This window comes from Delphinapterus leucas, chromosome 1, assembly GCF_059928025.1.
Source record: "Delphinapterus leucas isolate spDelLeu-1000000601 "Yukka" chromosome 1, BTC_Dleu_Yukka2, whole genome shotgun sequence".
Classification (NCBI taxonomy): domain Eukaryota; kingdom Metazoa; phylum Chordata; class Mammalia; order Artiodactyla; family Monodontidae; genus Delphinapterus; species Delphinapterus leucas.
Window position 1 is genome coordinate 166006726 of NC_143129.1, and position 287433 is coordinate 166294158.

The 287433-nt window shown below is 46.1% G+C and overlaps 2 protein-coding genes, 4 non-coding genes and 1 pseudogene across 29 annotated transcripts; 6 read left to right on the plus strand and 1 right to left on the minus strand.

Annotated features, from left to right (window-relative positions):
* Window positions 1-10904: 10904 nt before the first annotated feature.
* Window positions 10905-12310, minus strand: LOC111175381 (large ribosomal subunit protein uL30 pseudogene; annotated as a pseudogene).
* A 9864-nt stretch (window positions 12311-22174) lies between these two features.
* PUM1 (pumilio RNA binding family member 1) lies at window positions 22175-151864 on the plus strand. Of its 24 annotated transcripts, none has more exons than XM_089897310.1 (23): window positions 22176-22303; window positions 27022-27395; window positions 58226-58294; window positions 76989-77097; window positions 78064-78242; window positions 87648-87814; window positions 89814-90084; window positions 100751-100844; window positions 102214-102330; window positions 102429-102518; window positions 109550-109701; window positions 115063-115201; window positions 116479-116622; window positions 117452-117748; window positions 118823-119059; window positions 130668-130935; window positions 132260-132389; window positions 134231-134365; window positions 138312-138449; window positions 140739-140864; window positions 142057-142178; window positions 146700-146892; window positions 150002-151864. In XM_089897310.1, exons 2-23 carry the CDS (start codon window positions 27033-27035, stop codon window positions 150131-150133), a joined length of 3672 nt encoding a protein of 1223 aa, XP_089753436.1. In that variant the 5' UTR covers window positions 22176-22303; window positions 27022-27032; the 3' UTR covers window positions 150134-151864. The 24 variants fall into 24 exon arrangements, with proteins under 24 accessions (XP_089753470.1, XP_089753475.1, XP_089753481.1 ...); XM_089897324.1 differs by having other exon boundaries at window positions 134231-134359; XM_089897339.1 differs by having other exon boundaries at window positions 117533-117748.
* LOC115801850 (small nucleolar RNA SNORD103/SNORD85) lies at window positions 107196-107278 on the plus strand. Its single transcript, XR_004022213.1, has one exon. It is a non-coding gene; the product is annotated as a small nucleolar RNA SNORD103/SNORD85 (small nucleolar RNA).
* Window positions 115318-115394, plus strand: LOC115801849 (small nucleolar RNA SNORD103/SNORD85). The gene has a single exon (XR_004022212.1). It is a non-coding gene; the product is annotated as a small nucleolar RNA SNORD103/SNORD85 (small nucleolar RNA).
* Window positions 135277-135361, plus strand: LOC115801848 (small nucleolar RNA SNORD103/SNORD85). Its single transcript, XR_004022211.1, has one exon. It is a non-coding gene; the product is annotated as a small nucleolar RNA SNORD103/SNORD85 (small nucleolar RNA).
* On the plus strand, window positions 147765-147849 carry LOC115801847 (small nucleolar RNA SNORD103/SNORD85). Its single transcript, XR_004022210.1, has one exon. It is a non-coding gene; the product is annotated as a small nucleolar RNA SNORD103/SNORD85 (small nucleolar RNA).
* An 11057-nt stretch (window positions 151865-162921) lies between the features above and the next one.
* SDC3 (syndecan 3) lies at window positions 162922-201909 on the plus strand. The gene is made up of 6 exons (XM_022575022.2): window positions 162922-162956; window positions 163569-163854; window positions 192313-192430; window positions 194074-194687; window positions 196626-196917; window positions 197882-201909. Exons 1-6 carry the CDS (start codon window positions 162922-162924, stop codon window positions 198046-198048), a joined length of 1512 nt encoding a protein of 503 aa, XP_022430730.2. The 3' UTR covers window positions 198049-201909.
* Window positions 201910-287433: the final 85524 nt, after the last annotated feature.

Here is a 287433-nt window from a genome sequence, read left to right on the forward strand (position 1 = left end):
TTTCCAATCCCATTCTCCTTCCTCTCCCCTCAAGGACAATAATTTAGTTAATCCTTGGAATTATAATTAAGTATTATTATAAATTTCAATAATTTTTTTTTTTTTTTGCGGTACGCGGGCCTCTCGCTGCTGTGGCCTCTCCCGTTGCGGAGCACAGGCTCCGGACACGCAGGCTCAGCGGCCACGGCTCACGGGCCCAGCCGCTCCGGGACATGTGGGATCCTCCCAGACCGGGACACGAATCCGTGTCCCCTGCATCGGCAGGCGGACTCCCAACCACTGCGCCACCAGGGAAGCCCTCAATAATGTTTTAATAACAGTACCTTTGTGTGTTTGAGTTTAACTTATGAGACAGTGTTTCTTTATTTTTAATTATTTTTTTTTATTGGAGTGTAGTTGATTTACCACGTTGTGTTAGTTTCTGCTGTACAGCAAAGTGTGTCAGTTATACATATATATATCTCCACTCTTTTTTAGATTTTATTCCCATATAGGTCATTACAGAGTATTGAATAGAGTTCCCTGTGCTATACAGTAGGTTCTTGTTAGTTATCTATTTTATATATAGTAGTGTGTATATGTCATTCCCAATTTCCCAATTTATCCCTCCCCTGCCCCTTTCCCCTTTGGTAACCATAAGTTTGTATTCTGCATCTGTGACTCAATTTCTGTTCTGTAAATAAGTTCATTTGTACCATATTTTTGGATTCCTCATTTAAACGATATCCTATGATATTTGTTTTTCTCTGACTTTCTTCACTCAATATAACAATTTCTAAGTCCATCATGTCGCTCACTACAAATGGCATTATTTCATTCATTTTTATGGCTGAGTAATATTCCACTGTATATATGAACCACATCTTCTTTTCTTTTTTTTTTTTTTGGCTGCATCGGGTCTTCGTTGCTGCGCATGGGCTTTCACTAGTTGCAGCAAGCAGGGGCTACTCTTCCTTGCGGTGCGTGGGCTTCTCATTACGGTGGCTTCTCTTGTTGAGGATCACAGGCTCTAGGGCACACAGGCTTCAGTAGTTGTGACTCGCAGGCTCTAGAGTGCAGGCTTTAGTTGTGGCACCTGGGCTTCGTTGCTCCGCAGCATGTGGGATCTTCCCGGGCCAGGACTCGAACGCATGTCCCCTGCATTGGCAGGCAGACTCCTAACCACTGAGCCACCAGGGAAGCCCCTGTACCACAACTTCTTTATCCATTCATCTGTCAATGGACATTTAGGTTGCTTCCATGTCCTGGTTATTGTAAATAGTGCTGCAATGAACACGGGGTGCATGTATCCTTTCCAATTACGTTTTTCTCTGGATATATGCCCAGGAGTGGAACTGCTGGGTCATATGGTAGCTCTATTTTTAGTTTTTTAAGGGAGCTCCATACTGTTCTCTATAGTGGCTGCACCAATTTACATTGCTACCAACAGTGTAGGAAGGTTCCCTTTTCTCCACACCCCCTCCAGTATTTGCTATTTATAGTTGATGATGGCCATTCTAACAGATGTGAGGTGATACCTCATAGTAGTTTTGATTTGCATTTCTCTAATATTAGTGATGTTGAGCATCTTTTCATGTGCCTCTTGTCCAGCTGTATCTCTTCTTTGGAGAAATGTCTATTTAGACCTTCGGCCCATTTTTTGATTGGGTTGTTTGGGGACTGTGTTTCTTACTTAAAAAATTTTTTTTTCCATAACAATATGCTTCAAAGATCCATTCCTAGTGCTCTGTGTACCAAAGCCTAACACTCCCTTGAGTGCATCTGTCCCATTTCATCCTTCCCTTCCCCCAGTGATGGACACTTTGTGCCTCATCATCTCTGAAAACACAAGCAAGGCCGTGATGAACATTCTTGTACAAGTTCTGTTAGGACCATTGTAAACATTTCTTTGGAATATAAGATAGGAAGTGAATTGATGTATCGTAGCGTGTGCTTATCTTTAATCTGATCAAGTTCAGATATTTTGATCCCTAAAATGGCTGCAGACCTGAGGTCCTATATGCCTCTGTCCTTGACAACATTCAGATTATCTGCCTCTTTACTTTTTGCTACTCTAATAGTATGAAGTGGGATCTCACCATGGTTCTAATTTGCATTTTTCTGATGACTAATAAGCTTGAGCATCTCTTCATTTGCTTGTTAGCCTTTCACTTTAACTTTTCTGTAAATTGTCTGCTCATATATCCTTTGCCAATGCTAATTTGCAGGAATTCTAGTTTGTTTAGTCATTGTCATTTTTAATTATTACAAATATCTTCTTCCACTCTGTATTCCATCTTTAAACTCTGTCCATTATATCATGCTTTGAATAGAAATCCTTAATTTTAATGTGATCAAAATAGTTTGTGCTTTCGATTTAAATTTTATTTAAGGAATACGTAACGACTCCTAGGTGAAATAGATTCTCCTTTTAACTCAAGACTTTTGCCTTTCACATTCAGGTCTTTATACCATTTTGAGCCTACCTTTGTATATCACGTTTACTGTGAGTCAGTTTTCCCACCTCCACGTACAAAATAAACCACCCCTTCCACATTGATTGTGGTACCACCTTTCTTGTATACTAAGTTCTCATATCTACCTGTATTTTATTTCATTGGTCTGTTTGTTCTTGAACAAAAATGTGTTCAATATATTTTATTCCTATGGTTTTGTAGTGTATTTTAGTATCTGATAAGGTTAGTCTCCCTTCTTCACAAAGCCTTTTCAAGGTGGAACTTTACTTGTAGATCTTTAATCTAGAATTATTTTTGAGATTGCAATTAATTTGTAAATCATTGGGGAGAGTTGACATCTATATAATTTTGAGTTACTCCACCTAAAACATGTCTCTTCAGTCTTTTTTCTTTCCTTACAACATTGACCAGACCTCTGGTAATATGTTAAACAGTAGTGGTGATTGGGCAACCTGGTCTTGTTCCGAGTCTAAAAGCAACACACTAAGAAGCCTCAATTAAATGTAATATTTGCTGTAAATTGTTGGTATAAAATCTTTACCAAGTTGAGGTTGCTGAGTTTAAAAATTATTGTAATAATAAGGTGAACTTTATAAAGTGCCTTTTTTCCAAATTCAATTGAAAGAATCTTGTGTTTTTCAGCATTAATCTATTAATATAAAATTACATCAATAGGGCTTCCCTGGTGGTGTAGTGGTTAAGAATCTGCCTGCCAATGCAGGGGACATGGGTTCGAGCCCTGGTCTGGGAAGATCCCACATGCCGTGGAGCAACTAAGCCCATGCACCACAACTACAGAGCCTGGGCTCTAGAGCCCATGAGCCACAGCTACTAAGCCCGCGTGCCACAACTACTGAAGCCCACGTGCCTAGAGCCTGTGCTCTGCAACAAGAGAAGCCACCGCAATGAGAAACCCTCGCACTACAACGAAGAGTAACCCCCCCCACCGCAACTAGAGAAAAGCCCTCGCGCAGCAATCAAGACCCAATGCAGCCATAAATAAATAAATAAATAAATAATTACATCAATAGATTTAAAAAATATTGACCCATGCTTTTTTCTGTGGGGTTAATCCTACTTGATCAAGATGTTTTGTTTTATTTTTTTTGGCTGTGTTGCATGGCTTACAGGATCTTAGTTCCCTGACTAGGGATTGAACCTGGGCCTTCGGCAGTGAAAGTACGGAGTCCTAGCCACTGGACCACCAGGGAATTCCCAAGATGTATTATTATTTATTTTATTTTTTTTGCGGTACACGGGCCTCTCACTGTTGTGGCCTCTCCCATTGCGGAGCACAGGCTCCGGACGCGCAGGCTCAGCAGCCATGGCTCACAGGCCCAGCCGCTCCGCGGCATGTGAGATCTTCCCGGACCGGGGCACGAACCTGCGTCCCCTGCATCAGCAGGCAGACTCTCAACCACTGCGCCACCAGGGAAGCCCTAAGATGTATTATTTTTTATTATAATTATAGGCAAACTTTATTGAACACTATGTGACAAGCACAGTTTTAGCTACTTAATTTTTTTTTGCATTTAATCCTCGTGACAACCCTTTGAGGTAGGCATATTATACCCATTTGTCAGATGGGGAAACTGAAGCACAGGGGAGTTAAATGATTTGCTGAAGTTCACTCAGGAAGGGGTGGAACAAGGGGTGTAGCAGGCAGCCTGGCTCTACAGTCGACACTCTTAACTGCTATACTATAGTGTCTAACTTTTATTTGCTTAACTAATATTTTATTTACATATTTTTGTTTCCATTTATAAGTGAAAATAGTTTGTACTTTTGAGACATGATTCACATACCGTGAAATTCACCCTTTTAAAGTATGCATTTCAGTGGGTTTTAGTAGTCACAAGGTTTTGCAACCATCACTATACTATTTAATTCCAGATTTCCATCACCCCAAAGAGAAACCTTGAACCCATGAAGAGTTACTCCCATTCTCCCTTTCTCCAGCCCCTGGCAACTACTTGTCTAGTTTCTGTTTCTATGGATTTGCCTAGTCAATGTTTCATATAAATGGAATCATACACTATATGGCTTTCTGTGGCTTCTCTTATTTAGCATAATGTTTTCAAGGTCATCCACATTGTATCAGAACTTCATTCATTCTTATGGTTGAATCATATCCCATTGTATGGGTAAACCACATTTTGTTTATTCATTCATCCAATGAACACCTGTTACCACTTTTTGGCTGTTAATAGTATCGCTGTGAACATTTGAGTATGATTTTTTGTGTGAACATATGTTTTCAATTCTTTTGAGTATATACCTTGCAGTGGAATTGAAGGTCATATGGCATGCTATGTTTAATTTTGAGGAATTTACCTTAATCCAAGTTTGGAATCAAGGTTAAACATGTGCTTCTACTTCTTACTAAAATGGCAAAATGGCATGAGCTGCTGCTTCTTCCCCCAGGTCAACACCTGAAGAGACTCTAGCTGAAACAGATATAGAAGATAAGGAACCAAGAGAAAAGGGAGAAACCCCTGGAAAGACGTTTTTTTTCTTTTATTGAAGTATAGTTGATGTACAATATTATGTAAGTTACAGGTGTACAATATAGTGACTCACAATGTTTAAAGTTTATATATTCCATTGATGGTTATTATAAAATATTGGCTATAGTCCCTGTGTTGTACAATATATCCTTGTAGTTTATTCATACATAATCCTTTGTACCTCTTAATCCTACCCCATCTTTTTTTTGTTTTTTCGCGGTACACGGGCCTCTCACTGCTGTGGCCTCTCCTGTTGCAGAGCACAGGCTCCGGACGCGCAGACCCAGCGGCCATGGCTCACGGGCCCAGCCGCTCCGCGGCATGTGGGATCTTCCCGGACCAGGGCACGAACCCGTGTCCCCTGCATCGGCAGGCGAGCTCTCAACCACTGTACAACCAGGGAAGCCCTAATCCTACCCTTATCTTGCCCTTCCCACTTCCCTCTGCCACTCGTAACCACTAGTGTGTTCTCTATATCTATGAGCATGTTTCTTTATTGTTATATGCACTAGTTTGTTGTATTTTTTAGATTCCACATATAAGTGATATAATACAGTATTGGTCTTTCTCTGTCTGACTTATGTCACTTACCATAATACCATCTAAGTCCATCCATGCTGTTGCAAATGGCAAACTTTCATTTTTTTAATGGCTGAGTAGTATTCCATTGTATATATAAACCACATCTTTTTATAATCCATTGATCTGTTGATGGACAGTTAGGTTACTTCTATACCTTGGCAATTGTAAATAATGCTGCTACGAACATTGGGGTGCATGTATCTTTTCAAATTAGTGTTTTCGTTGTTTTCAGATATATACCCAAGAGTGGAATTGCTGGGTCATATGGTAGTTCTATTTTTAGTTCTTTGAGAAGCCTCCATACTATTCTCCATAGTGGCTGCACCAATTTAAATTCTCGCCAACAGTGTAGGAGGGTTCCCTTTTCTCCACATTCTTGCCAGCATTTGGTATTTGTGCTCTTTTTGATGACATTCTAACAGGTGTGAGGTGATGTCTCATTGTGGTTTTGATTTGCATTTTTCTTTTTTTAGAAAAATATTCATTTATTTATTTATTTGGCTGTGCCGATGATCTTAGTTGCTGCATGTGGAATCTTTAGTTGCAACATGCGGGATCTAGTTCCCTGACCAGGGATCGAATCCAGGCCCCCTGCATTGGGAGCACAGAGTCTTAGTCACTGGACCGCTAGGGAAGTTCCTGAATTTTTCTGATAATTAACGATGTTGAGCATGTTTTCACGTGGCATGTACATGTCCTCTTTGGAAGAATGTCTATTCAGGTCTTCTGCCCATTTTAAAATTGGGTTGTTTGTTTTTTTGATGCTGAGTTGTATGAGCTGTTTAAATATTTTGGATATTACCCCCTTATTGGTCATATAATTTGCATATATTTTCTCCCATTCAGTAGGTTGTGGAAATACTATTTTTAATTGGTGTGCATACATACAAGCATGTGTGTATAGCCTGAGACAGAGGGTAGCCGGTAGGGCTACGAAAGGATAAATTAGTAAAAAGCAGTTTAGGGCTTCCCTGGTGGCGCAGTGGTTGAGAGTCCGCCTGCCGATGCAGGGGACACGGCTTCGTGCCCTGGTCCGGGAAGGTCCCACATGCCGCAGAACGGGTAGGCCCGTGAGCCATGGTCGCTGAGCCTGCGCGTCCGGAGCCTGTGCTCCGCAACGGGAGAGGCCACAACAGTGAGAGGCCCGCGTACCGCAAAAAAAAAAAAAAAAGCAGTTTAAATTCTGCTTTTGTTTCCCCTCCACCATCACTTTGGTTCAGTTTTCCCCTGGCCACTCGTTGCAGAAATCTGGGGCCATGGCCCAGACCTGTGGGATTAGGATCACAGTGATAAAATCAAGATAGTGGGAAACAGGACGTCACTGGTGGTGCAGTGGTTAAGAATCCGCCTGCCAATGCAGAGAACATGGGTTCGAGCCCTGATCTCGGAAGATCCCACATGCCGCGGAGCAACTAAGCCGGTGCGCCACAACTACTGAGCCTGCGCTCTAGAGCCCATGATCTACAACTCCTGAAGCCCTTGCACCTAGAGCCTGTGCTCCGCAACAAGAGAAGCCACCAAAATGAGAAGCACATGTACTGCAATGAAGAGTAGCCCCCACTCACTGCAACTAGAGGAAGCTTGCACGCAGCACTGAAGACCCAACGCAGCCAAAAATAAATAAATAAATAAATAAAAAATAAAGAATCCGCCTGCCAATGCAGGGGACACGGGTTTGATCCCTGGTCTGAGAACTAGATCCCATATGCTGCAGCTAAGAGTTTGCATGCCACAACTAAGGAGCCGGCGACCTGCAGCTAAGGAGCCCTTACAACCAAATAAATAAATATTTTAAAAAAATGTTCTTGGAGAGAATTCGAGAAACAAATCCAGGAGATACTGTAAGAAGTAAGGTTAACCAAGGTCTATAGAAAGGTTTGCTGCAGTCTTTTTTTTTTTTTTTTTTCCTGGCTGCGTTGGGTCTTCATTGCTGAGCGTGGGCTTTCTCCAGTTGTGGCGAGTGGGGGCTACTCTTCCTTGCGGTGTGAGGGCTTCTCATCGCGGTGGCTTTTCTCTTGCGGAGCATGGGTTCTAGGTGCATGGGCTTCAGTAGTTGCAGCACGCAGGCTCAGTAGTTGTGGCTTGCGGGCTCTAGAGCACAGGTTCAGTAGTTGTGGCACATGGACTCAGTTGCTCCACGGCATGTGGGATCTTCCTGGACCAGGGATCGAACACGTGTCCCCTGCATTGGCAGGCGGATTCTTAACCAATGCGCCACCAGGGAAGTCCTTGCTGTTGTCTTTTTTTTTTTTTTTTTTTTTTTTTGCGGTACGCGGGCCTCTCACTGCTATGGCCTCTCCTGTTGCAGAGCACAGGGTCCGGACGCGCAGGCTCAGCAGCCATGGCTCACGGCCCTAGCCGCTCTGCGGCATGTGGGATCCTCCCGGACCGGGGCACGAACCTGCGTCCCCCGCATCGGCAGGCGGACTCTCAACCACTGCGCCACCAGGGAAGGGAAGCCCCTTGCTGTAGTCTTAAAACAACAAAACAAAAACAAAAACTGAATACCTTCCTCTCCCCCAAAAAGGAAAACATATTTTATAATGGCCAACTATTAGAATTTTGGAGAATATCATCATGATGGGTGAAGAGACACAAAGGAACATGAAAGCATGCTAAAGTTCTCATGTTAGAGGAACAATATAAATATCAGGTTTAAATTCAAAGAGGTTTAATTTGGAGGTCAAATTAAATAGAAGAGAAGGTAGAAATGTCTAAATATATTAATAATTGCAATAAGCAAAAAGGGACAAAACTCACCAGGTAAAAGTCAGGGTTTGTCAGATTGGATTAAAAAAACAAAATTCATGGGCTTCCCTGGTGGCGCAGTGGTTGAGAGTCCGCCTGCCGATGCAAGGGACATGGGTTCGTGCCCCAGTCTGGGAAGATCCCACATGCCGCGGAGCGGCTGGGCCCGTGAGCCATGGCCGCTGAGCCTGTGCGTCCGGAGCCTGTGCTCCGCAGCAGGAGAGGCCACAGCAGCGAGAGGTCCGTGTACCCTAAAAAAAAAAAAAGCAAAATTCATGAGGCCATGGAAGAGAAAAAAGAGACATTTCAGGTAAATTTTAACCAAAGTAATCTTGTAAAGATATATTTATGTCAGAAGAAAAATAAACTTTAAGACAAAAAGCATCATTGGGGATAAAGAGGACCACTATATAATTCAGTTCACAAATAACATATAAAAATTTTAAACATGTATGCTCCTAAGAAGATGGCATAAACATACACACAGCCAGCATTAATAGGCTATATGGAGAAATTGTTAAATTCACCATCATATGGGAGGATTTCAATACATCTTTCCCAATTAATGATAGGTCAAGAAGACAAAAATAAAAAAATCAGCAGAGTTCAAGAAGATTTGAACCATATGATTAACCAACTCTTCCTAACGGACATATGTAGAATAATGCATTCAACTATTAGAGAATTTATATATTTTTCTCAAGTTCTTTGAACTTTTACAAAAATTATGTCACAAGTGTTGGTGAGAATGTGGAGAAATATGAACTCTCAGACACTGCTGGTGGGAATGTAAAATGGTTCAGACACTTTGGAAAACAGTCTGCCAGTTTCTCAAACAAGGAACATAAACAGAGTTCCCATGTAACGAACCAATTTCACTCCTAGGTATACACACAAGAGAAATGAAAATGTATGTCCACACAGAAACAGCCAAAAGGTGGAAACAACCCAAATACCCATTAATAGACAAATGGGTAAACAAAATATGGTATATCCATACAATGGAAGGACTTTATTTTGCCATAAAAGGAATAAAGTACTGATACATACTACATTTTGGATGAACCTTAAAAACATTTTGCTAAATGAAAGAAGCCAGTCACAAAAGACCATGTATGATATGATTCCAATCATATAAAAGTCCTGACTATGGAAATCTATAGAGAAGAAAGTAGACTAGTGGTTGCTTAGGACTGGGGATAAGGAAAATGGGGGGTCAGGAGGATGATAGCTAATGGTACAAGGTTCCTTTTGAGGTAATGAAAATGCTCTAAAATTGACTGTGATGTTGATTGCAGATATCAGTGAATACACTTAAAAGCATTGAATTGTACACTTTAAATGGGTGAATTGTACGTTATGTGAATTTTTTTTGGTAGCTACATAATATTTTATTTGATTGTTTCTAATTTTTTGCTATACAAAAAAATGCTTCAGTGAGTAACTGTACCTATACCATTTTACATATGTGCAAATATTTCTGTAGAATAAAATGTTAGATTGGAATTGCTAATTCCAAGAATATGTTATGAATCTGTTATTCTTATAGATGTTGTCCAATTATATTCCATTAGAGGTTGTGACAAGTTATAGCTCCATCAGTGGTTTATGAGAGTGCTGATTTTTTCGCAGTTTAATCAACACTGTATTATCAAACTTTTGATTTTTTATTTATCTGACAAGTATGGTATGTGAATTTTATCTCAATAGAGCTGTTAGCTAGCCATAAAGCAAGTCTCAACAGATTTAAATAAGTATCATAAAAACATGACACGGGGGTGGGTGGTGGTGATGTGATGAATTGGGAGATTGGGATTGGCATATGTACACTAATATGTATAAAATAGATAACTAAGAACCTGCTATATAAAAAAAAAAATAAAATAAAATTCAAAACAAAACAAAACAAAAAGCAGAGTTAACACAACTGGGATGTTTTATTAATATTATTTCCCCAATAAATATATTTTGTGGTCATTTATTTTAATTTACACAATATCTTAGATCCTGGATATTGGGTGGATATTAAGTATCATTTTATAAACTGTACATCTTACAGTATAAATCAGTCATAATATTTAGAACTTTAGTACATAACTTCAAAAATAAGAGAATTAACATTTCAAGAGGACACAAATTTGATGCAATGAGGTAAAAGTTATCAAGAAATAATATGCTGGGACTTCCCTTGTGGCGCAGTGGTTAAGAATCTGCCCGCCAATGCAGGGGACATGGGTTCGAGCCCTGGTCCGGGAGGATCCCACATGCCATGGAGCAACTAAGCCCGTGCACCACAACTACTGAGCCTGCGCTCTAGAGCCCGCGAGCCACAACTACTGTAGCCCGCGCACCTCGAGCCTGTGCTCCGCAACAAGAGAAGCCACTGCAATGAGAAGCCCGCGCACCGCAAGGAAGAGTAGCCCCGACTGGCTGCAACTAGAGAAAGCCCATGCACAGCAACAAAGACTCATCGCAGCCAAAAATAAATAAATAAATTCATAAAAAAAAAAAGAAAGATAATATGCTACCTGTTCTTATCAATTTGGTTTAGTTGAAACTTCTTTTTGAAAAAATTACAGCAAGGGTGATACACAATTAAAAACCATTAAAAAAATAACACAACACTATTGTTAGAAGTTATTAGAAGATAATAAAAGTTAAATTAAATTAAAGTTAAATAAAAGTTAAAACAAATATATTTAGAAATTTAAAAAGAAACAAATAAATCATGAGTCAAAGAAGAAATCAGGGCTTCCCTGGTGGCGCAGTGGTTGAGAGTCCGCCTGCCGATGCAGGGGACACGGGTTCGTGCCCCGGTCCGGGAAGATTCCACATGCCGCAGAGCGGCTGGGCCCGTGAGCCATGGCCGCTGAGCCTGCGCGTCCGGAGCCTGTGCTCCGCAACGGGAGAGGCCACAACAGTGAGAGGCCCGCGTACCGCAAAAAAAAAAAAGAAGAAATCACATTGGAAATAGAAAAATACATAGAACTAAGTTATTATAAAGATATTACATTTAACATTTGTAGGATGCAGAGAAAATAGAGTCTCAAGGGAAATGTATGGCTTTAAATGTTTGTATCAGAAAATAATAAAAGATAAAATTAATGAACTAAATGTAAAAGAAAGAATTGATAGAATAAACCTAGAAACATAAACATAAGGATGTAATAACCAACGTAATTAATGGTAGAAATCAATGAAAAAGACCCAAAGTAAAAAAATTGTTTGCTTTTCAATTTGAAATCAGTCACTTTTTATTAACTGACTAGATTATAAAAATAATCATGGTAGACACCTTAGTTCATCCTTCTAATAAGCCTGTTCATCTGGTCTTCTCTGTTGCCAGCAACTCCACATGCCAAAATGGGTGGTCTTTTTCTTCATTCTGCCTGTCAGAGAAGATAATTTGAAGGGCTGGAGGAAGTTGTTTGCTTCTTTGAAGTGTTTTCCAACAGTATAAATCTCATGAATCAGATCCTCCATTCAGATGATTCCAAATATACCAAGACATCAAGCAATCAATGTGTTAATATGTCAGGGCAATTCACTTCTTGTTGATTTTGCCATAACTCACATTTGTAGATCAATTCATTTACTGACTTCAAATTCTGGTACCCCCAGGCAATACATGGTTCCACAATCCTCACAGTGTTAACTTGAGCTCAAAGAAGGTGCTATTGAAGATCCGGCGAAGGCAAAGAACCTGAAACTCCTTGCAGACCTTTGAGCTCATACCACTGATACTGATGACAAATGCCAATTTGGGTTTCTCAGGTAGATAGAAGTTGCCAGCTTTTCCTGTCATCCTAGCCATTCAAATCTCAGTCTGTACGTCTGCCTATATTCCTTGTGATAGTACTTAGCTTTTTTGTAAGGTAAGCTTCCTCCTTGCATTTCACAGCATTTTTGGGGCAAACTTCTTTTTTAGATGCTTGAGCAGCAGCTCTGTAAAATTCCTTCACTCTTAAGGGCTTCTGACACAGCAGGAAGCTTTTTCTCCTTTTCTGCACCCTCCATGGTTCCAGATGGAAAAGAGGAAGAAAAAATGTTTTTCTTTTTAAAAAGCTAACAGAGTAAACACATCTCTTGTGAGATTTAATGAGAATAGAAAGAAAAGCACAAATAAATAATATTGTAAATAATAAAGGGGCTATAACTACAGAGAAAACTTAGATTTAAAAGATATTAAGAGGGGCTTCCCTGGTGGCGCAGTGGTTGAGAGTCCGCCTGCCGATGCAGGGGACATGGGTTCGTACCCCGGTCCGGGAGGATCCCACATGCCGCGGAGCGGCTGGGCCCGTGAGCCATGGCCGCTGGGCCTGCGCATCCGGAGCCTGTGCTCCACAACGGGAGAGGCCACAACAGTGAGAGGCCTGCGTACCGCAAAAAATAAATAAATAAATAAAAGATATTAAGAGAAAACTGTTGTAAACTTATGCCAATAAATTTCCAAATTTATATGAAATGAACAACTTCCTGGCAAATATAACAATTAAAATTGACTCAAGAAAAACCCAAATGGCAAGTAATCTTATAATGATTAAAATTATACTCTTGAGAATTTATCCCAGAGAAATGAAAATTATGTTCACAAAACAAAACATCTGTACACAATTGTTTATAGCAGTTTTGCTTGTAATAGCCAAAAACTGGAAACAAGCAAAATGTCCTTCAATGGTTGAATTTAATGGTTCAGCAATACCATTGAATATTAGTTAAATTAGCAATGAAAAAGAACATTGATACATGCAACATGGATAGAACCGAAGAGAATTATGCTGAGTGAAAAAAGCCAACCTCGAATGGTTACATACTGTATGACTCCACTAATACAATATATATATATATATTTAAAATTCTTCATTGAATCTATTTATTTATTTTTGGCTGCATGGGGTCTTAGTTGCGGCACGCAGGCTTCTCTCTAGTTCTGGCGCGTGGGTTTTCTCTTCTCTAGTTGTGGTGTGCAGGCTCCAGGGTGTGTGGGCTCTGTAGTTGTGGCATGCAGGCTCTCAAGTTGAGGTGCACAAGCTCAGTACTTGCGGTGGGTGGGCTTAGTTGCCCCGTGGTGTAGGAATCTTAGTTCCCTGATCAGGGATCAAAACTGTGTCCCCTGAATTGTAAGGAGGATTCTTTACCACTGGACCACCAGGAAAGTCGCAATATAACATTCTTGAAATAACAAAATTACAGAGGCGAAGAACAGATTAGTGGTAGCCAGCAGTTAGAAAAGGGGTGGGGGGAGGAGTGGTTATGGCTGTAAAGGGGGAGTAGGAGGATCTTTGTGGTGATGAAGTAGTTTTGTACCTTGATTGTGGTGGTGGTTACACCAGTCCACACATGTGATAAAATTGTATAAAAGTGTACACCCATACACCTAGAAATGAGTGCCTGTAAAACTGGTGAAATATGAATAAGCCATGTGGGTTGCTCCAAGGCCAATCTTCTGGTTTTGATATTGTACTATAGTTATGCAAGATGTTACCATTAGGGAAAACTGGGTGTGAAGGGTCAAGAGGATCTTCCGGTATATTTTTTTGCAACTTCCTGTGAATCTATCATTATTTCATAATGAAAGGTTTTTAAACATTGGAGCAGTAAACAACTTCCAACAAAGAAAACACCAGGCCCTGATGGCTTTACAGGCAAATTCTGTCAACTTTCAAGCCACAGATTATTCTTATACACAGATCATCTTATACAACCTCTTCCAGAGCACAGAAAAAGAGGGAATACCCACCTCCTGCCAACTCGATGAGGCCAATATAACCTGATACCAAATTCATATAAAGTTAAAACAGGGAAAAGATATCACAAATACATTTTACTTGTGAATATAGGTGCAAAGATCCTAAACAAAATATTAGTGAATAATATCCGATAATGAATAAAAGAAACAAATACAATGACCAGGTTGGGGTCATCACAGGAATAATATATACACATGTTAGAGTATCTATAGATGTCATTTACTATAATAACAGATTAAGGAGGAAAAAGAAACCCATATAAACATTTCAATAAATGCAGGAAAAGTATTTGACAAAATTGAACATAAATTAGAAATAGAATGGTAACCCGAAGAAAGCACCTATAAAAAACATACAATAAATGTCATCATAAATATGGAAGCTTTAAAAGCATTCCCTTTAAAATTATAAACCTGATACACATGCCAACTATTGCTATTTCTACTCAACAATGTGATGGAGGCCCTAGCCAGTGCAATAAGAAAATAGTAAGAGATTCATGGCATAACTATTGTAAAGGAAGAGATAAAATTGTCATTATGCTCATATGACATGATTATTTTCATTAAAAAACACAATAATCTCTAGACAATTTACTAGAGTAATAGAAGAATATTGCAAGGTAGTTCATTATAAGGTCTGTATACAAAACTGCCAATTGCTCTTCTATACACCAGTAACTTCATATGATATAATTATAAAAAGAAAACATTAAAAGAGCAACAGAACTATGACACAGGAGTAAATCTAATAAGGTATAAGATCTTTAGATACAAAATTATCTATAAGCATAAGAAAAAGTTATAGGGACTCTCCTGTTGGCGCAGTGGTTAAGAATCAGCATGCCAATGCAGGGGACACGGGTTCAGGCCCTGGTCCGGGAAGATCCCACATGCCGCAGAGCAACTAGACCTGTGCGCCACAACTGCTGAGCCAGCGCTCTAGAGCCCGTGAGCCACAACTACTGAGCCCACGTGCCACAACTACTGAAGCCCGTGTGCCTAGAGCCTGTGCTCTGCAGCAGGGGAAGCCACCTCAGTGAGAAGCCCATGCACCGCAACAAAGACCCAACACGGCCAAAAATAAATAAATAAAATAAATTAAAAAAAAAAGAATTAAAATAAATGCAATACATAAAAAAAAAGAAGCAGCCTGCTAATGCAGGGGACATGGGTTTGAGCCCTGGTTGGGGAAGATCCCACATGCCACAGAGCAACTAAGCCCGTGCGCCAAAACTACAGAGCCTGCGCTCTAGAACCTGTGAGCCAAAACTATTGAGCCTGAGTGCCATAATTACTGAAGCCCATGTGCCTAGAGCCCATGATCCACAACAAGAGAACCCACTGCAATAAGAAGCCCACGCACCACAACGTAGAGTAGCTCCCGCTCGCTGCAACTAGAGAAAGCCCGGGTGCAGCAATGAAGACCCAACACAGCCAAAAATAAATAAATAAAATAAATAAATTTTAAAAATAAATAAATAAAATTGTCAATATATACTTCCTTCCAATACTGTTTTTGTTCTGTCCCACAAATTTTGACACACAGTGTTTTCCTTGTTATTTGTTTCTAAGTAATTTCCTTTATATTTTTAAAAAAACACAGTGGTTGCTTAAAAATGTAATCTTATAGTGTCCAACTTATAGGATTTGTAGTTTTCAACAATAAAAAGTTTTAACTTTCACATCTTATGGTTGGAGAACATGGTCTATATGATATTGATTTTTTGGAATTTGTTGTGGCTTCCTTTATAGTATTATGCATGTTCTATTTTTAAACATTTACTATGTATGTTTAAAAAGTATGATTTTCTGTTGGTTGAGAATAGAATTCTACATATAGCCAGTAAAATGAGCTTTTTGTGCTGTTCAGATTTTTTTTTTTTTTTTTTTTTAGGCCACTTGGTGCTTGACTTGTGGGATCTTAGTTCCCCGACAAGGGATGGAATCCCAGGCCCCCTGCAATGGAAGAGCAGAGTCCTAACCTCTGGACCACCAGGGAATTCCCAAATCTTTCATTACTCTTAAGAATTTTTTCCTGCTATGTTATTTTGTATTTCCTAATTCCTGTGTAGTAAATAGGAATGTATATATATATATATATATATATATATATATATATATATTTGTACTTTGCATGATGAGGTTTTCTTCTGCTAGTTTGAAAGTTATAAATGCTATTTTATTTTTTGGGAATTGCCTTAACCTTAAAACTCATACTCATGTTTATTTAATTCCTATCAGTTTCTAAAATCTATCTATACTGACATCTCCTAACAAGCCAGTGCTTTTACATCTTTTTCATACGCCATCAGATTCCTCTGTGAGGTCATTTATGGACATATTGTCTAGAACTTTAGTTCTGGGATTTTATTAATAAACTTTCTAATTCTTTTTCTTTGGTATTAGCTTTTCTTTTTCTCTCTTTCTTCCTTCCTTTCCTTTTTTTTTTTGTCAAAACTATACTTTGCTTCCTCCATTTCTCGCATGTATTGAATTTGCTTCAGTTTTGTTTTCATTAAGGCTTTCCCACTTCCCTGATTTGACCCCATGTCTCTGGAGGATGGGTGAAAAGACAATCACCATCCTCTCAACCCTCACCTACATACCAGTTTTAATTTTCCTCAGGTTTTTCTTATTTATAATTCATAGTGCTTCTTGACTCTGTGGCTTTATTTTTTTCATTAGTTGTGGTAAATTAGCCCTTTCATGTCAAGTATTTCTTCTGCCCCACTCCTTCCTTCCTGTCCTTTCAGTTTTCCAGTGCCCTGTATGTTAAACAGTCTCATTCTCTCCTCTGTAACTCTATCCTTTCTCTCTTTCCTACTGTTTTTGCCTCTTTATGTTTCATTCTGGATATTTTCTTCCCACCTCTAAATTTACTAATTCTCTCTTCAGCAGTGTTTAATCTGCTGTTAACCCCAATCCATTGGGTTGTTAATTTCTATTATATTTTTCTGTCATAGAATTGGCTTTTGTCTGTACTTTCCAGTTTTCTGTCAGAATTATCCATCTTCCATTATCTTCTTGAACACAACAAACAATTTGATGACTTCAATATGAGGTTCTTTTGCATGCTTTTCAATTGTCTTTCATTGCTGTTATTTTTTGTTCATGTTATCTTGTCTCCTAGTATGCATGATTATTTTTGTTTGTTCACTGAATATTATATTTGCATAAGTGTTCATAAAAATATTTTGAGGCCTAGATAACGATATCTTTAGAGAGGATTCACTTTGTTTCCTTTTCTTTTTTTCCTTTAAAGACTTTTTTAATGTGGACCACTTTTTTTTTTTTAAGACTTTATTGAATTTGTTACAATATAGCTTCTGTTTTATGTTTTGGTATTTTGGCCATGAGGCATGTGGGATCTTAACTCCCTGACCAGGGATAGAACCTGCACCCCCTGCATTGAAAGCTGAAGTCTTAACCACTGGACCACCAGAGAAGTCCCTCACTTTGTTTTCTGCCAGGTACTTGGGCACTGGCACTCTGGGATCACTTTAAGACAATTTCAGTGTTTGAGATGTTTTGAAGTTGAGTTTCAATCTTTGTAAGAGCTTGTCTACTCTATTCACCTTTGCTTTTAGGGTACAGTCTGTTGGGATTCCAATCCAAAGTGAGAGCTGTTTACTAGGTGCTTTCTCTCTTTGCAGGTTCTGGACTCCAATCTCTGTTCTGCTAAGTACCCAAGGCTGTTGTAAGCATCATTCTGTCTCTTAGCTACCTCTCAGGAAAACTACGTCTCAAGAGATGCCCCACCTGGAAAAGTAGTCCTATTTATGGGGCTTACATTCCTCAATCTCTCTCCTTTCCCAGATCCTGGCTCAGTAATTCTTCACTAACTTGTTAACTTTCCAATGATTTCAAGACGAGATTTTCAGATTTTTCCAGTTTTCTAGTTTTCCTCAGTGGGAGAGTTGATCGGAATTACTTAGTCACCAATGTTGGAAGCCCAAACCCTCCCTCCCTCCTCTGTTCCTATGGGAAAAGCACTCTAATAACCAAGATTTGCTAAAAAACAGAACGACAATGGAAATGTTAACAGTGTAACAATTACCCAAGTACCAAAACAAAGAGTGGAAGTGCAACCCAAGGGAGAGTCTACAAATATACAAAAACACAAGTGTAACACAGTTGAAAAAGCAAAGCAAATCAACACTGATAACAAAGCATCTTTCCAGAAAATTGGGGGTGTCCCAACTTTGCTTGAGAATGCTTTATATTCAGTTTACAAATACAATATTATAGCAACATTTACCACCCAATAGCAGTTGGCTGTAAGAGAGTGAAAGTCTGTGGAATTGAACAGCATTTGTCCACTCCAGGATTTGTTCTCAGCTGTCAGCATGGCCAGTTTGCTGACTCACTGGTGAGCCTCAGACCATACGTGGAGAACCACTTCCACACGAAGGAAGAGGTAACATTTGAAATTCTTGAACAAAGGCATTCTTGAATGGCCTTCACTAAATGTTTCTGTCTGAGATCTCTCTGTGTCTGATTAGGTTACAATGGAATGGATTACTGATTAGATTAGAACACTCTTCCCAAATCCACCCTAATCCTCATCCCAGGTCAGTTTGATTAGATTCTTGGTTTTTGAAAACTCCCAAAGATTGATTACATTATCTGTTATGCATGGGTTTAATCAGTTGAATTGTGGAGATTTTCAAGATTTAGGGATGATTTCGACAGCCTCCTGAACAGACAACTCTCAGCAAATAGCCTTCGATAAAACACTTGGATAAATACTAACCTGGTTCCATAACCTCCCAAGTCTCAGTTTTCTCATTTTTATTTTTAAAAAATTAATATCTATTTGTTTATTTTTATTTTGGCTGCACTGAGTCTTAGTTGTGGCATTTGGGTTCCTTCATTGTGGCATTCGGGATCATTAGCTGTGACATGCAGAATCTTTTCAGCTGGGACATGTGAACTCTGAGTTGCGGCATGCATGTGGGATCTAGTTCCCTGACCAGGGATCGAACCCAAGCCCCCTGCATTGGGAGCGCGAAGGCTTAGCCACTGGACCACCAGGGATGTCCCAGTTCTCTCATTTTTAAATGGGAATAATAATGTTGCTCATATCATAGGTATTTGGGGAGTTTTAAATGAAATAATGTATGTAAAAGTCTTACAGTGCATGGCACACAGGTAAGCATTTGATAATAGGATGTCTCATGAGTTTGTTGCAGGTGATGTTGTGATAGAGTTATTTTGGGGGCCTGGCTGGGGCCTAAGGTTTTTTGAGAGCAATTCCTTAAGGGAAAGCAGGGATGGCTGGCTGGTATTCTGTTGGGCTTTGGATGGAGGAGAGGCCTGGATGGGGTGTGGTACCACATGACTGTGGCTAAACTGATAATGGAATCTCAGACTGAGTAATGAAAGCTAAAGCTTAAAATTGAGCTAATCATGGATCTCAGAATGACATCATGGAGCACAGAGCCTGGTAAAGTTCTGGAAATTTTGTAATTTTCTCATGTCTGCTAAGTTTCCTCCTCTTATATGTTTTTCTAGTATGACTACTCAGCACATTCCACTGTCCTGGCCCCATGGGGCTAAATGCTTTATCTGCTTTATTTCATTTAGTGCTGTTATATTAACCTTATGTTCTGTGGGAGAAAACTGGAGGCTCAGAGAGGTAAGGAAGTAATTTCTGGTCTGGCTTAAGAGCTGGGATCTTTGAATACAACATATTACTTTTAGGACCATTGGATTGGAGAGTTATCACTCTAAATGGCTGTTGAATTCATTCATTTAACAAACACTTAATGAGCAATGCCTCTGTGCCTTGCACTAAGCTGCTCTCTGGGGATTCAGAAATGAATACAAGACTACAACTACAATAAAACAGCTACATTTATTGAGTGCTAATTCTCTGTCAGGCACTTTATATATGTTAGTTTATTTAACCGTTGTAACAGTCCTGTATGTACCCTTATTTTGCAACTGAGGGTGTTGACACTCAGGAACTTGTCCAAGGTCACATAGCCTGGAAGTAGCAGATCTTTAACTTCCAAGTCTTATCTTCTTTTTCAGAAATAAAAATCTCACCCTTTTATCTTTTAAATAAAAAATAACATAAAACAGTAATAGCTCCTCAAACAATATAAACAATGTGAGTGCTGATTTTCTCACAAAACTTGCCAAAACACGGTGTTAATGATCATTTGAATTTTTGCCAGTGTATTTAATAGATGAAAATATATTTCAAAGTTGCATTTCTTTTTATTATTCACTTTTCCTCATTTTTATAGCTTTAGTGAGATATATTTCTTTTTTAAAATATTTATTTATTTATTTTTGGCTGAGTTGGGTCTTTGTTGCTGCATGCGGGCTTTCTCTAGTTGCAGCGAGAGGGGGCTACTCTTCGTTGCGTTGCGTGGGCTTCTCATTGCAGTGGCTTCTCTTGTTGCCAAGCACGGGCTCTAGGGTGTGCAGGCTTCAGTAGTTATGGCTCGTGGGCTCAATAGTTGTGGCGCAGGGGCTTAGTTGCTCTGTGGCATGTGGGATCTTCCGGGACCAGGGGTCGAACCTGTGTCCCCTGCATTGGCAGGTGGATTCTTAACCACCAGGAAAGTCCATATATATTTCAAATAATATAAACTTCACCATTTAAGGTGCACACAGTTCAGTGGTTTTTAGCATATTGTCAGAGTTGTGCAACCATCATTATAATCTAATTTTATTTGTTTATTTGGCTGCTCTGGGTCCTCGTTCCCGCGTGGGGGATTTTCAATGGGGCATGTGAACTCGTAGTTTCGGCATGTAGGATCTAGTTCCCTGACCAGAGATCGAAGCTGGGCCCCCTGCCTTGGGAGTGGGGAGTCTTAGCCACTGTGCCATCAGGGAACTCCCGGTTATCTATTTTATATACAGCAGTGTGTATGTGTTAATCCCAAACTCCTAATTTATCCCTTCCCCCCCTTCCGCTTTGGTAAACATAAGTTTGGTTTCTATGTCTGGATTGCTCTTTTTTAACTGATTAGAGAATTTCTGCATTTATCATGAAGATTAACCATTTGTCTACCACGAGTATTACAATATTTTAAAGCTATTTTCTCGCTTATTCATTGATGGTGGCACTCTTACTATATAAATGTTTAATTTTCCTTCAATTTTTAAAGGGATGTATTGATTTTGATTCATTATAAACATTTCCCCTCTCTAATTAAAAAGCTTTCTCCCCCATATCCTCTTGTGGTCTTTTATAGTGTTGTGGTTTGCTTATGTTTTCAATCCATCTTGGGTTTAGTTTTGTATATAATAACTATATCTTATGAAATACTACTGATTTTGAAAAGTCACTTTCATCAAATGGCCATTTTCTATTTCTATTCATTTTCAGAGCTGGACAGAATGACAACAGCTAACACTGAATGAGTGCTTACAAACAAGGACAGCTTTGAATCTTTGATTTGGGTTTAATGTTCTGCTATCTCCATCTTGAAATTCATTAACAATTTTGAACAAGGGGCCCTCACACTTTCATTTTGCGCTAGACCCCGCAAATTCTATAGTGGGCCTATTTACAAGTACCAGGCACTGTCCTAAGCATTTCACATTATTAAATGGAATAATAAGCCATATTATCCACTTAATCCTCAGGGCAGAGTTAAGTAGCAATTCTCATTTTCCTTTTCATTTTACAAATGGGGCAATGGAAGCAGGAAGATTAAGTAAGTCCACAGAGCCAGAAAGTTGCAGCAAAGGGGTTGAACCCAGCTCCTGTCCCGCCAGAGCCTTGGAATAAGCGTCCATTAATCCTGCAGGCCGTTACAATCTGGAGGTGAAATAGGCAGGGCGCGGAGGCGGGTGGCGTCTCGGCTAAGGTCACTACCCTGACACCGCGTGCCCAGCTCCGTGCGGTGCTGGGCCGGGAACCGGGCACCGCGGGCGCTCCAGTGCGGGCCCGCGGGACTCCTCCTGCTGCTCGCGGCGGCCCGCGAGGGGACGGCGCGCGCTCCCCTCGCGGGCGGCCACTCGCGCGCGCAGCGGTAGTGTTGCCTGCGAGTTTCCCAAGTTCACACAGGCCCTGGGTTGGCATGGCAACCAGGCAACCTGTTCCACAGCCGCCTGCCTTCTCCGCACATGCCGCTGCCAAAGCCAGGGCCGGGGCCCGAGCCTATCCCATGATGCACAGCGCCAGCCCAGTCCCCAGTGGGCCGCCATGTTGTCGGAGTGAAAGGTAAGGGGGAGCGAGAGCGCCGGAGAGAGAAGATCGGGGGGCTGAAATCCATCTTCATCCTACCGCTCCGCCCGTGAGTACCCGCACCCCGCCAGCCCCAAACGCTGCTCCGGACCCCCAGCGAGCAGATTATCCCTTTGTATTGGTGTTTGAGAGCGGCTGGGGGGGTGAGAAGGGCTTTGGAAAAGCCGCCGGGGCCCTGGCTGAGGCTTCTCACTCGCTGTTCCTCGTACATGTTTTGGAGTCAGCAGCAAGGCCCCTATTGTTATCAAAGGAGGGAGGGGGTGGGGAGCTGGGTCGAAGAGAGGAAAATGCCGGGGCTTTAGGCCCGGGCCCAGGGCATAGACGTGTCTCTACATTTCTGCTCGGCCCCGTTGGAGCCACTGAAGATTGATGTTGCCATTCGGGTTGCTTTTTTGATGGGTTTGCGAAGCCCCGAGTCTTCTGTGTGGCCATGAAGTGTAATTCTGTGCCACTCAGGATTTCTTCGACTTCTTGAGCTCCCGTGGCAGCGCCGAAGCAAGAGGAACAATAAATCGCTTTAGAAGCAGCCGTGGCCCTCGTCTGCAGACGAGACCCACCATGGGGGAACTTTGCGATCCTTAAATGTGGAGAAGTAGGCGATCAGGAAGTTTCAGATCTCTTTTTAGGCTCCTGGGTACTTGTGGCCTTTTGTTTCTGTGAGAGCTTGTTTTTGGTGGGTTCTTCCTCTTTGAGCCTCCCTATATTGGTGCGTGTCTGTCTTAACTCTTAAGAAGCGTTCATGCCTTCGTAGTAGGTAAACAGATACACAATACTAGATAGTTTTTAGTCCTCGTGGACGTCCTTGGTAAACCTAGATCGTTTAATACTTGTCGGTACCACTCCCACGTCAAGTGAGGAATACACTCCCGTACCCCCCCGCCACTATATTCCCCCCTCCCCCACATTATCAGGAAAGGTTTTATTCTCCCTGTAAGTTGAAGGGTTGTTACTCTTCATTGTCCAATTAAGAGAATACTGTTCTTAGTTACATCAATTCGTTCACTTCCTTCTCTGCCTGAGATTAAGAACGGCATTTTATGAGGCTTTTTTGGGATTCTCTTTTAAAGTCAGTTATTGCTGAAATCATAGGTTTGTGGTTTTAGCTTTTTGTTTGTTTTATGAAAAAAAATCAAAACTCACCAAGATAGACGTGGGTGGCTCCCGATGCAGTTTTAGTAAGCAAAATAAACATTTTGACCCGTTGCTAGTTTTAACTTTATAAAACACGCTTGGGTGCTGTTTATTCTTTATCTGGGTTTTTGGCAAATACTGGATTCTGAACTGAGCATTTTGCCTTAGCCACAATTGGATTCATTTTGTTCAAGGCCACGGCTTTTTGAAGTTGTGTTTGAAGTTTAGTTTGGGTTTGAGATGAACTGCTTTAAAATAAATTTATGACCACAGAATTTTTTTTTTTCCAGTGTGGTAAAAATAAACACCTTTTAAACCACAAAGAATTTTAGTAAATAAAAGGTGAGCAGTGGAGATAGATTAGATCATGTTCCTTTGTTTGAAATAAAGCCTGTTAGTGATATTAAAACAAAACAAAAACAACTTTGGTGTAAACAGTTTGAAAACTGTGGAAAACTAGAATCAGCACTTATTTTTAGTTGCTTAAAAACTTATTTTTAATGTACCATTTGTAAAAAAGAAAAGTCACATTTCAGGTGCTAACACATAACTTTTTAGTGGGTTTGAGAGTTCTTTAAAAGGCATCAGCAATTTAAATGTTTTCTATTATTTAAGTGACTGATTTCTTAATTTTTATGTTGTAGTTGCCAAGATATTACAAAACTACCCAAGAAACTTGTTAATTGCTTAGGTATTTGCTCACTTTCAAAATGTCCCTTCTGCCAGGTTTTCTCTAGTTTGAGAAACTGCCTTGCCTCATTAGGTAAAGCAGGAAGTCTCAGGGGATACAGATAGCTTTACAAAAGCCAATTGTTTTGTTTGAACATTTTTATAGGAACCCTCCCCCCGCCTCCCCCTCTCCCCCATGCCTTGATAGAATGAAGTTGTGGTTGGGTGTGTTTCAGTGGTGAATACCTTTTTCATTCGGAAGTTCTTTGTTAAATAAGTATTACGGCAAATCTTTACGGCAAATCTTTTATTTCAGAAAAGGTTGCATTTGCTCTTTTAGGAATCCGCTTAGGGACTGGAGCTCCATTGCTTTAACTGGTGGGAACTGAATTCCTTGGGCCTCAGCATGGTGACTTTGAATTTACCAAAAACTTTTATATCTATTATTTTGATTAAAAAAAAAACTTGTGAGTCACAGAGAAAGAATTTCTTTAATTTTCTAGATGAGGAAACAGGTTCAGGGAGGTTGTAGTTTAGTGGTAAAACTTTAGTTTTAGGACTCCTGGTTAGCTCTACAACAAAGATGGTTTGATACTCCCTTGTGGAAGAAAATGGGACTGGCTACTATTGGTAATAAGAGGGCAGTGAGTTCTTTTGAAAATCAAACAGGAAGGCATTAGGCTGGTTAGGACTTTGCTAGTACCAATGGTAAACACAGCTATGACTTTCCGGTTTTGGTATTTAAGCATGAACATGATTCTGTTCGTGAAAGCAGAAACTGAAGTCCAGAAAGATGGACTACTTCAGTATGGTTCTAAGATGGATTGGAATTGTTAACTGAAACTAGGCATTTCCAAATTAGGCTTTGAACAAATTACAAATCTTCTTACTCCTGTCTTCAGAACATGAATTAGTTGTGAGAAGCGAATGCTTCTTTATCAGGATGTTTATTCTTTTTTTTTTTTTAAATTTTATTTATTTTTGGCTGCGTTGGGTCTTTGTTGCTGCGTACGGACTTTCTCTAGTTGCGGCGATCGGGGGCTGCTCTTTGTTGCGGCGCATGTGCTTCTCATTGCGGTGGCTTCTCATTGCGGTGGCTTCTCTTGTTGTGGAGCATGGGCTCTAGGCACGTGGGCTTCAGTAGTTGTGGCACGCGGGCTCAGTAGTTGTGGCTTGCAGGCTCTAGAGTGCAGGCTCAATAGTTGTGGTGCACGGGCTTAGTTGCTCCGTGGCATGTGGAATCTCCCCGGGCCAGGGCTCGAACCTGTGTCTCCTGCATTGGCAGGCGGATTCTTTTTTTTTTTTTTTTTTTTTAAGTGGTACACGGGCCTCTCACTGTAGTGGCCTCTCCCGCTGCGGAGCACAGGCTCCGCACGCGCAGGCTCAGCGGCCACGGCTCATGGGCCCAGCTGCTCCGCGGCATGTGGGATCTTCCCGGACCCGGGGCACGAACCCGTGTCCCCCTGCATCGGCAGGCGGACTCTCAACCACTGCGCCACCAGGGAAGCCCACAGGCAGATTCTTAACCACTGCGCCACCAGGGAAGTCCAGGATGTTTATTCTATACCGAGAAATAGTTTAATAGATTTCTTATAAATCTTTTGAGTCTGTTTTTGAAATGTCACTGTAGGGCTAAAGAGAGATAAGGCATTTGTAGCAGTGGACTTTTAGGTTGGTAGCCTTGAAATTAGACTCTAGTGGCTCTGGACAGGTATGTTCTATTTGGTAACTGGTTATTTTGAAGCTTTTTTTTTTTTTTTCTTAAGCACCCATACATAGGCTGTTCTATGTTTTCTACAAATGTAGTTTTTGATTTTAAGAAACATATTAGTAATGTTTCATAGTAACATTTTGGAGATTCTTTGTTGATCCTTCCAGAGAAGAATAGCAGACTCAAGTGAGAGAAATAGTATCTGTTTTGGTTTACTGGGGTGTGGTAGCAAGGGGGTTGGTAGAAGAACGAGGCTTGGGTGCATACAGATTTGGGTTTGAATCCCTCCTTCACAGCTCACTAGCTGAATGACCTCGGGCACATCACATAACTTTTCCTCCGTACCTCAGTGTTTTATCTGTAAAATAGGAATGATCAGAAAAAATGTTTGCAATATATTTGCCATACAATTATTATTGTATTGAAGCATTTCTTTTTTTACAGTGTTACTTTTTATGTAAGGTGAGTGTTTGAATTTGGTTTGGTCTCATCTCTGACTCTGTAAGAGTCAGAGTACTAATAGAATGATGATGTGATTACAATTATAATTGTAAGTTCTTGGCAAAAATGCATGTACAGCAGCTGAGAAGAAGTTTCAGGCTAGGAACATTCTGTTGCTGTTCTTAGTCAGAGGGCCTTATTTAAGCTTTTTTTCAGAGCATCCCATGAATACGTTGGACATTTTAAAGGATCCTTTCGTTTTTGACACTCTTGAGTCATTGCTAATTATATATGGGGTTTGGTTGGTTTATTTATGTATGTATGTATTTATTTATTTATGGCTACGTTGGGTCTTTGTTGCTGCGTGCGGGCTTTCTCTAGTTGCTGCGAGTTGGGGCTACTCTTCGTTGCAGTGCGCAGGCTTCTCATTGCGGTGGCTTCTCTTCTTGCCATACACGGGCTCTAGGCGCGTGGGCTTCAGTAGTTGTGGCTCTTGGGCTCTAGAGCACAGGCTCAGTAGTTGTGGCGCACAGGCTTAGTTGTTCTGTGGCTTGTGGGATCTTCCTGGCCCAGGGCTTGAACCTGTGTCCCCTGCATTGGCAGGTAGATTCTTAACCACTGCGCCACCAGGGAAGCCCGAAGTTTCAGTTTAGAAAATTATGTATGTGTTGCAAAACATTTAGCTGCTTGGTAGAAACTGGTTTTAGATGATATATTGCAAAAGCCAGGGGTCTCATGTTTTTATCTTGGTGCATATATCAAGTTATGTTTTAAAAAAGGCAAATTTTAAACATTTGTAACCTGTTTGTCCTTAGGTGTTGGTGGAATGAGCGTTGCATGTGTCTTGAAGAGAAAAGCAGTGCTTTGGCAGGACTCTTTCAGCCCCCACCTGAAACATCACCCTCAAGAACCAGCTAATCCCAACATGCCTGTTGTTTTGACATCTGGAACAGGGTCGCAAGCGCAGCCACAACCAGCTGCAAATCAGGCTCTTGCAGCTGGGACACACTCCAGCCCTGTCCCAGGATCCATAGGAGTTGCAGGCCGTTCCCAGGACGACGCTATGGTGGACTACTTCTTTCAGAGGCAGCATGGTGAGCAGCTTGGGGGAGGAGGAAGTGGTGGAGGCGGCTATAATAATAGCAAACATCGATGGCCTACTGGGGATAACATTCATGCAGAACATCAGGTAAAAAACGTTCACTATTTCAGCTTTGAAACTCTTTATAATCACTGTCCACTTAGGATATCTACTTTCAGTGAATGTCTTTAAAAGCCTTAATTGCTAATGATTTCATTTGGTCTAAACTAAACAGTCACTTGTTTTAAAGCAGGGGTCCCCAACCCCTGGTCCGCAGACCGGTACCGGGCTGTGACCTGTTAGGAGCCGGGCTGCACAGCAGGAGGTGAACGGCGTGCGAGCTAGTGAAGCTGCATCTGCCGCTCCCCATCGCCCGCATTACCACCTGAACCATCCACCCCCTGCCCCGCCCCCGTCCGTGGAAAAATTGTCTTCCATAAAACTGGTCCCTGGTGCCAAAAAGGTTGGGGACCACTGTTTTAAAGGATGATTGTTGTAATGTTGTCACCGAGTCATTTTATCGTTCTGGCGCTAAAGAGCAAATGACCAATTCATTTAAAGAAAGACTTAAGCTTGTTCTAATGTGCACGTTGCATTTCTGAGTATACTTTTTTGCTCTTAACATATAATCTTTTAAGGTCTGTTTGAGCTGTTTATAGCCCGAATACATATTTTAGAGCTTTTCCTGTTGGGTGTTGGTGACTTCTGTTTTTAAGATGTTATGGTTGAAAGTAGTAGGAAGTTGATAAAAAATCAGCTGCTCAAGTGAACTGATATATCTCATGTTTTGTATAGAGAGGAGTGGTTGTAGCTTTTAGGTTTTAATCCTCTTTGTTCTCTTGTTCTAAGCACTTGTTTTATTTGGTTAATTTTAACATGCTTGCTTTTACTAATCCAAGACCAAAGCTGGAATCACAGCATATTTTACTGAGAAGAGAGTTTAGCTGTGTTTGCTGACTTCCTGATGGTGATGAAACGGTTAGAATGTTTTCATCCCGCTATTCTTTGGAATTGGGTATAGGTTGAATTTGCAAAGGTTTATTTTATGTTGCCGGTATCTGAGTACTGACCAGCAAAAAGAACTGACGTCTTTCATGAGGCCTCTAGTGCTTCTGTTCTTTAGAAACAAGTCAGTCACACGCACACTTGCAAATCTGTGCTCTCAGTTGTGCTTCCCCTTGACCCTTCCAAGACAGGCAGCCAGTGTACCACAGTTCTTTACCATAGTAGAAATGGGGAGGTGGAATTTGTCAACAGAAATTTATTGAGCATATTGATCATAGGTCTTTGGTTTATTGGAACAACCATCAGTGCTACTTCGTAAGCATCTACTATGTGTAGGTGAGCAGTACTAAGAAATATGAGGTATAGGGGGCTTCTTCTTTGGTACTTAGGGCACTTTTTATCTTTCTTATGTGTCTGTTACTTAAGGTACTATATTTGTTTCCTATTTGCTTGGAGTCTTGGAGGTGGGGATCAAATTTTATTCATTTCGGTATCCCAGTTCCTAGAATTTGGCATGTGATAGAGCTTCAGAAGAAAGTTATTGAATGCATAAGCCCCTAATCCTGTGGCCTTAAAATAAAGCTGGGGGAAAAGGACATTGTCATAAAGAAAAGGGCCTTGGATGCCAGGCTAAGGTTTAATTCAGTAGGCAGCAGGAGTTTTTATTGTGTATGTATGGAGTGGCTTTTATCCAGTGGTGTTTTGGGAAGGTTGAGTTGACAGTAAGAGATTGGAGTTGGTGAGGGCTGAGACTAATTGGATAACTACTGTAACAGCCCTGGTGTGAGCAGTGGAAAAGATGGGATGGGACCCAGAAATGCACAGAATTGGTGATTGAATTAGAAAGTTTTGGTCCCTGGGAAAATGAAGTAATAGAGTAAAAGGAATATAGAGGGGAATCTGGTTTGTGGACAAGGTAATTAAATTTGGTAGAATACATGTTGAATTTGAGATGTAGGCAGCTGTGTGTGTAGAGTGAGACCAAGGTGGGAGGTGTTTGGTTTGGATGGTATCTGTCTAGGGGGCAAAGGTGGAAGGCCTGTAACTTTTGCGTTATTTGGCTAAACATTGTTTAAAAATCATGAACGTTGGTTTTTAAAATCTTTATTATGATTTATAAAAGATCTGTAAAATTATAGATATTTTATAATTTATAGATAAATTTGTAAATTTAGAGATATTATAGATCTGTAAAATCTTGTGTTGGCTTTTCTAATGATGGGCTGATGGGTAAAAGCTGAAAGGAGAATCGAGGTGCTTGGCTTGTTCTTCGCTAGGTGGGCAAGTCAGACTCTGGGTCAGTCCTTAGCAGAGCTCTAAGATCTAAAATCTGGTTGTGCTGTGCTGTGCTGTGCTGTGAAGGCTTACTCTGGGCTCTAGTGCTGAGCCACATCATACGGAATCACATCTGACTTTTTGACCAGTTTTATCCAGGTCAGTTAGCAAACCACAGTTGATGTTAAATGGCAAAACCTGTTCATACCAAGGGGGCCTAAACCAGTGACCCAACTTGGAATTGGCACTCATCATACACAGTTCTGTTGGTCTGGATATGTGGTATAATGGACATCCTTAGGGTAGGATTAGGGTAGTTGCTGTGTTGCAGTGTGGGCCACCCACAAATTACCTCTCCTGTAGTCATCAGAGTGTACTGTAACTTACTGGTTTTGGTGTTGAGCTTAACCTCCTGGACTGAACTATGCTAGGGCAGAGACTGTTGTGTTTTTCATGCCCCTTTCCCAGGAGGTGTGTGAAGTTTTTGTGTTGATTGAATGAGGGAAGACCACGAAGTTCTTCAGATTTGCACTCAGGTAAAGCAGTGAATCACAGCTCAGCTGTCCTGCTGGCAATAGGTAGTGGCCACTTGATGGCAATACTGTCCTGGCAATAGGTAGTGGCCACTTGCTCAAGCAGCAGTGGAGAGTGTAATATAATTGAAGAGTGGGGGGCATATCTGTCTGTGGAGAATCACTGTGCCGAGGGGTCTCAGTTGCAGCACGCGGGATCTGCGTTGTGCCCTGTTTAGTTGCAGCATGCGGGATCTTTAGTTGTGGCATGCATGGGGGATCTAGTTCCCTGACCAGGGATCGAACCCGGGCCCCCTGCATTGGGAGCCCAGAGTCTTACCCACTGAGCCACCAGGGAAGTCCTCTGTATTTGTCTTTTCTACCTTAAGAATATAAACATATTAAATATCACTTGTTTTAATACATAAAATTATTGTATTTGGTACAGTTAGAATCTTTAAAGTCCTCATTTTTGGGCCAGATTGAGGTCTTTGGAGGGGAGTGAGGGAAAGAAGTACCATGAATTTTTCTTTTCTTTTTTGGCCTGTAAAATTTACTCATAGTAAACAAGACAATGGATGTGGATCAAGATATTATGTATAAAACACTAGAGGGAATTCCCTGGCGGTACAGCGGTTAGGACTTGGCGCTTTCACTGCTAGGGCCCAGGTTCAGTCCCTGGTCAGGGCACTAAGATCCCACAAGCTGTGTGGCTCGGCCAAAAAAGAAAAAACAGGAAAACACGTCTCCCTAAGTAAATAATATTGTTTAAAAATGCTGCTTACAAAACTTACATATTTATTTTAACAGTAATTTTTATAACTTCAGATCTTTTCTAAAGGTTTCATCATGTGAAAGCCAGGGTCAGGTCTTTGACTTGTGATTATTTTATTCTCTCATTGTGAAATCTGTTTTCTCTGTAAACTGTTGTGAGATAGTGTGTGTGATGAAATAGGGAAAAAATTTTAAGGTTGATCAGTTGAACTGTGGCCTCTGTACTAGATTTTAAGGGGCAGAGATAGGTTAAAAACTCTGCATTGGGAGAAAGGAAAGTTAGAGGACAACTCCAGAGTTTTCTTGCTTTTGTTAGTAGTCTTTTGGTGCTAGGTGTTATCAGTATCCACCATAGATTGACAGCTGGTGGGAGATATTCTAGATAGCCAGGCAGAATTCAGTGGATGAATTCTTTGACTCTATTATTTGCACTCACACCCCCCCCCTTTCTTTTTCCACTTGGTAACGTTGTCTTCTAGTCGTATCCTGACATGTCTATCCTTCTTAATCTCTGGTAGCTGTGAGTTAATCCTTACACTTTATAATTAATAAATACTATGTCAAACTGGGAGGGAACCCAAGTATTCGCATACTGAGAATCTCCTCATTCCCTGGAGATCTTTTTCTGTTGCCCCTGCTCTTTGACTCTGTTAGACCATTCGTCTCTTTTCTTTCTGGGTAGATTGCTTAGATTCCTCAGCATTTGGGTCAGTGGCATTTAGTTAACATGGTTTAAAGCTGAGTAATCAATGCTTTCATGTTTTTCAATGTTTTCTGTTTCACTTGTACTCTTGGAGCCTTTTTCATTATATTTGGAGTTCACAGAGACTTAAAACGTTACATACTTGCTCAAAAGGATCATCAGCAGGTGTTCTTTGACTATAACTTTAAGAATGATTTTCCAGTGTTAAGGATTAGATTGCAGTGTAAAAAAAAAAGTATTCATTCTCTAATGCTGTGTGATACTAGATTGTATGTGCCTCCGAGGTGGCACCTTGCGGCAGTTTATGATATATCTTTACTTTGTTTTGTTTCAAAAGGTTTTTGCTGTGGAATTAGGAAAAAAATTTATAGGATAGGTGGTAATGAGATGCAGTAATGGGAAAATAGGGGTATGTTAGGAAGATGAAAGGGTTAAATGTAGAATTTAGAAATACATACCAGAGTGGTGGGTTGTAGAATCTGCTCTGGGTGTGGCCAAAGAAAAGAGGGAAATGGGATGAATCATGAGATTCTTAGTAAGAGAAAAACACAGTAGTTCTCAGGAAGAGGTGTGTTTCAGATTTCAGTTTGGATGTGGTTGAAAGTGCTTTGTAAATCATAAAGTGATATGATATTGTTTTTCATCACAACTCTCTGTACTTGCATACGAGACACATCTTTTGTGCATGTGTCCATTTTCTCTCGGACAACAGCGTTTGCTTAATATTTTCTACAGGCTGAGCCTGAGTACAGAATTACGCTTCTCGGTGTTGTGGAAAAACTTAAAAAAGAAATGTTCTAGCCCTTGCTTAGGATCTATTCACTCTTGGGAAATGACTTAACACTCATAGAGAAACACAGGACTGACAGTTAACACGATGCCAAGAGAGTACTAAGTACTGAGGATAGGGTAAGAGTTTTTGTTGTTGAGGAATTTCTTCCCTAATTTTTACATTCACTTTCTGTATCTTCTAGATGTAATAAAGAGCTGTAAATGGGAGTGTGGCTTCAGCTCAGTAGAATGCTCTGGCATTTTGCTCCCTGCTACGAATATTGTGAGAAGTGGTGGTCAGTGATTGGCAATAGGTTGGGTGAATTTAATATTTGGAAACTTGATTGAAGAACTCGGGCTGAAGGGTGTACATGGCATTGGTGGTAAAACCTGCAGTTGAAGAGGAGTGTTCGTCGTTTTTTTCATGTAATATTTTTTGAGTATTGTTTTTAAATTGCGTGTTAATAGTTTCAGAAGATTTAGTATATGTGGATTTGTCTATTTATTGCCTTTAGTAAATGCTCTTTTATGTTTAAAATACCTTTCTTAGTGTTTTTATGAATCTCATTAGGAAAACTCTCTTAGGTTTGTGGAAATTGGGGGCCCTAAAGATTTTTTTTTAAAAGCATTTCCTGTTTAATTCTTTATTTTTATTTTATTTTATTCTTATTAATTAATTTATTTTTGGCTGCCTTTGGTCTTCGTTGCTGTGTGCAGGCTTTCTCTAGTTGCGGCGAACAGGGGCTACCCTTCGCCACGGTGCGCAGGCTTTTCATTGTGGTGGCTTTTCTTGTTGCAGAGCACGGGCCCTGGGCGCGCGGGCTTCAGTAGTTGTGGCACGTGGGCTCAAGAGCGCAGGCTCAGTAGTTGTGGCACACGGGCTTAGGTGCTCCATGGCACGTGGGATATTCCAGGACCAGGGCTAGAACCCGTGTCCCCTGCATTGGCAGGCGGATTCTTAACCACTGCGCTGCCAGGGAAGTCCCTAAAGATTTTTTATACCTGCTTTATTGATACATAATTCATCCACTTAAAGTGTACAATTCATTGGTTTTTAGTATATTCGCAGAGTCGTGCAGCCATCACCACAATCAGTTTTAGAACATTTTCATTATTCCTCGCAATCTGTACCAGCAGCAGTCACTCTCCAGCCTTAGGTAGCCACCAGTCTCCTTTCTGTGTCTATGCATTTGTCTCTTCTGGGCATTTCGTATAAATGGAATCATACAGTATGTGGTCCTTTGTGACTGGCTTCTTTCGCTTAACAGTGCTTTAAAGGTTCATCTGTCTTGTAGCATGGATCAGTACCTCATTCCTTTTTATTTCTGAATAATAGTCTGTTTTATAGATATACAGCACATTTTATTTATCCATTTATCAGTTGATGGGCCTTTGGGTGGTTTCTACGTTTTGGCTATTGTGAACAGTACTATTGTGAACATTCGTGTACAAGTTTTTGTCTTGACATATACTTTCATTTCTTTGGGGTACGTAAAGATTTTTAAAGGTACATAAGTCTAATATACAGGCACAAAAATAATGGAGATTTCTTCACTGATGCCGGTGCTTTTTAGAAATAGAGTTTGGAGGTTACTTTATCTACAGCTTTACACCATGGATTGGAATTTTTCCAAGTGACAAGTTTTACTGGGCCTAACGGCAACTTTCTTCTCTATCTATGAAGAATGTGTTTTCAGGTTAACAGCATAAATAAACTTGTTTACAACCCCGGGAAGAGGAATGCTTACATTATAAAGAACAGGTGTTTTCAGGGAGCTCTGTTCTTTAGATGTCATGAATATACAGTTAGTTGATCTGCTAATGACAAATAATTTTTCTCTATTAAAGAAAGTTTCCCCAAGGACTTTAACAAGGGAATGGTTCATTAACTTAATCCTAGTTATCATATGTGTTTAAAAGCACCGTATCTGCTGTTAAGTAAAAAATAATCTTTAATTTGCTAAGAATTTATTGATTCAGATTGTCCTTTTTTCCCCCCAACTGGCCAAATTAGGGAGCTACTGCTTATTTAGGTCAGAAGCCTAGTGAAATAAAAAACAATGAAATTAATATGTTGCTCTTTCTCCAGAGAAACTTACAGTTTCATGAAGGGAGGAAGGAATTATAAAGAAAGTTGTTTCAAAATGAGGATTTCAGTGAGTGTCTGTATTGAAATGACTGCTAAGATGGGGCTGTCGTGTGTTTGGGTGGCAGAAACAAATCAGGTGAGAATAATTTTATAGATACAGTTCCTTTATTTATTAACTTATTATCTAGAAAATAGGCTGTAAGCTCTGTGTATCCATTAAGAGTGATGTACGTGGAAAAAGGACTGTGGGGAAATATGGCAAAATATTACTTTTATTTATGTGGGAGGGGAGATTATAGGTAATTTGGTTTCTTGTACATTTTGAATTTTTACAAATTTCAAACCCTGAAATTTTTTTTTTTTTTTTGGCTGCGCTATGTGGCTTGCGGGATCTTAGTTAACTAGGGACTGAACTCGGGCCCACCGCAGTGAAAGTGCCTGGTGCTAACCACTGAACTGCGAGAGAACTTAAACCCAGAAATTTTTATATGTTAAAAAAAGAAAAAAGACAAATTTTATACCTTCTATTAAGAGTTTGGTTTACCATATTGAATGAAAGCGAATTGGTGAATTGATACATTTCCAGTGGAATTTTGGTGTTGGAAAAGATCTTAGGGGCTTCCTTGGTGCACACTGGTTAAGAATCTGCCTGCTGATAAAGGGGACACGGGTTCGAGCCCTGGTGCGGGATGATCCCACATGCTGCGGAGCAACTAAGCCCATGCGCCACAGCTACTGAGCCTGTGCTCTAGAGCCCACGAGCCACAACTACTTAGGCTGCATGCCACAACTACTGAAGCCCGCATGCCTAGAGTCTGTGCTCCGCAGCAAGAGAAACCACCGCAATGAGAAGCCCGCAAACTGCAACAGAGTAGCCCCCGCTTCCCACAACTAGAGAAAGCCTGCGTGCAGAAATGAAGACCCAACACAGCCATAAATGAATGAATGAAAGAAAAAGATCTTAGAAATCATTTAACTCTTTTTCCAGTGCAGTGGTTTCCTTTACATTAATTATCTCTGTTTTAATTAAAAGAATGTTAGTGAGTGTGTTGAACTGAGGTTGTTAGGATGGGTTGAGTGTATCTAATGAGATCTAGAGGTACTTTTTTTTTTTTTTTTTGTGGTACGCGGGCCTCTCACTGTTGTGGCCTCTCCCGTTGCGGAGCACAGGCTCCGGACGCGCAGGCCCAGTGGCCATGGCTCATGGGCCCAGCCGCTCCGCGGCATGTGGGATCTTCCCGGACCGGGACACGAACCCGCGTCCCCTGCATCGGCAGGCAGACTCTCAACCACTGCGCCACCAGGGAAGCCCCTAGAGGTACTTTTATTTTAGTATTGAGTACGTTTCTGTATCTATAAGTTTTATGGACATGTACTCCGTAAGCTGTGTGGCAGAACTGATCCAGTCTTTTTATATATGATTTGAACCACCATTAACTCTGTGTTGTTTTTTGTTATTTCCATTTTATGGATGGGGAAATGCGGGGTCAGAAAAATGAGATGCCGTGTTTTAAGGTGATCAGCGCATGCTCTTTCCACAAGACCAATCTGTTTGGAGACCTTACTGTTCTTCATCATGGAGTAGTCAGCTTATCCATAACACACACACATTGGCCTCTTTTACACATTTTCACACATTTTAAACTGCACTTGTTGCTCATATATTTATAATTTAGGGACACCAGTAAAAGTTTAGTTTGCACATCTAATTATAGGAGCCCAGTACTTGATGCATAATAGATGCTCAATAAGTGGCATGTTCAAACAGATGACCTTCAAAACTGAATTCATTAGTTTCATTCCCTATATCCTATTTCTGTGTGTGGCATCTCCATTGCAGGCAACCCAGGAATCTTAGATTCCTGCCTCCTGCCTCAAACAGTTCCAAGGTTATATCTGTATTGCCTTATTTGATAGGCTCATATTTCTTGCTTGGACATTTACAGTAGTCTTCTGACTGTTCTTTTGCACCCTCCCTCTTTTCTTCCTTCTGGCTATTTTCTGTGTTGCTGCCAAATTGTTATTTCTGAAGACACGAATCTGCTTATGTCTCATCCTTGCCTAAATTTTGTTTTTGGCTTTTCGGTTGCTTTTAGGATAATTAACTTTCAATCTCCTCAGCATAGCGTAGTGCACACACTTCGTGCTCTGAGATAGCTTACCTCTCCAGTCTTTACTGGCACTCCACTTCAGCTTTATTGAAGTATCCTAATTTTCTGAACACACATGCTATTTTTTATAGTTTGTGCAATTCCTTAATGTAGTTGTGCTATTTTCATTTATGTAGTTTTCTCTTCTTGGAATCTCCTTCCTTCCTCATCCACTTAGCTACTTTCCTCATCTTCAACTAAAGTATCTTTATCTCTGATAAACCTTCCCCTTTACTTACCTCTTTTCTTATAGGTTGGGTGTCCTCTTTTGGTGCTACCATCATTTGGTACACATCTTTATTGAAGCATTCGGCTCCCAGTATTGGAGTTAAATATTTACTTTTTCCTTCACCATTGGGTGCTAGTAATCTGTTTCAAAACAGATTCTTGGGCTTAAGTCCAGACCTACTGAATCAAAATATCCAGTGATGAGATGGAGTTTATGTATGTTTTAAAAACAACTCCCGGGTTATCTTCATGTCCACCTCGGTTAAGAACTGCTGTGATGGTTCTTCTTATAGAATCTTTCAGCCTTACATCTCTAGCCCCTGGCAAATAGTATGTACGTATAAATGATGAATGAATACCTTATGTCATCAGGGCTTGCTGAAGAGACTTACTGAGTAGAGTATTTTATTTTGAAGAGTCATTTTGAATTGTTAAGGTGTAAGATGTAACAGAATGTAGGGTCTTGGGCCTGAAGATAAGGAGCCAGTAAGCATTTATTGGAGAGTTGTATTAAGGAACTTTTAAAGTAATTCCTATCAACTCTGCTTTTATGCTTTTTTTGGTGGGGGGTGGGTATAGGGAGAGGAGAGTTTTTGAAACCATATCAGAGTTAGGCAAACAGAAGCGGCTGTAGGAACAAGGTTTACTTTCCTTAGTTTGTAAAACACTGAAACTTTGTTCATAGTCACATCATGTATTGGGAAACTGCCATATTGTTGCAACCTAATACATTTTCAAAGTTCGTTCCTTTTCTCAGAAGGGAATATTATCTACTAGGATAGTTCAGGAAGGATAGTATCCTAATGAAGATAGAATGAAGGTTGTAATTTACCCCTGTATTGTCAATGGTTAACTGCTCTTAAGAATAGTGACTCATTTTTCCTGTTTGAAGCTTTTTAACAGTTGCTGTCTGGGTTTAAGGTTTCCGTTGGGACATAGTATAAAGTACAGTGTGAATATTAAATTGCAAAATTTTTGTTCTATATTTTGGTTATGGATTTTGTTCTAAAGTAAAGCAGCTTTATTGAGATATCATTCACACACCATACAGTTCACCCATTTAATGTACTGATCAGTGGGTTTCAGTATATTCAGTGTTGTGCAGTCATCACCACAATCAAAGGGAACGTTTTTTCATCACCCCAAAAGAAAACCTGTACCCATTACTAGTCACTTTCCACTTCTGTCATTACCCCCCCATCCCTGGGCAATCAATAATCTACTTAAAAAAATATATTTATTTATTTATTGGCTGTGCTCTGGGTCTTCGTTGTGCTGCGCGGTTCTTCTTTGTGTGGTGCGTGGGCTTAGTTGCCCCGCGGCATGTGGGATCTTAGTTCCCTGACCAGGGATCGAGCCTGAGTCCCCTGCATTGGAAGGTGGATTGTTAACCACTGGACCACCAGGGAAGTCCCCAATAATCTACTTTCTGTCTAAAATGTAAACTGTTTGATAGTACATGATTGTTCTAAAAAATGTCAATAATTTGTTTTTTAGAGTTAACTACTTTTAACAGTTTGGTTCATTTTCTTCCAGACTTTTTCTGTGCATATATAAACAGATATATGAATGCATTGTAGTTTTAAACTAAATGGGATCATTTGCTCTCTCTCTAAATATATTACATGCAAACATAGCCCAGGCACACACACGCTGCATGGTAGTCTTTTCCTCCTTCATACATTGTGGTCATCCTTTTTTTTTTTTTTTTTTTTTTTTGTGGTCATCCTTTTAGGTCAGTAAATACGTCTATATATATATTTTTAAGGGCCATAGTATATGGAAGTACAGTAATTTAACTGATTTATCCCAGTTTGATGGACTTTTAGGTTGTTTTCAGCTTTTGACATTCTAAACAATGCTGTAGTAAACAATACTGCAGTTATATTTTTGTATTAGAATATATTTGGAGAAGTGAAAGTGACAGATCAAACAAAAGAGTGTGTTTAAAATTTTGATACATAGTTCCACATTGTTTTCCAGATAGATTGTAGCAATTTAAAGTTCCACCAACACCTTATGTGTATTCTTTTTTTTTTTTTTTTTTTGTGATACATGGGCCTCTCACTGTTGTGGCCTCTCCCCTTGCGGAGCACAGGCTCCGGACACGGAGGCTCAGTGGCCATGGCTCACAGAACCAGCCGCTCCGCGGCATGTGGGATCCTCCCTGACTGGGGCACGAACCCGTGTCCCCTGCATTGGCAGGCGGACTCTCAACAACTGCGCCGCCAGGGAAGCCCAAAATGCACCCATTTTAAATGAATAATTTGTTAAGTTTTGAAATATCAAAGTATTCACCTGTGAAACCATCACTACAATCAAGATAGTGACAGTTCCCATCTTCTGCAAGTTTTGTTGGCCCTTTGTAATTCCTCCCAGCAGCAACCACTGATCTGCTTTTTGCCTAGGTCTGGGCTTTTATTTGTTGTATTTTAATGGTATTTGGAATGATATTAAAGCAATTTTTGTTATTTCTAGAATCACAGGCATGCCCCATCCCCCAGGGTTTTGACTTGCAGTTCCATTTGCTTGAGTGCTCCTGTCTCAGATGTCTATGAAAGTTGCTCCTTTACCTCCTTCCAGTCCTTTGCTTAAATGTTACCTTCTCAGTGAGGCTTTCTGTGAACATTATTTTAATTGCACCTCTGTCTCCCTTCCCTGATTTAATTTTCTTAATAGCCTTCATTTGCCATTTTGTAATTTGCTGTCCCTACTTTCCAAACTGTTTACGGTGAGGATTTATTGTTTTTAGAGTTCAAGATTTCCTAAAAGCCATTATTTTTAATGTGGGAAATAAAAACATGTTTTGATTTTTTTAAAATCCAATTTCAGACATTATTCTACAGCACCCACAGTCTCCAAGTTAAAACCTAATAAATTTGTTATACTTGAAGTCCCTCTCAACCCCAAGAGGGAAAACTTCCATGGTTCATGATCTCACAGTAATACAAACAGGGTAAGAAACTAAAGATAGTAGCTGTTCTCAAAAAAGAGCAAATGAAGGTTTACTATTTGCATAACATTAGGTGGAATTCTGTAAAGAATTAAACAAACCACACAAAATACATACCAGTGTATATAATATTAAAAGTTTATTAAGCTCTGTCTCCTCCCTTGTATTCTGTCTCTTGGTTAAGAATCACTGATGTCTTGATTAGTACATCTTTAGCTTTTTTTTTTTTAATTCAGAAGAGATAGAATTCTATTAAAATATTTTCTCCCACAGATATAGTTTTGGATTTATGTATTATGTTCTCTCTCAGGCTCATGAAGTCCAGAATGAGCTATTTGATGTGTTTGGTAGCTGCCCTCTTTATGTTGCAGTGATTTATCTGGATAGACTTACTCATTGAGAATTCCTATTCCCTTACATACTACAAACAATAGAATGTTGAAACAAAGGAGGAGTGAGGGTTAGCTTCAAGGCTGCTGAATGGAGGAAGACATTTACTAGGTTCCCTGGCAGAAGACCTTTTAGATAAGGGAGCTCCTATCTCCTATGCCAACTATTTACATTGTAACTGTAATAATGAACTGTTCAAACTTGAGAAATGTTAGATTAATAATATAGATCACCTTTGTTACCACACTAGAGTTTATTTCGGTTACATCTAGAAATATATCAACTACTTTTGCAGGTATGTTAAAACAAGAGTCATTTCTATTGGTGATGAATGTAATTTTGTTTCTTAATATTGTAAGTGAACTAAGGACTCTTTCCATGGCCTAATTCCATTCTCTGTATCCTAATAAACAGTGATTTAAAAATCAAATACAATGTTTTTTTCCCTCCATTAAAAGTAATGACTTGTAGGTATTTTTGAATTCTAAAAATCAGTAAATGCTCATTGTAAACATTTCAGAAAGTATAGATAATTATAAAATTATAAAAATAAAAACACCCTAGAAACAAACGAAAACCCAACCAACCCCCAACTATAATTCAACCTTCAGAATCTGTTAGTTTACCTTTTGTAACATGTCCATCTAGTGTTTTTATTCAAAACTTAAAAAAATGTAAATCATCGCATCTCTAATAACAAGGATAATAATTTCTTGAGCTGTGCTTTTTTAAAAGTTTGATGGGAAGTATGAGTTTTTATTAATCATTTCTCTGTTTTGGTTAACCATTAACGAGAGGTTAGAACTAAATTTATGGCTCATTTATAATAAGTATATAGGACTTAATTGCATACAGTTTATAAAGTAGGCTCTTTTCATTTTCCCTTTGCCTTAATTTTCTCACTAGTGGAAGTTATATGATTTTCTAAGTCACTCGAAATATTTTGTGAAACAATTGAGATAAAATAAAAACATTTCTGTGATTATAGTTTTCTATCTTTTTTTGGGGGGGGTCTAACATATCAAAATTTTTTTTATGATCGATTATTTCCATAGATAATTTTAAGGTTATACCACATTCTACTCTGTGTAGTGACCTCATTCTTTTCTGTAATAATGTCTTAATATTGATCATTTAGGTTTCTGATTTTTACTAATGTTGGTAGTGTTGTAATGAACATTTTTGTTTATCAATACTTGTAGTTTAGATTATTTTCTTCACCTCTGTTCTTAGAATGGGAATAATACTGTTAGTCTTTATAATGCTATATTCTACCTCTTGTGTAATTATTTTTTCCCTCATTTTTAAGATATAATTTTGCATACAGTGAAATTCACTAATAGTTTAGCATACACTTCTGTAGATTTTGACAAATGCGTATATTCTTGTAATCACCACAGTCGAGTTATACTTTTTTTTTTTAACAAACGTTTATTCTTAAATGTACAATGGGTTCCAAGACAACACTTGATTCTAGCTGTAGGTGGCAGAGATGTGATGGCAGGGAATCCAGATGTTTAATTCAGATGTTTAAACAGGAATGGAATTAAGGATCATCATTGCCTCAGGCACAAGGAACATTACTTTTTGCCAGACTTCTTAATTCCACCTGTGGCCTGGAGGCCTTTCCCGTGGCCTTCGCTTGCTCCTCTTTCTGTTTCTGCTTGAATGCCTTATCTTTCTTGTCCATCTCCTTGGCTTGCTTCTTGGGCTGCTTCAGGGGCTGCTTCTTGCCACCTTTGCGGCCCGACATGGCACCTGCTGCCCCTTCCCCAGACCCTGCCACCGGATGCCGAGATACAAAAGTTTTCACGCTTCCCCAGATTCTCTGGAGCCCCTTCATAGTCAGCTCTTACCTCCATTCCCAGCAACTGGTAACCACTAATCCGTTTTTTGTCCCTATAGTTTTGCCTTTTCCAAAATGTCATATATGTACTGTAAGTGTATGTAGCTTTTGAATCTGGTTTCTTTCACTTAGCATACTACATTTGAGAATCCATGTTATATATAACAATAAATGGATCCTTTTAATTAGTAGTATCCCATTAAATAGTTGTATGACAGTTTATCCATTTTTGTGTGCTTAATTTTAATTCTCTTGGTTGGCTGGAGTGCTTGATACAGTCATTGCTTGAAAGGTGACGTGTGGGTGGCGTATTTTATTACTTCTTTTGTATATTGTGTTCTTATAGCCTTTATACATGAAAGACAATTGTGTCAGGACATAAAAATCTTCGGGCCATTGATGGTAGATCTCATTTTATTGTCTTTGGCGGGTAGTGTTTTAGAGAACCAAGGGTAAGTTCTATTTTTTTTTTTGAATTCTCCAAATTTAGGGTAGTTTGGTCAGGATGTGATTTTTGTGTGCTATGTGGGTGAGAGCTGCATAGTTTTGTAGCTTGAGAAAGGTTCCTTTGGTTATATATTTGATTATTTTAGTTTTCGTGCTTGGGAACCATCATTTTAAGTCATGTCTTCATTGTTTCTTCATAGCAGTCATCTTTCTTTAAATTAAAATTTTGATTTAGTTATTTGTTGATTCCTGCAGTTTTAAGAAATAATACAGAGAGATCCTTTGTATACATTCCTCTATTTCCCCATTTTACAGTATAACCTTTGCAGGTAACATTGTGTAGTATAGCATCACAGCTAGGTTATTGACGTTAAAATCCATCCAGTCCTATTCACATCTCTCCAGTTTTACTTGTACTCATTTGTGTGTGTGTGTGTGTGTGTGTGTGTACGAAGTTCAATATAATTTTATCATCTGTATAGCTTCATATACTTACCACCACAAAATACTGAATAGTTCCAAAACAACAAGGGACCCTTGAGTAGCCCTTTTTACACACCCCCTTTCCCTTTGCAGGGGTTGGGGGGCCTCCCCCCAACCACTAATCTATTCTCCATTTCTACAATTTTGTCATTTCAAAGAAGTCATATAAATGGAGTCATACCATACATATAGCCTTTGGTGGGGACTGGCCTTTTTCGCTATGCATACTTTGCTGGAGTCTTATCCCAGTTGTTGCCTGTGGTAGAGGCCATTCCTTTTTATTGCTGCATAGTGTGCATGCTGCAGATGCACCATAGTTTGTTTAACCTGTTGAAGGACATCTGGGCTGATTCCGGTTTTTAGTTATTATAAATGAAGCTGCTGTGAACATTCATGTGCAGGTTTTTGTGTGAACATCAGATAAAAGCCGAGGAGTCCAATTGCTAGGTAGTAATCGTAGTTGCATGTCTAGTTTATAAAGAAACGGCCAAGTTGTTTTCTGGACCAGTAATGTTTGAATAATACAATTTTTCTGTGCGCTCAACGGCATTTGGTGGTATTACTGTTTTTTATTTTAGCCATTCTGGTACATACATAATGATATCTCATTGTGGTTTTAATCTGTATTTCCCTGATGGCTAATGGTGTTCAACTTCTTCTAATATGTGAGCAGCTGTCTTTATTTTTTAATATGGTTTTTAATTCTTGTCTTAGTTTTATTGGGTTGGCCAAAAAGTGCCTTCGGCTTTTAAGTAGAAATGAAAGACATGTTTTTCATTTTCACCAAGAACTTTGTTGAACAACGTATTCACCCTTTTGTTCCACTACCTTCTGCCATTTTTCAGGCAACTTCATAATTCCATCTTCCCACAACTTTTTATCTTTTTGAGCAAAGAACTGTTCCAGATGCTCCATTAAGAGGATTTTGTAAAGACCTAAATAAATGGAAATCCAGAGGTGAAATGTCTGGTGAATACAGCGGATGAATCAGAACTTCCCAGCCAAGCTGTAACAGTTTTTGCCTGGTCATCAAAGAAACATGCGGTCTTGTGTTATCCTGATGGAAGATTATGCGTTTTCTGTTGACTAATTCTGGATGCTTTTCATCGAGTGCTGCTTTCAGTTGGTCTAATTGGGAGCAGTACTTGTTGGAATTAATCGTTTGGTTTTCTGGAAGGAGCTCATAATAGAGGACTCGCTTCCAATCCCACCATATGCACAACATCACTGTCTTTGGATGAAGACCGGCCTTTGGTGTGGTTGGTGGTGGTTTATTTTGCTTGCCCTGTGATCTCTTCCGTTCCGCATTATTGTACAGTATCCACTTTTCATTGCCCGTCACAATTTGTTTTAAAAACAGAACGTTTTCGTTATGTTTCAGTAGAGAATTGCATGCGGAAATATGGTCAAGAAGGTTTCTTTGGCTTAACTTATGTGGAACCCAAAGATCAAAGCGATTCACATAACCAAGGTAGTGCACATAATTTTCAGCGCTTGATTTGGGTATCTTGAGTATGTCGGCTATTTCCTGAGTGGTATAATTGTTGATTGTTCTCAGTTAATGTTTCGATTTGATCACTATCAACTTCAGCTGGTCTACCCGACTGTGGAGCATCGTCCAGCAAGAAATCTCCAGCACAAAACTTTGCAAACCACTTTTTAAAAATTAATTAAGTTTTGGCTGCGTTGGGTCTTCGTTGCTGCGTGCAGGCTTTCTCTAGTTGTGGTGAGTGGGGGTTACTCTTAGTTAAGGTGCACGGGCTTCTCATTGCGGTGGCTTCTCTTGTTGCAGAGCACGGGCTCTAAGCGCATGGGTTTCAGTAGTTGTGGCCCGCGGGCGCAGTAGTTGTGGCTCGCGGGCTCCAGAGTGCAGGCTCAGTAGTTGTGGCACCTGGGCTTAGTTGCTCCGCGGCATGTGGCATCTTCCTGAACCAGGGCTTGAACCCGTGTTCCCTGCATTGGCAGGTGGATTCTTAACCACTGCACCACCAGGGAAGCCCCTCAAACCACTTTAAAAAAAAAATTATTTGGCTGTGTTGGGTCTTAGTTGCAGCATGCAGGATCTTTGTTGAAGCATGTGGGATCTTTCATTGAGGTGCGTGCGGGCTCCAGAGCGCACGGGCTCGGTAGTTGTGGCTTACGGCCTCAGTGGTTGTGGTTCTCGGGCTTAGTTGCCTCGTGGCACGTGGGATCTTAGTTCCCTGACCAGGGATTGAACCCGAGTCCCCTGCATTGGAAGGCGGATTCTTAACCACTGGACCACCAGGGAAATCCCGCAAACCACTTTTGACACTTTTGATCAGTCACAGCACTTGCTCCATACACTGCATGATCTTCTTTTGCGTTTCAGTTGCGTTTTTACCTTTCTTGAAATAACAAAGCATAGTATGCTGAAAATGTTGCTTTTTTCTTCCATCTTCAGTATGAAAATGGCTACACAAAAATTCACCAATTTTGGTAAGTCTTTTTTTTTTTTTTTTTTCTTTTTTGCGGTACGCGGGCCTCTCACTGTTGTGGCCTCTCCCGTTGCGGAGCACAGGCTCCAGACCCGCAGGCTCAGCGGCCATGGCTCACGGGCCCAGCCGCTCCGCAGCATGTGGGATCTTCCCGAGCCGGGGCACGGACCCTTGTCCCCTGCATCGGCAGGCGGACTCTCAACCACTGCACCACCAGGGAAGCCTGATAAGTCTTTTTTTAAATGCACGCTGATATGACAGCTGTCACATGCAATCTAAAAATTGTTTCGAATGAAGTTAAAGACAGCTAAGTGCTACTAGAGCCATCTTACAGAAAAACCGAATGAACCTTTTGGCCAACCCAATATGTGATCTTAATTATTAATAAAAGTACTAAATTCTGTTTGATATGTTTCTCTATGTTCCCTTTATCCAATAACATTTGTGGAAGCTCCATTTGTAAGTTTGATAAGAGATCTTTGCTTAGTTTTTGGATCAGCGTTAACTTAGCACACATTAACTTGTAAACATTTTAGGAATGGCTTATTTTTAAACCAGGTGTGGCAAACTATGGCCTCCCTGCCAAATCTAGCTTGCTGCCTGTTTATGTATGGCTCTTGAGCTAAGAATGGTTTTTACATTTTTAAATGTGTAGTTGAAAATAAAAACAAAGAATACCTGACAAAGACGCTTTGCGGGCTACCCACAACTGCTGAGCCCAAACACCCTGGGGCCTGCGCACCACAACTAGAGAAGAGAAAACATGCGCACCACAATTAGAGAAAACACGCACTCCACAATTAGAGAGAAGCCTGCGCACCACAACGGACCACCAGGGAAGTCCCAGCCTGTATTATTTGTTATTTGACATGTTACAGAAAGTGTTTGCCATCTCCTATTTTTATTTATTAAAAAAAGATTTATTTTATTTTTATTTTTAAAATTTTATTTATTTTTATTTATTATTTTTGGCTGTGTTTGGTCTTCGTTGCTGCACGCAGGCTTTCTCTAGTTGCGGGGAATGGGGGCTACTCTTAGTTGCGGTGCGCGGGCTTCTCTTGTTGCTGAGCACGGGCTCTAGGGCATGGGCTTCAGTAGATGCATCGCATGGGCTCAGTAGTTGTGGCTGGTGGGCTCTAGAGCGCAGGCTCAGTAGTTGAGGTGCACGGGCTTAGTTGCTCTGCGGCATGTGGGATCTTCCCAGAGCAGGGCTCGAACCCGTGTCCCCTGCATTGGCAGGCATTCTTAGCCACTGCGCCACCAGGGAAGCCTCTCCTATTTTTAAATAACAGCTTTATTAAGATATTATTCACATACCATAAAGTTCACCCTTAAGTTTACAATTTGGTGGTTTTTAGTGTTTTTATAGTGCTATGCAACCATCATGCTTTCTAACACTAGAACATTTTTAGTACTCCCAAAAGAAACCCTGTACTCATTAGTAGTCATTGTCAATTTCCCCCTTTCCTAAGTCCCTGGCAAACAAAAACCTATTCTTGTCTCTCTACATTTGTTTGTTTTGGATATTTCATATAAATGGAATCATATAATATGTGGCCTTTTGTGTCTGGCTTCTTTCACTTAGCATGTTTTTAAGGTTCATGCACATTGTAGCATGTATCAGTACTTCGTATGGCAGCTTGCAGGATCTTAGTTCCCCAGCCAGGGATTAAACTGGTTAAGAATCTTCCTTCCAATACAGGGGACGTGAGTTCGATCCCTGGTGGGGGAACTAAGATCCCACATGCCACAGGGCAGCTAAGCCTGCGAGCCACAACTGCTGAGCCCAAACACCCTGCGGCCTGCGCACCACAACTAGAGAAGAGAAAACACGCACTCCACAATTAGAGAGAAGCCTGCGCACCACAATGAAGAGCCCATGCGCCGCAACAAAAAAATCCCACATATCTCAACGAAGATCCCGCATGCCACAACTAAGACCCGATGCAGCCAAATAAATAAGTAAATAAAAAAATAAATAAAGTAAAATAAAAATTTATTTTTAAAAAAGTGGTTTGAAAAAGTTTAAATACAGCAGGAATTATTAAATACAGCATATATTCATTTACAGAATTTTATGTAGCTACTTAAAACATTTTTTAAAGTCTTAGAGAGCACGTTTATGTGTAAGGATTCTATAATAGGCCACAAATCTACATACATAAAATGATATGTGTATATTTCCATATAGAGACATACACAAAATAAGACTGGAAGGTAATATACTCAAATGTTAACCTAAAACTTCATCAGTAGTTTCTACGTTTTCTATAATGTCAATGAAAAAAATCAGAAGCTTCTGAAAATAAATTTAACATTTATGAAGTCTTTAATATATTATTACCTTTCAAACCAATAATCCTCTTCTAGAAACATCTTAACTAAAATAAAGAATAAGCTTGGGCTTCCCTGGTGGCGCAGTGGTTGAGAGTCCGCCTGCCGATGCAGGGGACGCGGGCTCGTGCCCCGGTCCGGGAAGATCCCACATGCCGCGGAGCGGCTAGGCCTGTGAGCCATGACCGCTGAGCCTGCACGCCCGGAGCCTGTGCTCCACAACGGGAGAGGCCACAACAGTGAGAGGCCCACATACCGCAAAAAAAAAAAAGAATAAGCTTTATAAGCAAAGGTGCTTATTGTGCACTTTAAAAAAATATTTTGCTATTTTTTTCTAATTTTTTTATTTTTTTGGCCATGTGGCATGTGGGATCTTAGTTCCCCAACCAGAGTTCAAACCTGCGCCCCCTGCATTGGAAGCGCAGCATCTTAACTACTGGACCACCAGGGAAGTCCCTCAAACCACTTTTCACATCACAGTGCCATGATGAAGATATTCGATAACAAATCTTTGCCCATATTTCTGGTTATTTGCTTAGGCTAAATTCCTAGAAGTAGAATTACTGGGTCAAAAGGCATGAACGTTTATAAAACTTGATGCATATTGTCAAATTTCTTTCTTGAAAAGCTCGAAAAAGCATGACAATGTGTTCTTTTAAGCAAGATAAGAATCATTTTAAAGAAGCTGGCTGTGGAAGTCATGTTTCTGCTATTTTGTCACTCCGAAGATTGAGGGTAATTTCTCACGTTACAAATATTTGTATGTAATGGCCTGTCATGTTTTTAATACTGTGGGGTTTACTTTTAGGGAGATAAGACCAACTGCCATGGCACTATTGCTAAAGTGCAGTTTTGCTACTTAGTAGATGTTATTTCAGTAGTTGAGAAGGCATTAAGACACCTGTATCATGGTCTTTGAACTTCATTGTAAATTTCTCCACTCCTAGTCTGTCGAAAAGGGAGAACGGATTAACTAGAGAAGCAGTCTTTATATAAGTAGTCGCCCTCTCACCCCCGAATCAATCCGCAGAGACTACCACTGTAGGCATGCCTTGTAGTTGATAGTTCTTCCACTTACTTTTCACAATTGTTGTTTTCACTGGTAGTCTAAGTTGTACATCTATTAAAAAATATTCACTGTCTTACAATTTGTAGAAAATTTATATCAATGGCTGTGGAGGCCCATAATTTGTTTTCTTTCACAGACTGTTCTTATGGTAAAAATTCTTACAAGCCTTTTATGCCTACTATTACATGTCCATTAGTGAGCACAGGGATGACAAAGTGAATCTCAAAAAATTTAATATTAGTAAAAGTTTGGAAAAGCGAATTCTGTGTCTTTTTTTGTGGACAAATATTTGTTATTTTCACATTATTTACATAGATTCTTACACTGTGCTGGTAAGATTCCAATGATGGCAAATACATTAAATTTAGTTTCATTGTTTGAAAAGAGCCTGATACACATTTGCCACAACTCGATTTAAGAACTTCTGGTGAACATTCTTGATTTAGTTTTTTTGCTTTTTCCATATGTCATCTTTTGAGATTGGTATTTCAGAATGAAACTTTTACTGCTAATGAAGACCCTTGATGTATCCTCTATCTGCAAATAACCATTTTTTGTTGTAAGTGTGATCTATAATAGTGGTTGTGTAGGAGTTCATGCTTTTGGAATTTGTTCTTTTGGAAGTCAGGAGTATACCATTCAGACAGATTGCTACAGGTAGTAGTTTCCAGACAAGTGGAGATAAGATTTATCATTATCTTAAGTTTTACACTTATTAGGTTCTTCCATATCAATTAGACAGTTTCTCTCTCCAGTTAAAATGGCCTTGCTCTCCTTACTGATTTCAGCTTGATCATGATTGGTGAAATTAAGATGAAGACCGTCAGAACCAGCAATTGTGAGGTTTTTGTAGTTAAAGGTCACTAGTATCATAGGCTTTATTAACTGCTTCTGAAAATATTATTTATCCTTTTTACTTTATAAATTGTTTTCTTTTATGTTTATGAAGTGCTGACATTTCCATGAGGTGTATGTATTATGGTAGTATGGTAGCAAATCAATTTTGGTAACTTACAGTTTATCACTTGGGTCTGTTAACTGTCCTAGCTGAATGCCATCAACACATTATATAATTGCTAAAGGTAGTAGCAGTTTTTTTTTTTTTTAATAAATTTGTTTACTTATTTACTTTTGGCTGTGTTGGGTCTTAATTGCTGCTCGCAGGCTTTCTGTAGTTGTGGCGAGCAGGGGCTCCTCCTCGTTGTGGTGCCCGGACTTCTCATTGCAGTGGCTTCTCTTGTTGCGGAGCATGGTCTCAAGGCATGCAGGCTTCAGTAGTTGTGGCATGCGGGCTCAGCAGTTGTGGCTAGTGGGCTCTAGAGCGCAGGCTCAGTAGTTGTGGCGCACAGGCTTAGTTGCTCCATGGCATGTGGGATCTTCCCGGACCAGGGCTTGAACCCGTGTACCCTGCATTGGCAGGCGGATTCCTTTTTTTTTTTTTTTGCGGTACGCGGGCCCTCTCACTGTTGTGGCCTCTCCCGTTGTGGAGCACAGGCTCCGGACGCGCAGGCTCAGCGGCCATGGCTCACGGGCCTAGCCGTTCCGCGGCATGTGGGATCTTCCCAGACTGGGGCACGAACCTGTGTGCCCTGGATCGGCAGGCGGACTATCAACCACTGCGCCACCAGGGAAGCCCGGCAGGCGGATTCTTAATCACTGCGTCACCAGAGAAGTCCAAGGTAGTAGCAGTTTTTAATGATAAATAATAAAAAAAAATGGAAGTTCAGCCTAATCCTGGCTGCTGTGGTGACTTCATTTTCCTCCTGTATAAAAATAATGTAGGAGTTCCCTGGTGGCACAGTGGTTAAGAGTCCGCCTGCCAATGCCGGGGACGTGGGTTCGGGCCCTGGTCCGGGAGGACTCCACGTGCCGCGGAGCAGCTGAGCCCCTATGGTGCAGCTGCTGAGCCCGCGTGCCACAACTGCTGAAGCCGGCGCCCCTGGAGCCCGTGCTCCGCAACGGGAGAGGCCACCGCACGTTGGGAAGCCCACTCACCACGGCGAGGAGTGGCCTCCGCTCGCCGCAACTGGAGAGAACCCATGAGCAGTGTCGAAGACCCAACATGCAACCAAAAATAAAATAAACAAATAAATAAATAGAATTAGAAAAAAAACCAGTGTAGTAATCAGTTTCCAGAGCAACAGCTGTTTAAGCCAGGTGTCCTGGAGCCCTTGTGCTTATCTTTGATGAGAACAGAAAGAAGTGCTAGTAAAGAGGATAGAGAGCTGAATTTGAATTCCACTTCTGATCTTTATCTGCTATATGACTTTAGACAGATATGCCTCTGAACCTTGGTTCTCATCTATAAAATGGAATGATGTCTATTCTGCAGTACAGTGCCTTGAAAACTCAGCAAATGCTGGTATTTAGTGTTGCTATTAACAGTGAATAAATAAGATCACGTAGGAGGGTTTGCCTCCTCCTAAGCTTAAAGAGTAGTCTTTTGTTTTTGTTTTTTCCCAGTAATCAAGAAGAATGTTGATTTATTTATATTTTATTAGAGGAATGTGATAACTTTTTGCTTTTCTCACAAAATGGGGATAAGAGTACCTGCATTTTCAAATTGTTACGAATATTAAAGAGATCATACAGCATATAAAGATTTTTATAGGACAGGACCTGGCGCAAAGTAAGTCTCAGTAAATATTTGTTGTTGTTATTATTTATAATACAGATACAAGAAAGCAGAAGATGGTGTAGAACAGACTTATTAAATGTTTTTCCATTAATGATTAAATTCAGATTAGGTTAATCCTCGTATTCCATTTCTTCTTCTCATTGCTCAAGTTTCTCCTGCATTTGCTGCCTTTTTCTCTCTGGTATCTCCTTCCTGTAATGGTTCTTGGCACCAACTCTTCTGCTTGTATTGTTCTGGATCTACGTTAGTGAAATGGAGCCATCGTGATCTAGGCTTGCCTTTGCAAAAAATCCTCCAGGGGAACAAAGGTGTGGAGGAGAAAAATGCCTGATAACTGAGATTCAGTGGTTGAGGAAATAAATATTCTAGTAAAGGCACTTTTAGTCTCAAGGTATAGAAGTCTTTTCTGCTTAGCAAAAATTCAGGGCATTAAATGAAGGAACACCAGGGATTCTCTCTCAGTCCCAGAGCGGGAAATATATACGTGGGCCTCCTGGGCACTAGGAGGCTTTTCTCTTTCCATGGGGGTTCCATAGTCTCTTGTCTCTGATTTTTTTCAGCACATTCTTTCTCTTCTTTGTGTTGACCATCTACTGCTTATTCACCGGGTTATACTTGACCCAAAATGACAGCTACAACTGCCAAGTGTTTAGGGAATTTCACTTTATCTCTCCATTGCTATCTGGCCTGAATGCTAAGGAGAAGTATCTGATTAGGTCAGTTTATCACTTCTCTTCTGGTACTAGGGGTTTGGCCATTTAGGAGAATACTTTTGTTATAGTTGTTTGTGGCCAGAGGTGGTGGGAATCACAAAGTTGCCCTTTCTAGGCAGGTGTCTTGAAATATGTCTGTTACAGAAAATATTCAAAAAAGTGTTGATTTGTTGAACTTTATTTTTCCAAGTGCACTACATAGCTCTGATTACTGTTTTAAAATATAGACTTCCAGTGTGATTTCATAAATTCCAACTTAGTGGTACCTATTGTGTTTGAGTTTGGTTCTTGTATACAATCAACAGAGAACTGGCCAAACTAGCTCAAGTGAGGGGACATTCATTGTAAAGACACCCTGAGCAGTTAAGGGACAGCAATCCAAGGACAGGAATGCTAGTAAAGTGAGGCCAAGAACTGAGCCAGAGTGCTGTCAAAAGTTGTTTCTTTTTTAGGTCTTTTATATTGGACTGCATGGACCACCATGGTAACCGCTTTGTTCTTTGAGATTTAATGTTCAGTAATGTATATCTGCTTGAAAATCTGATAAATGTAATTTGTTACATATTTGGATCATTAACTGCTTAAATTTGGATTCCTTTATACCCAAGTCTGAGTTTCAGTGGGTTTTTTTTTTTTTCCTTGACTGCGATGTTGGCTGGCCAAAAGACAAAAATCTGAATAGAGAAGTAGGAGGAGAACCAGGAGATCATAGTGGTATGGAAGTCAGGGAATGAAGGAATTTGAGAAGGTGACTTTATTGAGATTTTTTTTTTTCTTATGAGAACAGAAAAAACATGAGCTTGAACTAGTGATGATTTTTATTTTTATTTGTTGGAAGTTTCTGAATGGATAAGAATGGAAGTTTATCTGAATTGAGGATTAGCTGGGAATTGAGAAGAGAGAAAAATGGCTGTACTTCGAAATGCTAAGTTTTAGAAAGTAAGTTAGATGTTTGTGTGATCTAGGTACTTCTCATATTGATTATGAAAATGCTGACCTATATATAGAGAGGCTCACCTCCCTGGAATGACCAAAACCTACCCTTTGCTAACCGAGGATAGGGAAAGGAGAGATGGATGTATGGGGACATTTCAGTAACTTAAAGAGAATAACCTGTGAGATGGATATAGTTGAATAAATGCCTACTAGGTATTGGACATGTCTCACTTAATATATTTTTTAATGAATTTATTTATTTATGGCTGCATTGGGTCCTCGTTGCTGCACGTGGGCTTTCTCTAGTTGCGGTGAGTGGGGGCTACTCTTCGTTGCGGTGCACGGGCTTCTCATTGCGGTGGCTTCTCTTGTTGCGGAGCATGGGCCTAGGCACGTGGGCTTCAGTAGTTGTGGCTTGTGGGCTCTAGAGCGCAGGCTCAGTAGTTGCAGTGCACCGGCTTAGTTGCTCCGTGGCATGTGGGATCTTCCCGGACCAGGGCTCGAGCCCGTGTCCCCTGCATTGGCAGGAGGATTCTTAACTACTGTGCCACCAGGGAAGTCCCTCATTTAGTCTTCATAGCAAACGTATAAAATAGCCAGTGTTATCTCAGTTTTACAGATGGAAATAGTGAAGTGTATATCATTCTTTGATTCTGATAAGTGTATGGGATGTTGGGTATGGTAAGTAGGGCTTCTCAAGGAATGCACTTTAGAATATCATTCTTAATGATTTGTAAAGTGGTGCTTTTGCGTAATTTTTCATTTTTCAAATGTGATGTATAGTTCCGGGTTTATCTGTTTTGATTTTATAACTTCCTATGCGGTAAAACACCAACTTAATTTGCAAAATTATGATTCTAGTTAGGACAAGATCCATGTTAGAAGAAGACGACAGGTGTTGAGGCTTACAAAAGGAAGTTCTGGTATCTGGGAAATGGAAAGGAAACTCAGAAGCTAGGTCATTTGTACAGATGATATTCTTGGGTGGGATGAAGTGAGGAAATATGAGGTAGGTCAGACACTAATGTGGTTTTCTCACTTTGCCTCTTCATTAAAGGGAGTAAGAGATGCTTTTATGGGGTGGGGCCTCAGTAGAGAAAGTCCTGGATGGGTGTGAGATGGGCAGCTGTCAAGTAGCCCACAGAGAAAAATAGGAAATAGTTTTGTGAAACCAGAGATGATAAGGTTATTTAGTGGAAGGTAGGAAGCCTTACAGACATTTAGCAAAAGTGAAGATGGAATTAGTAAGTCGTAGTAGAAATTAACATTAACCCTTCACTCAAATTGAATACTAGAGAAAGAGGGGGAGGTGTAGAGTACAAGAACTTGAAAAGATAGTTCTGTCCTGATGGGAGCATTTTCTTTGATTATAATTTACAGCCAGCTTTTCTCCTTTATGATAGAAAAGGTTTCTGTTACCTGCCCAAGAAGTTTCTTACAGTCGTCTGTTTTCATCATTTGATTTTTCTTGATTCCTGAGCGTCTTCTTCTGATCATTAGTTTTGTTTCCTAGGAATAATTTTGTTGAGAGTCTGCCTGGTGTTGATGACCATATAAGGTATAGCTCCCATTATAAACAATAAGTTCCTGACTAGTTAAAAACACTTTTGTGAAAGTGACTTGGTTTATCTTGTCTACTCAACTGTGGGTAAATGGTTTAAAATGGAGTTTCTGTACTAGCAAAGGCTCCATTCTCGTTGTCTACAGGAGGTAGGAGGAGTAGTGGTTCACCTTGTATGTGAGGCAGAGAGAGACACACCCTGGAAGAGGGAGAGCTGGAGGAGGTGAACAGAAAGCTAAAGATAAAGAGAGGGTGAGGAGACCTGAGAGGGTGAGCGAGCCAGCAAATAAAACGTGGTAGGAGAGAGAATGAAGGGTGGGTGGGAAGGCAGTATAGAAAGGGATGGAAATTGCTGTGAGGGAAGGATGGGCAAATTTTGAAGGTAGGGGGAGGAGACAGTGGAAAGCAAAGGCAAGAAGACCAAGAGAGCTGACTCATCAAAGCCCACAGCAAAAGCTGTGAAGGCAGTTCTATCTGGGGGTGGAAACTTCCTGTGGCTGCCCTGGAGGCAGCTTGATAACATAGAAAGGACATTGCACTTTGAATTGGAACATCTGGATTTAGATCCTGGAAATGCCATCTAAACACTCTTCCCTACTCAACAGTGGTTGGGGAAGGCATTTCTGTGAGGCTCAGTTCTAATCTCTTAAATGGGAATAATTACTGTGAGATTGTTGTAATGATTACATAAATATGCATATTGCATGTTCTCTGCCTTCCCTTACCATTCCTACTTTATTTTTTTCATTTTTGTAGCCACTCCTACTTTTTTCTTGGGAAATATAAATAGAATTCCAACATTCTTGGTTAAAACTGTTTGTAGGTTTTTGGATTTTCAAGAAATGCCTAGCATCTAGTTAAATGCATGTTTAGATTCCACAGAAAAAGCTAGATGTAGAACTTTATGTGTTTAATTTACATGCTTTGTAAATGTTAACTCTGGCCTGAAAGTTCAAAATGGTTTTATCTGACGTTTGTAGAGTTTAGCTAAGATGCTGTCCTCATCTCCCCTCCCCTCCTTATTTTTACTACCTGTAGTTTAGGAGCTTATTCAGTGTGCTTACTGAAATAATGTAAACGCCTTGTACTGTGAGCCTAGCGTCTGTTTCAAGGCCCTTTGAAACTGTTTTACCACAGTAACAAGCCTTATCTCTATGTCTTTGTTCTCATATGGCTTAAATTTAGTGTCATTTTGAATTTTATAAATTTACATTTTTGTCAAGCATCCCAAAGCTGTTACATCTTAGTGACACGATGTATCATTTGTAGCATAGTGTCAGCTATGGGTTTTGAAAATGTGTAATTTAAAACAATGCGACCCGGGCTTCCCTGGTGGTGCAGTGATTATGAATCCGCCTGCAGATTCGAACCCTGGTCCCGGAAGATCCCACATGCCGTGGAGCAGCTAAGCCTGAGCACCACAGCTACTGAGCCTGTGCTCTAGAGCCCACACGCCACAACTACTGAGCCTGTGCGCCTAGAGCCCGTGCTCTGCAAAAAGAGAAGCCACTGCAATGAGAAGCCCGCGCTGCAACGAAGAATAGCCTCCACTCGCCACAACTAGAGAAAGCCCATGCACAGCAAAGAAGACCCAACACAGCGAACAAAATAAAATAAATAAATTAAAAAAAAATAAAACAATGCGACTGTATTTTTATGTGGTGACAGTTCAGTCAAATTAAGATTATTGGGGTGGTATTCAGTCAGCATGTTAATAAAATCCTTAAATTGGTTCCCCCAGCTGTATTCAGGTTCGTGCTCCATACTCTACCCTCTCCCTGCCTGTCCCTAGTTTGACTCTCTTTGCATTTACCCACTGCTAGAAATTGTTCACATACATTTGGAGGTAGTGATGATTGGATGAGAGGGTTTGAGAAAGTCCTGCTTCAGACAATCAGCAGTCTTTCTCAGGTAGGCAGAATAGCTTTCCTCTTTATATTACTCAGCCATAAAAAGAAATGAAATTGAGTTATTTGTAGTGATGTGGATGGACCTAGAGTCTGTCGTACAGAGTGAAGTAAGTCAAAAAGAAAAACAAATACCGTATGCTAACACATATATATGGAATCTAAAGAAAAAAAAATGGTTCTGAAGAACCTGGGGGCAGGACAGGAATAAAGACACAGATGTAGAGAATGGACTTGAGGACATGGGGAGGGGGAAGGGTAAGCTGGGATGAAGTGAGAGTAGCATGGACATATATACACTACCAAATGTAAAATAGATAGCTAGTGGGAAGCAGCCATGTAGCACAGGGAGATCAGCTCTGTGCTTTGTGACCACCTAGAGGGGTGGGATAGGGAGTGTGGGAGGGAGATGCAAGAGGGAGTAGATATGGGGATATATGTATATGTATAGCTGATTCACTTTGTTACAAAGCAGAAACTAACACACCATTGTAAGGCCATTATACTCTAATAAAGGTGTTAAAAAAAGAAAAAGAATAACCTTCCTCTTTAATAAACAAGGGACATTACTCTAGCCTCAGGCAGCAAAGGTGACTTGTTGCTCATAACTGAGAGGACCAGTAGACTGTTGGACAGTAAAGGGCTTTTGAATTATGACTGTTTTGCGTAATCTATTCCACACTTCATTCTTGCTCTTAAATATTACCTTGTAGTAATGACCTTGGAGATGAGTTAATTGAAGTCTAGAAAGATTGTTATGATGTGGGTAGCACATTTAATGATAAGTTTGAAGAGATCCTTGTGATATGTGCTATTTTTTATTTCTCCTGGTTTTCAGATTCTAGGAGCCCCCAGAGATATTCCAATATGGAGAAATGTTGGGGGCACTCCGTTATATAGTTTGTAGCGCCTTTCAACCTGAGGTTTATCAAAGAAATACTGGCTTGGATCAAATGAGTCCCCTAATTTGTACTTAACTGTTTTCACAAGGACTGTGGTCTGTGAGTCAGTTTTCATAAGGACTGTGGTCTTTGAGTCAGTAGCAAGGTTTAGGTCACATAATCGTCTACATACATTATTGCTCTTCAACATGTTGATCTTTACTTATTAAGTCAAAATGTATGAAATACAGCTACCGTAATTCTCTCTCTCTCTTTTTTAAAGACTCTGCTTCCTTATTTATCTATCTATCTATCTATCTATTTATTTATTTATTTGGCTGCGTTGGGTCTTAGTTGCGGCACGCGGACTCAGTAGTGGCAGCATGTGGGCTCTCTAGTTGTGGCGTGTGGGCTCTAGAGCGCGCAGGCTTAGTTGCCCCCATGGCATGTGGGATCTTAGTTCACCAACCAGAGATCGAACCCGCATCCCCTGCATTGGAAGGTGGATTCTTAACCTCTGGATCACCAGGGAAGTCCTTACTGTAATTCTTGTGTGATGGAATTTTCTTTTTCTTTTTCTGCATTATGTGTTTTTCATGTTTGAAAACAAAAGGGAATGGGAGGGGAGAAAGCAGGGGTCATTGCTGAACGCTGATGGTTAAAGGTAAGTGAATGTTTAATCTCAGTCACTTGATTATTGTTATTGTCTTGTCAATATCTGAAAGTAAACATAGAAAAGCTTTTCAGTTGTGTTAATGTGTATGTAAAATTCAAGATGCTAACTTGGGATTATTCCCTCCTCTATTCTAAACAATAGGTGCGTTCTATGGATGAGCTGAATCACGATTTTCAAGCACTTGCTCTGGAGGGAAGAGCGATGGGAGAGGTAAGTGAATTGGTGTGCCAGAAAAGTGGGCCTGTTTTTTTTTTTTGGGGGGGGCCTGTTTTTAAGAGAAGGTTGGAGCTGTCTTTCATCAAATGTGTCCGAATCTAGTCTCCAGAAGTATGTGCTTGCTTTTCCTTGTTGCCATCCTCATGATAGGAGTGGGATATTGCAGAATTTTGCCAAAACAATCTCATTATAAGAAGAATGTTAACTTTAGACTAATGTCTTAAAAATAAAACAAAACCAAAATGTGAGCACAAATTAATATTATCTTAACCAGTCAGTTGTAAATTGAGGTGTTAAAATTTTACAAAATAGTTTTATATGCATAAAATGTCCTTAACCTTTGGCTCATTTTTCAGTTGTTAGGTTCTTTTGCAGTGGAAGGGAGTTTTAGATTGGATGCTAGTCAGAATATGTTGATAACCTATTTTTAGAGCAGTGTTATTTTTGAGGAAGTTGTTTAGACTTCCATTGTGAAGAGGGAATTGTTAGATTTCTGGTGAAATAATTCCAGAAGGTTGAGGCCTGAGCCAGTCATCCCTTATGTAGATAGAATTTAGAAACAAGAATTTTGGTTTGTTTGTAATGTTTAAAATTTGCAGAAACAAAATTTACCATCCATTATATTGATAGTGAAGATTGCCATAATTCTAAAAGAAAGGAATATAAATCAAGTATAGAAGGTTTCTGGTGCTTCTAGATGTTGACAATAAGAGTGTATTGGTGATAGGTAGAACGTACAGGTTGAATTAATGGCTAAAGATGTCACAGGTTCACAAACTGGGGGCATTTGCTTGTGATTTTTTTTGTTACGGTAGCTGGAGAAGTAGCCTTAGGTTTTTTCTTCTGTTTTATATTTTGTATATCTAGTATTTAAAAGCCCCCATATCTATTTTAATGTTTTAAAGGAGGGAGAATAGCTGTATTCTGGATTCTCTTTTATACTATTCATTAAATACATTTGTTCTTTGATTTAGCCAATATTCTTTGATCCAGGCACTGTTCTAGGTTCCAAGGACTCAAAATTAAGATCATTTCCTGATTTATAACAAATATTCATTTACTACCATTGTGGCTGGGCATTAGTTAAAGTCTTTGTGTTTTGATCCTAAGATTCTTGCTTCCTTGGTTATAAGATTTTGTTTCCAACTTTTCTGAATCATCTTGTGGTCAGAGTCGAGTGTCCTATTATCTTGGGTTCATGGGGTTTTGGCCTGTTTTTGTGTTTCCTCTAGAGCTTGAAGAACAGATTGGTAGGTGTTCTTATGTTTCCTGTGCCTGCCTAATATTAATGAAACAGTGCACATCAATAAACCCCATCTGGTTATTGAGTAAGTGATTTTCTCACTAAATTTCTGGAGCACAGTTTGAACAGAAAGTTAACAGATGTGTCACATTAATTATAGATGGGGAAACCGCATTCATCTGCTTCCGCACTCCTGTGGTTCTAACCTGGTCCACTCTAAGCCCAGTCTTTTAAAATTAGTTACACAGAATAAAAATAATGCCCTGTTACTGTTTTGTAACACTTCATAATCTTTAAAGACTTAACTTAATTGAAGAAGAGTGAACAGAAAGTGAATTTTATTTAAATTAACAACAAAAATATTTTAAAAATCATTTTCTTCTTCCAAAAATATCCCTTCCCCACAAGGTCTCCAGACCGCACCTCCTTATTTTTGTTAGAGATGTCATTTTTTGATGTTTGTATGTAATTCATCAGAGCTAGGTGTTGGCATATGTAAATAACTAAACAAAGTGCATTCCAACAGTAATGCAGTGTCACTCTTCTTTCCTTATTATTAACAAAGTAATAATAATAGCTACCATTTGTTGACCATCTATTAGGCAGATGCTAAGAGGTTTGTATGCATTATCTCATCAGTAACTCTCTCAGGATGGTTCTGTTATCCAGATAAGGAAAAATTTTGCTCAGGGTCACACATCTAGAAAGTGATGGAGCTGGGACTCTGACCTGGCTACCTCTCCAAAGCACGTGCCCTTAGAGTAAATGAAAGCAATACTTTTAAAATAATTGATGGTAAAGATCTCATTTTAGTAAGCTTTATAACAGTTGATATTTGGGGAAGGATTTTAAAAAATGCTTAATACACTTCCCTTCCAAAATACACTTAACTGAAGTTATTTTTTGAAAGCATAACCCAGTGTCCAGGCACAAAGGGGACAACTAAGTTAAGTATGGAGTGAGGTTTTTGTATTCAAGGAACTCTTTCTTTAGCTAGTTGAGGAAGGAGTGAATACACATGACAACAGAAAGAGTTCACTGTGTTTCTTTGTATGGTTCCTGTTTTGAGAAGAGAGTGATCAGTATTGGCAGGAGTAGTTTGTGATTACTTGGATGGAGGTATAGGACTTGGGAAACGTCCTCTAGTTTAGTTAGGATTCACATAGGTATAGGTTGGGGGAATGTTTTTTGCAGAGATACAAGGGAGATGGGCACAAAAGAGAGATGAAGAAAGCTAGTTTTTATAATAAAATAAAAAAGCATAGTTTCTAATTAGTTTAACGTCATTAAATTTCCTTCCCTTTAAACAATAAAGCATCTCTGGGAGGGGATGTGTAAATGTAGTGTTTACCCATATAAACACTAAAATTTCAAGTAAATTGCATGGATTTATAAAGCCAGGCACAGTATTTTTTTGCTGCAGTTATTTTATTTGTATTTGTGTGTGTCTGTGTGCTTGTGTGAGAGTCCTCATTAGGGCAGATGATACCTGTGTTCAAGTGTGTGAATCTTTAGAGTTCAAAGAGAATTGCCTCGATTCAAAGTAATTGATTTCTAATAAAGTTAGTGCTGCCTGGCTCTTGCAACTTTTTTTTTCCTCATCAAAGCCAGTGCTAGACTCCTGGAGTCACTTTGCTAGATAGTGTTTCTTAGAAATCTTGCTCAGAGGTGACTACTTAAAACTTTGCCTTCAAACCTTGCTGGTTGTCTGAAGTACAGCTAGCTGTTCTTAGCTGAAGGACACTCTACAAGTGCTTTACTTACCTCCTATTCTAAAAAGTCAACATAAAAAGGAAGATAGGAAAATGTCTTAGGCTTAGGGCTACAAATTATTTTCAAATATTTCATCCACTCTCCTTGCTAGCAGCCCCTTTCATTCAACTTTAAGTCCAGTCCTGAAAAGTTTAAAGGCACAGATTATTTCTGTTAGTTGAGTATTCAAGAGTGTGTCTTTGTAGTACTGAGGAAGGCTCATTGACCTGATGTTTCTGGGTTCTGTTTCTGCCTTGGTTGGTTTATGGTCTTGCATGACTTATTTATTTTACGTCCTGAAAAAGATGTATTTGCAAAGAGGATAGTGGTTCTCGTTTGAAAGTACTTTGAGAGTCTTTGACAGAAAAGCCACCTTATTCTGAATAATTGGTTTTCTCACTTTTAAAAACCAAGGAACTTTTTTTAAGAGTCCTTAATGTTTTACATGTAGTAAACCTGACAGCGTTCAGGGACATTAAAATAACAGTGATTATTTCTGGAATAAATGGAATGTATTTAGGTATGTGGCCCTTCATCTTTGTTTTAGAAAACTCAAGCGTAGAAAAGCCTTCTATGCTTTTTTACAAATACGTTTGTAAACCTGAGGAATGAAATCTGGAAGGTGCATCTGTATGTAGAGTGATAATGAATCCTACCACATTCCTGGAAGTAGAGGAAGGTGAGATGTATTTAAAACATAGCTGCAGGTTGTCATTAGACATTACATAGGATTTCTGCCTGTAAGTGTGAGAGCAGAATGGCTTGTAGAGGAAGGAATTTGACAATGATTTGGAGAGCTCTTAACCCAAAGAAAGGTATAACTTGATGGGGTGAAGAGCTCACTGGATGAGAACCCTGATGCCACCGCTTTTGGCCTTGCCTCAGGCATTCATCTTCTTTGGACTTCGCTTTTTTTATCCGTAAGACACACATGTTGGACTAGATAGTTTTCCAGGACCCTTTTAAGTCTAAGATTCTTGGAGTTTGCCCTTATTTCTAGCTTTAAAAAGATAGAAAATAGGACTAGTTCTCCTTTTTCTAGGATATGCCAGAGGGTATCTAAAAGATGCGTTTTTTTAGAGTGTGATGTAGAGGTTCTGTAAGTTTTCATTGGATTCTCTAAGTGACTCATTCACTGTGCAGCTACATAAGACATTGAAGTGTCTGTCCATCAGGGCTTATAGGGTGGTAATTGTGAAATTGGGACAAGTAGGAGCCTATTGTGGATACCAAGTCCACATCTTTCTATCATGGCATGATGGCTCACAGAATTGGAGGCTTTTGGGTAGCTAAAAGTACTTTTTTTTTTTTTTGGCGGTACGTGGGCCTCTCACTGTTGTGGCCTCTCCCGTTGCGGAGCACAGGCCCCGGACGCGCAGGCTCAGCGGCCATGGCTTACGGGCCCAGCTGCTCCGCGGCATGTGGGATCCTCCCGGACCGGGGCACGAACCCGTGTTCCCTGCATCGGCAGGCGGACTCTCAACCACTGCGCCACCAGTGAAGCCCTCAAAGTACTTTTATGATCCACAGCCCTAGAGGGGCTAACCTCACACTGTAAATTCCTTGCAGTTAGGGTCCCATAAGAGTAACTCAGTTGACTCTAAACTGGGTTGAACTTTGGAAAGGAGATGTGTTGTCTGCTAGCAAGATCATGCAGCCTTTCTTGCAGAAAGGATGAAAAATAAATAGAGCCTGTGGTGCATTATAAAAATATCTGGCCAAGCAGTGTAACACATTCTTTGCCCCCCAAAATGCAGCTTTTGAGTATGCATAGGAATGGTAAAAGCTGCCTAGTTCCATTAACTTTGTTTTAATACCATTTGGTTGTTGGGCATTTTTGACATCTTGTTATTAAAATGAAATGGTTCCTTTAGAGAAGACATAGCTAGCCAGGCCAAGTGATATGGAGAAAGTTAATAACTTTCCTTTATTAGGTTAATGACCATGTTAGAGGTGAAGTGACCTTTTTATGAGTCTTGTTTAGGAAGTTCCTGGGATCCCATAATAGTTTTGGGATTAGGATTGGGCATTTTGAAGAAGATGATAAGAAGGTATCTTCTAACCCTGCGAACATGGGTGCATCTGACATTTAGAACCTGGTGCCCAGTTCTGTCCTGTCACTTTGAGACCTGTGTCAAACCCCATGCATTCCAATATCTGCCTTCTGTCCTGCACTGGGAAGAATGGGTGGACTTAACCCTGTATACGTTAAGCTATCTTGGAATGTTTGAATGCAGTAAAACATGCTTCTCTGCATCAGGAAATAGCTGATCCACATGCTGCTTAATCTGTCTTCATTAAATTTCTTCCCTTTTATCCTCCTTTGTCTAAAATGTTTTTATTCTTTTTATCCACATCAGTATGCTTTATTTGAAAGTAAGCTAATTAACTACAGTAATACATTAACACTTTTCAAAACACTTTGGCATTGATTTCATTACCTATGTGAATCTCCCAACAGATTTTTGAGAGACATGACTATTTTTACATGAGGGAAGTGAGTTCTAAGGTCAAGTGACTCCACCTAAGATCGTAACTGTCAAGATGTGGATTGACATCAAGTTCTATTTCATTAGGCTCAGAAATAATAATAGCTGCAGTCTATTGACCATATATGATTTTCCAGGTTCTGTACTAATCACATATACGTTATTGTCTTCACAGTGGTCCTGCAATATTAGGATGTCCTTTATATACTGGGCAAACAGGATTATAGAGGTTAACATGATCATGAGCCAGCTGTTTAAACCCAGATCTCTATCACTCAGATCCTGAGCTTTTCTACTGTTCATTTCTGCATGTCCAGAGCCTACCCAGTACGCAAAAGTTCAGCTTCAGTTATCAGCTCGTCTATGAAAGCTTTCTTGCTCTCACCAACCAGAAGCTACAGAGGGGAATTCAGTAGCACATTATTTATTTATATAATTCTTATGGCCCTAATTTATTTTATATATAGTGATTTGTGTAAATGTTTTCTATTTCCTTGCACATAAGTTTGCTGAGGGCAGGGGCTTCAGCTAATATGTACTTTGTAAACAGTGGCTGCCTAATATATTGTGTTGAATAAATCGTGTACCAGTAAATATTTTTTTCTAAGTATGAATTCCTCTTTATTTTCTCTTTTACATCAGAAGTTCCCCCCAAGGGACCTCAGTTCAATTCAGTTAATATTGCCTGTATTCTCTATCCCTATTACTTTTCCACCCTCAGGGATGTGGGGGTGTGAAGGGGAGGATGGGGAGCGGACAAAACTGAAAAGCATTTATTCAGTCTTCTCTGCAAATCTTTACATTTTTGAATTATTCAATAATTATTTTATGAAGAGTGCATAGGATGAATAGCATGTCAGCAGTGCTGTTATCCAAGCTGAATCTTATATAAAGGCATTTATTATAAAGGATCTTTTATTTAATGTAGTTGTAATCATAGGACACTTTCTCTGGGCCATCTGCTGGGACATGGAAGTATTCTCATTATATATATACAACCAGACATAATGGTGTTTAGAAAATTGGAATTGCTGTTGTTATATTTCTTGTTCAAGCTTGTATTAAACTATGTTGTGTGTAATTCTTTCTTGTTTACTTTTGTTTTGCTGATGAGGAACCGGAACACCAAAATTAATTCATTGTCCCTTAATTAATTAATGCATTCTGTGGTCCTCATTATAGCAAAATGTGTAGAAGAAACAGTTTAATTTCTGTGTTGGTCTTCCCTGTATACATGCACATCTGTGATATACATGCACATCTGTGAAATTTTCCACTCCTGGAACACATGAAAGAGGGAACCTGTCCATATCTGGCATACTAAGACACTTCTCATCAATTTAATAATTAAAAATACCCTGAGGCTGACTGGATGTGTGGGTGGGTTTGAGTGTTTGGTCCCATCCTGAGGCAAAGGACTCTTTATCCTCTCTTAATTGAGCTGTTTGCTTCCTGCTTTGGGAATATGAGGGGGGTAGGTCATGAAGCAATGTAGATGTTTTCATGGTTTTATTCATGAACTTTACAGTTTTCCTAAGTGATCTGGAGGCTTATCTTTTACACACTGAGCTCTCAGGTACTATTGCAAGGAATCATTTATATAATTATTTAAAGTCTAGACCTAGTACAACTTTAATATGGTTATGTTATAGATCAAACCATGTAATTAATACTTTGATAAAAACAAATGACATTATTTATAGGGAACTTGAAGGTGGCCGGGATAACATTGTCTTCTGTTTCCTTACATGCCTTTTCTATATCGTGCAGAAAAGCCTAGTTCACCTGGGGAATATCTTCATTTTCTGAACATAGTTTACTGTTCGTGAAGTTTTATGAAGATATCAGAGAAAAGAAACTTCTTTTGGCTCTGTTCTGATAACTTGAAGCGGGAAGGTATAAGGAAAACTTCACTTTCAGTGGCTTCAGGAAGGGATGTGCAGTGGAGAAGGGATTAGTGTGGAGCTTGCCCCAGGTTAATTTACCACAAAATATTCATGGAGCTTGAGGTGCTAACAGTATCTCTGAATTTTTAATTTTTGAAGGGCATGCTTTCTGAAAGAACAACCAACGTCTTCTGTGTGTTTAGTTTCAAGGATGAAGTTGTTAACAGTGATTGTGTTTTTTGTGTGGTAAAGAACACTGGGAAACCCCTGTGCTCCTTTGAAGACAGTGCGTTTTTGGTTTTTTTTTTTGTTTTCTTTTCTTTGGCCACACCTCGCAGCACTCGGGATCTTAGTTCCCCAACCAGGGATCGAACCCATGCCGCCCTGCAGTGGAAGCATGGAGTCTTACCCACTGGACCGCCAGGGAATTCCCCAGAGTGCATTTTTAAGTTTAACAGTAGTTATCAATTAAAGTACTGTTTGCAATTCAGTCTAATTTGTGGTGGTCCTAAAATTTAAGAGCTACCAGATTCTTCTTATCTCTACTTGATTGCTCTTTTTGCTCTTACTGTTGCCCAGCAACTTGCAGTGGATCCTCAGGACAACCTTAAAACTACCCACTGGAGTTGTAGACTTAAACTTGCAGCCCCATACTCTTACATACTTGGATCCTGTTTTCATCTAGGCTTTGGACTCAGCTGACTCTGTGAAATAGATTCCTGATTAAAATAACTTCACTGGTAGACTGGCTTATGTATACTTAGTGACTTCATTCTTGATCACCATAATGGGCTATGAATCTTCCCTTTTGAAATTAAATAACTTTAAAAAAATGCCTTGAAAGTTGAGAGAGGCATCTAAGCAGCAGTTTATCCCTTTCCAGCTCCCATTTCCACAGGTCCCTTCTTTTACCATTTTATGCCTAGGTTACTGCAGTGACCTCTTTGCTTAGCCTCCCAGCATCCATTTGCTTTCCCTCACTCCTTTTTATAAAGGAATGTGAAATTAATCTTTATTTTTTGGCCGCGTCTCGTGGCAAGCGGGATCTTAGTTCCCCAACCAGGGATTGAATCCGTGCCCCCTGCATTGGAAGTGCAGAGTCTTAACCACTGGACTGCCAGGGAAGTCCCTCAAATTAATCTTTTAAAATGAATTTTTATGATTTTACTCCCTGTTGCTGCCTGTTGGATTAGAGCCCAGCTCCTCAGTGCTCCATAAAGCCTCACTGGCAGCTGGACTAGTTTTGTTTTTTCACCCTCTCCTTACTGCGCCTCTAGTTGGTGGTGGGATTCCTTTTTTATTGGTGGGCACCTGCCCCACTTGCTTTTATTTCTACCTTTGCTCTTTGTGGAAAGTCCTTTCCGCTGTCTTCTCGCTCTGAAGTCCCCCATCCTTTAAGGTGTTCCTTGACCATCCTGTGCCAGATACTCTTCCAGTTTGATTCCTGGTAGGTTTTTCTTTTTTAAAAAAAATTTTTAATTCTTGGCCTGTTTGTTTATTTATTTTTGGCTGTGTTGGGTCTTTGTTGCTATGCACGGGCTTTCTCTAGTTGTGGAGAGAGGGGGCTACTCTTCCTTGTGGTGCACGGGCTTCTCATTGCGTTGGCTTCTCTTGTTGTGGAGCATGGCTCTAGGCTCGTGGGCTTCAGTAGTTGCGGCTCGCGAGCTCTAGAGCGGAGGCTCAGTAGTTGTGGCCCACGGGCTTAGTTGCTCCGCAGCATGTGGCATCTTCCCGGACCAGGGCTTGAACCTGTGTCCTCTGCATTGGCAGGTGGATTCTTAACCACTGCGCCATCAGGGAAGTCCCGGTTTTTCTTTTTAATCTTTTCTTTCAGGGCAGAGAACTTTGTTTGTTTGTTTGTTTTTTACTGCTTTTGTTACTTCCAGTAGTGGCTCATGCAGGTTGTGCATTTCAGGGTAAGTTCAAATACTTCAGATGCTAAAATTTTATTTTTTCAATGGTCAGAAAAACAATATTGGTTTTTCAGATATGAGAGAGAAGATCAAATTACCTCATATTGGCCAGGCCTAAGTGATTTGTGTAACTTCATCCTTAGTGGTGGAAATGTTATTAAAGGACATTAGATACAACTATTAACAGTGTTTATTATGAAAAGTGCTTAATAACCCTGGAAAATATTTTTTAAAAATCTCTTAATTTTATATACTGCAGTTATAATTATGCAAAAAATTAAACTTTTCTTTCTTAAAAGGAGTATATTAGATTTCAACAAAAAGAGATTTAGTTGAGAGACAGTATGGAAATTTGTTTTCACTAGTAATCATCTTGCCACATAGACTGAAAATTTTAAGCAGTAATTACTAGATGCCAGATTGTGATGCTGCCTAGTAGTGAAATGTGAAATAAATTATAGCAAATTTTGATTCTTTTTTTTGTGGTACGCGGGCCTCTCACTGTTGTGGCCTCTCCCATTGCGGAGCACAGGCTCCAGACGCGCAGGCTCATAGGCCATGGCTCACGGGCTCAGCCGCTCCACGGCATGTGGGATCTTCCCGGACCGGGGCACGAACCCTCGTCCCCTGCATCGGCAGGCGGACTCTCAACCACTGCGCCACCAGGGAAGCCCCAAATTTTGATTCTTAGACAGTTTTTTGACGATTTGAATAAAATGAAACAGAACAAAAATGTTTAAACATTTAAAAATAATCTTTACATGTAAGTATTGAGTAACTGATTAAAAAAAATGCAGGAGGGCTTCCCTGGTGGCGCACTGGTTGAGAGTCTGCCTGCCAATGCAGGGGACACGGGTTCGTGCCCCGGTCCGGGAAGATCCCACATGCCGCGGAGCGGCTAGGCCCGTGAGCCATGGCCGCTGAGCCTGCGCGTCCGGAGCCTGTGCTCCGCCACGGGAGAGGCCAAAACAGTGAGAGGCCCCGCGTACCGCAAAAAAAAAAAAATGCAGGATACTTAATTAGTAGTTATATAAATGGGAAGTGAGAATTTAGAGGGTCATGTTCCTTAAACTTTCTGGAAGAGAAGGGAAAAATGAAAACACCATCTTCTTTCTTTCTTTCTTTTTTAAATATACTTAGGTATTTTTAATTAAAAAATGATTGGCTTGTGATTAAGCCATTGAAGATTTTCACCATCCCTTATTTAAGCTACAGTTTTCAAAGCGGTTGGAAATTATTATCTGCTTGCTTAAAAATACTGGGTTGGCCAAAAAGTTCGCTCGGGTTTTTCTGTAACATCTTACGGAAAAACCTGAACAAATTTTTTTGGCCAACTCATATCTGAACCATGCGGTGTGAGCTCTCTCAAAATTCCCACTAACTTTTGTCACTTTGAAATTATGTTGAAGTGAAATGTATCTGCTTAAGAGAAAATGCCTTATTTGTAGTGAATTCTGTACCACCATAATCTCAATTTTTATTTATTAAAAATCGGTTCTAAATCATAATAAAAGTGTATCTTGTAAAAAGTCATCCATAATCCCACATCAACGAGCACCTATTTCAGTTTTTATTTTTCTTTCCAATCTTGATCCAAAAGGGAAGGGTGCATGAGGAGAAGCAGTCTTTTCGTGTACAATTTTGTATTTTGCTTTTAAAATTTAATGTTATTTTATAAATATTACATATAGTCCTGATGGCTGTTTTGGGTGAGCTTGTATTGTTGCATATAGTTGTGCCTTATTGAACATTTAGTTTGCTCCCAACTTTTTTGCTCTTATATTTTGAATGTGAAGCTTTTTTTTCCTTTTGAATTCTTTAATGTTGAGATAAATTCTCAGGAATGAACATGGCTTTTTTCCCAGCTTTTAAATTTATTATTATTATTTTTAAAATTTTTATTGAAGTATAGTTGATTTACAATGTGTGTTAATTTCTGCTGTACCGCAAAGTGATTCAGTTGTACATATATGTATTCTTCATATTCTTTTCCATTATGGTTTATCATAGGATATATTGAATATAGTTCCCAGTGCTATACAGTAGGACCTTGTTGTTCATGCATCCTATATATAGTAGTTTGCATCTGCTAACCCCAAACTCCCAACCCTTCACTCCCCCACACTCGCCTCCCCCCTTGGTAGCCACAAGTCCATTCTCTATATCTGTGAGTCTGTTTCTGTTTCATAGATATGTTCATTTGTATTGTATTTTAATTGTAGTTTTGTTTGGATATATGCCCAGGAGTGGGATTGCTGGGTCATATGCCAACTCTGTTTTTAGTTTTTAACTTCCATACTGTTTTCCATAGTGGCTGCACCAATTTACATTCCCACCAACAGTGTAGGAGGTGAACATGACTCTTAATGTATATTTTTTCAGAACCCTTTCCAAAAGAATTGTCATAACAGTGAATGGATATTTGTACCTTTTTTTTAAAGCCTTGTAAAGGATATCAATTTATTTTATATTTAAACCGTTTCTTGTTAAAACTTTAGTAGTAACTTCTGTGTGTAGTTTATAATATTTATTATGAACTGTCTCACTAGATTTCACAACAACCCTCTGTGGTATGGAGGGCCAGGTAAATTCCCTAGGGCATTAAGATTTTGAGAAGGGAATTCTGAAAATTACACAGTTTTCACAGTTAGAGCTTTGACTAGAACATGTGAGAGTGTTTACCAATAATACTTTTTTTTTTAAGATGTTGGGGGTAGGAGTTTTTATTAATTAATTTATTTTTGCTGTGTTGGGTCTTCGTTTCTGTGCGAGGGCTTTCTCTAGTTGCGGCAAGTGGGGCCACTCTTCATCGCGGTGCGCGGGCCTCTCACTATCGCGCCTCTCAGACGCGCAGGCTCAGTAGCTGTGGCTCACGGGCCTAGTTGCTCCGCGGCATATGGGATCCTCCCAGATCAGGGCTCGAACCTGTGTTCCCTGCATTAGCAGGCAGATTCTCAACCGCTGCGCCACCAGGGAAGCCCCCAATAATACTTATTTATTTCTATCAGTACTGAGCGGTCCTTTCTCTGAGTTGATATCAAGTTCTTTTAATGTAATGAGAATATTTATCAAGAGATTAAAAAATTGGGGGGGGGCTATATCTTACCAGCTAGTTAAAATATCAGGTATTTGACTCCTGCATTGTCTACATTCCAATGAAACCAAGCTTGTGTTGGAAGTTTGCATTGCCACATGAGATGATTAAACCTGTTCATGCCTTCTGGGTTGTAGCATCCCTGTGAACAGTACTCCTTGAGAAGCCAAATTTCTGCTCGGAAGATAGCTCTATGCAGCCTGTGTTGTGTGTAAGCAGTCCTCTTGAGTACAGAGTGCATACTGGAGTTTCCATCTGTGCAAGTATTAACGGTGGTATGGTCAAACACATCCAGTCTTTAATAATCAGCTTGCCTCTTAGTTTTTGCAAAGCTGTAATCATAGTTCTTCCTGCAGTGTTTTGTTAGGGCTCCTAATTTTATAGATTTTCACTGAAGTGGGCTGGGTGATGTTGTGCTCACATCTGCTAGCTGAGTACACAGCATTTCATTGGCTATGCCATTAGTAGTGTGAAGTCTGTTGGTTACTATTTTGTTATTAAATAATATTAGCAGCTAATTCTTTGAGTGATTACTCTGAGTCCAGCATTGTACTATTCCTTTACACACTATGTTATTTAATGTTCATAACAGTTCATTTTATAGGTGAGAAAACTGAGGCCTAGATGAGTTGGGATTTGAAACCAGTTTTTTTTTTTTTTTTTTTTTTTTTGCGGTACGCTGGCCTCTCACTGTTGTGGCCTCTCCTGTTGCGGAGCACAGACTCCGGACGCGCAGGCTTAGCGGCCATGGCTCACAGGCCCAGCCGCTCCGCGGCATGTGGGATCTTCCCAGACCGGGGCACGAACCTGTGTCCCCTGCATCGGCAGGCGGACTCTCAACCACTGCGCCACCAGGGAAGCCCCCTGAAACCAGTTTTTTGTTTGTTTTTTAAAGTGATTTCAGAGTAGTTGTGTATGTTTTACCACTATATTACTTAAAATAAGAAGCCTAGAGGTTTTTGATGTTCTCAGCCTTTTAGTTTATTGTCTCCACCTCTGTTTAAAGGACTCTTAGTAGGGGTTAATGTGGTGGTCGATTGTGCAAGTGTGGCTTTGTGTATTGTCTTTTCTGTTAGATGACTAAAAAAAAAAGGTGTTTCCAAACACAATTTAGAGGTTTCCCAAGTGGCTAACATTGCTCATAAACCAGTGCTTGATTTCTACTTTGTTCTCCAGAAGCCTCATGAATAAGCTTACTGATTTCTTTACTCTCCTTAAGTCTTTTCTTTTACAAACCTGTGGTTCAAGCTGGGATAAGTAGTGTATGTGTTTTTCTCCTAAAGACCGGAGAGCAGATACTACTGGAGAGGCACTTAGGAATCCCATTTAATGGGACAGTACATGGAAGAGTACAAGGTCTGTTGTATTGCTGTGTCGGATGGTAGGACCTCCCAAGCCCTGGTTCTCAGTTTGTAGGTCTTGAAAGGGATTTACTAATTTAGAGGTGATTGGATTATATAACTGACCTATACTCACTAGAACCACAAGAGATTAATGTATGAAAACTAAAATGCAATTTACTAATTTATAAGGAGAAACAACAACTCTCAAGTGGACAGGATAATTGTGTTCAGTGATCAGCATGTTTGGCTCTAGGAGGAAGCAAAGTTCTCTTAGGTTTGCCTGGTAAGCAGTCTGAGCCAGGGAAGTTACTTGGATGTTTTTAGTGGCTGCTGTACCCAAGCTACTATCTAGCCTGATGCATTAATTGCTTTTATAAGGACAGACTTGTTTGTGCATCATATGTCCTCTCCCTAAACATGCATATTGGTTGATACTGCCTACATCTGACTCCCTGGGTCTCCTTTTCTTTTGTTGGACCAATTTCTAATTCCCTTATCTTCCTTTAGAATTGTGAAATCTTTTAATCCTCTAATTGCCTAATATTTCTTTAAATTGAATTTTGTAAACCTCTTCTGTGATCTGTTCTTTGTTGTCCTGTCAAAGAACAGTATTTCCAAGTTCTTGATGGGGTAAGCAGTAACTGTCTTTTCATACACTAGTTGCATTTGAATGTTTGATGATTGAATTTAGGTGTGGCTTAAGCGAAGGTTTGGCAACTCCTGATGTGGGTTGGTGAACCAGGATGTTTTAGCCAGTGCTGTGGATGATATTACCTTTAGAAGGGTTGAATCTGAATTTGAAATAACAATTGGATATCATCATCACTTTGTTTTATATTCAATAGATTATAGCTCCTTTTAATATGATCAGATTCGAACAATGTCTTTATTTTAAATGACTCTTGACTATGTGATTGCTACTAATTCTCAGTAAGCTTAACAAGTCTAAGTCCATTTAATTTTGCCGAATTTAAAAAGCTAGTCTTTTTTTTTTTAATACAGAAGGGCTATAAGACAAAATAGGGGAAAACATGAAATGGAACGGATGTAATTTTTTCCTAATTCATAAAAAGGACTTTGATTTTAGATATTAGAAATGGAACAAGAAGTGCTTCTTGAAAACAGACTCTTAAAGATGTTTTCAATAAAAGAAAACTCTTCCGTATATTCGCAGCTGTATTAGTTATCTATTGCTATGTTCCAAATTACCCTAAAATTTAGTGGCTTAAGACAACATGTTGTTTAAGCCTCACAGTTTCTGTAGGTCAGGGGCCCAGTCATGACTTTGCAAGATTCTTTATTTCAGGGTCCCTCACAAGCTGCAGTCAGGATTTCAGCTGGGTTTGCAGTCATCTCAAAGTCCAACTGGGGAAGGGGCTGCTTCCAAGCTTACTCATGTGGTTGATATCAGGATTAAGTTTCTCACGGGTTGCTAGACTGAGGGCCTCAGTTCCTAAGGAATTGATGTCCAGTGACCTCTCTTGGTTCCTTGCCATATGGGCCTCTCTATTGGGCAGCTCACAGTATAGCAGCTAGCTTCGTTAAAGTGAGAAGGTGAGAGGGTGAGAGAGGAGTAGAGGCAAGATGGAAGTCAGTATTTTTTTTTTTTTTATATATATATATATTTTTTTTTTTGTGGTACGCGGGCCTCTCACTGTTGTGGCCTCTCCCGTTGTGGAGCACAGGCTCCGGACGCACAGGCCCAGCGACCATGGCTCACGGGCCTAGCCGCTCCGCGACACGTGGGACCCTCCAGGACCGGGGCACAAACCCGTGTCCCCCGCATCGGCAGGCGGACTCTCAACCACTGCGCCACCAGGAAAGCCCGGAAGTCAGTATTTTAAAGACAGTCTTGAAAGCGCCACCCCCTCACTTTTGCCCTCTCTTACTCCTTAGGAGCAAGTCAGTAGGTTCAGCCCACAGATAGGATAAGAGGGGGAATTACACAAGGGACTGAGTACCAAGAGGTACAGACATTAGGAGTTGTTTCAGGTGCTGCTTGCCACACAGCTGAAGAGTGGAGAAGGGTATGTTTTGGAGGAAAGAGAAATGCTGTGGAAGGTCCAGAGACTCTGAGGAGCTTTGCTAAGTTTGCTTCTGTCCTTGCCCAGGTACCTTGATACAGTAGTTTACTTTTCTTCATCTGCAGAGCACTCTTGCAAACCATAGGTTCTGTCTTTTTTCCTCCCAGAATTGGCTTTATCACCTTCTTCTACCACTTCCTTTTTCTTTATCTCTTACAGACTTGCCTTTTCAGTCCCTGCTGTTTTCATTAATAATAGTTAATTGATCTTGGTTACTTTGCCAAAGCATATGGGGTTTTACTACTTTGGGGGCTGCTCCTAGCATCTATTTAGGATCTATATTTATACATACTGTTAATAGTGGAAGACGCCATTTCCTCTTGGTATGTGACTAGGGTCTTGAACTTTTCAGTGTGTACTGTATGCATTGTACTACATCATTTTATATAAGGGACTTGAGCGTCTGAGGATTTTGGTATCCAAGGAGGCTCCTGGAACCAGCCCCCCATGGATACTGAGGGATGACTGTATTCCTTTGAGATTTGTTGCATCTATTACTACTTTGAAGTACAGTCTTCACTTTTTAGTACCTTTCTACATGTCTGTTGTATTATTGTTTCCTTATGAGAGAATTTGGCCTGCAAACAGCCTTGCTTATATATGGACCTGCTTTTGCTGGCTTTGCATGTTGCGACAACCTGGCAAGCTATGAGGAAAGATGACAAGATCTTAGAAGTCATTTTTGAAGCCTTGAGTTCAAGGGCTGCTGCTTTCACTAAGCAATTTGACAAATTATGGACAGACTATATTTGCACATGGAGGCTGGTGGCTTAGAGAAGCTTGAGTTTTGAATAAAGATTTCCAAATTTGTGTTGAGAGGGATGAGCACCATAATGAATATATTTGATCATCTTTGCTCTCTTTCCAATATATGGAGACTAAAGTTAACCAACAAGTGCGGAGTCCCTTGTGCTGACATTCTTTCTTCTGGTACACAGAGGAGAAGTTGATGCAGACTCCTGTTTGCTTACACTCCCTACAAAATACAAGAGAAAAATCGGAATGTTAGTTGGAAAGGGTACAACCAATAGGGAAAGAAATTCTATTTGTAATCTTATAGGAGGGCATTTTTGAGATTAAGAGGAGAAAAATAAGTTCAAAGGCAAGAATTCTAGAGTTGTGCGTTAGTACACATTAATTTTCAGGGTCCCATCTGTGGTTTACAGCTGTTTTGCCTTGGTGTAATGCCACTGAATACATTTATTGAGAACCTCCTGCGTGGTGGGCATTGTGTTAGGCCCGCATCAGCAACATCTCTAATCATCACAGCAACCTGAAAAATATTTCCTTCATCAATGCAAAGAGAATGAGGCCCAGGGCAGTCCTGCAGTTTGTCCTATGGCACATCAAAGTTGTCTAGTCCAGGACTTCCTGACTCCACTGCCTAGCTATGGTCTGGGCTCTCCCTCCCACCCCTTCCCCCTCCCCCTCAAGTTAACAGACCAGCTGTGTCCTTGCTTCTCTCAGAGAATGAACCCTAGAGGCACATTAAGGAATTGACTGCTGTAACTGCTCATCTTCAAGTAAACCAATGCGTCTGTGCAATTAAGTGTCAGACCGAAATGTGTCTTTTGTCATGACCTTGTTGGACTAGAAGATAACAAGGTAGGGGAGAAAAGTGCAAGGGAAACTGCTTTGCTCCAGGTAGTAACCCATGTCTACCAGATAGTTTTATAGAGCTAGAATAAATTGATGTCAAGAAACCCAGAATTTAGGTTGGAAAGCTGAGATTCATTTTAGTGAGGGCAAAATTGAGATGTTTCTTCATTATCATTGGGTTATGGGTTATAAATAGAAAAGGTAAACCTTTATTGTCAAGGAGAGAGCAAATGTTTTGTACTTTCTGTTTTTTTATTCTTTTCCTCTGAGAAATTCAGCTCTTTTATGCTCAAAAGCATTCTTTTACGCTCAAAAGCAGTGTACTATCTCAGACTTCTGAGTTTCTTGTTTGACTAGTAGCAGCTGAAGTGAAAACATAATTAGAAGAAATAAGAGGGACATTTTAGTGAGTGAAGCTGATAACCAGAAGGAAGAATGATGGGATTCTAGTGGAAATTTACTTTGTAACAGGTCACTAATGCTTTGATCTTGTGCAAAACTGTACTGTGTTTTGCTTGAAAGGGTAGTTTGCATTTCTTTGGTTGAAGCTAATTTAAGGCTAGTGATGCCTGCATTTTTATGAGGTGTGGAATGTTTTGTGAAGTCACTTTAACGGCATTACTAAGTATTCTTAAGATAACTGAGGTGAGGAGATTTTTATTTCCCTTCCAGTAATGGGGAATAGCTGCTGTCTTTCCAAAATCTTGGAACAGGTTAATGTTGTGGTTGGGAAGTTTTTTTGTTTTTGGTTTGTTTTAGTTTTTTCTTTGTGGTGTTGAAAGTATTTTAGTTAAACAGAATCTCTGTGTATGAAGGAGGTGAATTTTGCCTCTAGTGTTCCATAGCTGGGGTCTGAGTTCATGCCACAGCTTGAGTAACTTTGTAGGTCCCCTTAATATACATGTAGGCAGAAGTAGCCTTTTAGTAGTTGTAGGTGCTTTCTTTTTCAGTAAGAATCTTCTTAGCAGTTAGCTGATAGGTCTAGTATGAATTCTCCCCCCGCCTTAAAAATCTTGGCATAGATTAAGTGAATAATTCTAGATATTTAAGCTGAGCCTCTATTGTGATGGGTTGATCTGTAGCCCCCCTTGCATTAGGCCTCTTTGTGACTTTTACCAAACATATAGTAGTGCTCTGACCACAATCTGTGGAGTCAGAACACTGTGATTAAAGACCTTCAGGGCACGTGAGCATCTTCAGTACCCTTGTCTAAAAGAAAGTGTTGACTGCTGTACTTTCATCCTTTATGAATTCTTTAAAAGCATCTATTATTTTTAATTTGCAGCAGCTCTTGCCAGGTAAAAAGTTTTGGGAAACAGATGAATCCAGCAAAGATGGACCAAAAGGAATATTCCTGGGTGATCAATGGCGAGACAGTGCCTGGGGAACATCAGGTAATCTAGATCTAGCATCTGTACTGTGATTTATGCCTGTCTTAGAGCTCCTTTCCTCAGCAATTGGCAAGTTGTGAATTTTACATCAGTGACAAGCATGTCAAGCAATGTCCTGTCCTGTGGTATAATTGCCATGAAGGAGCTTATATGATGTAATTTATTAAAACATAATTTACACAAAATCAGGTCTTCAATATTTTACTGAAGTGCTAGCCACAGGGGAATGGTCTTATTTGAAATGACCGTAATTTCAGCTACAACTTCTTGTTCTGTACTGCTGTCAGCATACTTGGAATTAGAAAATCCATGCCTGCCATTTGAAGTTCATGTTTCTTTCTCCTCCCTTTGCCCCTGTGTACTGTGTATGGGGTGATCTATCTATAAATGTGGTTTGGGCCAAATAAGTCACTGGGTATGGACACTCTTCTGACTGACTACCCCTGAAGAAAGGGATGGGGAGAACTTGTAGAGGCAGACATACCGACAGCAGAAAGAAATGACAGTTGATAGGGAGGAAGGAGACAGAAAATTCAAAAGCTGATGTGCTGTGTTATAGCAATATAAGAATGGAACCTCAGATGACAGTGGTCATCAGAAAAGATCAAATTATGTTGTTTTAAAAAGGGCAGTAAGATCACATTTTGTTTCAGTAACATTACCAATAAAATATATTAAAAAGAAATTCTGCTACTTGAAAGGGGTAAACATTAATTTATCCACTTAGCTGGATAAACCAGTTATGTGAACTGCTGTATTGCTCTGCTATCCTGGATATATGAGGGGTGTGTTCCGTTTCCTTAGCTTATGTAGTATATTATACTTAGGGAAAACACAATAGGAGGTTTTGGCTCAACTGACCATGGCAGGTTTCCTGATTCCCAGTCATTGGTTTATCCATGAGACATCACTCATAATTTGTTTGAGCCTCTGGCTGCACTGTATCATGCTTGTGTATCTTTTTTGTAGATCATTCAGTTTCCCAGCCAATCATGGTGCAGAGAAGACCTGGTCAGAGTTTCCATGTGAACAGTGAGGTCAATTCTGTACTGTCCCCACGGTCGGAGAGTGGGGGACTAGGCGTTAGCATGGTGGAGTATGTGTTGAGCTCATCCCCGGGCGATTCCTGTCTAAGAAAAGGAGGATTTGTAAGTTGGCTTGAGGAACTTGTTCCTATCTCTCTCTCTCTCTCTCTCTCTCTCTTTCCCCTTTCCCCTAAAGCAAAACATGCCTGTTTAGTTTCCTTAGATACTCACAGCACTAAGTGCAGGGTTTTAAAAAACGCTTTTATTGCAATTAGATTTCAGCAAACACAGCAGGAGATGTAAACTAAACTTTTTAAAAATAGAGAAATGATGTTTTTTTGGGACTCATTGATAGTAATGTGAGGTAAGGACTTAAATCTAGATCGCAGTTCATTGGCCTACCAGAAAACACCATTTTTAGTTTAAAACAAACAAACAAAAATAAAAAGAGAAGGAATTAACACAAAGCTGAAGGCAGGTGTCAGTAGGGAATAGATCTGAGAGAGTGATTTGCCAATACCCTAGGATCCTTAAAATGGATCAGATATGTTGGGTCATTCTTGTTTTTGCTAGCTAGGCTTTAACTATGGAATGATCTTTGGCCCTCTTTGAGTAGCTTTGCTTCTCATACCCAGGCTGTCAGGAAATTAGAAGTTCTGTTAATTCTGTATTTCAGTTTTTTTCAGATTCATCACCATTGACCTCTCTGATGCTAAATTGTGGCTAGAGCAGCTTCTCTGTCTACAGCCTCTTCCCTTTTGAAGTCTTAAAGCAGTCTTCCTCAAGCATCTTTGATAGCCTTTCTCAAAACTAGTTCTTTCTTATACCATTGACTTTCTAGATCTAGAAGTCTTAAGATGTATTTCTGTTTGAGTCTTCCTCATTTTGTTTTCTGTGACTGGTTTTATATTCCAAGTCACAGCTAGGAAGGCCATGAAAGGCACCCTGAATCTTTCTTCCTTCCTTTTCTCCCGACTCAACTTGTTTTGTACCTTTTCAAAGCACTTTCTCCCTGAAGTCTTTCTGGGCTAATACTACTGGTTGGCAATCATTTTAAGAGACCTTCTTTCCCCCAAATCATAATAATAACTTTGCCTTTACAACTATCTTACATTCTTTTATCTTGATAGCATTTGTTGTCAGTGTTTTTACTGTTAGTCATTTGTTGCTAGGTATCAGAGGCTTGGTCCTGTTTTCCCAGTTCCACTTGAAACTTCTCTAGAGTCACAGTAGTACATTTTTGGTGCAGCTTTCTCAAGTGTCAAGTTCAATTCTTTAATACGTTAGTGGACATGAAATGAATGATTGTTGACTTGCTTGGCCGGAAGATAACAGGTGGCATCCAAGGTAACCAGAATTCCCATGGAGTTAGCTTTATTCTAGGCACGTCAAAGATGATGGATGCTTCAGCTGACGTTGACATTTGACACGTGGCCGGAGCTTTTGATTCCACCAAAAAAATGGGGGGTGGGGGGTGCGAAATGAACTTATTTAAGAGGCTGGTTTGGATTTCTCCCAGCTCCACATCTAGAAATTTGGTTTGAGGAATTTAGCCAGAACAGGATCGTTCATTTGTATAATTACCTTCAGGAAGTTCAAGGGACTAAACTGGGGCTTTTGTCTGAGTCTTGCATGGTAGCTGTTCCAAAGCTGACCTGATTACTTCTGGGTCTTTTGACCCTGCAGCGGCATAGGTCAGGTTTAGTGGCTTGTAGATCAGATTGGAAAAGACTTCTTGTATTTGAACCTTCCCAGGAGGCTACTTGGGAAGAACAAGATCTACCCTTTGGATGTGAGGAATGGGATCAGGCAAAATGATCATTTGCCTGTTGTCTCATGGGAAGGATGGTGTTACTTCTTCTCTTCTTTCAGCTTATCCCCAGCTCACCTCTTTTTCTTACCTCACACTTCCCTCATCTCAAGAGTGCAGATTCCTCAGAGGAAGTGCTGCCTTCCAACTTCTGCCTATAACTTTTATTTATTTACTGTAGGAGAAAAGTTAGTGTCATGCATAGGTAAGTCATTACTGTGGTGAACTGGAACCTGTATGACTCTTGCCGTGAATTCTCTATAATGTGTGACCAGCTTCTAAGTCTTGGGCATTAGCCACCAGGCATGTGCCTGGGTTACTGTGAAGTTTGTAGGAAGAAGAAAAATAATTAGAATTAGGAGAAAGGTAAAACACTGGGGCTGACTTATTATTTTTTTTCCTGTTTCTGTCTTTTTAAACAATTATTTCATTAATCTGTAACGAGGCTGTATCTTTTGTATTCAGTATCTTATTTGATTTTGTAAAGGTGGCTTCTATCCTTAATTGTCTTGAGAGATTGGTGATTTTTAGTATTGTCACCAGAGGAAGTTGGAAGAACTCAGGATAGAGGTCAGAAAATTGAACTCTCTAAAAAGCATCTGCGTTACTGAGCTGCTGAGGTTTGCATAACGATAAATGAAAATTCTCCAAATCTGTGTTCAAACTTTTCAGAAGGAAGGTTGTGGGTAATGAAATATTATCCTATTATCCTGTATTTTGACTTGAGTTGCACCTAAATGGTGATACAGGAAGACTGTAGTGACATCAGTCCATCATATTGGCACGTGTAATCTTTTGGTGGATGGAGAACTGAGGATCAATGAACTGCTTTATGAGCTTTTTGGTTGTATCCTGCTGATCTTATGGGAAGAGGTGGGCCTTTTTTTTAAAAAAAAAAAAATCTAGTTTGTCATTCAGAGTGCTGAGTTCAGAGGCCAAGGAAGACAGAATATCTGCTTCTTGTAGATAATTGTTCTAAAGAGTAGTAATTGATGGTGTATGGATCAGAGCACTCAGATGTTTTTCTTTTTGGGGTGGCTGTACCAACATTACCTCCAATAAGCCATGGAGAAGCTGCATTTTAATCCCCTGAGAGCTAAAAAACATCATCGCTGATGGCATAATGAATGTAGACCTCAAATCAAGTACTAAGGGGCTATTCTCAGATACTGACAACAGATAAGCCAGACTCTGATTAACTTCTCAGTTAAAGGGGTTTAGAACTAAAGTAATTACTCATTTGCAGTGGTTTTCCATTTTCAGTAAGGTTGTTTTACGGTTAAAGCTTGAATGAAGGTATTTAACTCTTTGTCTAGCTTTCCTGAGCCTTTCTTAAGTTCATTTTGAGTGTACAAATGGACTCAGCTTAGTTGTTTTGGCTTCTGAGATAAGAGTACTTGCAGTCTGTTGAAAAGAATCTGACAGCAGTGTTTTGTTCTCAGCACCCACTGTAAAGTTTTGATAGTATTCTGAGTATGAATCAGAAACTTCAGGGTAGCAGTTTTCAGAATAATGGGGAAACGCAGAATACCAGTTAAGTCAGAGTCAAGTCTTTTAATTTATTTCCTTTTTATATCCTTTATTTTATTGATTCGTGGAAAAAGACAGGTCCCCTTACCCATCCCCCCAAACACCCCAAAACAAAACAAAGCATGGTTCTGGGTGGTTACACAATCATATGTAACTACTGTGTTTTGAGGCCACTGGGTGAAATTACCCATCCAAGGACCCTGCTATTGGTCTTTTGAAACACCAGCTGATCATCACATAGATTGAAGCCTAGCCAGTCAGAAAAGTGGATCGTCATTTCTACTTTTCTGGTTTATGGTTCCTAGGTAAATGAGAAGACCATTGTAAACTTCAGTTAGGGTCAAGGCCACCCTAAATTTGCAGAAGAAAGACTTTTAGAAAAAATATCTTGGGAAGACCTTTCTGCTTATTTGTAGAGACTGGGTGCTTTCTGACCTGGAGGATGCTTGCACACTCATGGCAATTCACTTAGGTCACAAAATTGATGACTTGCTTTTCTAGCCTCCACTGCATTTGTTTCAGGCAGCCAGTGCCACTTTAATTGATTTTTGTTTAAAAACTTTGTGGAGTGTAATGCAGGGGTTTGAGTCTCAACTGGACCTTAATTTCCTCATTTGCACAAAGTCTAATTCATATGGCTATGTAATATATATGAAAATGCTTTGTAAGCCTTATAAAATCTTGCTCCACAAAGTCCTTGGGCCAGTAAAATTATCAGCACCTGGGAGCTTATTAGAAATGCAGACTCTCAGATTCTACTCCAGACTTTATTGAATCAAAGTCTGCATTTTGACAAGGCCCACAGGTGATTTGTATAAAATTAAAGTTAGATAAATACTGCTCTATAATTTTCTTGGAAGATTACAGATCAAATTCAGAAACTTTGATCTCAGGTTGGAGCCCCTTCAGATTTGAGCTTCCTTTGAACAAGAAATCTGTGTGCTCTGCTTTGCGATGTCAAGCTTTTAGACACTGACTAAATAAAAAGTTAAAAAAGCACAACTTTCAGAAAACCTTCTTTGGTTTTCGTCTTTTCCTCCTGGATATGGTGGTACCACAGCAGAGGGGAACACTCTTCTTACCTTTTTGCATACCAGGAATTGGGTGATCATATACACAGTGCCTGGTATATTCCACGTTCCACTGTTTCTAAAACGCACACCTCCCCACTTTTGTTCATTTTGAAATTGGGATGCGTTAAATGATATAGTTTAATTGCCAGTGTTTCCTTTTTAGCAACACATAAAATGATGGTATGTCTTATAAATTGATGGTGTCTCATATTTGATGAAATGTAATAATTGGTGGTGGCTTGATTCTGTACAGATATTTCAGAAAAGTCAATGGGACAGAGGGTTTAGTAATTAAAGCCATAGTCTTTCCAGGGGGGAAAACATAAGCTATCCAGCAAATTTGAAGCTTTAGGGGGAGTGAAGGTGAAGGTGGGTGTGTCTGAGAAAGGCAGTGGGAAAAATGTGAAAATTAGACAAAATATTTAAAATAATCTTTTAAAAGGAATTGCACATTCATGAATTGCCTTATTTAATATCTGAAACAACAACCCTTTGAGGTTGATGTTGTCCCTATGAATTTATAGATGAGGAAAATGAGGGTTAGAAGGGAAGTGGTGGGACCTGAATTCAAACTTTGTTCTAATTTCAGTTCTTAGCTATATTGCTTTTTACTAAGGTATACGCTACTTTGGTTTGTTTATTCGTTTCTCACAATATGATTATATTTAATATGTTAATTTAAAAGTAATTCACATGACTAGTAATTTCAAACTTTTACTCATTTTTTTTTTAATATTTGAAATTTTTTGCTAGTGGAGCTACTGAGCTGCTGAACTTCAAAGAAAATTGACATTTTGGTGTTTTGGGGGCATTTTGTGAAAAACTGAGAAGTGTACACAGGAGAAACCAATATTTTAGTTAATGTTATGGCTTTAGGACTTGAGTGTCAAGCAAATACACAAAAATATTGTTTTAGAAAAAAAGGGAAGAAAATTACTAATCTCATTGAATGTGACTTCTGCCATATGGAGCTTTGTGGTGGGATCCCTGCAATAGCAGGAAAAATTAAGTTCTCATTTCTCTGACTTCATTCAGAATTAATAGGTATTCCCTGAAATATTCCCCCTGTTATGTGAGGCTTTTGAGGAAGCTGAGCCATGGCTGGATGGACTATGATCCGCGCTGTACCTGGTTCTTCTTTCTGTCTGCTCTTCTCTCGGTTCTTTGATATCTAGCAACAGAACATATTGTTCCATCTCTGTGTAGATCTGGGATCTGATCTCTCAAGAACCCTCCTTGGCCCTACTCTAGAGATTTTGATTGGGCTTGGCCTCTTTGCATTTTGAGCACTCTCTGAGGCCTGAATTTGGGTTACAGTTTTGGACTGTAATTTATCTAAAGGGAGCCTACAACAAAAGGATGCTATTAATCCTTCTTTGTTTTTTATTTCATTTATTCAGTAGACTTTTTTAATATTAATATGTGCTAGGTAATATGTGACAAAAAAGCAAAATATACCCCTTGCCTTTAGGATACTTATTTGGACTTAATTGTAGTGGTTCTCAATTGTGAGTGCTTATTGGAAGAGAAACTTTTAAAAACATTTGTGGGAGCTTCTACAGACCAGTTAAATCAGAATCTCTGGGAGAAAGCCCAGACACTTGCAAAGTTTTAAAAAGATTGTGATGTTCAACACTAACAATAGAGCCACTCTGCATTGTGAAAATGACAGTGTCTCTGGGAGGGCCAGATTGGCTATACCCTTTTCTTTGAGTTAAACTACTTAATTGGGAGCATTGAAGATTTTTAATCTTAGAATCACAGATAATGTTATATAAGAAATATTATCCCATTGCATAGTTTTTACTAGTATCATATTTGTATAAAATGGTTTATACTTTATAATAAACTTTTGCATATGCATCATTTCATTGATGTTTACAACTACTCTGTTTTAAACAATATGATCCCTGTTTTATAGAAAAAGAAACTAAAGACTCAGGTTTAATGACCTGTCCAAAGTCCAGTAAACGTTAGCAGTTGAGATAGAGTATAGGTTCTATGCAATCTGGGTTAGTATTTTCCTAAAGGAATACTTTATCTTACACATTAAAAAAACTTTAAAATCCCATAAAACATACCAGCCCATTTATACCCTTATTCTTCTCTCTCTAGGGTCCCCAGATTTCTAAGAGACCATTTTTATGATCCTGAACCCTGTATTCTGTATTCTCTTTTAATAACAGACTTTTGACAGAATAGCTTCCTACTTGTGTTCTTGGTGTCATTCAGAAATCAGACTTCATGTCAGCTATTTTAATTTAGGGCTTTTGTTGATTTACTGAACTTGTTAAAACTTGTTAAAACCATGTACAGAAACGTGTACAAGTCATAAACGTTTATCTTCATGAATTTCTATCAGATGGAAACACCCACTGTAACCCATCCAGATCAAGTATGGAAGCCTTCCTTGGGTCCCTCACCGTCAAATAGGAGGAACCTACTGTTCTGCTGAGGCATTACTAGCCTAGTCAGAGTAGAAAACCAGGTAGCTATATTTTATACAAGTGGACTGTATAACATTGGCAAAAACCAGCCCATCCCAGGGATATCTTTGAAAATCTGCCCTTGGTAGTAAAATTGAGAATGTAAGTATGAGTGACTAAGTGTTCAGGCCAGAGCCGTTGGCTGTTTGTTACAGAATGGAAGCAGCTTCTCAGCAAGCCCTTGTGAAGGGTCACTGGGGAAAGATCATGAAGAACATTGATTGGTGAGTGAGTCTCTTCTGGACCCAGATTTCTTGCTCGTTGGTGAGACTTACTATTGCTGCTTTATCGAATTTCCTTCCCATTTTTGCCTGTAGACGTTTTTTTTGTTTGTTTGTTTGTTTTTTTTGCGGTATGTGGGCCTCCCACTGTTGTGACCTCTCCCGCTGCGGAGCGCAGGCTCAACGGCCATGGCTCACGGGCCCAGCCGCTCCGTGGCATGTGGGATCCTCCCGGACCGGGGCACGAACCCGTGTCCCCTGCATCGGCAGGCAGACTCTCAACCACTGCGCCACCAGGGAAGCCCTGCCTGTAGACCTTTTGAACTCCTTATGAGAAATTGGAGCTGAACTGCTCCTCCTGAGCCAGTGACTTGATTTGTAGATTTGTGGGAGATTACTTAAGTGTGTTGGTAGGATGGGATGATCCTTCTAATACTTTTTTTTATTATTGACATTAGTGGTGTCTAGTTCAGGTACAGTTGTTTATCACCACCTCCTGGACTCTTACCTGATGATAAAGATAATGGGAGGATCCTTCTTATTTTATCAGTTCAGTTTTGCAGGATTTTTTTTGTCATTTCAGTTTTCTTTGTCATATTTTTTGAACTTCTGCCCAGCACAGTATTCAGTACTGGGGATATAAAAATGAGTACATAGCTTCTGTCAGTTTTACCTTTGTAGGAGGAGGGAGCTTTTATCTCTGGACATTTTGAAAGCTCTTTCTTTCTTTAGAATCCTGTCATATTCCCATATCTGGTTTGGGATCTCAATGTCATGCTTAATTGGCTGTCATTTACTCCTTTTGAACCAATAACAGTATAATACTTCGAAGATGTAGAAGTTATATCTCATTTGCTGCCAAAACTATAGTTTACCATCTTGCTGCTACATAAAACTAAGTTTTATAAAACTATATCCTTTCTAATTCCCTTCTGGTATATGTTCCTTTATTCATACTAGCCATGAAATCTTTCTTTTTCTGTGTCACATTTGAACAGAGAATGATTTTGAAAGCAAAATTGGCTTTGAACTGGTAGTTGAAAGGTCTAAGATTGTCAAGGTCCCTGAGTCTGGTCTTTCTGGGCCAGAGATGGCTAAGAACTACTTTGAGAGCATCTTTTTATTTTGCATTTGCAGGCCTACCTACCCATTCATAACTGAGTGTCTGCTGCTTTAGCTTCCATTTGTGATTCCCCACCCCCCCGGCCCCCAAATGAAATTTGGTTGTGGTGGCTGGAAATGCTGTGCAGTAGTTCTCATCATCTTCTGACTGGATCTTCCCTTTTACCAGGAGCTTTCTTTTGGTCCAGGTCTATTTGTTTCTTCCTTAAACCAGAAGTCAGTGATGGGGACAAGCAAGATTACCTCTCTCTAGTTTTACAAAAGCAAAATTACTTAACCCTTGGGTAAGGTTTTGCAAAGCTTTCTGTACCATGTCAAGTCACTATACCAAACCTTCTTTTCCTTCTGGAAATCAAGACATATTTGCTTTAAATGTCCATATCTTAACTTAGAATGTTGGTAAGAGGAGACAGACTTAATTTCCTTAAAAAACAGGACATCAGTATGCTTGGCACCACATCTGTTCTTTTAGGTCCAGTCTTTTAATGTTTGTAGTCTGAAGCACTTCAGAGATAAATTCTGTTGCATTAATGATTCAGCTTAACACGCTCTCATGTAGTCCCTGGTATGGGACAGGCAGTGGAAGGCAACTGGTAAGCACTTCTTAGAGTACTCTTTGTGAAAGAATTTCATAGTTACATTTAACATGTTTTGAAGGATTAAAAAAATCAAGTGTAGGATGTTTGGTGAATTATAGTTTCAGTAAGCCATGAGATATTGGGTGGAACTGGGGTGGTGGTGGTGCAAATTAGCAGGGCATATATCCCAAGATGAAGTGTATAGAGTAATCAAATTGGAATGATGTTAGACCACACTTAGCTCAATATTCAGAAGTAAGGGAGGAGTTTACATCGGCAGTGGAAGTAGGAAATTCATTTTGTAGGCTAAGTACATTCCAACTATACTATTAGCTGCCATTCCTGGGGCTTATTAGGAGTTGAGCTACTCTATAGAGTTAGATTTGAGAGCAGAGAAGTAGAACCAAGAGATATAAAGTTGTGGTTGGGCTTTGGGTAGAAAGGAAAAAAAATGGGGTGGTGGGACACTGGGCATGATAAGACTGTCCTAATCTCTGTAACATAAATGTATGTCTGTCTCCCCCATTTGGCAAGACTTTCTGCAGTGTTCCTGCCTCTGTGTTGTCTGTTAATTAGATTGTGATGTCTTGAAAGGTCACGGACACTCTCCTGTTCTAATCAGCGTCTAGCGTAGTCTGGCGTCCACAGTGGAAGCCCACTGTTGTTAGTTGATGATGATTAGTGAAGCTGAAGCTATTTTTTAAACAGGGCCCAAGGGATGCAGACAGTGATGAAAACGACAAAGGTGAAAAGAAGAACAAGGGTACGTTTGATGGAGATAAGCTAGGAGATTTGAAGGAGGAGGGTGATGTGATGGACAAGACCAATGGTTTACCAGTGCAGAATGGGATTGACGCAGACGTCAAAGATTTTAGGTTTGTATGTTTTACACTTCTGATTTTTGAATGGGGGTTATGGGTTTTTGTTTTCATTCAGTTTTATTTTGATTTTAGTTTTCTTTTTCCCTCCCTATGTGTCCTTTTTAATTATTGGGTCTAGTGTAGGCCATACCACAAAGACTGTAAATTAACTGGTAAGGTGGAACTTTCTAAGATTTGTCCATGCCTGATGTTTTGCCAAAACAATAGACTTCCCATTTGTATAGAGCTCTGTAATTTGCAGGATGATTTCATAAAGATTATTTCAGTGATTCTCAAATATCAGAATCACCTGGGATGGGTGCCTTGGGATTTCTCCCAAATCACTATCTTGGGAGAAATCTTGGTTACTAAGGGAAGTGTGTCATATGGCTCTGGCATGTTAGAGTGGAAGGAAAAACAGTTGAGAACTTAAGCATTCTTTTACTTGAGACTCATAAGCTCCCTTTGAGGTAGGCAGGTTAGGTATCATTTTCTTCATTTTGAAGAACCAGAGATGCAGCTCAAGTGACTTGTTCTTAATCATATCCCTTCCATGGAGGCCTCTCATTCCATCTCTGGTTGTAATTGATTTGCAGGTTTTACCCTATAATTTTAATATGCACAGTAATAAAACGATACTGTGTTTATTCTTCATTTATGTAGCTAACCTTTAGTGATGGTATATGATTTTTTAAAGTTTAAAAATCCTTAGTCACTCATGTATAGTTAAGAGAATTTAATTTTTAGTAACGTAAGTGTAGTCTAAAACTAATGTGTGTGTACCTACACCCACACCCACCAGCCCACCCACCCCTTATCCTAATAATCTACAGAGTCAAATTAAAATATATTTCGGGTCGTTGTAGAACAGCGTTCAGTTGTTTAGTCTTCCTAACCTAACTTGTATCTTGTGAGTGTAAAGAATTACAGTCTTTGGAAGAAATTTGAGACACAGAGAAATAAACATTTATCTAAGGTCTTTCAGATGAGTTTGGGTAGCCTCTCCATCCTGAATCTCAAGCAGCCTGTGGCATTGTTTTATGGTATTTGACTCCGGGACAGGTGGTAGTGGTAGGGTTTGTGTGTCTGTCAAGGAACAGGACAAGAGCTTTCACTTGTACCAGCGATAAGATTTCTTTTAGGCTTAGAATGTAGTCACAGGCTACACTCCCTGACTAGAATATAATATTATTCTATATTAGTCTGAATTGGAATAATATAGTCCTGTAATCTTTTTACATAGGGTGATCACGTGTCTTGAATTACCCAGGACAGTATTTGTTTATACCTGTGTCCCAGGATATTTCTTAACACTGCCCTTTTTTTTGCTCTTAGGAGTGTCCTGGTTTGGATGATAAATTACATCCTCATATTACTTTTAATTCTTAGAGTTGTCTCCTTAGCAGGGGCTTATCCTAGATATGAATTTATTTTGTACTATTTTGTAATGGTCTGCTTCTGGTTTCTTAGAAGGGGAAAAGGGGAGACAGTTTTATCAGTGGCCAGTGGTACCCAGGAAATACACACACACACAAAATTTTCACCTATTAAAAAAATATTTTTTTGAAATAGAATTATTCTCAGATGTGGAATTTCCCCTTAGAAACTACTTTGTCCATTGACTCTGTTTAAAGAGTAGATGTTGCTTTTGGGGGGCATATTTTACTACCTGTATTTTGGGATCTCTGTTTTCATGGATGCCACAGGCAGTGTTTTTTTTCCCCAGTTCATCCAGTGTTCCTCAAATCTGGGCCCCTTGGTTAAAGGGATTGTAAATTAATAGCAGTTAATGTAAATTTAAGGGGTGGGTTGTGGTGGAGAGGCAAGCAATAGACGAGTCATTTTATAGGATAGAACATATAAGCACCAGAAGGGTCTCCAGTCATTTTGTAGAAATAGTTTTAAATACTATTGGTAATGAGCTGTGTCAAGCACGTTGTCCTTAAACTTAGGTTGCTGTAGTGTCCCTCCCCACTCAAAATAAGGTTTAATGCCCTTTACTTTCTCTGTTTAGCCGTACCCCTGGTAATTGCCAGAACTCTGCTAATGAAGTGGATCTTCTGGGTCCAAACCAGAATGGTTCTGAGGGTTTAGCCCAGCTGACCAGCACCAATGGTGCCAAGCCTGTGGAGGATTTCTCCAACATGGAGTCCCAGAGTGTCCCCTTGGACCCCATGGAACATGTGGGCATGGAGCCTCTTCAGTTTGATTATTCAGGCACGCAGGTACCTGTGGACTCAGCAGCAGCAACTGTGGGACTTTTTGACTACAATTCTCAACAACAGGTACTGTGTGTGTCTCTGTCACTCTCTCTGCTCTCCCTGCAGCCAGCACGTTATTCAAGTAACTGAGAATCGGGTAATGGGAGGAGGGTGGCATTATTTTAGGCCTTCGATAGCCAGTCCTTATTAACCCAACAGTGATGTGGATTACGAAGCCTCTGCATCTTCCCCTCCAGAAGCTTATTCCCATGTTGAGGTTTATTGGCAAGAGACCACCCTGCTCTGTGTACTTCCTTTGGCTCCTCTCTTTCTTCAGGGCCTGGGGAGGGGATGTGGTGGTGTCACCTCTTGTAACACAATCCTCTTGAATGTTAAAGTAATTCACTGAAGATTAATGTGATTGTACTGCTGTTGGTATTTGTTTTTAAAATAGTAAACTCTGTTGTCTGCCACTGTCAGGAGTCCAGTGCCAGATGTCTTATTAGTCCTGTCTTTTAATTAAGTGAGTTACTGCAGGTAACAGACATACCTGGTACCTTTCAAAAGAGTTAGAATGTAATTAGGGGAAAAACACAAATCATGCCACATAAAATCTGCAGTGAAATGACCTGGCTTTTCTTTTATTATTCATAAGTCTTTGGAATATATTGTATGTGTGCCTTCTGGTTTTGAAGGCATGGCATGACTAACTCTAGGGTTTACTGATTCTTCTGTTTAGTTTTTTTTAAAGGAAAATTAGCTGTCTGAATTATAAAATGGGGGTAGGTAGCCTCCTGATCATGTTAAGTACCACAGGTTCTCCTTTGTGGCTACAAGTAGTTTGATGGGCCATGAATTTCTGATACTCCTTAATTTTGGAATATAAATATAAACTTCTAGGTTTGAAAGGTTAAAATCTCATTTTGAAGTTTAGAAATTACATATCTATAATTTTTTTCTATGGTGAAAATTGGCTTATGGTCTTTGTAGATCAGTTGTACCATACTGTCCCTTTAGTTGTCACAAATGGCTGATTTTAAATGAATTTTGATTGATAGATGATTGGATAATAAAGTTAACCATGTGAAGTGGTTACAAAAACAAACCCCTTTAAGGGATGATGTGATGTGCATAATCTGTGCTCATATCAGATGGATATATTAGGTTTAATTAACCAACTCTTTTTCCAGAGAGAAAGTGAACTAAAAGTGTACACTACTCTCCCCATAGTTCCCAGTAGTTATGCTCACCTTTCCATAGGAATTTGACTTCCTGTGCTTTTTGTCTTCTTTTTAATGTTTTCTCACAATGAATCCTCAAAACAGCACTTTTGAGTGAAGCCAGAAATTACTTCAGATGCTGAGGAGATAATAGACTTAAAGATATTTTGTGTCACATCAGCAAACATAGGGACACACTGTTACTGTAGAATTCAACTTGTTCAGCTTAGAACATTAATGTGGTAATTTCTCTATGTAAATTGAGGTATGTTAAGTGCAGGCTGATTCTAATCAGGTTCCTTTAACCTAGTTATCTCAAGAAGTTTTATCTGAATTCTTTCTTTTACTCTGTCTCATTGGTCTGAACTTCCCCTAGCAACCCTTAGAACTCTAGTCGGCTTTGGTTCTTAGCTTCCATTCCCAGTCTAACCCAATCTAACTCTTTGCTTGTTACTGAAGAAGTGTTTATTTAAGAAGTGTTTGGGCTTCCCTGGTGGCGCAGTGGTTGAGAGTCTGCCTGCCGATGCTGGGGTCACGGGTTTGTGCCCCGGTCCGGGAAGATCCCACGTTCCGCAGAGTGGCTGGGCCCGTGAGCCATGGCCGCTGAGCCTGCACATCCGGAGCCTGTACTCTGCAACGGGAGAGGCCACAACAGTGAGAGGCCCGCGTACCGCAAAAAAACAAAACAAAACAAAAAAAAGTGTTTGTCTCCAACCTCTTATGAATGAAAATCTGATTCTCTTTCATATAATTGTTCTTTACCTCGTAATCAGAGCTGGGATTCTCTTTTGATTTATTGATCTTGGGTTTCAAAATAATTCTATCAATTTTTGAGGAGCCTGGATAATCATTAGGACTTGAACAGAAATGTACTTTTGCGTACCCACAAATAGTTAACACAATTAAATCAAAGACACCACCCACTCAGATTTATAAAACCTTGGGTGCCTTTACCATGTATCCCATTTCAGCAGTTTTTGGACGTTAACGTCATTATTTTGCAAGTTAAACTATTTTTGGGTTCTGACTTCCCGTGCATGTCTTGGTTGCTGCAGTATAGGGACAGTGTTACACAGGTACACCATCATCATAGGATGTGATCATTGTTACTTTGTCCCATGGGCTCATAATTCTTGCTATTCTGAGTAGATGGCTGTACACATTCTTGTACTTGGCAGCCTAATAGCATGCCTGGGAACCGTTGGCCCAAGACTCTTCAAGACCCTTAACTTCCCAAAGGCTCCAGCATAAAAGCCAGTAGTAATTAAGAAGGAAGGATCCTTGCTCTACTGTAAATTGGTGTTTGTTCCTACACTTTATCCTTCTAATCTTTTTTACCCTTTTGCTTTTCGTTAACGTTTTATTCCCCTTTCTACTAATTAAAATGGTTCTGATTCTTCAAGGTCCAGTGCTGTTACCTTTCTTGATTTCCACATCAAAAAGTTGTCATGTCTGTCTCCTTTGAACCCTGTAGTGCTTTGTGCTTCCCTTAAGAAAAGGAGTCATCGTGTTCTGCTTTGTGTTATGATTACATGTCCTCTGCTAGATTGTAATCTCCTTAGAGGGTAAGGTGGGGTCTTGATTCCTCTGTGTCCTCTGCTTTGCTTTAGTGGAACAAATTTCCAGGGAACCTTTTCCATACCCCTATTATATTATCTCAGAACATCCCCTGTATTTAATATACTTCCCAAAACTAAAATTGGAAACTAGCCTTCTAAGAGGTCTGGAGGCTACTCTTTGAGGCCTTGCATCTATTCTAATATGTGAGTTGTTTAGGTCTAGCCCAGTAGGTGTACCTCATAGACAAATAACTGGACCTGTATCATATCCAGTAAATTTACCTCCTGAATCAGTATTTAACCTTTTTACTGTCAGAGCCCTCTTGCCATCTGATCAAAAGCCATAGTCCTCTCATCAGAAAAACATAATTCTTTTGACACTCTATTTTGTGGATAACTTCAGGGAGATCACAGATCTGTGGACTGCAGGTTATAACCTTCTGTTCGCATTTTTTGTTGTCACCTGTAGCCAAGCATATCTTTCATGAATGGAACGGGCTCCCCCAACCCCATGGCTCTCAGTTTAGTTATTATGGCTCATTTGGTCATTTAAATAGTACAAGGAAATACTGCATGACAAGTGATGAGACCATTTATGCCCATGTCCTAGGGAGAGCATACTCTTAACCTGGGGAAGGAAGGACTTACGGAAGAGGTGGATCTTGAGCTGTGCCTTGCAAGACGTTTATACCAGCAGAAGAATGAAAATTCCAGTGGAGGAAATAGTAAACTAAAGGCTTAAAATTAGAAATGAACATATATGTGTTCAATAGATAATGTAGAAACAAACAGTCACCCTAGCTGGTAGTTGAGGTTGAAGAAAAGTGACTTGTGGGGTTGCATAGATAGTGTTGTGAGTCTTACCGACTTTGCTGTGCTGCCTTATGGTCATTAACAAGACATTTTTAAGAAGTAATGACTTAATTATCATGGTTTAGTTTTTCTGTGCTGAGTGTTAGCTTAGTAGCATTCTTTTGCCCATATTAGTCAGTTAACTGTTGACTGTTGTGTCCTCCCAGGAACTTTAGGTTTTGTCCATAGAGAACAGAGCTAGTGTTCATAGGGTGACTATCATGCATGAAACAATTATGGAATGGTTGAGGAACTAAATGCTAAATTGCTTGGTCGAGAATCCTGTCAGAGCAGGGGAGGGCTCAATGAGGATCAAGTTTGCATAGACCTAACTTGAATGACACGTGGAATGTATGTATATTGCTGCAGTTAAGAGAACAGAGGTATGGAGATGGAAATGACAGTGGTGTGGTCATTGGTTGACAAGAGTAGAAGATACACGTAGAAGGTAAAAAGGAGATAGATGCATTTGGTTATTGAGTCCAGGTCACAGAGGCCTTGAGAGCCACAACTGAGTACAGACAATATTAATGATTGTGAGGATTGAACCAAAGATCTAATGTGGCACATATTTTTACATTTTCATGTAAAAATCATGGCTTTTCTTAAACGGGCATCAGAGGATTTTTTTTTTTTTTTAAGTTTTGAGTTATTTGCTATAATTGGTAGGGTAGCTTTGTGCTTTTATGTTTGAAAATTGACAAAATAAATAATTCCTTCTTGTGTCCTGTTTCATTTCATTTTATTTCATTTGGTGTAATAAGTTGGTTTCATAAGACAATATCAGCTTATATTTAGACACATAATATAAAGCAGCCTGAAAATACAGAAAAGGTAATTCTCATTTAATTTATTACAATCTAACTGTACTTAGGGATACTTTGGTTTTGGATAGTTAAATTACTTGTCTAGCCACTGTTAACCATAAACTTAACCTGAGATGTATTTAGAGCAGGGATTCCTTTTTTGGTGCCATGAACCCCTTAGCAGTTAGGTAAGATCTCAGACTGAATTCTTAGAATACTGTTTTAAAATGTATAGTGTAAGTAGGATTACAGAGAAAGCCAATTATATAAAAATAGCTATAACAATATTTGACAACAAATTTGTTTGACAGCAAATTTGGCAACAAATTGAACAAATTTGCTTCTTTATCATATGATGCATGAGATAGAGATAGTTGTACTAGCCGTTATAATGAGCATAAGCAAGATTTTGAGATGTCTAGCAATCATAAAGTAACATGAAAGTATATATGATTTCTCTTGGTGATTAAATCACAGATTTGTGGCTAAATTTAATGTGATTTGTTGCCTACAATAATAATTGAAGGACATGCTAAATTTCATGACAATAAAGATAACTTTATCTGCCCCAGGTACAAAGTTCTGGGGTTAGGAACCCTTAATTTAGGGTAGTTTGAAATGCTCGTTGATATCTCTTTCCTCATTTTCCCCTCATTGTCTTCTCTTTAATCCTGGAAAACAAAGTGAACAGCTCACATATACTGTGTTCATACCATTTTGTGTTTTGATGCTTGAGCAATATTCTTTATTTTAATAAATAGCTATGCAATTATCTATATTTACCTAAATATACTTTAGAAAAATATTACTAGGTTTCATTATATTACAGTCATATGTAACAGAAACCAAAGCCAAGATTGGTAATCAGGTGCATTAATCTGGTTAATTGTTGATATTCTTTATTTAGGGTCCAGTTAATATAAAAATAACCCAATGATGTGGCGTGTTTTACAAAATTGTGTACTGAAGTACTAAAGCTGTAACCTGTTAAGCATGAATTTTAAACAAAGAGACAGTACTCTGAAAGCCCTAGTCAGATGGGAGAGGAAATTGGCATGCATTTGCTTTTTAAAGTGTGGTAGTGATTTAAATGTCATTCTTATGAGACCAAGTGTGTGCATAGTTTTAATATAGGTGTTTAACATTCTTGGCTTTCTTTTCAGTTTATAAATAAGAGGAAGATTATTCTGTCAGTGTCACGCGTACAGTCACTGTTAAAATGCTGACTTTAGCTAGCAATTAGGTCAGTTGAAACTTACCTTTATTGTTACTTGACTTTGCTGAAATTTTAGAATATGATTTTTCTCAAAAGACTAACTTATTTGATGGAAGGATATATTTTTCCTCACCTTGTTTATAAATCATTTATTTTGGAATCCAATTCTTCTTCTGCTAAAAAAATATGAATTTTTTGTTTTTTAAAAAATTGACAGCATAGTTTGTATGTACCTGTTAAACCAAAAATCATTATAATTATTAGTTGATTATTGCAGCTGTTCAAATAACCTGGTCAAAAATGAACTTTGATCTAGAAGCTTCAGACAGTAGCAAACTTCCACAAATTTCATATACTGAGGACTAGCTCCAGGATGTAATTTTTTCTTAAAAATTTATAGCCCCACTATTGATGTAATACTCATAGTGTTTGAAGGGCTTTTCTCTGTGAATTCTGACAATAGCCCCATGAGGTAGGGCAGCTATTATATTTTTATAGATTTATATTTTTTTTTACAATTTACTTGGGCAGAATTTATTTATTTATTTTTATAGATAAGAAAATTAAGACATCATGAAGCTTACAGACTTAACTGAAGATCATATACTACCAGCTATGCAAACATCTTTGTTTTGGTTTCTAGCTCCTAGCTGTTTCCTTTGGACCTAGTACTAGAAACGTAAAGCCTTTTGATGCATGGAGTATTCAACTGCATTCTTAGTTTTTTCTGCAAGGAGTATGTTTTTAAAAATACTCATCGACAACAAAAACTAAAAAGGTTTTTCTTTCTTCCCTTTTTGTGACCTGACGGCAGCTGGTGCTCATGAATTCAGTGAGGTTTTGACTTTAACACTGACTCAGAAGAGTCTTGCCTTCTGCTTTCCTTGTCCCCATCCTGGGCTGCCATACTGGGTGATGAGCTGTAAGAGGTGGCCTTCAGAAGGGCTTTCTCATTCATCAGAAAGAATATCACATATAAAGGACTTTCAAGTGCTTTATGTGTATTGATTTTAATACTTAGAACAACCTTATGAGTTAGACAAATCTTTATTGTCCCTGTTAGAGAGAGGAGGAGAGTAAAGCACAGAGGTTTTCCTGCCCAGTGTCTCACACACACAGTCAGTGGTGGAGCTGAGACATGAATGCAGGCTTTCTGGCCCCAGACTCTGTGCTGTTGTCCTCTCTCCACTATGTATATTGCCTTAAACTGGTAAGAAGCCAGGCCTGGCAGTACATTTTATTTTGGGGGGAGAAAGGATAGTCTTTGACATTGGCTAACTCCATATTTAGATATTACTCTTCCAGATTCTGAAAACTTAACAACAATATTTTTATGCCAGCAATTGTTATTGGTAACAATAGTAGTAATAGCTGTCTCTTATCAGGTGCGAGCTGTATGCCAGTCACTATGTTGGGTGTTTTTGACTGCCTGGAATCACTTCTGGAATATAAACCATGCAGGGTATCTTTTGTTAGTTCATATAGTGTCAGAGAAGGGAGTTAAACAAGCTTGCTTGTGTGGTTCCCAAATTATGCCTTCAGGATTTCTTATTAGGAACCTTGATAAGCTTGAAATAGTTGACATATTTTCCCCTGCATTCAGTTTCTTGAATAGCTTATGAATTCTCCCTAAGTAAATGGCAATAAATTGTGGCACACTTATCATTATACTAACCTTAAAATAAGCATTTTCCCCAAGTTTCACAGTATTGTGTTTCTCAGTTATTATTGGCTTACTCTGTGAAAATCGTGAAAATGTTGACAGAGTTCAGCACTTTGCCCAGCAGATGGCACTTGTATGAGTTTTTCAGGATCCTTTAGAATCCATCACTTGCCAGTTACCCAATTTTGTTTTGAATAACCTGTATTTCCAGTTAATATTGGACCATTTACATAAAGAAAATGTGCTAGAATTGCTGTAATCTATACTATAATCAAATCTGCCTGTTGTCAATGCATAATTTACTTATGTTAATTGTTTATTGCAAAATGCACTCAAAATAATTCCTTCTCTTTTTGCCATAATCACTGAGATATTAACCAGCTCTCAAACGCAGGATATATGGGTGTTTTTATAGGGCCTATATGTTTTTAGTTAAAAGTAATAGTCCCTACTCTCGGTGGTAACATGGTAGTGAGGACCACAGACTGATGTAATGCGGGATGGTTATTTTATTCACACACTGTGTATTTATATGTATATTTACAGATACAGTACATACGTGTAGTGTTACATGAACTGTTAAAAGCATGTGAAGTGAGGATAAGTCATAATGGAATGGTATTGGAGTACTGTTTTCAGTTAATAAGTCAAGATAACCTCAAGAGTTGTATTCTGAACACACTAGTATCCTTATTTCCCTAACTTCATGTTGCAGCGCCTAGCTAATAATAAGTGCTCAAAAAAATGTTTGTTGAATGAAATGAGTTATTTTATTTGCAGCAGGCCCAAGAAGGGTAGAGGGAAGAGGCTAGCATGAGCGGTGTCTGAGATGTTAAATATTTCAAAAGGTTTTAGGCTAGGAAAATTCCAGAGATCCATTGAAGCGACAGTAGATGTTTAGTGGAACTGTGAGGTATTTTCACAACCTTGGAAAAAATTTTTAAACAGCTTTCCACTATTTTACTTGTTTCCTGCCTCCTGGCTGCCTGTCTTGCGGGGGGTGGGGGAGGAGCTGTTGGTAGGAGCACTCCAGAGGCACTGTCTTTGAGGTGAAACAGAAACCAGCCTGGCAATGATCACAGGGTGTAGTTACCAAATAGTACTGGTCGGCTCCCTTCCTGGAGTGAACAGTTGTTTTGATATGTTTGTCAATAGATTCCTATATTTCTTTTTTTTTTTTTTGCGGTACGCGGGCTTCTCACTGTTGTGGCCTCTCCCGTTGTGGAGCACAGGCTCCGGACGCGCAGGCTCAGCGGCCATGGCTCGAACCCGTGTCCCCTGCATCGGCAGGCGGACTCTCAACCACTGCGCCACCAGGGAAGCCCTCTATATTTCTTTTGAATACTTGATATTTAATCAATGCTTGTAAAGTAGCACTATCTTTTTACCAGCATCATAATGAAGTTTTTCTTTTCTTTAACCTTTGAAAATAAAAAACTCTAAAGTATTTTTGAAATCTGTAGTACGTGTTTACTTTTGTCATTCATACTGTGAAAGCAGAGGCTTATTTTACTCTGTTTTTTTTTTTTTTTTGCGGTACGCAGGCCTCTCACTGTTGTGGCCTCTCCCGTTGTGGAGCACAGGCTCCGGACGCGCAGGCTCAGCGGCCATGGCTCACGGGCCCAGCCGCTCCGCGGCATGTGGGATCTTCCCGGACCGGGGCACGAACCCGTGTCCCCCGCATCGGCAGGCGGACTCTCAACCACTGCGCCACCAGTGAAGCCCCTACTCTGGTTTTTAGAAAGATGAATATATAGAAAGAGAGGTAACAAATACAATTGGCCAGTATGTTCAGAATATTCACCTTTTAAAAACAATTTTTTTTAATACTCACATATTTGAGGCACAGAAGTAACCAGATCATAGAATAAAGTCCACCACCTAAGATAACATTAAAAGTTCAGTTGGGGGGCTTCCCTGGTGGCGCAGTGGTTGAGAGTCAGCCTGCGATGCAGGGGACACGGGTTCGTGCCCCGGTCCGGGAAGATCCCACATGCCGCGGAGCGGCTGGGCCCGTGAGCCATGGCCGCTGAGCCTGCGCGTCCGAAGCCTGTGCTCCACAACGGGAGAGGCCACAACAGTGAGAGGCCCATGTACCAAAAAAAAAAAAAGTTCAGTTGGGGACTTCCCTGGTGGTCCAGTAGGTAAGACTCTGTGCTCCCAACGCAGGGGGCCCGGATTCAATCCCTGGTCAGGGAACTAGATCCCACATGCTGCAACTAAGACCTGGCACAGCCTGATAAATAAATAAGAAGTCAGAAGTTCAGTTGTGATGATAATTAAGCTGAGTTGTCAGAATGACATTATCTCCTAATGTCTGAAACAATCAGGTCTTTTTATGAAGACATCTGTAATTCAAGATCCATGGTGTCTGTTATATATCACCCAGTGAAGTTAGCTGAAACATTGAAAAGTCCTGTAGAAAGAGCAGGTAGGTTGAAGGTCCTCTGTAGGGAGGTCCCATCAGTAAATTCTCCTAGTCTGATTTCAGAAAATAAAGAAGTCTTTAGTATAACCCCTTGGAAGGAGGCACATCAGGGCAGTCCAAAATCAGGAATCCCCTTTCTTTGTACCAAAACTATTCATATTAAAATGTATGAACATTTTATTCAGTGCTGTGTTCCTAGTTCCTTGCACAGTACCTAGCAGGTGTTGTTTCATAAATATTTGTAGAATGAATGAAAGAATGAGTGATTGACTTTGTAATAAGAGAGAATCTTGGGATATTCTTGTCAAGACCTTTGAACTCCTTTCCTTGGGAACTTAACAGTGTGCTAGGTCTGAGCTCATAATCCAAGTTTCGTTAGTAGCAGCTATACTTCTGTTGTTTTTTTTTTCTTATGTATAAAAGAATTGGTATTCTAGGAAACTCGGGAGCCCCCCCAAATTGCACAGTTGTCCAATTTACCCATTATGATAAGCCACTAGTTGAGGAAGGTATCCAATATTATTTCCCCAAGAAGAGGCAGCCAGAGGATGAAATGAATACTCCAAAGTATGAATAGGTGAGAATTAATTCAAAGTGTTTGTGGGGTTTGTAAAAGAACTGAAGGGAGGTAACAGCACTCAGTGCAACGTGGTAAGTCATTTGTAATATACTCATTTCATTTTTAAGTTGCTCTGGATCAGGCAGCAACCTCAGACCTGGAATAGTTCTTAGGGCATTTGTATGTATGTTTGTGGTTCAGGGGACATATAACCTGTGAGTAGTTAGCACATGGGAACTAGGCACACCAAACTGAGGTAAAGCAAGAGAGGGAAGACGGAACTATGAAGCATCATAGATACCAAGGGAATGGAGTAGAACATGAGAACATTTTTGTTTAAAGCATCCTGTCTAAACAAGGGTTTATGGAAATTCTTATTCAGAGAGGTTTTAAAATTATTTCACAAGACAGGTTCTCTAACCTCATCATGTCCTTTTCTTCCCTCAGCTGTTCCAAAGACCTAACGCACTTGCTGTCCAACAGTTGACAGCCGCTCAGCAGCAGCAGTACGCGCTGGCAGCCGCGCATCAACCCCACATTGGTAAGTCCTTGAGCCGAAAGCTCCCTTATAGGGGTGGCCCCATTTTAGGATAGCGGCTGCTGTGGAACCCAGCAGACTGATTGTCAAAGTCCAGACAAATCCCTCAAGGTACAATAAATGGCCTCTTACTCTTGTCCAGTTGTCTTTAGCAACATTCTTATTTTTCTAGACCTCAACTGATAAGATTTCTTGGTATCCAGTTATTGCTCTGCCTCAGCTGTTTCAGTATTTAAAGTATTTACTGTAGTAGTGACTAGCATCAACTCTGTTGGTAGGTTTGGATGAACTCAAATAACAGTAATTTTGTGCTTGTTGGGCTTGTGTAGACTATGGATATATCAATGTCACATCTTATTAAGTAGCAAGTAATACCTATAAGCCTGTTTTCCAAGTAGCATGTATTGAAAATTTTAAAAAGTATTATCATATAATCACTGGTTTTTAAAGTACAGTAGCTTTGCCCTTTTCCTATTGCACTTATTAATGTTTTGATGTGCATATTTTTGTCTTATTGCCTAGACTCCCTGCACCCCTCCCCCACTTTTTTCAGGTCTCTTTGAAACAAAGTGCTATACAAGTAGAAATTTTTTTTTTTAATGTGTTAAAATGACACGATTGAATAGATAGAAGATCACCAATCATGGATTGTGGAATGCTGTGGAAGAAAAGACTTGCTTCCAACCTAGATATACAGGTGACCCTTGAACAACATGGGTTTGGACTGCGCAGGTCCACTTATATTCAGATTTTTTTTCAGTAAATGTTCTACAGTACTACTTGATCCTCGGTTGGTTGAATCGTTGATGCAGAAATGTGGCTATGGAGGGCTGACTTTAAAGTTATACATGAATTTTTGGCCGCGTAGGGGTCGGCACCCCCTAACCCCTGCTTTGTCAAAGGGTCAACAGTATTAAGTCTAGGCATAAAGGCCTTTGCTTGGGTCTTACTTAATTTATACTTGTAGGTAGTAGTCTTTATAAATATGCATGCATCTTCTTTGTGGAAAACTGGAAAATTGTTTAAATGGAAATAAATCCTTCTGTCCCATTACAAAGTCTTTTAAATTGCTTCATTTTAGCCTGTTATAATGTAATTTTGATAGTCCTTTAGAAATTGTGCTGAATTAAAAACTGCATAGCAGTTTTAATTGTACGTCTTTAGCAAAGGCTAAAAAAAATAGACGATAGATAGATGTCACCATAATCTTTAGTACAAGGATTATTTTATCTTCTTAAAATCCTTTTTAGTCTCAACCTATCCTATCTTCTCTTTTTTCTTTTTTTCCTCACCTACAGCCTGGAATGATTAGCCAAACTGTGTAGGTGTTTGGTAGGGCTGCAGGTTTAGTCAAGTTTGTTTTTACTGACAGGTATGTTTTCAGCAGGTTTAGCTCCCGCTGCGTTTGTCCCCAACCCATACATCATCAGTGCTGCACCCCCAGGGACGGACCCCTACACAGCTGGATTGGCTGCAGCAGCGACACTAGGTGAGACATTCTGCCACACGAGGGATTTTCTCACCTGCAAAAAAGTCATTTTGATGGGCACGCATTCTTTATACTCTTTCACAAATCCACGTCTCCAGTGGAGATTTCTCTCCTGATTTCCAGGACCACCTGTCGGCCAGTTAGACATCTCTGCTTAGCTGTAACCTCAGACGTGAACACATTTAAAGGCAGGTTAATCAGCCACCTCCTGTATAGTTTTTGTTTTTCGTTTTTTTTTTTTTTTTTAACGTGGTGCAAATGCCTTTAGGCCACTTCCTTTGTAAATTAATTAGTTAATTTTTATTTGACATATAGTTCATTTACAATGTTGTGTTACTGTATAGATATTTTTGATCCACTAAGGCACCAGTTGCTCATATATATTTCGGGAATTTCTCCTCTTGCTCAGGTCTTCCTACTACCTCTAGTCTACCCTAGTCCAGGTCTGTTTAATCTTTACGTAGACTTTTACAGCTGTTCTCTCTTATGTGCTTTCTTTTTAATTAATTAATTAATTAATTTTTGGCCGCATTGGGTCTTTGTTGCTGTGCACGGGCTTTCTCTAGTTGTGGCGAGCAGAGGCTACTCTTTGTCGTGGTGCACTGGCTTCTCATTGAGGCGGCTTCTCTTGTTGCGGAGCACGGGCTCTAGAGCACACGCTCAGTAGTTGCGGTGCAGGGGCTTAGTTGCTCCGCGGCATGTGGGATCTTCCCGGACCAGGGCTCAAACCCGTGTCCCCTGCATTGGCAGGCGGATTCTTAACCACTGTGCCACCAGGGAAGCCCCTCTCGTACATATTTTCAATTTTCTTCCTTCCTTCCCCTTCTTCATCCACCTAGATTGTTCAAGAAAACTGTCTCAACCACAAATCTTACCCTTTTATCTTTCTACTTAAACCCTTCATTGATTTCTGTCTTACCCACTCTAATATAGCATACTGCAGTTAATGTCAGTATGGCTGGTCATTCCAAACTACTTGGGTGGTGGTGGTGATGGTGGGCGGTGGGTTGTTCCTTGGAATCAGTGTTTCTAAGGAACTGCCATGACATTATGAGGATTAGTGAGGATTTGGACCCACTGTGTATAGGGATCTCTCCACGACTATATGGATGTCTCTACATGTGCACCACTTTCTCCCCCTTCAAATTGGCTCCCACCGGCTCATACCGTACATTCTAGCCGTACTAAATTGATTTTAGTTTTGCTACACATACCACACTGGTTTAGGCCTCTGTGTCTTTGGACATTATGGTCTTCTTAGTCCTCTAGAGTAAACTCTTTCCCCATTCTTTGCCTGGGAAGCTTCTTAGCTGCTATTGTCACCTCTAGAAAGCCTTCCTTTGCGGACCTTTCCCTATTCTTTCTCTAATCATCACTTTGTATTTATTTGCTTGTGGACGTGTACATGACTGGGCTTTCTTCCCCCTTGAGACTGAACTCTTCAAAGGCAGACACTTTTGTTACTTGACTCTGTGTGGCACAGTAGCTGTCAACATGGTGCGGTCATAAATATATGGTAGATTGAATTCAACGTTAGGACAGACTTAATGTCTTCCAAAGTAAATATTCTTTGGAGACATCCCTCCAAGTCATGTTAATTGTGACTAAATATTATTTGTAAGATTTCACATATTTTATAGCATGTGATTTGTAATTATGAACTCAAATGCAGCATAGAATTTCATATTGTTTTCTTTAGAATTGTTCACACTTTGGCATGGGTTGTGATGGGAACGTATGTAGTATAATTTCTCTGCCCCTGTTGCCTTTAGGGGAAGTAGAATCTTTGCTAATTACCGTTAATATTTATTGAACCCTTATTAACTGTTTGCCAGTGAGTGCTTTTCATTCATACGAATTGTTGGATGATGGCTTTTCAGATTAGGAATTTGCGGCTCAGAGAGCTGTCTTGCTTGAGATCACACAATTTATTTATTTAGTCTCTACTTTTCCCTCCAGCTTTATTGAGATATAATTGCCAGACAAAATTGTAATGTATTTAGAGTACACAACATTAATATATGTATACATTGTGAAAGGATTCCCTCCATCGAGTTAACTAATATATCTATAATATCCCATATTTACCTTGTTTTATTTGTGCAAAATTTTTTAATTTTTGTTTTAAAATTTTTGTATATTTTTAAATTGAAGTACAGTTGATTTACAATGTGTTAATTTCTGCTATACAGCAAGGTGATTCAGTTATACATATATACAGTCTTTTAAAAAATTTTATTAAAGTTTTTTGTTTTTTGTTTTGTGTTTTTGATGTGGACCATTTTTAAAGTCTTTACTGAATTTGTTGCAATATTGCTTCTGTTTTATGTTTTGGTTTTTTGGCCTTGAGGCATGTGGGATCTTAGCTCCCTGACCAGGGATCAAACCCACACCCCTTGCATTAGAAGATGAAGTCTTAACCACTGGACTGCCAGGGAAGTCCCTAAAATTCTTTCCTAGTATGGTTTATCACAGGATATTGACTATAGTTCCCTGTGCATACAGTATGACCTCGTTGTTTATTCATTCTATATATAATGGTTTGCATCTGCTAATTCCAAACTGCCAATCCATCCCTCCCCACTGGCACCCCCCAGAACGCGCGTGCACGCGCGCACACACACACACAAGTCTGTTTTCTATGTTTCTGTTTCATAGGTAGGCTCATTTGTGTCATATTTTAGATTCCACATATAAGTGATATCATATGGTATTTGTCTTTCTCTTTTTGACTTATTTCACTTAGTATGATAATCTCTAGGTCCATCCATGGTGCTGCATATGGCATTATTTCATTCTCTCTTTTTTTTTTTTTTTTTTTTTTTGCGGTACGCGGGCTGCTCATTGCTGTGGCCTCTCCCGTTGCGGAGCACAGGCTCCGGATGCGCAGGCTCAGCAGCCACGGCTCACGGGCCCAGCCGCTCTGTGGCATGTGGGATCCTCCCTGACCGGGGCACAAACCCATGTCCCCTGCATCGGCAGGCGGACTCTCAACCACTGTGCCACCAGGGAAGCCCTATTTCATTCTTTTTTATGGCTGAGTAGTATTCCATTGTATATATGTACCACTTCTTCTTTATCCATTCATCTGTCGCTGGACATTTAGGTTGTTTCCATGTCTTGGCTATTGTGAATAGTGCTGTTATGAACATAGGGGTGCATGTATCTTTTTGAATTGTAGTTTTGCCTGGATATATGCCCAGGAGTGGAATCGCTGGATCATATGGCAACTCTATTTTTAGTTTTTTGAGAAACCTCCATACTGTTTTCCAGAGTGCCTGCACCAACTTACATTCCCACCAACAATGTAGGAGGGTTCACTTTTCTCCACAGCCTCTCCAGCATTTGTTATTTGTGGACTTTTTAATGATGGCCATTCTGATCGGTATGAAATGATGCCTCATTGTTGTTTTGATTTGCACTTCTCTAATAATTATTAATGTTGAGCATCTTTGCATGTGCCTGTTGGCCATCTGTATATCTTCTTTGGAGAAATGTCTCTTTAGGTCTTCTGCCCATTTTTCTATTGGTTGGTTTGTTTTTTGTTGCTGTTGTTGAGTTGCATGAGCTGTTTGTATATTTTGAAAATTAAGCCCTTGTCAGTCTCGTCATTTGCAAATATTTTCTCCTAGGCTGTAGGTTGTCTTTTTGTTTAGTTTATGGTTTTCTTTGCTGTACAAAAGCTTGTAAGTTTTTGTTGTTGTTAATATTTAATAATTTGGCTGCGTTGGGTCTTAGTTGTGGCATGCGGGGTCTTTAGTTGTGGCATGTGGAATCTAGTTCCCTAACCAGGGATGGAACCGGGGTCCCCTGCGTTGGGAGCATGGAGTCTTAGCCACTGGACTCCCAGGGAAGTCCACAAAAGCTTGTAAGTTTGATTAGGTCCCATTTGTTTATTTTTGTTTCTGTTGCCTTGGAAGACTGACCTAAGAAAAGATTGCTATGATTTATATCAGAGAATGTTTTGCCTATGTTCTCTTCCAGGAGTTTTATGGTGTCATGTCTTATATTTAAGTCTTTAAGCCATTTTGAGGTGGTTTTTTTTTTTTTTTTTGTGGTACGCGGGCCTCTCACTGCCGTGGCCTCTCCCGTAGCGGAGCACAGGCCCCGGACGCGCAGGCTCAGCAGCCATGGCTCACGGGCCCAGCTGCTCCGTGGCATGCCGGGACCCTCCCGGACCGGAGCACGAACCCGCGTCCCCTGCATCGGCAGGCGGACTCCCAACCACTGCGCCACCAGGGAAGCCCTTGAGTTTATTTTTGAGTATGGTGTGACTGTGTTCTAACTTCATTGATTTACATGTGGCTGTCCAGCTTTCTCAACACCACTTGCTGAAGAGACTGTCTTCTTTCCACTGTATATTTTTGCCTCCTTTGTTGAAGATTAATTGACTGTAGGTGTGTGTGTTTATTTCTAGGTTCTCTCTTGTGTCCATTGATCCATATGTCTGTTTTTGTGCCAGTACCACACTGTTTCAATTACTGTTGTGTCTTCGTAATATTGTCTGAAGTTTGGCTGGGTTGTGCCTCCTGCTTGGTTCTTTTTTCTCAGGATTGCTTTGGCAATTCTGGGTCTTCTGTGGTTCCATATAATTTTTAGGATTATTTGTTCCAGTTCTGTGAAGAATGTCATGGGTAATTTTATAGGGATCACATTAGTTCTGTAGATTGCTTTGGGTAGTAGGGGTCACACAATTTAAATGTTGTAGAGTTCGGGTTTGAGGCAGATCTAGCTCAAAGCCTATGCATGCACTTCACTGTAGTATACAATGTCTGTGTTATCCTGAATTGTCTTCTCTGCACTTTCTTTCCTCTGCAAACTTTCCTCTACTAACTTACTATATGGTATTTGAAACAAAGAACTAGTCTTAGGGATGACACACTTGTCCTCACTGAGATCATAGTTTGGTGATGAGAATCTTGCTTTTGTACTTATCAGCTGAGCCAGACTGAAAATGACTTAAGGGCTTTCACAGAGAGCCAGAACTGTTAACTGCCCAAACTGTGAAACTGCATATTCTTGTGGAGTGTTAATCACACAGGAATTGAAGCAGGCATCCTGAGGAGCCAAGCCCAATTAATGATGCACCCTGAGCTATTTTCCTAAACTCTGTGTCATGAGCCAAGGAAAGTAGTAGACCAAGGAAAGACATGACCAAGACATGACCAAGGAAAGTAGTAGAAATGCCAGTTGAGAAAACTTAAAGGACAGTGCAGTTGTTTACCGTAACAGCATTCTCTGCACAGTAGACGTTTGCTTTTGTTGACTTTCGGGGGAGCCTTGGGACTGTCACTGCAGGTTGCACCCCAACCTTTAACAGATGTGACAACACCCTAACATCTGTTACACCCATTTTGCAGGTGAGGAAACTAAGACATAGGTAGTCTTCATTGTGTTCTTCTTCATTCTTTCTTTAACTGTCCCAAGACCACCCCACTTTATAAACAATAGTCAGCTGAGTTTGGGGGCTCACCACTCTCTCCTACTTGGAGGTATCGTTTTTAGACTATTCAGATGCCTACATGTTTAACATTTTTTAGCCCATTTGTTTATTATTAAAAAATACCTCATTTTGTAGCATAGTTTTTCTAAGCAGCACCTTCATTTTGAACCATTTTGCCCTGTGTTTGACAGTGGGCACCTTTATGAGCAGAGCTTCTTGATCTTGGCTAAGACCACAGATACAGAAAATACCGAATTAGAAATGTCGGAGTAATATTGAACAGTGATATAATTTGACTTATTTGTGTTTTAGAACTTAATGGAGAAACAAAAAACATGTACAAATTGATTTTGACTTAATGAAGTACATATTTCTACAGGGTTGGCTACTATGTCAGAATGGATATATTTGAAACAGCTTTATGGAACTTCACTGAAAAGTGCAGTAATTATTTAATCAGGTTGCAAATATTTGAAACTCTGTGCTTTAACTAAGCAGGTTCTTATTAGAGATGTGTTCCAGCAGATGTGAGAAGCTGGCTTTGAGTCCTTGTCTTAGTTGGCAAATAAGCCTTGGTGTTTCTTGCCACCAGCTTCAGAGAATTCTGTGGTTTAGAGTTCTGCCCCTCCCAGTTTGCTTTCTGCGTAGCTCTGTTACTTCTCTGTTGCATGTTCTGTTTGGCAGAGACTACAGCTGTAGCTTGTTGCCAAAGAGGGTGAACAGATTATTTAGGCTAAAGCAGAATGCTTAGTTGTTGTTGTTTTTTTAAAATAAATTTGTTTATTTATTTTATGGCTGTGTTGGGTCTTTGTTGCTGTGTGCGGGCTTCTCATTGTCGTGGCTTCTCTTGTTGTGGAGCACGGGCTTTAGGCGCGCAGGCTTCAGTAGTTGTGGCACTTGGGCTCAGTAGTTGTGGCTTATGGGCTCTAGAGCGCAGGCTCAATAGTTGTGGCACACAGGCTTAGTTGCTCCATGGCACGTGGGATCTTCCCGGACCAGGGCTCGAACCTGTGTCCCCTGCATTGGCAGGCAGATTCTTAACCACTGTGCCACCAGGGAAGCCCAGAACGCTTAGTTTTGTATAGAATACTCAGGTCTGTAAGAAGTCAAGGTGTTACATTTTTTATTTCTGCTTGTTTTCAGCTTTGACAAATTTGAATTTCATATACCAATGTCTGATTGTAGTTGTGCTGAATGCTTTTTGTGACATTAGAAATAGGAAAACCAAGCCTCTTAGAATTTGAGCCGTGGAGGTTCAGTGGCATGTTTGGGCTTTGTTAGACAGCTGATGGATTTTCATGCTTCTGGAGTTAATGAAGCACCAAGATCCCTGTCCCTGTCAGTCACCTCAGGTGCCATCCTTACCACTGAAAGCAGGGTACAACTTAATCTTTTGCTGTGTTCCATCACTTTAAGCACACAAACTCTACATTTATTTCCCTTCCTGATTGAGCAAGGCCAATTCCTCCATCTGTTCTTACACGTAACCCTTCCAGCTTCTATCACTTATGCTTTCTTTCAGTATCTCCAATGCTTGGTCCTTCACTAGCTTCTTCCTCTAGGCCTGGAGTATATTACTGACTTTAGAAGACTTTGGTGTGGGGATCATGTATAATATTTTCTGTTTTTTAAAAATAGAATTCATGAGTAGCTAGAATGAATCAATACATTAAGTTAATATTTTACAGTAGTGTCTGCTGAGTCAGGTTGTCTTTGGAAACTGAGATGATTGTTAATAGTCTAAACTTTTCTTACCTTTCTCTTGCTATTTTTTAGGCCCGGCTGTGGTCCCTCACCAGTATTATGGAGTTACTCCCTGGGGAGTCTACCCTGCCAGCCTTTTCCAGCAGCAAGCTGCTGCCGCTGCTGCAGCAACAAATTCTGCTAATCAACAGACCACCCCACAGGCTCAGCAAGGGCAGCAGCAGGTAAATGCAAACAAAATTTATACCACCTAAATGCGAATATTAGTTATTGTATGTAGTTAAAAGGTAGTGTTGTCCCTGATAGAGAAATTGTGAATTGTGAATGGGTGAGTTCCCTTGTGTGGTATCTGAGTTCATGCTCAGACTTGACTGTGCTTTACTGAATGTCTTTTACGTATCAGGTCCTTGTTCATTGTGACTAGTTGAGATCATGGTATTACATATCATGTGATACTGCTTAGAGGATTTTCCAGTTAAGTGTGGCAAATTGAGTATTCATACTGATAGTGAAGTTTTCTTTCTTTGATACTGTAGTTAGTTTCTAAGCATCATTCTCTGATCACTTCTGGCTCTCTCTTTAAGTAGTTTGCTACCAAAGGGGAGATACTAGTTCTTCAGATTGCTTATTTATAGCATCAGTTAAAAAAAAAATTGAAGTAAGTTGATTTACAATGTTGTATTAGTTTCAGGTGTACAGCAAAGTGATTCATTTATACCTACATATATACATACATATGTGTATGTGTGTGTGTATGTATATATATTCTTTCTCATATTCTTTTCCATTATAGGTTATTATAAGATGTTGAATATAGTTCCCTGTATTATTCAGTAGATCCTTGTTGTTTATTTTATACATAGTAACATCTGTTGAATTGGACATAAATCTTATACCTATTTTATCTCTTTTAACTTAGAGTAAGCTTTTTAAGCAAGATGAGAAAGGATAGTTAATTGCAATACTATGTGTCTTTTTATATTAGATAGGCCATTTTCTCTTGCTTACTAGAATAACACCTGTTTATTGCTGAAAATTGTGGTGAATTGGATTACTTGAAGGAAAAAAAATCCCCTAAATCCTCCTGTCAGAAAAAAAGCAATGTAAATGTTGGGTATCTGTCATTCTAGCCTTACTATTTAATTAATTCCGTATAAAATTGGGATTATGCTGTCCACATGGCTTTGCATCTTGTTGTTATACTCTTCCATGTTATTTAACGTTTTTAAATCTATTAAAGAGTATCTCATTTATTTTGACCAGTCCATTATTATTTATGTTATATTTATATAACTAAGTTATAACTATAACTTAGCCATATTTTGGTGTTATAAATAAGATTAATATTCTTTGCATAAGTACATGATTATTTCCATGGAATAAAGTCCTAGAAATGGAGTTTTTTCCCCAAGTAAATAAAGTGAACATTTAGGCTTTTGATAAGCATCTCCAAATTAAAGCTGTCTTTTGAGGAAAAACACCAGCTCATATATGTACATATGATAATGATCCAAACAAGAATCCTTTGCTTTTTATCAGTTTTAGTAAGAGAGTGTATGTTTAATTTTTTAGATTTTACAAGTTTATAGGAAAAACACAGGTCTTGAAATTCTAGCTAGTTTATTCTGGGTCAGTATTTTTTTTATTTTTTGCGGTACGCGGGCCTCTCACCACTGAGGCCTCTCCCGTCGCGGAGCGCAGGCTCAGTGGCCATGGCTCACGGGCCCAGCCGCTCCGCGGCATGTGGGATCTTCCCGGACCGGGGCACGAACCCGCGTCCCCTGCCTCGGCAGGCAGACTCTCAACCACTGCGCCACCAGGGAAGCCCCTCTGGGTCAGTATTTTTATAGTCATATTTTTTTGTAAGTTAATGCACGATTTTCGTTGCAGTAGATAGAATTCTAGTACCACATGCATAGGGAATTCAGCAGATAGTTTGCTGACAGAATGGGTGATCCCTGTTAATAAGTTTCTTAGCTACTCTGTGGATAGTTGGTATTTATCAAGTCATGATCTTTGTGTTTAAGTGGCTGCCAAATCATGGATTTAGAAGACTGAAGTAATTGCTTTGTTTAAAATTTGCTCTAATAGAGTGAATAAGAAGAATAGTAATAAGTACTTCTTATTGAAAGCTTTTTGTTTAAAGCTAAGTGCTCTACATATAATTTCTTTTATTCTGATAAGTAGATTATATGACTTCCCAGCATAAGATTAAGGAAATGGAATTTGTGTGCCCAGGATCACACACCTATTAAGGTGCTAAGATTTGAACCTGGGACTTCCCTGGTGGCGCAGTGGTTAAGAATCCGCCTGCCAATGCAGGGGACATGGGTTCGAGCCCTGGTCCGGGAAGATCCCACATGCCACAGAGCAACTAAGCCTGTGCACCACAACTACTGAGCCCACGCTCTAGAGCCTGTGAGGCACAACTACTGAGGCCCGTGCGCCTACAGCCCATGCTCCACAAGCCACCGCAATGAGAAGCCTGAGCCCCGCAACAGAGTAGCTCCCGCTCTCTGCAACTAAAGGCAACAAAGACCCAGTGCAGCCAAAAATAAATTTAAAAAAAGAAGAAGATTTGAACCCAAGTCTGTAAGTTCACAACTTGTTACGTCTTCTGACCATAGTGATAGAAAGCCTGAGATCTGGTCTTTGTTCTACCACTAACTGGTTGCAACTAGGGCAAGTTGCATGATTTCTCTGAATATATCCTTAGCTATAAAATGGGCATGATAATCATGTACATTATTTCAGAGTTTTCTGTCATCCACAATAACAAACCTTACTATGAAAAAGTTATTATTATTAACATTACCTTTTAACAAGTAGCCATATTTTAGTTCCAGTGATATTTTTGCCAGTTTCTGGCGTCAGGTGTTTCAGGAAAATACGATATTCTTGGTGAACTTTTTTGGTCATAGTCACTGAAATGAGAGGTTCTTTTTAAACTTTGCTTTCGGCCTTTTGGCCTTTACGTTTTATCAGAAAGCATTTGTTATGTTCTTCTAGGCATGCTGACTCTTCCAAATGTAATTGCTGAAACTTTCTGTAGAGTCAGTGACATCCTGGCCACTTGACCTTCCTTCTGATTTCTTTTTCATTCTTTTTGAAGGTTCCTTTGACACCTGATTAAAAAAAAAACTGTTGTTCTCTATTTCAAAACGTTTGTTAAAGAAAAAATCCTGGATATTAGGTTGAACCCAGGCACAGGTGGTGGCTTGGTGTTTGATGTTGCATTTTGAGAGAGAAAAGTTTAGAATGGCTTGTGAACTTTCTAGATTAGGGAAGACTGTATAGATGATGATTCTACCAAGCATGATGAACTGTAGAAGGATGAATGATTATTAATGAAAATATCTCCATTGAGCATCTACTTGCTTATTACATTTTAAATGCTGTGTTTAAATCAGTACCTTTGAAAAGAAATTTGAATTTAACACCTTTTGCATCATGAAGATAGGTAGTAAACTAACTCCTAGGATAGTGTTTTACAAGTAGATATTCAGTCGTTTTTGTTGATTTTATAGTATATAAAATTTTACTTGTGGAATTTTACATATTTGTTTCCATAAAATTCAGGCTTGACATTTATTTATGAAATTAAAATATGAATATTGGCAGCTGACTTAAGAACTTTGATTTATTGTTAAGGGAACCACTTAGATTTCTAGAGAGTTGACAAAAAGGAAACACATTGCTCTCCTGATTGTAAAATAGGACTCAGTAGTCTGGACTACCCCTTTCTTCAGGCACCTTGTCCATTTCCCTGTCCTCTGATGTTTCACACGACTCCTAACCAAACATAAGCCTAATTCATTCTGCCCTGTGAAAAGGATGTTTTCATTGATTTTCTTTTTTTTAAGTTCTTGAACTATTAGTATTTGCCATATCTCTGTACCTGCTGTTTACTTCTAGAGTGAGAGCTGTTCTGGATTATTGGCTAGGCATTTTCTACAAATCTCACCTGTGCAGCCTCCCTTGAGTCTTCTACCTATACAGATTGAAGCACTCCTTCTGTTGTCAAGTCCATTAGATTCTTTGGTTCACAAACAGAAATGAATTGCCTAATATTTTGATAGGAATTAACTATTGGTTATTGATTATCTCCTGGGTACTAGGCATTATGCCTTGCAGGCATTAATTCTAATATTTCCTACAAATCTGCATGATCAGCTGTTACTCTCACTATTCTTACAGATAAAGAAATAATAAAGTTTGGGTAAATTAAGTGTCTACACATCTCTTCTTGCCAATATGGACAGTGTTGGTCATTTAAAATAGTCATTTAATAAATATTTGATTGTGGTGTTTCTCTTTTACATTTTTTACCCAATGGTACCAAGAAAAATCTGTGCACGGGTTCTTGATTACATGTGTAACTTTTATAAGTAGCAGAGTGATATTGAAAATGATCTGATAAGAACTTTGCCTTTGAAATATTGCAAAATGCATAAACGTTGGTAATTTTAGCCTTGGTATTGGGTTTTGCATTTTTACTTACTGGCATAGATAGATCTTTTGGAATAGATTCTTCAGAGCATTCAGAATAAAAATGATTATCAACATCTTACTACCTATGTTTCATTAATAAAAAGAAAAGTAGATCCTTTATCACAGTGACAGAACTAGTATTCTGTGCTGAAATGTCATTGTTCTTGACTAATACTCATATCCATGTAGATTACTGTGCGTTTGTGGTATTTATGAGAGGAAGAATAGAAATGATCAAGTCAGAAGCCTCCTAAATCAAACCTGTTGATTTCATTTGGGGCCATTTGGGCCCTGATAAATGGGAACAGTGTTATAGGGTAGAGAAAATGTTCTCACATTCCATAAAGAAAGTTTAGCGTGTGTGTGTGTGTGTCTGTGTGTGTGTGTTTTGATACAGATATTATAACTTAATGATGTGGATAAATTACCCTTGTTTATCATATCTAAACCCCTCCTCCACTCCACCATACCCTTTTTTCACCCACTTTTTTTTTTTTTTTGTGGTTATGCGGGCCTCTCACTGTTGTGGCCTCTCCCACTGCGGAGCACAGGCTCCAGACGCGCAGGCCCAGCGGCCATGGCTCACGGGCCCAGCTGCTCCGCGGCATGTGGGATCCTCCCGGACCGGGGCACGAACCCGCGTCCCCTGCATCGGCAGGCGGACTCTCAACCACTGCGCCACCAGGGAGGCCCTCACCCACTTTTTAATTATTGTAGAGTTACTGTGTAGCTCTCATTTGCTGGAATAAAAGCTCCAGTTGGGCAGGAGCTTTGTGTGTCTTGTTCATTGCTGTATCCCCATTACCTGCCAGATGTTAGGCATTAAGTATTTGATTAATGAATGAATGATCACTTTTGTATGCTCTTGGCTTCTTATAAAGGTAATATGTTTAAACTAAGAATGGTAGAATGAAATTTCACTATATGAAATGCTGTTAATGGATTTTTTTTATCCTAACAGCCATGCCACATAAAACCATTATCAGAAAAATGGTTAACAACCATCAGTTTTAAAGTTGATCCAACTTAAGCATGTGGTGGGTCTTAGATGTTTCCAATGAAAAGAAAGTAGTTGATTTATTTTTGTCTCCCAGGTTCTCCGTGGAGGAGCCAGCCAGCGTCCTTTGACCCCAAATCAGAACCAGCAGGGACAGCAAGCAGATCCACTAGTGGCAGCTGCAGCAGTGAATTCTGCCCTTGCTTTTGGACAAGGACTGGCTGCAGGCATGCCAGGTGAGGCTGCATCGTTGTTCCTCATCATTTGAGGGTGAAAAGGTCTGCTTATTGGGGAAGATTCAGAAGAGAATGGGCAGTACTTTTGGCTTGCTTAGGCTTGTCATCATTTGGCAACTGGCGAGGATGACATACACTTGCCCTCACTTAGACCATAGTTCGTTGATGAGAGCACCTAGTGTTCTGAGCCAGTCTCAGTCTTAAATGTTGGAGATATGTGAACCTCCACACATAGCTTGGAGTATGCTATTTTCCTTTGGTGATGATCTGTTTTCTCCCTCAGTGTTAAGAGTGGAAAGAGTGGCCAGACTGCATCAGCATCACTCCAAGGCTGATGTCTTTGAATAGTATTATTAGGAAGACATTCCTAGTATTCCTTGATAGTGTCCTCCTTACGTTTTTAGGATTTCTCTCGAACCAACAGTAGAGGTGCTTTGCAGCTGTCTATCTGTGATTGATATATATCCTGAATATAGGTTATTCTTAGCTCACTGTCTCCTGGTCTTATTCTTTGCATGGATTGCATGTAGTCTGAGGTTATTCCTTTGAAACAGGTCCTTCTGAGACCTCAGTATAAGTTTATGGGTTCTTACCATGGCACATCCCTAAATCAACTGATCTATTTATGAATTCACTGAGTAACTTGAGCTTGCATCATGCATGTTGTTAATTACTAAGCATTTATGTTTTATTATGAAGTCACCTGTAATTTCTCTTACGGCTCAATAGGATTTGAAGATTCCATCTCATAGAATATTGAAAGACCCTGTTAATTGAAGCCTGTCTAGGTTTTCCCTGCTAACTTGTAGGATATTTGTGCTTAGATTATGTGGTATGAAAGTTCTTTGATTGTTGGAATCATTTGTACCTACTGTTAACTTGTGTAGTCAAGAAAACATAAAAAAAATTGTCAGTGTATGGTTGCTGGTGATAACTGTGGTTAGCACTTTGAAGAGCACAGGTATCCCCTATCCCACTGAATTCCCTAACACTTGGTGGATAATAAATAACACTACCCCTTATTGTGCCAGGTAGCATGTTACATCTTTCACACTCATCTTTTAATCTTAACAAGAACTTTGTGAGGCTGTTATTATTATTATCCTCATGAGGATACCCAGAGATTCAGGGTTGTACAGCTACCTTAAGTGGCGAAGCCAGGATCCCAATGCTGAGTTTGTAACTGTCTATCAATAAGATATGCTGGTGCCCGGGAGACATTTGTTAGATTCATATGTACTTATCTGTTTCATGTGTACTTAACTTAATATTCTCAGGTTATCCAGTCTTGGCTCCTGCTGCTTACTATGACCAAACTGGTGCCCTTGTGGTGAATGCAGGAGCGAGAAACGGCCTTGGAGCTCCTGTTCGACTTGTAGCTCCTGCCCCAGTCATCATTAGCTCCTCAGCCGCACAAGCAGGTGAGCTTACGTCTTAGTAGACTCACTCAGATCTGAAAGGGGCAATGGATGATATTCTTAAACTGTGTTGAAATATACTTTGACATTCTCAGTGTAGGAATTCTACCCTGTAATTTTTCAAAGAGAGAATCAGAAGCAGCAAGTGATCAGATTCTGATTCTGTTGACAGCATGTACCAGCTGGTTAGCAGCAAGGACCTGCTCTACTGTGAGCATAGGAAGTTGGATTACTCATACAAAATGGCACTGTTGGCAGAAGTCCAAGGCTAATTTCACTTCATATCGTGAAATTCATATCGTTATTTTAAGATGATGTGGTATTTGTTTTGTTTTTGTTTTTTGCTTGAGGGGGTGGGGCAATAGGTTTTTATTTTAAGTCATATATATTATAAATTTGGGAGCAACAGTGGGGACATCTAGGGGAGAGCAACATGCTCAAGTGTCCTAGGAATTTGAGGGACTTCAGTATTTGGTTCTGGAAAAAAATGTCCTTAATGTAGATATTTGTAGAACTTGAGATTTTAGGAAGTAGTTGTATTTGAAATGAGTACTTTTTGATATCCATTTCTATTTTAAACTATAGCTTCTTTAGAGCTGTCAATACAGTGAACTTGGCTTCAATGGTATTTTGACTTTGAATTGAAAGTAGAAATAGAAAATAGAAGCTTCAGATGAAGGGATCAAAGACAGATTTGTATAGTTCTTTACAAGGTTTGTGTCTGCTTTGAAAAAATATGGCAACATTAAAAGGTTTTCAAAAGGATAACAATGTAGTTTGGAAATGTGGCCAATCTCTTTCATAGCCAAATGGTTTGCTTTCTTCTACATAGCTGTTGCAGCGGCTGCAGCTTCAGCAAATGGAGCAGCCGGTGGTCTTGCTGGAACAACAAATGGACCATTTCGCCCTTTAGGAACTCAGCAGCCTCAGCCCCAGCCCCAGCAGCAGCCCAGTAACAACCTGGCATCCAGCTCTTTCTATGGCAACAACTCTCTGAGCAGCAATTCACAGAGCAGCTCCCTCTTCTCCCAGGGCTCTGCCCAGCCTGCCAACACATCCTTGGGATTTGGAAGTAGCAGTTCTCTCGGCGCCACTCTGGGATCAGCCCTTGGAGGGTTTGGAACAGCAGGTAGAAATCAGACTGATGTGCTGTTGAAACTGAATTTTAATTATTTTTACAATCTTTATGGAACACTGACAATGCATGGAACCCTGGACAGATACCACAGGCAGATCTGGACCGAGCCCCGTGGGAACCCAGCTGTTCCACATGTGTTTGAGATAATGGACTATTCAAGTTACACATTTGGGGCCTACTTCAGGTTTACACTCACGTTGCTACTTATTTATACTCTCAAAGTCCGTTTGTTTCAAGGATTAGAAAATCCTTGAGGATTTTTGCAGGCATTGGAAGAATGTGGAGGGAATTATACAAATGTGGATGTTAAGAACCAAGGGAGGAGGACTTACCAAAGATCATAGGGTAGTGTACTCCACAATCTGCAGGCCTTAAAGAGTCATGAGTTTTCTCCAGTCTCTTGAGAAGAATTAAGGTGGATATTATGGAAAAGTGGGAGGAAGGAATTAAACTGAGATATTTTAAATGTTTTGATGGGAGAAAAAAGCAGGAGAGTAGTAAGGTAAACAATGGGATAATTGCAGTGTTTGTAAAACAATGTGATCTCAAAACAGAAGGGTTTATTTGAGAGAAAGTGTCTTAAGTTGGAGCTGGGGGCTAGCAATAACTCTTGATTGAGCCCTTTGAGAAACCAGGCTTTCATATGTAAGTCTTGGGTAGTGGGGCAGTACCCCATTCACAAATCTTTTTTCTACTCCATTTTTCTACTAGAACCTTTGGGTTGATGAAAGGCATTCTTTCTAGCCCATTTTCTTTCACCTTTCCCATAACTTATGTGGCCATCAGAGGATTTTAACCCACCCTCACCCCCATAATATGAGACACAAAAGGAAGGAAAATTTAGCATACGTGTGATGGTTTGAAAAAGAGTTTCATGTTAACCTGAGCCATGTCCTCTTTATTACTTTACCTGCCCCTAGAACTGCCACATAAACAGTTAGGCTGTCTCTGCTGACAAATTTGCGGTGGTAAGGAGTCTGGATCAAAGTATTAGGAACAGGTCACTGGGCTTGTTCTTCGAAGAACAGGCCTGTTCTTATCTGCATTGTTTTAATTCCATTTTAGTTGCAAACTCCAACACTGGCAGTGGCTCCCGCCGTGACTCCCTGACTGGCAGCAGTGACCTTTATAAGAGGACATCGAGCAGCTTGACCCCCATTGGACACAGTTTTTATAACGGCCTTAGCTTTTCCTCCTCTCCTGGACCCGTGGGCATGCCTCTCCCTAGTCAGGGACCAGGACATTCACAGACACCACCTCCTTCCCTCTCTTCACATGGATCCTCTTCAAGCTTAAACCTGGGTAAGAACCATTACTCTAACACCACCTTGAACTCTAGAAATCTCTTGCCACTGATGACATTAGAAGTACTTTGCATAAGCAAAGGACAATCCCTTTATCCTGAGACGTGTCCTGGGTGTTCTGTGCCTTCCTGAAGGCACCTCATGTTATTTAGGCTGTACCTAGGTAGCACAGCAGTTTGGGATTTATTCAAGTTTGGGCGCCTCCCCTGTATATTCACTTCAGCTTTAGTATGAACATCTTTGGCTACATGTGAGAATCTTTCAGTATAAACACAGTACAGATTCATTTTAAGTAAAGCTGGAAAATAGAGACAAAGAGTGTATTAACCTCGTATCACCACTGAAATATCACCACAATTAATACTTAGCCTTGTTTTTCAGACTCCCCTCCCCTCCCCCATGTATATGTTTAATATCTTACTTTCTCACATAAAGCATTTTGTTTTAAAAATTTGGTCAGATTCTTTAAAAAAATTTGTATATACATTCTTAAACTACATAATATGCTAATGAGTATAGATGTATATTTCCCAATTATATGTTTAGCTTGTTATATGTGTGGGGTTTAAAAAAATGTTACCATTTAGATCCTGGAAAATGAGGAGGGAAAAGAGGATACTAAGCAGACAGTTATAAGAATGAAAAGAAACTTGTATTAACAATTTGGGTGGCAAATGTTTAAATCTTTCAAGAGATGGAAGATGGTACGCACTCCCTTCCTCTAGTTATTTATCGAGTTTGGATTTTGAAGTACTGATTTATTTCTTAGATGGGGAAAGCGGAGGCATAGAAGTACAGTGACCATATAATTTATCATGCAACCCAGGATGCTTTTGAGAGTTAATGGGGTTGCCGTTAATAATTACTCTGTGATGACAGGCCTGAATCAGTACTGTCCTGGGAAATACCATGTATGGCCACTTTGCTGGAAGACTCTGATTTTTAAAATCTTCTATTTATTATTATTATTTTTAAATTAAAATTTTATTTTTTAGAGCAGTTTTAGGCTCATAGCAAAATTGAGAGGAGAGTATAGAGATTTCCCTTACACCCTCTGACCCACACATGCATAGCTTCTCCCATTATCAACATCCCCCACTAGAGTGGTACCTTGGTTACAATTGATGAACCTACATTGATACATCATTATCGTCCAAAGTCCATAGTTTACATGGACCTTTTTTTGTTTTTAACTGGCAAGATTAAAAGTGGCTTTCTGGACTCAGAAATGAGGACTGACTGAAAATGAATAGTGTACTTCTATTTGGAAAGACAAAGACTGGGAAATGATTATAAAAATCAAAAAAAGTCTTGAAGGGGACAGGATAATATAGTTATTATTCTAGAACTAAGAGTGCTGTCTCTGAGTTTGAGAGATGAGTTTTAAGGCAGAACTATGTATGTATGTATGTACATAGAAATGTGAGAGAGAGAGTGTATGTGTGTATCCTGAGATTTCACATGATGGGAACTGTAGTTGTAAAGCTCACTGTCTCATGTTGTATATGGACATTACTTAAGAAAAGTTGTAGGGACGTTACAGATTGGTAAGTCCATATTGGATAGATAAGGAATAGGGTATATTGCACAACAGTGTTTCCTTGTGACATGATGCCTGGCTTTAAAGAATGAGGGTTAATGCAGACTTATAAGGGGGAGATGAAAGTCCCAGTCTAGTATGTAGATGGAAGGTACTAACATTTATGGAATAGCTATTAGTGGCTACTGTTAACGGTTTTGGGTGCTGTACGTATCACTCTGGAAGATATGGTATTATGTCTATGATATAGAAGTGAGGAAACTGAGTTAAATATCTTGCTAGGTCTTCTCATATCTGAACGGATTTAGAGTCAAAACCTTTTTGACTCCAAAGCATGCAATGTCAGTGTATATCATGTCACATAATGTGCCCAGGATAGCTTTTAAACCAGTGCATTATCAGATCCAGAAATCGTACCCTTTAATTCCTTGGTTTAAACATTTGAACTGTGTTAACATATACTGAGTAGTAAACAAATTAAATCTGCAAAAAGTTTTTTGTAAAGAGCCAGATAGTAGATATTTTAGGCTTACAGGTCAGATGGTCTATGTAGTCAGTGTTCAGCTCTGCTGTAGAAGTGTGAAAGCAGCCACAGGCAAAATGTAAAGGAATGTGCAGCTATCTTTCAATAAAACTTTATTTACAAAAATAGGTGGCAGGCCAGATTTGTCCTGTGGACTGTATCAACCTCTGAACCAAATGCTATGGCTCTTGGTGTTTGAAAATGGAGCTGGAAACATTACTTGCATGCATGGTGCCTTTCCTCTTTCCAATATATCAACAATTTAATAAAATACCTCCTTCTCCTTGATTTACGTTTCCCCTGTGGAGAAGGAACTAACTATTGGTGCGAGTTATTTCTTATTTTAATGACTCTTGCTGTCTGCCTGGTTTTATTTTTAATATACCTTCCCTTAAAATTTTTTTTACTTTGTTTAAGCACTTGAGATGTATGTATTTCCATTGGACTTCCGTTGATGCATGTACCACGTTAATCATACTTGCCATTCCTGAGAAACTTTGTGTCTTGATTGGTAGTGCTTTGCCTCAGCTCACCCTGTTTCCTTGAGAAAAGGGTTCGTGTATGCTTTATTCTTAACTATTACAAAGTGATCACCTCAATAAGTCTATTTACCATTTGTCACCAAGGAAATGTAACATTTCTTTACCAAATATATATTGGGCCATTCCTATTATAGCTTCTACTATTGATACTACACTGCTGCCACCGGCTATCAGTTCTTGGATCACTAACAACCATACTAAGTAAGCATTCATTCATTGTGTTCATTCGTTATGTTAAATACTCAAGTAACTCTGCTCTACACAGGGAAACTTAAACTCAGCATGGTTTAATGACTTTCATGATACCCCATAGCTAGTAAGTGTTTGAGTGCACACTCCAGCCTATATCTCTGTTATCCCAGTGTGGATCTTTTCTCCATGATACCGTTTTCACACTTCCTCCCAGTAGACAGACACGTGTTAGGGCACTGTAAAAAACATCAGTGCCTGCATAGTTATTTTTCTCATTATTTATTCAACAATCACTTGTTGAGTTCCTACTATAGACTCTTCAGTGCTTTTTTCATTACTTGTTTAAAGATCAAACTTCTATTACTTTTTTAAAATTAATTAATTTATTTTTGGCTGTGTTGGGTCTTTGTTGCTGTACACGGCCTTTCTCTAGTTGCAGCGAGCGGGGACTACTCTTCGTTGTGGTGCGCGGGCTTCTCGTTGTGGCTCGTGGGCTCTAGAGAGCAGGCTCAGTAGTTGTGGCACATGGGCTTATTTGCTCCACGGTATGAGGGATCTTCCCAGACCAGGGCTCGAACCCGTGTCCCCTGCATTGGCAGGCAGATCCTTAACCACTGCACCACCAGGGAAGTCCCCAAACTTCTGTTTTTTTTTTTTTTATATATGTATCTTTTTTTTTTTTTTTTGCAGTACGTGGGCCTCTCACTGTTGTGGCCTCTCCCGTTGTGGAGCGCAGGCTCAGAGGCCATGGCTCACGGGCCCAGCCGCTCCGCGGCATGCGGGATCCTCCCGGACCAGGGCACGAACCCGTGTCCCCTGCATCGGCAGGCGGACTCTCAACCACTGCGCCACCAGGGAAGCCCCAAAATTCTGTTTTGAAAAAACAACTTTATTGAGTTGTATCTTACATATCATGAAATTCACCCATTTCAAGTGTACAATTCAATGATTTTTAGTAACTTTCTGTATTGTGCAACCATTAGCATAAGTCAGTTTGGTAATATTTTTATCCCCTCTGTAATATTCCTCTTGACCATTTACAGTTAATCCCCATTCACACCCTTAGTCCCAGTCAACCACTGATCTATTTTCTGTTTTTTTTTTTTTTTTTTTTGAGAGGGGAGCAGGCATGCTTGCATGCGCTTGCAGTTCCCCATCCCGGGATCGAACCTGTGCCCCCTGCAGTGGCATCGTGGAGTTCTAACCACTGGACTGCCAGGGAATTCCCTACTTTGTGCTTTGAAATTTGCCTTTTTTGGACATTTCATATAAATGCAGCCATATAGTATGTGACCTCTTTTGTTTGCCTTCTTTATCTTCAAATGTTTTTGAGGTTTCATCCATGATGTAGTATGTGTCAGCAGTTTGTTCCGTTTTATTGCTGAATTGTCTTCCATTTTATGGATATATACCACGTTTTGTCTAACTACTCACAGTTGAAGGATGTTTGTTGGTTACAGTTTTTGGCTATTAGAAATAATGCTGCTGTGAACATTTGCATGCAAGTTTTTCTGTGGACACAGGTTTTCATTTCTCTAGGAGTAGAATTGCTGAACTGTATGTAAGTTTTATGTTAAACTTTTGGAGAAACTCAAACTGTTTTCCAGTTCGGTGCATCATTTACATTCCCACCAGTAATGTACAAGGGATTCCAATTTCTTTACATCCTCGCCAACATTTGTTCTTATTTTTCTTATATAATGTAGCGATTCTAGGAGGCATGAAATGGTTATGTCATTGTGGTTTTAATATGCATTTCCCTAATGACTATAGCATCTTTTTATGTGCTTATTACCATTTGTTTGTCTTTGGTGAAATGTCTGCTCATATTTTTTGCCCATTTTTGGATGTGCATTGTTTGTCATTATTATTATGGAGTTGTAAGAGTTGTTTATATATTCTGGATATGACTCTTTTATCAGATACGTGTTTTGCATATACCTGTTTTCTTCTGGTCTTTTGCTTGTCTTTTTATGCTACCCTTTTGTTTGGTTTGGTTTTCTGTTTGTTTGTTTTCGTTTGGTTTTTTTTTGGCCGCTGTGCGTGGCCTGCGGGATCTTATTTCCCTAACCAGGGATCGAACCTGCATCCCCTGCAGTGACAGTGTGGAGTCTTAACCACTGGACTGCCAGGGAAGTCCCATCTTTTTGTTTTTATTTATTTATTTTTATTATTTATTTTTATTATTTATTTATTTATTTATTTTGTGGTATGCGGGCCTCTCACTGCTGTGGCTTCTTCCGTTGCGGAGCACAGGCTCTAGACGCGCAGGCTCAGCGGCCATGGCTCATGGGCCCAGCCGCTCCGCGGCATGTGGGATCTTCCCGGACCGGGGCATGAACCTGTGTCCCCTGCATCGGCAGGCGGACTCTCAACCACTGCGCCACCAGGGAAGGCCTTTATTTTTAAATGGTTGTTTTTGAAGTGCAGTAGTTTTAATTTTGATGAGGTCCAGCTTATCATGCTTTCTGGTATAGAAATCTTTGCCCAACTCAAGGTCTTAAAGATTTTCTCCTATGTTTTGTTCTAAAAATTTTATTGTTTTAGCTCTTAAAGTCTTTGATCTATTTTGAATTAATTTTGTGTATTGCATGAGGTGATGGTTCATCTTTTTGCATGCACCATTTTCCCCAGCAAAGTTTTGAAATTTTTAGTGTGTAGGTCTTAAATGTCTTTTGTTAAACTAGTTAGTGTATATTTTATTTTTCTTGAATGGAATTCTAGTTTTGTTTTGGATTGTTTGTTGCTTGCAAGCATTTAGTTTTATCATCATGGTAGAATTCCTATCTTCTTAAAATAAATTCTTCCTGTCCTTTAAATTCAAGGTTGTATGTGCCCTTAGTCCTTTAAGAAAAGCAAAGATCAAACAAAATGGTTTTCTCTGTCCCTGCCTGAACTGCAGTAGCTGTTTCTAATTTATTGTTCAGTAACCTGTATTAATTTCCGGTTGTTTTACTAGTCATGTGTGCCCCTTTAGGCACTTCTCTGTTCTAAATGGAAATGTAGTGTTTTGTGACACCTGGTTCTCTGAAGGTGACTTGTCATCTGTAAAACAAACCATGTGAAAATCAACTTAGTTAGGATTTAGTATTACGCACTAAAGACAGTTACTCTTAGGCTTATTTTCATTTAGGGCTACCTGGCTGTGATATTAGGGAGTGGATTGGGGAGAACTTTTTATAAACATTTTGGTGAGCAACATTGCCTCCGCCTGTAATAAATACAGAGCCAGATGTTGGGCACCTTTGGAATTTTTCTTTAAAAGGCAAAGAAGGCAGGATTTTGTCCATTAGGCATCTGCTAAATCTCTGAGTACAGAAAGCAAAACAAGATGAATGAAAACATTCCACATAGGAAAAGGATGGAATACTAGATGGCTAGAAATACTAGAAAACCTTTTGTATAAAGTAACTGAAGCACATCTTAATTTAAGCGTGGTATACTTTTGTCCGTCCATTTACTGTTAATCTGTATGTGTCTTTATTTTTAAAGTGAGTTTCTTGTAGACAGCATATAGTTGGATTACATTTTTAAAAATAAATTTATTTATTTTTGGCTGCGTTGGGTGTTAGTTGCTGTTCACGGGCTTTCTATAGTTGTGGCGAGTGGGGGCTACTCTTCCTTGTGTGTGGGCTTCTCATTGCGGTGGCTTCTCTTGTTACGGAGCACAGGCTCTAGGCACACGGGCTTCAGTAGTTGTGACACAAGGGCTCAGTAGTTGTGGCTCACAGGCTTAGTTGCTATGCGGCATGTGGGATCTTCCCAGACCAGGGCTCGAACCCACGTCCCCTGCATTGGCAGGTGGATTCTTAACCACTGCGCCACCAGGGAAGCCCCTGGACTACATTTTTTGATCCACTCTGACAATCTCTTTAATTGGTTCATTTAGACCATTGACATTCAAAGTGATTATTGATACAGTTGGGTTAATATTTACCATATCTGTTGTCTTCTATTTTTTTTCTGTCTTCCGCTCTTTTTCTGCCTTTTGTGGTTTAATTGAGCATTTTATATGATTCCATTTTATTTCCTTTCTTAACCTATCAGTTATACTACTACTTTTTTTTTTTCAGTGTTGCCCTAGGATCATTATACATTTACGATTAATCCAGGTCCACTTTCAAATAAGACTATATGACTTCACATGTAGTGTGAGGACCTTAAAATAACAAAATAATCTTAACCTTTTCCTCCCATCCTTTGTGTCATTGCTGTCATTCATTTCAGCTATATAAAGCATATATATATGTATATGATATAAACATAAGCATACATAATTGAATGCATTGTTGCTATTATTTGAACAAACTGTTGTCAGATCAATGAAGAATAAGGTAAATAAAAGTTTTTATTTTACTTATTCCTTTTTTGATGCTCTTCCTTTCATTATATAGATCAGTTTCTGGCCTGTATTATTTATATGTCTCTCTGAAGAACTTCTTTTGACATTTCTTGCAAGTCACATCTACTGGCAACAAATTTCATCAATTTTTGTTTGCCTGAGAAAGTCTTTATTTTTCCTTCACTTGTGAAGGATAATTTTGCAGGGTACAAAATTCTAGGTTGGTGGGTTTTTTCCTCTCAAAACTTACAGTCTTCTCTTCTTGCTTGCATACTTTTTGAGGAGAAGTTGGATGTAATTCTTACCTTTGCTCCTTTGTAGGTGGGGTGTTTTCCCCCCTGTGGCTTCTTTCAGTATTTTTTCTGTATCTTTGATTTTCTATAATTTGAAAATGATAGTTGGAGGAGTAGTTTTTTTGGTCTTTATCTTGCTTGGTGTTCCCTGCACTTCCTGGATCTGCTGTTTGGTGTCTGGCATTAGAGAAATCCTTAGTCATTATTGTTTCAGATATTCCCTCTGTTCCTTTCTCTCCTCCTTCCCCTTCTGGTATTCCAGTTATGTGTATGTTACACCTTTGTAGTAGTTGCCCCACAGTCCTTGGATTTTGTTTTTCCCCAGTCTTTGTTCTCTTTCCTTTTTGGTTTTTGAGGAATCTATTGATAGATCCTCTAGCTCAGAGATTCTTTCTTCATCTGTGTCCAGTTTGTTAATAAGCCCGTCAGAGGCATTCTTCATTTTGGTTATAGTGTTTTTTGTCTCTAATATTTCTTTTTGGTTCTTTCTTAGGATTTCCATCTCTCTGCTTACATTGCCTGTCTATTCTTGCATGCTGTCTACTTTATCCTTTAGAGCCCTTAGCATATTAATCATAATTGTTTTAAATTCCCAGTCTGATAATTTCAACATCCCTGCCATGTATGTTCCTGATGTGTGCTCTTACTCTTCAAATTTTATTTTTTGCCTTTTGATATGCCTTGCAGTTTATCTTTGGTAGCCATGCCTGGTACATCGAGTGAAAGGAACTGCTGTACATAGGTTTTTAGTAATGTGGTGGTGAGGTGTGGAGGGAGGGAAAATGTTCTATAGACCTATGATTAGGTCTCAGTCTTTTAGTGAGCCTGTGCCTCTGGACTGTCAACTTCACAAGTGTTTCTTAGTTTTTTTCCTCCTCCCTTTAGTGGAACAGGATAGTTTGAGTAGGCTGGAGTTGTGTATTTCAGGGTCATCCACACTGAGCCTCTTAATTTGTCAGTTACAGTTCAGGTTTTCCTAGTCTGGTACTGGTTCAGGCAGTGGTGTCCACTTGAGTCCCTGGTCTGGTTAGCTGTGGTGACCTGTATGTCTGTCTCTCCAGTCTTGGGGACAGTCGTTTGCTCTGTCTTCCTCTCTCTCGTGGATCTAAGAAGAATTGTTGATTTTTCAGCTTTTTGCTTGTTGTTAGGGTGGAATGGTGAGGCTCTTTACATGTGGAGTGGGAAACCTGCACATACACAAAACATTTAAGCCTTTGATTTCTGTGGAAATGTTGTCATAGGACAGAGCTCTGTGAAATCCACTACTGTCAAAATATTATAGAAAAACTTTGTGAAATCACTAGGAGGCTTAAAGAGCCTGCTTGAAATGTTCCTTTGAAAATGGGGTTAAAATTCAAACACTTTCAAGGGCCATCTCCAGGGGATAGTAATTTGGGTATTAGCACATGTAGGTGTGTAAACTATAGTGAACTGGAAAACACCTTTCTGCATATTCCCCATATAAAGGAGCTGCAGTCCACAAATAATGATGGTCTACTATTTGCCAGGTACCTTTTGAAAAACAACCAGAAAACCACATTTTTAAGCAAAAATTTACTTTAACCGTTGGTTTAATGTTTAAAGAAAATTATTTGGCCTGAGCAAAATATTCGTGTTGACTGTTAGTTTGCCATTTATAATATAGTACCTGGAGAAATTTATTTTCTTTTTCAGATTTGTATACTTCCTTTCTCAATAATAAAAGCTGTGTGTGTATATGTGTGTCTGTGTATCCTGTCTGGCTTCCAAAGACACCAAAGCCAAAAATCAAAACTTCAGGGCAGGTGTATAAATCTACCCAGTAGTCACTCCAGCCCTTTATGTTATGGATTAGTCAGTATGCTTTTGGCCACAGTAACAGAAAATCCATCTAATAGTGGCTTAAACAATAAGTTCATTTGTTGGCTCGTATAACTGGAAGTTTAGGGGTAGGGCAGTGCTCAGGGTTGGTTCCTGTCATTCAGCCTTGTCATCATGGACCTGGCCACCTTCCATGTTTATTCTTTTTAAGTGAAAGAGAGTTTATTTACAGAGATACACATTCCATAGGCAGAATGCTGTTGTCTCCTACCTTGCATGTTTATTTGGATGTTTGTCAGGCCTTTTAAGAGTTTGATTGTTTCTCTGTTGATATGTTACTTTTCCCTAAGTGCCTTTGTTAGTGACCAGGTTCTTAACCTTTAAGTTGTTTTCAAAACTTTGTATGTTCATGCTGTTCTTTCTTCTTAACCACACTCTCCCAGTACCTGCTGACTTACCTGATTACCACCTCTTTGCCTGTTTGTCCCCTATCTCAAGCCAGGGTAGAAAGAATTGTTTTTGAAATGGAATAAAGAGCAGCCATATGGCTACTATTCTCTTTTCTTATAAACCTCCTTTCTCCTTTCCTTAAAGAAATGTTTTCCTTTGGGTTAAGAAATATTATGGAATTTTGACAAGAAAAACAATGTCCTTTAGAACAGGGTTGGCAGCCTGTTAGGAACTGGGCTGCACAGCAGGAAGTGAGTGGCGGGCAAAGCGAGTGAAGCTGCATCTGCCGCTCCACATCCCTCCCCATCACTTGCATTACCGCCTGAACCATCCTGCCCCCACCACCCCCCGCCGCCCCGTCCATGCAAAAATTGTCTTCCACGAAACCTGTCCCTGGTGCCAAAAAGGTTGGGGACCGCTGCTTTAGAACAAGAAAATTATATAACTGAGTCTGAAAATGAGTCTCGTGTAGTTGTAAGGGCAGTGACAGATTCTGGCCATGATAATTTTGGGTTTTGTATCTTTGGACAAGCATTTCACCTCTTTGGGCCTTAATTTTCTGTTACATAAATGGGAATTAAAAACTCCCTTTCCATAATGCCAGTGAGAATTTGATAGAAAGTGGATATGAAATACTTCTAGCATAGAGCCTGGCATAGGACAAATGCTCAGCAAGTAGCTTTTATTTTTATTTATCTATTTAAACAAAATTTAATGTTGAGCCATTTCCTTTTGGTTCCACTGTTTTCATTGAGACCCCGACCTTTGAAACTGGGCCCTGGAATTCTGTGGAGAAATCCAAGCTGAGTATCTTTTTGTAGCTACCATTAAACTCCAGACCAGACATTCATTAAAGCTCTGTAGAAGTTAACAGGCAGTTCATGTTGGGTGACTTTTCTCATGGCTCCTGAATTGTTATTTACCTACACTCTTTGTGGTTTAACTGGTATTTCTTATCTACTTTGCAAAGTAGGAATGGGGGAAAAAACAGAAAAAGGGCTTCACATCCTTTTTATAGTACAATCTAAAGTTTAAAAAGAAACCCTCTATTGTAAAAAAATATATTGAAAATATATACTCATAATTTTTTAATTCTGTTTTATCTTTTGATAGGCATTTCAGTCTTATCTCTGTTTTATGTGTCTCGGATTCACAATGATTATTCCCTTGTCAGCAGTCAAAACGGCAATATCGGTAGCCTGAAAGTTGTTGCTACTGCAATCACTTCAGGCTCTGTTCCAGTAGAAGGAGTTAGATGCTGTCCATTCCTGGTGAAGAACTGGAAAACCTTCCATTTCAAAGCACACGTCTTTTTTTCTATCCCTTATGTCTAATCCTTGGCCTTGGTTGCCTTAGTGATTTTCAGACTTCTATTTAGCGGCAAAACCATGCCTTCAAAGCTTTTTTGGGAGGTCCACTATATAAAACAGACTAATCTGGGTACCCTAAAAAAAAAAAACAGATTATTTTTTTTTTTTTTTTTAAGGGATGGTTTCAGATGGGAGTGGGGATTATCCACTGATGGCAGGAATCTCCACAGAGATCAGAGTGGAAAACCACTGAAGTCTCTGTGCATTTTGTCTTTTCTGATCCTGGTGTTCAGGTGCTGGTTCACACAGCAGGACCTTTCCTCATTTTATTTACTAAGGGCTATACTAACCATTGCTCCATTATTGCTAGCAGTCTCCTATCAATGGTTAATAGCATTCCCCTCTCAATTTTTGTGCAAAAGTTTTCTTCCAGCTTGGTGAGTTTGTCTTATGAAAGTCGTGGCACTAATAGAATTGAATCTTAACACGAAAGCAGCAGAATTGAAAAGAAGTCAGAGGTGTGATGCAGGATTTCACGTATAGGATGCTTTTTCCTCTCTTGAATAAAGTTCGTTAAGAATGAGTCTTGAGTTCTCCTGTTCTGTAACCAACAGGAGGACTCACAAATGGCAGTGGAAGATACATCTCTGCTGCTCCAGGCGCTGAAGCCAAGTACCGCAGCGCGAGCAGTGCCTCCAGCCTCTTCAGCCCCAGCAGCACCCTATTTTCCTCTTCCCGTTTGCGATATGGAATGTCTGATGTCATGCCCTCTGGCAGGAGCAGGCTTTTGGAAGATTTTCGAAATAACCGGTATCCCAATTTACAACTGCGGGAGATTGCTGGGCATATAATGGAGTTTTCCCAAGACCAGCATGGGTCCAGGTGAGGACTTGGCTTTGCCACTTAAGGTAACTGAAATCTTAATGCCTTAAATTCCATGCTTCAGATAAGGTATACATTAAGTAAATTGCCATATAATAATTGAAACAAACTTTGCTTTTTAGTACGCTTCCTGTTACTTATTTCAGAGGGATGTGGCTATGAGAGTCACCAGATATACAAGTGATGGAGAATAGCCATTTAGTAATCTGGATCACATGCTGAAACAAACCTTTTTACCTTTCTGAAAGATTAGTCTGGTGTTCCTTTGTTCATGAGAACCTCCCAGAATGTCTGCAGTTTAAGAAATACAGAAACACTAACACAAAGACATGTGTACACTTTTGCTACTTTAATCGCTATTAAGAATCTTGCTCTCAAAGAGACACTATTCAAATGCAAATTTGGATCTCGGCTCAGGAGTAAGATGGTGCCACCACTTTTCTTTGTTGTTCCATTCTGTAGAAGTGAGAGTCTGCACAGAGGTTAGAAGATGCTATTATAAAACACAGAATTTAGCTTTGGTTACCACTCCCTGTTCCAATGGACTTCACAGAAAGGGACCCTGGTCCTCAGAAAAAAGCAGATTTATGGTGACATCATCCATCCTTCTCTCTCCCTTTCTCTTTCTTTCTCTGACAGTTCCTCCAAAACAACTCCCAAAGAACCTACCTCCTCTTTAAGTTCTGCCAGCTTGCCACTGGGCAAGGATTTCTCATATTTAGATCCTAAAGGCCAGGTTGGGAGAAGAACATGGTTTTTCTGATATAGTCACCTGAGCTAAAAAAGGCAAACTGAATAGCTACTACTTTAGAAAGAGACTGCACATAGATGACAACTGTTCCACATCATTAATAAATATGTACTGCTTCATATGAATGTGAGTTAAAGACTATAATAAGGACCATAGGCTTTGAGTTTATTGATGTTGGACTGGTTCCTAAAAGAAAAAGTCCGGTAGAGTTCTCCCTGTGTTGTGCCTTTTACCCTCTTCTCTTTTTTTCTGCCCCCCCTTTTCAGCTCCCTCTCAATCCCACACATAAATACATGTCCTGTTGTAATGAAGTATACTAAAATTTAAATATACTCCTAAAAGCTCAGTTAAATTAGGGGATACTTCACAATATAACTTTTTTTTCCTTTTCAGTAATTCTTCAATTTGAAGTGAGCTCAAGTGATTTATTTAAGTAACACTGTTGTGCCTCTGTGTACACGCACACGCATACATTTAGTTTCAGAACTGACACATTATAAATTGAGCTAATCTTTATATACTTTCCAAGTCTTCCTAAAATGCTGTGATTGCCCTTTTTACTATGTACTTCAGATTCATTCAGCTGAAACTTGAGCGTGCCACACCAGCTGAGCGCCAGCTTGTCTTCAATGAAATCCTCCAGGCCGCTTACCAGCTTATGGTGGATGTATTTGGAAATTACGTCATTCAGAAGTTCTTTGAAGTAAGCCTTTGTTCTTTCTGTCCTTTGACTTTAGACAGCCTCCATAGCATTTTGATTTTCATTAGCTGTTTTTAGAATTGCAGTTTCATTCCAGTCCTCAAAATGAAGCGTGAGTGGTCTTTTTGAGGCACATTTAAATGTTTCTCCAATTCATTAGCAGTAGTGCATCATTTAGATACCCAAGCAGGTGATGCTAGTGTATTTTAGAAATGTGTTTGTAGGGCCATTCTCCCCATTTAGGATCCCGCACAACATTTCTGATTGCTAAAATAGTTTCACTAAAGATGTCATTTTTGGAGGAAAAATCCTTGTAAGATAATTTTAGCAGGACCACAGTAAAGTTCTGAAAATGAATTTTAAAAAATGGATTCCTAGAGAATTACCTTTGAATACCAACTCTGGTGTTTTTCATCATAAACCACAGTCATGAGGATTGTTAAATGCTGCTTCTTGGGTGATCCTTCAGCCTTGGTTCCTTATTGTTCCTTCATTAATGTGGATAATGTCCACTCTTGTTATCATTTTCCTTGGAAAGGATTAACGAGATTGTTGGATTAATGTCTATTTCCTCTTCTAAACTAAAATGTCAGAAACGCAGGGATTTTTTGCTAATCATTGTAGCTGTGGTGTACTGGTATCAACAACCCCATTATAAATCCAGAAAGGAGTGAAGCATTGAGATGAAACATCTGGTACAGGGGGAAAATGCTGCAACTCTGCACATTACCTGCCCCCCAACAAAAGAAATTTGTAAACTTCTTACATCTTACTTTGTTTGGTTTGTGTGAAGATTAAAAAAATGGCTCACTCACAGCCTCTATCTTCCCAGCTTTTCTCATAAAAACCTAAGTTCTTTGACTCTGAATTCTCCAGCTACGGATTAAGATATCAGCCTAGACACGACTCTTGTAATTTTGACTTTAGAATGCCGTTTTACTGCCGTTTTGTCACAGATATAAAAATAGAGAGATCTCCAGCTCCAGAGGTTAATGCAGCTAGGGGTGGCTGAATGAACAGTGGGTTATAGCAGTATGATTTTGGGACAAGCTAGAGAACTTCTCTGACTTAGAGAATGTCCCTGGACTTCATTTCTCTTGTATGGAAAATGAGTGGGTTGGGCAGCCTTATTCATAAAGTCTCTTCCAGTCTCACATGCTATTCAAATGAAAATAAAAAGCCAGGGATGGAGAAACATTCTAGGAAGAGTTTTAACATTGTGCTGTCATACCCCTTGATTTTACTAACTTTCCCCCTATTCTGTTGACTTGTATAAATAGACATCATCAATTCTTATAGTAATGGAGAACAGTATATTCAGAGCAGTGTGCATGTGTGCTTTGGCTTAAACTTCATAGAGATGAAAGAAGAACTTGTTTTCAGCTTATGAGGCTCAGACAACTGAAGTGATGTAGATTTGTTGCAAGAAGTTCTTGAATCTTCCCCAGACATTGTCTAAAGCCGTAATAAACAATGTCTTCCACGTGTACTATTGTTTTAAGAATAAATGTAAATGCTCTTGGACATATAGGCATATTTAATAGTATTGGTGAGTTAAGGACAGCTTTGAGGAATTGCCTATTTGTTTAGCAGATACTAGTAGTGAAACCACTCCAGTTGGATATCTGAGAAGTTTTTTAACATTAAAGAGTTCCTCATAATCAGAGGCTGATAACCACTAGTTTGAAGAAACAAAGGCTTTTTAAATAAAACGTTTAGTTTATCATAGAATACAGGGCTAAAAGAGGTATGCCAATGGTTGATACAGAATAATGAATGCTTTGCTTTCTCTGGTTTCTTTCTTTCTACCTAAGTAATGGTGTTCACCCACACATTATGTCTAGTTTGGCAGCCTTGAACAGAAGCTGGCTTTGGCTGAACGGATTCGAGGCCATGTCCTGTCACTGGCACTGCAGATGTATGGCTGCCGTGTTATCCAGAAAGCTCTTGAGTTTATTCCCTCAGACCAGCAGGTAATTGTAAGTTTCCCCTTTAACTTTTCTCTTGGTGTTTGATGTTTCTTCATGGTACATGTAGTGAACCTCGTAAGTTTGTCAGTCTTTAGTTTTCTTTCACAGTTTTTCTTTGGTGCTTGTGACTACCTTCTGTGCATGGCAGGCATGAACTGTGCAATTAATTTTGTAAGTTTATAGTGGATCAAGTGTCTTGTGTTAAAACTAGTGGTTTCAAACACTTTTCCCTTTGACCAGACCTTAGTCTTTAGTAGGTGTGATTTTAGAGGTGGGTTTTTTGTTTGGCAAGAGTTGAAGCAGGTAAGGTTGTCCTTTTCTTCTACCTGAACTGACCACCTCAACAGACAAAACTTTTTTCCAACCCACCTTCCAGTTTTCTTCACTTGCACCCTCTTATTCATTCATTCCACCACTGTTTACTGAATGAGCGCCTGCCCAGGGCAGCGCCTGGCCTGGCGCGTTGACCTGGTGCCCACTGTGTGCCAGACATCAGCACAGAGATGGCCGAGACTGAGCCCTGCCCACGGAGCACACGTGGGGTAGGGTGACGGGAAGCAGCGGTGAGACGTGAGAGCACGTGCCCGAGGCTTTCAGGGGAGGCTTTGCAGGAGGAGAAGTCTGGGCTACAGAGGAGTTAGGAAAAAAGGGACAGAAATCTGAACTGTTTGGGTGCTGTGAGTGGGAGCTGGCACAGAAAGCACGTGAAGAGGCCGATGGCCTCAGAGCAGTCATGGAGCAGGTCCAACGGGCCCCACACAGACCACGGGGCCCGGGAAGCCTGACCAGCCCACAGGCAGGCGTGCCGTGCTGTGTCTGCGCTAGGCAGTGCCGTGAGCCTTCAGGTGCTGCTGATCTGAACCCTCAGCCTTTGGGCTCTGAACTCACTCAGCCCTTCTCGATGGAGGGGATGGCCGTGGTCTGGCAATGATGAGCCACTTGCCCTCTCTGAGAACAAAGTTCAGTAATGAGAATCTTTGTTATGGACTCAAGTTCTGAGCCAGACGAGGCACCCACCACTTCCAGTTCAAAACAAAACACAACAGAACGCTGCGCTGGTGTCAGCAATGGCAATTGAAGGCTGGGGAGTCCAAAGTCCTTAAGCCGTGAGACTCAGATGGGCATGTCAGGACGCTGGTGAAGGCAGAGGGAATGTTGGAGACACACGGCAGGTTGGGAGTTCATTTAGTGCCAGTACTGGAGATACAGCAGTAATAGGGGTGCTGTGTGTGAGTAATTAGAAGCAGGGGTGAAGCTACTAGTTTGTTTTCTTTTAATGTTCAGATCATTGTCAGTTTTAATTTTCCCTGGGATGTTGAGGGATGAAAATTTGATGGCTGAATCTTTCCTCTTTAATTTTCCTGTTTGATTTGAATATGGAACTTTTTTTCCTCTTTTGACCATAATGCCCGCTTACTGAAAGCAAGCAGGAAATTACGGTTTCCCAGGTATTTTCCCCATCTTTGCCCTCTCCCAGGATTATGATAAATTGTTGATTTTGTCTCCAGATTTTCAGATTTTACTGTTTTTTTGTTTTTTGTTTTTCTGATGCAATGGCTACATTGTAGTAGTTTTTACCCCCCTTTCCTTTCCCCCTGGCAATTGTTCTTTCTACCTGCTATTCCTGCATATCTTTTCCTGGTCTGGTTTCTCTGTGATTCTTGTTCTGGGTCTAAACTACTGCTCCTGGTATGAATAATTTACTCTTTTCCAGATGTAAGTGTATTTTAGCTGAAATAAACTCATCTCCAGTGGAGTTTTTACCTCTTTGGGCTCAAGAAAATATTCAGGGAAGCCCCCTCCCCTTCATTTTGATTATTAGATGTGTCCCTTGTGTTTATCTTTATATAGGCGTCCTTCTCTATTTATCATTCCTATAATTATATTTCCGTAGTAAATTATTCTTTTCTGACATTTGATTAATTGCTTCAGGAAACTTTCCTGAGTCTCTTGTGTTTTGCTTGTTTAGTCCCTGGCGTTGTAGTCTTGAATTTCTTTAATTAGAAAATCGTTTAGTTGCTTTGACATGTTTAACATCTCAGGGATTTAAGACATTGCATTCACAAATGTCACCATTATAAACTGGCTTGTAGTCTTCTACCATAAATATGGAGTCAGCACAGTGGAACTAATATATAGAGGTTGTATATAGCAAGGAAATTGGGCAGCAAGTACCAGGGCCCAGCCGTGGTACAGGTATTCAGCGTAAGTATGCCTGAGACCTGAGGCAGCAAGTTTGGGGATGGGGTCCAATCAAAATCCCAACACACCTACACACACACACACACACACACACACACACACACACACACACACACACACAGTGGGGATGGGATCCAGTCAAAATCCCAACGCACCTACACACACACACACACACACAGAGTCACTCATTGTCTGGCCTTTTTTTAAAAAAAATTATTTATTTTTGGCTGCATTGGGTCTTCACTGCCGCACACGGGCTTTCTCTAATTGTGGCGAGTGGGAGCTACTCTTCTTTGCGGTGTGTGGGCTTCTCATTGCAATGGCTTCTCATTTCAGAGCACGGGCTCTAGGCACATGGGCTTCGGTAGTTGTGGCTCACGGGCTCTAGAGCTCAGGCTCAGTAGTTGTGGCGCGTGGGCTTAGTTGCTCCGCGGCATGTGGGATCTTCCCAGACCAGGGCTCAAACCCATGTCCTCTGCATTGGCAGGCGGATTCTTAACCACTGCACCACCAGGGAAGTCCCTGGCCTTCTGTATTTCCCTGAGTTTGGACACTTTTCATTAACTGAGAGTATTGCTCAAGCTGACGTTGCAGTCAGTCTGGCCTGGTGGGAAGATCATTTTGGAGCCACAGACCGGGCTAGAATTCTGATTCAGTCACTGTCTGTAGTTTTAGTACATTACTTAACCCCTCTCGGACTCAGTATCTTCATATATTCACATATATGGGTGGAGGAAGGTGTGCAGGGTAATATTTGACAGGTGGTTTGCTGACATGGTCTGTTTTGCCACACACAGGAATCAGATTGCTTGGGTGTGAATAGGAGCAAGTCTAGGTCTGTGGTCTGTAACAAGTCAGCTAACGTGTCTGTGCCCTGATTTCCTCCTCTGTCATAGTGTCTGCGGTACAGGATTGTGAGGCGGATGGTGAGTCAAAGCGTGTTAAGCATTTAGAGGTCTGCTTAGCCTAGAGTAAGCTCTAGATGAACTACTCTCACTTTTAGTAGTATGTACTTTACAGGGTTCTCATGGTGAAAACATGATGAATTGTATGTGAAATTCTCTAATACAGTGTAGTTGATTTGATATCGGCTCGTTTATAATTTGAAGATGACTGCACTTTTTTGGTAACTCCCAGACAGGTCTTTTGCAAGTTAGAGAACTTTCTTCAGACTGGTTATTATTGGGCTTCCCCGGTGGCACAGTGGTTAAGAACCTGCCTGCCAATGCAGGAGACACGGGTTCGAGCCCTGGTCTGGGAAGATCCCACATGCCGTGGAGCAACTAAGCCCACGCGCCACAACTACTGAGCCTGAGCTCTAGAGCCCGCGAGCCACAACTACTGAAGCCCGTGCGCCTAGAGCCTGTGCTCCGCAACAAAAGAAGCCACTGCAGTGAGAAGCCCACACACGCAACGAAGAGTAGCCCCCTCTCTCTGCAACTAGAGAAAGCCCCCGTGCAACAACAAAGACCCAGTGCAGCCAAAAATAAATAAATAAATTTTTTTTAAAAAAAGAAAAGAATCAAAAAAAAAAAAAAAAGACTGGTTATTATTATAGGAAGTTTGTTAACATGTGAAAAAACTCCAGTCTTCGTTTGTTATCAGGTTGTCAGAGTGTCACAGCTGAGTTGTCCCACTTTAATTGTCACGGATTCCCTGCTCAGTGCTTTTGTGTTTGGTGAGGAGAACGTTGACCGTCCAGGTGTTTGCTCTCTGTGATTCTGGTGGTGCTTCCTTTCCTTGTCTCCAATAGAATGAGATGGTTCGGGAGCTAGATGGCCATGTCCTGAAGTGTGTGAAAGACCAGAATGGCAATCACGTGGTTCAGAAATGCATTGAATGTGTGCAACCCCAATCTTTGCAGTTTATCATCGATGCGTTTAAGGGACAGGTAAGTGCCTTAGGAAAGAAATAAGGGAAACAAGTTGATGGATGTTTCCATTGTGAGCAGAGAACAGGATGGGGTTTGTGGAGTGTTCTAAAGAGCTTAGTGTACTTTAGACTGCAGTAAGTAGTAGTCCTATTCAGTGGGGTCAGGTACCTAGCTCTGTGCACCCAAGGTTCTTCCCTTAATTGTCCATGGGTGTTCTCTCCATCATTAATGCAGATATCCGCTCATGTCAGGATGAGGTACTGTCATCAGATACTTGAAGAATAAATTTTTTCCTTTGGTTAAGTACTGTTTATCTTGATATTTAAAAGTTTTTATCATGTTTTAAAATTTAGGTCATTTACAGAACTAATCTTACAGGTTATGTGTCACTATGTCTTTAAAATAACAAGGTGCTTCTTAATTTGGGGGGGTTGGGTGGGGCAGTGATCAGGTTGGTTTGAACTCTGTTAAGTGGCACGCAACCAGAGATAGCTTCCAGTTTCTCCTATTTACTTACATATCGTAAGGACTAGTGTGCTTTTAGTGCTAGCTTCCAAGCAGAGTTCATATTTTGTCATACCCTAGTTTTTCCAGAATTGCCCCTCAATTGGCTGTTATCATTAATTTCTTTTGCCAAAAAACAACCTTATCCCAGTCTCCTAAGCTAGGTGGGACAAGAGAGTAAAATACATCTTTTTGGGTGTGTGAAATTGTTTTTGTTTTTGAAAAGGGAAAAATTGGAAATACCAAATAGATTTTCAGGTGTAGTCATGGGTACTGCTAAAGCCTAGATCGAAATGGGATTTTAGAATTGTTTAGGTTTTGCTCACTTAAACTACAGTGGTTAAGTAGATTACAGACACTAACTTGAGGGTTATTGGGATTTTCTGAGTTAATTAAGAAAAGAGTAGATCTGTTTACCTTTACATTTTTGTGTGTGTGTGAAATATACAAGAAAGTAAAAGGATTAAGCCACCGAATGGGAGATAATATTTTCAAGATGGAAAATGCCAACGAATTGATAACCAGAATATATAAAGAACTCCTGAAATCAAGGAGAACAATACAAATTAATGCAAAAATGGGCTTAAAGCCTGAATAGACAGAAGAAACACAAATTGCTGGTAGACATATGAAAAAATAAATTCCATTAGTAATCAGGAAAATGCAAACTAAGACCACAGATGGTAGACCATTTTCTTTCTTTTCTCTCTCTCTTTTTCTTTTTGGCCGCACCACGCGGCTTGTGGGATCTCGGTTTCCCAACCAGGGACTGAAACCTGTGCCCCCCTGCAGTGGAAGCGTGGAGTGTTAACCATTGGACCCCCAGGGAAGTCCCGTAGACCATTTTCTACCATTGGTTACTATGTACTGGCAGGGATGTGAGATCTGGATACACTGCTGGTGGGAATAGACCCATTTTGGAAAATAATTTAGTATCTTTTAAAGTTCAACATTTATATTTCTTGTGATCTAGCACTCCTGGCCTAGGTATATACCTGATGAAATGTTTGGTCATGTATACCATGAGATGTATTTAGACATGTTTAAAGCAGCATTATTCTCCTAATAGGAAAAGACTAAATAAACCAGATGTCCATCAGGAGAGGATTGGAACCCCCTCCAAAAAACAAACCACATATTTTCCCAACATTATACTATACAGATATACAGAATAAACGATAGAAGCCCACAGTATTATAAGTAAATATTTGAAACATAATGTTGAGTGAAGTAAGTCAAGTTGTTCCAGACTGTGAGTGTTTAGCGTTTTTATAAAGCTAAAATTCAGAACATTACAGTGTAGTTATGTGAAAGCATTCAGGCTTTGATCCCAGCCCTTCTTTTTTCTGTTTTTAAACCCATCCTTTGACACTGTGGACTCGTAACTAAGTGTGTTTTCTATGACCTTGACCAATTCTCTGTTCCTTTCTAAATAAGCTTTTTCTCAATAAGATCCTTCTTAGCTCTGAATTTATGTACATCTATGAATTCCTAGAATGGGTTTAAGAAATAAGTTTATCCTCACACATACATGCTCACCTTATTGTACGTAGAGAGAACTTAAATGCCATACTTATAATTTGGGCTTTGGAGTCAGAGTAGGAAATAAAATCCTGGCTCTGTCATTTACTACCTATATGACTGTAGGCACATTATGTAAACTTCTAGGAGCTTCAGTTTTAATCATGATTATCTCTCAGGGTCATTGGGAAGATTAATGGGATAATGCATGTAAACAATACTGAAGCACAGAAAGTGGCAACTGTTATTTTTGGCTTTCTTGTTTGTGTTGGTCTGCCCTAGGTGTTTGCTTTGTCCACACATCCTTATGGCTGCCGAGTGATTCAGAGGATCCTGGAGCACTGTCTCCCTGACCAGACACTCCCTATTTTAGAGGAGCTTCACCAGCACACAGAGCAACTTGTACAGGTAGTGGAGTTGCCAGTAGAGTAACTGCAAACACCTGTGGGCTTTTGTGTTTTCTTAGCACAGGTATCTGTTCCAGAAGAGGTTAATGTGCTTTAAAATGCCCATTGAAGCTCTGGGCAGGTTTTCATTTGCACCAGCCTGGTTCGTGTTTTATGAATAGGGGTAATGAGTAGAACCCTGGCCTTGGAGTTGAGATCTGCCTCTGATTCATCAAGAGATCTGCCAAGAGCTGTCAAAAGCCAGAACTCTGTCATGGATTAAGCTAGCTGTGGCCACTTAGGCAGGCCATTTAGTCTATCAGTTTCATCTTTGCAAATGAACTAAGTGGATTAGTTGATTTCTTCTTTCTAGCTTTGGTACTTTGTCTTGCTTCTACTAAAATTGCCTCCCATATCATACTGTTTGAACACTTTCTACATAGAGTATGTTGTCCTGAAGCAATTTTTGGGCAGTGTTTGTTGCTTGTTTTGGTGAGAGATGTGAGATTATAAGTGTATTAAATATTCATTGTAGAAAAGATTGAAAGTACAGAAAGTAGCAGCAGAACAGAAGAAACCACCCATAACCCTGCTGTCCAGAAGCAGGCACATTTGGCATAGGCGCTTCTTAAAAAGCATTATATGTGCACTTTTAATTTTTTACATCTTACAAATAAATGTTTCTGCCTTTGGAATTCCTTGCTCACACACACTTATTCTTTCAAAGCATCTTTCACTTTAGATGAGTATCTCCATTGTGTGCTTGTAATGTTATTTAATTAGGTGTTGTGAGTATTTCCAGTTTTTCTTTGTTAAAGACAGGCACACAGACCCATTTGTATATTTCTGTTAGAGAGAAAAATAGCTCTTTATTCCCACCTACTTTCTCTTCCTTTTTATTTTTTTTTAAATGAGAAGAGGCCTACATTTTTGTGTATAGTACTTTATGAAGACCCTGACTAGGACCTTTGGGCATAAATATATATATATATAGAAACATTCCATTGTCTAGTAATAATGTGTTCCTGTTTTGTAATGACAGGGAAAAATTGTCACTACCTATCCATTTAAAAAATTCTTATGTGTTCATTAGTGTTCAGGTAAGCCATCATGGTCTTACAGGAAGATGGGTGTTGATTAGATATAAGGATTTAAGTAACATAGAGCCTGTTTATATATAAATTTAAAATTTTCTCTTGTTGTTTCTCAAATAGGATCAATATGGAAATTATGTAATCCAGCATGTGTTGGAGCATGGTCGTCCTGAGGATAAAAGTAAAATTGTAGCAGAAATTCGAGGGAATGTACTTGTATTGAGTCAGCACAAATTTGCAAGGTATGTGCTTTGAATTACTCAGACTGTTTTCCAGAAGAGATGATTAAATAGTATTTCAGCTCTAGAGAAATTTTCATACTTTTTTTGTTTTAATGTTTATTTTCCTCAAAGTATACATAGCTAAAAAAGTCAAAGAGTTCTGCTACAAAGTATGAAACATAAGACATCTCTTAGTGGGCTCCTCACTCCCCCAGAGTTCGCCACTTTGAAATTTGGGGAATATGTTTCTGAAGCATATACATTTTGTACTTTGGTAAACTGGGTATTTTAGTAACTTACTTGTTTGGAATTGTGAAATGTTCTTTACTCAATTTCCTTTTAGATACCTGAATTAAGGGGCAGGTGACCATATCTATATATAGGCCTTAGTATTTTTAAAAATCTCTGTTCAGTCTTCATATCATACCAGCCCAAGAATAAAATGTACTAGTTATTCCCAGGTTGTGAAAGATGTCTTAGGTAACTTATAAGTGGCAGAGGTTGGAGAAGAAATTGTTGCTTCCCTGGTGGTCCAGTGGCTAAGACTTTGCGCTCCCAATGCAGGGGGCCCGGGTTCGATCCCTGCTCAGGGAACTAGATCCCACATGCTGCAACTAAGAGTTCGCATGCCACAAGTAAAGATCCCGCATGCCGCAACTAAGACCAGGTGCAGCTGAATGAATGAATGAATGAATGGCCCTCCAGCGGCTTAGTGGTGTGATACTCTGAGTAGAGTCTGTATATCCTATCATACACATAACATAGTATTCTGTATTTTTGGAATATTTTTCTTCTCTAGTTTTTAAAATAAATTGCAAGGCAGGTGTGACTCATACAACCTTGATGTTTTTAAATTGTTCACTTTTAATTTGTGAAATCTTATAACATTACAGCATGGAAAATAGAGAAAAGAAATAAGAGCACCCACAGAGCCAGCCAGCCTAATAAGCACATCAGGGTCATCTCTTAGACCTTGTATTGCTATTTTTGGACATTTGTCGGGATCAGGGAAATAGGGGACAGAATCTCTTAGTTCTTTTTTTGGGGTCGCTATCCTATTTACTTTCTTGTTCAGTGTATTTAATATCTCACTCTTGGATATAGTGTTAAGTATTAATATTATAATAGAGTTGTGGTCTGATAATGACCTAGTAGCTACTTTGGGCCCAATCCTCTCACAGATAACAACTAATAAATTGTTGACAAAATGCCCAGAACTACCTGAAGACATTAGAGAGCAGGGAGATAACCAGAGAGGAGTAGGGGAGGTTGTTGATACTTGGAAGAAGGTTAATTGCACTGGGGAAATTTCCCCGTCCTCCTCCCCCTACTTTTTTGGGGGAGGGGGAGATATATAATTGACATGTAACATCGTGCAAGTTCAAGGTGTACAACGTGTTGGTTTGATACATTTATATGTTGTGATATGATTCCTACAGTAGCATTAGCTGTTATGTTTCATAATTATCATTTTTATGTTGAGAACCATTAAGGATCTAGCCTGTTAGCAACTTTGAAATTTATAATACGGTATTGACTATAATTAGGAAAGTTACAAAATGATGACCATGGGAGTGACAAAATGACAGGGGAGAAATCCTGGAAAGGAAGAGAACCAGGGAGGAGGAGGAAGCCTAAATTTAAACTTTCTAAATATCTGGTTGCCTCCTGAACCTCATTTGTATAGGACAAACTCAAGGCAACCCAACTAAGGCTAAAAGAATTGAACTGAGGTTTCATCTGCTGCCTATTGCATGGGAGAATTTTGCAGTTTTTGTTCAGCCAAGTTAACTGCGTACAAAAAAAGGCGGGGGGTGAAGGAGTAACACTCGTAGGAGGAATATGACAGAACTGTTTATACGGTGCATCATTTGCCATGTCTAGATAACAGGAATATGTGGCCTATACTCAAGAAAAAAGAAAAAAATAGAAAAAACCCCTATGAATAGTTTTATACCACCCAGATGTTGGAGTTAGCAGAGCAGGATTATAAAGCATTTTATAAAGTTATTATATTTTGAAGTAATTAGTATTTAAAATACTATATTTTAAAGTATTATAAAGTATTTTAATTATACTCAAGGATGTAAAGGAAAATATGCTTGTAATGAAATGAAAAGATAAATGTTAGTAGAGAATTAGAAGCTTTATTATAGAAAGAATAACATGGAAATTATAGAGTAGAAAAATAATATAACATCTGAAATAAAATTCACTGTATGGCTTCAACAGTAAATTAGAGATAACAGAAGAAGGAGCCAGTAAATTTGAAAATCAAATAATAGAAACAAATCAAACAGATTAGTGACCTTATGACATTTTGGATGTTAATACGGAATACAAAGTAAATATTTCATTGACTTTGAGTGCATAGGCATGTGCATGCATATGTAACTGAGGATATATTGCTCATAATTAATTCTGACACTGTTCTGTTTCATTAAAAAAAAACGAGTCTCAAATCACTAAGTTGATTTCCTCTGCCATAAATGGGTTGGGAACCACAGTTTCAGAAACGCTAGAATAGGCTTTAAAGACTGGAACAATATGGATTGTGTGTTAAGGTGGAAGGAAGCCTTTGGCCAAGTGGGATCCTGATCAGTGATCCTACCAAGTGGTGGTAGCTGATCTACCTGCTTACTTTCTTGGAAGACAGGTCACTGCTGAGGATTCAGTCCTCCACCCAGAAGAATGTGTGTCCTGTCTGCAACCTAGTTTAGTAGAAAATCCTATTCTAATCCTGACCACTTTGTAGGGGAAGCAGTCCTCGGGTGGATGAAGGTACAACCCAGCCAGGCAGTTCTAAAAAGTGATGAGTTCCTTGCCTGAACATTTGGAGATCGTGACTGGCTTTGTGCTACTGAACCAGCTCAGTAATGTCTTAACTCCCTTTTCTGCTAAGGGAGAAGGCGGTGGCTATTAGGAGATTCACTTCCACATGCCACACTTTCAGCTTGTGCTAGAATTGCATAGTACTGTGGAAGGAAGGTGGGGGTAAAAGTTTTCCCATATTGCTCCTGTATCAGAAGGGAGAGGCTGTTGTCTTAATTAAACCTGATTGATTATCAGTTGATTTACTCTGTGTATCTTAAGAAGGAAGATCGAAAAAATATCTGGTAGGATGGTAGTTCTTGGACATTTAGCTTGAGAATTTTGTTTTCTAAATAAAAGCATGTGAATAATAAATACTCAGTACGCTAAACCAGGTAACATGGAGGGGGTCCTGTCAGAGCTCCATGGAAGCAACACCTTCTTATGGTTTAAAAACCTCTGGAATAGGGACTTGTTCTGGTGATGGTTATTTGTGATGACTGTTCAGTTATTGAGGGGGCTGGCCTTTGAAAGAAGGAGTAAGACACTATCTCTGCTTTTTTGGTGCTTCTGGAGTGGGTATACACATCCTTTTTTCAGCCCTTGAAGGCAAAATTAAGACAAATGGGTGAAATTTCAGGGAAGCATATTTTATTTCAGTATGTAAAGAATGTTTAACAAAGCCGTTCACTCATATGGTAGGATGCCCTAGAATCACTTCCAAATCACTGGAAATTCCTAAGCAGAGGCTAAATGGCCATCTTTCAGGATTGTCAGAAAAGAGCTTTCTGCATTAGCTAGGTTTGAAAGTTCCTTTTCTACCTGAGTGTCCTGTGATCCAGAGCAGCTCTTCCCCCAGTCATGAACTCTTTGCGAGGCCCACCTACCAAATGCTCTCTCTGCGAAGTATTGGCTCCAGTAATACAAATACAAAGAATAAGTATTGTTCTTGTTCTTTGACATCACACAACTTCGTCATACCCACAGAGCCACAGGTGCAGAGTAGTGCTGACTTAGCAAAACCAAACATTCACGAGTAGTCAGTCACTCCTGGATGGTGAGTGCCCTTGAGCATGGCCGGGTGTAATTTCATCAGCTCCTGCAGCCCCTCTGGATTGTAGAAGAACTCTGATTTAATGTAACCACACTTCTTTTTTTCCTTTCCCAAGATGATACATCTGTGAAGTGTTTAGAAATGCAGACATTCCTGGGGCTTCTTCTTGTTCTTCAGAGGCAGCGTGAAGTAGTTGAATGAGCGCTGTGGTTCCTACTTGTATCTTCCTTCACCCAATAAGTCTGTAGACCAAGTCTGTAGTGCCAGGCTCTGTGCTTGGCACTAGAGATCTAGATTAAGTGAGACTTGTTCCTGGCCTCATTAAGCTCACAGAGGTGAGCAAAGGATTGATAGATTCTGATACCTGTTGAAATTGTGCTCATTAACCAATTCAGCTGTTAACGAGTCTTGTGAACCTTCACTTACCTGGGCTTGTTACCCTCACCTGTTAGAGGGTTGGGTTCTGGTATCCTCCAAGACCTGGTCTCGGCCATGGTTCACATTGGAAGTCACAGATGGCAAAGGTAGAGTCTCATAGAGCCAAACAGAAGAGGAATTAATCTGCCAAAAATATTAAGAGCTCTTTTGCTGCTGATCCTGAGGTCAGGGCAGAGGCCAGACAAGCACAGCCTAACAGGGTCCCTCTAAGAGTTGTCCCTGGATTTATCTCATTACAGCAATGTTGTGGAGAAGTGTGTCACTCATGCCTCCCGTACGGAGCGCGCTGTGCTCATCGACGAGGTGTGCACCATGAACGATGGTCCCCACAGTGCCTTATACACCATGATGAAGGACCAGTACGCCAACTATGTGGTCCAGAAGATGATTGATGTGGCAGAGCCAGCCCAGAGGAAGATCGTCATGCATAAGGTAGGCCAGTTTGTGCAGATCTCAACCAGAGAGAAAGTGCAGGGCCCTTGGTTCTTCTCATTTCTGAAATGTAAAGGAGGGTGGGCATCTTGCTTCTTTTTGCAGAGTTTGTCACTGGATTGTGTCTCATGCTATGCTTCTTTTTCCTTTTATCTGGAATGGCCATTATCCCTGTGTTTGCCGGCCCTCTATCAGTAACTCACTGGTGTGAGTGTTAAACTCGGTCTTTGTGAGGGAGTCCCCTCCCCGATCTTAAGCCCATGTTTCTACCCCTTGGCTCCTAGGAGACCAGCTTCTCAGTTCAGCAAATCAACCTGCTTGCCTTATTTCCTTTCCTCCCTCTTCCCTTTCATCATTCATTCCACCACTATTTACTGAATGAGCGCCTGCCCAGGGCAGCGCCTGGCCTGGCGCGTTCACCTGGTGCCCACTGTGTGCCAGACATCAGCACAGAGATGGCCGAGACTGAGCCCTACCCACGGAGCACGCGTGGAGAAGGGTGGCGGGAAGCAGCGGTGAGACGTGAGAGCACGTGCCCGAGGCTTTCAGGGGAGGCTTTGCAGGAGGAGAAGTCTGGGCTGCAGAGGAGTTAGGAAAAAAGGGACAGAAATCTGAACTGTTTGGGTGCTGTGAGTGGGAGCTGGCACAGAAAGCACGTGAAGAGGCCGATGGCCTCAGAGCAGTCATGGAGCAGGTCCAACGGGCCCCACACAGACCACGGGGCCCGGGAAGCCTGACCAGCCCACAGGCAGGCGTGCCGTGCTGTGTCTGCGCTAGGCAGTGCCGTGAGCCTTCAGGTGCTGCTGATCTGAACCCTCAGCCTTTGGGCTCTGAACTCACTCAGCCCTTCTCGATGGAGGGGATGGCCGTGGTCTGGCAATGATGAGCCACTTGCCCTCTCTGAGAACAAAGTTCAGTAATGAGAATCTTTGTTATGGACTCAAGTTCTGAGCCAGACGAGGCACCCACCACTTCCAGTTCAAAACAAAACACAACAGAACGCTGCGCTGGTGTCAGCAATGGCAATTGAAGGCTGGGGAGTCCAAAGTCCTTAAGCCGTGAGACTCAGATGGGCATGTCAGGACGCTGGTGAAGGCAGAGGGAATGTTGGAGACACACGGCAGGTTGGGAGTTCATTCATTCATTCATTCATTCAACAAATAGTTAACAAGCACACATGCTCTACAGCAAGCGCTCCTTTATCAGGGCACTGTGTTGGTAGACACAGCAGTGTCATAGATGGTTACACTGATGCTGGGGAGAGCTGTGGGAGAATATGGAGGGTGCCTCTTCTATTGTGGGGTGCAGAGAAGGCTCCCCAAGAGAGTGACATTGGAATAAAGCCCTGAACCTTTTCCAGGCAGAGGGAACCTAGAGCTTGAAGGTTTGGAAGCAGGAGACAAGACAGTGTATTTGAAGAAGTACAGCAAGTCCAGTGGGACAGGGCTGTGGTGCCAGAATCACATTTACGTTTCAGATAATGGTCCTGGCTGATGAGTAACTTGGAGGAGGGGAGGCAGCGGGAGATGAGGCGGTGAGGACTTGGACGGGGGACTGTTAGAATCGTTCAGCATTTCCTTTAAATCAAGTGAAAAATGGAGTTCAGCAATGTCGTACACGCACATGGGTTGTTAGTTTTTTGACTGGAAGAGGACAGGTGTAAAGGTTAAGTGGTCTTACCAGTGAGCCATTCCTGGGGAGAGACAGGTGAATGAATTGAATTTCACTTAGTTTCTAAAAGAAGAGCTACCAAAAGCAAGGGGGGTTTGGAGCCTCCAGTTCTAGTGACCAAAACATCAGTTGTGTATAGAGTCCAGACTGCAAACCAAATGAAAGTGTGGCATCCTTTCTATAGATGCGTTTAGGAAGGTTAGGCAAATGGTCTGGGTCACACAGCTCAGAATTTGAGCCAAGTTCTGAATAGTTTCCCAGACAGGCTCCTAGGTGAGAATATAATAGCTGATACAGGTCTGTGTCCTGTGTGGGGTGCAGAAATGGTTTCTAGCGCCACTTGATCCTTCTTTGCTTTGAGGGCACAACGAAATAGACAAAATAGTCTGCCTAGAGCGCTCAGGCTTGAGAGCATCCATCTTCCCTGGTACACTGTCCTGTGTTTTGAGTATAAGCGCGAGCTGCGATGGGGAAGCAGGTTAATGTTGTGGGTCTTCACCGTCTGTGTGGACGGTTGGTGGTTATGCAAATGATTGTGAACACAGTGTGCTACGTGCTGTAGCTGAGGTGTGTAGAAGGCTCCATGAACTCACAGAAGAGGAAAGGGGGTTCCAGAGAGGAAGTGCCTCCCGAGTTGTCTGGGATGCACAGGACTTGCGGACGTGGGTCTGCCCAGAGAACAGAAGAGATGCTCGTAGGGCTGATCTGAGCGTGCTTGGAGAGGGTGAAGGGTGAGACTGGAGTAGAGCCATGAGAGACAGTGGGGAGAAGAATAATTTCTGGAGGAAAAAAAAATTTCTGGTGTAGCTAGACAGTGGGGTTCCCATACCTCTGCTGTCCCTTATTAGCCATTTGACTTTAGATGAGTGACTTACCCACTGTGCCTCCATTTTTTTGTCAGTGAAATGGGGATAATCACACCTCTCTTAGGAAGCTTCAAAATGAACTGTGCTTGGCTTATATTAGTCATTTTTATCGTCATCATTAGTAGCTTTTTGTGATTCTCTATGGACTGGAGAGCACAGGATTCATGGTGCCCAGAAAGAAATCCCCGCTGCTCAGGAGAGCTGAGGTGCCTTGTGAGGGACCAGAGGGGCCAAAAGCCTCCTTGAGGGCGATGCAGTGCAGGCGGTGGTGGACAGTGTGATTGTCAGTCTTGGGATGCGCTTTCTCCACACACTGTTCCGGAAGTGGTCTGTGGCCGTCTGACCTCCAGAGCTCTCAGGTCCTGCCTCAGCACTTAGGCTAGGAGCTGCTCCCCTCATCTGTTCGGTCAGTGCAGCCTGAGAATTCAGGGGCTCGGGTTGAGCCAGTGAAAGGTGTTGCTTGTGAGGCGTGCGTGCTGGCAGGCGCCCTGTGGTGCCTGGGAGCAGGTTACCCAGGAGCCCGCCTGAACCTGCCTCAGGCCAGAGTGACACGGACTCTGCTTTCTCCCCAGATCCGGCCTCACATCGCGACTCTTCGCAAGTACACTTACGGCAAGCACATTCTGGCCAAGCTGGAGAAATACTACATGAAGAATGGCGTTGACTTAGGGCCCATCTGTGGCCCCCCTAATGGTATTATCTGAGGCAGTGTCTCCCCCGTCCCCTTGTTCCCACTGACCTCACTGGCCCACTGGTGAATCCAACCAGCAACCAGAAATATTCTAGTGTAGAATCTGAAATGGGTAAATGGTTGCTCCAGGATTACCCTCTCCTCCCAAAAAAGGAATCAAATCCACAAGTGGAAAAGCCTTTGTAAATTTGTTTAATTTTATTATGCATAACATGTACTAATTATTTTTTTTAATTGACTAATTGCCCTGTTGTTTTACTGGTGTATAGGATACTTGTACATAGGTAACCAATGTACATGGGAGGCCACATATTTTGTTCAACGTTGTATCTATATTCCACATGTGGAAACTTTCAGGGTGGTTGGTTTAACAAAAAAGTTTAAAAAAAAAAAAAAAAAGGTTTTTAACTCATTTGCCTCGCTGGCAACTTTTGCAAATAGCTCTTCCCCAACTCCTCATTTTAGTAAAAAAGAAAAACAAACAAAAAAACCTGAGAAGTTTGAATTTTAGTTAAATGACCCCAAACTGGCATTTAACAATGTTTATAAAAAATATATATATATATAAATATATATATATAAAATGAAAATCATTTTCAGAGTTGCTAAAGCTTCAGTTTATGACATTAAGTTTATGAAACTTCTAAAAATTGCCTTTTTTGGAGACTGCTATGCTGAAGAAAACAGTGTAGTCTGTTCTGTGAGGAGGAGATGTGAGCACCCAGAATGTCTTTCAAGGCCAGGCGGGTATACTTGTTTACTGCCTACTGGATTTTTTTCTGTTAACATTGAAAGGCAAAATCTGATTACTTAGCATGAGAAAAAAAAAATCCAACTCTGCTTTTGGTCTTGCTTCTATAAATATATAGTGTATACTTGGTGTAGACTTTGCATATATACAAATTTGTAGTATTTTCTTGTTTTGATGTCTAATCTGTATCTATAATGTACCCTAGTAGTCGAACATACTTTTGATTGTACAATTGTACATTTGTATACCTGTAATGTAAATGTGGAGAAGTTTGAATCAACATAAACACGTTTTTTGGTAAGAAAAGAAAATTAGCCAGCCCTGTGCATTCAGTGTATATTCACACCTTTTATGGTCGTAGCATATAGTGTTGTATATTGTAAATTGTAATTTCAACCAGAAGTAAATTTTTTTTTCTTTTGAAGGAATAAATGTTCTTTATACAGCCTAGTTAACTTTTAAAAAGAAAAAAATAGCTTGGTTTTATTTGTCACCTAGTCAGATAGTAGCAAGATCCTTTCTAAATGTTATTCAAGATGATTCAGTTCATACTAGTGGTTTTGGGTTTTTTTTAATCCTAAAAAAGTAATGTTTTGCTTATTTTGTGACAGTCAAAAGGACGTGCAAAGTTCAGCCCCGCCCTAACTTTCCTTACAATCAGAGCCCCTCTCACCTTGTAAAGTGTGAATTGCCCTTCCTTTTTGTACAGAAGATGAACTGTATTTTGCATTTTGTCTACTTGTAAGTGAATGTAACATACTGTCAATTTTCCTTGTTTGAATATAGAATTGTAACACTACACGGTGTACATTTCCAGAGCCTTGTGTATATTTCCAATGAACTTTTTTGCAAGCACACTTGTAACCATATGTGTATAATTAACAAACCTGTGTATGCTTATGCCTGGGCAACTATTTTTTGTAACTCTTGTGTAGATTGTCTCTAAACAATGTGTGATCTTTATTTTGAAAAATACAGAACTTTGGAATCTGAGTTTGTGCTTTATTATTATTTTTTTCCAATATAGTGCCCCAGGACAGACAGCCCTTTCCTTGTTTGTCCCTTTTTGTTTCTGCTTGTTTTGTTTTGTGTTTTGTTTCAAAATCAAAGACATAGGGCTTCCCTGGTGGCGCAGTGGTTGAGGGTCCGCCTGCCGATGCAGGGGACATGGGTTCGTGCCCTGGTCCGGGAGGATCCCACATGCCGTGGAGCGGCTGGGCCTGCGCGCCATGGCCGCTGGGCCTGCGCGTCTGGAGCCTGTGCTCTGCAATGGGAGAGGCCACGGCAGTGAGAGGCCCGCGTACCGCAAAAAAAAAAAAAAATCAAAGACATAACCACATTAATCAGGATGTCCAACTGCTATTGAAAAATCAGAATATTCGCCTTCCTGGGCCCAGAGTCTGTACACACATCATGGGGCGCATTCTCAAAAAGCTTGAGCCCCACGATCTGCCTGGTTCTCTGCGGTGCTCTTCATTCACTCCCTCTGGCCTCTGCACCATTTGTGGGCCCAGGGTCTAGATTAGAATTCAACAGATTACAAATGTCTCCTGGCCAAGTGTTGGCTCCTAATTTTCTGAGGCAGGGCAGTAGGTAAGGCATCTGTCGAGGCCTCCCTGCCCTGAGGTCCCCTTTCCTCTCCTCTGTCTGGGCTGCTTCTCTCCACACCCTGCCCTTCCGGGCCCACACACCAGGGCCGGCCCAGGCTGGCCCATTATCCTAGGTTGCTCATCTTAGCCTCACACAAGGGACCTCTTCCAGCTTTGAGTTCAGGAGGCTCTAGCTCACTGGGTACCTGTCACCTGTGCCTTAAGATGCCCACCTTCCCTTCTTTACCACCTTTGCTTCAGAAGCAGCTTTGGCAAAAAGGCACCACTGAAACTTAGACCAATGTTGGTGCTGAAAGTGGAGCTTGCAGAAGGGACTTTTGCATGGTCCCCTCCCAAGGGTGAGGGACGGTCACTAGCAGGCCCCGTGGGTCCCGGGAAGAAAGGGACAGAAAGGTAGCTGAGCTAATGGAGGTTTCAAGTCCAGGACCTGATTTTGCCTTAGTGACTGTGATCGGGTCATTCCCCAACCTTCTTCCCAGGCCGTAGCTGGTGGGCCTGCCAGAGACAGCATGCTGGATGGAGGTGGCTCTGGAATCAGACCAGGGTTCACATACGGCTCCCACTACTCATTGTGTGGGCTGGTGTTACTTCACCCAATGTTTAACCGAATCCCTTGCTGGAAATTGATGGAAGGCAATATCGTGTATGTGAAGTGGTTCTCACATCACGTCATGAAAAGTTATAGCCATTAGCTGGTTATGGTTTTACTGGACCCTTGTAGAGGCCATGTACAAATTAGGCAAAGCAGGAGGCTTGGATTTCTTTCCCTTCCATGGGCCTACTGTCTTTGTGTCCTTGAGATGGTAATTTTGCCTGTCTGAGCCTCAGTTTCCTCTTCCATAATATTGGAGTAATACCTCACGGAGCTGAAGTAAGATGGAATTGTTAATAAACGTGTCAAGTGCCTGGCACTTGTGTGAGGCGCTCGTTCAGGTTTGCTTCTTTTCCACTTGGACTATTTATACTTGGACTTTGTAATTTGGGTGTTTTTTCTCTCCCTTTAGCATTTAGTGTAATGTTTTGTGTTTTTAGTGGTAACAAAGCAAGGTGCTAGTTTAGATATGTGATACCTCCTGCGCCTTCCATCCTGTGTCTTTGAGGCCTGGGGAGGCTTTGCAGTCAGACAAATACAGGGTTTAATCCCAATTGCCTTTTATTACCTGGGTCATCTCTCTGAGGCCCAGTTTTCTTCTCTGTGAAATGTGGGAAAAATAGTACTTTATGTCCAAGGTTGGTTGTGAGGATGAAATAACAAGGCTTAGCAGAATGCCTGGCACATTGGCATAATAAATGAATGGTATTTATTGTTTTTTTACCTTTAAAATCACTCATTCAGGGCTCCCCTGGTGGCGCAGTGGTTGAGAGTCCGCCTGCCGATGCAGGGGACGCGGGTTCGTGTCCCGGTCCGGGAAGATCCCACATGCCGCGGAGCGGCTGGGCCCGTGAGCCGTGGCTGCTGAGCCTGCGCGTCCGGAGCCTGTGCTCCGCAACGGGAGAGGCCACAACAGTGAGAGGCCCTCGTACTGCAAAAAAAAAAAAAAAAATCATCCAATGGCTGTGCACAGGTTTTGGGGAACAAAACAATGCTTGTCCATTATGTACAGAAGTTTACGTAAAGTCGTTTGTCACGAACCATCTCTGTGCCAGGCACCCAAGAGATGGTTTTTACACGTTCTCTAATTCCTCACAACAGTCCTGCAGGAAGTGTGGTGGTCCTGATCGTGTAGATACGGAGAAGGGTTCTGGGTTCTGATGCAAGTCTTTGGGTCAGGCCAATGCTCGGCCTGAGGCTTTTTCCCTTGGTGCCTCATGGGAGGGATTGGGGCTGGGGTGGACCCCTCCCTCTGTGGGATTGGGTTTCAGGGAGCAGGCTGAACCTCCTCATTTTACCAACTGCTAACGAGTCTGCCCAAGGATGTGAGGTCCTGGGCTGCCGCCGCGTAGATACCCGCATTCTAGATCTCTTCCAGAGACCCTCCAACATGGATTCCTCAAACTCTGTATAATAATCCTTTGCGTAGTCACTGGACTTTACAGTTTACAGAGCACATTCATATTTGTGATGACTTTGATCCTCTTGAAAGCCTTAGGGAGTAAGGTAAGGTAGATGTTATCAGCCCATTATTCAGATGAGGTGTTTGGGACCCAAGACACACAATGAGTTAATAACCAAGTAAGGATTTTATCTGAAGTTTCCTGACTCCAAGTTCAGTGCTCTATCCATGCCGTCTTGCTCTTGCCACCTTCCATCAGCTCCAGAGATAGCTGGTCTCCTCTCTCTAGTTGGGTTTCCGGAGAAGTGTGATGCACTGGATAGATAGGCATTTTGTGGGGAGGAGAACTGTGACTTCATGTAGTTGCCAGCTGTAGCCACACGAGGGTGCTGCTGCCTAAGGAAAGCATTATAGAGGCGTAAGGGCTCAAGGCTCCAAGGTCAGGGCTTGGGATGTTTTTCCCCTGGCTTGAGGGGCTCCGGAGTGAAGATCCCATCTCATCCAGAGACCTCAGGTCTGGCATCTGCTCTAAGACTAAGCTTCCCCACTTCCTTCCCTCCCTCTGGCTTGGGATGGCGGGGTATGGTCACGGATCTGGCTCACAGACCCTAGCTTTGCCTTTGCCTCACTGTGTAACCCCCGGCAAATCAGTTTCCCCAACTGTCACCTGGCATGGTAGCCCAGCCCTGCCACCCTCACAGGGATGGTATGAGGTCAGATTGTTGGGGCTGAGGAGGGTGGCCCCATGCCTCTGTTAACGTGATCCGAGGCCCTCGTGTCTCTTTGGGGGCTACATCTCTGGCTTATGCGTCAAGCTTTCAAACAATGAAAATGTCCAAGTCTTTTCATGACCCAGAGCTGCCTAGCTTCAAATCCCAGCTTTACCAGCCCTCTGTGACCTTTGTGAGTCATTTAACCTCTTATTGTGGGATAATAATAGTCCTACTTCATAGGGCACACTGGAAGCATTTGGCACAGAGCAGGGCACATAGCAAGTCATGCATAAAAGCTGTTACTATTATGATTATTATTGCCTCCAATTTTTCCCTGCTATGTTTGGGGCCCTTGGAATTTTCACTAAGGGTGACTATTTATTTATCCTCCAAACTCGGACAATTTTAAGCATGAAAGTCATTGCACTGAATTATTACCTCATGTGGAGACAGCCTCCCAGGTGGCCCGGCTTCCTGATGTTCTTACCCTTGTGTATTCTGCATGGAATAGGGCTGCCTGGAAGCAACAAGACATTATGAAAAGGGTGGGGTATGACTTCTGAGGCTGGGCCACACAGGACACTGTAGCTCCAGCTTGCTCCTCTGGGACACTTTGTAGGACACTCTGTGGCAAGGCCCGTGATGAGGACTTGAGGGCCCCTGCTGTTGACTGGGATTAACTCACCAGTCACACTTGCCATCTTGCAAGCAGAGCCTGGAGCCCCCTTCAGGCCTTCGATGACTGTAAGCCTGGCTGACATCCTGACTGCAGGCTCATAAGAGACCCCAAACCAGAACCACCCCTCTCAGCTGCCCCTGAACTCCTGACCCACAGAAACCGGGTGAGATAGTCAATGTTTATTGCTGTTTTAAGCTGCTGGGTTGGGGGGTCATTTGTTACACAGCAATAGATAACTAATACACAGCACAAGAACTGGTGTAGCCCAGGAAGGCTCATTTCTCATTTCTCCAGTGAGGCACATGCTGCCCTGCTCTGTCCTGGCCTTGGAGAGCCTGTTTCTGCCCCTGGCTACCCCACCCCCACCAGCTGCCCCTCACCAGGATTCCGGGAAACTTCCTGGTGCTCCTCAGAGCCCAGGGTAGAGACATGTCTTTGGGTGGGGCTGCACCAGGGACTCCCAGGAAGCCACAGCTGTCCTGTGCCAGAGCTGCCTCAGCCTCTGTCTCTCAGACCCAGTGGAGAGTTCCCCGGCCCATACTCCTTAGGCCAGGAGTGGACCGAGCTGAGAATGACTGAAAAATAGTGGATAATTGAGTTGTGACTATGGGTCTTGCCCTGAGCTGGGTGCTGCCCTGTGTTACGTCGTTCACCTGCCTCAAACTCTGGGAGAGGGGAGCAGTTGCTTTAACCTCTATGGGAAGAAAAGTGGCCCCAGGTCACTGGCCAGGAAGTGGCAGAGCCAGAATTTGACCCCAGAATCCCCCAGGCCTCTCCTCAGAGCCCAGGGGCCAGAGTCCCCCCACTCTTGCCCTCTGCCATGCCCCTTCCCAGGGCCCCTTGCAGGAAGCTGGGAATTAAGTTTGGTGTCCCCAGATCTGATCCATTTGCAGATGAGAAGACTGAGGCCCAGAGCAAGGGGAGTGACCTGCTCAGGGCCACACAGAGGGTGAGGGACGAAGCAGGGACCTGTTTGTGCCACGTGAATGCAGTTACAGTCGCCCCCTCAGTATCCATGGGAGATGGGTTCCAGGACCCCTGTGGATACCAAAATCCACCGATGCTCAAGTCCCTCGTATAAAATGACATAACATCTGCATATAACCTACACGCATCCTCCCGTATACTTTAAATCATCTCTAAATTCCTTACAATACCTAACACGATGTAAACACCATGTAAATAGTTGCTGGCGTGTGGCAAATTCATGTTTTGCTTTCTGGAACTTTTTGGAGTTTTTTTCCAAGTATTTTCCATCCAAGGTTGGTTGAATCCATGGATGTAGAACCCGAGGATGCGGAGGGCCAACTGTCCTTGCTCCTTGCCCACCCCCTGCCCTGGGATGGCAACTCCCTTAGCACCTGGATCTGTGACTGGCCCACAGCAGGGGCTCAGGAACATGAGGGTGAGCTTTGCTAGCCTCTGCGAGTCTCAAAGATAAAAGCCCCACAAGACACATGAAATATCTCGGTGACAGTCGTACTCACTCAGATTCCATGGTGTTGGGGCAGGAGGGTCTCCCCACCCCCAAATCCTTCTCACTCTCCCCTCGCCCCACCTTCCCCAATTCCAGGTCACTCTCCTCCACTGGCTTTTTTGGTTGTCACCCAGCTGGGCTGCTCTAGCCCCAGGATGAGGTGAGAAAGAAAATATATTTTTAGAGAGGCTTTTTTTTTCTTCCAGGGAAATGACTTCAAATGTGCAATTTATTCCCAGGAACGGGGGTGTGTGAGTGAAATGGCTTCTGGAATGGCAGTGCCCTCATCACCTCTTGCTGTCTCCTCTTCCTCAGCATCTTTGCTGACCCTTCCCCTCTCTCCTTCCTCTCCCCCATCCAAGGGAAGAGGGCAGGTGTGTGAACACAGCTCCTGGGCCTGGGCTCTCCCCCCCTTCTCCAACCCGACAGTCACTTCTGAGCCCTGTGACCTTACACTGGCTAAAGGGGGCCACAAGGAGTCAGGGTCTTGGATTTGAATGAGGTCTTGGTTGTGGGATGGGTCCTACCTCAAGAGTCTTTGCAAACAACAGGGCAATCAGTCAAGGAGAAGGGGGTGGGTAGAGCAAACCCCAGGACAGGTAGCAAAGCAGCCTAGGTTCTGCCACAGACTGACTGCGTGACCTGGGGTCAGTCACTTCTACTTTTCAGGCCTCAGTTTTCTTACCTGTGAGATGGGCAGATGAAGGGGTGGAGTGAGGAGAGCAGCTCAAGGCCCTACATACTGTCATTCTAGGTTACAGTGAGCAAACCTGCAGAATCTTCTCAGCCTCATCCACACACAGGACCTCCGAAGCCTCCAGCTCGAGCTCAAGACTTCAGAAGCTCTCCTCCCTCCCGGGTGGGTGCAGCCTCAGTGTGACCACTTCAGAGCACCCACTCTCCAAGGCTGGCCCGCCGTGGCTCAGTGGAGGCGTCACCACCACCATGAAGCCTTCCTATATTCCCTCCACGACACCCAAAACCTCAGAGTGAGGTTAACCCCTCCCTGCCCAGTCTCCCTGCTGGCTCTGCTAGACTGTGGATGGCATCTGGCGGGGCCGTGGGCTTCTGTTCACAATTAATGTAAAATTAATGAAGCTTAAGCTTCAGGGCCCCTCACTGGCACAACCCCCTTCCAAAGCCTTGTTCCTAATTTTGTATTCGTGACCCCCTCAAATTGTATAAGCTTCAGGCCCCACAGAGTCGGACCTACACCTGTTTTCATCCCTGCCCAGCCTGAGGGCAGAGCCCACCTCTCTCTTGGAACAGTTGCTGTTTCGGCAATTCCTCCTCCACGTGCCGCTACCACCCTGCCCTGGCTGGCCTGGCACCTGGGCCAGGCTGACCTGGAGACAGGGTTTCTGCATCCACCTGCCCCTCCTGCGTGGCCAGCCCTGCTGTGTGGCCCCCGGCGCACTCATCTCAAACAAAATCAGACTTCCTCCCCCATCCCCACACCTGCCTCAAGGGGCCTCCCGGGAACACTTTGGGTCCTTAGTTTGCAAACCCCCAGCTCACAGACCTAGCAGAGGCCTGGGTTCAAATCCTGGCCCCATGCCTGGCAGCTGTGTGCCAGGGGGGCATCACCCACCCTTCATCTTGAAGGGACTTGCCCAGAACACGGGGTGAGGGTGCTCAGGAAAGGCTCGAGGCATGGCCCTTTGAGACCCTCACACAGGCAGGTTCCTTGGCAGGTAGGGGGCCCCCCCACAGATGGAGGCCAAGCCTTCCCACTCTTGCCCGGGCCCTGTGGACTCCCTCTGCAGCCGCTCAGCTTATCCCGTGATACTTGCTGGGGCAGCAGACAGACAGCCAGAGTCTCCCCAAGTGCCCTCTGTGGGCCCTAGATCAGAGCCTTCTTGCCAGAATCCTGCTTTGGTTCCTGATTTCGGGGTCAATAACGTCAGGACTGATTTCATTCAGGCTTTTCTCAGAAGCAAACCCGGGTTCTGGCCTCCATCTTGAGTCCTGGGCAAGGCTGGAAGTTACGATAGGAGAAGGAGGGTGCAGAGGGGGCAGGGGGGAGGTAGGGGCAGCCCAGGAGAGGCAAAGACTGGTTTTCCCAGGCTTGTGATTGCCTTGAGCTGGAGGGTCAGTTAGGATCGCAAAGTCCCCTGTGGCCACAGGGGAGGGCACAGCAGTGGTCTGTCAGCACTCTCACTTCCTGGCTGTGTAACCCGGGGCCAGTCACCCAGCCCCTCAGGGCCCCAGTTTCCCCAACTGTAAAATGGGGAACCAGTAAGGAGCGAACGCATGCATCGTGCTCCCTGTGTGCCTGGCTCCGCTGGAAGGGCTCCTCTCGGCTACAAAGCTGGGAGGCAAGTGTGTTTGTTGTACACAGATCACACGGCTGTGGGGAGGAGTGAGGGACAGCGCTCCTGGCAGGTGCCCTGAACAGTGCCTGGCGAAGAGCAAGCCCTCAGGAGGTCCTGGCTCTCATTATTACATGGCAGTGTGAGTTCCAAAGAGCCAGTCTGTTTAGCCAAACCTCCGGGGGCAGGTGGCGTCAGGCAACCACTACTGAACACCTACTGTGTGCCAGGCCCAGAAATGCAACTCCAAATAAGGCAGCTCGGGCCTGGAGCTCAGAGATGCCGGCTGAGGCCTCCACTTCCCTTTTGCTGCCTTGTTGGAGCCAGGAGTCCTGGCCAAGGGCAGAGAAAGGACTCATTGGGAAGGGTGGTGAGGCCTGGCTGTCAGGCATGCCTGTGGGGGGTTATCTGGTTTCCAGGCTCATCTGAGTGCGCCCACCAATTGGTTGTGTCCATGTGGCAGTGTGAATCCCCTCACTGACTCTTTCACTCAGTCATCAAATACTCCCCAACAGACCTCTGCCCCTGGCATTACAGTGTGGCCATTAAGACCCTGGGTCAAGAGCTTAGCTTCACTCGCCAGCTGTGTGACCTTGGACACATCTCCTAACTTCTCTGTGTCTCGACTCATCATCTAAAGTGGGGATACTGGCAGTGTGCACTTTGTAAAGCCACGCCTGGCATATAGTCAGCTCTGTTTGTGTTCCGCGATTATTGTCTGTTGGGGATACTGAGGTGCTCCCACTTCAGTGGGGGGTGGTGACAGACGGTAGAGACTGAAAGGGGGGGAGGGCAAGGATGGACACTGGCCAGGGCAGGACCAGCCCTGCCCAAGGAAGTCAGGCAGGCTCTCCCGAGGGGCCAAGTGGGCCGTGGGAGTTGAGCTGGGAGGGGGGCAGCAGCAGGTGCCTGTGTGGATGGGGAGGGCAGGTGAGGGAGACCCTGAGATGCGGGGACTTGGCTCCAATACACAGGTAGGCGTGGGGGAGGGGAACTACACGGAGCATCGGGTGCTGGAATGCGGTGAATGTGTGCAGCTGTGAACCCCAGAAGAACAGAGCGGGGGTTGCGGGGGATGGAGGGGTGGGGGGTGGGGTTGGTGAGGAGTAGCATGAGAGCGGCGGGGCCCAGGCCTGGCTCAGTTCGGGCTGTGACCGGTATCTCTGAGGAGCAGCAGATGGCGTTCCTGGCCTGCCCAGCCCAAAGATCTTCCCCCTCCCCCTCCTCAGGACGTCAGGGAAGAGGGCTGCTGCTGCCAGAAGTCTTTTTTTTTTAAAATAAATTTATTTTATTTATTTATTTTTGGCTGCATCGGGTCATCGTTGCTGCACGCGGGCTTTCTCTAGTTGCAGTGAACGGGGACTACTCTTCGTTGCGGTGCGTGGGCTTCTCATTGCGGTGGCTTCTCTTGTTGTAGAGCACGGTGTCTAGGCGCACGGGCTTCAGTAGTTGTGGCTCGCGGGATCAGCAGTTGTGGCACGCGGTCTCTAGAGTGCAGGCTCAGTAATTGTGGCGCTCGGGCTTGATTGCTCTGCAGCATATGGGACCCTCCTGGACTAGGGCTCAAACCCGTGTCCCCTGCATTGGCAGGCAGATTCTTAACCACTGTGCCACCAGGAAAGTCCCCAGAAGTCTTAGAACTGGCAGGAACTTCTGAAGGTGGGCCATGCTCACGGCCCATCCTGTGCATGGAGACTGTTCTAATGACCTTCCTGATCGCTAGTTTTTGGAGCCTTGTATACCTGCCAAGACAGAGTACTCACTACCTCTCAGAGTAGCCACTGCCATCTGCGGCCAGTTCCAACTGTTCCAAAGTCCTTCCTTGCACAGAGCTGACAACTGGCGTCTCATACCCCCTACCCTCACCCTGCTGGCCCCAACTCTACCCTTTGGGGGCTCCTCAGAAACAGCCTGTTCCCTGGGCCTGTAGCAGCCCCTCTGGGAGGTGACTGTCCCTACATCTGGTCCCTTACTTTATAAACATCATCCCAGCCACCTTTATTGAACGAACCCCCAGTACAAAGTCAGGAAGAGCTCATTTAATCTTCACAACCTGGCACCTGGCCCTGGGCCAGTGTTGTGTGTGGCACACACAGGCACTCACTTTACCCTTGGATGATAAATGAATGAACGAATGAATGAACCCCATGTGGTCACTATTCCCATATTACAGTTGGGAAACTGAGGCTCAGAGAGGTAAACTCACTCATCTAGAGTCACCCAGCTCACAACTGGCAGAATTGAGATCTGAACCCAGGTATCTGCCCAACCCAGAGCCAGAAGAACTCTTCAACTCCAAGCTGTGCTGCCTCAACTGGAACCAGCTCCCCACCTACTGGGTCCCATCAGCCCCTCTCCATCCATCTTCCCAAGGTGCCCAAGGGTCAGAATTCCTCAAGGTTTGGCACTGGGATTCCCAGAGGCTGGGACCTCAGAATTCCTAGGAATTTTTGAATCTCAGAGAGTTGGAAAGTTTCCCTCCCTCTCCAAATCTCTGCCAAAGGGCAGCTGGCCTGGCCTTACATACCCTTTAGGGACGGGGCTCTCACTCCCTTTCAGGGAACACCTAATGCAGCTCTGCCTAATGAGCTGAACTTTGACCTCTGGACCTCCTCTCAAGGCCCCTGAAGGACCAGTCCAGGTTCCTCCGACATCCCCAAATCATGGCTGGTGCCCGAGTCTGTTCCACCGGCCCACCCGGCACTCACCCCTACTGGCTCCATGAGTCCTGGTTTCAGTTCCCTTTTCCTTGGGGGAATTGTTCCAGTTTCAGCTCAATGATTTCCCATCTCCTGAGGGCAGGCCCTGCACTGGGTGTGGGGACATGGGGGCTGAGGGCAAAGACTTTCCGCCTGCCAGTGCTAGCAAATAACCTCCCCTCTCTGGGCCTCGGTTTCCCAACTAGGAAGTGGAACTATTGACAGCACCTACTTCATGGGGTCACTGAGAGGATGAGATGAGATAACCCCTGTAAAGCACTTGGCATGGGTAAGGGCTAAATAAATATTTACCCCCTTCTTCTCCCAAAACAGGTGGGTGGGGGTGACTGGGAGGTGAGTGGGAAACACATTCATTGATTCAACAAATTTGTATTGAGCCACTGCTACGCACCAGGCCCTGGGCTAGTGCTGGGGACACAGCAGTGAACAAGACGACACAAACCGTTGCCCTCCTGGGGCTCATGTGCTAGTGGTGGGAGACCCCAGCTGGGTAAGTGAAATGCATCGTATGTCAGGTGGGGATAAAGGCACCAGAGAAACGCACAATGACCACCTTTGGGAAAAGGAATGTGGGGCAGGGGTAGGGGGGTCTGCATCCTACAGTGAGGAAGAGTCTCAGAGAGCTGGGGACACCTGCCTGAGGTCACACAGCTGGTGGGGAAGCAGCACTAGGCCAGGTCTGCCCACCCCAGTGACAGGGCCCAAAGGGGGCCACGCCTGATCTGAGTTCCCGTTGCCCACCCGTGGAGACATCAAAGCCCAGTGGACTCGGATGACCTCTGTCCCCCTCTGTGGACCGGCTTGAGGGCGGGGGTGATGGGTCCTGGGAGAGCCAGTGAACCGAGTCGTTAGCGGGGAGGGTATTAATGGTCACGCAGATGCGACCCATCTACCCAGACCCTCCGACAAGCCGGGTCGTACCCCGCATCCCCACGCGGGGTCCTTCCCCTCCAAGCCCTGCGACGGCCCCGTCCCCAGAGCAAGCCTCCGCGAGGCCGGCCACCCGTCTCGGGTCGCACGTACCCCCCCCCCCGCCCCCCGCCTCACCCCGCGGCGGGCGGGCGGGCGCGTGTGGGGTGCGGGGGCACCCGGGCGGCCCGGGCTGCGGGGGGAGCTCAGCGTCCAGCCCCGCCCCTCCCCGCCCCGCCTCCCGCGCTGGGGGCGGCCTGGCGGCGGCGCACGCTTCCTGCAGGCGCGGCGGCCGTGGGCGCGGAGCTGCCGGGCGGAGCCGGGCCGCCGAGCCGGAGCCCCGACCGAGAGCGCGCCGGGCCAGCCGCCGGGCCGCGCCGCCGTCGCCGCCGCCTCGGGAACAAAGGCGCCCGCCCGCCGCCGCCGCCGCCATGAAGCCCGGTCCGCCGCACCGCGCCGGGGCCGCCCACGGGGCTGGCGCTGGGGCCGGGGCCGCGGCCGGGCCAGGGGCCCGCGGGCTGCTCCTGCCGCCCCTGCTGCTGCTGCTGCTGGCGGGGCGCGCCGCGGGGGTGAGTGCTTCCCGCTCCCGCGCCCCGGCTTGCGCGCCGCGCCGGCCCTGGGGGGGGCGGGGGTTCAGTGCCTGGCCGCCCGCGCCTCCCGGGGGCTCGTTTCCCCGGGGGCTCGTTTCCCCGGGGGCGGGACCCTTCCCCGTGGGCGGCCTGGGGTCCGGGCTGGGGTCCGGGCGCGGGGCCGCGCTGGGCGTGTCTCGGGTCTGAGCAGACGTGGCTTTGCTTCGTGGGTGTGCCCGGACCGCGGCCACTTTTAGGGAATCGGGTCGCCTCCCCCTGCTGGGGGAGGGTGTGCGTTAGGTTCCTCCCTCCGAGGGTCGCGGGCGGGAGGGCAGGGGGGCCCGGGGAGGGGGAGGGGTGAAGGGGACCTGTGTGAAGGTGACCTGAGGGGGTGGGTGAGTGTGACCGCGTGTGTGTCCACCTCCGTGGAGGGTGCTGGGACCTGTGGGGTGTGCACGGGTGAAGGATGAGGCGTGAGGACCAGTCCGTCCCCATGGATGGGGGCCATCGTGCCCTACCTGCGTGTGGTCGTGTCAGGGTGACCCATTGTGCACGGTGTGTGCCGGAGACGGGCTGGGGACTGTTGGCCATGCTGTGTGTGCCTACAAGGGGTGAGTGTGTTGAGGGGGAGACCTCTGTGGTGGGTGTGTGCTCCAACCCATGGGAGTGTGTGTGCGTGTGTGTGCAGGCGTGTGTTGGCAGGTGCATGGGTTACCCCGTGCGTGGAGCATGCACCCCTGAGTGGGGCCGAGTGTGCAGGTAGCGGTGAGTACGTATGTATGTATGAGGTGACCCCTGGGTGTTCCTTTGAGTGACCGCAGCAGCCGTGGGGTTGAGCTCAGTCCCAGCTCCATCAGAGGGAGCAGGAGGAAAGGCCACCTCCTCCCCTTTGAGGGACCCAGGTCCCAAGTGAGTTCCCTATGGGCACGTGTCTGGAGCCTGGCCTGGGCATGAACTGGGGGGTTTCTAGGCCTGATCCCCTTGGTTGGTTCTAGGAGCTATGCCTGTCCCCCGTTCCCCAGGCTGAGAGGGACCCAGGCCTCTCAGGCAACCCCCCCCCCCCCGGGTGCCTACTCCTCCACTGCAAGTCTCTTTGGGCCTCAGTTGGCCAGTCTGTGAAATGGGAGGAGGTCAGGCAGGGGCTCAGAGGTTGCATCTTGGACAGGCAGGCTACTCCTCAGCCTTTCCCATCTGGGGACTATGAGCTGGGGTGGGGGGGAGTGTTGAATGCCAGGCTGAGTATGGGGCCCGGTGGGCTGGGTGCCTCATCCCCAGTTATTCCCCAGGTGGGGTGAGGAAAAGAGGTCCCTGGGAGGGACAGGGACCCAGCCCATCCTAGCAACTGGGTTACTTTCTCAGCTACACTTCTGGAAGACCATCTTTGAAATCAAAGATGTGGAAATCACACAGCCTTGGGTTCAAATCCTGATCCCTCCCCTGATTCGTGGTGTGACCTTGGACAAGTTATCTCACCTCTCTGAGCCTCCATTTCCCCCTCTGTGGAACGGGGCTAATAACACCCTCCTGAGAGATTAAATGAGAGGATGTGTGTGCTCACCCACAGGAAGAGCTCAGTCAATGTTTGGTGTGTGATGAATGAAAGGGACACCGGACAGCATGCTTTAGACATGGCAGCCCAGCAGGATCCTGAGCTGGGTGACCCCTGGGCAAGTCACGTCCCTTGCCGAACAACTTTTCCTCATCCATAGAACAAGGCTCGTAATCCGTGCCCCATGAGGTGGTGGAAAGAATTAAATGAGCGCACGGAGGTGAAAGGCCCCGATAAGGCAGGGTGCCCCTGGATCTGAGGCTGAGGTAGAGTGGGTGTGGCTCAGACCCAGTGCTGGGTGGCAGATAAATCACACCCCCGGGGTCTGGGCCTGGAGGCTCAGATGGTGGGCTTGACTTGGAGGAGAGGAGGGGTGGGGCTCCGGATGAGGTAGGGGGGCATCCCTCTCCAGGCTTAACACCTTTCCAGGGGCCCGGCTGCGGAGCAGGGACATCACCTCATCTGGCCTGGGAGGCAAAGGGTTAATGGGTGGTGACCAGTGGCCAGGGTGGCACACCAGAGGAAGAGGGTGATGCCTGCAGCAGGAGGGACTGAGATTAGACCAGAAGAGCCCCAACCAGGGTGGCTCCAGGAGTGGCCTCCGTGGCGGGGGCCTCCCAGGACATCACTGGGATGGGCAGTGGCTGGCTCAGGGTAGGGGAAGGGCAGGATGACACCTAGGTGCCCACCAGCTTGAAAAGGAGTGTGTGTGTGTGTGTGTGTGTGTGTGTGTGTGTGTGTGTGTGGAGCAGCTTCCAGGATGGCCTCAGGAGGAGTAGTGGGGCTCATTCGCGCTGTAGATGGTGAGTTGGGGTGTGTGCATGTGTGTCCTGGCATCTGCTCTGGGAGTCCTCTCCTGAGATACCAGCTAGTTATGACTCTGAGAGACATCTGCCTTCAGGGCCGCTTCAGTTGCTGTACTTAAGTCACTACCCAGAAAGACCCAGAGTGTGGGGATCCTGGAAATTTCAGCTTGAAAAGTGTTCTTTAGATACTCAGGGCTGAAAGGGATTTAGGTGTCACTTAGCCTTGTTTGAATTCCCAGTGTTGGGAGTTCACTGTTTTGTGGCTGTGTGACCTTGAGAAAGTTACTTAACCTCTCTGTGCTTTCATTTCCACCTCTGTAAAATGGGGAGAATAGGAGAATGAGCGGGGTTAACATATAAAGCTCTTAGCACAGTGCCTGGCGCATAGTTAACACTCAGCAAATGTTCACTTGTTCTTTTACAAGGTTGCCATTCTGTGTTTGGGAATGTGGTAGGGATGGGGGGTGGTAGGGTGAGGGACCATGGGAAGGGGAAATCAATCAGGGAATTCTTTTGAATCCCCAGCCCCATGCCTGGTAGTTCCTGCTCCCTCCCCACCCCCACGATTTCAGGTATCCAGGAGCTCCCTACTCCTCTTCCCTCCAGCTCCTCTGGTTGACTGTGAACATTGGGTTGCCAGGGCAAGATTGTTCTCACTTTAAAAATTAAACGTTGGGGACCCCTAGACTGTTCCAGGCCAGGCCCTGACACAGGGATACCATAGGGATCTGTTGCTGTTAGCACCCAAGGTGGCAGGGGCTCCAGGGACAGAAACTTTGGGTAAGGGATTTCTGTTTCAACGTCCTCATTGTAAAATGGGGACAATAACAGTGCCAGCCTCACAGGGGTGTTGTGATGAGAAAATAATCTCCTTGGGGAGACTGAGCACAGCTTGCCAGTGAGCTCTCAGGAGATGGGGCCTTTCCAGGAGGGAGCCCGGAGGGCAAGGGAGGGCTTCCTGGAGGAGGAGGTTTTTAAGCTAAGCTATAAAAATGGTTGCCATGTGACACTGAGCAAGCTGTAGCCTGCCCTGACCCTCAGCTTTCTTACCTGTCAACTGGGGACAAATACTTGATGTATACAATTATTATTAGGGGTGTTATTGGTCGGGGGGGGGTGTCACACCATTCTCATGTCCGAGTTGGAATTGGAACCTGGTGCTTTCTGCTCCCTGGGGAGCAGCACAGTGCCCCCAGCTACAAATTCAGTGTGTTTCTTATTCCCTCATATTGGGGATTGGTGTGGGGTTGACCTCTGCTGGAGAAAATGCAGTGTGGCCTTTTGAAACCAAATGGCTGCTCCTACCCCATGGATTGGGGCATGGGGTCCTGGGAGGCCCCAGGGCAGCGCTGGGGCAGGGACAGCTTTGGGCTTGACATCTGGAAAATGCTGGGGCAGAAGTGGGGTGGATGGGAGGGGCATCGTGGAGAGGAGAGAGTCAAGACAGAGCTTCCCCTAGAAGCCAGGTCTTGCTGCAGGCCTCCCTCCTGCCCCTCCCATTGGAGCTGGGACCATGCCCCAGAGCTGCTTGCGGGGAGAGGGATGGGTTGTTCTAGAAGGGGCTGTAATAGGATTCCTGAAGGCTGGAGCAAACTGAGACAGCTGGGGATGGGAGGTGGTGAGCGTGGCAGTGGCTGAGGCCATGATTTGGGAGGCAGCTTCCGCACCTCTGAGGGCTTAATAATACAAAGAGCAGCTAATGCATACTGAGAGCCCTGCCCACTGAGCACTTTATATGCATTGGCTCATTTAATCCTCATGATAATCTTTGGAGGTAGGAATTGTTAGAACTCCCATTTTACAGATGAAGAAAACTGAGGCACAGAGAGGTTAAGTGATTTGCTCAACGTCACACAGTTGGCAAGTGGCAGAGCTGGATTGAGCCAGGGCCTGGCAGGCTAATAGAACTGGGCCGCAGTCCTAATTTTACCCTCTCTTGCTGTGTGATCTTGGGCAAGGTACTTACCTCTCTGGGCCCTCCTTACCCGCAAATTATGCCCACATTACCTGTATCATGAATGCCTGCTCATTGCCAGGCTCTGGGCCGGGCATGTCTCCTATCTTTTTTCATTTAATTCTCACTGTAGCCTTGGAGGCATGTTGCATGGGGCGGGGGACGGGTCTGGCCCTGGAGCCCTTGCTCCTCCACTGCCTCACAAGGCTCTGTGATCTGTAAACGAGCTATTCTGAAGGTCATGGGTGACGGGTCAAGGGAGAGCTTTATAAACTGTGCCGGGAGTCAACAAGATTGGGGGGGTGCGGGGGCTTGTGTCTGGATCATGTGATCATGGCACAGGACAGGGGAAATGTTTAGAACCTCAGAATGAGAGGGGTCCAAAAAAGCCACCATTCCCCCTGTACACACACTGGATGCCCCCAGTGTGTGGCTCACTCTGCATAGGCGACCAGGCCTGCCTTTAATCCCCTCTGACCCTTAGAAAGTTGTGTGGAGCCCAAATGTACATCCCTACCACCCCATCCCTGAGTCTTGGCCCCCTTGTACCTAAGGTTCTCTCTGGCCTGAGTGACTGAGCCTCAGAGCGGGAGAGTGACTTGGAGGTCACACAGCAGTCAGGAGAAGTATCAGAATACTTTCTTGATAGACCATGAGTGCCTTAGGGAGGCTTGTTCTTTGCTGAACCCCCAAGTCCAACTCTTTGCCTGGCCCAGAATTGAATGGTTTGAATGAATGAATGAGTGAATGAATGAAGGAAGGAAGGAAGGAAGCCAGAACTGTGAACTTTGGAGCCCAGGCTGGGGCTTTGTGTTGTCTACTTTGGAGGTGAGTTGGGGTGACAGTGAGGCTGGCAGAGTCCTGCTGGGTCCAAGGTGTGTGCCCGTGGCTTCAGAGGCACCAGGGGGCCGTATGGGGTGGGCCTGCGGTCTGAGCGCCAAGGTGCGGCCACCACTTCTGTGTGGGACAGAGGCCCTGTGGCTCTGGGCTCCAGCCCAGCTGCTTGGAGCCCTGTGATTTTGTGTCCGGGGTGGGGGGCAGGGTGACTGGAGCCCGAGGCTGCCCCAGGGTCCAGCCCCTTGCTCACCCCCCAACTGCCCCCTGAAGCAGCGAGCAGGGTCTGTGCTGGTCCCAGACCACCTGGCTTGTCTTGCTGTCCCCCCTAATGTTCCACCACATCCTGGGAACATCAGGCCAGCGCCTGGTAAATATTTGTTGGCTGACACCCCCTCCCCTTGCCTTGGCTCCCAGCCTCCCAAGATTCCAGGAGGCCGGGTAGGCCTCACTTCCGGCCCCCCTCCCTCCAGAGCAGGCCCTGGCCAGAGGGGTGTCTGCTCCCCTCCCCCACTGACCAGGCCCAGTCTCAGCGCCAAACAGGAAGCCGTGATTACAGGGGGAGTCTGAGCGGCAATGGCTGAGGGCCCAGCGGGGGGATGGGGTGAGGGTGGCCCCTGACAAGTGATCTGGCCCCTTCCCTACCTGGCTGCTGAGGGTGGAGGGCAGGGAATGCCTGTGCTGGCCTTTCATACCAGGTGGAGAGGGTTCTGCGTGCCCCAGCTGGCTGAGGTCTGCCTTCTTCCCACCCCTGGGTCCCCACCTGGCCCTTGGTGCTATGTCTGTTTTGGGGTCGCCAAACCTGAGGGTGCAGCTTGAGAGCCAATTGGACCAGGGTTGAAGTCCTGGTTCTGCCAGTTTCTGGCTGTGTGATCTTGGCAAGTTCACTTAACCTCTCTGAGCCTCAGTTGCCTCTTTAAAATGAGCTAAGAATACCTCTGCCTCAGAGTTCCTTGAGAATGAACAACACAAAATAATAAAGTGCCTGGTGAGCAGTGGGCTCTGCTCCTACAAACAGCGATCTCTTCCGTATACCTGCTTTGGTTCTGCTCTTTTCCTGTCCCTTTCTTGATCTCACCGAGGAATTGCTTTTTGGGGGTGGAGAATTTGGGAACCAAGTTTGAACGATCGTGGATGACCCAAAGCAGAATCCCCGCCGGGCTACCCCAAGAGGGAGAACGTGGGCCTGGACTCCCAATTGCAGCAGGCAGGATTTGGGCCAGATTAGAGGAAGCACTTTCCAGTGCCTCGTGGTACTGAGTTCATGCGGAATTCGTTTCTTTGGAGCTGTTGGCAGCCTGTGGGTAAGTCTGGAGGCAGAAGATGGGACTTGATGACTCTTCAGGCCCGCCCTTCCAGTCCTGGAACCCAGAGAGACCTTGCTGTTTGAGATATAGCCATGGACATGGTGACACTGGGCTGGGCTCTTCCCATTTTCCTCCCAGCTGGGGAGTACCTCGGCTGTGTTCCATTCATCACACAGGTCCTGGCCCAGAGTAGGTGACTGTTGTTGTTTGCATAGGACCTCAGGGGTGAGAGAGCCCTAAAGAGACCATCAGCCCCGCAGCCCTGCAGCCTGTAGCCTGCTGTCTCACAGATGGGAGTCCCGAAGCCCAGAGATGGCCTGGGGCCTTGGCCGAGGACTGGGCAGGTGGTCTCATTGAGCCTTCTGACGCTGGTGAGGCTTGGAGATGTCAAGCCACCTGTCAGAGCTCACACGGCTGGGCACTGGTGGAGCTGGGCGTTCAGTTGCGTTTCAACTACTCAGGGTTCTGGCTGCGCTGTCGCTGACCGTGTTGTCACACCCCTTCAGGGCTGGGGCCTTCTGGGATGAGCGATGAGTGGCGGGGGCTTGGGGGGCTGGGGAGGAATCTGAGGAGCGGGTGTGGGGTGGGGGATGATGCTAGTTAGGGCCTATACCCCGCTTCTGGGCCATGGGCTTGCTTCACTCTGGGATCAGCCTTAGCCCAAGCCCTCCTAGAACTCTGCACCTCCTGAGCTGCCAGCCAGGCCCCACCTGTCCTGCCCCCACCCCCCCAAGCCCTGCTCACCGGCCCAGACTTTAATAAGGGTAATTTAGAATCAATCACGAGCAGGATCTGGGAAATCTAATTGCAGCAAGCTGATTGCCAATTCGATTGCGGGCAGCAGGGCACTGTGGGTGGCTCATTAGGCCTGTCTTCCCTTCCTGGGGTGGGATTTGGGGGGCTGTGTGGGGACTGAGCAGGCAAAGCTCCTGGAGAGGTGGGGGGGCTGTTACAGTGGGAGCAGGGGAAGGATATTCTTGCTTCTCGGGGTACCTGGCAGCACCCATATACTGACACTCTCTCCAGGGCCCACAGCCGGGGTGGGTGCCCATGTCTGTCTCAGCCCTTCGCTCACCTACCACATGTTTCCTGCCACCTCCTCACGGCTAGGCTGCCATTGAGGGTGGGGTGAGGGTGTCTGCAGCTGAATTCTACCTGGCTCCTGCCCTGAAGTTGCTCCCTTGTCAGGGAGCCAGGCATGATGGTGATGGTGACAGTGATAGTGGCCGGTCCTTAGAGAGTGCGCGCTGCGTACCGGGCACAGTTCCAGGTGCTTAACATGCTTTATCTCAGTTCTTACCACAACCCTATGAGGTAGGTATTGTTACCCCATTTTACAGATGGCGACACAGAGGCCCAAGAGGTTAAGCAGTGTGCCCCAGGTGAGGCAGTTAGCAAGCAGCTGGAGTCTGCTTCCTGAGATGCCATGTTGTTTGGGGGCATCGGGCAGGCCAAGGAGGCTCAGGGCTGCGTGGGCTCGGGCACCGGGCCTGTCTTTTTTTTTTTTTTTTTTTTTTGCGGTACGCGGGCCTCTCACTGTTGTGGCCTCTCCCGTTGCGGAGCACAGGCTCCGGACGCGCAGGCTCAGCGGCCATGGCTCACGGGCCCAGCCGCTCCGCGGCATGTGGGATCTTCCCGGACCGGGGCACGAACCCGTGTCCCCTGCATCGGCAGGCGGACTCTCAACCACTGCGCCACCAGGGAAGCCCCGGGCCTGTCTTTTGATGGACTAGTTTGTTCATTCTGCGGACATTGATCGAGCACCTGCTCTCCACCTGGCCCTGTGCTGGGGGCTGTGGGTGTGCAGGTGTATCTTGCGTGTGTCCTGCATCTTGTCGGTGAGCCTTGCTTGGTGGGTTTGTGGCAGGCGTGTTGTGCTGTGAGGGCAGGCATTGAAGAGAAGCAGGGAGGAGGCCCTGCCTCCCTCCCCCAGACAGGTTCGAATCCCAGCTCTGCCACAGAAGCATCGTGAACCCGGGCAAGCGACTCCTTGACTCAGCCTTACTCTCCTCCTCTGTCAAATGGGCCAATAATGCCTCCTTCACTAGGCTGGGGTTAGGAGCAGTGTTGGGGGGAGGTGCACCTAGTTAATGAGTTGGCAGCTAGTTAAAAGGAAGCTGCTCCTGAATAGTTACTTTTTTTTTTTTTTTTTTTTGCGGTACGCGGGCCTCTCACTGTTGTGGCCTCTCCCGTTGCGGAGCACAGGCTCCGGACGCGCAGGCGCAGCGGCCATGGCTCACGGGCCCAGCCGCTCCGCGGCACGTGGGATCCTCCTGGACCGGGGCACGAACCCGCGTCCCCTGCATCGGCAGGCGGACTCTCAACCACTGTGCCACCAGGGAAGCCCTGAATAGTTACTTTTATTTTACTTATTTTAATGATTATATTTTCCCTAAGGTTGTTAGGTCTCAGAGGTGAATCTGAGAGGTGGCTTGTCGTGTGACCATGGGCAGCTACCCCCCCTGCCCCCCAGCCTCTACTTCCACATCTGCAAAGTGGGGAGATGGGATTGGGTGACCCAGGGGCCTTTCCAGTCCTCACATTTGAGGAACTAACAGAAAGACCAGAGGCCAGAGAGGGCAGGGCCTGACCTGGGGTAGCCCAGTTGGGAAGGGAGGGCAGACCTGCTCGGTTGGGGGGAGGATAGGAGGCCTGCTTCCTTCAAGTGGCCTGTCTATGGTTCCTCCTGGGCCAGGGTAGGAGGGGCCCTTTCCTTGCCCATCGCGCTGAGCACCACGTTCCTTCCCAGCGTCTGGGACATGATCCAGGCCAATTGGAGGCTGGGCTGTGAGTCTGGTTTCCTGGGCAGAGAGGAGCAACTGGGCAGGGAGTCCAGTGCCTAGGTTCTTGTCCCTGTTCTGCTGCTGACCTGCCAGTCACTGTAGGCACTGTTTACTGCTGTCCTCTCTGTGTCTGGCCTGTGCTGAGCACTAGGGACACTGAGGGGGCTCAGCCTGCTCCCTGACCTCAGGAAGCTCCCAGTTAGATGAGGGGCTGAGGAAGTGAGTCAGGGGAAAGAGAAGTTGGTTTTGGCTCTGGCGAATCAGGGAGGGCTCCATGGAGGAGGTGTCCTTTGTTCCAGGCCTTGAAGGATGGCAGCACATTGATAGGCAGAGGGATCAAGGTGGACAAAGGCTCAGAGGTGGGAAAAGTCATGGTATATTAGGGAACCGAAGTGTGGTTAAAGGTAGTAAGTCCCAGCTCGGGGAGAGACATGTGTGGAGATGGGAACATACCTCCCTTTGGGGTGGAAGAGCCATTGCTGTAGGCGGTGCTGTTTCTAATGAGAGTGTATTGCTTCTTACATTTAATAGACATTCACTGGTCACCTCCTGGGTGCCTGGCCCTGTGCCACAGGGTGTTTTGGGGCTGAACAATTGAGCGCCAGAGGGCCTCAGCATGGGAGAACCAGCGGCTCACAAGGTGGGCTTTGAGTCCAAACCAAGGCATTGGGTTCCATCCTCAAGGTTAGAGGGTGTTGGTCTGTAAAATGGGTGCAGCCCCACGCTGAGGGGCTGGCATGGGATGACAGCAAGAGCATGGATGTGGTGATGTTAATATTGAATTATGCCTGTTGAGTGCCTGCCATGTGCAAGTTACTCTGCCAAATGTCTTATGTAGAAAAGCTCACTTAAGGGCTTCCCTGGTGGCGCAGTGGTTGAGAGTCCGCCTGCCGATGCAGGGGACACGGGTTCGTGCCCCGGTCCGGGAAGATCCCACATGCCGCGGAGCGGCTGGGCCCATGAGCCGTGGCCGCCGAGCCTGTGCGTCTGGAGCCTGTGCTCCGCAACGGGAGAGGCCACAACAGTGAGAGGCCCGCGTACCGCAAAAAAAAAAAAAAAAGTTAAAGCTCACTTAATCTTTACAACCTTATGAAGGAGCTACCATTATTACCTTGGTTTTACAGAAAAGGGAATTGAGGCACAGAGAGGTTAAGAAACATGTCCCAGGTCACAGAGCTAGTAAGTGGCACACTTACTAGGATTTGAACCCAAACAGCCTAGCCTCAGAGTACTATCTGATGCACAAGCTCTGCTCCATGCTACCACGTGTGCTGCAAACTGTAAAGTGTGGTGCCCCGAGAGGATGAATTTAAGGCCAGTCAGGTCTTGCTGGGTGAGCCTGTGTGGCCGCTCTGGGGGAGCCCCGAGCTGGGACTGGGACTCTTGGCTTCCACATGGGGCTTCTTTGCTGCATGTTTTCTGTTCAGGTTGGGCCATGGGCTGAGGCCAGCCCAGGCTGGGGAAAGATCAGAGGACTGAAGATGATTTCAGCTGGAAGGCCTTTGGAAACACTGTTGTCCAACTTGTCATTGTCCTGAAGGGGAAACCGAGGCCGAAGGAATGCTCTCGAGTCATAGTGAGGTCTTCTGAGAGCTGTTAGTTCAGCCTTTTTGTTTTGCCCATGGGGAAATCGAGGCTCAGCGAGGTACAATGGCTTCCCCAAAGTAACACAGCAAGTTGGTGGCTGAGCTGGGACTAAGAACTATGTCTCCTGACTCCTAGGCAGGGCACCATCCCCTGTACCATGTTTCTTCTCTTTACTTGTCTCTTTCTGCCTAGACTGCAGGCCCAACTCCCACTGACCTCTCCCAGGAAGCCTTTCCTGACCCAACCAGCTGCCCTCATGCCCAAGACTCTATACCGAATTGATTCCCTTCAGTGCACTCAGTGTGCTTCTCCAGCCTCATCCCTTTGACCGCCTTCTACCACCCAAGACTCCTGGCTATTCGCTGGGTATAGTGCACAACATTGTTTCTCTTGCTTTCATGTCTGCCACATGGTGTTCACTCTCTGTGGACTGTTCTTCTCCAGCAAACTCCTGCTCATCCTCCAAAACCCAGCACACATGTCCCCTCCTCTGGGAATCATTTACCAGCCTCTTCTCCCAGCTCCCAGGTACAGTGAGCCCTTTTTCAGACCCTTCTCTCCTGTCTCCCTGTTCTAGATTCCCAGGCACTGCTCTTCTTCTACAAGCTGTAGGATTCTTTGCTAAGCCCCAATTCTGTTACTTGCTTCATAGTGTCTGGCTCCCCACAGGGTTACATCCTTACCTCCTTGGAGCCCTCACCTGGATACATTGTTGCAGCAGCTACTCCCCCCATTATATCATCTCCCTGGTCAGCTTCACACATATTACTTTGTTTCATTTCCCCAATTCAGACATTGCTACATTGTTCCTTCTTCATGTTTTAGAACCTTCTCAGTCTATTTCACTTCTGGTTCTCCCCTGTTGTCCCATCTCCTCCTTTCTCCCCAGCCCCCTCCTCCTGTGATCCCCGAGCTTGGAGAAGAGGAGAGTGGAGGCTGGCAGCGGGGAGCACTGCGGCAAGAGGGCACTTCCTGCCTCCTTACGGGAGGTTCAGGCTTGGTTATGAGAAATCTTCCCCCTCTGCCCTCCATCTCCCTCCACCGGCCATCCTCCTGCACACCTCCTCCTCTGCGGCCCGCTGTTCCTCCCCTTCCCTCCCATCCTTTTCTCTCTCCCTCTCCTTCTCTGGTTCCCCCGAGGCCTCTGCCGCACTCACTCCTCAGGGCTGATGGGAACCTCTCGGGTCCCGGCTGCGACTCAGGGGCCCGGAACCGAAGAGTCCCCTGGGGGACAGGGGTCTTGAGGGCTGAGGGGGTGTTTATGGTCAGGGCTAGAGGGACGACTCTACTCCTTGCCCTCTGGGCCTGGAAACCCCCATTCCCTTCATCCGCCCCTCCAGAAGTGTAGTTTCAAGGGCAAAGGGCCACAGGAAGTCAGCCCCTCACCTCGCTGTTCAGATGAGGACGCCAAGCCCAAAGACGGAGCTTGGATGTTCAGGGTCCCCAGCACTGAGAGGCAGAACAGCTCCCCCAGGGCAGGTCCCTGGGTGGCCCCTGGGAGCTGAGCCCTGGATGGGTGAATCCTGTTCTCCCGTGAGGCAGGGGAGCCAGGAGGCTGGTTTGGGACAATCTCAGCTCCAGAAGAGGCGGTTCCGGCTCTGAGTTCCGGGGACCGTCTGCAAGTCAGTCTGTGGTGGCACCCGGGGTGATCCTTTATCCGTGCGGAGCTAAGGCCATGTTTCTGTTTAGGTTCGGGCGAGGGGCTGGGTTTATGGGCGCATGCGTGTGTTGTGGTGTGTTACTGTGTGTCTGGGCTGATGCATGGGGGCCCTGGGGTCTGGGAAGGGAGGGACATCTGTGGCCTGTTCCTTTGCCACCAGCTATTTTAGTGACTCAGGTGTGAGGCCAGGGGAGTCAGGAGCCCCCAAGTTGCTGTCTCTCCACTTTCTCAGCTCTAGGGGGCTTGCTGCCAACAACCTGGGGTGGCCACAGTACTAACAGCTCCTGGGAGAATAGTGCATGAAGTTGGGAGACGCTCTCCTGTCTCGGGGTGGGGGGGTTGATGCACAGATAGAAATACGTGCACGTGCAGACCCATTTGTGTGAAAGAACAGGTAGACCTGAGCCCACACCTGTCCTGTGCACACGCGTGGAGACACAGACCCACAAACATACCTGAACACACACAGGCACCCAGAGACAGGGACACACACTCTACCAGGTGCACACGGACCACTCGCAGAGATGCAGCCCTTGTACTCACACCAACACACCCAGGCCCGCACAGGCATCTGAGCCCACCTAAGACAACCCGAAGGTATACACATACGAGTGTACCTGTACGTGTGCCCAGAAATGCCCCTCAGTGTGCTCACATGTGTGCACCTGCATGGCTGCATGTACACACACACACATGCACACATGCATGTTGCTGGAGCTCTAAGCGACCAGGAGTGTGTCCATCCTTAATCCCAGCACTTAATCCCAGAGTCCAGGGAGCGCAGGTCAAAGGGGCAGCTGCTCATCTGGCCTCCTTAGAGATGATTAAGGTGGGGCTCGGGGGTGGGGTGCAGAGGGCCTCAGAGCTTGTCTTCTGCATGACCTCCAGGGATGCTGCAAGCTCAGAACTTGGGTTCTTTCGGAGATTTGTTTATGTGTGATTTACCAAACCCTGGTACAGACAAGCTGGGGAGGAGGGAGAGGGGTGTGGCTGTGTGTCCCCAAGGGAAGTGACAGCTGGGTCAGAGAGGCCAGGGGAGGCAGTCCCTTCATTTAACTACCTGCCTGCTGTGGACCCTGAGTCAGAATCCTCAGTATGAGGCGTTCCAGGGATTCTGATCTCTGGGAACACTGTTAATGGTCAGAGGGTTGCTGGACTAAGTGGGAAAATGAGGCCCAACCAGGAGATGCTGAATTTGGGGTCCTGAGCAGGGAGGGGGGTGGTCACTGAGACAAGGGTGGGATGGGGAAGCTTCCGGGAGGAAGTGGGGCCTGAGCTGGGCATTGAAGGTATCAGCGCCTGGGGCATTTGGAAATGCACGGGGATACTTTTTGTTGTCACCGTAATGGGGGTGCTGCTGGCATTTCCCGGGGTGGAGGTCACGGCTGCTAAATGCTGCAGGGCCTGGAGAACTGTCCCGCCCAGGGGTCTGCAGTGCTTCTGTTGAGAAAAGCTGTCAGGTCATGCGGCGTGGCGGGTCAGCGTGGGCCTCAGCTCAGAGGTGAGACTGTCCCCAGCACGCTGTGGGAGGCAAGGCTGTGCCCGCTACCCAGGGTGCCGTAGAGGTGTGCCGAGGTTGCGCGGGCTGAGTCCTCCCAACCCGGCCTCCCCTCCTTGGATGCATGTGTGTGAGTCTCTAAGGGGTGGCTGGGATGATGATGTTTGGGCAGCAGCCCCGCTGGGGCTCCGTCTTTGACCCCTGCTCGTCAGTTGGGCGGCCTTGGGCAGCTCGCCCGTGTCCTCTGGGAGCCGGATGGTAACCACTGCACTGTGGGGTAGTTTCAAGAATTTGGGTTTACTTGGCTCAGAGTCCAGCATGTTGTCCAGGGCTGGTGACCAGTAGTGTTTGTAGTGGGGGCAGGGGTCATGAGAGGCCTCTATCACTGCAAAGGTGGCAACCACCACACTGTCCTTGTCCTGGGGTTTGGGGAACAAGCTGGGTCCCAGGAATAGCCCTTTGCCGCATGTCCATCTTCGAGCCCGGCTTTTCCAGGCCAGGCCCTTTTCCCACAAACACTGTCTGCGCTCTAGTTCTGGGGCTGGACCACTTGGGCTCATTCATCTGGATGTCCCTGGCATCCTGCTCTGGTATGGGGCTGGCTGTGGTGCAGCCCCCCTGTGGGGAGGGAGGCCAAGCTGGTGTGATTGGGGCTCTGATGGCGGGATCCCAGGACCAGGGCCTCTGACCCTGCCTGCAGAGGGTCAGGTGATGGGTCAGTTGAAGGAGTTTTTGGTCAGGGAGTCATGTTCAAGTGACGTATGAGGAGGGAAGGGTGTGTCTCATCCCTCGACTTCAGGGCACATGGGGGCCGGGCACTCAGTGTCCCTAAAGCCCTGGGGGCGTTTGGACTCCATCTGAGCTCGGTGTGGAGGGTAGAACCTATGGCAGGGGGCTGAGGATGGACTGGCTGGACACAAGGATGCGCTGGACCTGCAGGAGGCTGGTGAGGGTGTCGGGGAGAGGACATGGGGCGCCAGGGTTTTCTCTGGTTCCCTCCACCCATAGCTGGGACTGAGGGCTGGGGGGGTCCTCGTGGTGTTCTTGGCTTCCTCCCTCTTCGGGGTTCGTTGGGGCTCCTGCCCTGCAGTCTGAGCTGCGGGGAGACCGCTTCCCCTCATAGTGACCAGATTTGGGGGGCGGGGGTGGCGAAGCTTGCTGAGGTTGTGGAGTGGAGCAGAGAACTAAGGCGGTGCAGGCTTCAAACCTGGGTTCAGCCTGGTAGAGGTTTGGGGGACACCAAACACTTGTCAGAGGCCTGGCAGCTCGTGCCTCAGCCCAGCCCTCAGGACAGACGGGCCTCTGCACAGAGAGCAGGGAGTGGAAACCAGCCTGGGGCTCAGCGGCTGCCAGCTGGGCTGGGTGGAGGCTGGTGCTAGAGCCAAGTGGAGGCAGGGCAGGGTGAGGGGCTGGGCCCGGTGAGGTGTCTGTTCTCAAGGCTGCCCTAGACAGCCACGGGGGGAGGGGCAGGCAGACTTGACTTCACACTCAGATGCGCCTCACCGCTAGGGCCTTGCCATCCTCCTGACCCCTTCCCTGGCAGGGACGTATCCTCATGTCTCTTGCTGAGGGCGGCCAGGGGCCAGCCACATGGACAGAGGGTCTGAGTGGGAACATCCTGGAACCACTGGTGGCTGGAGCTGGGGACACTGGGGTCTAGCGGTGCAGATGGCAGCCAGCCTGAGTTTGGAGTTGCCTCCCTTCTCTTGGGTCCCGCTGGGCAAAGCCTGCTGCTTCCATTGGTCCCACCTGACAAAGTAGCCTTTGGCAAGCACAGGGGAAGCAGTTGCCGCACTGGCCTCTCCCACCTGTGGTCTGCAGAGTCAGTGTTTGCCCTTCGGAGGTGGGGGCTGGGGAGGCTTCACCTGGGGCTTGGTTAGGGGTTACTCAGAGAGAGGTCACCTCCTCTCCCATCCGAGCATTTGAGTCCAGGTTCTGCTGTGTGACCTTGGGCAAGTACCTCACCCTCTCTGATCCTCAATCACACATTCATTCTTTTCTTTTTTTCTAAACAACAGCTTTATCGAGATTTAACTCAGATACCCCACAATCCACCCATTTAAAGCATGTAATTAAATGGTTTTTAGTATTTTTACAGCTGTGCAACCATCACCAATATGACTCATTTTTATCACCCCCAAAGGAAACCCTATACCTGTTAGGGTTAGAAAAGGGTCACTCCTCTTTTCTTCCCAATCACTCAGCCCTAGGAGTCACTAATCTACTTTCTGTCTCTATGGGTTTGCCTATCTTGGACATTTCATATTACTGGAATCAAATAGGATGTGGTCTTTTGTGACTGGCTGCTTTCACTCAGCATAATATTTTCAAGGTTCATCCATGTGGTAGCATGTATCAAGACCTCATTTCTATTTTGTTTAAATATATTCCATTGTATGGACACACCACCTTTTATTTATCCATCTATCAGTTGATAGATATTTGGGTTATTTCTGCTTTTTGGCTGTTATGAATAATGTTGCATTTTTTTTTAATATGTGGACATATGTTTTCACTTCCCTTGGATGTATATACCCTAGGAGTAGAATTATTGGACCATATGACTCTATGTTTAACCTTTTGAGGAACTGCCAGACTGTTATCCAGGGTGGCTGAACCATTTTCCATTCCTACCAGTGGTGCATGAGGTTTCCAACTTCTCCACATTCTCTCCACTACTTGTTATTTTCTGACTTTCTTATCACATTCATTCTTGCATCCATTCATCCCTCAGGTATTTATAGAACACCTGTATTTGACAAGGCAGGGTGCTCACTGCAAAATTGGGGAGAGAATTTATCTATTAAGGAGTTGTTTAGAAGATTCAGTGGCACCATAGCTGTAAAAACCTCCATGCACTTAGTGACAGGAGATAAAGATTATCAAGGGGAGAAGCTGAGGGTGATCAGGGAATCACGGGACCCCATGAGAGCAGAGGAAGAGAGAAAGGAGTCTGTGCGTTTTGACCACCTTCTCTGTGTCAGAACCTTTGCTTCAGTTCTCATGACCTTCTGGGCTGTACTGTTGTCCCGTTTGCTTGCCCCAAGGTCGCTCAGCCAAGAGGTAGCTAGGCTTTGGGCTGAGATCCTGTTTGGATAATCTCATTTAATCCTCCCAACCCTTTGAGGTTGGTACTATTATTATGTTCATTTCATAGGAGAAGAAAATGAGGCTCAGAGAGGTGGACTTTCTTGCCCAGGGTCACACAGCCGCTGAGGGCCAGTGCTGGGATTTGGACCCAGGCAATCTGGCTTCAGAGCTCCTGCTTACTGTGAGGTCCCACCTGTCTCCCAGGATGTAGGACATGAGGGTGAGGGCTGGGGCATCCGTCTGCCCCTATATCTCAGAGAGTGTTATCTGGGGCTGGAGGTGGCCTTGGAGGTGAATGTGACCCTAGGCAAGCCTCAGGGGCCTCCTCCAGTTTGTTTTCTGACTCCTTGCTCTATGCCTCAGTTTCCCATCTAGGTGATGGTGGTGGTGGCCCTGGAGGCCCCCATGACTCATGCTGAGTTTGGCTTGTTCTGTCCCTCGAAATGGAGCAGCTCAGAAGCCAGCAGAATAGGCCTGGGGTGAGGAGCTGTATCTCCACTGTTTGTGAGTTTGTGCTGGTTATAAATAACCTAGCAAACGGGAGGATGAGGGAGACCACAGCCGGACTCCTCAGGAGGCTGGGCCTGGATACAGTCACACACAGATGGGCACATTTCATGTGTGTGTGTGTTGTGTGTTCTCAGGGTGTGTGCCTAGCATGTGCCTGGGGAGGCTTTGGGGAGGACGGAAGAACTGTGTGGTGTCCCAGCACAGCTAGAAGGACTGGGCCTGCCTCGGGCTGACTCAGCAGGGTCTGTCTGGTTTCCTGGAGGCCCAACAGAACCCCAGGGCCGGTGAGGTCTCTGGGGCCTCTGCCCCTGGCTTCAGGTGGCCCCTAAGACCTGGCAGAGGTGTCCTGTGCCCTTTGAGCTTGCCTTTCCTTAGGTCCTATCCTGTGGGATGAGAACCAGACACACAGCATTGGGTCTCTCTCTGCTCTCCCAGGCCCTTCCCCATTACCAGTCCCCCCCTGGTAATGCCTTGCTACCCTTAACTCCATCTTGACTCACCAGCTGAGTTCTCTGTAACCTCCAGCAAGTTGCCTGGCCTGAGACTATGAAGTAAGGAGGCCCATCTCACCTGGTCCTATCAGTAAGGGCCCTGGCGTTAAGTAGGTGCTCAGTAAATGCTACTGTCCTTCCAGCCCAGGCCTGGTTGTAAAGTGGCCAGAACTGTAGGCTCTGCTGGGAACCTGCTGTCTTGCATGTTTTTGTACATAACTTGCATAGTTGTTTTATGAAAAAACTGCTGGGATCAGTCTCAGCCTCTCGTCCCTCCTCCCAGGGCAGTTGGAGCCCTGGTTGGATTTTGGAGGGACCAGAGAGAACTTTGGATGGGGAGACTGAGGCCAGAGGACAGGGTCCTGCCCAGGTTCACATAGTGATTAGAAAGTAGGTAATGTGGGTCTGTAAGGGTGATCCCGTTCACGGTATTCACTGAACAAATATTAATGGAGGCCAACTGTGTCCCACTCACTGCCACCAGGAGCTGTTGGAGGGGGAGATAGGCATTAGACAAGGAAGTAAGTAAACAAGCTAATTTCAGGCAGTGGTGAGCTATGAGGAGTAAGCCTGGTGTTGACAGTGATGGGGTGTGTGGGGAGGTCACGTGGATGCATTTGGTGGTCAGGGAGGGCCTCTCTGAGGAGGTGAGCTTTGAGTAGGGACACCAAGTCACGCCCCAGCACTTACTAATTGCCTAATAGCTGCTCATCATGTCACAGATGGTGTCTTGGTGTGTTGGGAATCATCATTCCCATTTCATAGGTGGGTAAACTGAGGCCCAGTGAGGTGAAGGAACTTGACCAGGGCTCTCTGGAAGCCAGGACCAGAACATCTAACCCCACACTGGGTTGTTCTGGGAAACGTGGGCCCTTGCCGAGTCTGTTGGCAGGGATGGTTGCAGAGCCTGGAGACTCAATCCCAGGGGCACCTGCTGGTGAGTCATGGGGTGGTGGGTGGGGCTGCTTAGTGGAACCGGGCCACCTGTCGTGGGAACAGGGCTTGTCTTCCATTTCTTCTCATTCCCAGACAGTCCATCTCTTCTGTCTGTCTCTGTGCAGGGTGTTGGGGAGGGTGGGGTGGTGGTGTGTAGACTCTGAAGCTGCCAGCCACCCCCCTTGAGGAAATTCCTGGTGGAGGAGACTGGTGAGGACTGGGTGTGTGCTACAGTGTGCAGAGCAGGGTCCTTAGGGTTCAGCTAATCCAGGGGTTCAAATCTGGCTCCATTGCTGTGTGACTTTGGGCCAGTTGCTTCACCTCTCTGAACTTTGGTTTGCCCATCTGTGAAATGGGGACAATAATCTCTCACCAGTAAGACGTTTGTGAAGAGAAATGGGGCCATGTGCACACAGTGAGTGCTCCTCTGTGGGAGCTGTAACGGTTGTTCATGGTCAGGGAATAACGGCCCCAGGCCTTCTACAAAAAAACATCCTGCTGTGTCCCCACTGGTGGTTTAACAGCCTCCTCAGTCTCCTCATCTGTAGATGGGGACAGTAGTACCTGCTTCCCAGGGTGGCCAAGTGCATTCCATGAGAATCTGGTAGAAGGGGCCCACTGGAGTGATGGGAGATGGTTGGTGGCCCCTCCTTCCCCAGTAAATGACAACACAGTGGAGGCAGAGTCCCCACGAAGGGACTTCAGAACAGGCAGGTGGTTGGCGTGCGGCAGCCTCACAGGGGAAGCAATGTTTGAGCTTCCTGAGCACATCCGTGTCTTGTTGACTGTGGGTCACCGGGTGTCTAGAGTAGTGCCTGGTACACAGTAGGTGCTTAATAGATATTGCTTGTACTGACTTTCTGGTGGAGTAGGTGCTGGTCAGGCAGAGATGTGGAAGGGTGTTCAGGAAGCAGGAACAGCACGTGCAAGGCCTGGAAGGAATCCATAAAGGATTCAGTGTGGGAGGAGCATGGGAGCTGGGCAGCTGGGGGCCTCAGTGGGTGGTCCTGCTCTCAGACACAGCCTTGGGGACAGGAATAAATGAGCAGTGTGAGTCAGGGTGGCTGAGAAGGTGATGCTAGAGGGCAGGTGGCTGGGATGGATGGAGCAGTGACAGTGGGGGTGTGGGGGGGCGGGGAATGCCCCAGCCCTGAGTTGAGGAGAGGGCTGGTGTTCCCAGGGTTGCACTGCCATCCTCTGTCCAGGTATAGGTGACAAGGGTGAGCAGCTGTAGGGTGGCCAGCCTGCACCCTGGCTGGGGCCGGCGGGGCTGGTGGGCCGGGAGCTAGGCTGATGGAAGAAGCTGGCGGGTGGCCCGTGGGCGAGGTGTCTGGGCGCTGTAAGCCAACCGAGGCGGCCAGCCGGTGAATGCCGGGGGAGGGAACCGGACTCTGCTAAGCCAGCCAGTCTGCAGTGAGGTGCAGCTACGGAGCTCCGGGCCACTGGGCCTGCCAGCTCCCTTGGAGGCTTTTGTGTTCACTTCCTTCCTGCTCGTTCCTCTGTTTGCTCATAACTCACGACCAGCCCCAGTGGGGTCTCAGCAGAAGGAAGGGGCCAAGGAGTTTCAGAGAGCAGGGCACTGCGGGCATGGGGACTCAGAAAGAGCGTGCTAGCTCTCATAACAAAGTACGCTTGAGTTTATTGTAGAAAGTTTGGAAAACACAAACAGGTCCCGAGTAAAAAATGAAAAACTACCTGTAATCCCACCGCCCAGAGAGAGCCTCTGGGAACCTTTAGTCTTAGAATTCAGTGTTTAGAAATACACTTTGGTACTGAGTTCATTAAAACAGGATCAAGTTCTACGTATTTTTTTATAACCTATTTTTAAATTTAATGATAATAGTATTAATAGCCAACATTTATGGAGCAGTTCCTTAACGTGTGGGCACCCGGAGTCTCCTACAGTGAACCCCACGAGGTGGCTATTGTTATCTTTGTTTACCAGGAAAACCAGGCCGAGAGAGTTAAGTACCTGCCCAAGGTCACCCAGGTATTGAGAGACAGAACTGTTTGTATGATCCTATCAACAGCTGTGCTGCATTGCCTCTTGACAGCCAGAGTGTACATTTTCCCCTGTCCTTGCATATTCTTTGAAACAAGTAAAAAAAAAAAAAAAAAAAAAAGCCTTTCGTTACGCATTTATGCCTTTTAATGACTTAGTGTGGATTTGTGAAAACACAGTTCTTGATAGCTGCATAATATTCCATGTCGTGGTTGTGCCCTAAGTTATTTAACTAGTCGTCTGATATTGGGAATGTAGGTTATTTCCCCTTTTTCTCTCTTATAAATAACACTGCCCTGGCTCTCTTTGACCTGAGGGCTGAATTCTTGGACACCCAGAGTGTCCAAATCAGAAAGGCACTTAGAGCACCAAGCTGACAACGGGTTCATTTCCCAATGGGGCAACGGAAGTGCAGAGAAAGGGGGAGGGGGCGTGTCTGGGTCTGGGAGGCTGCGGCCTCCTGAGCCAGGATGCTGCTAGCTCTCTGGTCCAGTGTTGGTGAGAGCAGTGCCACCATGGGGAAGGGCGTTCCGGAGAGGATAGTGGAAGAACAGGGGTGGGTAGTGGCGAAGGGGATGGGGGTGGTGGGCTGGAGCTGATGGAGTACGGGTGTGGGGTAGGGAGGGCTCTGCTGTCGGGAGGTCTTTTGCAGAGCAGTTGGCTGAGGTGGGATGGACCCAGAGGGGTGTCTCCTGCCCTCTCAGTTGCCCTTGTGGGCGGTCTGGGGGTGGGTATTTGGAAGAAGGGTGGTGGGAGGGTGAGTGGGTGACAGTGTGTGTGTCTGGGCTTTGCTGATTGTTTTGGGTGGGGGGTTCTGTCAAGTGGGCCTCCTCAGCCCTTCCTCCCCCTGCTTCTCCTCCAGACCCCTCTGCTCTCTGGGACTTGGGCTCCGTGGCCCCTTCGTGGCCGATGCAGCCTTCGTGCCCCTCACCCCTCCGGCAGCCAGTGAATGTGGTGGGGGCTAGGTTCCCAGCCAGGGCAGCTGTGGATGGGTAGGGGGTGGAGACTGAAGCGTCCCCCTTCCCGGTCCAGGCTCTCCATTGTGTAGCCCCCTGGCTGTCCTGCTGCCCAGAGCCTGGCCCCGGCCCACATTCCTGTGGTGACGCTCTGGGTCTCCGGGTTGGAGCTGGTGAGCGTGAGGGGCACTGAGTTCTCACAGGACTGAGGGCCTTTTGGGGATGGGGGCTGGTGGGGATGGAGCCTGTGGGGATCCAGAGGGCTCTGCTGAGAGCACCCTGCTTCTGGGAGCTAGTGTTAAGCCACTGTGTGTCGTTGGACAAATCACTTTACCTCTCTGAGTGCTGCTTGGCAGGCTAATTCCCCACCACCTGCCCCTTTTATCCCCCTCTCTGAGCCTCAATTTCTACATCTGTAAGAAGGGAGAACTGAACTCAGTCATCACTCAGGCCTGAAGGTGAGAAAATGTACCACGGTAAGACCACCAAATGGTTACTGAGTGCCAGCTCTGTGCTGGGCAGCAGGAGTGCTTTTGGTGCATCATCTTACTTGATTCTCACGACAGCTCCATGAAGAGTATATCATTATTTAACCAAATAGAAGCTCAGAGAGGTTGATTAGCTTGCCCAGAGTCACCCAGCAAGTAAGCAGAGCTGGACTTGAACCCAAGACTTGAACCTGAAGCTGGGCTCCCAACCCCTGCTCACATCGCCTCCAGTCACCAGGAGAGTGGAGCCTGAGACTGGCTAATGCGGGGAAGGAAGCTCGGGCAGAATTAATTATACTTGATTTTATTCTTAGTTTTTGCAGCATGATTAGCACTGCACAGGGTGCTGGGCTCCTGGCCCACCTACAGCTGACCTAATTTGTGTGTCCGTGCCTGTTTCTGTAGCTCGCCCTTCCTCTCCCCGCATCCAGCCTCTCCTGTTTTCTTCCTCTGCATTCTCCCCTGCTTTGTGGCTTTGGCAGTGCCACTCAGGCTCTCTGGGCACGAATAGCCTCATCTGCGGCATGCGTGTAATCATCCTGGTTCTCCTCCCCTCGGGAGGCTGGTGAGGCTTAAATGAGATAAAATCTTCAGAATTCATAACGGAAATATTAACATGTACCTAACAATAATCACAGCTACATTTATTTATTCAGCTCGCGGTGTTGGGTTCTGTGCTCAGCCCGTTACCTGCATGATCTTATTTGATCCCCACGGCACCCCTGTGAGTCACATACTGTTATTAGCATCCCCATTTTACAGATGAGAAAACTGAGGTGCCAGGAGACTCAGTGGCTTGCCTGATGTCCGATGGGTAGTGAGGGAAGGAGCTGATTTATTCTGGCTTTAACCTCTGTGTTATCTTGTTTCTCTGGGAAGGCTCATGATGGGGGCAGGGGCAGGTGGAGGGAGCTGGGCATGAAAGACCCCAGACTTCTGGTCTCCAAGGAGGGCTTGGAAGGAGGCTGGGGGCCGGAGGAGGGAGCCGGAGGAGGGAGATGCCCTGCCTTTCTACCTGAACATGTCCCCCCCACCCAACCCCACTGGAGAGGGATGGCAGTGGAAGTTACCCACCCATCCCAGCAGTTCTAAAACTATGGAGAGGATCAGGTAGGGGTGGGGCGGGTGAGTGACAGGCAGCTCTGGTCACTGGTGATCCCATCAGGTCAGAGAGCCTGAGGTACTTCTTTGGGTCAAGGCTGTGGGTCAGCTCAAGGTAGGATGGTGGCAAGGGGGCAGTGAGGAAAAATGGCAGGGGGTGTGCCAGTCCATTGGGAAAGGTGCCGTGTCTCACCCCGGCATTGTAGGTGTGCTTGTACATACCCCAGAGGGAAAGTGTGCATGGTGTGCGTACATGGTGTGCATGTGTGGAGGGGAGTGGGATGCAGGTGTTAGGGGCCTGTTGGTGGGTGATTGAGATGGGGTATATGTATGGTGCAGTGGGTGCTTTTTCAGGGACACATGGGTGGAGCATGTGGGGAACAGGAGTGGGTATTTGGGAGCATTTGGGGTGTTTGCCGTGTGAGGGCGTGTGTATGGTGTGCGGGGGTGGAGGGGTGGTAGTTTTGAGCTGAGATTGTCCAGGGGCTGTGGGTCACAGGTGTAGGAACCCCAGATGAGCAGCAGATTGGGGGCTACCCTGGAGTGTTCGGGGCAAGGGTTCCAGGGGCTAAGGACCCGTGCTCATGTCTCAGCTCTAAACCCCAGCCTCAGTGCCTGCATCTGTGAAGTGGGGATAATAAAATCCTGGGAGGCTGTGATGGTTGAAGGCGGTGGCGCAGGTAGAGTTCTTCCAGCGCCTGACCTGGGACAGGGCCTCTGTAGTGGTGGGCAGAGGCCTCTGGAACCCCCTGAGGACCCTCAGTAGCTCCCCGGGGGAGCTCAGACCTTTACCCACTGCTGGGGGAGCCTCCGGCTGGGTGTCGCGGCCGGGACTGGTGGTGGCAGAAAGCAGAAGGTGCGGGGGCCTCTGCAGTGGGCTGTGTGGGGCGTGTGGGGATGTGAGGGTGAGAAAAGATTGTTTACAGGTCGTGAGGTTTTTGTCAGAGTCCGAGGGTGTCGCTGCCATGGGGAATGTGGGCTGTGATATGTGACTCAGGGGGCATGCTTGGACGTGGGGAGGGTTGGTGTGCACCACAACCCGCGGACGTTGTGTGGGGTGCGTCAGGTGAGGAGGGGGTGCAGCTGTGTGAGTGTTCATCTAGAGGCGGTAAACGGGTGAGCCCGCGGCGGTGCGCACCAGGCTGTTGTCTGTGAGTTGTGGGTACACAGGTTAGGGTCAGTAAATGTGGATCATGACTGTGTATGCGTCTGTGCTGGTGCGTGTGCGCAGATGTGCTTATCAGGCATGGGAGGGTGTGTGGTTTACCTGGAGGGGGCACAGTCGAGGGTCAGGGGGAGGCCGGCATTTGAGTTCAGTTCTCCTTTAAGGGAATGGCATGGATAATTATGCTAATTATGCATGGAATTATGCAAATAGAGAGGTCGTTTGGGGGTCAGAGGCTGTTTTCACCGTCCTCCTCTGGCATTTGTGACTTCTGAGGCTTTCCCTGCTGCCTCCCAGGCTCAGTTCCCCACCCCCCATCTCTCTCCTGTCTCCTCTCTCCTCTCTGTAGCCCTAGTAGCTGCAGCTTCCAGCACCCCTGTAGTGTTCCTGGGAGGGCCCCGTGAGCCCTGGTCCCCCAGGGAGGGGTACAACTGGCACTTAGTTGACTCGGGGAGGGGGCTGGGCAAGATGGCATCATGCACCCCACCCCCACCCGCCAGGTCTCAGGTGTCCCGGTGTTAAGTTTCCCAGGGTGAGCTCAGGGGTGACTGGGTTGTTGTTGGCCATCACCCCTTCTACCCCATCTGGGGGCTGCTTATTATTTGGAAAGAATGTTCTCTTGGATGTAGGTTTGGAAAATCACTGAGGTGGCCCCTTCCCCAGCTTTGTCTGATGAGCGTGAGGCTAAATTAAGATGTGAGAGAATTCTCTCCCTCAGCCTCCCACTCTTGCCTTCCCTTTCTCTCGCACACCCAGTCCTCCCTCCACTCCCTCCTCCCTGTCCCCCCACACCGCCCCTCTGACCCCCTGGCTTCCCTCTGTCCTTGCATCTCTGTCTCCATCCAGTGTCTCCCCCCACCCCCATCATTCTCTCTGTTCTTCCATGATCTCTCCCTTTCCTGTCCCCCCCCCCCCATCTCTGTGGGGATCTGGAGCTCCTGGTCCTTAGCATGGAGGAGATGGTTGTCATGGTAACGGTTGTCATGCCGATGGCTACTGAGCTAGGGATGAATAGTATCTAGGTGAGAGCTACCTGAGTGGAGGCTGATGGGTTCACAGGAGGTTCCATACTTGTCTCTGAGCCTCAGAGCTGCACAGTGTGTGCCCCTATCTAGTGCCCGCCCCCATGCATGTGCCTGTTTGCACCCAAAGGCACGCCAACACGCGGTGCCTCTCTCTGCCTTTAGGTGAGTGTGTGTCAGGGTGTGTCTGTATGTGTTCTTTCTATGTCTCTGGGTGTGTCATTTCAAGGGCCTGTGTGGCTTTGCAGGGTGTTAGGGGCTGGTGTGTGGTGCTGGTCACTGTGGAATCATGAGGACACCCTGTTTTGGCCCCCACATTTACCCCACTTTGGGGTTCCCCTGGGACCACAGACTTCTTAGAACCCCTCCTCCCAGCTAAAGGGCTTCCAGCCTTCCCTGGGCTGCCTGGAAGGATGGAGAGACAGTGAAGATGGACCTGCTCAGGAGAGGCAGTCTGAGCCCCGTCCCTGCTCAGTCCCCATCCTGCTGCCTGTCTCTGGCTTCAGGCTACTTGCCTAAGAATGGAGCAGAAAGTCTCCAAGGGACCCCAGCTTAGCTGGCCCAGGTGGTAGAGGCTGGTAGTGTGGGAGCTTCTAGCCCCCTCACCTCAGGTCCTGGGGCTTTGTTCTTTTGGGAAGTGGGAGCAGAGATGGGAGCTGGGGAAGGTTGGATGGTAGCTGTTCTGAGCTCCTGAAATGTCTAAAACGGAGGAAGACCCAGCAATTAGTCACAGAGCAATTACTCTAATTGTTCCACTCCATGACTCACTGGTAGCAAGTAAATACTGATTAATTCATTATTTTGAGACTGTGTGTGCGTGTGTGTGGTAACGGGTATGGTGGGGGGGAATCTCCTGGCTCCCTGCCCTGGCCTCCTGCCCTGCGTGGCCTGTGTAGGGCTTTGGAGCAGGTGGTCGAGGCTCGGGGCCGGAAGCCAGGATTGGGATCCTCTCTCTAGCTCCATAGGAACTCCAGAAGGGGGCCTGTCAGGGGTGGGAGTGTGAGAGTCTGAGCAGAGATCACAGTGCCAGTCCAGCCCCTCTCCTGCTCGCACACCTTCTATGGCTCCCCATGTCAGTCAAACAGTAGTGATATTCAGACTCCACCTCACACCTGCTGAACCGCCAAGTTCTGTTTTCACAATATTCTGATGTGCAGTCAGGATAAAACATGACCAGTTTCCAAGATAAAAGTCAGCAGCCGAGCACTGAGAGCCTGTGATGGATGGGGCTTCCCCAAACTCAACTCCAGCCTGTCCCTGCCCCACCCCTGTCCCGGGAATTACATCCCCCAACTCCAAACCTGTTCCCTAACAGATACTTCCTGATACCTACTGTGTGTCTGACGCGGTCCTGCCTCCATCGAGGTGTAGTTTAGTGGGGGTGGGAGCAGTCACAGAAGAAGTATATACCCAAAGCCAGCACCGCTCACAAGTAGTGGTAGTTGTGAATTCAGAAGCACAGGGTGCTCTGAAAGATCAAAGCAGGAGGGCTTCTCAGAAGAAGCAACGGGGAGCGGAGTTAGCTGGTGGGAAGTTGGAGAATAAGGGGATGGGAAGGTAGGGTGTTCTCTTGGAGGGAACAGCATGAGTGAAAGAGGCGGGAGAGACCATGTTCCAGGAACAGACAGGGGCCCGGTGGTAGGAATCCAGTGATTGCAGGGGTTCTGAGGGACCCTGGGTGAGGCTGTCAGTCCCAGCTCTGGTGGCACAGGCTGTGCTTCCCCACCTCGGAACTTTTGCTTATCCTGTTATCTCTGCTTGAGATGCCTTTCTCTCTCTATTTCAGTTACTTAAGATCCAAGTGCTAATCCTTTAGATCTGAGCACCAGGTCATCTTTGTCTCTAAGCTCTCAGGGGGCAGGGACTGTGGCTGGGCTCAGTCTGGATCCACGGTCAAAAGTGTGGTTGGGGGTTTTCGCTCCTGTCTTGGATGCCCTTAGTGCTGGCTCTCAGCCCGGGGTTGCAGTGGGGAGGGATGGTCCAGGCCCAGGAGCCACAGCACGTGGCCTTCCCAGGTTCTGATTTTGGGGGGAGTCTTGGGTCTGGAGAGCAGGACCCTGGGAGAAGCCCCTCTCACGCCTGCAGACTCTCAGGAGACCCTTGGCAGAAGTGAAAGTGGCATCCGTGCCCTGAGCTGACTCTCGGCATTGAGATACTTTGGGGGGAGTGTAGAGAGGGGGGCTGACTTTGGTTTGGGGAGGACCCAGGGTTGGAGCCCACTCCCTTCTCTCCCTCCCCCACTTATCCAAGGTACTTCCCTCCCAGAGCCCCAAACCTCCGCAACACCCATGTCTATCCAATGGGACTAATTGCCCTATCTTTGGGATTTTGTGGTGTGAGACTTTGGGTCCCTAGCGGAGTCCGAATCTTATCATTCACGTGCTCTCTGGTGACCTGGGGCAATGGGGCCTCCCTCCTCTCCGCGGTGGAAGGGGTCAGATGGTGCTGGCCACACCGAGGGTGATGCTAACTGGGCTGAGAACCTGCTGCTTTGAGGTGCACTCGGCACATATTAGCGTGCTGCACGCTCACAGCAACCCAACAAGGCAGGAAGTGGTAATCCGGCTTGCCTCGGCTCTCTGTTTACCCCTGTGGAGGCCACATCTGGTGCTGTCCCTCCATTGTCACTTGGCCCATGAGGGTGTCTGTGGTTCCTCTGGGCATGTCCAGGCTGCTGGCCTCAGGTGCTGAGCCCTGTGCCCGACTCTGCCCTCCCCAGGCTCAGCGCTGGCGCAGTGAGAACTTCGAGAGGCCCGTGGACCTCGAGGGCTCTGGGGACGATGACTCCTTCCCCGATGATGAGCTGGATGACCTCTACTCCGGCTCGGGCTCGGGCTGTAAGTACCCCCTTCCCTTTCCCTGCATGTTGTGTCAGCAATGCCAGTCTGCCTCCAGCGCCCCATCCGAGGCTGTGATGGCAAGGAAGAGGAACCCTCGCAGGCTCAGTTAAATGGTGGGGTAGGGGAGGGGGAGGTCAGGCAGGGGGAGCTCATGGACCTCAAGCACAGGAAGGGCAGGCCACTCTTCCTGGGCTGGAACCAGGGCCTTGAGGCCTCAGAGCCTAGCATGCCCAGCTCCCCACTGCTTCTGTCTCTGCATCTCTCTGTGCACTGCTTGGGTCCCCTGCAGACCTCTGGCCTCTGACAGGGAACACAGACGCCCCTTAGTAACGCAGTTTTCAGTACTGTTGTGACTACTTGGAGGAACTCAGTAGCCCCTTTTCAGTTGCAGTGGCCGATCCCCAGCAGAGACCATTTGATTGGCTCAGCTTAGGCCAGGTGGCCCCCTTCTGTCCAATCAGCGGTGGCCAAGGGCAGGGTTAGGGCAGTGAAGGAAAATGGCAGGTGCCTCCTGTGGTGCCTGGGACAACCCAGTTCCGGGGCCCCGTCCAGAAAGGCCAGTAGAGTAGCGTGAGATCAGGGAGGCACACTGCGTTCGAATCCCACTTTCGCTAGTAAATAGCTCTGCCACCTTTGGCCGTTTTCCCTCTTTCGATCTATTTTTATCTGTGAATGGTGATAAATATGCCTTCTCAGAGCCTCTGGAAGGCTTCAGTTTAAGACATCAGGGTCTGGCACAGAGAAGGAGCTCTAAAAATGGTAGTAAAAAGGGGTGTGTGTTGAGATCGGGCCCCCTGAGGGGGCAGGACGAGCCTAACGGATGGTAGGGGGTCTGTGCGCTTTGGAACTGGCCACCTACAGCTCCTTGCCTCTAGTCTTCCCACTTTAGCCCACTCCTGTAAGCCTCTTGTGAGTTAATCTTCATGAAATCCATCCCGATGGGTCACATTTCTACTGCCAAACCTCCTCCCCACCCCTCCTCTGCCTAGTTCAGGCCCCCGGGCCTCTCTCTCTCTCTCTCTCTCTCTCTCTCTCTCTCTCTCTCTCTCCCTCTCTTTCTCTCTCTCTCTCTGTCCCCTCATTTTCTCCCGAGGCCCTCCCTTCACTTGTCCTGGCTTGGAGTCCGGAGTGCTCAAGCATCCCCTGTGGGAGAGGCTTGTTCTCCCTCTTGCTCTCTGCCTCTGCCTCCGACGGAGCCTTAGTTTACCCACCATGTGTTCATGTAGGTTGTACCCATGTCTGACTCTTCCCAGAATGCCACTCCCCTCTTCCCCTCCTCCCTGTAACCTCCAGCAAGATTTGCAGCCAGTAGGTCCTGAGTTGCCACTGCCTGGATTCAACCTGCTGGAAGCTCCAGGCTGGGTGGGCTGGAATAGTCAGGGAAGACTTCCTGGAAGACGTGGTCCCTTAGAATTTTTGGCTAGGCAGAGAAGAGTTGGGGAACATTCACTGGCTATCAGCCAACTGGTAACCGTTGGCTACATTGTGCCTTCCTCCTTTCCCTCATCTTGTCCTGGGAAAATTATGCAAAGTGTGAGGGTTGGGAGCCCCCCATCTCGATGGCCATTGCTTACCTGGGATCCTCATGCCCCTCAAATCACCCAGCTCCCTAGCTCTCTCCTCTCCCCCTCACCCTCCAGACTTCGAGCAGGAGTCGGGCATCGAGACAGCCATGCGGTTCAGCCCAGATGTGGCCCTGGCAGTGTCCACCACACCCGTGGTGCTGCCCACCATGGACATCCAGCCTGTGGGCACCCCGTTTGAAGAGCTCCCCTCTGAGCGCCCCACCCCAGGGCCAGCCACCAGCCCCCCATTGGTGACAGAGGTCCCAGAAGAGCCCAGCCAGAGAGCCACCACCATCTCCACTCCTACGGCAACCACTGCTGCCACAACCACAGGGACCCCAGCTGTGGCCACAGTGCCCGCCACAGTGGTCACCGCCGCCCCCAGCATCCCTGCAGCACCTCCTTCCACGGCCACCACCTCTATCGTAAGGACCACCGGCATACGGAGGCTTCTGCCTCTTCCACTGACCACAGCAGCCACAGCCCGGGCCACCACCCCAGCGGTACCCTCACCTCCCACCACAGTGGCTGTCTTGGACACAGAGGCCCCAACACCCAGGCTGGTCAACACAGCTACCTCCAGACCAAGGACCCTTCCCAGGCCAGCTACCACCCAGGAGCCTGACATCCCTGAGAAGAGCACCCTGCCCCTGGGGACCACTGCCCCTGGACCCACGGAGGTGGCTCAGGTGAGTGGGTGGGGAGAGGACAGGGAATCAGAGCAGAGGAGGGTGGGTCAGGGCCTGGGGGAGGGAGGACGGAGCTGGGCAGGGGTGAGATCTAGGAGGTTCTGAAGATGAGCCAGACAGGGATGGGGAGGGTAAGATAGGCATGAGGCCGGAGGGCCAAGGCTGGGGGTGAGTTACAGGACGAGGAAAGAGATTGAGATGGATGGGGATGGAAGAGGGACCAGGCCTGGGTCTTTAGATGTTAGGACAAGACATCAATGGGGAAGGAGCTGGGTGAATGGGAGTGTTGATGTGGGGAGGGGCCAGGGGCCTGTGTGTTCTGATTAAAAGCACAAACTCAGGAGCCTTGCAGCCTGGGTTGGAATTCTTCCACTGCCATGTGCCTTCAGGAAGTCACTGATCCTTTTTATACCTTTGTTTCCTTGTCTGTGAAAAGGAGAAAATCATAGAATGCAAATCATAGGGTTGTGAGAATTAAGTTTCCCAACATATCCAAAGTGCTTAGAACGGTGCCTGGCAATACTAAGTAAGCTAAAAGTTTCACTTTTGTTATCGTCATCGTTGTTATTATCCATCTGAGGGGGATTAAGAGTGGGGCTGTGTGAGAGGAATACTGCAGCTTACGTTTGTGGAGTGCTGCCTGGGTGGCAGGCTCAGCGCTGAACACGTTACCTGTGCCATCTCCTCTCCCCCTCACACTCACCCCACGGGGTGGCACTGCCGTCATCCTCCCTTAAAGGTGAGGCCCCTTTCCAAGGCTTCACAGGCAGCAATGGCAGACTGAGGATTTGAACCTGTCAGTCAGCTCCAGAGCTCCTCAGGGGTGTGTGTGTGTGTGTGTGTGTGTGTGTGTGTGTGTGTGTGTGTTCGGGGTATTATGGATGGGGAGGTTGAAGGGAAGAGGATGAAGATGTAAGGAATGCCGGGATGGGTGGGATCAAGGAAGTGGCAGAAGTAGCCTGGTCCCTGCTGGGTGTGTTGGGCAAGGAGGGCGTGTAGGGACATTGGTTGGGGTATTAAAGCCCTTTGCCTCCGTCTCTCGCAGAGGAGGGCCCTCAGGCTATGGAGCTGCCTTCGGGTCATCGTCAGGCCCTCCGACTCCCCAGCCAGCCCCAGCAGGACGCAGGCCCTGCTTTTTGCTCCTCTGAGCAGTCGGGACAACCTGGTGTTTCACAGATGCTTGGCCAGGCAGGCAGGGGAGACAGTGCTAGGGCACTGAGACCAGGTTGCTGGTGCAGCCTCTGCTCACGGCCTTTCCTCGGCCTGGACACCAGACCCACGCTCTCCATGCCCACTTGTGAAGCAGCTACGTCCCTGCCATGATCCCAACTCTGGTCCTGCCTCCATGTGGTGGGAGCCATTGAGATTTGTGGTGCTCTTAGACTGAACTTCAGGCTAAGGGACTCACACCTGCCCTAGGCACATGGATCCAGGATCAGGCCCACGTATTTAAGAGCTGCACCCAGCTGTCCCCAAGCAGCAGTCCCTGATAGGAACCCCCTAAGGATTGTTAGAAAGGCAGCTGGAGAAGGAAGTAATGGAGATGGGGTGGGGACCGGGATGTGTCCAGGGTGAGGATAGAGGCAGTGTAGTATAGTGGTTAGGAACACAGATTCTGGAGTTGGATAGATCTGGATTTTAGTTCTGCTTCTACCACTTACTAGCTGTGTGTCCTTGGGCAGGTCATTTAACCTCTTTGGGCCTATTTCCTGCTCTATAAATTAGGGGTAATGATACCTCCTTTATGAGGATATTGTGAGGATAAAACGCCCATGATGTGCTTAGCACAGGGCCTGGCACATGGCGCATGCTTACCGAGTGTCAGCCCCACCAGGGAAGTGGCGTGGTGGCAGTGGGCTTGTGTGCATGTGTGTATGGCTGCACTGTGGCAGGGGGTGCTGGGGCCTGGCTCCTGGGCTCATGCTACCCTCCCTACAGACCCCAACTCCAGAGTTCTTCCTGACCACGATCCGGGATGAGCCAGAGGTGCCAGTGAGTGGGGGACCCAGTGGGGACTTTGAGCTGCCGGAGGAAGAGACCACACAGCCAGACACAGCCAATGAGGTGGTGGCTGTGGGTGGGGCCGCGGCCAAGCCGTCACCTCCACCTGGGACGCTGCCCAAGGGTGCCCGCCCAGGCCCCGGCCTCCTGGACAATGCCATCGACTCGGGCAGCTCTGCAGCTCAGCTGCCGCAGAAGAGCATCCTGGAGCGGAAGGAAGTGCTCGTAGGTGAGACTTGGGGCCTGGGAGGAGCCCAGAGGGGGCAGCTGGAGGGGCTTCAGTTTGCCCTCTAGGAACCCAGGAGGGAGGGTAGGGTGTGGGTTTCCTAGGAGCCTAGTTTCCTAGGAAGGGAAAGCTGGGGACTCGGGGACCCCAGGATGTACCCTCTGGTTCCTCTTCTGACCTTCCTTATCCCAGGGTCAGACCTCCATCCTACCTCCAGCACTTTCCTCAGCACCTTCCGACCCCTCCTCAGACTCTGCCCTTGACCCCTGCTTCCCTGGACCATGCTGTTCACCCCTCCTGGACTGCAGCCTCTGGATCCTGATCCCTGGTCCCATCCTTGGTTTGATCTGCTCCCACCCTTGATGCCAGCCCTGAGGACCTGCCCTTGGCCTTGTCTCCTGAAGAGTCTCTGGATTCGTGGTCCAAACACTGCTCCCCACTTAGGAGCGTTGTGGCCTCAGCCAGGTGCTTCACCTTTCCAGGCTCCCTTTTCCTCATCTGTGGAATGGGGATAATCATTTTGCACTTAATCAATTCTAAGTGCACATCTATTCATATGTTAACCCTTCTGCAGTTGGGGTGTATCCTGGTTGAGATGGCAGGGATTTTTCCATCCTAAGGGTATATAAAACGCTGGAGCGTCTCCTGATGGACGGCGTCTTACGTTTGATGAGGACCGTAGCACGGCGCCTCCCTCGTAGCACCGTGTGAGGACTCCATGCATTCGTGTGGTGAGAACAGGTGCTTAGAACAGTGCCAGGCTGCAGTGAGGGCTGTAAATGGCCGCCAGTGCTGGTGTTCTAGCATTGACTCCAAACTTCACTGCAGCTCTGGTCTCAGGTTCGAGAGATTCCCAGCCCTCTCCCAACTCTTGCCCCCATCCCCCAGGGCCCTCTGCCCTCTCCTCGGCCTCTAAGCTCGTCCCACCCTGCCTCTGGCTCTTGACCTCTGCCCTCTTCCTCCACAGCTGTGATTGTGGGCGGGGTGGTGGGCGCCCTCTTTGCCGCCTTCCTGGTCACACTGCTCATCTACCGCATGAAGAAGAAGGACGAGGGCAGCTACACGCTGGAGGAGCCCAAACAGGCGAGCGTCACATACCAGAAGCCCGACAAGCAAGAGGAGTTCTACGCCTAGCGGAGCCAGAGTGCCTCCCTGTAGCCTCAGCGCCACCCCTGCGCCCACTCCCTGGCCCAGAGCCACCAGTCCCACCCTGGGACTGGGCCTGGGAGACAGCCTGGCCCCAGTTCATCTCTGCCACCCTCCCAAGGTCTGCCCAGACTGCCAGCTTCACACAGCTCTTCCCCAAGGGACAGGGGGCATTGCCATCTGCTCCAGACTGTGCCCTTATGAGCTCATCACTTGTCCGCCCCCACCAGCCTGGGGCTTTAGGACCTCATGTCTGGTGGACAGGAGGAAGGAAACTCCTGATTGGCTGGTGGAAGAAGGGGTGGGGCTTAAGCCCCAACCTGGCCCCATGGGGCTGACTGAGGTTTCCTTTTGGGGGCAGAGAGGCACTCAGGCTGGTTTCCAGGACAAGCATTTGGCAAACTCAGCCCTTGAAATCATTGAGACACTGCAACCTCTTGCTTCTCTCCCAGGCCCCCCTCCCTGCCTGGGTGAGACAGTACCCCTCACCACCAACCTGTATTGTCCTGGCCTCTCTGGGGTTGTGGGGTCGTTTTCCCTCACCCTTGCCCGTTGCACATGCACCCACAGGCTTCACCTCCTTCCCGGTCTGCCCCTGAGGAATTGGCTTCCCGAGAGTGCTCTGGCAGCCACTGGTGAGGAGGGGCTGGGCTGCTTGGACCTCCTTCCGAGTGGACTCTGCACAGACACTATCTCCCACATGGTCACACGTATTGTCACACACAGACAAAAGCACGCAGTGACAAAATCATATGCCATCTTGACCACCCAGCCAATCCAGACATGTCACAGACACACACGTTCTTCCAAAGAGGTTTATTCATTTCTTACGTGCCCCCAAATGCTTATGACAATGCAAGTCACTAATCATCGTTACCCAGTGGTGACGGTGTGGCCTGCCTCCCTCTCTGCCACACTCCTCCCAACCCCCACCCACCCATACACCTGACACCACACACGTTGCCTCCAGCTTTCAGGCTCACTGGGGAGGGTGCCATTAGGCCAGAACAATCAGCCCATATTGGGTCCCCTGAGGTGCCCTGTCACACTCAGCCCTCACGACACCCTCACCAACCACATTGCCACCGACCCTGGCAAGTCTGATGCAATCCCACGTGGATGCACAGTCTCACCCACACAGCCCCACTCTCACACTTGGACACTTGCCTTTCCTGGAATGAAGTGCGGTGTGGGGGCCATTGCCACAAGCCCCCTCAGGACGTTGCACACCTGCTGAGCCTGGCTTCACCCTGCCTGCTTCCCTCCCCTCTGTAGCCTGCAAAGGGCTTGCTTGGGGGCAAGTCCCCCACTTGCTGAGGAAGGCAGACTGGTTCCCGGAATTCAGCCTTGGGCTGGGGAGGGGGCTTGGGTCCCCCAGGACCGAAGGCCCCGGTTCGGGAGGGAGCATGTGGTGGGGCTCCTGGGCTCCCTACATCCCCCTCCTGCTCTGAGCTGGGGTCCGACTCTGCCTCCCAGGACACAAGTCTCCAAAGTGCCTGCGAGGGTGGGCCCTGCGCCTGGGCCCTCTGCGCCCTCTCCCTTTGGCCTTGCCGGGTCCACCTCAGCCCCACCCCTGGGCCCCTGGGGGCCTCCCGTGGACACCTGCCCATTCATTTGGCCAGACAACCTGGCGGTTGTCCTGGCTGCAGCTGGAAGCAGCCCATCCAGACGCACTGCCCCAGGCCGAGGGCTGCGGGCAGGCTGGAGCGGGGGTGTCACAGGCCCCAGCCCGCCTCCCCCGTCTCTTCTACCCTTGCAGATGGGGCCTCTTGTGTAGATACTTTAAATGTGGGGTCACAAATCTCCTATGGGGGCTGTGCTTGGTGGGGCCTCTTGGAGCCAAGGGATGTGGTCTGAGTTGTGATGGTCTGGGCCTCACACCCCCACCCCTTGCCCACAACCCAGATTCAAGTCAGGAGCCCGGGTTTTATTTCTGTTTCCTTTTCAAGACTCGCTGGCAATAGACTTGTGCAGGGTGAGGGCTGGGGGTGCCTGAGGCGGTGAGGGTGAGGTCCCGGGGAGCTTTGCAGCCTGTCTTTTCCACTGTCCTACTCCCAGGCTGGGGCTCCATCTTTCAGACTCGCAGGCCCCCTTGGCAGGGCCTGGAGGCTGGTGAGGAACCTAGCTGGTCCCACTCTTTGAGGGGCAGGAGTAGGGGGAGGCCTCCTGGGCCCACGATCTGTTGGAGGTGACCTGGCCTCAGTCACCCCTGGAGTGTAAGGGCTGGGGGACAGGAGAGACCAAAGTCCCAGCCTCCCTCTACCCTGCTTCCTGGCGGGCTGCTGTCTTGGGGCAGCAGCTCTGGTGAGAAGGCCTGGGCAGGCCAAGGCTGAGAAGCCAGGGAGCAAGGAGAGGGGATCTGGACCACCCAGGGGAGCTCTGGGATGCTGGGTCTGGGGTAAGAGACCCAGCAGTGGGCACAGCCTCGGCATGGGGCTGGAGCCCGTGGTGGGTGCAGGGTCGAGCACAGGATGGCTGAGCAGGGCGTAGGCTGGCTGGAGTGGGCTCAGAGGGGCTGCATGGGTCCAGCCTGGCCCCAGCAGGCCTAACTCCTCATGCTCTGTGGGCTGGCTTCTAACTTGGGGCCTCCTGGCACCGGCCTTTTCTCTGTGTCCTTAGCATTTGCGAGAAGAGGCCGAGGGCCTCGTTCATGGAGCCCTGGAACCAAGAAAAATGTCCAGGCTTTACCTTCATGAAGTTTCAGACCATCCGATCAGCCCAAATCCATCCCTGCCAGCCCAAGTCCAGCGCAGCGATCCCAGAGTGTGCGGTACAAAGGGCAAGCTGGAGCTCTCCTATGTGCAGCGTGAGTGCAGGCCTCACCCTGCCTGGATACATGGTGTGATGCGTGCAGGCCCTGCCCAAATATGTCCCCAGCCACCCCGGTGCTCCTGGGGAGGGCGTCCTGCAGGGCCCTGGCATTGCCGGGAAACGTGGCCGGTTCCAAAGGAAGAGGGAGCGTGTGTGCTTGACAGCCTCCCTGGGGCCTCAGCTGCCAGAGAGTGCAAGGCGGGCTGGGGCCACCCCTCAGCTGTGACTCCTAGAGCCCAAGCTCTGTCTCCCCAGGGGGCCAGAGGGATGCCTCCCCTGAAGGGTTGGTCCCCTTGTTCGGAAGCAGATGGGTGGTCACCGGGTCTGGGTCGGGCAGGTCAGCCCCTCCTGGGGTTGGCAAAGCCATCTGTCCAGGCTTCCAAGCTGGGGCCTTGGGCACAGGGAGCAGACACACCTCTGCCTCATGGGACAGGAGTGGGCACTGCCTACTTGGCGCTCCTGAATTTCTTCTCCTGACAGCCACCACCCTGGACTTGCTTCCCCAGGCCTCCTGCCTGTAAATAGAAGCCCACAGACTGTGTACAGATTTACAGAGACGCCGAGGCTGGGCCCCAGAGTTGCCATCTAAGGGCTGATGGCCCCAGCATCCCCCGGGTGCCCACCAGGCAACTCAGCGCACCAGCCCCAGCGTGGCGAATGCATGTAAATATTTTTCGTAGGCAGCAGTGTGGCTCCAGAGAGCCCCCTGAAGACAGTGTCCCTCCTGTGCGTCCTTTCTCCTATACAGATCCCTCCAAGAACCCGGCCTGGGGTGGGGGGAGTTTGTCCTTCCCTCCCCCAGGCCTTCCCTGCCCCTTCTCTCCCTCATAACCTGTTTATTAACCATACCTGTCCTGAGTTCATGGCCAAAACTTTAAATATGAAAAAGCGGTGGAAAAAGAAACCAAGGCACCTGCCCCACTGTGGGTGCTCACCTGTCCCAGCCTTGTGAAGGAACTGTGGTTTTTTTGTTTTGTTTTTTTAACACTTCCTGTGCTGTGCCCATTTATAAGAGGAAATAAAATTAAACCGAAATGATGTCCTGTGGTCAGAGTGTGAGATAAGCATGGAGGTTATTTGGGGAGGGGCAGCCCACAGTCCCATTTGGGCCTCAGCCACATCCCCCTTTAAAAGAAATTGAGAAGCAAGCAAAGAAAATTGACCGACAGCCCCTCGTGGGAACCATTATGGTAAAAGCTGCTCTTGGTTGAGAGTGTTCGGGAAGCCATGGAGCTGACTGCGGCGAGGCTGAGTGGGCGCTGCGGTTGGGCAGGGTTAGGCTGTGGTGACACCGGGGGAAGAACTGTGGTTTCCAGCCACAGGAGAGAATCTTGGGACCGCAGGATATTGGAACTGGACTGGCCAAGGTGAGATGTCTTTGGCGTCTAAAGGGCCTGGTTTCAAGCCTAGGTGACGATTCCGAGCTCTGACTCTGAAGAAGCTACTTGGCGTGAGGCTCAGTGTTCTTACCTGAGAAATGAGGTGAGCGTCAACAACATCCCCAAGTACTATGTGAGGAGGAACACTTAGCACGGTCAGCCTCAGCTCACGGGGTCTTGGATGATGGTGTCGGGACAGAACTGAACCCGGGACAGGAGGAGTTCCATGGCCTGGAAGCCCAGATGGCCTCCTGGGATCACAGGGTCATGGAGCTGGGAGGGCCTTAGAGCCAGCCCTGGGCCCCTTGGGGTAGAAATCCCTTCTTCAGTGCCTCTTGGGGGACTTCCCTGCCCCATGCCAGCACACCTCTTATGACAGGGACTTGGTGCATCCTGGGGACCAGGTCACTCTGCCTGTTGAGAAGTCCTTTATTTTTAGCCCAAATCTGCCTCTCTTGTGTTTCCTTTCTCTGGTCCTCATTCTTCTCTGGAGGCACACAGGGCTCTGCCCCCTTGCTGTGGGATAGCTCCAGGCATGAGTGTCATGGTCAAAACCCTTCCTCCTCCAAAGGAAACCTCTCCATGTCCTCTAGAGGTTTATTCATCTTAAAATGTGATACTCACACAGGGTCTTGATGGTTCTGGGGTGGGTTGGAGGCTGAGGCCCCTGGATTTGGTACAAGATCCTACCCGTACTGCCCTCCCTTCACTAAAGTTTCTTGAGTGCCCCCAGGTGCCATCCTGGTGAGCACTTACATCTACTTGGGAGAGAGCTAAAAACCAGGGTCTCATGACTATGTAATGACACTGGTCTGTGGGGGTGTGTTTCCTCAGCCACCACCTCCAACCACCCCCCACCAAGCATTCCCCTCACTGCCAGACGATTCAGGGACAGAGCCCCAAGGCCTGGGTCCTCACTGTGGGACCTCAGACCGTGTGTGCCCTGACGGTCTCAGGCTGCACGGCTATAAAATGGGGTGAAGGGGCCAGCCTCGCCATGTTGAGGTTCTCACAGAGGCCTGGGCCCCAGCTAGAAGCCTGCTATGCCATGAGGGGTGGTTTTGCCACCATTCAAGTCCCAGGTCCTGACATGGTCCCTCCTCCAGGGAGTTTTGGAAGTTGATTCCAAACTCTCTGAGTTCCTATAGCCTGGAGTTATCTTCCCACCTGCAGGGCCCCCACCACCTTCTCATCTGAATTCAAGTGACCTGCGTCATATTGTGTTCTCAGCCTGGAAGAGTAAAAAAAAGTCTCATCCTGGAGTCGAGCGGACTCAGCTGTGTGCGCTTGGGCACAATGCTCTACCTCTCTGAGCCTGTTTCCTCATGTGCAAATGTGGACAATAAGGTCAATATTTGGAGACTCTTGTGAAGATTAAATGAGATAACATATTGAAAGCAGCTAGCATGGAGCTTGGCCTATGTGGCACCCAGCTGCTGGACTTCAATCCCTCTTTGTACAATCAGTCTTTAACAGGCAAACTTTACTCAAATCCCAACTCCACCACTGACTAGCTATGGGACCTTGGGCGGGTTATTCAGACTCCTAGTGCTCAGTCTCCTCACCTGTAAAATGGGCTAATAGTGCCTGCGTCATGTGCATGGTGTTCAGAACCATGCCTGGCGTACAGCAGGTGCTATATATTATTCGTGTTGTTCTTGTTGTTGCTGTCATTATCTGCAGGGTCCAGCCTGCTGCCTGTTGAATGAGTAAATGACAAGGAATCTGGGTAGAAATCAGAATATCGGTGTCAGCTCTGGAGTGAACTGTGACTTAGGCTGAGGCTTCTCAGAGCTGAGGCTGATGCCTGGAAATCATCCACGTAGGTTGTACAGATGGGCTGGAAGCTGCTGGGAGTTGGAGCATTTCTCTCTGGGCCCCTTGGCCCAGGGATGAGCAACAAACAGAGGGGGAAGGAGGAAGAATAGCTGATTGTTTCCCGAGGCCCATGAGGTTGCAGACTCCTGCCAAGCTGCCCCAAGAACAGAGTGTGCTCAGCTTCCGAGGGCCGCCCACCCTGTCTCTGCTGGCCTGAGGGTGGGCTCGGGACAGACCGAAGGTCCAGGTTGATTACTGCCAGAGCTGCAAGCCTTATCCACACTCAGGGAAGAAGGAGGCTGGGCCAGAGAGCAGACAGCAGAAGGGGTGGGTGAGGCACTGACTGCCAGGCACCGTGAGACGGGCTCGTCTCACATTAGCTCGTTTTAGCCTCGTGCAGGTCTGCCCTCCTGACTGGTTTTTGCAAATGAAGAAAGCAGAGGGCTTCCCTGGTGGCGCAGTGGTTAAGAATCTGCCTGCTAATGCAGGGCACACGGGTTTGAGCCCTGGGCCGGGAAGATCCCACGTGCCGCGGAGCAACGAAGCCCGTGCGCCACAACTACTGAGCCTGCGCTCTAGAACCCAGGAGCCACAACTACTGAAGGCTGTGTGCCTAGAGCCCGTGCTCCTCAACAAGAGAAGCCACTACAATGAGAAGCCCCGCGTACCGCAACGAAGAGTAGCCCCCGCTCTCCGCAACTAGAAAAATCCCGCGTGCAGCAACGAAGACCCGATGCAGCCAAAAAAAAAAAAAAAAAAAAAGCAGAAACCTGAGGCCATAATGCTATTAAAAGGTGTAGTGGGATTCGAGTGTGAGTTTCCACATGGAGTCAATGTTCTTTCAGTTCCACCACCCTTTCCTCCCTCTACTGTTAGTTAGTTGTGTGAGCGTGGGCAGGTTACTAAGCTTCTCTGAACCTCAATTATGTCATCAGAAAAACAGATGCACAGGGTATTGAAAGGCTTGAAAGTTACATTAACACATGACAATCGTGGGTGCCTTCCAATTGTCAGAGCCCATTCACAAGACATTATCTCACTTAATTCTTGGAGAGAATGAGTCCCCTGCTTTATAGATAAAGACACTGACCCTGTGACCAAAATCCACACTGTGGGACACTTGTTTGGGACAAACCACCCAGCTTCTTCAACTAATAAATTGTAAGGAAGGGGAAAGGAAAAGAGATGGAGAGGGATTTTATAGATAAGCTTAAAAGGCATGTTAACCGATCCACGTGGGAACTTGGTTTGAATGCTGATTCAAACAAATTCTAAAAAAGAGAGCTAATTATGGGGCAAGTGGAAATTTGAACATTGAGTGAATATTTGTCATAAAGGAATCATTGTCAGTGTTCTTAGATGTGATAATGGCCCTGTAGTTATGTTTTTGTTTTAAAGAGTCTTTATCTTCATACAGACTGAAATTTTGGCAGATGAAGTGATGGGATGTCTGGGATTGGCTTAAAAAACATGGGGAGGAGTGGGTGGGAGAACAGAGGACATAAGATGGGACTTGAGTTGATAATTATACAAGTTGAGTAGTAGGCACATAGGGGGCTCATTATATTATTCTGTCAGCTCTAAGTTTAACTGTTAAATTCTTCACAATAAAATGTTAACAAAAAGAAATTGATTCCCAGGGAGCATGAGGAATTCCCCTGCCACCGCCCACCCCCGGGAAATGCAGAACTGGGTCTTCTGACCCCAAGCCCAGGCCCCCTGGCCCTCACCCTGTCCCTGCTGTGGACTCCTGGAATGTCATATATTTTCCCCGGCTTGATGTCGTCCACTTCCAGATGGCCAGCACCTTCAGGGGCCCCGCTCCCTTCCCTTTTACGGAAACTGGCTCTCGTGAATAGCTCTGATGAAGAAATTCACATGAAACTGTGATGAGTGACGTGGCTTCAGCTATTGCCTCCTCCAGAGGTACTTGCCTTCTGCCAAAGAGAGTAAGAGAAATGGCCCTTGCAGAGTGGGTGTCACAGCTCACAGAGCACTTTCCAGGGAATCCTTGGCCTTGCTTACTGTCCACATCAGTCCAGGGAGGTGGACTGGTTGGGGAGGATGACTCCTCCCACTTTGAAGGACATTGAACTTGGTCATTTCTCCCCATTTTCATGGCTCTGGCCAAGTCTAGACATTTATTATGTCTCGCTGGAAATACTGAAAGAGAGTGGAGAGATGTGGGTTCTCCACCAGCCTCAGCAAGTTCTTCCTGGATCGTCCTGGAGAAGCCACTTTGCTCCCGAGTCTGGCTTCCTCCTCTGTCTAATGGACACAGTGAAGGCCACTGAAGAATTTGTGGGGATCCAAAGAGCAGGCAGATCTAAGTGTCCAATAATGACAACAACAGAACACGTGGATTGTACTTACCACATGCTGGGCATGATCTAAGCATTTAAAATAACATGTGGCAGGGCTTCCCTGGTGGCACAGTGGTTGAGAGTCCACCTGCCGATGCAGGGGACAAGGGTTCGTGCCCCGATCCAGGAAGATCCCACATGCCGGGGAGCGGCTGAGCCCGTGAGCCATGGCCGCTGAGCCTGCGCATCCGGAGCCTGTGCTCTGCAACGGGAGAGGCCACAGCGGTGAGAGGCCCGCGTACCGCAAAATTAAAATAAAGTAAAATAATGTGTGGCATTTAGAAAAGTGCCTGGCAAGTGCTATATAGGTATTTATTAAATAAAATAATTTTGCATTATTACCATATTTAATGCTATGGACTGAATTGTTTTCCCCTGGCATAATTCATATGTTGAAGCCCCAACCCCCAAGGCGACAGTATTTGGAGATGGGGCCTCTAAGGAAGTAATTAAGATTAAATGAGGTCATAAGAGCAGGGCCCTGGTCCAATAGGATTGGTGTCCTTACCTGATAAGAAGAGACCCTAGAGAGACTGTGTGCCCCCCTCTCTGTGAGCATATAGGGAAGGCCCACATGAGGGCACAGTGAGAAGGTGGCCATCTGCAAGGCAGGAAGAGAGCCTTCACTAGAAACCAACCGTGTTGGCAGCTTGATCTTGGACTTCCAGCCTCCAGAACTGTGAGAAAATAAATGTCTCTTGTTTAAGTCAGTAAACCCAGTCTTTGGTATTTGGTGATGGCAACCCAAGCAGACTAATGCATTTAATCTTTACAAAATCTTTGAGAGGCGGTAGGTACTCTTATTACTCTCATGTTTACAGATGGGGAGACTGAGGCATGGAGATTCTGAGAAGGCTAAGGGTGTAGATAAGAAAACGGTAAAACCTTTGACCAAGAAAACCTTTGGTCCAGAAAACCTTGACCCCTCTCCACCCTTCTCTTGGCAGACTCCTATGGGTCCTTCAAAGCCCTACTCAAACATCACCTCCTCTGGGAACTCCCAGGCAGCACTAGTCCTTGGGGCTGGAAAGGGGAGGAAGAGAGGCCAGGAGGAAATACTTAGACCTGGAAAAGTGGAGGATCGAGAGAAGGCAGGGCCTGATGGAGGCGGTCGGATGAGTGAGGTGGGAACAAGAGAACTGCAGGGAGGGAGGCAGGCTTGCGAGAGAGTCAGTCCCTGGGTTGGCTGTTGGGAAGGTATGCAGGGGGAAGTTCTTAGTCCTCCTTCCTATCATGGGTGCCTCTGTCTTGTGGCTTGTTCTTCAAGGCCCCGCTCAGCCTCTAGCTTTCTCGAGGTTAGCTGTGTGGCATACAAGTTAAGAAATGGACTGGGGCCACACAGTTCTGGTTTGAATCCTGGCTCCTCTAGTTATCGGCTATGTAATCTCCAGCAATTCATTTACCCTCCCATACCTTAGTATCCTATGGGGATGAAATGGAGGAGAATCATAGTACCCATCTCATAGAATGGTCCTGAGGTTTAATTAAGTTAATACATGGCACATAGAAAATGCTTGGTAAATATCAGCTCATAACATCATCTTGGATGACTCTACTTCATGGTGCTCTCTTTCCTGTGAATTCAAATGAGCTTAAGTATAAACCATGCAAGTCAACCCAACAGCATTGATAATAACAATGAACCATTATAGGGCACTCACTCTTGGCCAGGTTCTATGCCTGGGCCTTTATATACAGTGTTCCATTTAGATGTTGTAATAACCTCATGAGGTCGATACTATTAATATGCCCATTTTACAGATCAGAAAAGAGATCTCTTTAAAATGTGCCTAAATTTACATAGCTAACACATGGCAGAATGAGGATTTGAACGTAGGCAATCTTAACTCAAGTCCATGTGATTCATTCTAGTTTGTTAATCATTCATCCAATATTGATAGAAGCCTACTTTGTGCCCGCCACAGTGCTAGGTACTAGGGATATGGAATTAAAAGACACACAGTCCTGGCCCTCAGGGAACTCACAGGCTGGGGTGGAGAAGACAGACCTGGAATCAGATACTTGAGAATACTCATGACATGGAAGGAACAGGGCTGAGCCTCACATCTGCATTAGATTCACCAGAGGCTATGTTTTATTTGCTAACAATTATTGGGCATTTGAGCTATATAATAAATAATGCTCTTCCCAAAGACAAGGCAGACAGATTTCTAGAGTGAAAAAAATGATATAAAAAGCACAGCTTTGACATTATTTTTAGACTTCCAAGTAAATCTGACATTGTTGGATATGAGTATTGCTGGCATTGTGGTTAATCAACTACAGTTCTTAGAAAGCCCCTGCACTCTGGTATCCACCAGTGTTTTCTAATGGGCCCGGGCAAATTTAGCCAACTTCTGTCTGACATGAGGGATGCATGGTAAGTCAGAATTCAATGATGCCAGGTGATGCAGGTACAGAGGAGGGAACAATTAACTTCTGGGAGTACAGAGGAGGGAACAATGAACTTTGGGGCTTCCAGGAGGAGGAAATATTTGGCTTGAGGGTTTTTTCATTAATTCATTCATTTTTTTCATTAATTTATGGTTGCATTGGGTCTTCGTTTCTGTGCGTGGGCTTTCTCTAGTTGCGGCGAGCGGGGGCTACTCTTCGTTGCAGTGCGTGGGCTTCTCACTGCAGTGGCTTCTCCTGCTGTGGAGCACGGGCTCCAGGCACGCGGGCTTCAGTACCTGCAGCACGTGGGCTCAGTAGTTGTGGCTCGTGGGTTCTAGAGCGCAGGCTCAGTAGTTGTGGCGCACTGGCTTAGTTGCTCTGCGGCATGTGAGATCTTCCCGGACCAGGTATCAAACCCGTGTGCCCTGCATTGGCAGGCAGATTCTTAACCACTGTGCCACCAGGGAAGTCCCTTGGTTTGAGTTTTGAAGGCTATATAGGAGATCTCTGTGAAAAGAAGAGGGGAACTACTCCTCGGGTGAGAAAAGCACCCCAGGATATTTGGGAATGGATGGAAATCAAGTGAGGCTGAGTGTTGCATTTAAAGGGGTTGGCAAGGGCAAGAGAATAGCTGGGCCTGGGTCAGAGAGGGCCTTGAATGCCACGTTCAATGGCTTGAATTTTACTCTATAAACATTGGTGTGTGTGTGCGCGCGTGCATGGAGATTTTTAGAGAGTGATATGATCAGATTTACGGTTTGTAAGCATGGCTCTGGCAGCCTGCAGGGAGAGAGGTGAGAAGTTGGTACCAGGGCAATCAATTCCCCAACCAGACTGTAAGTTTCTTTGGTGCAGCAAAGGTCAATATCTCTCCTTCTGGTATTTTCCATATCACCTAGCAGGTGTGGGGCATGCAGCTGGTGCTCAGCAAATGCCTGCTGTATGAAATCCATGCATGTCCCGGGACGTGCATGCACGCAGATGGATTTTAGTAGCACCCAGAGCCTGCCTGTGGCGCTGTCCATGGTACTAACGTGCTCTCTAAGGCTGCAAACCCCAGTGGGCTCCCTGGTGGCAGCTTGGTGCGTGTGTGTGTGTGTGCGTGTGCGTGTGTGTGTGTGTGTGTGTGCGTGTGTAATGAGGTGGTAGAGGAGACCTTCAACATCTGTCTCTTGGGATCAAGGCAGGGTCCCAGCTGCTCCAGCCTCAGAAGGGCCGCCTCGGTGCCCACATAATCTGGGAGGCAGATCCCCACTTCACCTGGTCAAGCCTTAGCGCATGTATCTGAGGCAGGAAATGAAGCCAGACAGAAAAGGTGGGACCAGAGGTAGGGATGGTCTTGAATGCCATGCTTGAGGGTCAAGATCTGTAGAAAGAGAGTGACAAGGTCACATGTGTGTTCCTGAAAGATCACTCTGGTGGTAGCAGGGAGGATAGACTGGAGAGGAAAAGAGGCTCTGGAATCTCTGATTCCCACATTAGTACTCAATGTCATGCGAAAGAACTTCAGAGAGAGCGGGAATCAGTGAAGTTTAGAGTAACCAGGCAGGTCTTCCTGGAGGAGGTGGGGCTTGAGCTGGCCCTTGAAGGATTCTTAGAGAAAGAGGAAGAGGGGTATGCCAAGCAGGGCATGAGCAAAGGCAGAGAGGTCAGACTGGCTAAGAGAATGAAGAGACACCTGCCTTTCTCTCTGCTCCCCACCTCCTTGCTGGGGCCCTTCTGAGCAGGGAGGGGGCTGCTCTGAGACTGAACTCAGCTGCATTTCTGGGTGTCTCTGGCTGAGGGAGGGGGCGAGCTGGATGCAGCCTCGAAAGGTCCTTCCATTGTGTGAAAGATGGGGCCAGGGCAGCGGAGGCGGGTCCATGGAGCCCTTTGTCTGGGAGCCACCCCCAAGCACTCCGGCGGCCTCCACGGTCCTTGCTGGCTTTGGACCCAAGGCCTGTCATAGAGGCAGGTTGTTCCGCCTCGGCTGGCCCTGATGTCATAGCGGAGGGAGGGGGCGGGGGCAGGGGGTGGACACTGGTGGCCTTCAAGGCTGACTGAAGGCTGACAAATTGCTTCTTGCCCTTGAGGTTCAATGAATCACCAATTCATGAAATCCTTTATCATTACGATCACAGACAGATGGATGGAACCTTCCAGCACCTGAGAATTCTAGAGTAATAGAATCTTTTTAGACTCTTTTTAAGATCAGGGTCTTTCATAACAGACCCTGTGGGAATCATAGAATCCTGTAGGATAACAGAATCTTTAAAATCATAGACTCTTTTAATATCTTCCTTTTAGGGTTGCGGTGGGCATAAAATGAGATATTACATGGCCAACACATAGACCAGTCCTGGAATGTTGTAAATGCTCCCTAAGTGTCAGCTCTTGTTTCCATTTTGAGGAAACTCAGGCCCAGAGAGGTGATGTGACTTCCCCAGGGGCACGTAGCTAGGAAGTCAGTGGTGACACAGAATGGCCATGGCCTGGAGGGAACCCCAGGTGGTCTGGGGCCCTCTGATGCTGAACGCCCCCATGTCTGAGCCAGCTGATTCTGGGTCTGAATTAGGGTCTCCGAGCAAGAGGCTCCTTGCTGGGGGTGAGGGTGGGAGGCGGGGAAGAGATGGCCAGGAATCCAGGCTTTGAGCTAGCCCTCGCTCTCCGCATCGATGCCTGTGTGATGTGGGGCAAGTCTCTTAATCTCTTTGGGTCCCAGTCTCTCCGTCTTTCTTTCTTTCTTTCTTTCTTGCTGCACGCGGGCCTCTCACTGTTGTGGCCTCTCCCATTGTGGAGCACAGGCTCCGGATGCGCAGGCCCAGCGGCCATGGCTCACGGGCCCAGCCGCTCCGCGGCATGTGGGATCCTCCCGGACCGGGGCACGAACCCGCGTCCCCTGCATCAGCAGGCGGACTCTCAACCACTGCGCCACCAGGGAAGCCCCAGTTTCTCCGTCTTTAAAAGAGGAATATGATTTCCTCCCCTGCTTCCATCCCAGGGGAGCAGTATGACAGGCTCTCAAGTTGGACAGCCCATGGCCCGCAGGTCCTAGCTGTGTGTTCCTGGGCAAATGACATCACTTCTCTAAGCCCATTTCCTCATGAGTGCAGTGGGGACGAGGATTCCAATTGCCATGAGGGTTGAATGAGCTCGTGCTCTGGAGGCAGCATCAGGTCCCAGCTCTGCCGCTCATGGGTCAGTGATTCAGCCAAGGCTCAAAGTTACTTCAGGTGCCTCAGTTTCCTCGTCTGCAAAACGGACATGACAGCAATACCCATTTAAATTAAGTGGGTTAAAACAAGTGGAGCACTTAGAACCAGGGCCTGGCAAGCAGGGAGTGTTTAATGAGTAGCCACTATCCTTGTTATTGATACGATGTGAGGCTCAGCCATGGTGAGCAATTACTGGTGGTCAGCGAGGAGCTTCGAAAGTGTTGCAAAACTGTGTGTGTTTGCGTGTGTGCAAGCACGTGTGTGTGTGCCTGAGTGTGTGTGATGATGCTTATTTATTTATTTATTTATTTGCGGTACACGGGCCTCTCACTGTTGTGGCCTCTCCCGTTGCGGAGCACAGGCTCCGGACGCGCAGGCTCAGCGGCCATGGCTCACGGGCCCAGCCGCTCCGCGGCATGTGGGATCCTCCTGGACCGGGGCACGAACCCGTGTCCCCTGCATCGGCAGGCGGACTCCCAACCACTGCGCCACCAGGGAAGCCCTATGATGCTTATTAAAAGCAGAGCCTAGGACCCAGAGTTGAGCTGTGTGCCGGGAATAGCGGCTTCTCCTGGCGGCCTCCCAGGGGACGGGAGTGTAATGAGTGTTTACGGAGCCCCCGCCAGGCAGAGATGAGAGGCACAGAGGAGCCAGCTCAGAGCCAAGCAGTGGCTGGGAGCCCAGTGTTATTATATTAACAAGCATCAGGGTGATGATTACCATTAATGAGATTATTCATCAGGCAGCCCCCTCCCTCCCCAGGCCTCCTGCCTCAGGCAGGTGAGGCTGACAGACATTCTCTGCCCCATCCCTCTCTGTCTTGGGAGAAGAGGAGAGGATTCCCTGGTGCCATGCATGGTGCTGAGCCCATGGCATCCTCTTCTCACTGCATCTCTCTGAGCCCCTGAGGGCGGGTATTGGCACCCCCACTTTACAGATGAGAAAACTGAGGCTCAGTGACAGTGGATTGGGATCCTCTCAGGCCAGAGCCCAGAGCACATATATTTTCATTGTCCCTTTATATTATTCACAAACATTTACAATGAAGCAGGCCCGGGATTGGCACTGTCCACAGATTAACCCTTTAATCTTCACAAAGACCACACGAAGAAGGTACTATTGTGATCGATCGCCCTCCACAGTGGGGAATCGAGGCACAAAGCAGTTGAATAACTTGCCGTCCATGTCGCAGTGTCTTCTGCCCGCAGTGGGCCCCTCTCCTCCCAGCGGTCGAGGTGAAGGTGGGGCTCCCAAATGCTTTGTTTTCTCTGTGTAGCAGGCTGAGTGCAGGGCTCTGTGACTAGGGGCTGGCGGGCAGTTTTCTCCTTGTCTCTCACTGGCCCCTCAGGCAGGCTTAGCCCAGCGCACAGATTCTTGGTGCCACCTGCCATGCAGCGCTGAAGCTGCCACCTACCGACTTACGCAACAAGCATTATCCTGACCCTCCTTTGGATCAAAATGTCAACCCCTTTAAAGATACTTGTAGAGCTGAGTTTCACTCATTTAACTTTCACTGGCCAGCTGCTGTGTGTCCAACACTGTGCTAGGCCTTGGGGACACAACGAGAGAGACAGACTCACCTTATGGAATTTTCAGTTTTGTGGACAAATCAGTGTGGGCACATTATTTAATTACAGTTGGACTGAGCACTCCGAAGGGCAGGACAGGCGCCTGTGGGGTGGGGGGTGGTGAATGGGCCTGCCTCTGGAGGGGCTGCTCTACACTGGAGTGGAGGTGAGTCAGGGAAGACCCCTCTCGAGAGGTGACATTTAAGATGAGACATACAGGCTGAGCATGAGCTGGGCAGTCACAGAGGAGGAAGAGAGCACTCCGGGCAGAGGGAACCACGTTTGTGGAGGTGAGATCCCAGGGAAGCCTCGCCTGCCTGATCAGCCCCGCGTCAATGCACAGGTGCCCTCCTGGGCTCATTCATTCATTCAATCAATAATCAGCTTTTTTTTTTTAATTATACGATTTTTTTTTTTTTTTTGCGGTACGCGGGCCTCTCACTGTTGTGGCCTCTCCCATTGCGGAGCACAGGCTCCAGACGTGCAGGCTCAGCGGCCATGGCTCACGGGCCCAGCCGCTCCACGGCATGTGGGATCTTCCCAGACTGGGGCACGAACCCGTTTCCCCCGCATCGGCAGGCGGACTCTCAACCACTGCGCCACCAGGGAAGCCCTCAATAATCATTTATCAATTGAAAATTTCTAATTTAGATGGTCCACTTTCTCATTCATTCCTTTATTCTGTATTCCCTGATGCCCATTCCCTTTCAGGCTTGGCGTTGGGTAGGGGGACATAGAATTAAATCAGTTATGGTCCCTACCCTGGAGTTGCTCCCAACTAGGGTGGGAGATGGGCCCTTACACACAACACCATGTGATCAATGGACACTGAGACCCTTAATCCAGGCTGAGGTGATGGTGGTCAGGGAAGGCTTCCTGAATTTGGAGGCAGGAAAGGGAAGGTAGGCAAAGGTTCACAACATGCTTAAAGATGCAGAGCCCCAGAGTAAAGCTGCTGAGAAAGACACTGAATGCCAGGCTGTGGCAGAGACTGGCTGTCCCCTAATATCCATTCTCCTTTCCTTCCACAGTAATGAGACATGGTTGCTTGAAAGAAAGACTACATTTCCCAGCCTCCCATGTGACCAATGTAGCCAATACAGTAGAGCAAAAGTACAGTAGGCAGTTTCAGGGTTGTTCCCTTAAAGGGTAGTGGTCTGCCCTCTCCTCTACCTTTTATCCTTGTCACAACTTGGCTGGAAGGTGAACTTGTCCCACCTTGGACCATGTGAACGAAGGCAACAAACAGCCCAGGAACAATGGAGCAACAAGACAGAGGGAACCAGCCACTGGATGGTTTATGTGTGAATTATTATCTAAGGGACAAATAAACTTCTCTCTTGTTTAAGCCAGTGTTATTTGGCATCTCTGCCTTAGAAGAGATGTTAAACTTATACCTTAGCTAATAGCCATGCTAAAGGCTATTATCCCCTAGGGCACAGAGACTGGTCAGAGTTCTGCGGGGTTGGGGGCTGGGGGAGTGGGTTTGACGCTGTCAGATTTGCACTTTTGGAAGATCTGTCTGACTGCAGAGTGCAGGATGGGTTGGAGGGGAGAGAGACAGGAGGCAGGGAGACCAGAGAGAGGGTTGATGCCTTAGAATAGGGCAGAGATACCCAGGCCTGTCCCAGAGCAGGCCTGCTCTGTATGTCCCTGTTAACAGAGGGAGGACCAGGTTCCTCACCCAGGCCTGGGAATCAGTCCCGGCCCTCAGCTGCCATGGGAGCCCTAGGACAGCTCCTTCTGGAGAGGGTAGGTAATGCGGGGCTGAGGGTGGGAGGCAGGGAGCTTGGGAGGATGGATTTGGGAGGAGTGAGAGGTAGGCGGGCAGTGCCTCTGGTGGAGAGGGGGTTTGAGTGGGAGATGGTGGTGGGGCAAGGACAGACGAGAGAAAGAATGAGAAGGGGGACTGTGCTAGTCACGTCTCCTTTAGTGGCAGGTGGCAGAAACCCAGCCAGAACTGGCAAAAAGGGGACTTAACTGGCTCTCAAGCCTGGGAAAGATGCACCTGGATCAGAGACTCGGACCGAGTTGTCAGGGCTCTCATTCTCTCCACTCGGCCTTCCTCTTTTGGACCTATCCTCTTTCCATTGCAGACAGCCTTTCTCCACGCTGGGGCAAGAGGTGGACATGGCCACAGGCAGCATAGGGGCCACACCGTCTTAGCTCCTGAGGCAGGTGACTGAGATTCTTCCTTCCAGAAGCCACAGTAAATCCTAGGAAAGGAGACCGACGGCCAGGCTGGGGTCACCTGTCCATCCATGGCCGATCGCTGTGGTCAGGGAGATGGGATGGAATGATAGCCAGGCCTGGATCTCTTGTTTAGCCTGGGGCCAAGGGCCTGGGGTCCTGGCATTGTGCCAGCCACATGGAGTGAGGGAGAGGAAATTCCCCTAAGGAAGGAAGCATTTTTCTGTTACCTGGAGACGAGGGACAGGGTTTCTGGGTGAACAACAGCAATCAATAGTGACTGCAGACATGGAGAGGGGACTTATGGGAGGATGTCAAACTATGACGGGATGGGGAGAGGTTGGGGGTAGGAAGGCCTGTCAGGGAGAGGCTAATGGCTGTTGGAGATACGTTTTTTTCCTGCGCCTCTTTCCCAGCAGTGAGCACACTCCAAAATGCACTCCCACCCGCTCTTCCTGTCTCTGGACTCTTAGTGTCTTCCTATGAGCGTGATGGACTGAGAAACGTCAGGCTCTTCTTTCTAAAGCCCTCTGCCGCTTCCTCTGGGAAGCCCTCCCTGATCTCTCCCCAATCTGGCAGAGCTGGCGGCCCCCTCCTCTGGGTCCTATGCTCCCACTATTGCCCTCGATCTGGGCACAGCTCCCCCTGTGCTCCAGTGAGGGACCCCCATATCTGTGCTGTATGAAGGCCTTTTGAAGCCCATCTCTGACTTTTCTTAGTTAGCAGATTGCTCCACGCCGCTCCCCCCCCCACCGCAGGTCCTGCTAGCTCCTGGGTGTCTGCATGTGTCCCCGGGTAAAGATATGTTTGTTTGTGTGTGTCTGTGGTCATGAGTGCGTGTCTATGTACATATGTACACCTACGTGCATATAAGACTGTGTAGTGTGTGTGTCTACACACTACATGTGTAGTGTGTCTCTGTGGGATTTTATATGGGGATTTTGTGTGTCTGCTTCAGTGTGACCATGTATATAGGATGGTCTGGGGCACCGCTCTCCTCTGGGGCTTGGTAACCTTGTGGTACACACACACAAATACACATAAAGACCAACACAGAGGTATAGACACACACAAACATAGATGCACAGAGACACAGATATACAGAAACAGACAGTAGTCACACACACACACACACACACACACACACACACACACATGCCCTTCTGGAGGCCCCTGTGGCCCTGCCCAGGGCTGGCTCTGCATGGGGCTACCCTCTGGAAGGATGGCTGGGAGTCCTCACCCTGGCAGGCTGGCTGGACTCACTTGGTTTGAGGCTGGCTTCTTTCTAGCTGGTGACCTCAGGCAGGTTACTTAACCTCTCTGAACCTGTTTCTGCATCTTTCAACGGGGGTTACAGTAGTTGCTATTTCATAGGATTATTGTGAAGACAGAGTGATATTTGTTTTGTGTATAGGCAGCGCCTGGCATACAGTAAGTGCTCAATAGATGCTGGCTTTTATTAGTGCAGCCTCTGGGTGTTTGACGGCACAAGTCAGGATTTCAGACCCACAGGCTCTGGGCTCCAGGCAAACAGTCAAATCTGCAGCTTGTTGCTGGGATGAGAGAACCAAAGTAAGAATAGCGCCATATACTGTTTGAGGGCTTTCTATGGGTTTGACCCAGGGGTGGACATTTTATAGGAATTACTCATAAAATCTGCACCACAATCCACTGACACAAGCATCTCCTCATGGTGCCTGTTGTGGACTGAATCATGTCCCCACAAAAAACATGGTCAAGTCCTAACCCCTTCTACCTGTGCATGTGACCTTATCTGAATAGAGGGTCTTTGCAGATGTAATCAAGTTAACATGAGGTCATACTAGATTAGGGTGGGCCTTAATCCAATGACTGGCATCCTCATAAGAGAAGGAAATTTGGATACACACACAGAGGGAAAATGGGCCATGTGACGATGGAGGCAGTCACTGGAGTTATGTTGCCACAGGCCAAGGAAGGCCAAGCAGGGCTGCAGCCATGAGAAACTGGGAGAGAGGCATGGACGCGATTCTCTCTCAGAGTCCTCAAGGAGGAACCAACCCTGCCGACATCTTGACATTAGACTTTCAACCTCTGGAACTGTGAGATGATAAACATCTGTTGTTTTAAGCCACCAAGTTTGTGGTGATTTGTTTACAGCAGCCCTAGGAAACAAATAGAGCCACATGTCACAGATGAGGAAACTGGAGCTCAGAGAGGTTAAGTCACCAGCCCAAGGCACGCAGCTGCCAAGTGCCAAGGTCAGGGTTTGAACCTGGGGCTGCCTTGCTCCAAAGCCCTCGCTCCTGGTCAGTGGCAGGTTGGCCTGGCCACTGTTTTGTTTTGTGGTTATTTGTGCACAGGGCCCGCGGCATGCGTCCCTGCATGCCCAGGGATGGGTCAAGGGGCTGCTCAGTGTGGGCAGGATAAAGGCAGAAAAGGGGGTCCAGCAGGAGCCTTGTACCTCAGGGAGCCGGCCTGCAAGTCACATTGTAGGTCACCAGGCCACTGAGGGCTTGAGCTCCAGGCTCTTTCTGTGTCCGGATGTGTGTGGGGGTGGGCGGGGCTGGAGGAGAGTCCAGCTGGTGCTGAGGGTCCTGGGTGAGGCCAGCCCATGTTTTCAGGAGACTCAGGTTCTAATCCCAGCCTTGCTCCTCTCCAGCCTCATGACCTTGGGCAAATGATCTCACCTCCCCCTGCCACAGTTTCCTCATCTGGAAGATGGGCACGAGGCTCTCGGGGCTGGGGCGGCAGGGCAGGAGACAAAGAACCATTGTGTCTGGTGCTTCCCTCACCCACACGGCTCCCCACCGGGAGATGATGTAGGGGCCGTTGCCCCAGCGACGGGAGGGGGCAGTCCTGGATTCCCTCTGGGAAACAGGAGGTCCAGGCTGCCCAGGTCACTGCCCCGGCCACAGGAAACCAGCTGACGCCCTCCTCTCCTGTCCCTGCCCAGGAAGGGACTTGCTGTCCCGTCAACAACCCAGCGTAGCTTCTGAGAGCCACACTCAGAGCTGCTAGGGTCCAAGATAGCATCCAGTTCCCTCATTTTATAGGACGGGCTGCCGAGGCCCAGAGAGGGGAGGGGACTTGGCCCAGGTCACACAGCACCCAGGGGCAGGCAGGAGTAGAACTCAGGACCTGTGATTCTCAGCAGCTACAGTGGCAATAATGGATCTTGGTCTCTGACTCTCTGTCAGACTCAGCTGCATACATTTTACACATAACAGCCCATCCAGTCCTCACAACCTCACAGGGTAGATACCATGAGGACCCCTATTTTACAGATGAGGAAACTGTGGTATGACATTGTCAAATACCTCACCCCAGGACACACTGCTAATAGGTAGCAGAGTCAGGATTTATACTCAGGCAATTGGAGCTGGATAAAGTCCTATAGCATCTGGCCCAATTCCCCTGTTTTTGAAATGGGGAAATTGAGGCCTGAAGTGGTGAAGCGACATGCCCCAAATCACACATGTAAATGGCAGGCGGGGACTGGCCCCAGGCCTCCTGAGGCTGACACAGTTAGTTGCCTACCATCGACCTCTCCGTCTTTACTCACAGGACCCAGGCTTTCTTCATGGTGGCAGTGTGCTCAGATTAAAAAAACCCAAACAGTTTTTCCTATTCTCCCTAGCATATTGGGTTGCCACGTGACACATTCTAGCCCATGAAATCTGAGCAGATTCACTGAGCGGGGCTTCCAGAAGAGTCTTTAAAGGGAGGTCACCCAACTGGTATGGGCTTTTACCTCTTTGCCAATCCCTTTCTTCCTGTCCAGAACACAGACAAGATGCTGGAGCAGGAGCAGCCATTGTGTGATCCTGAGGCTACGTGTCAGAGGATGATGCCACAGGCTGAGGAAAGCTGAGCAGAGAGAGGATAGGAGCCAAGTGGTGTGTCTCCGGGGCTGCCTTCTTCTGGACTTCCTGTTACATGAGAACAAGAACACCCTCTGTTATTTAAACCCCAGTTCAGTTTTTTCTTTTTAATTTTATTACTTACTGCTAAGTGTAATTCTGACTTATTGGGTTTAGATTCTGAATCTTAAATTCTAATCAAGTTGGTGTCAGAAGGTCACAGACTATCCAGTTCAGTGATTTTCTTTTCTTTTTCTTTTGGCTGTGTTGGGTCTTTGTTGCTGCGCACGCCTTCTCTAGTTGCAGCGAGCAGGGGCTACTCTTCGTTGCAGTGCGTGGGCGTCTCACTGCAGTGGCTTCTCTCATTGCGGAGCACGGGCTCTAGGCGTGCGGTCTTCAGTAGTTGCGGTGCTCAGGCTCAGTTGTTGTGGCGCACGGGCTTAGTTGCTCCGCGGCATGTGGGATCTTCCAGGACCAGGGACTGAACCCATGTCCCCTACATTGGCAGGCTGATTCTTAACCACTGCGCCACCAGGGAAGTCCCCGGTTCAGTGATTTTCAAATTTTGTGCTGCATATGTGCTTTACGGGACCTGCAAAACCACTGATTTGAAATCTATCATTTATCTATCTATCTATCTATCTATCATCTATCTATTTATCTCTCTATTATCCATCTATGTCCTCTATCTACTATCTATCCATCCATCTCAATTTCCAGACACTGTGGGAGAACCCCATCTCTTTGCTTAAAAGAGGGAAGGTCTGTTTTTCCACTGCTAAAAATATGTCTGAAGGCTGCCACCTCATCAAACTCTTATATTTATTTATTAAAAATTAAAAAAAAAAAGTCTTTATTGAATTTGTTCCATTATTGCTTCTGTTTTATGCTTTGGTTTTTTGGCCACGAGGCATGTGAGATCTTAGTTCCCTGACCAGGGATCGAACCCACACCCCCTGCATTGGAAGGTGAAGTCTTAACTACTGGGCCACCAGGGAGGTCCCCATACTCTTACATTGAGATGTGAGGAATCTGAGACTCAGTGAGACAATGCTTGACTCAAGCTGAGAACTGCAGCAGGAGGGATGAAGAGGCCTCACCGCACCTTGCAGGGAGGAAGGGGCTGGCAGGGAGGGATGGCTCCATGTCAGGCAGCAAGCAGCCCCATGAATGCAGGTGCAGACGGTGAGAGCACAGCTGAGCCTCAGATGCACTTGGATGGAGGAATCCACGGTGACAGAGAAGGAAAATGGGGCAGTGATTAAGTCTGGGCAGCAGCACGACATGGGAGATGAAGTGCCAGTCGCTATCTTCTAGAGCCTGGGCTGGGGGATGGCGATGTACTGTGAGCAAGACAGGCAGCATCCCTGCTCCAGAGAGCTGCTGAACGGTGCTCAGACACAGAGGTCCGATAGAGGAAGGACCCCAGCACCCCATCCCTAAAGGAGACATGCTGGGAAGAGCCTTTGAGTGTTGGGACACGGTTTCTAGTTCCTGTCCTGCCATGGCTTTGCTGTGTGGCCTGAAGTGACTCTTTGCCCTCTCTGGGTCTCTAGAGTGGGTGGGAGAAGCTCTCCCAATGGACTCGTTTCACTCTGACATCCGGAGAGTCTGGTGTAACTAGAATGATATCGCTTTTGAATGTACCTCTGTGTTTCTTCACTGCTTTTATGTGACTCTCTTCCTTTTCAGCCAGAGGCGTCCAGGGTCTTAGAGAGGAATAGGATTGGGGAACAGAAGCACAATGGGGAAGAATTGATGCTCAGCTTTAGACTGAATAGGATCCTGCAGCCCTTAGCCAGATAATGGTCTTGAAAGCCAGGCTTTGTTGAGAGAGAGGAAAGTCTTTCTAAGTCCCCAAAGTCCTCTTTGCATATCAAGAGCCCAGTCTGGCTGCCTCCGAGATCACAAGAAGAGTGTGGAGAGGATGGAGGAGATGAAGAGGGAGATTCCCACCAGGGAAGGAGAGGAAGTGAGGGGCTGCTATTATAGGAGTGGGAAAGACAAATTCTGGTGAGGGAGGACTAGTTTGGGGACAGAGCCTGGGTCCCAAGGAAACACCCAGGGGCCCACTCTTCTGGGCATCAGCCTATGGAGAGGATGTGACCACAGACACCAGGAACCCTACACGGGGTCCTAGAACATCAGTGCTGACAGTTCTTTATGCCACTTATCCAGTGTGGGGAAGGGGGTGGGATTGTGGAGCTGAGAACATGACATTGGTGGGAGAGGGTGTCTGGTTTGATGCGGTTGACTGAGCATTACTGGGTCCCCATGACCTGAGTAGGGTGACCAGGAGGTCAAGAATTCCAGTATGCCCCCAGGATCATGAGACCAGCAAAGAGAGGCCCCTTGTGACCAGGGGCAACGGGTGGGGAGCCTCTCTGGGCCACTGCAGTGGAGGCTGGCTCAGGTCCAAGTCTGCTGGACCAGTGCTATCACCAGCAGCGACAGTGTGGACTGCAGCCAGTACTGAGAGAAGCAGGAAGACGGGGCCTCAAATGGGTGCCAGTGTGGACCAGGTGGGCAACACATAGGTGGGAGACCTCACCCCACTGCCTCCAAGAAGCTCTGTCAACTTCCCCCACTTGTCTTTACCCTGGCTGTCATATTTGGAAGGAAAGATGGGAAGGGGGAAACACTGAGCCTTCACCCCAAGGCAACCGATAACTCCAGAGAGACCCTGTTACACTGGAGGGGGTCATATTTAATTGGTGATGAACTTGCCAATTAAGAGTCCCTCTCTCCTCCCCCAACCCCCATCATCACTGGGATGGGTGTTTGAGCATGAGATGAGGTCGTTTGTGAGAAGTCTAAGAAAGTTACATTTACTTTTCCTTCGTGCATCTGATTTCCAGTGTGCAGTTTTGAGCTGCTGATCCCAAGGGTAAGGCTTGTCCATCTTTATGTTTGTCCTTCCCTTTCTTTGGTCAGGTTTTGCTTTGCCGGTTATGTGGACGGAGGCTGGCACGGGCAGGGGAGGGAGTGCAGCGTACAGGTGACACCTGCCCAGTCCCTTAGGAAGCGCTGTCACATGTGTTGCTTCATTTGATAGCGTTAAGGATAATCACCCCTCTTCGGGGCAAACTGAAGCTCAGAGAGGATAAGCAATTTGTCCAAGGTCATACAGCAAATTGGTAATGGAACTGGGATTTGAACTTGTATCTTTAGTTTCTTAAAGACATGTGCTTCTGACTTGCACGGGCCCTGTAGGGAGCACCACGACCATGTGATTGATGGTGGTGGTTACAAGACCATGATCTACTTGGGGATCCTACCAGCATGTGACAGGAGACATCCATGATGGTTAGTCAGGGGCCACGGGGAACTGCCTCCTAGCTTCCGGGCCATCACTCTTCCTACAGTGCAGGAGGAGGCCCAGATGAAAGCCTCAAACATGCCTGGCAAAATCATGGGCAAGAAAGAGTCATGCATCTTGTCCCAATTAAGATGTTGGAAGAGAAGAGAGTGTAATTGTCCCACAATTACCTTTATTTATCAAACTCAGAATGAAGTGTGATTGTGAAGTGTCTCAGGAGAGCTGCATGGAGTTGGGGATGGTCCAGGGTCTAACTGGCATCCCAGTCACCACAGAAGGGAAGGCCAACCTGCGTGGGCATCTGGGGAGGGCCTCCCAGGCCCCGTGGATGAGCAGGGTAAGGTCTGGCTCCTGCCCAGCTGCTGGCTTGCAGGGGGCTTTGAGTCTTTCTCTTCCCCTTCCAGACTCTTTCTGTGGAAGATGAGGCAAGCTCTCGGTCCTGCTCATTTCACAGGGAAGGAAGGGAAGCCGAGACTCAGCAAGTGATTGGCGCTGTGCTCAGCCTTTCACACATGCCGTGAAATCCCTTTCATATATCACTGATGAGATATCATTTAATCCTCCAAACAGGACTTGACCAAGATGCCACGTCCTCCAGGAAGCCTTCCCGGAGCCCTCAGTTTGGGCCAGATGACTCTATATCTCCATTCCCGGACATTGGTGGGGTCTTTACGGTCCTGGGGGTTGAACTGTCATCTCTTTGCCTGGACTGTGAGCTCTGCAAAGGCCAAGATAATTTTGGACTCATGTTGGCATTCCCAGCACCTAGGACAGGCCTCTAGTAGATTCCCCATAATTGTTCGTTGAATCAATGAATGACAGATAAGGAAACTAAGGCTCATGGAGGTTCAGTAACTTGCCCGAGGATACAGAGTTAATAATTCTCGGAACGAGGAATCAACCTGTTTGACTGAGTACTTTGTACTAGTGAGAGGAGAGAGTTCAAGTGCTTTGAAAAGTGTAAGGACCAAGGATAAGCTGAGGTACTGGCATTATCACTGCATGGTCACATGCCTGCAAGAGGACCACTTGGATGCCTGAGAATAAACATTCAGAAATGGAAGAACAGGGCTTCCCTGGTGGCGCAATGGTTAAGAATCCGCCTGCCAATGCAGGGGACACGGGTTTGAGCCCTGGTCTGGGAAGATCCCACATGCCGCGAAGCAACTAAGCCCGTGCGCCACAACTACTGAGCCTGCGTGCTGCAACTACTGAAGCCCGTGTGCCTAGAGCCTGTGCTCCGCAACAAGAGAAGCCACCGCAATGAGAAGCTCGCGCACCGCAACGAAGAGTAGCTCCCGCTCGTCGCAACTAGAGAAAACCCGTGCGCAGCAAGAAAGACCCAATGCAGCCAAAAATAAATAAATAAATTATAAAAAAAAAAAAGAAAGAAATGGAAGAACGGACGAGCTGATGACATGTCAGGCACTGTTTCACACACTGGTGTGATGCAGCTATCCATGAGCTATCATCTCTAAATTCAAGGAACCCCTAGTCTAGTGGGGGAGACAGATGGGGAAAGACAGTGCGACACCTTCAGTAAATGCAGAATTTCAGGGTCCTGCATATGTTTTGACCCGGGGCGGAACCAGGAAAGGTTTCCTGGAGTACTTGACATTAACCAGAGAGAACAGCCTGTGCAAAGGTACAGAGGTGAGGGAACATTGGCTCTGCTGGGTTGACCTGTCTGTCCAGGAGGGCACCAGAAGCGGCAGGATGGGAGGTTGCGGCCCAGCACTGGCCTCGCCCCAGTCTGCTGAGCCAGCCGATCACTCTGCATCTCTGAACCTGCAAGCTCCAGTGGCTCCCGGTCACTGACACACCCGGCCAGATCCTGTGGCACGAGAAAGGAGGAAGCAATCTTGGTTTGTTCAGTTTCCTCTGGTCCTTCCGTAATCCCTGTGCTGGCTCTAAGGAGCAATGCCTCAAAATAGCTTTGCACAGCAGGACGGATGGAGGGGCAGAGGCTGCTCTTCCTGTCTGGGGCTCCTTTGCATCCACGATCCATGTGCGTCCAGCTGAGGCTGAGCTGGCTAGAAGAACCAGGAAGGCTCAGCATTTGTTGAGGATTTGTTGGGAGCTATGCATGGTGCTGGGCGCTTTCATACATTATCTCAGCTCCGCGTTGCAGCCTTGCGGTGGCACTGTTATTCCCATTTCACAGATGAGAAGGCTGACGCTTGAGGGGTGGGTGATTAGGAGGCCGGTCTGTGGACATATAGCTCTTAAACCATGGGGCCAACATTTGGACCCAGGAGTGTCTGAGTCCACTGTGCCAGGCTGCCTTCCAAACTCACCTGAAGTTCTTAACAGACCAAACATTTCTCCAGCAGGGTAAGGCCTTGCACAAAAGGGCCAGGTGGGGAAAAGCCCGTCCAGCCAAGTGACTGATACTGAAGGTGAGTGTTGGCCCTGACAGGTGGGCCCAGGGCGCATGAAGTAAGGAGCAGTCACGAGGGCCTGGAGGAGAGGTTGGAAAAGCTTGGTTCTTTTCAGCCAGTTCTGACCTTGACTGCCTTGGAATGAGTGCTCTTTAGTGGGAGACAAGGATACTACTGATGGTCCTTTATATTTTAATATACATAAATATCCATCCATCCATCCATCCATCCATCCATCCATCCATCCATCCGTCTATCCATCCATCCATCCATCCATCCATCCGCTCGTGTATCCCCATTCCCATGAACATTTTCCATCCACTTGCTGATTCATCAACCAATACACCTCTCCATCCATCCATCTACATGTCCATCCACTCTCAGTTCATCCATCCACCCACCCATCCATCCGCCTACCACCACACACTCATGGGTTAATTCAGTGCTCCAGCGAGAAGCTTCAAGGACCCAGGCTCTGTCTATATTTTTGCTCTGTGGTATTCAGAAGGTCAGGCTTTTGTCCTCCATCTTATCACCTCAGGTTGCCAGATCTCATGGCTGCATCATCTCTCAGCATCTTGTTCTCACACATCAGTGTTCAAAGGCCAGAGAGAGAACACCTCCTCATCGTGTCCCTTTAATGAGGAAAACTCTCCTGTGGGGTCCCCAGTAGACTTCCCCTTGTGTCTCCTGGGTCAGAATTGCATCACATGGCTGTTTCTAAACAACTCTCTGGCAAGGGAACAAGTATCATCATGATGGCCTTGAACTAAACAAGATGTGCTGCCTGGGGCCCCAGTGTCCTCCCAAGCTGCTAGAGACTGGAATAAAGTTGGGATTCATTTAGCAAGGAAGAAGGTAGGGGTAGAGGAAGGTGGCTGCTGAGTAAGCAAATGTGTCAGCCACTCCATCCATCTTTCCATTCACTCATTATCCACACAGCGATTCACCCACCCATACATCCCTCATTTATCCATCCATGTATCCATTCATCTCTCAAATGTTTATTGATGCCCACTGTGAGCCGGGCCCTATGCTCCCTGTCTGGTGGGAACTCACAAGAAAAAGAGCTCTCTAGGGAGAAATATGGAGTTTCCCATAATACCTCCGATAACTGCTTTATTTAGTCACATTAAGAATAATATCTGAAGATCGTGCTGTGCACTGCAGTTTGCAAAGATCTCCAAGGACCACTCCTTCATTCCACACATGTTTATTCAGCACCTGCCGCATGCCAGGCAGACCTTTTTAGTTTTACAAAGCGCTTTTTCCTGCATTTGTCAGAATGAGCCCTCCAAAGTCAGAAACCAGATGTTCTCTGGAGGCAGGGATGAAGCATCTCTCGGGCCTTCCTCAGAGCCAGGGGTGGGGAGTCCTCTGGGGTCAGGGTTGGTGAGGAGCTCCTTCTGAAGTAAGGTAGTGTTTTCTGGAGACAGGGCAGGGCCTTTCTAGAACCACAGACTGAGCATTTTCTAGAGCTCATGATGGGTGCCGTTCAGAGCTAGGGTGGGGTTTCACAGTCCCCAGGCAGGGTGTCTTCTGGGCCAGGTATGATGGAATTGCATTGTGCTCAGCACGAAGTGGGTATCTCCACTAGACCCAAGGGCAGGTCTTTGCTCCGCTGAACTGGGCAATGTCTCCGGCCAGCCCTCCAGGAGCTGTGCGATTGGTAGATGTGAATTTGTCTTTGATACAGACGCCTCCGTTTTAGTCAGGTCCACTGCTCCCCCGCCTTTCAAGCCTGGTATACACTGAGCCTGCCACTGATCTGTGCAATGTCTCAGGACCTCCAAGTTCACCCTGGTAGCCCGCCCAAACTCGCCACCCCATGTTCTTCCACCTGCGCCTCTCTGCTCACACGGATGGGGCCGCGTGCCTGTACTAAACACCATTTCCATCCATGCGGCAGCCTGAGCCGGGCCTCACCTTCCAGGCCTCGCAGACGGGAGGAAATGCCTCCAATACGTACGTTAATGGCCGGCAGGACATATCAGGACATTAGGAATGTCAGCTTTTCAGAACATTCTTGCTTGTCATGTCCCCTTAAACCTTTGGGTTGAAATGATTGGTTTAGAGAGGTGTTGCTGGAAGGGGAACCACTTCCAGGGTCTGAGAGTGGGCTCTTGTCTAACACTCGGAAATGAGCTATCTGAGGAGACGCATGTACTGACAAAATAAAAGGCTTTATTGGAAAGGGGCGCCTGGGCGGAGAGCAGTAGGGTGAGGGAACCCGGGAGAACTGCTCTGCCATGTGGCCCACTGTCTCAGGTTTTACGGTAATGGGGTTAGTTTCCGGGTTGGCCCTGGCCAGTCATCTTGCTTGGCCCATATTTGGTCTGACTCAGGGGCCTTCCTGGTGGTGCATGCATCTCTCAGCCAAGATGGGGATTCCAGCGAGAGGGCTTCTGGGAGGTTAGGGCAGGACATATGTCTCCTCCCTCCTCCTTTCGGCCCCTCCCGAATTCTCCCAGTTTGTTGTCAGCGGCAGCACTGCGTTCTTTTCTTTATCGGGACACCCTGTTGTGAGACAACTCAGGCAAGTGGTTATCATCCTGCCTGGCCAAGGCGGGCTGTTTAGGTCAATGGTTCTGTAACAGAGGGACGCCATAAATAAGTGACAAGGGGCTATAGCTACATTCACACCTTGGAATCCTCCATACCCAGTGCCTGGGAGTCCTTCAGACACCTGAGCTGTGATTACTCCAGACTGAGTCATCACTTTGGGGCTTAGAGTCCACACCCCACGGTTACGGTCCCCCACCCACGGGGATTAGAATGGTATAGGATGAGGCAGTCGGTTCTTACCGGTGATTGTAAGAGGTGACTGTAGCATCCCTTCCCAAATCCCCTTTCAGGGATGTCAGATCGATAGCTCAAAGTCAGCCGTGATGGGAGTATTCCAAGTGCCACGGAAATCGGCAAACGCTACCGATCAGTAGTTCCCCTCCCCCAGCAAGAGCCCACTGTTAAATTCACCAGCACTCCACTCAGAGAGCTCCAGACTTAGAGCTGAAAGCCCTCCAGATTTAGGGGTGGAGGATTCTCCACTGCCAAGGGCAGTTGGTTCTCCAGATCTTGTGATGAAAAGATTTTCTAGATTTTTGGCTATTATGTTTTCCAGAGCCCTGGGCAGAGTAGTTTTCAGTCATGAAGGGAGTGTTCCCTACAGCTTAGGATGGAGTGTTTTCCAGAGCCAGCAATGGAGTGATTTCTAGGGTCAGGACCAATGTTTTCCAGATCCAAGGATGGAGGGTTTTCCAGAGCCATGGATGGAAGTTTTCTCAGGCCTAGGAATTGAATTTTCCAGAGCTGGGGACTGAGAGTTTTCTTGAGCCAGAAACAATTTCCCCCAGTTCATAGTTGTAGACTTTTCCAGAGGTAGGCAAGGAAAATGTTCAAGATGGACCACTGTGTCTCAGTTCAGGGTAGAGAACGGCATCTCCTCAGAGGCAAAGGAGGCTGGCGTCTGGGCTGCTCAATGTTCAGGGTCTCCACATTCACACGGAGACCCTATCAAACCCACTGTCCTTGGTTACGGCTCCCAGATAGAGGGTGGCAAATCTTATCAGCATCTTAGCCTCATAAATAAACTTGAAAATGGTTCATACTCCCCAGAGGAACAAGTTCTCGGCACAGTTCACCCAAGGTCTGAGTGAAAACTCACTGAGTCATTTTACTACAGTGGAGAAAAGTCTAAAAGCACGTTCCCTGCATTAACCCTCTGGATATGAAGGACCTCAGAGCCTCTTTTGTCAACTGGAGTGTTGAGCCCTTCTCCATTCATCATTATGTTGGTCACTTCTTGGTAATTTAACCACGTGCCCTAAATAAATAGTTGTGAGTAGACCTGGACATTGGAAAAAATAGGGGCTTTGGCATCATCAGAACCAGGTGAGGATCCTCGGGAAAGTTACTTACCAAGTCTGTGTTCAGTTTTCTCATTTGACAAATGACAACGGTACAGCCCATTCTGTGTGCGAAGCTCCCCAGAATGGTGCCTACGGGAACAGAAGCCTTCTAATCAATGTAAGAAACAATGCAGGCAGTGAGGAAAAACAAGCACTGGCCTGTCTGGGGGCCGACACTGTTTAATGGGGTGCCCTGGGAGACCTCACTTCCCCCTCTGACCCTCAAGGGGTAAAACTGTAAACTGTAACACTGTAAAACTCAAGGGTTAAAAGAGATGATGGCAACGCATATCCACACCGGGCTCTGACACATATCTACATTCTAGGAACTGAACCTTGGCCTTTAGAAAGCTGCCCCAAAGCCTATCCTTTGTGCAGGGAGAGCTGAATCATTTCTCAGTGTCTGTAATGACATGCATTGACATCTCGTCGGAGCAGTAGGTGAGGTTCTCATGGTATAAACATGGTGACTCGGCCAAGGACCCAGGAATGGAAGACACCTCTTGGCTCATCAATCCTCCTCCCTCGAGATTCCCCAGGTGTCTCTACGTGTAAACATGAAAAACAAAAATGGAAATTAAAGTGTTCCAGTGACAACAGAGAAGTGAAGGCTGAATCCTCTCTTCGAGAAGGGCTATCTGCCCAGAAGGGAAGTATGGCATTTCTCCTCACACGAATGGAATCTGTTCCTGAAGATGTGTAGGAAAGTGACACTTTGGAGCTGGTTTCCCAGCTGGTTTCCCAAACTCCCAACCAATTAACCCAAATATCTCAAAAACACTGTTAAACACCTAAATGACAACCTTTCAAGGATTTCTGCCTCAAATAAAGCATTGAAAAATTGAAATCAATAAGAAATTATTATTTCCTATGCTTTACCATTAAAATATTACCCAATTATTTAACCCTGCATGAATAATCGGGGAGTAGGTTTGTGTACATTGACGTATACAGTGTAGGATGTGAAGGAGGTTTTCCTTCTGTACCACAATGAACACGTGCTACAGGGTAAATAACAAGTACAGGAATAGGTTAAGATGCTAGAGTCCATCTGAATTGGACCTGGGCTGGGAGTGCCCCCAGGTGTCTGGCAGAAGCAAGGAAAGTGTATGGAAAAGAATCAAGCAAAAGCCTGATCCCTATGGGAGTACAGTGGAGATTCCCCTGGCGTGCACAGTGCATTCTCCCACCTGGACCTGTGTACAGTGTAAATGCTCTGGCAGTGAGGAACACGTGTCTATTAATTAACACATATTTTCTATTCTTTTTGTAAGCCATTCAGATATTAGGATTCAGCTAGTGTGAAATAATTACAATTACATTTCCATCACTATTCAATTTATTAAAGTTATAGACAGACCCTAGCTCTTTCTTTAGCTTTCACTTTCAACTTATATATCTTGATATTTTACTTATGAACTTAGTAATTTTTATATAAAAGCAAGATCACATTTACTTGTTCATTGATTCATATTCAATTAACTCATACATCTCATAGATTAAATTCCCATAGACTTTTAACGCCATTTACACATTTAATTAAGCAAATTCCTTTAGATATTTCAAACTACAGTTACAAATTCAATTTGATTCAAACACTTCAAACACCTGACCAGGGAGACTTACAAATATGATGAACAAATTATTCCTAAGCACTTAAACAATTTCTATACATCTAATCAGACATAAAATTAGTTGCTTAGATTTCGTTTCATACATCATAAAAAAAACCCAAGTAGAATATCCATAAAACAAAACAATGATTATAAAATTTACTACAACTGTAAACATAGCTTGTATAAAAGTAGCAATATTATGATTCATTTCTTTATTGTCTTACTTTGTTAAAAGAAACATGTGAGTTAATTTATAAATCTCTCACCCCAATTAAGATGAACTACATTACTATCTTGCATTAAAGCTAAGGTTACTCAGTAGAAGACTCAGGTCCATGACATAGGTGGGGTGACTTTATTTGGTTGAATCTTGAAGACTGGGCTATGGGACACCAGTCAAAAATGCTCAAGAGCAGCAGAGGTCCAAGCATAGGTAGACTTTCCAGGCATCAGATGGGTTGGCCTCCATCTCAAGGTAAGATTCTGTTGGCCATGTGTTCAGCACTTTCTGAACCCTTGCCTTTTGGCTGGAACGTAACCAATAATATAGGTTTCAATTTCTTACATCTCAGGTCCTCTCTTGGAAATGGCCAGTCTCTTAAATAAACAAGGGGGATTCCATGCCACTGCACTTCACTACATTCCCATAAAACTACCCACTGTATAATTTCTTACATTAATACCTAGTGTGCTGAAGTCTCTTGCCTATTTTTCTAGAAGGTTGTCTATCTTTTTCTTCATTTGTTGGAGTTCTTTTTTTAAAAAAAAAATTTATTTATTTATTGGCTGTGTCGGGTCTTAGTTGCGGCAGGCAGGGTCTTTCATTGCAGTGCGTGGGTTTCTCTCTAGTCATGTCGTGGCGTGCGGGCTCCAGAGCACGTGGGCTCTGTAGTTGTGGCACACTGGCTTAGTTGCCCTGGCATGTGGGATCTGAGTTTGACCGACCAGGGATCGAACCGGTGCCCCCTGCATTGCAAGACGGGTTCTTAACCACTGGACCACCAGGGAAGTCCCTGATGGAGTTCTATATGTGTTCTGGATGTGAGTTCTCTGCCAGATACATCTGTTGTAAATATCTTCTTCCACTCAGTTGAAATGGAGAGTCTGGGTCTCTTTTCTGAAATTCTATAGTCAATTGCATACTCAAGATCACCTCTTGAATGTCCAATGGACAAGTCAACCTTTATATGGTAAAAATGGAACTTTTGTTTCTGGATTTTCCATCTTCCCACTTCATCCCCTCTCCTGAAACTATTTCCAGATCAGAAGTTGGCACCATTATTCATCCAGTTGCCTAGTTGCATTCTTTTCAGAAAGTATGTAAAAAAATAAATGTTAACTTAACAAACACTCATGTAACTACCATCTAGGCCAAAAGTTTCTTGTAAATCTCGAAAAAAAAGTATTTATATTATATTTTAGTTTTTCCTGTATTTGAACTTTATATTGATGGAGTCACCCTGAATACATCTTTTTCATGTCTTCTTTCTTCCTTTCAAACTTACGTTGCTAATACCCATCCTGTCGTTGTGTGTCACTCTAGTTCATGCATTTTTATTGTTGCATATTATTCCACTATAATGTATATGCCACAGTTTACTCTTTTTTTTTTTTTTTTTCTGCAGTACGCGGGCCTCTCACTGTCGTGGCCTCTCCCATTGCGGAGCACAGGCTCCAGACGCGCAGGCTCAGCGGCCATGGCTCACGGGCCCAGCCGCTGCACGGCATGTGGGATCCCCCTGACCGGGGCACGAACCCGTGTCCCCTGCATCGGCAGGCGGACTCTCAACCACTGCGCCACCAGGGAAGCCCCCACAGTTTACTCTTGATGGATATTTGGGTTGTTTTCAATTTTTAGCTAGTATGAATGTGCTTCTGCGACTCTAAAAATATTCTTATACATTTTTATGATACATAAATGCATAAATTTGGTTAAGGTATGTACCTAGAACTATAATTGCTGGTCACAGGGTGTATCTATTTTCAACTTTCCCAGAAAAAGCCAAACTCTTTTCCAAAGTGGTTGTAACATTTTTTTTTCTTGAGTCAGTATGAGGAGGCTCTACTTCTCTAGGGATTTGTCCATTTCACCTAGAACTTCAAATTTATTGCATGAACATTTTAACCATGTCCTCTTCTTTTTGATGTCTGTAGCATCTGCACTGATGCCCCTCCCCCTTTTATTTTTGACATTGTTTATTTGTGTCTGCTCTGTATTCTTCTTCTTTTTTTTTTTTTTTGCGGTACACGGGCCTCTCACTGTTGTGGCCTCGCCCGTTGCAGAGCACAGGCTTCGGACGCGCAGGCTCAGTGGCCATGGCTCACGGGCCCAGCCGCTCCACGGCATGTGGGATCTTCCCGGACTGGGGCACGAACCCGTGTCCCCTGCATCGGCAGGCAGACTCTCAACCACTGCGCCACCAGGGAAGTCCGCTCTGTATTATTCTTTGTCAATGTCCTCAGGGCAAAAGTGGCTTCCGTGATCACCTTCCTCTCTGGGTTTTTATATTTCCATCCAACTTGCCCTGCTCATTTCTTGTGATCTTGTCCATTCTTCATTGCTCTGAAGCAGGTTTTAAATGTTTATCAAGCATCTTTATTTGTTTTTGATGGGAGAGCTAGTCTTGAAAACCAGCCCCTCTGTTTCTGGAAGTTCATGATCATTCAAGATTCCTCTCTTTTCCTCAGGTCCAACATGCAGACTATCCACCAATAAGTCCCATCAGCTCTGCTCCTAAAATAGACCCCAGCCCCACCAGCAACTCCTAGCTATCATCCTGCAATAGAATATTTCATAATTGCTGTCTTGACTCGGTTTTGAGATCCTGACTAAAAACTCAATACTCTTTGTGGGCACTTTGCTAAGCCAACATCCCAGCGTCTTCTGTTACCAGATTCTGATGCTCTTGGGTTACAACAACACTCCCAACTAACAGAGACCCTGAAGCCGGGCATTGAGGGAGGACCCCCTTTTCCTTGGGCTGTAAGAAAAATTCAAAATACTCAATCCATGGAAGCCCAGAACCTACTAACCCACCCTGCTTGCCACCTACCTTCCAGCTTGCTGGCACCATTTCCCCAGGTGCAAACCTCTGTGTGGCCCTGCACGGCAACCTTCTCTCATTCAGAGATGTAAACGTGCCCAAGTCTTTAAATCAGCTTCCCAGGTGGTCCCCTGCTAAATCCTCAGGCTGGGATGTAACTCTATGAGTCCTATGATTACTTTAAGAAGTGCTTCTGCAAAACAGGGTGGGTGTGTAAAACACAAACATGCAAGAGGTTCTAGGACCTCTTGTTTTTGTCACATAGAGGGGTTCACCTCTTCTCCTTCCAGTGATTGTACCGGTCACACTCTCTGATGCCCACAAGCCCCAAACAAACCATATCGAGTGGTCCTAGAGTCAACATACTGTCATGCCAAGAATGTGGGCTTTGGAATCTGACAGACCTGGGATCGATCCAGTAGGCTGTGTAGTCTTGGGTGAGTCACTTTATCTCTCTGAAACTTTCAAATAATACCCACCTTTCAGGGTTTTCATTAACGTCTAAAGTAGTAATGTATGTGAAGACCCCAAACGTGCCCTGGGCTGGAGAAAGTTCTAGCTACTGTTCAATTGCAAGATAGACCAGAATTGGAAAAGTGCAGTGAATTAGAAGTTGGAGAACCTACAGTATCTCCTGGTTCTGCCACACAACTCAACTGTGTCACTCTGGGCAGTCACTTCCCTTCTCTGGCCCTCAATTCCTCATCTCTAAAACCAAAGGTTGGGAATTCCCTGCTGGTCTAGTGGTTAGGACTCCACGCCTTCACTGCCGTGGGTCTGGGTTCAATCCCCGGTCGGGGAACTAAGATCCTGCAAGCCGTGCGGCGTGGCCCAAAACAAAACAAAACAAAACAAAAAAACAAACAAAAAACCCCAAAGGTTGAAAAAGAGAATTCCAACTAAGGGCACTACGAGGTCTGACATCATGAAGAGTCCTTGATTATAAGATCTGGATTGATTCTCTTGACATTTAAGAAGCTTCCAGGTTGTCTTACCTTTGTTCCTTTGGAGAGGATATCTGCAACCATTGTATTAAGGTTGTAGGAGAGGTTTGATGGTATTAACGTGGCATTATGACAAAAATCCATGATTCTTGTCTCACCATCACACTTTGTCTTGTGTTTTCCCCAAGAGAGTGTATAACAAGTACATGTGACCAATGAGGAGTCAAAACACCACTTTGTGATGAGCTAAACAAACGCCCCATATTCCAGTGCGGAGCTGTACTGTATTAGACTCCCAGCCTTTCCATCCTCCTCTAACACTCAGGAATAATAATGTCATCGCTAGCTGATGGACTGGATAGTTACTATGTGCCAGGCAACAAACCTTATTTAATTCCCAGTAACAACCTTATGATGGTACTATAATGACCCGGCTAACCAGAAAACAGGCCCCATCTGTCTTTGAAATCTGACCTAACAGAGAAGAAACTCTTCCTTTGTGCTGGGGGGTGAGAGGGGGGAGAGACATGATAGAGGAGGGCACTAGCCCCACGCATAGGTGGTGGCTACAGCTTGACTCTGAGAGGGGAAAGAAGTACACAGAGGGTGGGAAGGATGGATGGGGGCTGGGGACAGGGGAAGGTCATGGGGTGGAGGATGATGGCGGTTCAGATCAGTTTTGTGAACTTGTACTTGGGACGAGGCTCTGTGCCCAGTGCTGGGAACACAGAGGTGAATGACAGCCTGTGTGTGTGTGTGGTGGGACAGACGTGGAGACAGATAGACATCTTTTCAATGCAGCATGACTCAAAAAGTTGCGTACACAGGACATTGATGTTGTTTGGAAGGGGGAGTGATGGTCTTGTCTGGATGCCTTCCCAGGTGTGGTGGTGACATCCACTCAGTCACTGAACCTGTGGCGCCACCTCCTGAATTTGGTTCTTCCCATCACCACTGTAGGGGTCCTAGTCATCCCACCAGTCCTTGCAATAGCTCCCTCAAGCCCATCCTCCACATAGCAGCAAGAGTGAAGAACTTTCTACAATGCAAAGCTAACTTAACTTAACCTTTGCCCTCAAACCCCTCGGGCATATGGTCCAAGATCCCCTGGCATGCCTCTCAAGCCCTTTGGGATGTTGTTCCTGCTTCCCCTTTCAGCTTTACCCTAACTCCTCTCCCTTTTCAATCCTCCCCTCCCCCACCATCTAGTTTCCTGCCAAAGGGCCCCAAGTGCTCCTTGTTTTCTCTTGCCTCCCAGTCTTTGCACAGGCCATTCTCTCTGCCCGGAATTCCCTTCGCCACCCTTCTTCATCTGGCTAACTCCTTCAGGTCCCAGCTCGGCATCCCTTTCTCCTGGAAGACATCCTGGCCTGCCAGGTTAAGTAGGGACCCCCTCCTCTCTGTTCCCACAGGCCCGGCGCTCGCCATCCTTTGAGTCCTCAACACACTGCCTTGTGATTTTCTGCTGGACTGTTGGCTTGCTCAGACTGGGGGCTCCGTGAGGGGGGGGATGAGGTGTGCTCGTGTCTGTATCTGCAGAACCCAGGCGGCACCTGGACGGTGGATGGTGCTCACTGCTCTTTGCAGGGTGAATGGATGGGTGCTCGGTTCAGGGACTGGGGGCTAGGCAGTAATGGGGTGTGTGTGTGTGTGAATGACCGCCTCTGGAGGAGTTTAGGTCCCTGGGCTGAGTGGGGGGCGGGGGAGTCCCCGGGCCCCGCCATAGGTTCGAAAGACCTGGAAACTGGGCTCTCCCACCCGGAGCCTCCTCCTCTCCTTCCTGCCCAGCGCCAGCCTGCGCTGTCATAGCAACAGCCCGCCCGGGCGGTTGGGTCAACCAATGGCAGCTGGCTCTGGTGACGTAATGCCCAGATCTTGCAGCTCATTGGCTCCGCTTTTGTCCATGTCGGGGCGGGGCTGTGGGTGGGAGATGCGGTAGGGAGGAAAGAGCGCTGGGAGCCCTGGGACCATCTCCGATTCAGTCGTGTGATTAGGCCCTCTGCTGCATACTTCGCTCTGCCTTCGCTCCCTCTTCCTCTCCCTCTCCCTCTGCCCTGCGCCTGAATTTCTCCTCTCTCTTTCTCTGCGCGTCGTTCCTGTCTCGGGTTGTCTGGGTCCTTCTGTCTGTATCTGTCTCCTTTAGGGCTGGGTGGCCCCTTCTTCTCCACCCTCTGTCTCTGCCCTAGGGTCCCTCTGACTCTGAGTGCATCTCCCTGTCTTTCCTGGCAGCTCTGCCTCTCCGGCCGTCTCTCCCTCCTGTCTTGCTGGCGGGTGCCTTCTCCAAACAAGGGCGCAGTGAGAGCTCCTTGACTTGCAGCCAGAAGGTGACTCACTGCTTCAAACCGCAAGGCCTGCCTCGTCAGCCTCCGAGGCACCTTCTTCCCGAGTCTGTTGGAAAGATCTGGGCCCGGGCCCAGCTCTTGAGACCCTGGTGAGGGCCCGGGCTAGGCCTTTCTCTGATGTGCCTCACAGGTATTTGTTCTTGTTGACTTGTCACCCAGTCAAGGGGAAGGCCGGATGTTCTGTGCTTTGGAGCAAGGAAGGGAGGAGAGGACAGACTTAGAGAAGGAACAGGCATAAACTTCAGTAATTAGAGCAGAGAGGATTAGGTAACACAACTGGGGGAACTTCCAGAAAACGACAAGTGCGTAGGCACTGGAACGAGTGACCGAAAAAGGTAGTTGCACTTCTCTACCCTTCCACCCGTCCATCCATCAACACAACATATGGCTGCCTCTCGGGGCGAGGCTGCTCAGTGCTGGCATTGGCTCAGTCTCCTGGGCTCCAGGAGTTACAGCTCAGTCAGGGAGGGAGACATACAAACCTTGGGTTTTTTGGGGATTCCAGAGGAGGGCAAAGCTCATTTTTTTGGGATTCCAGAGGAGGGCAAAACTCATCTGTCAGGTGTGAGGGCTCAGCCAGGGCAGCTTCCTGGAGAAGGTATCCTTTGAGCTGATGTGTTTGGGCGAATGGATGATAGCTTGTTTGGATCAGCTTGGGTGGGGCAGGATAGCAGGATACCGGTGTGGATGGATCCGTGTGGGTAGAGGGTCCAGGAATGTGAATACCTGGGAGTTTGCATTTGATCCCAGGGCTGATGGGGAGCCACCCAAGGGATCTGAGCAGGGGAGAGGCATGGTCAGATGTGGGTATCCTGCAATCTTGCTGGCAGCTGGGATCTCATGTGTCTTGCTCTACCCTGAGTCCCAGCACAGAGCACAGTGCCAGTCCACAGTAGGGGCTCCAGCTTTTGCTGAAGGAAAGCATGAACTGGAGGGGAGAGGTTGTTCTGATAGATGAGGGGTGAAATGAAGAGGCCGGCATTTGTGTGGTGCTGGAGGGGATGGGAAGAGTGGATGGGTTCAAGAGATGGAAAAGACGGGTAGAAAGGACGAGGCTTGCTAGTTCGTTAGAGGCTGTGGGGGTGATGGAGAGACAGGTGCCCAGGGTAACACCCATGGTTCTGGCTTGAGCCTCTGAGGATGGGAGGAGAGGGAACATGGGGAGGGGGGAACGATTTCAAGGGAAAGGTGGTTAATTTAGAGTTGGACCCACAGAGCCTGAGGTGCTTGTGAGATGTCCAGGTGGGGCTGTCTGTGGGGAGGTCTGGGCCAGGGTGACCAGCATAATGGTGGCTACGGAAGCCACTTAAGGACTGGGACACATAAGAGCAGGTTTGTCAGGTAAGGGTGTCCTTTAGAACCTCGGGGAGACCTGGCTAGGGTTCGGGAGTCCTGGGTTCTGGTCTGGACTCTTACACTGGCTCGCTGTGTGACCTTAGGCAAGGTCCTCTTCGGTCTGCTGTCCCCCTGTCTGTCAGCAGAGCCTCTCAGAGATAGAGAGAGGCTTGGACTACTTCTCTTTTTAAGGCTTCTGGATATGGTTTAAGACAAGTATGAAGAGGGGTTTCCCTGGTGGCGCAGTGGTTGAGGGTCCGCCTGCCGATGCGGGGAGCGCAGGTTCGCGCCCCGGTCCAGGAGGATCCCTCCCGCGTGCGGCGGAGCGGCTGGGCCTGTGAGCCATGGCCGCTGGGCCTGCGCGTCCGGAGCCTGTGCTCCACAACGGGAGAGGCCACAACAGTGAGAGGCCCGCGTACCGCCAAAAAAAAAAAAAATGAAGATGTGCCCAAAATGGGGTGACAAAAATGATGGTTATTTACCTTAGTCACATTTACAAATTAACATTATGAACAAAGATACGGGGATTTCATGTATGACCTCATCTGGAGATAAAAGCCCAGATCAGTCATGTTGGGAAATTAGAATGCCGGTAGGGCCTTCCAGGTTGCCTGGAGTAATTGCCCCTTTTGGTAGGAAAGGCGCCTGGCTGGGGGCGGGGAGGGACAGAGCCAGGGTGCAGGTCTGAGCCGCAGCTTCTTCTTGTTCTAAGCCTGGATGTTCATGCCCCTCCCCTGGTTCCTGCTAGCCGCCAACATGGAGTCCCTTCTCCCAGAGCCCTCAGAGGCTGTGTTGATCCCAGGCCTGTGGGTTTCCGTGGGAGGAAAGCCCAGCATTGCAGGGCCTGCACCGCTACTTTCCTCTCCCTCCTCCTTGCTCCTCGGGGCCAGGGCACTGGATGGAGTTGCTGGGCTCTGCCTTGAAATCACCCTTGGGCACGTTGCTTCCTTCCAGCGTCTCAGAGTCTCAGCATCTCTGTGTCCTCGGGCTGTAGCCTGGTGACTGGCACAAGGTATGCATTTAATAAATGTTGGTTTAATTGGGTTAAATTACAAAGTAATTTATTTGGCTGGAGTATGGATTGGGGGAAGGGTGGTAGTGAGAGTTGCCATCAAAATACGAGGAAGCCTGCAAATGTGCTTTGGAAAACGTAAGCCAAAGACATACTTACGAGTCTGCATCACATCGCATTTGGCCCAAAGTCCCTGAAAGGCTTCCAGAGCAAAAAGTAGATGCAAAGTGGGATTTCCTGCCCCAACTGAAGACATCTTTATTTCACAAAAATTAATTCTCTGTGGCCCAGTGGTCAAAGTGAGGACCCACCAGTGTTTCAAATCCCATCCCATCACTTTCTGGCTGTTTGACCCTCGACAAATGACCCAACTTCCTTGTGTATCAGTTAGACACAAGTGTAAATTGGGAATATTGCTATTACCCCACTCATGGGCTTGTTATGGGGATTAAATGAATTATGAGATGTAAAGTATTTAGGACAGTGACTGGCATGTGTGAGTGCCCAGAAACATTAGCTTTTTAGTGCCCTCCCAGGTCAATGGCAAGTGTGCAGCCAAGGTTGAGAGCCGGAACAGTGGTCCTCACAGTCGACACTGGACCGGCAGTGCCAGCAACACTTGGGAACTCATTAGAATGCAGATTCTCAGACCCCATCCCAGCTCTCCTGGAGAATTAAAACCTCTTGGGAGAGAAGCCCAGCAGTCTGTTTTAACAAACCCTCCAGAAGATTCAGAGGCAGCTAAAGTATGGCAACCACAGATCTAGAGGCTGAAAAGTGCAATATATTGTTTTGAAAGCCACTGCTGTAAGCAACGTTCTGTTATTCCCAGTCTGGCAGGAATAGGGACCAGTTCCCACCCACTGGCAACCACCATGCCCTGTGTCATGGACTCCCAGCTGCTTTATATGGGTTCTCATATTTAGACCTCAGAGCAACGCAACACCAATAACCTCTCCTCCATCGTCTAGATGAGGAACCTGAGGCTCATCTCACCTTGAGGAAATCGTGTCCAGGGCCTCACAGCTAGTTAAGGGACTGCGTGAGGACCCCCAGGGCAGGATTTTTCCGAGTGTTGGCTTCACAAGGAAAGGGCCTGTTCAAGAGCCTGTCTGTCATAAGGCGCGGAGAAGGCAAAGCTCTTTGAGGTCACTGGCCCTCAAAATTATCCCAAGAAATAGCTGAGAGTTTCACATGCAAAGGCTGGAATGCGAGGGTGGTGGTTTCCTGAGAGGTGGAGCCTGTAAGGCGCTTGGCATGGTCCTAGCACATAGGCAGTGCTCACAACCACCAGGCACCATCATTATGAGCCTCACGCTTGTTGGTAAGTATAGATAATAGTGTGCCGTTTTATATCTACTATTTGTTGTTATTGTTTTATTTATATTTTTATTGTGGTAAAATACACATGCCTTATTCTTTTTAATACTAAATGTGCTCCCTCTTGGAAGTTTTCCCATACAACTTCCAAGTATAGATGGTGCTGCTGCCTCGGCTGAAATGCTAACCCTAAACGGTAACCCAGTCACCAGCTAGGGCATGCGGAAGAGCCAGTAGGTGTGGAGTGAGGCTGACGTGGGCTCAAGTCTCAGCTCTGTCACTTATCTGTGGGGCTGCGGGCAAACCCCTCCTCTCTCTGGACCTCAGTTTTCCCCTCCTTTGAATGGGAAACACATTACAGAATGTACACTTCTCTACAGACCTGAGGGGTTATTCTTCCTGTCAAAGGGAGCTGGTGGCCCTGCAGACACGAATAATCAGAGCCTTCCCAGCCTGGGCCAGGCTTCCCACCACTGGACACCTGAGCTGGATTCATTCCCTGCCTTTTTATAACCAAACTGCTTGTGATAGGGAGGAGGGGTGCAGAGGGGCATCTACCAGGCCTCTCTCTGCCTGTCCCTGACCCCTGTTGTTGCTCAAGAGCTAGTCTGGGGGAAGGCACTGAGTGAACTCAGCCCTGCTCCCTCTGGGCCTGCGGAACAGCTGTGTTCTGGTTGGTTCTCTGATACCAGCTGGTCTCGGCGGGCTGGCTTTGCCTCTCTGGGGAGGCCTTTGGTTGCCCAGTGCTGCCAAGGTGCTACCCGAGGTGACATCTGTCTAATTCAGGGGTTGGGTGTTTGAAAGCCCACTTGGCTGTAGGTCTAAAGCCCCCTCCTCCAGTCAGCTCTGTCATGTCACCTCGCTGCATGGCCTCCCATCTCACCTGAGTATAGGCCAGATTCCTCATGATCAACCACACGAGTCTCACCATCCAGGTCTGGATGCCCCCTGGCCTCGTCCAGCCTTACTCCAACTTTCCCCCTTCCTCTCACTTCACTCCAGTTACACTGGCCAGGCTGATTCTGGGCTACCCAGCCACGCTCCTGCCTCAGGGCCCTTGCACCTGCCGTTCTCGCAAGCTGCAGTCCTCTTCCCCCAGATGCGTGTGCGTAGTGCATGGCCTTGCTCACGTCAGGTCTTAACACAAGTATCACCTTCTTGGCTTTTTAGAATCAGAATGTCTCCCACACCCCTCAGCACTTCATAATCCCCTTTCCCTGCTTTACTTTTCTTTTTAGCACTTACTCCTAACAAACTATTATTTTATTTATTTACCTTGTTTATTGTGTCTCCCCTACTAAAATGACTGCTCCATGTGACCAAGGATTTTTGTTTGCTCTTTTCACTGTAGCTTCTCAGAGCCTTGTGCAGGCCTCGCACGCGGCAGGGGCTCAATAAACATTCGTTGAATGAATGAATGGATCTGGCATTCTGCTCGCCTCTGTCCCTTACTTGCATGGATCTCACAGTCCTTTGGGAGGGGAACTGGGCCCCCAGTGCTCAGTGCAGTGTGGCTGAGGAGACGTAATGTATCGAATACTCAAGAGCCTGGGCTCTGCACCCAGACTGAATTTAAATTCCAATGGGGATACCCTCTTTTTTTTTTAAATTTATTTTTGGCTGTGTTGGGTCTTCGTTGCTACGTGCTGGCTTTCTCTAATTGTGGTGAGCGGGGGCTACTCTTCGTTGAGGTGTGCTGGCTTCTCATTGCAGTGGCTTCTCTTGTTGCGGAGCACAGGCTCTAGGCAGACTGGCTTCAGTAGGTGCAGCACGTGGGCTCTAGAGCGCAGGCTCAGTAGTTGGGGTGCACGGGCTCAGCTGCTCTGCGACATGTGGGATCTTCCCGGACCAGGGATCGAACCCGTGCCCCCTGCATTGGGGAATAGCCTCTTAGCTGTTTTTCTTTACCTCTCTGAGCCTCAGTGCCCCCATCTACAAAATGGGGACTATCAGCTGTCCCCCCTTATGGAGTTATCATGAGGATCAAGGGACAATACCAGTAAAGTACTTAGGCACAGAGTAAGGGCTCCATCAGTGTCATTCAGTGTTTAGCAGCTTTGTGGCTTGGGGGAGGTGACCACCTCCCTGCCTCCTTCTCAGGATGGCTATGGAGGGACACCAGGAAGGCAGGGGGTGTGGCTTTGCCTCCTCCTTGTGGACTCGGATGCCCAGGATGGAACAGAAGGGCTGGGGATTGGACACCCAAGCCTCAGCTAGGGAACTCAAAGGGAGGTGGCAGCAGGATGGGGGACAGTGTGACAGTCCCTAGCTGGGCCCACTTCAGCAGGGCTGGGAGCAGGAGTGCTATGTGCATGATCCCTGGTATCTGGGTGCTTCCAAAGGTAGAGAACAGTGTCCAGATAGACCCGTTGTCTGGCCACTGACCTGGCCTTTTCACTTCCATAGCCTGAGTCATAGGTTCAGGAGACTGAGAAGGGTCGCTGTTTTGCCCCTCACCTGCTCCATAAAAACAGAAAGCCTTGGGATTGGGCTCCAGAGGGGGAAGTTTGGGGAGAAATAGGGTCACAGGGTGGCCTCTGGGATACTGACCAAAGTGACCAGGGATGCCCTTGTACCTTCCTGTGTCAGGTTTGTGTGGGGTGCGTGTGTGAGAGAATTTGTGAGAATGTGGGTACATGACGTGACTGTGTGTGTGTCTGAGTGTGTGTCAGAACATCTGCCACCAGCCGTTCACACACACTCACACACACACAGCCCAAAGGCTGGCCCTGCTGTCAGCATGCCCAAGGGGATCTATCCTCCATCACAAGGCTTCCTCACAGGCGTTGGACTGGAAATGTCAGCTCTGTTCTGAGTGCCAGGGAGACTTCGTCCCGCAAAGACACTGCCCTGAAAATCATGGGCAATGCCAGGCCTGAGTCCTGGCAGAAGAGGGGCTCAGTACAGGGGTGGGGATCTGGGTGTGAGCCCGGGGAAAAACTGGGCCTGGTGGGGGCTGGAACTCCACTCCCAATGGGACAGAGAGGCAGAGCCGAGAATAATCACTGACATTTATTACATACTGACTGTGCCTCAGACACGGGCATCACTTCATTTCTCAGAAGACACTGAGCCTCAGAGAGGTTCAGAAACTTGTCCAAGATGGGACTTCCCTGGTGGCGCAGTGGTTAGGAATCCGCCTGCCAGTGCAGGGGACATGGGCTTGAGCCCTGGTCTTCCGGGCAGATCCCACATGCCACGGAGCAACCAAGCTCGTGCACCACAACTGCTGAGCCTGTGCTCTAGAGCCCACGCGCCTAGAGCCCGTGCTCTGCAACGAGAGAGAGGCCACCACAATGAGAAGCCCGCGCACGGCAATGAAGACCCAACACAGCCACAAATAAATAAATTTATTAAAAAAGAAAAAGAAACCTGCCCAAGCTCACACAGCTGGACAGTGGCAGGGGAGGAAGCTGAGGCTCAGAGGGGTACCTGGCTCACTGTGACTCACCCCACATGTTATTGGCAGGGCTGGGATTTGAACTCAGGTCTCTCTGACTCCAGAACCTGTGCTCTTAACCACCACCCACCCTCCCCAAGCTATTGGGGGAGCCAGACATACTGGGAATGTATGAGAAAGAAGGACTCTGGGTGGCCAGAGGTGGGAGGGGCTGATTCTGCCTTCAGGGTCAACAGGTAAAAAGTGAGGCACGGGTGACTGAGGGGAGTACTCGGGGAGCCAGAGGTTGGGGGAGGGCAGCCCACGGGAAGGAATGGTGAGCAAAGGCACCTGTGGTTTATGGCTGACCCGTTGAGCAGGAAGACAACCTCCACTTCTCCCTGCCCCCACCTCCATCCTGGCTCAGAAAGCCTGATTGTGCCCACCTCCCTCCGCACCCCCCTCCTGTTAGGCTCCTGGGATATGGACAAGAAAGGAGCTTGTCTTTCCTGGCTCTGCTGGAGTCCTGCCGCTGAGGTTTGGTTACCATGGCAATGGGCTCCATGGAAACTCACAGTCAGCCTTTTCCAGGATGGGCCTGGACCCTAGCCCACCTGCTGATGCGTTGTCTCCCTTGGCCTCAGCATCCTGAGGAGATGCCCAAGGGAGACACACTGCTGCCTGAGTCCCCCCAAACCCACTTCCACCTTGGCAGGGATAGGAGAGTCCCTGGGGTCAGAGAGGAGGTAATTCCAGCATGTAGAGTCTGCCGGTTGCTCCAGGACCCCACATTAAACTCAAGACATGGAGATCCAAATTCCCTTCTACTCAGGCAAATTGGGTGTAAGTAAGTCTTTATGTGGCCATCACTTGATGTCCCTCCCATTCTGTCCCCGCACCCTGGGCTATTCCTCTACCAGGGCTGCATTCTCTTCATTCTGTTTCTCCCCTGGCCCTGCTGGTCTCTGAACTCCAGGTCTATTCAACCACTGTCTATACACCATGGCCCCCACGTACACCCTGTTTTGGAGAATCGACACATCATTGACACACTTGCCATTGGACAGACCTGGGAGGGGACCCTAACGCCACACTCATTAGTCACGTGACCCTGAAAAAGTCACTCCCTCTTTGTGAGCCTTGGATCCCATCGCTGAATACGTGCTTTATAGGACTGCTATTCAACCAACAAATGTGTTGAAAAATACTTGTATCTATTGAGCGCTTATTTACTTATGGTGCTTTTAATGAATTTATTGTGCAAAAAGCTGCACTTAACCTCATCTCATTTACTCCTTATGATAACCCTATGAGGCAGATTCTTCTTTCCAATTTACAACTGAAGACACTGAGACAAAGAGGGTGCAGGACCCTGTCCAAGGTCACGCAGCAGTCACGTGGCAGATTTGCACACTTAACCACTTCATTATTTGGTCAGTTAATTTTTATTGAGCACCTGCTATGTGATGACCTAGTTTCTGCCCTATGGAGCATCTACTGGAGAGATGGAGAAAAAGGGAAATCAGTATAATACACATTGTGATAAGTCGTACGTTGAGATAGAGGATAATGAGGGAACATTCTTTAGAGAGGGTGCAGGGTCAGGGAAGATATCTCTGCACAGGTGACATATAAGGATGAGAGACCTGAATGGTGGGAAGAGTTAGCCAGGAGAGGGACCAGAGACCCCGGCAGGGGGCACAGCATGGACAAAGGCCTGGAGGTGGGAATGGGTTTGCTGTGTCCTCAAGGCTGGAAGGGGTCAGAGGAGCTTGGAGGTGGTGAGCCAGGGGGAGGGAGGCCCAGGATGAGCTGGCGAGGCAGACAGGGGCCAGATCCTGCAGAGCCTCTTAGGCTGGGATGTGAAATGTGGTTTATTGTAAGGGCAGTGGAATCCACTGGAAGGTTCTAAGCAGGAGAGTGCGTTGACCTGATTTCGGTAAGAAGCAGCTCCCTCTGGCTGCTGCGTGGGGAGTGGTAGGAGAGGGGCAGGAAAGGAGGCCAGGAGGAAGGTCATCGCAGTCATTCAGGTTGGAGATGGTGGTGCCTGGGCTGCAGTGCTGGCAATGGAGAGGGAGGGAGGTACTGAGTGTGACATAGTTTGCACGTAGAGTAGACAGAACTAGCTGGCGGACTGTGCGTAGGGGATGAGGAACAGGAAAGAATAAAGGATGACTCCTGGTTTCTGTCTTGAGCGACTGGGTGGATGGATGATGTTGTTTACTGAGAGGGCACAGACCCGGGATGGTGCTGGGGGTGGGATGCTGGACAACAGGCTTTTCGGGGAGAACACCCAGAGCTTGTTTTTGGATGTGTTGTGTTTGAGATACCTGGGGGCCATGTGAGTACAGATACTGGGTTTGGAACTCAGGGAAGAGACATTTGGGAGCTGAGAGTGTAGACGTGGTATTTAAAGTCATGGGATTTGATGTGATCAAAGAAGAAGAAAGTGTAGACAGAGATGCGCAGAGGAGACAAGCGGAGATGAGAGAAAGGAGAAGAGAAGAGATGGGAAGGGGGAAGGGAGGGGAGCGCTGCTGGGGCCCAGAATGACCCTGTGCATTCCTTTACCAAACCTTCCCTGGTGTGTGTTGTGTGTCAGGCACTGGAGAGGAGATGGTGGGTCCAGCTCCCGCCCTGAGTCCAGGGACGCTCAGCCTTGGACAGCAGGGAAACCGGCTATGAGAGCATGTGTGTGAGCATGTGAGGCCAGGGGTGAGAAGCGGCTCCTGTGAGAGGCCCGAGGAGGGCGGCCAAACTGGACTCGGGTGTGGGGAGGGGAGGGCTCCTGGAGAGGCAACACGGAGGCTGGGACCTGATGCATGAGTTAGCCTGGTGTCCAGGGAGGAGAGGAGGGCGGAGGGTGGAGGGGAGAAGCAGACGGCTAGTGTCCGCAGCTTCCTCCGCTGCCCCCAGTCCCTGTTCTGGTGGGACCCCTGGCTCCCTGGGGACAGCCTGGGGCTGGGTGAGGTTTGGGTTTAGCTGCCTGACACACGTGTGGGCTCAGCAAATGGCTGGGACGTCATGGAGTCTTGAAAATTCTGACTTGGAGACATTTAGGAGCTGTGGGCCTCGGGCAAGGAGCGAGTGCCCTGAGCCTCGGGGTCTCGCCTGGAAAAAGGTGATAACAACATGAGAAAGTGCTGTGCCAGCTCGCAGGTTCTGCCTGCGTGTGGGGAATTATTAGTGCCGCCCAGACCACAAAGCCCTGTGTGAGACGTGACCCTGGCTTTGTTAAGAACGGGGGAGAGAGAAACAGAGACAGAATGAGACAGAGGGACACAGAAAAGAGTGAGACAGAGAGATAGAGAGACACAGGAAACAGAGACAGTGAGACAGAGGGCAAGAAAGAGAGAGAGACGGGGGGAGGAGAGAGAGAGAGGGCAAGAGATAGGTAGGTAGGTAGACAGATAGATTTGGGGGCAAGAGAGGGAAAGAGACAGAGGCAGAGATACCGGGGAGACAGAGAAAGAGTCAGAGACAAAAAGAGACAGAGACAGAGAGACAGAGAGGTGGTGGATTCCAAGGCAATAACACAGATTATGTCGGGACAGCAAAACTATGAATGATTTTGACTTCCATATTTTGGTCATATTATTTTCGGATTTTTCTCTATGATTACTTAAATAATTATCTTTTTAAAGACATGGTTTCCAGGGGCTTCCCTTGTGGCACAGTGGTTAAGAATCCGCCTGCAAATGCAGCGGGGACATGGGTTCAACCCTGGTCCGGGAAGATCCCACATGCCGCGGAGCAACTAAGCTCGTGTGCCACAACTACTGACGCCCATGCGCCTAGAGCCCGTGCTCCTCAACAAGAGAAGCCACCGCAATGAGAAGCCCGTGTACCACAACAAAGAGTAGCCCCCACTCGCCACAACTAGAGAAAGCTCGCGTGCAGCAATGAAGACCCAATGCAGCCACAAATAATAAATAAAATAAAAAAAAATAAAGACATGGTTTCCAGATGTAAACTGGATTTTTCAAACTTTCTACAATTTGGAACTACCTATGAGAAGCTTTATAATTTGAAGACAAACTGACCCAGAATTTTCATTTCTTAAAATGTTTTCAAAGGAAAAACTCATGGAAGCACTGGTGATTTAACTACAAGGATGATTTTCAAGTGCTGTTTTTAACAGCAAACAAGAAAACCCAAAACAAAACCCCCCAAACAAACAAAAAACACTTCTAACCTTAAATGCACAAAGCAGGTGAATACATAAATAAAAGATGTTCCATTCACAGAATGGATTTCTATGTAGCCTTTAAAATGATGTTGTAGCTTGTAACTCATTGGTGTGGATATTCACGAGATATTATGTAAATAAAAAGCAAGTTTCAAAAAGGTACAATATATACCTCCAATTTGTTAGAAAAAGATATGTTTGCATGTGTGCATGGAGAAATAGCTGGAATTTTTATCACCAAGGTAATAAGTGTGGTGTGTGACAATAAAAACAATTAAAGTTATTTCAAATCTTGTCTATGCATTAAGAATTCTTACACAAGGAGGTCACCCTCCTGCCTTTTGCTCTATCCTCAGAGGAAAGGAGAACAGGTGCTCACAGTCTAGAGTGTGATAATCCAGCAGGACTTTGATGGTCATAATTGAATTGCACCTCATCCATATCAATTCACACAGATGTATACCAGTTATTTTTTTGTTAACTTTTCTGCAGAGGCTAGAGCGAGACATGGCCCATTCAAAAAAATAATCATTTTCTTCATTTTTACAGTCTGTGACAGTTTCATTCCCTTGCTAGTTGCAAATGGAGGTCTATCATCTCTTTCTAGATATTAACTCTGGGGTTCTGTTCATTGCCATCACGTGAGCACCATAACAGGCGTGTCAGGAAGGGCTTCTCCAGGTGGGGATAACTAAGAAGTGGGATATAAACCTTGAGATTAAGTTTCTTTGGTTTTTCTATTCAAAATGTACATGCTATTGTTACAACACCTTACAGAAATGACAGATTTTATTTCTTTAGACTCATTTCAAAAAGAATTTGAAGTGGCTTACCAAATTATATATGCAGATAATAGGGTAAAAACAATTGAGGAGATCAGGGTGAAGGAAAGCTAATGATATGAAAATAAGACATAAAGAGTAAAGTTAATAAACAAAACACATGCCTCCAGTTATTGAATATTTGCTAGATTGGGACATCAGGTTTGCTCTGATCTTTCCAGTGGCTGGTTTTCAGAATTTAAAAGGATCGAATATAGAGCAAAATGTAAAGAAGTATAAACCTTAGGCATAAACTGTCACCTTTCTCCTAAGCTCAACTGTGATCAACTTCTATGCAAATAAACTTTGACTTTTAAATCTCAGGAAAATAGGTCCTTTTTCTCACTTCCACTGTTTCCAGTGGAAAGTTGATGTCCTGCCCACTCGACATAGAGAGGTGCCCCTGGTTTCTCTCCTTCATCTTGTGGACAAAGAGATCCAGAGAAGACAAGGGCTTCTGTTCTCCAGCTCATTTGCATATATCTTCTTGGTAGAAAGGAATTAGCCTTGGTTAAAATTCCCTTCTCCAGTACTTTCCAATGTTTCGATGCTCATATTCTTGTTCCAAAACCAGGAAGGATTCAGCTGCACCTCTGGTCCTTATCCAGATACAGTTTGCACTCACTGTGATGATTTTATTCCAAGTGAGATGTTACCTTAGCAACCAACTTCCCAACTCACTCAATTAATCTGCTTCGTCTCTGTAATCAATACTCATTAGCACCAAATCACTCCTTTGCTTTGCCTTACAGTTAAAACCACTCATTCAGGTCAACCTGTTTCTTAAAGGTGACAGTCTTTTCCTCCCTCTGAATATGGAAACTCATTTGAACCACACAGATCCCCTCACCCTGGGCCCCTGAGGCCGTCATCTTAACTCGGGCTCCGCCAAAAAGTACTGGCGGCGATCTCTGTGGAGTTGGCAACAGAGTCGCCACGGTGGCTTCTGGCATACAAGTGGGTCACTGGGGCCTTGCCCACAGGGGAACTGGCGAAAGGGAAGATGGCACCTGCCATTTAGAATCAAGGAGACAACTCCTGCACACACAGGGTGTTCCTTAGAGACTCCAAAGGAGAAATACTATTATGTGAAGGTTATGGTAGACTGATATGGTTTGAGAACACAGAGAAAAAAATAATATTAAAACCCATGCAGTCTATACCAGTTCTGGCTCTGGTTCTGAGGATGGGTGTGGGGTGGTCATGGCATACTTCATCTCATGGGGAGTTAACATTCTAGATAACTTCCATCACTGTACAGAGCCCAGTGGGGGGAGGGAGAAGGGGACAGTGGACCCTGGAACACCTCTGTCAGCCTTCCTAGCCTGCTGCTCCACAGGGGACCTGGAGTGGGTGGCCCTTCTGGGAGCAGGGATGTTAGTGGGTCATCAGAGGCTGGTCACAGGAGAGAGTGAACTTGTCCCGTCTGACACAGTGAGGGGAATGGAATTCTGAGGTGCAGTCCTAAGGAACGGGACCACTGACACCCAGGAAGAAGAGTCCTAGAGAGGGAAGAGCGTGAGAACATGGTGGTGTAAGGACTTCAGGAAAGGCTGCTATGGACACAATGCCTCATGTAAGTGGTGAGGTGGCAGATGGAGGCGGGGTGGGGGTGTAGTGGTGTTGGGGGCAGATGGGGTGGGGGTGTAGTGGTGTTGGGGGCAGATGGGATGGGGGTATAGTGGTTTTGGGGGCAGATGGGATGGGGTGGGGGTGTAGTGGTGTTGGGGGCAGGTGGGATGGGGTGGGGGTGTAGTGGTGTTGGGGGCAGGTGGGATGGGGTGGGGGTGTAGTGGTGTTGGGGGCAGATGGGATGGGGTGGGGGTGTAGTGGTGTTGGGGACAGGTGGGGTGGGGGTGTAGTGGTTTTGGGGGCAGATGGGATGGGGTGGGGGTGTAGTGGTATTGGGGGCAGATGGGGTGGGGGTATAGTGGTATTGGGGGCAGATGGGATGGGGTGGGGGTATAGTGGTATTGGGGGCAGATGGGATGGGGTGGGGGTGTAGTGGTGTTGGGGGCAGATGGGGTGGGGGTGTAGTGGTATTGGGGGCAGATGGGATGGGGTGGGGGTGTAGTGGTATTGGGGGCAGATGGGGTGGGGGTATAGTGGTATTGGGGGCAGATGGGATGGGGTGGGGGTGTAGTGGTGTTGGGGGCAGATGGGCTGGGGGTGTAGTGGTATTGGGGGCAGATGGGCTGGGGTGGGGGTGTAGTGGTGTTGGGGGAAGATGGGATGGGGTGGGGGTGTAGTGGTGTTGGGGACAGGTGGGGTGGGGGTGTAGTGGTATTGGGGGCAGATGGGCTGGGGTGGGAGTGTAGTGGTGTTGGGGGAAGATGGGATGGGGTGGGGGTGTAGTGGTGTTGGGGACAGGTGGGGTGGGGGTGTAGTGGTATTGGGGGCAGATGGGGTGGGGTGGGGGTGTAGTGGTATTGGGGGCAGATGGGGTGGGGTGGGGGTGTAGTGGTGTTGGGGGAAGATGGGATGGGGTGGGGGTGTAGTGGTGTTGGGGGCAGATGGGGTGGGGTTGGGTGTGAGTGGTGTTCGGGGCAGATGGGGGGCGCAGGATGCAAGAAAATGGGTCGGTTCACTTCTGGGCAAAGTGATGCCGACAGGAATAGCACTGCTGGATGGTAAGATGACCCAGAAATAGAAACATTTAAGTAATTCATTAAAAACATCGCTTCAGGCACGGGATACAAGCACTGGGTGAAGAAGCACAAACCTTCTTCTCAAGGGGCTCACATTCTAGAGGCAGAGGCAGAAAACAGCCTGGGAAATAAATGGATAAGCATTTCAGGTATGCTGAGGGCTGTGAAGAGAACAAACCAGAGAGACACTGGGAGGACAGCACCTTGTGATGGAGGGGGTCGAGGGGAGCTCTCTGAGGAGCTGCCCGTGGAGCTGAGAGCCCAGCTCGTGAGGAGCCAGGAAGGAGTGCTCCAGAAAGAGGAAAGAGCAAGTGCTAAAGCCTGTTCCCAGGCTCCAGAAACCCCTGATCGCCCTGGCCATGCCTTCCTTTTCGCAATCCTTCAACCAGAAACGAGCATTCTCTGCTTTGGGTGCCTTCACACCTGACTCCAGTCTCTCCCCGGGGCCCATGGCTTCTGATACACATCCTGTTAAATTCACAGCCCTTAAAAATACTCCACTTTATTGGTAATAATAATAATAATAATAATAAAGCCAACACATCTATGTGATACCCTATTTCATCTTGGACATTTGGGAGATTAAAAAACAAACTGGTGAGAATCCAGTGACAGCCTGTCTCTTCGGTTGCAGGTGGGATTGCAAAATGGTGACCCTTTTGAAAGTAACTTGAAAATATTAATCAAAAGCTATTATAACGTTCCTACCTCCAATAATCTTATTTGAGGATCAGTCTTGGGAAATAATGTAAACTATGGCAAATGTTTGTGCACAAACACGTTCAGTTGAACGTTATTTATAAGAATGCAAAACTGAAAACCGCTTTAGTGTGAAACGGTGAGAAAAAGCTTAATTGCGACAGAGGGACCCATGGGATGCAGGGCAGCCACTCGTGCTGATACAGTGAAATGGTGATGGTCTTTGTGGTCAGGTAAATGTGGGTTCAAATCCCGACTCTTCCAGTCACAGCTGTGTTTTCTTGGGTCAGTTCTTTAACCTCACTGAGCCTCAGTTTACTCATTGGTGGAACAGGGATATCATTTAGCTCCTTTTTTTTTTCATGAGCAGAGAATCATTTCCACGAGGAACTGATAAGCCCTCTGGGCAGCATACAAGACCCAGCGGGTGGTCAGATGTCCAGCATACCCTCCTACTCCCCTGGTGACAGCTGACCAAGCACTTATACTTCCATGATCTCACTCAATCCTGACAACCTCAGGACTATTATTCCCATTTTGCCGATGAAGAAACTGAGGCTCAGAGAGGTGAACAGATTTTGTGAAAGTCACCCGGCAATTAAGAGGGAAAGTCAGGGCTTGTCCTTAGGGATTCTGACCTTTGCAGCATGCTGCCCTCTTGGGAACTCCTACTCATTCGTCAAGACCCAGTCCAATTATCACCTCTTCTAGGGACCCTCTCCTAATATCTCTCTGCCAGTGCTCACATGGCCTCCTGCACAGGCCTCAGCACAGCGGGGCATGTGGTCTGGATGCAAAAATGCCGCTTTGGTATCAACTCTGGCTCAAAATTCAAAACCCAGACTTACCCCACGCCCACCCTCTCCTGAGAAGATGGTGTGGTAACACCCTGGTTGTATCCACCTCCCTAATTTAACAGGCAAAAAATCAGGATAGCTCATGAACTTTCTTTGATATACAGTGAGAGTGGCGAGGTTTAAAACGAAGTCGGTGCTCAGTAAATGAGAAGGCTGCTCTCCTTCTTCAGCGTGGCAACTTCCAGAAAATGTGTGTCCACCATTTAATAGTGCATGTCCTTGGGCCTCAATTTCCTCGACAGTCAAATGGTAGCATTTCCTCTGAGTGTTGTGGGGGAAGATCGCAGGAGTTAATGTGTGTGAAGCATTCTCAACACTGAGTACTGGAAGCGTGGCCCCAACGTGAGCTATTATTTTCATTAATCTCCTGGTTGAAGGGCATCCTCCGCGCGGTGGTAACTGTGTGTGCTGAGCCGCTGGGTCAGAGCTGAGTCTTCAGGACCAACGCAGGGCCTGGCACGGAGGGGATGGATGGGGACGTGTCCCCGGGGAGGGGATACTGGAGCCGGGAGGAGCAGCCAGGCCGGGAAGGGGCCCAGGCTCTGGGCCCCTCCTCGCTCCCCGCGCGCTGCGGGCCGGCGGCCAAGTAGCTAATGAAACGGCTGCTGTCGCTTCCGGGGCGCTGCCGGGGGAGCCCTTGGGACCCGCTGGGTGCAGCTTAACCTTAGCCGGGGTGGGGATGGGGGCAGCCCCCAGGTTGCAAACGGGGATGGGAGGTACACCGCCCTGCCCCGCCCACTACAGAGTCCCCGGATCCACAGGTAAGCGGAGGGCGGTGGTGCAGGGGAGGTCCTCAGGTTTGGATTCCGGGTCTGCACCCTCCAGCACTGACTTTGGGTCTGGTCTCTGGATGACTTACCTATAACCTCGCATTTACCTGACCTCACACCCAACCTGCGGCTGGACCTGGAGTCAGGCTGCCTGCCTTCTAATTCCTGTTCCAGGCTCTTAGTGGCATTGTGACCTTGGGGAGGTCGCTCAAGCCACCCGTGCCTCAGTTTCACGTCTGTAAACTGTGGATAATCATAACACCCGCGTTAGGGTTGTTGTGAGATTATGTGAGTTAATACAAGTAAAGGGCTTAGAACGGGGACAGGCTAAGTGCCCAGTAAATGTTGGCTCTTGTCAGTTGGACTGGGCCCTTGACACCTTTAGGTTACCGAGGGGTGAGAACTGTTTTGCTAGTGATCTAGGGGAAGGTGCTAGGTCTGGTGCTGAAAGCAGTGGTTTGAGCCTCTGACTCTGTTGAGTCATTTACTATATCTGTGAGTTGGGCTAGTCATTTCAGCATTTGGAAACTCAGTTTCTTTATCTGTAAAATGGGAGGAATGTCCATCTGAGCTGACTATTATGCAGATCAGTAATAAAACACGAGCTCCCACCCGGGGAGCCTAGCATGGTGCCACCTGCTCTGTGTGCCGGACTTGATTCTCACCATGACCCTGGGCAAGCAGACCTTTCCTCTCACTTCCTCACTTAGAACATGCTCAGGGTCCACAAGGAAACCCGGCAGTCAGAGTTGGAAGTGCAGTCTTTGGTTCTACGTGGCTTCTCCCAAAAAGGAGGTAATGCCTGTCAGTGTGTTTTGTCAGCTACAGAGAGGAGGGGTTAAGGGAGACGGAGGAGAGAGAGCCTGAGGTCAACCTGTGGATTGAGGTGGGGCGGGACAGGCCCAAATTCTCATCTTTGCTTTGTCCCTTCTTTCCTGGGCAGCCTTGGACAGTCCCTCAGCCTTGAGCCTCGGTTTCCTCACCTGTGAGGTGGGCATCGTAATGCTCCCACTTCACAAGACACTTGTGAGGATGGAGTCTCAGAGGAGATGCTTCATACACGGTAGCTTACGTCGGCGCTGGCTAGTGCTTATACGCTCATTCAGTCACCCACTATTAGCTGAGGCCCACAGGTGTGTTGGACCCTGGCATTCAGACGCAATCACCCCTCTCCTTGAAGGGAGCAGACCTGTAAACCATAAATGGCAGATATTAGCCAGTGCTCTGAGTGGGAGTTCAGAGGAGAGAGCCACTCCTGATGGCAGGGGATGGAGAGGGGCGGGAGAGGCGTCCCAAACCAGAGGACAGCATCTCTCATTGGAGACCTGCTGTGGAAACAAGAGGAGCCTATCAGAGAGACAAGGGGACAAAGTGAGGGCATCCTGGCACGAGCACCGCTATAGACAAGGGTGTGGAGGTTTAGCATGGAAGGAGCGGGGATGGGCTGGTGAGGGAACAGGGTACATCCAAGGAGCTTGGATTTTATCTTGGGGAATCTTTGAAAGCTGAGGGTTGAGACAGTTGGGGGGCATTAGATAACCCCACTCTCCACAGTAACAGTAGCACCCAACCCTCAAGCAGAGGCTGCAGCATGGCCAGTCGTTGTCAGATTTTATTTAGTAATCCTCAGAACAACCCTCTGTCTTGAGTAGACGCTTGGGGATCCCATTTGAGGCACAGAGAGGCTAAGGAAGTGGCCCCAGGTCACACAGCCTTTAAAGGCTGAGCAGGGATTTGAAGCAGGCTGCCATATCCCCTCCTGCCTCCTGTATGATCAGCCCTGAGCACCAGACCTTCCATGGCCATTCTGAGAATTCCCAGGGTCATGTATCTCTCCCCTTGGTGCCCGGCCCATTCCTGCTCAGTACCTGATTCTTGCTCCTGGGCTGACTGACAAAGCCACTTTCATGGAGCGGCCTTGGCTGCTGGGGCATGGGGGAGGGGACCAATTTCTCAGAAATCCAATAAGTGGAGTGAGTGACTCAGTGTGCCGGCAGCCCCCCTCCCGACCCCGGCCTCAGCTCTGGTCCTGGCTGACTGGAGAGGTGGTCGCCCCGGCCCTCACCTTGCTTCAGCCCCTCCTTCCTGGCAGAGGTCTTGGGAGCTTCGAGTCTGAATAGTTTCTCCAACCTCTAACCCCTCCTCCTCTCCTCCTCCTCAGGAGCAGGCTTATCAGTCTCTGCCTTCTGCCCTGCCCTGCACCATCCTCCTAGACCGTGCCACCACCTGGAACATCTTTCTCAAAGAGGACTGGATCTTGTCTCTCTCTGGCTCCTTGCCCCAGGAGAGGGTCCCAATCCCCCAGACAGGTCAATGATGTGGTTCACCATCACCTCCCAGCTCCGTGTCCTCAAACTTCCCCAGACACAACCGCCTCTTCATTGGACATCTGCTTATCCCTCCAAGAGCCTCTGAGCTTCTGCAACTGCTGTTCCCCTGCCAGGAATGCCTCCCCCATTCTCGTGGTGAAATTCTCCTTATCCTCCAAATAGCACCTCCTCTGCGCAGCCTTCCCTGATTTCCCCAGTCAGGGCTGGTTGCCTCATCCCCTGTGTCCCCACAGCACCGAGCTTGGCCTGGTATTAGCAGTGATCCCGTTGTATGACAGTTATTTGATTAGCTGTTCCTTCCCTCAATCAGACTTTGAAAACTCCTCAATAATATCCAAATAGCTACCACCACTGAGCTCTTCCTATGTGCCAGGTACTGTGCTAAGACTTTACCTACATGATTTCTAGTTCTCCCGACAACCCTGGAGGCAGGTGCCACATTCATCCCCACTTTAAAGATGATCAGTGGAAGCACAGACAGGTGAAGTGACTCGCCCAAGGTCACAGAGCATAGAGCTCAGCACAAATCAGCCATGCCCAGAGGTTGGCTGAATGAATGTGTGAATAAATGGGAGGTCTCCCATGGCTGGGCCTTTAGATCAGCCTTAGGAGTTTCAAGGGAAGGGAACTAGCCTAGGGTGAGCCCCTGAATGTGCCAGGAGCCCCCGCTGTAGCCCTGAGATCCTGATCCTACTATCTCATTTTACCGATTAGAAAACGGAGGCTTAGAGCTATTAAAGGACTCTCCCAAGCCCAGAGAGATTCAGTGGCAGAGCCAGGACATGTGTGATTCAGAGCCCAGTTTAGGACAAGTGTCTGGGGGCCCCAATGCATCTGGAGGGGGAAGAGGCGTTCATTTTAGTTTCCTCAAAACTCCTCCTCTTTGGATGATAATCCCAGAAAGCCAAACTGAAGCCAGGGTTTGGGGCCGTGGACTGGATCCTGATTGTTGGGGGGACCTGAGGAAGGTCACACCTTTTCAGGATGAGCCCAGTGGAGGCCTGGCCAAGAGAGGACCTTTGGAGTGTCTCCTGGAGGATGGGAGAACGAGTAAGTTTAAGTAATGGTTAAGAGCTTGGGCCATGGAAATAGACACCCTGGGTTTGAATCCTGCCTCTGCCACCTATTAGCTGTGTGACCTTGGATAATCATTTCACCTCTTGGAATCTCAGTTTCCTCATCTGTAAAATGGGGATAATATGCCTCATATCAGATTTTGGTGAGGATCACAAATGTTGCATCCAAAGTGCTTGGCACATAGTAAGCTGTTTGTAGATGTTAGCTTTTACTGGTAGGGTCAGAATTAGGCTCTCTAGAATTTGGGGTAGGTTGAGAGTCAGGAGAGAATTAATGAAAACTAGGACAAGGGCTGCCAGTCCATTCGAGGCCTGTCTATGTTTGTCTGCTTCTTGGAATCACCCAGAGGACCCTGCTGGGGAGTCAGGAGGGTGTGAGCCCAGAGCTGACATTTGGGTAATAGCAGGATGAAGAGTGAAACAGATTTGAGTTCAAATCCTGCTTCTTCCACGTATGTTCTGGGTTATCTTGGACAATGTACTTGTTCCCTTTAAGCTTCAGTTCCCGCTCTGTAAAATGGGGGTATTATTACCTGCTCCAAAGGAGTTTTGTAAGGATTTAATAAGATCGTTACACCAGGCACACATGTCCATCCAAGTGTCAGTTCCTTAGACCTCAGTAAGTGTTTTATTTCCTAAAATGATTTCCTCCCCAGGGCTTTCCCATGTCATGCTATTTGATTTTGGAGAACTACGTGGGCTGCTTGTAGCTGGTTTTCTTCCATCCATCCCTCCATCCACTAATGCATCAACCCCTGCTTAGGACCAGACCTGCAACAGGCCCTGAGGATCCAGTTAAAGCAACTCAGAGAGAGGTGGTTGCTCAGAGGAGCAGGGATAGGCTTCCCCATCTGAGAGGTGAGATGCTTCATGCAGTTTCGTAGGCAAGGAGGTCAGAACAGGTCAGCAGGGGGGACTACATGTGCAAAGGCGCAGAGGCCTGGTCCCGAGACTGTGGGGAGCCCTTTGAAAACCAGAATGGGAGGGGGTACAAGTGGGACTCACTGTTTCCAGGGTCCTTCCAGGGCCGGGGTCCCCCATCTCCCATTAACGAGGCATGTGCGCTCCCTGCTGGCTTGCCTGCTGACTGCACACTGGGCTTTGGGAGACTCCCAGCCACTGGGTCTGGGAACCAAATGCCCATAAAAGGTGGACTTCCTCAACTGGGAGGGCCCTTGGGGTCATCCACTTGGGCCTTACCGATGGAGACAGGAGGCCCCATGCGGGGCAGGGAGCTTGCATAGCGCAGGAATTCGGGGCCCTAAGTTCAAGACTGGGCTCTGTCCATGCCTGGGGTGTCGGGGGTGGGGGTGAGCTCCTCCCCAAGGAGTGGGGGTGGGTGGGGAGGGGGTGATCGTGGAGAGCAGAGGGGGTTTCAGATTCTCGGCCCTTGCCCCATCTGGCTGGCTCTGTCGAGGGATTTCCTGTTTTGTCTTGGAACAGTGTCACTGCAACCTGATAGCCATGAAATGAGAACTCAAGGTCTGTGTGTGTGTGTGTGTATGTGTGTCTCAAAGGCTGACGCTGGTGTCCGTCAGCAGGCCAGGGCTGGTGACATCAACGTACTAATGCTCTGGTCTTCCTTTAAACAGGTTTGCCCAGCCCCAAGTCCTCAGGAGCGGCCACCGCTGTCTTGCCCTTTGTTCTCCAGCTTAAGGGGGGGGTGGCAGTGGAATGAGAGGATGTGAAAACAGGAGAGATGCTTGCATTTCGAGCCCAGGTAGGAGACAAGGATGGGTGTGGGAACTAGGATGGGCTTTGTAGCAGGCTAGAAGCGGGGAGTGTAGGAAAGATGAGAATTTGGGATGCTGCCCAGGCTTCCGGCCTGAGTGATGACTTGCACCCCTCAATGAGATGAGGAGCTTGGGGGGACCTGCCCACAGCCACCGGGTGCCTGGAAGCTCATTACGTGTGGAGCGCGCTGTTTCCTCCTGACCATCTCTTGCCCCCTTCCCAGACCTTCTTCCTGGCTGGGCTGCTGTGTATGTGTGCACACGCATAGGCACGTGAGTGTGTGTGCTATGTGTGTCCCTGCCCGTGGGCTGGAAGCTTGGTGTTACCAGGGATGGGAACCATAAAAGCCTTCTTGCTTCAGGAAGAGCCCTGCTAGGCTGGGAGGTGACCTTTTTTTTTTTTTTTAATTAATTAATTAATTAATTTTTGGCTGTGTTGGGTCTTCATTTCTGTGCGAGGGCTTTCCTCTAGTTGTGGCGAGCGGGGGCCACTCTTCATCGCGGTGCGTGGGCCTCTCACCGTTGTGGCCTCTCTTGTTGCGGAGCACAAGCTCCAGACGCGCAGGCTCAGTAGTCGTGGCTCACGGGCCTAGTTGCTCCGCGGCATGTGGGATCTTCCCAGACCAGGGTTCGAACCCGTGTCCCCTGCATTGGCAGGCGGATTCTCAACCACTGCGCCACCAGGGAAGTCCCTGGGAGGTGACACTTTGATCCCTGTTCTGATCACATCAAGGCCAGGAGTCTGAGCCTGCTCCCAGCAGGTGGTACGTGGAGACAGCCTGGCTTAGCATTCAGATGGGAATTCCAGGCCTGCACCCATCTCTTCAACAGGGTGGCCCCAGGCAAGTCCCTGCCTCTCTCTGAACCTCAGTGTCATCACCTGGCAAATAGGACAATGAGCTGTAGCTCACAGGTGACTGGGGAGGATGGAATGACGTATCGCAGGCAGAGGTCTCAGCGCAGTGCCTGGCACATGGTGTGCCCCGGATGAAGGGTGGAGGGGGTTGTTATGTTTAAACCAGATGCTCTATTGCTCAGAACTCCGGCCACCACCTACCTGTCTGACTCTTAGCCTTCTTTCTCCTGCTCCAGGCATACTGGTCTTCCTCCCGTGTCTGGAGAACGCAAGCCTTGGCCCAGTCTGGAGCCTCTGCCCAGTTCTCGCCTGGTTGACTCCTGCTCAGCCTTCAGGTCCCTATTTAATGTCACCTCCCTGGGGCAGCCTGCCCTGACTGCTCTGGCTAAGGCACCCACTGTGCCCATCCAGGCACTGTCTAATATTCTCCTATTTTTTCTTCCTGGCGTCTGCCACTGCCAGAGCCTGAGTGATATGTTTATTATTTATGGCCCCACCCCTGCTCATCTGTTGAATTCCCCGCTTTATCCCTGGTGTCTGCAATAGGGCCTGGCACACAGTAGGCCCTCAATCGTTATATGTGGACTCTGTAGAGGCTTCTGATGATGCATGGGGAGAGCTGGTATTTTGGAGCCAGACTGTCCTGGCTTGAACTTGGGTTGGAATTCCAGATGCTGGCTCCATCATTCACGGGCTGTGTGAGTCTCACGCCCCTCCTCTGGGCCTCAGTTTTCTCATCTGTCAAATGGGGCTAAGCAGAGTGACATCACAGCTGGTTAGAGGAAGCAACGAGATGGTGTGCATGCATCACGCAGGCCAGGATTTGTTGATAACAGTGATGATAGCTGCTACTTATCAGCCAGTCACTGTGTGCTGGGTGCTGCTCTAAGATCCCTACTTTTAAAAATTCATTTTGTCCTCACAATCACCCTGAGGAAGGGACGATTATCCCATTTTACAGATGAAAAAATTAAGGCTTAGCAAAGTAACCATGCCCAGTGATGATCCTATCTCTCCAGTAAGGGCTGTAGATGCAGGAGCTTTGGGGGCACGGCCAGTTTCTCTTGTTAGCATCTCACCAGTGCTTGGGGGGTTTGGGAATCGGACCCCCTGAGTCCTAATTCCACCTCTGCCACTGACTTGCTGTGTGACCCCGGCTGGGTTTCTGCCCCCTCTAGAGTCCTGTTTCCCTGTGTGGCATCGTGAAGGCGCAGGGCCAGGTCAAGGGGTACAACCTCCAGGACCCACAGGGCAGGGCAGGGAGCAGGGGAGGTGGCTGGACCTGGGAAGTGCTGGAGTGAGCTGGGCAGTGGCTGCTCGGCTCTGGCTGGTACTTGCCAGGTGGGAAAGCGGGCCTAGGATTGCCAATGTTTGAACTTTTCAAGAGAAGCAGGAAATTCAGATTTTGATGTGAAATCTGATTATTAAGTGTTGGCAAAAATTTAAAAAGAAAGAAAAAAAGAAAGACACCATTTGGGCCAAACAAAGGCCATTTGTGGGCTGCATCTGGGCTTGTGAGCTGTCACTTTGCAATCCATGGGATACCCAATATCTAGAGGCAGTTTCCTGCTCCTGGACCCTTGATAAAAATGACTCATACCTCTGAGTCCTTACTATGTCTAGGGGCGTGTGTGATGTCATTTAACTCTTCCGCACATCCCCACTCCCAGTATTTCTACCATGTAATATTATCCCACTAATATTATCATGTCCATTTGATAGGTGGACAGCTAAGGTCCAGAGAGGTTAGGTAACTTGTCCAGGGTCACACAGCTAATACATGGCACAGCTGGGGGACAAAGCAGGGCCCTCCTGCTCCAAAACTCCCTGGTGTAGCCACTGTACCATCCTGCCACAATGACCACCGCCCCCCCTCCCCCCCCCCACACGAGACTATCTATCTAGGTTTCTTCCTGCTAGGGCACCCCCCATCCTGGCCTCCTGGGGACTCACACACTCACTGGTCAACTCCAGGGCTGGTCAGACACAATCTCAGCCCAGAAGGAGGGTGAGCCGGGCAGGAGGGTTTTTCCTCTTCCCCGGGACCCTGGGTTCTCCTCTCTGCAGATCCCCTGGTGCTGCAGGCTATGCTAGGGACCCGCTGGCTTGCTGAGAAACCTACAGAAGCAGCACCAAGGTCACGGCCTCCTCCATCAGCGCAGTCACAGACGTGAGGAAATGTCTCCTCCCGTTGGGAAATCCTGGTAGAGACTGTGCGCACGTGCTCAGGTTGGGTCGCTGTGTACGAGGGTGAGTTTGTACTCAGTTCTGTGACTGAGTGTGGTGGGCAGCGGTGTCCGTTGCGGGGGTGCCTGTCCGGGGTCACGGTCATCTGGGCAGGCACTGGCTGAGCATGCAGTGTTGCTCCCTGCAACCTTTGGGAGCTGCGTGAATGTCACTTCTGCTGGTGAAGGTGGGAAACAGTGATTAAGGCAGCCACCATTTATTATTTACCGGTGCTTCAGATAAATGATTTTCTTTAAATGCCACACAACCCTATAAAGCTGGTGTGATTATCTCCATTTTGTGGATGAAGATACTGAGGCTCAGAGACAGGCAGTGAAATGGCCAGGCTGTGGGTGAATAGCAGAAGGGAATTTGGATCCAGGTCTGCTGTCTCCAAAGCCATTGTTCTGCTCCCTTCCCCAGGCTGCCTGTTTGCATCAACGGTGACCCCATGCTGGGGCCAAAACCTTGCTCCAGTGGGCTCTCCTTGGGACACCCCTTTTGTACCTTCAAAGTCCCCAGCCCACCTGGAGTTGGGTATCCTCTGCATCCCAGGCATTCCCGGCACTTTGGAAACGAAGATGGTCTGAGCTGTCATCTTGTCCAGTGTTCTTGGCTTATGGCTGGGTCTAGGGCTCTCAGTTGCTTGGGGACCTGCACAGGGTCACACACTGACCCTATTACAGTTTGGGGTTCAGGCTCTGATGACTCTGGACGTTGATGAACAGAGCTGGCCTGGTCACTCTCAGGGATGTGTTGGAGTTGGGGGCGCGCCCTTCCTCATGGTCTGCGTTCTCTGTGCCGTCCTCCTTTTCTATTTATTTATTTATTTATTTTGGCTGCACCGGGTCTTAGTTGTGGCATGCAGGATCTTCGCTGCCACGTGCGGGATCTTCAGTTGCGATATGCAAACACTTAGTTGTGGCATGCATGCGGGATCTAGTTCCCTGACCAGGGATCGAACCCGGGTCCCCTGTATTGGGAGCACGGAGTCTTAGCCATTGGACCACCAGGGAAGTCCCCCATCCTGCTTTTCTAAGTGCAGGGCCCAGAGTCCAGAGAGGGGACTCTTGGCCTGAACTCGGTCACACCAGTTTGGCCAGGCCTCGGCTTCCTTCAGCTCCAACTGTAACCAGTGGGCTTTGAGGGGACTTTGATTATACCTTCCTATCTTAGAATCCCCACTGCACCTGAGAGGTGGCAGTGTGGATGCTGAGGATCCAGAGTTGGCTTTGGAGCCATACCGGGGACTTGAGGTCAAATCCTGGCTCTGCCACTTATTTGCTGGGACATTTGGGTGAATAGCTTTACATCTCTGAGCCTCAGTTTCTTTATCTGTAAGATGGGGATAATAATGGGACCTACTTCATAAGAGTACTGTGAGGATTAATAGTAGTAATAGCTGTAATGACAGCTGCCAGACTTGGAGTGTTTACTACGAGCTGGTTGCTGCTGCCCCATTTAATCCTCCCTGCAGCATTATGAGGCACTTATTGTTATTATTCCCATTTTACGGAGGAGGAGACTGAGGCTCAGAGGGCTTAAATGGTTTGCTCGAGGTCTTCCACTAGTAAGTGGTAGTGCCTGGATTCCAGCCCAGTTCTGTCTGACTCCAAAGGCCAGAATGCTTAACCCAGGAGGGTTATTCAAGATACCTAACAATTGGCCTGGCCTGGGCCCTGAGCCATCAGAATAGACGCCTGCCATAAATAAACAAGCTGTCTGTCCTCCCAGCACCATCTTATCCATTACACTCTCGACTGTGTTAAATGGGATTAATCCAGGAAATGAGATTACAGATGTCAAGCAGCTTGGAGAACCATGAAGCAGTCCATGTGCTTCTATTTCTCTTTACGCCGTGGGGAAGAGAAGGGCCTGGGAATCAGGAGAGCTGCGCTTAACTCCTGGCTCTGCCATGAACTTGCCGAATGACCGTTGGTGGGTATGGGAAGCCAGTTTCCAGAGTCATGGATTAACAAGGTCTAAACCTGCCAAGGAGATGGTGCCCAGTTAGCATTGCTCAGGCGCATCCATGAGCTACTTACAAAGGGCTCGTCAAAGCAGACCCAGGAGGCCTTCAGCTTGGCCTCAGTTTGGTAAATCACTCAATTAAGGGATCGTGTGCTCGAGTTTTTAAGAAACAACTTAAAACACACTGTGCCTATTTCACGTGTGCAACTTGCTGTATTGAAAGCCTATACTTCGGAGAGTTCTGACAGGTGCACACACTGGTGAGGGTACCACCACAATCACCCCTGACATCCCCATCACCTCGGAAAGTTTCCTCCTTCCCCTTAGCCACCCTTTCCTCCCTCCACTCCCATTCTCAGGCAAGCCCTGATCTGTTTTCTGTCACTATAGATCACTTTGCCTTTTCTAGAAGTTTGCATCAATGAAATCATACAGCATGCAGACTTTTGTGTCTAGCTTCCCTCAGTCAGTGTAACCTTTTCGAGATTCATCCAGAGGATCCTGTGTTCCTTTTACTGCTGGGTCGTATTCTATTGTATTGGCTACACCACAGTTTGTGTTCCCATTCACCTTTGGACGGACATAGGGGTTGTTTCTAGTTTTAGACTATTACAAATAAAGCTGCTAGGGATATTTATGTACCAGTCTTTGTGTGGACATATATTTCATTTCTCCTGGGTAAATACCTAGCAGTGGAAGGTCTGGGGGACTTGGAAGGGTGGACTGTTTTCCAAAGTGGTTGTACTGTTTTACATTCGCACCAGCAGTGTACAAGAGTTCCCGTTGCTTCACATCCTCACCGACACTTGGCATGGTCGGTCTTTTTAATAGTAGTCATTCTAATGGGTGTGTGGTGGGATTCAGTTTGGCTTCTGCTGCAGTCTTTTTGATTTTTTTTGATGTGGACCATTTTTTAAAGTCTTTATTGAATTTGTTACAATATTGCTTCTGTTTTATGTTTGGGTTTTTTGGCCACGAGGCACGTGGGATCTTAGCTCCCCGACCAGGGCTCCCTGACCCGCACCCCCTGCGTTGGAAGGCGAAGTCTTAACCACTGGACCACGAGGGAAGCCCCCTCCTGCTGCAGTCTTGATGGGCTACGATGTGCTTGGGAGAGCAGACCTGAACAATGAAGAGGATGACCGACCATGGGACCATCAGGGGGAGTGGGTGCTGATTGGTTTTCTGAGGCACCAGAAGGCAGAACTAGGGACAATCAGAGGGACCCATAGGGAGAGAGATGTTGTCTCAAATTTCAGAATGAACTTTCGATGTGTCACAGCTGTCTGATTACGGAATGAATGTTCTGATGGAGTCGTGAGCCCACCGTTGCTGGGAGTGGTCAAGCCTGGTGGAGAGGTGTGGACAGGGATTCCAGCCTCGAGTGGGGTTTGGCCTAGATTTCCACCGCACTTTCCCCAGCCCTGGGGTTCTAAGGATGGTAAACGGTGAAAACCTCACTAGCAGCGTTAGCGTGAATACCTGCATCTCGCAGGCTCAAACCCCACCTTCTCCTGCAGCAGCCCCGCATCTCAGGGGAGCTCCTGTCCCCTCTGAAGTGTGTGGGTGAATCCCCTGTGCTTATGAATGGGAGTAGGCAGCCACCCGCGTTCTCCCCTATCCCCATCAGTCACCACCGCCACTGCTACTGTCAACTTGTCCATCAGGGCCCCGGCCTGCCAGGTCCTGCCTCCCTGGCCCACAGGTTCTCAGTTCCACCATCCCTGCAGGAGCTCACTGTTTGCTGGTAAATGAGGGGAAGAGTGCTTCTTAAGACGGGGGGAGGGTCCCCCATCTTCTACGACAGCTCTGTCTGCTCACCCTCAGCCTTCTCCTCCTGGGCTTGGTGACTGGGCTGCAGCAGCTCCAGAAACCAGTTGGCAGGAGGAATTCAGAACCGCCTCCCTCCATCCTGAGACCCCTGCTCCTGGGTCTGGCTTGCCACCCACCCTCTGCTTCCTCTTATGAAGAGTTTAGGAAGAGTTTCTCCTTTGGCACCTGATGGTGCTTCCTGGCTTCCCTTAGGTGCCTGCCTCTAGTCCGCCAGACCCATCTTATGTGTGTGCCTGAACCCCAGCTAGGGCAGGACCCAAGCACCACTCTTGGTCCTGCTGCCATCTCATGTGGGTAACTGGATGGCTCAGCCCTATGAGCTGGTTGTGTCCAGTCTCAGCTCTGGCCTGGTCAGGTCCTCTTTACCCAGTAGGAATAACCAAAGGCAAGTTATTTTACAAAGAAGGTTTTCTTTTGGACTACATTCACCCCACTTGATTCGTATATTAAAAATCATACATCCACTTCTGAAACCATTGCTGTAGAATGGGATTTTCTGTGTGTATTAGCCAGGCTCATAGGTGGTCCCCACTGATCTGTCCTCCTGGGACTCACACTCTTGTGTAGTTCCCCCCCCCGACCCACAACACTGTACCAGGGTTGCTCTGTGTGACCAATAAGTTATGGAAGAATCGATGGGGTCATTTCTGAGATTACGTTAGAAAAGACCCTGCAGCTTCAGTCCTGGTAATTCTCTCTCTCTCTCAGATCATTTGCTCTGGGGAAGGCCAGCTGTCCTGTTGTAAACAGCCTGATGGAGAGGGTTGTGTGGGGGTGGAACTGTGGCCTCCAGCCAAATAGCCAACAAGAAACTGAAGCCTCCTGTCAATGGCCACAAGGGTGGGCTTGAGAGTGGGTCCTCCAGTCCCATCAAGCCTTCGGAAGACTTGACCTCAACCTCACGGGAGACCCTGAGTCAGAGGCACCCACCTAAGAGGCCCCTCAACTCCTGACGCTCAGAAAGTGTGTGAGATAAACGCTGCTTTAAATCACTAAATGTTTAAAGGGGATAATTTGTTATGCAGCAATGGATAACGAATACACCCTGGATTATGTACTCCTATTTGAGATAGCAATCATTTCCCCTGCCTTACCCCATCCAAACAACAAAGATAGAAGCCTGGTGTCACGTGGGTAGCCCTCCTGGTCCAGCACAGCTGATTGGACCAGGCCGAGACTTTCTAGGAATTCTTTTTTCTTTCTCTTTTCTCTTTTTACCCTTTCTCCTCCCTCCCTTCTTGTCTATTTTTCTTTCAATAGGAAGAGGGGAAGATTGAATCAAATAACTATGTGACTGAGCTGGTAAACTCTGGGGGTGGAACCACCAAGCTGGTCTGCAGAGAGAGAAAATTGAAGTGAGAGAGAAACAGGGATGAGAGACCTAGTTGGGGAGATATATGCTGCTTGTGGACCTGGCAGGTTTGGTGTGTCCAGTTTTGCTGCTGGCAGTTGTATTCTGGGAAACTCCTCTGATGCTTAAAATAATCCTCCTTTTACCTGAGTTTCCTTAAGTTTCTGCTTTTTCCAATCAAATCATCTGAAGTCAATAATCTTTGCAGGCAACAGTTTTTTTTTTTGAATAGACATAGACCATCCCATTGAGTGGACCTGTTTAAGTTTGCACAACCGCTCTCCTCTGCTTGGACATGTAGGTTATTTCCAATTTCTCTCTGTTGTAAACAATGCCACGATGAACATCCTCAGCAGTCAAAGCTTTGTTTCGCATCTCCAGTGACATCTTCAAGAGGGCTTCCCAGAAGTGAGAGGAGTGAGCTGAAACGTCCTATTAAATGACTTTCCAGAAAAATGACACTGTTACTCCCACCAGCTGTAGAGGAAATCACTCATCTCACCCGCCCTCACCAGCCTTAGGTTTCTCTCACTGAAGGTTGCATTCTCCTGCCACGTATCGGGCCGAGGTGGGCTGGGCTCTGTGCGCTGTGCTGGGGGCCATGCCCAGATGTCACACCGTTTAGGCAGCAGCCATGTCGTGCTGGCATCTTGAGGGTCTAAACAAGTAGGGAAAGATATATGTCGTTTTCTTTTATTTAAAATGAAATGAATTCTAAACACCACTTAAAAATACATTAATAATGGTGTTGGTGTATCATTCATCTTAAACAAGTGACAGATGTTTCCCTCAGCAAAATGCCAAAGTGAGAAAGTGGGTTAGGAGATTGATCAGTTTCTGTCAAGGGGCTCATTACCTCTCGGCCAGATGATCTCCCGACTGGCCCCCTTCCTCCAGCTCCTGCACCTCCTACCCTGGCCCCCTCTGCCCCCCTTGCTGATGTCTGGATAATCTTGCCGATAGGATTCAGGGGAGTGGGATGGTGGGAGGCTTGGAGCCAGGTGGCCAGGGTTCTGGCCTGGGTTCGGTCCCTGAGTTCCTGGGTGTGGTGGACACCTGCTTCTGTTCCCCCCTTTCTTGGATCAGCACTCTGATTTTTCTTTGGGGTGTCACATGGGGCTGACACTGCTCCCCCCCACCTCACTTCCACTCTAATGGGAGGCATATTATATCTAGGCTTGGCCATTGAGGGTTCTGCAGACCTCTGGCCCAATGATTGGTTCATAGGGGAGGTGGCGTGTGTCCCAAGCTGAGCCATTGTTTGAGGCCTGGATCCAACTGTACCTGAAGTTCACCTTTCAACATCCTGGTTATGTGAGTCAAGTCCCCTCCTCCTTCTTCCTCTTCCTCTTCCTCTTCCTCCTCCTCCTCCTTCTCTGCTTCGTCTTTTTCCTCTTCTTCTTTTTTTTTTTTTTGCTGTACGCAGGCTTTTCACTGTTGTGGCCTCTCCCGTTGCAGAGCACAGGCTCCGGACGCGCAGGCTCAGCGGCCATGGCTCACGGACCCAGCCGCTCGCGCGGTACGTAGGATCTTCCTGGACCGGGGCACGAACCCGTGTCCCCTGCATCGGCAGGCGGACTCTCAACCACTGTGCCACCAGGGAAGCCCTCCTCTTCTTTTTTTAAGAAGTCCATCTGAATTGGGTGCTTGTTACTTGTGAACAAAAGAGTTGTGACTGACACGCAGTATGACCTTGAATAAATCCTTTCTTTTTGGTAGCCTCAGTTGCCCCACCAGGGAATGAAAAAGCTGGCTTCGCTGGAAGAGGTTCCCTCAGCCTGGGAGGTTCAAGTTCCCCATCTGGGTTGTGGGAACCCACACATTGGAAGGGTCACAGATGGATGGGCTGGCTCATGTGGAGACTGTCGCTGTGCAGCTTCGCCAGGGGAAACCTCAGTGGGCGTCCTCTCCCCAGACCTCCAAAAGGCTGCCCCGGAGCAAAGACATTGGCAGAGCACGCCCCCTGGGGGAAGACCCAGTGGCTCACTGCGCTCCCTATTGTGGAGCATTGTGACCAGCAGTGAGATGCGCTGAGCCTTCTCTGTCTCTCAATGGCTCCCAAATACCTTCAGGGTTAAGTCCACTCCCCTTAGATGGGCAGAAGGCCAGCCTCCACATAGGGCTTAATAAATATTAAATGAATGGATAAATGAACAAATGCCCTTCATGATCAGGCTCTTGCCCAACTCCCCAGTCCTAGACTCAGACCCTCCACCTTCTACCCTGCACACTCCACTCCCCACCAGCTTGAACACGCCGTGTTCTCTTATGCCTCAGTCTCATCTGTGCGGTTCCTCTGCCAGCATCTCTTCCTGCCCCGCCCCGCCCCGCCCCGCCATCCCCCCTCCACAGGCAAACTTGCACTTTTCCTTCCATACGCAGCTCATTCACTGACCCAGCAAGAGTTTGAGCCCCTACTATGTTCTGGGCACTCTTCTGGGTGCTGGCATTGACCCAAACAGTGTAGTCCCTGTTAACATGGAGCCTAATTATGGTGAGGGGCGCAGCAAACACAGAGGAGGCCAGTGGGTGATAAATGCTATGGAGCAAGGGTGGAGGTGCGGTGCTGATGGGGGGCACGGTTGTTTTATTGTTAATAGGGGCTGGCCAGGGAAGATTTCTTGGATCCAGTGACATTCAAGCTGAGACCCATAGGAGGGAGGGACTGACCTGCGAGAAGGGTGGTCCAGGAGGAGGGAACAGCAGATGCAAAGACCCCGAGTGGGGAGGAGACCCCTGTGCTGGAGTGCGGAGCGGGGGCGGGCAGGGGCGGGGGTCAGAGGGTAACAGCGGAAGATGGGGACGGCAGCTGTGCAGGGCCACGTAGGCCCTCACTGGCCTTTTATCCTGAGCGAGAAGGGAGCCACGGCAGGGTTTCGAAGGGGACGGGGCAGAGCAGACAGACCGGTTTGTAGGCTCTGGCAAAAATCCAGGGTGATGGCCTTGGGAGCGGCAGAAGTGGTCTGATTCTGCATCTGTTTTGAGGGTGGGGGGGGCAGGATCATCCCATGTGAGGGGGTGAGGGTGAGCAAAGGGGGTGCTCGTGGAGGAGCTGGCAGGCTGGGGGCAGCGTGGCCTGGGGCGGGCATACGGCCCGCTGACTGTGAAATGCCCATTGCTCAGCCTCGAGGGCTCCTGGAAGCGAGGGTGGATGTGGGAACCTGGGGGTCTGGGGCCAGGTTGGGGCCAGAGGTATGAGTTTGGGTGTCATCCGCAAAAAGATGCTTAAAAGCAGGGGCTGCGTGAGGGAGTGAGGGTGAAGGAGACCACCTCCCATCTTTGGACGAGCCCCCCGAAGCAGGAGGAAGACTGACCGAGGTGCCCAGAAGTAAGAGCAGACAGCGTGTTGTCCAGACTGCGTCCAGGCTGTTGGCCGGTCACTTACAACGGGGCTGGGGCTTGGCCGTTGGGCCCAATAACTGGCAGTCATTGGTGACCTTGACAAGAGAGGTGGGGACCAGCAGCTCCAGAGGGAAAGGATGGAGGACTGGACACAGTGCCAGAGAAGGGCTGGGGGCCAGGGGTCAGGGGTCAGGGAATGTATCTTTGAGCAAAGCCTGAGTGAAAAGCGGCTGGGGACGTGGTGGAGGAGAGGTCCACAGGCAGAGGGAACTGCCGGGGCCAAGTCCCTGGGGGAGGAGGGCTCCAGTGGCTTTGGAGGAGATGAGGATGCATGGGGGGAAGCAGCAGCAGCGCGACTTCACGGGGCCGGGGAGCAGCTGGCATTTAGTCTGGGGGGTGAGGAGAAGCTGCAAGAGGACTTTGAACGTTTTATTTGTTTATTTAAAAAAACTGCCCTCTGGCTCCCAAATGGGGAACTTTAGGAGGCTTTGATTAGGAGAAGCCCCGCTGAGGGGTAGCTTGCTGCTGTCCCCTTATCTAGGGCCCTCCCCTGCCCGCCCGCGGGTCTTGGCCTCTGTCCCCGCTGCCTCTGATCTGAGGCAGGCTGCTTGCGTGGGCCCCCCTGGGCCACCCGGGTCGCGGAAGTTGGGGGACAGCAGGCGTGTCCTGAGCAGAGCCGGGTCTCTCTGGCCATGTGAGGGCCCTTTGTCCCGGGTCGGCAGTACAGTTTGATCGGACCTTAGTGGGGCCAGAACTGGCCTCTGATACCCACCAGACAAAGGGCCTCTTTGAGAGGCCAGGAAGTGAGGAGCTGGGATTTATCCGCCCAGGGATTCGAGGGACCAGCTGGGGGCCAAAGAGCTGGGAGTCTGAGGCTCAGGCAGACCTTTTACTGTTATTATTGTTTTGAAGGTGATTTCTCCCTCCCCTCTGAGCCACCCCCAACCCTGCTGCCTACCTCACCCCTCCAAGGGACCTGACTGGGGTCTCACCACCCAAGAGAGTGGCTGAGGTGCGAGTCAAAGCAGGACAGCTCTCATTCTGTGTGGGACACAACCCCTCCAAGCACTTTCCAGGTATCAGCTCAGTTAATTCTCACCATGACTCTATGAAGGGGAGACCGGTATTACCCCCATTTTACAGATGAACAAATGGAGGCACGACGGGGTTAAGAAACTGGCCCAAGGTCACCTGTAAGGGGTGGGGCTGGGGTTTGGTCTCAGGCAGCATCTGACTTGCTGGGGTCTTGCAAGATCACGACTCTCAACACCTGAATTTTATAGAAGGCCTGAGAGGGGGAGGGTGTGTCCAGGGCACAGAGCCAGTTATGGGAAGGCTTGGACCAGAGCCCACGGAGGGCCGAGGCCTGGATTTGCATCCCATCTCCTCAATATTACTTGTGTGACCTTGGACAAGTCCCTTACTTTTTCTGAGGCTTTTCCCCTCAACCCTTGGAGACGATAACCCCCTTTCACAGGATTGCTGTGCTGACTAAATGAGGTGAGGACCGCGTGTGCTCAGCAGTGTCTGGTGCGGGGCGTGGCCTCCCGGTGGTGAGTTCCTTTCCTTCCCCTTCCCCACTCCCAGGTGCCAGCGCTGACCACAGCTTAGGGGGTGACATGTTCCATGGCATTCACACCTCAATAGTGGCTTCTAAAGCCATGGCTTTTCAGCAAGGTGCTGGCCCGAATCACCAGGGAACTGTACAAAGTTCCATGCCCTGAGTCCCACCCTGGAGATTCTGACCCAAGCTCCTTCAAACCTTTAGATCCAAAGGAGTGAACCCCTAATAGTGGAATGTCCGACTCTGAAGAGTGATATAGGAGAGACTTGGAAGGCTGGAGTTGGGTGTGTGTGTGTGGGGGGGGGCGTTTCCTTCCCTTATCCCCAGTGTGTTCAGCCAGCCCTGACTGAGAAGCAACCCCCTTGCTTAGTGGGCCAGCTAATTGAGTCTGCTAAGCTTTGCCTTTAATTAAAGAGGAGGGAAGTCAATAGTCTGGGGGTTCATGGAGCTACTGATCTGTCAGGAGCTGATGTTCAATTTCCCCTGATCAAACCTCATTTCCAAATGTCCTTTCTTGAGGGGAGAGGATCTGTTTCTCCTCACTGCCCTTTGCTCCTTTCCTAATAACAGCTGGCCTTTGTGTGTGTGTGCTCTGTCCTGGGCTGAGGGCACTCAGTGTCCTATTTAACCCTTCCAACAACCCTGTGCAGTAGGTACACTTATGCCCATTTAATAGATGAGCAAATGGAGGCTCTTAGACCACAAAACCACTTGCTCAAGGATATACAGCTGCTAATCTATAGGCTAATTTTTTTTTTAATCTTCTCAAAGAACCAGCTTTTAGTTTTATTGATCTTTGCTATTGTTTTCTTTGTTTCTATTTCATTTATTTCTGCTCTGATCTTTTTGATTTCTTTCTTTCTGCTAAATTTGGGTTTTGTTTATTCTCTTTTCTCTTATTCCTTTAGGTGTAAGGTTAGATTGTTTATTTGAGATTTTTCTTGTTTCTTGAGGTAGGCTTGTGTAGCTATAAACTTCCCTCTTAGAACTGCTTTTGCTGCATCCCATAGGTTTTGGATCATCGTGTTTTCATTGTCATTTGTCTCTAGGTATTTTTTGATTTCCTCTTTGATTTCTTCAGTGATCTCTTGGTTATTTAGTCACGTATTGTTTAGCCTCCATGTGTTTGTGTTTTCTACGTTTTTTCCCCTGTAATTCATTTCAAATCTCATAGCATTGTGGTCAGAAAAGATGCTTGATATGATTTCAATATTCTTAAATTTACTGAGGCTTGATTTGTGACCCAAGATGTGGTCTATCCTGGAGAATGTTCCGTGAGCACTTGAGAAGAAAGTGTAATCTGCTGGTTTTGGATGGATTCTCCTATAAATATCAATTAAATCTATCTGGTCTATTGTGTCACTTAAATCTTCTGTTTCCTTATGTATTTTCATTTTGGATGATCTGTCCATTGGTGTAAGTGAGGTGTTAACGTCCCCCACTATTACTGTGTTACTGTCGATTTCCTCTTTTATAGCTGTTAGCAGTTGCCTTATGTATTGAGGTGTTCCTATGTTGGGTGCATATATATTTATAATTGTTATATCTTCTTCTTGGATTGATCCCCTGATCATTATGTAGTGTCCTTCCTTGTCTCTAGTAACATTCTTTATTTTAAAGTCTATTTTATCTGATATGAGTATTGCTACTCCAGCTTTCTTTTGATTTCCATTTGCATGGAATATCTTTTTCCATCCCCTCATTTTCAGTCTGAATGTGTCCCTAGGTCTGAAGTGGGTCTCTTGTAGACAGCATATAGATGGGTCTTGTTTTTGTATCCATTCAGCAAGCCTGTGTCTTTCGGTTGGAGCATTTAATCCATTCATGTTTAGGGTAATTATCGATATGTATGTTCCTATGACCATTTTCTTAATTGTTTTGGGTTTGTTTTTGTAGGTCTTTTTCTTCTCTTGTGTTCCCCACTTAGAGAAGTTCCTTTAGCATTTGTTGTAAAGCTGGCTTGGTGGTGCTGAATTCTCTTAGCTTTTGCTTATCTGTAAAACTTTTGATTTCTCCATTGAATCTGAATGAGATCCTTGCCGGATTGAGTAATCTTGGTTGTAGGTTCTTCCCTTTCATCACTTTAAGTATATCATGCCACTCCCTTCTGGCTTGAAGAGTTTCTGCTGAGAAATCAGCTGTTAACCTTATGGGGAGTTCCCTTGTATGTTATTTGTCGTTTTTCACTTGCTGCTTTTCTTTTAAATTAATTTATTTTATTTATTTATGTTTGGCTGTGCTGGGTCTTCGTTGCTGCGCACGGGCTTCCTCCAGTTGTTGTGAGCGGAGGCCACTCTTCGTTGCGGAGTGTAGGCCTCTCACTGCGGTGGCCTCTGTTGTTGCGGAGCACGGGCTCTAGGCGTGCGGGCCTCAGTAGCTGTGGCTCATGGGCCCAGTTGCTCCGCGGCATGCGGGATCCCACCAGACCAGGGCTCGAACCCGTGTCCCCCTCATTGGCAAGCAGATTCCAAACCACTGCGCCACCAAGGAAGCCCCTCACTTGCTGCTTTTAATAATTTTTCTTTGTCTTTAATTTTTGCCAATTTGATTACTATGTGTCTCGGCATGTTTCTGCTTGGGTTCATCCTGTATGGGACTTTCTGCGTTTCCTGGACTTGGATGGCTATTTCCTTTCCCATGTTAGGGAAGTTTACAACTATAATCTCTTCAAATATTTTCTCTGGTCCTTTCTCTGTCTCTTCTCCTTCTGGGACCCCTATAATGTGAATGTTGTTGCATTTAATGTTGTCCCAGAGGTCTCTTAGGCTGTCTTCATTTCTTTTCATTCTTTTTTCTTTATTCTGTTCCGCGGCAGTGAATTCCACCATTCTGTCTTCCAGGTCACTTATCCGTTCTTCTGCCTCAGTTATTCTGCTATTGATTCCTTCTAGTGTTGTTTTCATTTCAGTTATTGTATTGTTCATCTCTGTTTGTTTGTTCTTTAATTCTTCTAGTTCTTTGTTAAACATTTCTTGCATCTTCTCAACCTTTGCCTCCATTCTTTTTCCGAGGTCCTGGATCATCTTCACTATCATTATTCTGAATTCTTTTTCTGAAAGGTTGCCTATCTCCACTTCATTGAGTTGTTTTTCTGGGGTTTTATCTTGTTCCTTCATCTGGTACATAGCCCTCTGCCTTTTCGTCTTGTCTATCTTTCTGTGAATGTGTCTATAGGCTAATATTTTAAGACTTTGGTCTTAACCCTTACTCATTGCTGCTCTGTATCTGATGGAAATGAAAACCCAGGTAGGCTGCAGCCAACAGAAAACTTAGTTACCAGTCCTGAAAGAACTAGGGGTTTAGCATTCTCACATGATGAGAAATCTAGGGCTGGTACAGCAGCAGCTCAGTGACAGTGTCAGAGAACAGGCTCTACTCTGTTGTCCCTAACTTGTGAGTTTTTTGCCCTCATAGTTCCAAAGTGGCTGCCACACTTCCAGCACTCACATTTGCATTCCAGGCAGAAAGGCAGTGGAAAGGCCAAAGGTCTCTAATTTGGAAGGTTTTGTCTTTTTATTTCGGAAGTGAAGCCCTTCCTAGCAGACTCCCACCTAGATCTCCTTGGCCAGAATGTGTCCCTGGCTACCCTTGGCTGGAAGGTAGCTTGAAAAAATGAGACATTAGCCTTCCAGCCTCTAGAGTTGCAGAAAGCAATGAAGGAGGTGGCTGGGAAAGGTGATGTGGGGCCAACTAGTGTTCTTGCCTGGCCTTCTATTGTGGTCTCTCCAAGCAGGTCTCTTCACCTGTTCAATGTCCCCCCCATAGACGCTGGATTCCAGCCTGGGGAGTTAAGGGACCTTTTAGGTGCTTCTGCTGTCCAAGGTCTGGGCAGTGATGGGAAGCCTGGAGAGGTTGACTATCAGGACAGTTTGTTTTCTGGGCCTCATTTCCTCATCTGTAAAATGTGACCTGCCTGGCGGGGTGGCCGCAGGACTACAGGAGACGGCAGGCACCAGGAGTCTGGCCGTAGTGGCAGAGCCACGGAAGGCAGGGTATGGCATTCGTAGAGCCCGGCTGAGCCACTCACCGTCCTCGTACAGGCTGCAGCTCCCCCAGCTGCAAAATGGGAATGAACTCATTTTATCTATGCTGTAGGGTTGTTCTGAGGGTTACATGAACTTATGCACCAAAGTGCTTCAGTGACTGTTTCTGACCGTTTCTTTGGGACAGGTTCCTAGAGGGGTGAGACGTTTTTGGAAGTTCTCGTTCCACAGGGAGGAGGTGCTGTTTCCAGCAGGAATTTGATGAGGGAAATAAGGTCAACAGCTGGTGGAGGGGTTGGAGGCCCTGCAGAGACTGGGGGGGCTCCCCGACACCTCCCCAGTCTTGCCACCTCCAAAGAGGGCCCAGGGGACGCATCAGATGGTCTGTCCTCTGTGGGCCTGTAATGGGCTGACCCCAGTGTCCTCCCCACCACAGCCCCAATCAACGGCTCTCTGCTGGGCTTTGAGCCATCTACTACAGTGGCCTGGTCTGCCTGGCCAGTCACAGCACTGTCCCAAAATAAGCCCCTTGGAGGAGCAGAGGCGGCTCACTGGGACCCCCCTCCCCGCATAGGTTCCTGACCTGCTTAGGAGGGATGCAGACAAGCTTTACCTCTCTGTGCCTCTGCATCCTGGGAAAACAGGGGATGGTGGGGATGTGGTAGCCCCTTCCCCACAGTTCCATTTTGTCTTGGTTCCTGGCCTCTGTCTGGGCCAGACTCTCAGGGGGCTTGGAGAGAAGGAGTAGGTGCATGTGCTGGGGGCTGACAGTCGTGGGGTTCCAGTCCTGTTCTGCCCTGCCCTGTCCTGAGACCATGGCGGGTGCCTTCTACTCTCTGGGTTCCTCACCTCTGTAAAAAGATCCTTTGTAAGCCTCTTCCAACTTGGACATCTCCGTGACTGTGAATCCAGGGTGTCCCCTGCCCAGGGGCAGCTTGCAACAGACCTTGGAACCTCCTGCCCAAGAAGGGGCCCCAGGACAGTCCTCCCTCCCTCAGTCCAGAGCGGGACACAAGCTGGGTTTGTGGGTGCAGTGCGCCCCCTGGTGGCTGCTCTGGAACACTGCTCGTCCAGGCCCCAGTCCCCAAGGCCTCTGTGCTGGGTGAGGGTTGGCAGGGCCCAGCTGTAGGAGAAGCAGTTTTCTCTCCTTTTAAGGGAGTTGGGTGGAGATGGGGTTGCTATAGTTCCTGGGAAGCTTTTTGATCCCAAAATGTAATCCCGCCACCAGCATCCCCATCTCAGAGAAACGAGCCTCCTGGCTGGGAGTTTTCCCTCCTGTTTCTGGGGAGTGGGTGTGGGTCCTTTGTGAAATGAGTGGATCATCCCCAGGTTGCCAATGAGGAGACTGAGTCTCACGGAGCTCAGAGATTAGGTTCATAGTCTCAGCCTCACCCTGCTGAATGTTTGTGTCTCCAAATCCATATGTTGAAACCCTGCCCCCTGCTCCGGGACACCCTGGGGACTCTGGCCTCCCAGGCCGGACTCATGTGGCTCCCTCTGCTTGGACACTGTCCCCTTCCTCGGAGGAATGCTCATCCTTCAGATGCCATATCAAGGGCTATTTTATTTGTGTTTATTATTTTGGGGGGTAAAACATGCCTATCATACAATTCACCGTTTTAACCGTGTTTAAGTGTCTGGTTCAGTGGCATTAAATACATTCGCACTGTTATGCAACCGTCACCACCATCCAGCTCTGGAACTTTCCATCTTCCCAAACTCAAACTCTGTACCTATAAAACAATAACTCCCCATTCCCTCCTCTCCCCAGCCCTTGGCCACCACTATTTTACTTTCTGTCTCTGTGAATTTGACTATTTGAGGTAACTTATAGAAGCAGAATCATACAATATTTGTCTTATTTCACTTAGCATAATGTCTTCAAGGTTCATCCATGTTGTAGCATATGTCAGAATTTCCTTCCTTCTAAGAGCTGAATAATATTCCATTGTATGTATCTACTATGCTTTGTTCATCTAGTCATCCATTGATGGACAATTGGGCTGCTTCTACCTTTTGGCTATTGTGAATAATGCAGCTATGAACATAGGTATACAAGTATTTATTTGAGTCCCTACTTTCAGTTCTTTTGGGTATATACTCAGAAGTGGAATTGCTGGGTCATATGGTAATTCCAAGTTTGATTTTTTGAGGAATTTCCATATCATTTTCTACAGTGGCGGCACCATTTTACGTTTCTATCAGCAACGCACAAAGGTTCTAATTTCTCCATATCCTTGCCAACACTTGTTCTTTAAAACATTTTTTTTAATACTAGTTATCCTAATGGGTGTGAAGTGGTATCTCATTGTGGTTTTGATTTGCATTTTCCTAATGATTAGTGATGTTAAGCCTCTTTTCATGTACTTATTGCTCTTTTACTTTTTAAAACTATTTTCCGCAGATCAGAAAGCTTGACCATCATCTGAGAACTAGCTAGAAATGCAAATTCTCAGACCCCATGAAGGATAGACTGAATTGGAAACTCTGCACCTGGGCCCCAGGAATCTGGGTTTTATTCAACACTAGGTAATTCTGATGCACACTCAAGTGTGAAAACCACTGGTCTGGGCACTGTGCCAGGCACTTTGCAGTATTATTTCATTTATTACACTGTTATTATCCCCATTTGGCATATGAGAAAACCAAAGCTCAGAGAGGTGAAGTCCCTTGCCTAAAGTCACACAGAGTACACGCTCCAAACTCCAAAGCTGTCTGTGAGGTGCGTTCCACGGGATTTACCAGGAGCCTGGGCTGGGGCTCCCTAGCTGGCCAGCAGGGGGAGTCCTTTACCCAGGGCCCAGAGTCTAGGCTTGGAGAGAGTGGGGAGGGCTGAGCCCTTGGAAGCTGGGCAGGACCCTCAGGGCTCACCCCTACCCGCTTCAGTCCTCACCACTTACCCTACCCTCATCTCTCCCACTTGGACTCTCAGCCTCTGACTGCAAAGAACGCTGGGGCAGGGACTCAGGGCAACTTGGTTGAAGTTTGAGAGGTCCCATTGACAAGCTCTGTGACCTTGGGTATGCTGCTGAACCATCCTGAGCCTCAGTTTCCCCATCTCTAAAGTGGAGGTTACCATCCTGCCTTGGTGATCCATTGAGAACATGAAGGACCCTTCAGGTCTGAGGCGTTTTGGCTTCCTGGAGGGTTGAGATGACTGATGTTCTTTGGGGGGAATGGAAAAAAGAACATTTACTGGGTGCTAAGTATGTGCTGGGCACTCTCAATGTGACATGAGTTTATGCCAACATAATGAAATAAGGAATATTATACCCATTTTACAGATGAGGAAACTGGGCTCAGAGAAGAGACGTGAGTTGCCTAAGGTTCCCATGGCCAGAAAATGGCAGAGCTGGAGTTCCAACTCAGGTTCTCTCTTCTTCCAGGCAGCCGTCCAAACAGAGGGCTAATGTCTACTCCAAGGAGGGATGGGGAGGCAAGGAGGCCAAGTTGTTTCCATCCCTCCCTCCTTCCTTGGACTCTGGGACTAGGCCACCTGCCTTTGTCTCCACCACCTATAGCTGCGCTCCCCATAGGCAGATCACTCCTGCTCTGGGCTAAATGTTTGTGTCTCCCGCAAACTCATATGTTGAAACCTAACCCCTAAGGTGATGGTGTTAGAAGGTGGGGACTTTGGGAGGTGACTAGGCCATGAGGATGGAGCCCTCCTAAGTGAGATTAGTGACCTTGTTAAAGGGACCCCCGAGAGTCCCCTCACCCCTTACACGTGTGAGGACATGTGGGAGACTGCTGTCTGTGAACCAAGAAATGGTCCCTCACCAGACACTGAATCTGCTGGTGTCTTAATCTTGGACTTCCCAGCCTCCAGAACTGTGAGAAATAATTTTCCATTGTTTGTAAGCCACCATTGTTTGTAGTCTATGGTCTTTTGCTGGAGCAGTCTGAATAGACTAAGACACTCTTCATCCTGAGGCTGTTTGCTTGTTTGTGTAGTAGAAATGATAAACCTTGAATGATGCAGGATTTTAACTGGCTCACAGTATGGGAAGTGTAGGGATGGCAATATTGGGGTGGCCTTCTCTGTCAGCCAGTCACTCTGTCAGTCTCCATGTGTCTCTTGGTTTCTCAGTCTGCCTCTACATCTCTCTTGTCCGATGGCCTCACTTTCTCCTACTGCACACGGGCTTCCCTGATGTGGTGAGTGAGGACAGGAGGACAGGGCCATGGGCAGCACTGGGCTATGTCTTTCCAGCTCAGCCACACCAGGGAAACAGAGAGCATCTCTACCAACATCCAAATATAAAATACCAGGGCAAGAGTCTGATTGGCTGAGCTTGTCTATTCCTGGGCCAATCGCTGTGGCCAGTTGGAGATGAGATGCTCCTATTGGCCAGATCTAGGTCACATGTCCACCCTTCTGGTTGGAGAGAGAGGTGCTGTGATTAGCAGTCTCACTAGAATCACTTGGAGTGGGACTAAGGTGATTAGCCACAACTAACTCATCACGCTTACCACGTGCCAGCACTGTTAAGAAGCACCTTAAATGCACTAATTCATTTCACTCTCGGAACAATGATCCCATTATTCAGGAAAGGAACTGAGGCAGAGAGGCACACAGCTGGTGAGTAGCGCGGCTGGGATTTGAACTTCATCTGGTTCCAGAGCTCCTGCTCGTGCTTCACCTAAAGATCAACTCTAATGGTTGCAGAGTTACCAGAAGCAAAGGGGAGGGCTGGTTGGCAGACAAATGCCCATTTCCCTTCTACCACCCATGGGATCTTTTGATGACATGGAAGGCACTCAAACCTGGGCTTGGCACACAGTGGGCTTTTGGGGATGGAAGTTCCCTTCCCTTTCCTTGGGAAGGCAGGGCACCAGCTTCTTCCCCAGGGAACTGGGTTGGTGTGCACAGTTGAAAGGGCTCTATGGTTGTAATCCAGCCTGAGCAGCTCAGGAGGACCACTGCTCCCTCCCCTGATGGGAGCACTGGAGGAAACCATTCCGGCCCTCCTCCTGCAGCCCCCACTGCCCCCCGCAGAGGTCCTTCTCTCAGTGCAGACAGAGCCCGGGCGAGGGTCTGGGGTTGGGGTCAGGTCTGGAGTCTGAGGGCGTCTTGCTGCTGGGGCATCGTGTCTCCTCCTGGGTGTCACGCTCCTTCCCTCTGTGTTATCCTTGGAGCCCATGGGTCATGGGCTCACCGGGGGCTGGGGTGGGCCTCCGCTGGGTACACAAACACCAGTCGGCCATCCAGTGACCAATGAACAAGGGGAGCCCTCAGCAGAACTCGATAAGGTTTCCAAAAACAAGACTGGGCCTCCTGGAATGTGTTCCTCCCTCCTGCTGGTGGCTGCTAATTTATGCTAATCAGATGCATGAAAACCCCAAGTCCCCAGTGGGTCCAGGGTGACAGGGAGGATCCAACTGGCTGAGCAGGCGATGAAGTGGACCTGTGTTTCCCTGGCTGCCTGGTCCCTTACCTGGGCCCCCAGAGCGGCCCCGGTTCTCCTTAACCCCTGCCCTGCTGAGCCAGAGGGGCCCCGTCTTGTCCTGGGAGGGGAGGCAGGGTCCCTAGGGAAGGTCAGGGGGATGAGGCTTCCAGACACATAGCCTGTGTGTCTGGGGAAAGGCCAGGTCCCTGACAGGCATTATCTCATTGACTCCTCTCCCGATGCCCCCATAGGAGTCACAGTGGCCTTGAGGATACAGAGGCCAAGAGGGGTTTAGAGACTTGTCTGGAAATGGGAGCAGTTGGTGACAACTCTGGTGTCAGGCAACCGGGGGCTGAGCTCCTGGATTGGCCACTTAACACTGTACGACCTTGAGCAAGCTGCATAACTTTTGCGCCTCAGTCCCCTCATCTGCAAAATGGGGATGATACCAGTTCTTCCTTCAGGCGTGTGGAGGGATCAGATGAGAGGCTGCACAGGTGGGTAGGCACTCAGCTGCTTCGTCCATGACCATCAGCAAACCCTGCAGTGGAGCTGGGGGCGGCTCCAGTGTCCGACTCTGGAACCTGGCCTCTTCCAGAGGCCTCAGGCTCCTTCCTCGATGAGGATTCTGAGGACAAGGATATTCCCAAGGCCCAGACCCTTTCCATCCAAGGCTCCTACCTCGTGCTGTATGCCCAAGGGCAGGGGGTCCCTGGAGCTCGCTCTTGGCTCCTCCAGGCCCTCGGTGGGCAGCCCTGGGTCATGGGAAGGGCACAGGATTCAGGATCAGGGGTGTGGCCTCGAGCCCAGGTCCGCCTCTTTCCCTTTGGGTGGTCAGATCGTGGCCTCTGGCCGTGGATGAGCTCTGAGTGTGCGGGGCATGGTCATCCCGCCTCTTTACCTTTGCCTGTGCTGCTTCTACCACCAGAAGTGCCTTTCTTACTCCCCTCCTCTCTCCTGGGCACAGACTGCATCTGCAAGGCCCCCTCGAGGCCCATCTCCTTTATCAAGATCCCTGGCTGAGATTCCACGTCCTTGATCTGCTGCTGCTTCCCCCATTCTCCTCACCTATCCTCCTGCCCCTCCACTGCTCGCTCAGTTGCTCCCTTCGGTGTTAATTTGCACTCAGCACTGTGCCCAACACCTACAACGAATGGACAAAGCATACTTCCGCTCTTACAGTTTTAGTTTTCTTTCTCTGGCCTCAGTTTCCCCATCTGTCCAATGCTGGAAGGGGTGACACCCTGAGCGTCTGAGGGCTTGGCAGTTGGGTCATCCTTCTCTGGCTATACCGCAAGCCCTGGCAATGTGAGGGAGCCCAGAGACAAGGAGATGGCTTCCTTGGGCTTCCAGAACCATCAGGGCCACAGTGATCAGGTGATTCTGGGTGGTCTATCTGGGGGCCTGGACCTTGCAGCCATGAAAAATTACCTTAAGTTTTCCATGGAGAGAAAATCCCAGCCCCGGCCACGTGAGTTATTTTGGGACACCCTGGCTGGTGCTCTCTGCTCTTGTCCAAATAAACTGGCCGTAACCAGTGAGGCCTGGAAGGCCCCGCCCTCTCTTGTTTACGGCCCTGCCAGCCTTCGTGGCTGGTCAGTGGCTGGAATCGGCGTATACCCTGGATTCTCTCGGCCCAGGCTGGGAGGAGTGGGCACAGGATCCTAAAATATCCTGACCTCTTAATGGCAATGTGGTCTCTGGGCCGAGCAAGGGCATCCAGAAATGAAGAAAAAGAAAAATAAAACAAACATAAACAATCCCAGTGTCACGCCTCTGTGAGGCTTCCCGAGTGTGACGGGGCATGCGATACAGCCTGACACCAGGAAGAAAACCATTTTCCTGTCAGCTGATCACAAAAACATATGCAGCCCACAGGATGGGGCAAAACAACTGTGTAATTTTTCCACTGGTGCTTCAGCCCTTACAGAGTTGGCTACTGTTGACTGTGCAGGTGTCCAGGGGTCTGTCTTCCTCTTTCCCATCCACATTGTCCCCGCACCTAGGGGCTTGTACCCTGCTGCTAGCTTTCTATGGGGTCCTGCCCAGAGACTGGTGTTCCCATCTCGCCTGGGAGGGCCAGAGAAGGCCTTGCTGTCCTCCACTGAGCAGGCCTGGGTCTTTGCAAACCTTCTAGCACAGCATCCTCAAGACAAAGCTTTCTCAGGGGTGGGCCATCATATCAGACAGCTTTGGTGACTAGCAGGGCTAAAAAAATCCCTTGACTCCGCCACCAGCAGTGAGACAGGGAGGGGACAAGCTCCGAGGCAGGGCCTGACCTCCTCGTCTTTCCATGAGGGCAACAGCAGCTTCAGCAGCGACCACTTACTGAGCATCTACTGTGTGGCAGTCACGGTGCCAAGCACTCTGAACAATCTCACTTAATGCCCACGGCAACCCTGTGCAGGAGAGTCTATTCAGAGACACGCTAGCAAACAGGCCCTCTGAAAAATAAAACAGATTACAGTTCGTACCGCCTGGTAGTACCTGCCAATTTCCATGGTGTAAATGCTTCCACCGTGGCTGATAAGGTCGCCGACTGCAGAGTTAGGAACACGCGTGCGCAGTTAGCCACACAAGCCGGTGGGAGCCTGCCCCAAGCATGCCCCTGTTCTATTCTCGTTTAACACACTGTAATTAGCAAGCGCAATTTGCAAACTCAGGTGTGAGGAGAGCAGCTTTCTATTGATAAATTCTGAACTGACCTTAATTTCTATGTGATGCCTTCACCGTATTAAGTTATGGAAACATCGGTCATTCCTGGTCCCCCTGGCCCCTGCCCCAGGGTTGTTGAAGGTCTGAGGGTCTAGGTAGCACTGGGACGCTCTTGGGAGGAGCACATTAGACCCTAGTGTTGTTATCTGCTGGCTTGTCCCTGTTCTTGTCTAGTCCTTGAGGGCACTGCTGAGTCCTCCCTCATTTCTCATCACCACGTCCCTTTGAAGCCACCAGCTCCCTGGGGCCATGTGGACGCCATGCCTGTGCCTCCGTGGGTGCAGGGGAGGATGTTCATTGCACCTGTCCCTCTGAGGGGAGAGCTCTCTGCTCACCGGCCATGGGGTGGGGCTCTGGCTGCCCTGTCCGCCCCCAGGAAAGGCCATGTCCCCAGCTCCTGTGCCAGGCGGGAGCTCCGATCTCACCACATCCCAGCTCTCTCCCTCTGTCTTGGGTCTCCAGAGCATCTGGAGAACTTCCACTCTAGTGGGGGCTCAGGGACCCCCAGCCTCTCAGCTGCCCCCACTGCTTCTTGTGTCTGTTCCCCCGCAGCCCCCAAATCTACCTGGTCTCAAGAGTGGATGTCTCCGGTTCATCACCTGGGCTTCCACATTTTCTACACTATGGCAGAGTCTGGACTTCTGAAACTCAAAAGCCAGTGAATTTGACTCTTTGTTATCTGCACTCTTCTGGGTTATCCCTGAGGACAGCAGTGTGCCAGGCTGCCCCAAGGTGGGCACCGGGGAACAGGGGGGCAGGAGTGGGACAGGACACAGAAAATTCTAGGGAAGGAGGCACTGGTGGATATTTCCACATGTTATCCTACCACGTGCTGATAAGGAAATAAATGCAGAAAGGTTCAGTGACCTGCCCCAAGTCAGCCAGCAGGTCAGAGACCGAACCCGCTGAACCCAAGTCCCCGCAACTCCCAGACCCACAGAAAGCCATGGGTGAGTGAGGCAGAGCGAGGATGGAACTCAGGGCTCTGGTCTCTGTCTGGTGCTGGCCCCATGGGACCAAGTGCTGCCCAGAATCCTGGGAGGCCTCAGAAGGCCTGAGGGAGGGAGAGAGAAACACAAGAAGAAAGGAGCTGCTAGTGCCTGCTGCCCCACTCGCTGTGTGACCTCAGGCAGGGCTGTGCCCTCTCTGGATGTCCATTTCTCATTTCATTTGCTGGAAGTGCTATGAAGGAGGTAGAGGCGCTGGCCTCCTTCGAGGCAACACTTTTCTCCTCCTGGCCTCTCCCGGGCATCTTAGCTCGGGACTCAAGGCTGTAGATTCATGAAGTCCTCCTCCCCTCTCTAATTCTCTAATGATCTTGAACATTATAGAAAAGTTGCAAGTCAAGTGTGAAAAATCATTTCACCCCGACACTTTGAGAGTAAGTTGCTGCTGTGGTGACCCATCCCCCTGAATATTTTAGTGTCTGTTTCCTACCAACAGGGACCTTATCCCCACAAACACGATTCGACCTGGAAATCAGGACACTGATGCTGACACATCTCAAAGGACATTCTTGAGCCCCATACGAGGTTGCCTGTGGCCCCAGGAATGTCCTCGCGTTGAGTCGTCCTCACGCTGAGTTGTCTCGTCTCTGCAGTCGCCTTGGGCCTGGAACAGCTAGTTCTTCATTTCCTCATCTATTCTTCACTTTCTTGGCCTTGATGCTGCTGAAGATGGCAGGCCAGCTGCTTTGCAGAGTGCGCCTCATTTGGGGTTTGTTTCCTCGTGGTTAGATTCAAGCTGGGCCTCTTCAGCTGAGCTATCACAGAAGTGATGCTGGGATTCCCGCTACTTCCTGCAGGTGGCACGCACTTGGGATTTGCCCCGTTACTGAGGAAGCCGCTCCGGACCTTCGGCTGGGCTCGGCCTGCAGGCCTCTCCAGAGTCAAGTTACATTTTCCCCTTTGTATCGGAAAAGCATTTTCAGGGTGGTACTTTGAGGCAGTGCAAATTGCTGTTACTCATCACACTTCTAATTCATTTGTTCATTTATTCAAGGCGATAAATGATAATTCCTGTTTTATTCAGTAGGTGATAATGTGTGACTATCCTTTTTCTTCCGATGCTCAAGGGAAGCTGGAGGGGGCCCTTCTTGCTGGATCTGTGGCTCCAATGACGGCCTCATTGCTCTTTGAGTTCTTCCTTACTTCCTGGCACAGAAAGGGCTTATCTCGTTCTGTCCCTGGCCTGACCCTGGAATCAGCCATTTCTCCAAGGAAGGGCCTCATTTTAAGCTTTCCATGTGATTCCCAAGTGAGGTAGAACCAACAGTTACTGTATCATATGTGTGTGTATGGGTGAGTGTTAGATGTGTGTTGAGACTATATTTATAAGATACATTAAAAAAAAGAAAAACCCAGACATTTGACTGTGTTTGGGCAAGTTCTTATTTTTAAAAAATACACTAGAAGCTTTAAAAGCTGGGCGGCAGGGTGGAGGTCATGGGAAGGTGCTCTGGGCTTCTTGTGGATTCTGCTTTGCCCCCCGGCCTATGAGGTGTACGTCTGGGTCCCTCCTGTCTAGGCCGGCATAGCTGGAGCTCAGAGGGGCACAGGCGAGGCTGGGGGTCCCGCCAGAGCAAACACAGCCCCTGCACAGGCCAAAGGAAAGAGCCCTAGGTCAATATTAGCTCGTGCGGAACAGGCCCGAGGAATGCGCGGTTTGTTCCATGTGGCCTCTGGGAGGGAGGGGACGGAGGCTCAGGAGCTCACGGGAGCCCTAGATGTCATAGGTCCAACCTCCTTCTGCGTGGATGGGGACACTGAGGCCTGGAGGTGGCAGGGACTTGCCTTGTGTCACAGTGTGAGTGGTGGGACTGGCCATCAGTGGAACATTCATTTGTGTTTTCCATTCTTTT

Bases quoted from the DNA above. Each gene is read 5' to 3' on its own strand.
- SDC3 (XM_022575022.2), top strand. From the start codon at position 162,922: ATGACCACCTTTGGGAAAAGGAATGTGGGGCAGGG. The intron at 162,957-163,568 runs GTAGGGGGGTCT...CGCTTCCTGCAG, and splicing joins AAAAGGAATGTGGGGCAGGG to GCGCGGCGGCCGTGGGCGCG. The intron at 192,431-194,073 runs GTAAGTACCCCC...CTCACCCTCCAG, and splicing joins CTCCGGCTCGGGCTCGGGCT to ACTTCGAGCAGGAGTCGGGC.
- PUM1 (XM_089897310.1), top strand. From the start codon at position 27,033: ATGAGCGTTGCATGTGTCTTGAAGAGAAAAGCAGTGCTTTGGCAGGAC. The intron at 100,845-102,213 runs GTAAGTCCTTGA...TTTTACTGACAG, and splicing joins CGCGCATCAACCCCACATTG to GTATGTTTTCAGCAGGTTTA. The intron at 146,893-150,001 runs GTAGGCCAGTTT...CTTTCTCCCCAG, and splicing joins GGAAGATCGTCATGCATAAG to ATCCGGCCTCACATCGCGAC.